At 37.5% G+C, this 288358-nt stretch overlaps 1 long non-coding RNA gene across 2 annotated transcripts; it reads left to right on the forward strand.

The window, feature by feature from the left end:
• Positions 1-45059: 45059 nt before the first annotated feature.
• On the forward strand, positions 45060-198124 carry LOC129461990 (uncharacterized). 2 transcript variants are annotated; one of them, XR_010115733.1, is made up of 4 exons: positions 45060-45341; positions 187104-187308; positions 195745-195927; positions 197937-198124. It is a non-coding gene; the product is annotated as an uncharacterized lncRNA (long non-coding RNA). The 2 variants fall into 2 exon arrangements; XR_010115732.1 differs by lacking the exon at positions 195745-195927.
• Positions 198125-288358: the final 90234 nt, after the last annotated feature.

Below are 288358 nucleotides of genomic sequence, written 5' to 3' on the forward strand. Positions count from 1 at the left end.
AAAAGGATTGGCAAAAATTAATTTTTTTGCAGAAATTATCTTTGCCTTTTGCTATCCCTCCTCACTCACTCTGTCCTCCAGCTGTCTCAGTCATGCCATTTCCTGTCTGTAAACATTGCTGCAAGGACTTTGGAGAACCATGGGCCTCAGGGCAGCCCTTTGAACCTTTTATCCAGAAGTAGCAGCTTCAGGCCAAATGGTTTGACCCAGTTTCATCTCTGTGGTTTGGAGAGCAATGAGAATTTAAATCGGTTTTTATTTCATCCAGCACTGTCTGATTTTTGCCTCTTCATCTGGAAGGAAAGAGATAGGGCTAAAGTATGTGGAATGTTCAGGAACAACACAAGAAATTTGTAAGCTAGTGACATCCTTTCTTCTGCAAGTGGTCTCAGAGTTCCAGTGTGAGAGAACATGAGGCCTTCATCTTCCATGATCATCACTGGAGAGTTCATGACACATGAGACAGAAGGAAGAGCTTCCTCTTCTAGACCTTTGCCTTAACTACATTAAGTAAACCAAGATAAGAAGGATGGTAGAAAATGAAGTTCAGAAATAGCAGCGTTAGCTCATTCCTTCCCACATCCTCCTTCATTAATTTATTCACATATGTATTAGTCTGTTCTCACAGTGCTAATAAAGACTTACCTGTGACTGGGTAATTTATAAAGAAAAGAGGTTTAATGGACTCACAGTTCCTCATGGCTGGGGAGGCCTCACAATCATGGCGGAAAGCAAAGGGAAAGCAAGACATGTCTTACATGGTGGCAGGCAAGAGAGAGCTTGTGCAGGGGAACTCCCATTATAAAACCATCAGATCTCTTGAGACTTATTCACTACCATGAGAACAGTATGGGAGAAACTGACCCCATGATTCAATTATCTCCACCTGGCCCTGCCACTGACACATAGGGATTATTGCAATTCAAGGTGAGATTTGGGTGGGAACACAGACAAATCATATCAGCATATATGATGGCAAACACTGAAATGAACACATACTAATTTTTTAACAGAATGTAATCAATATTTCTCATCAGCTATGGACTGAATTGTATCCCCCCACCAAATTCAGATGTTGAATCCTTAACCCCAAGTGTAATTATATTTGGAGATGGGGCCTTCAGTAAGAGGTGATTAGGGTTAGATGCAGTTATGAGTGTGGGGCTCTGATGATGAGATTAGTGCCCTCTTAAGAAGAGGCACCAAAAAGCTTGCTCTACCCCCAACTGCATGTGTGCACAAAGCAGAGGTCATGTGGGCACACAAGAAGATGGTAGCCAGGAAGAAAGCCCTCACAAAGACTCAGCCATGCTGGCACCCTGATCTTGTACTTTCAGCCTTCAGAACTATGAGATAATAAATTTCTGTCAGGTTTGTCAAAGATCAGATGGTTGTAGATGTGTGGCGTTATTTCTGAGGCTTCTGTTCTATCGGGCTATATATCTGTTTTGGTACCATTACCATGCTGTTTTGATTACTGTAGCCTTGTTGTATAGTTTGAAGTCAGGTAGTGTGATGCCTCCAGCTTTGTTCTTTTTGCTTAGGATTGTCTTGGCTATATGGGCTCTTATTTGGTTGCATATGAACTTTCAAGTAGTTTTTTCTAATTCTGTGAAGAAAGTCAATGGTAGCTTGATGGGGATAACATTGAATCTATAAACTACTTTGGGCAGTGTGGCCATTTTCACGATATTGATTCTTCCTATCCATGAGCATGGAATGTTTTTCCATTTGTTTGTGTCCTCTCTTATTTCCTTGAGCAGTGGTTTGTAGTTCTCCTTGAAGAGGTACGTCAAATTCCTTTTAAGTTTTATTCCTAGGTATTTTATTCTCCTTGTAGCAATTGTGAATGGGAGTTCACTCATGATTTTGCTCTCTGTTTGTCTATTGTTGGTGTATAGGAATGCTTGTGATTTTTTGAAAATTGATTTTCTATCCTGAGACTTTGCTGAATTTGCTTATTGGCTTAAGGAGATTTTGGGCTGAGGCAACAGGGTTTTCTAAATATACAACCATGTCATCTGCAAACAGAGACAATTTGAGTTCCTCCCTTCCTATTTGAATACCCTTTATTTCTTTCTCTTGCCTGATTGCCCTGGCCAGAATTTGCAATACTATGTTGAATAGGAGTGGTGAGAGGGCATCCTTGTCTTCTGCCAGTTTTCAAAGGGAATGCTTCCAGTTTGTGTGCATTCAGTGTGATATTGGCTGTGGGCTTGTCATAAATAGCTCTTATTATTTTGAGATACGTTTCATCAGTACCTTGTTTATTGAGAGTTTTTAGCATGAAGGGGTGTTGAATTTTATCAAAGGCCTTTTCTGCATCTATAGAGATAATCATGTGGTTTTTGTCTTTGGTTCTGTTTATGTGATGGATTACATTTATTGATTTGTATGTGTTGAACCAGCCTTGCATCCCAGGGATGAAGTCGACTTGATCATGGTGAATAAGCTTTTTGATGTGCTGCTGGATTCTGTTTGCCAGTATTTTATTGAGGATTTTTGCATCGATGTTCATCAGTGATATTGGCCTGAAATTTTCTTTTTTTGTTGTGTCTCTGCCCGGTTTTGGTATCAGGATGATGCTGGCCTCATAAAATGAGTTAGGGAAGAGTCCCTCTTTTTCTGTTGTTTGGAATAGTTTCAGAAGGAATGGTATCAGCTCTTCTTTGTACCTCTGCTAGAATTCTGCTGTGAATCCATCTGGTCCTGGGCCTTTTTTGGTTGTTAGGCTATTAATTACTGCCTTAATTTCAGAACTTGTTATTGGTCTATTCAGGGATTTGACTTGTTCCTGATTTAGCCTTGGGAGGGTGTATGTGTCCAGGAATTTATCTATTTCTTCGAGATTTTCTAGTTCATTTGCATAGAGGTGTCTCTAGTATTCTCTGATTGTAGATTGTATTTCTGTGATATCAATGGTGAAAGGATTCCCTATTTAACAAGTAGTGTTGAGAAAACTGGCTGACCATATGCAGAAAACTGAAACTGGACCCCTTCCTTACACCTTATACAAAAATTAACTCAAGGTGGATTAAAGACTTAAATGTAAGACCTAAAACCATAAAAACCCTAGAAGAAAACCTAGCCAATACCATTTAGGCCATAGGCATGGGCAAAGACTTCATGACTAAAACACCAAAAGCAATGGCAACAAAAGACAAAATTGATAAATGGGACCTAATTAAACTAAAGAGCTTCTGCACAGCAAAAGAAACTGTCATCAGAGTAAACAGGCAACCTACAGAATGAGAGAAAATGTTCGCAATCTATCCTTCTGACAAAGGGCTAATATCCAGAATCTACAATAACTTAAACAAATTTACAAGAAAAATACAAACAACTCCATCAAAAAATGGGCAAAGGATATGAACAGACAATTCTCAAAAGATGACATTTATGCAGCCAACAAACATATGAAAAAAAGCTCATCATCACTGATCATTAGAGAAATGCAAATCAAAACCACAATGAGATACCATCTTATGCCATTTAGAATGGCAATCATTAAAAAGTCAGGAAACGACAGATGCTGGAGAGGATGTGGAGAAATAGGAATTCTTTTACACTGTTGGTGGGAGTGTAAATTAGTTCACTCATTGTGGAAGACAGCGTGGTAATTCCTCAAAGATCTAGAACCAGAAATGCCATTTGACCCAGCAATCCCATAACTGAGTATATACCCAAAGGATTATAAATCATTCTACTACAAAGACATATGCACACGTATGTGTATTGCAGCGCTGTTCACTATAGCAAAGACTTGGAACAAACCCAAATGCCCATCAATGATATACTGGGTAAAGAAAATGTGGCACATATACACTATGGAATACTATGCAGCCATAAAAAAGGATGAGTTCATGTGCTTTGCAGGGACAGGGATGAAGCTGGAAACTGTCATTCTCAGCAAACTAACACAGGAACAGAAAACCAAACACTGCATGTTCTCACTCATAAGTAGGAGTGGAACAATGAGAACACATGGACACAGGGAGGGGAACATCACACATGGGGCCTGTCAGGGGTGGGGGGCTAGGGGAGGGATAACATTAGAAGAAATACCTAATGTAGATGATGGGTTGAAGGGTGCAGCAAAACACCATGGCATGTGTATACCTTTGTAACAAACCTGCATATTCTGCACATGTATCCCAGAACTTAAATTACATTAAAAAAAAGAATGAGAAATAAAATATTTGAAAATAAAAATTAAAAAAATATTTCTGTTGTTTAGGTTACCCAGTCTGTAGTATTTTCTTGTGGAAGGCTAGCTGATCAACGTACCATCTGATAGCATAAGTCATATTTTCATCAGTCTTAAAAGCCAATGTTGAAAAGCAAATATAGATAAAACATTTTTTTTCAAGAAATGTAGCCTTCTTAAAATTCTATACAATATTTAATGAAGCCATTTAAAATCAAATGTTGTCTTCTAGCCAAAGATGGGTTAGAAAACACATAGCCATTCTGAGCATTAAATTCATATTGTAAAGTGATAAGAAAGTAACATGTAGATGAAAGTTCAAGATGGATAATGTTCCTCTAAAGTTTGTTAGAAAGTTAGTTTAGGGCCTCATGAATTCATGATTTTGTAAAATGTCAGTGTAGTATGATCTTTTAAAATAGGAACTAACTCATATCTGATTTACTTGTTAATCATCTTTCTTTTTCCACTAGAGCATAAGCTCCCTGTGGGTAAGCACTTTGCCTTGTTTGTTACTGTCACTCCCATAAACCTCCACTAGTTTCACACTTAAAGCAAAATTCATGCATATTCTGGCCCTTGCCTGCTTCTCTGCCTTTGTCCTCCACCACTCTTTTTCTCACTTCCCTCCAGTGAGATCTCTTACGATTCATGATCATACCAACCCTGCTTTTGTCCTCTTTGCCTTTAAAAAAAAAAAAAAATTCAAATCGTTTCTTACCTTCTCAGAGAGGTCTTCCTGATCACTCTTCTATTATAAAGCTCACATCCCATCAAACCATGCATTCTATTTCTCCTTAGTCTACTTAACCTTTCCTCATAGTACTTATCACCATCTAGAGAGAAATTTTTAACACTGATAAACACTCAATATTTGCTGAATGGGTAGAATTTTGCTAAGGGAGGAATAACCCAAGGTGGGAATTGGGTATAGAGGTGAATGTGACTCCATGTTACTCACTGTGGTCCCTAGGGCCATTAACAGAACCAGGGTTATCAGGAGGAGTTTGTATAGAGGGGAACAACTAATCACTGATGAATTATTTTGATTTTTATATAGACATTTGTCATTTCTGATCTTTAAAATGGAAACAGGTGATCTATGCAGAGTTAAATATTCTGCATTGGGTCCAACATTTCAGCATTACATTGGGGAGATAAATGTGGAAACTATCAAATCCATAATAAGGTAAAACCTGATTTCCACCAATTTAATCTGTATTAAAAGCCTCATAAAGCACATTTTGGTAAAAGGAACTAATATCTATCTCACAGCTATGCCCAGCTTGTAACTCAATTGGCATATGTTTCTTCATATTCCTCTTTTAAAAAGTCAATGGTTTATGAAATTATCCAAATATCTGAATCCCTCCCTAGCCAGAAAATGTCACTAAATGCAAAAGAATTTAAATTGCACACATTCCATAATCCCCTCAGTCTCTCCTCCACCCCAAAGTGCAAGCTTTAGTTTCAAGGAAAGAAACACATGTAAAGCTCAGTCAATTTTGGCCAGGTGGCTCCATAATTTTGACTCAATGCCCTGATTTTAATTCAAGCTTTTTAAAGGTAAGGCTCAAAAATAGCCAAATGCTATTCTTCCCCCTTTGTCCCCACTTCTTCGCCAAGTCCTTTTTCTACTTCTGGAGAAGTAAATGTGGAAGCCTTTTCCTCAGTGGGGTCTTACTCATCCAAGCCCCCACTCATGGGGTTGTATGGGAGGAAAAGTAGGGTGTACTTCCAAGGCAGTACTCTAGAAAGGCATCCTTTCCTGAGGAGTCTTCAGAATCTGGTATGTGCTCAAGATACAAGCCTTGCAGCTATTGATGGCCTAAGGGTCAAGGGTCAATTGAGGGCCCAATGGAGCACTCAGCCTGGACTTTGTCCTTTGTGCAATTCAGCTGGAGGCTCTTTGATTAAATCTTATCTTCCAGGAGGTTTAAAAGATGTCAAAAGCAAGACAAATTTTCTCAGTTTCTGGAAGATTCTCATCTCTTGCTGTCTCTCTTCTTCCAATACTCCTGAGCCATGTGGGAGTCTCTTCAAGGGCTTAGCAATGTGTATAATGCAATATCTCTCCCTCAGTGTCGGTATCCTACAGATACAGTCAGTTCCTATAAATTTAAGGTTCTCAAAGGATTGGATTTATCTTAAGTCTGGAAGAGACCTTACCCTGTTCTAAATGTCATATATTTTTTGAGTCTTCCTGACTGAAATCAGAGGCCTTGTTGACGGAGTCTTTTCACATCCCTTCCAGCTTTAGGAGTCCGGGTTTTAGCTCAGTCCCAGATAATTCTTGTAGTGAAAAAGTGAAACTTCTGTTCTAGCTAATTCAGTCTTCGGCACATTTGCTACTGTTTTTTAGAAGCCAGAGGCGATTTACAAGAGAACTTGCAAAGCCATTTTGCCTGAACAAATTCTCCATCTGGTGATTCACTGAACATTATCTCATATTTCTTAAAGGAAGAAATAAGGAATGGACTTAGAAGGCCTCGTGTTGATGTTTACCTGCCAAGAGATCTTCCTCTGCTGACTGCCCAGGTTCATTTGTAAATTTGCATTTAAAAACACTCTTTGGGCATAATTTCCTGCTATTGCTTTGCTTGTAGCATTTTTCAGGGCAATGAAGCTACAAGTTGGGGCCCTGTCCACATGTACATATCAAAATAGCTGAAATTTGCGGGGATTTTGTAAAAAAAAAAAAAAAAAAAAAAAAAAAAAAAACAAAAAAAAAACACAACTTCCTTTTTTAATTTCATGAGATCGACAAATGAGTTTGAATATTTTTAGTCAGTTGTTCCGTGGTACCTAAGAACAATGCTGCTTCTAAGGCATTTTATGTTACCTCTTGTTGAAAACATAATGATATATGGAGAACCTTCTTATCCAAAGGGAAAAATCAGATCTATAATGATGGAAAGATGACTGTCATCCCGCAGGGGCTCTGCTATGCTTTCTCCAATAATCTGAATTTCCCAAACCACCTCCTTCCCCGAGACCAGCCCTTTGCCCTCTCCTTCTGGTTACTAGATCACCCTAGGTGGTCTGCTGGGGTCCCTGCATTTTGACTGTGTTGTTCCTCTGCTTCTTTTGATTTCCTAAAGCCAGATGTGGACTGCTTTTTCCCAAGCGTTGATACCATCACTTCTGGTTCTGCCCTTTTCTCCATGGAGATACGATCTCCCCATCAAGTTGGTTTGCTTTCTAGCCTGCTTATGGCTTGGAAAAGAGACTGCTCTTGCTCCTGCCCTTCCCAAAATGTTGCTTTCTTAAGGCCACATTCTGGTTCTCATATGGCTGATTTTCTTTGTTTCTACTCTTTAATTTGTAATTCTCTTTCTGTGACCCTTGCCACGATTTGACTTTGGAACCTGCCTTCTTTTTATCAGCCTCTTCCACTGTTAACTCTATGGACAAGTATCTGGGCCAGGATAATGTAGAAAGAGAGTCAAAAATAAAAGAGAGACTGATTTGGCTAGGAAAGGGTGTGAGGTTCACAGGACAAAAGAAGAGGGAAATCTTGTACACAGTCTAACAAAAGGAAATAGACCAAGACTGAATTGCACTCATTCACTTAGACATGTGTGCATTTGTTCATCAACTCAATGCCTATCTGGAACAAATAGTTTACTTTCTAGTTGTCTCTTTTTACGTGATTGCTCACAGTTATTTTTTGTAGAAGTGCAGGTATCCTAAACTTACACAGTCATCTTCCAACACAGATATCAAATGTCCCTTGTTTTAACCAGAGACAAGCTATCCAGATACTTGAGTCTTACTCATATTGTCCCTGGCAGAGCACAGAGCACTGGTCTAAGGCACAGTATGACAAATGTGAGCCTTTCACTTAGGTAGTCATGTAACATTCATCCATTCGATCATTCACTCAATCAAGCAGTCATTTAACTGATATTTATTGAGCAAGAACCTAATATGGGCCAAGCATTACTCTCAGCACTCATGAAATAGCAATGAATAAAATAAAGTTCTTGGTTTTGTGCAACTTACTTATTAGAAAGTAGATTGAGGGGAGACATACATATCTTTTAGGTCTTAATAAATTCTATGAAGAAAAATTAGGTAGGACAAATAGAAAGAAATCACTGGGAAGAGAACTTGCCTCATTAGGTAGAGTGGAAGGAAAAGCCCCTAACACTAAGGTGTCATTTTTGTGAATAACATGTGGGAGTGGCCCATGCGGATATCTAGGAGAGAACCTTAGATAAAAGAACAGGAAATCAAAAACCCTCAAGCGGAAGAGTGCTTGGCATATTCAGAAAACAGCAAAATTTAGAGTCATCTAGTAGGTCCATTTTCTGTGAGCACTCATAGACTTTGCATTTTCCAAAAAAAAAAAAATACTCACTTCATTGTGATCACTTGTTTAATGATTATCTTTCCCTCCAGGCCACATATTAGATGAAGCAGGAAACATGACTGCTTGGTTTACCCCCGCCACATTCCAGTGCTTACTCAATATCTGGTGCATCAGAGGTGCACCATAAATAGTAATCAAATGAGTGAGTGGATGTCTGAATAAACTGCCCTGTAAAATAAGATAATGCACATAAATCTTTTAGTTCAGTGCCAGACATACACTGTGCATTGAATGGATTTCAGGGACAGTATGTTGCTGCTGATGTGGATGCTGCTGATGTAACCCAGGATAAAATGCACTTCTTCCTGAAGATGGAGAGACTGCTTGGTATGCGAGTAGGCCTACACAGCAAGAAAGTCACTTTAACTGTTTCTGGCTAAAATAGCTCCATTCAGATTTGCTCTGTGTAACCCCAATGCTAGCAGTAAATATATCTGCTGTGATGCTAACATATAATAATATCTGAAGAAGGCAAGACTATTTAACTCTTAATTCACTATATACCCTTCCAGACAAGGAGCATGGTCTTCAGAGAGAAACAATTGAATGGTATAAAATATTATTGTCTAAGTCAGGGTTAGTAAAGGATAACATAGCTACTTGAAGTAAATTCCACTCATTTGGTCCAGGTAGAGAATTGACTGATACTGTTTCAAAGATCCAACCCTCACAACTTTGGAGGCTTCACACCAGAGGATCTCCTAATTTTGAAATAAGGGAGGTATATGTATCTCAGAAACTGAAGGAAGTTGATATTGTTATTGAGCCATGGAACATTCTGGGTTTGGCCATAAACAAATCAACTAGTAATGATTCAATCACATATACATGGAATGTTGGAACTAGTAAGTACTGTAGAAGTTATTTCACAAAGCTCCGTTGTTTCTCCATTTCATAGATAAGGGAACCCAGGTGAGGGGGCTGAAAAGTCTGTCCTAGTGTTGCAGCTAGGAGAGGACCTAGATCTTCTGTCTCTGAGATCAGCATTCCTTTAATTAATCTCCATAACACCATATATAGTCTCCCTATTTCCATTCTTGCCCTTCTATAATTCATTCTATATGCAAGAGCAAAGTGATCTTTTAAATGTGAAACTGAGATCATTTTACTATCCTTGATAAATTCTCCAATAATCTCTCATTGCAATTAAAATCCAAATTTCTTATAATGGCCTACAGTATATCTTCACACAGAATGATGTCCGGCACATAGTAGGCACTAATAAATTTGTTGAACAATACATGAATGGATGACCTTTTTCCCCCTTAAGGTTATAAAGTTGCAAATCATGATAAATCTGCAGAAGTATCTTGATTTAAATGAAATATTCAATAATATTTCCTCTAACATTAATATATGTGATGAAATGCAAGCTGGGTGAACGTGGGTTAACTGAATTCAATAGTCGAACCTAAATAATTTATTTTAACCTCCTCCATCTAGTAGATGGCCACTTGATTTCTTTCTGACCCAGCCTCATGGAGAGTGTTTACCAATGATTTTGATGACAACATGGAAAGGAAGCTTATAAAATCTGAAAGGCACAAAGCTGGAAAGGATAGTAAATATAACAATCAACATTCAAAATTGTTCTGACAGGCTGGAATACTGAGCCAATTCCAATAAGATGAAATTTAACAGGGATAAATACAGTGTCCTGCATAAAAGTTCAAATAATTAATTGTATAAATACAGGATGGAGAGGCTTGGCTTGGCAGAAATTCATGTATAAAAGATCTGGAGGATTGAGCTGACCACAACTTTAATAGGACCCATCAGTGTGAGGCAGATGCTTTAAAAAATCTCATTCATAGGTTGCAATAGTAGAAGCCCTTTTTCTAAATTGCAGCCAGTAATAATCTTCCTATACTCTGTTGCTCAGACCACATCCGGCATATTTTGTTCAGTCCTGGGTGCCATATTTTAAGGAGGACACCTAATCCAGAGGAAGAAAACTAAGATGGGGAAAGTTTGAAAATTGAGCCAGAGTTGAAATAATTGAAATCCAAATTCAAACCAGCACTTAAAATTGTGCAAGATATTAGAAGGGCTTCATTTTTGCTGCTCTGAAAGTCAGAACCTGGAACAATGGCTATAATTATGTAGTAAATATACTCTTTTTAACAAAAAAATTGTGAATCAATGAATAAATGACAAAAAAGAGGAAGGAAATGTTTATTGCACATGGGAAAAATACTATGTGTACCTGGAGTAGTTTGACAATAGAAATAGCCACATAATGAGTTGGAATATATAAGCTACTAGCCACTGGAGGTTGTCAAAGCAACATGGGGCAAATGATTAAACCTCAAAAGTTAGAGGCATTAAGGCCAGGTGTGATGGCATGTGCCTATAGTCCCAGCTGCTTAGGAGGCTGAGGAGTTCAAGGATGAGGAGTTCAATCACTTGAGCCCAGGAGTTCAAGGCTATAGTGCACTATTACTGCACCTATGAATAGCCACTGTACACCACCTGGGGCAACATAGGGAGATCCCATCTGTTAAAGGAAAAAAAGTTAGACAAACTGAGTGATTACATAGGCTCTGCATCTACAACCTTTAAAGTAAGCATGATGCTCCTTCCTTACCTCACTAACTGTCCAAGATGATCAACCCAAAGTCCCTTTCAATTCCACAGTCAACAATTTGCTGCACGTGGAATTAATGGCCTTAAAAATAAAACCATTTCCCAAGGAACTTGACTTACTATCCTCAAATAAGAAGTCAGATGTCATTCTGGAGAGTGTAAAAAGAAAAATGAAAATTTTGCCTCCTTTGGCACTGATACAGAAATATTAACAACCTAAGAAGAATAAAGACGTTAAGGCACTGCTGCAAGCTTCAGTCTTAGAATATCCTCATGATGCATTACTACAGTCTTCTTCAGGAGAGTTGCAGGAATCAAAAACTTGCTGATGAGGGTTAGAAGGACATTCTACCTCTTTTCCATGCACATGTATCCTGCATTGCTTTGTGAAAGCCATCAATGAGAAAAGAGACAGTCTCATTGAGCTACCATGTCTTAGGCAAGTGTTTCTTTTTATTCCTCAGGCTGAGAACAGTGACTAGCACTTAGGAAGTATCAAATAATTATAAGAAGGAAGAAAGGAAGGGAAGGACGGAAGAAGAGAGGGAAGGAGGAAGGGATGGAAGGAAGGAAGAAGGGAGGGAGAAAAGGGAAAGAAAAAGATTTGCTGAAGACAGAGTTGGCAGTGTATATAAATGAACTGTCACCAATCAAAACTAATTTCTTATATGAAGACTTGCCAATGCATCCCCTTCTCATCCTAGTCTAAACATGATGAGAGTCAGTCCTTTTATTTTTCCACCTCTCATGGCTTTCCCAGAATAAAAGTTTAAGCTAAAAGGGGCAAAGCCCAATTTCTTGACCTGAAATCATCTTTTATTCCTATTGACTTTAAGAAGAGCCTGCTAGAGTCATGCTAAGCACTACTTGGCCATGAGAACATTTAAAATATAAAATGACTCTCTTAGTTTTATACTATTGCTGCCACTTGAATTAACCTACGACTGAACTCATAGAGGCATATTATCTCTTTTCTGGACCAATGCTAAAATGAGGTATCATGAAATGTGTTCCTTCTTTCTGAAGAATATAGTAACGTATTTAGCCTGCTCCACCTGCTCCTCTCCTTGCCCCACTCCATGTTTCCTGGAATTGCCAGAGACAGGGCAGATTCCAAACATAGATTCTCTATTTCCTGTGCTACAAACAAACAGGTGCATCGAAGGTGATACCGTGATTTTATTCAACTACACTGGAATTCTCAACATATTTCCTTCTCTCCTCAATTTTTCCTCCTATGTCCGGCTCTTCCAGGAAGCTGTCTTATCTTATAATAACCTCTAAATTCCAAAAACACTTAGATCATTGCTTTACTGTTTTATGTGCTGCATAGCTTTCCTAGTTAACTCTTGATTGGTATATATTGTTTCCCTTGTAGACCAAGAGCCAGTACCACACATTGTTCTTGGTGTATTGCTGTGCCTTTGTTTGTTGCTCTCATTCTCTTAATACATATCAAGTGATTTTTTGCTGTGATGATGCAGTCAGCGATGTTTTTCTACCTAAAACTATTTTTAAATCAGTTCAAGATCTCTTTATTCTGAATTAGACAAAGCATAAAAATAGCAGTGTACATGGACTCTTCCCACAGAAGGAAACAAAATTTTTTAAGTGCAAGTGAATCTGAAGAATCTGTTTTAAGGAAAGAAAATGATATATAAGTGATGAAACCGTCAACAACTTTTGTTCAGGTTTCATCTCAAAAGTCATCTCCCAGTCTCTTTCATGCAACAAACGCTAATATTTTTCTTTTTCTTTTTTCTTTTTTTTTTTTTGAGACGGAGTCTTGCTCTGTCACTCAGGCTGGAGTGCAGTGGCACTGTCTCGGCTCACTGTAAGCTCCACCTCCCGGGTTCACGCCATTCTCCTGCCTCAGCCTCCCAAGTAGCTGGGACTACAGGTGCCCGCCACCACCCCCAGCTACATTTTTTTTGTATTTTTAGTAGAGATGCAGTTTCACCGTGTTAGCCAAGATGGTCATGATCTCCTGACCTCATGATCCACCCGCCTCGGCCTCCCAAAGTGTTGGGATTACAGGCATGAGCCACCACACCTGGCCCAAACTCTAGTATTTTTCTTTACCACGTTATGTTACACAGAATTTGCATGTGCCTGTCTCAAAGTCGCTCATGAGTAGAGTTAAGACAGGTCTTACAATTTTCATCTAGGGTGAGAAAATTGGTTCTAAAAGGTTCATAACTTGCTCAGTATCCCATGGTCAGCACTGTCCAGGGCCCTGACACTGACTGCAGGCTCTTTGTTCCAAGTCTTAAGAGGGGAGTCATAAAATAATGTAAATGACTATCTAAAGGTTCACATGCTAGTAAGTCAGAAGGTCTACAGTCACATGAGGGGTTTCTCTTCCTAATGGTCTCTTTTAGAGTTAAGATATGCAATCCAATGATGCTTTATTTATTTTGTAATTCTCACTTTTTAAAAGATCTTCAGAGTCTATTTCAGTCTGCTGCATATCCCAGGAGGCAGCACATCTTTATGCTCTGAGAGTTGACATAATTGGATGAAAAAGGTGTATACAACAGAAACTCATTCAAGCTTGTTTGTTCTATTTTTAAAAGAAGATGTATTACAAAGATACAAGATCTAATTTTTGGATCCACTCTCTAGGTTTGGGGATCCTTAACATTTCTTCTTCACACCAGGTGACAAAATTATTACTTGACATCTTTCCAAATATCACTTTTTAATCCATCTGGAGTCCGATTTTGCAAATGCTGCAACAGAGGGGGTTATTTCTAGGACCTTCTACTTCACAACTTTTCCTATATTCATTGATTTGTGATGCCCCTTTTATAACTTATCAAGTCCCCATATGGGGACTATGAACTATGAGCAATGAATTATGTTCCATAATTATACCTGTCTGTCCCTTTAGGATTAAAAAACCTTTTTTATTACAATGGCTTTAAATTCTTAATATTTAGTGGGCAAGTCCCCACTTCTGACTGTTCTTTTACAAAGTTGACTTAGTATTTATGGATTCATTGTTTATCCTTATATTTAATTTTATAATATTAGTCAAGTTTCTAAAAAATCCAGCCAATGTTTTGATAAGGATCATTTTGAAATTATAGGATAATTTGACCAGGATAGCTTTACAAAGCTAGGCTATCTCACCTATTGATGATGCAATGTAGTTTAATTGGTTCTTCATTTGTGTCCTTTAATACATTTAAAATTCTCTCCACAGAGATCTTGTATATTTTTGTTAATGTAATATCCAAGTAATTTAGAGTTTTCTTTAAATTTTCAGTGAATCTTATTCTTTAAAATGATGTATCTATTTGTTTTTTAATATAGTCAATAAATGCTATCAGTTTTTGGAGAGTAATCATCTTTTGTCAGGCAAACTAGTTTAATTGTATTACTTTAAATAGTTTGCTTTATTTTGTTTAATTTTCTAGGAATGTTAATAAAGTTTTAGCTTTTCTAATTTTATACCTCATATTTTGTTTATTGCTTTATGGAGATGCTAGAAATCTAGAATATTATAATAGATACTGGGAATACTTATTCCTAGTCTTCAAGTGAATACATCTAATTTTTTTCTTTTTCTGCATATGTTGTCTGTAGGTTTTTATTACTTACCATTTGTCAAGTTAAGGAAATAGTCTTCCTAGTTTTTTAGAGCTTTTTTTTCTTTTCAATTATCCATGATTTTCTTTGATAAAATCCTATGATATTTCTCCTTTAATATGTATAAATGAATTGTAAATGTTTTGATATTAAACTATCCTTGAATTCCTTTAATAAAACATTTATCACTTTATATTCATTTTAATCCACTTTTAAATAAAGTTAATTAATACTGTAGTTAGGCATTTATCATCTATGCATACAAGTCACATGGGACTATCCTTTTTTGTAATGACCATATCTGGTTATTTAATTTAATGTTCTTCTAATCTCATGAGTGAGTTGTATGGTTTTCTTTTTGGGAAAGCAACTGTTATAAAGCTTTTTGAAAGTCTTCTAGAACAACAAATTAAGTTATTTCAAAGCTGTGAATATCTGTTCATTGAAATACACCACAGAGTAAAGTAATAATCAGTTTAAGGATAAGGAAGATACTGCAAAATAGGACTAGTATCCTGAATACATAAAGAACTCATATACTCAAATTAATGAAAAAGAAATATAAGACCCAATTTAGAAAAAAGAAATGAATATGAGCACACAATTCTCAGAAGAAGGAAAAGTAGATGGTAATAGAAAAAGGAAAAGATGTTCAAATTCATTAGTAATAAGTGAAAGTCAAACTAAGAATGAGATGTTATTTTATAGCCATGAGATTTATAGAAATTAGAGCTGTGTAATGCCAAATTTTAGTACAGTTGGACATAAGAAGGCCTCTTATGTTTTTAATATTAATAGGTGTAAAGCTGTTCTATTCTCCTGGAGAGCCATCTAGCAGAACTTTGTCATATTCATAAACCTCATGCTTCATCAATGCAATACAGTGAACTTCCATAATGGGACACACTCTGGGATGTTTACTGTAAAATTTATGTTTGGTAGCAGAAAATGGAAGACTTCCTAGTTATACATTGAGGAAGTACATATAAGAAAGGTAGTACATTGGCTGGTCATGGTGGCTCATGCCTGTAATCCCAGCACTTTGGGAGGCTGAGGCAGGCAGATCACCTGAGGTCAGGAGTTCAAGACTAGCCTGGCCAACATGGTGAAACTCCATCTCTACTAAAAATACAAAAATTAGCAAGGCGTGGTAGTGCATGCCTGTAATCCCCACTACTTGGGAGGCTGAGGCAGGAGAATCACTTGAACCTGGGAGGCGGAGGTTACAGTGAGCCGAGATCACACCACTGCACTCCAGCCTAAGTGACAGAGTGAGACTCCATCTCAAAAAAAAAAAAAAGAAAAAGAAAAAGAAAAAGTAGTACATTCACATTAGGGAATGTAACTTTGCAGCAGTTAGAAGTAACAAGTGGATAGATACACACAGCAACATGAATATATCTTAAAATCACAGAAATAAAAAAATACAATTAAAATATAGCACAGTGTCACTCACATAAACAAAAATCTATATACACATAAATACCATATATTTTACAATGTTAAATTCAATTTCAACCTTATGTATTAAATATATTGGAGTAGTTGTTATGGAAGTTGGAAGAATGAGAGTGGAGACTAAAAATAAAAGTGGATAGATAGATAGATAGATAGATAGATCGATCTATATATAGATCGATCTATCTATATATATATCTTCATTCTTACTTCTGTTTATACATAAAGTCATAAAACAGAGGGGTCTTTCATAGGCCAGTAAGAGAATGCAATGAACTGAGAAATACGAATAAGAAAAGCTTCTGTACCTGAGATAAAACAAAGTAAAAGCTACAAAGGTGTCTCTTAGAACCCAAGGGACTTCAGGAAACAGGAAATGGAAAGAGTGAAAAAAATCCAGGGGGAGCTTTTCCTCCACCTATATCTCTCCTTTCTCTGTGTGCATTTGCTTTTCTATTCTCTCTCAGCAGACCCACTTTTTGTTGTTGTTGTTGTTGTTTCAGTGCACATGGTAAGAATTCAATTTTGTGTATCTTCTGCAGATTTGCATCCCCTTCTTTCAAAAGACCATCCCAGACTGATATTTAGGGGGGGAAAATGTAATTCACAATTAAGACAGATGAATATGGTAAGTAATGCATTTTAGTTATTATAAAACAGTATAGGCTTGGCACGGTCGCTCACACCTGTAATCCCACCACTTAGGGAGCCCAAAGTGGGTGGATCACTTGAGGTCAGGAGTTTAAGACCAGCCTGGCCAACATGGTGAAACCCTGTCTCTACTAAAAATACAAAAATTAGCCAGATGTGGTGGCACATGCCTGTAATCCCTGCTACTTGGGAGGCAGAGGAAGGAGAATCACCTGAACCCAGGAGGCAGACATTGCAGTGAGCTGAGATCGCGCCATTGCACTCCAGCCTGGGCAACAGAGCAAGACTCCATCTAAAAAAAAAAACAGTATAATGTAATAAGACTATTTGTCTTTTATGACAAGTAAATTGTCTCTAAGACAGCTTAAAAAGAGAAATTCCAGTTATCAATTTATTCAAATATATGCATAAGCTCCTGGTGGAACATTTTGAAAACCACATTTGCTTAATTGTAAAAATTCTGGACTTCTTTCTTTCCTTTATGACTTTCTTTTTTTATTTTTCCCTTCTTACTTTTGTTCTCCTTTTTTCTCTTTCTTTTTCTCCTCCTTGTCTTCTTCCCACATCTCTCCTCATCCATAATTTTAATGCCAAAATAGTTCCAAAAAAGGTGGCCAATTGGCTCACAGCTCACCAATTAACTTTTAGAGAAAAAGTTAATTTTTTTTGTTTTTAGTAACATGACATTTTATTTTCATTGTTTTCATGAAGCTGTTACTTAGACTTTCCTTTCAATGCAGCACTATACCAAGTGGCATAGATATGGTTCTACCCTCCAAAAGCTTGTAACATATCCCAAAACCTACAACTCCCTGTCTCAGTTAACCAAAGAAAACCGATAGAATATTTCTATACCGATATTTCTCAATCCTCTGATTTGAAGTAAAAGTTTTGAGCTAAGCATGACATTCAAGAAAATATATGGGCAACAAGGTTGCGATGGTGTTTATCACTTCCCCACCTTTTCAATGATGAAAATAAATACAGACACCAGAGTTAAAACGTGATGCTTCTTATCTGTTGCATTAATCTCAATTCATTGAGTACTTCAAGGGAGGAAGGCTTGTGGTGTGTGAAGATAATAGAGACATATCATGAGCACTTTAAAATTCAGGAAGCCATTCACAAACACCCACCATGTAATTAAGCTGTTTATTTTTATTTTCAGCCTATTAGAATTGGTAGAGTATTTTCACTTTAGCACCACGATGTCAGTGGGACCACAGGGTAGGGTGAAAGTGTTTTTACAGCCACCAGCATAGTGTCTGAAAAGGATTTACTTTCTCTGTTGCCTACTCTTCATTCATGAAATTAAATAAATGATTATTTACATGTTTGTTTTCACAAAGGTAATGAATTGTTCCACTGGCTACCAACATATCCCTCTGCCTCCATTCTCTTAGTGAGTATTTTAAAAGTTAGGTTTTGTTTTCTGGGAATGGTGTTATTAAATCACAGGAAAAGTTCCTTTTCAAGAGCTTGTTGGGTAGTTGTAAAGACAGCCCTCGGGCTCTCTGTGAGCTCCAGAAAAGAAGTGGTGAGAGGTTGCACAGCTAGTTACTTTTTCTCCCTTAAAATATACCTTTGTTTTTAAAACTAATTTTGTTTAGTTATGTATGTAGGCATTTGCTCTGAAGGAGATCCTGTCATGCTGATAATCCATTCAAATGTCTTCCACTTTATCTGTTGGTTCAAGGTATAGCCTATTGATATAAAATAAAAATCCTAGTTTTCCCTCTCTGAATATTCAAAGCAAAATCACTTCCTAGTGAAAGGGTTCTTAGGATCAACTCTATCAGAAGCCACTCTTCAATGGTGATAAAGTATAATTTTCATATTCAGGGCACCCACCGTGCATATCTGTCACCATCTCTCCCACCCCTTGGTTAAATCTCTCTTCCCAACAAGCAGATAGCCCTCCTTCAGGTCAAGTTGATTCTTGCTTCTGACCTTTCATTCTTTGCTATACCATTCTTATCTAATACATTTCTCAAACAAATTCCGTTTTCACTTAAAAAAGAAGCAAACAAACAAACAAGTCTTCCCTGATTACTCTTGCCAAACTCTGCTTTCATGGGGGAGGGAAGGGTCATGGCATTTACCTAATTCTTGGTCTTATTCCCTGGTTGTTTTCTTTGTGAGCACAATCTGTATTCTAATAAGGGCAGGGAATCTGTTGGGTGTGACTGCACCAATTTTACTTTTCCTCTGGCAGTGTATGAGGCTTCTAACTTCTTTACATCCTTAACAGCATTTGTTGTTATCTGGCTTTTGATTCTAGCTATCCTAATTAGTGTGCGGTAGAATCTCATGTGGTTTTGAGTTGTTTTCTCTAATAACTGATGATGTTGAGCATCTTTTCAGATGCTTATTGGCCATTTGCAAATATTTCTTGGAGAAATTTCTATTCCGATCCTTAGCCCATTCTTTAATTAGGTTATGTGTTCATTTATTATTTTATTATAAAAGTTTTTGTTTTAATAAATTCTGGATACAAGCCCTTCATCGGATACATGATTTGTAAATATTCTGTCCCATTCTGTGGGTGTCACTTTTTTAATGGTCTTTTGGTGCACAATTTTTTTTAATGAAGCCCAATTTACGTATATTTCTTCCTTTGTTGCTTGTGTTTTTGGTGTCTTTTCTAATATTCCTTTGCCTCACAAAAGTCCTTGGGGAGGGTGGCCAGAGGCACTGGGAAGACACTACAGGGAGAAGAAAACCTCCAGCTGAGCTTCGTAACCATTTGAATCTATCAAGAAGTCTCCTGGCCAGAACTCAGGGGAGGGCATAAATCCAATGTGCAGACTCCACAGGTTGGGGGAAGAATGAAAGCCCCACTTATTTTTGTAACTGGGGGTGGGTAGCCTGTGGCAACTTTTCAGCCCTGCTCACCCACTGCCTGGAAACAGACTCAGTGCTGTTGCAGGGGCATGGTGGAAGTGAAACGAGCCCTTTGGGTTGCATGGGAGCTGGGTGAGGCCTGTGACTGCTGGCTTTGCTTCACTTCCCTGACAACCTGCATGACACTAGATGCAGCCATAATCCCCATAGGAACATAATTTTGTTGACCTGGGAACCTCACTCCCATCCCCCACACAGCAGCTGCAGCAAGACCTATCCACGGAGAGTCTGAGCTCAGGCAGGCCCAGCCCTTGCCCCTACCTAATGGTCCTTCTCTACCCACCCTGTAAATGAAGACAAAGGGCATATACTCTTGGGATTCTAGGGCCCCGCCCACCACCTATTCCTTCCCATACTACCACAACTGATGCTCTCTGGAAAGTGCCACCTCCTGGCAGGAAGCCTACTAGCACAAAAATAGTGCATGAAACAACCAACATCCCCCTGCCACCTCCACTGGAGCAGGTGCTGCTATCCACAGCTGAGAGACCTACAGATGGTTCACACCACAGGACTCTGTGCCGACAACCCCCACTACCAACCTGGAGCCTGGTAAACTTGCTGGGTGGCTAGATCCAGAAGAGAGATAACAATCACTACAGCTTGGCTCTCAGGAAGCCACATACGTAGGAAAAGGGAGAGAATACTACATCAAGGGAGCATGCTGTGGAACAAAAGAATCTGAACAACAGCCTTGAGCTCTAGACCTTCCCTCAGACAGAGCCTACCCAAATGAGAGAGAACCAGAAAATGCACTCTGGTAATATGACAAACTGAGGTTCTTTAACACACTCAGAAAATCACACTAGCTCACCAGCAATGGATTCAAACCAAGAAAAAAATCCTTGATTTACCTGAAAAAGAATTCAGAAGGTTAGTTATTAAGCTAACCAGGGAGGCACAAGAGAGAGGTAAAGCCCAAATTAAGGAAATCCAAAAAATGATACAAAAAGTGAAGCAAAAACTTCAATGACAGCATAAATAAAGACAATGAAAACTTCAGGAAACAATGGATGCACTTACAGAGATGCAAAATGCTCTGGAAAGTCTCAGCAATAGAATTGAACAACCAAAAGAAAGAACATCAGAGCTTAAAGACAAGGTTTTAGAATTAACCCAATTCAACATAGACAAAGAAAAAAGAATAAGAAAATACAAACAAAGCCTCTAAGACGTCTGGAATTTTGTAAAATGACCAAACCTAAGAAAAACTGGCATTGCTGAGGAAGAGGAGAAATCTAAAAGTTTGAAAAACATATTTGGGGGAATAATTGAAGAAAAGTTCCCCAGCCTTACTAGAGATCTAGACATCAAAATACAAGAAACTCAAAGAACACCTGGGAAATTTATCACAAAAAGATCATCACCTAGGCACATTGTTATCAGGTTAGCTAAAGTTAAGATGAAGGGAAGAATTTTAAAAGCTGTGAGGCAAAAGCACCAGGTAATCTATATCTATATCTATATCTATATCTATATCTAAAACCTATTAGATAACAGCAGATTTCTCAGCAGAAACCCTACAAGCTAGAAGGGTCTGGGCCCTATCTTCAGCCTCATTAAACAAAAACAATTATCAACCACAATTTTGTATCCAGCAAAACTAAGCTTCATAAGTGAAGGAAAGATACAGTCTTTTTCAGAAAAACAAATGTTGAGAGAATCCACCACCCCCAAACTACAAGAACTGCTCAAAGAACTGTTAAAAGGAGCCCTAAATCTTAAAAGAAATCCTGGAAATACATGAAAACAGAACCTTTTTAAAGCATGAATCTTACAGGACCTATAAAACAAAAATACAATTAAAAAAAAACAGAAAACAAAAAACAAAGGTATACAGGCAACAAACAGCACAACGAATGGAATGATACCTCACATCTCAGTACTATTGTTGAATATAAATGGCATAAATGCTCCACTTAAAAGATACAGGATTGCAGAATGGATAAGAATTCACCAACCAACTATCTGCTGCCTTCAAGAGACTCACCTAACACATAAGGACTCACACAAACTTAAGGTAAATGGATGGAAAAAGACATTTCATGCAAATGGACACCAAAACCAAGTAGAAGTACCTATTCATATATTAGACAAAACAAACTTTAAAGCAACAGCAGTTAAAAAATACAAAGAGGAAAGTTATATGATAAAAGACCTTGTCCAACAGGAAAATATCACAATCCTAAACATATACACACCTAACACTGGAGCTCCCAAATTTATAAAACAATTACTAATAGATCTAAGAAATGAGATAGACAGCAACACAATAATAGTGGGGGACTTCAGTACTTCACTGGCAGTACTAGACAGATCATCAACACAGAAAGTCAACAAAGAAACAATAAATTTATATTATATGCTGGATCGAATGAACTTAACAGACATTTACAGAACATTCTACCCAACAACTACAGAATATACCTTCTATTCAACAGCACATGGAGCTTTCTACAAGCTAGACTATATGATAGACCACAAAACAAGCCTCAATAAACTAAAGAAAATTAAAATTATATTAAGCACTCTCTCAGATCACAGTGGAATAAAACTGAAAAACAATACTAAAAGGAACCCTCAAAATTATGCAAATACAGGAAAAATAAAGAACCTCCTCCTGAATGATTATTTGGTCAAAAACGAAATCAAAATAGAAATTAAAAAATTATTCAAACTGAATGACAATATTGAGAAACAAATGAACAACAACAAAAAAATCTGGGATACGGCAATGATGGTGCTAAGAGGAAAGTTCATAGCCCTAAATGCCCACATCAAAAAGTCTGAAAGAGCATAAACAGACAATCTAAGGTCACACCCCAAAGAACTAGAGAAACAAGAACAAACCAAACCCAAAACCAGCAGAAGAAAGAAAATTACCAAGATTAGAGCAGAATTAATGCAACTGAAACAAAATAAACAATCAAAAGATAAACAAAACAAAAAGTTGGTTCTTTGAAAAGATGAATAAAATTGATAGACCATTAGCAACATAAACCAGCAAAAGAAGAGAGACAATACAAATAAGCTCAGTAAGAAACAATATGGGAGATATTACAACTGACACCATAGAAATGCAAAAGATCATTCAAGGCTACTACGAACACCTTTATGCCCATAAACTAGAAAATCTAGAATAGATGGATAAATTCCCAGAAAGATTCAACCCTCCAAGCTTAAATCAGGAAGAGTTAGATACATTGAACAGACCAATAAGAAGCAACGAGATTTAAATGGTAATTAAAAAATTACCAAACAAACAAAAAAAGTCCAGGACCTGACAGATTCACAGCAGAACTCTACCAGACATTCAAAAAAGAATTGGTACCAATCCGATTGACACTATTCCACAAGATAGAGAAAAAAAGAGAATAGCTTCATTGTATGAGGCCAGTATCACCCTAACACCAAAACCAGGAAAAGACATAACTAAAAAAGAAAACTACAAACCAATATCCCTAATGAACATAGATGCAAAAATCATTAATAAAACACTAGCTAACCAAATCCAACAATATCTAAAAGATAATCCACCATGATCAGGTGGGTTTCATACCAAGGAGGCAGGGATGGTTTAACATATGCAAGTCAATAAATATGATACACCACATAAACAGAATTAAAAACAAAAATCACATTATCATCTCAATAGATGGAGAAAAAGCATTCCACAAAATCCAGCATTCCTTTATGATTAAAACTCAGCAATACTGGCATACAAGGGACACACTTCAATGTAATAAAAGCCATCTATGACAAACCCACAGCCAACATAATACTGAATGGGGGAAAGTTGACAGCATTCCTTCTGGGAACTGGAACAACACAAGGATGCCCACTCTCACCACTCCTCTTCAACATAATACTGGAAGTTCTAGTCAGTGCAATCGTACAAGAGAAAGAAATAAAGGGCATCCATATAGGTAAAGGGGAAGTCAAACCGTTGCTCTTTGCTGATGATATGATTGTTTACCTAGAAAACCCTAAAGACTCCTCCAGAAAGCTCCTAGAACTGATAAAAGAATTCAGCAAAGTTTTTTGATACAAAATTAATGTACACAAATCAGTAGCTCTTCTATACACCAATGGCAACAAAGCTGAGAATCACATAAAAAAATTCAAACTTTTTTCCAATAGCTGTAAAAAAAAAAAATACTTCAGAATATACCTAACCAAGGAAGTGAAATACATCCAGAAGAAAAACTGCAAAACACTACAGAAAGAAATCATAGACAACACAAACAAATGGAAATGAATCCCATGCTCATGGAAGGGTAGAATCAATATTGTGAAAATGACCATACTGCCAAAAGCCACCTACAAATCAATGCAATTTCCATTGAAATATCACCATCATTCTTCACAGAAATAAAAAAAGTCTGAAATTCATATGAAACCAAAAAAGAGCCTGCATAGCCAAAGCAAGACTCAGCAAGAAGAACAAATCTGGAGGCATCACATTACCTGATTTCAAACTATACTATAAGGCTATAGTCACCAAAACAGCATGATACTGGTATAAAAATAGGCACATAGACCAATGGTACAGAATAGAGAATCCAGAAATAAACCCAAATACTTACAGCAAACTGATATTTGACATGACAAACAAAAACCTAAAGTGGGGAAAGGACACCCTATTTAACAAATGGTGCTAGGATAACTGGCTAGCCACATGTAGGAGAATGAAACTGTATCCTTATGTCTGACATTGTACAAAAATCAACTCAAGATGGATTAAGGACTTAAATCTAAGACCTGAAACTATAAAATTCCAGAAGATAACATTGGAAAAGCCCTTCCAGACATTGGCTTAGGCAAGGATTTCATGACAACAAACTCAAAAGCAAATGCAATCAAAACAAAGGTAAATTGCTGGGACTTATTTAAAGAGTTTTTGCACGGCAAAAGGAACAGTCAGCAGAGTAAACAGAGAACCCACAGAGTGGGACAAAATCTTCACGATCTATACAGCTGACTAAAGATTAGTATCCAGAATCTACAATACACTCAAACAACTTATCAAGAAGAAAACAAACAATCTCACCAAAAAGTGGGCTAAGGAAATGAATTCTCAGTTCTCAAAAGAAAATATACAAATGGCCAACAAACATATGAAAAAATGCTCAACATCACAAATGATCAGCGGAATCCAAATAAAAACCACAATGAAATACCACCTTGCTCTTTCAAGAATGGACATTATAAAAAAAAAAATAATAAGAGGGGTTGGCATGGATGCGGTGACAGGGAACACTTCCACACTGTTGGTGGGAATTAAACTACTATGGGAAAAAGTGTGGTAATTCCTTAATGACCTAAAAGTAGAACTACCATTTGATCCAGCAATCCCACTACTGGGTATCTACCCAGAGGAAAATAAGTTGTTATACAAAATGATACTTGCACATACATGTTTATAGTAGCACAATTAGCAATAGTAAAGATGTGGAACCAGCCCAAATGCCCATCAGTCAATGAGTGGATAAAGAAACTATGGTATGTGTATATGATGAAATACTACTCAGCCATAAAAATGAATGAATTAATGGCCTTTGCAGCAACTTGGATGAGATTGGAATCATAATCACAATTATTCTAAGTGAAGTAGCTCAGGAATGGAAAACCAAACACCGTATGTTGTCACTCATAAGTGGGAGCTACGCTATGAGGATGCAGAGGCAAAAGAATGAAATGAAACAGTGTATATATGAGCATTTTTTACAAATACTATATATATGAACTATATGTATAACATTTTCTTTATCCAATCATCTGTTAATAAACATTTATGTTGATTCCATGCCTTGGCTATTGTGCATAGTGCTGCAACATGGGAGTGCAGACATCTCTGACAAACTGATTTCAAATATGTTGGGTAAATATCCAGAAGTTGTTTTACTGGATCATGTGATGTACAATTTTTAGTTTTTTGAAGAACTTCCATAGAGTTTTCCATAATGGCTCTACTAATTTACGTTGATACTAGCATTATACAAATGTTCCCTTTTTTTTTGTACATTTTTGCCAATAATTATCTTTTGTCTTTTGATAATAGCCATTCTGAAGGTGTGAGATGATATTTCATTGCGGTTTTCATTTACATTTCTCTAATGATTAGCAACATTGAGCATATATATATATTTTTTAATGTCTATTCAGATCCCTTGTCCATTTTTAAAATCTTTTGTTTCTTTTCTTGCTAGTGAGTTGTTTGAGCTTCTTATATATTTTAGACATTTATCTCGTATCAAATGTGTATGATTTGCAGATGTTTTCTTCCAATCTGACAGTGGTTTCTGTATCGTTTTCATTGTTTCCTTTGCTGTGCAGAAGGCATCCCATTTGTCTATTTTTGCTTTTGCTGCTTGCACTTTTGGGGTAAAAACAATCAATTCCCAGACAAACGTCATGTAGTTTTTCTCCTGTGTTTTCCGCTACTAGTTTTACAGTTTCTGGTTTTACATTGAAGTGTTTAATTCATTTTGAGTTGATTTTTTCAATGTATTTTTAATTTTTTTTTAGTATTTTTATTTCCATAAGTTTTTGGGGAACAGATGGTGTTTGGTTACATGAGTAAGTTCTTTAGTGGCAATTTGTAAGATTTTGGTGCACCCATCACCCGAGCAGTATATACTGCACCCTACTTGTAGTCTTTTATCCCTCAACCCCTTTCCACCCTTTTCCCCTGAGTCCCCAAAGTTCATTGTGTCATTCTTATGCCTTTGCATCCTCATAGCTTAGCTCCCACTTATAAGTGACATTCCTGAGTTACTTCACTTAGAATAATAGTCTCCAGTCTTATCCAGGTCACTGCAAATGCCATAAATTAATTATTTTTTATGGCTGAGTACTATGCCATTGTGTTGATATATATATATATATATATAAAATAATCAGTTTTTTATACACTCATTGATGGATGGGCATTTGGATTGGATCCACATTTTTGCAATTGTGAATTGTGCTGTTATAAACATGTATGTGCAAGTATCTTTTGTATAATGATTTACTTTCCTCTGGGTAGATACCCAGTAGTGGGATTGCTGGATCAAATGGTAGTTCTACTTTCAGTTCATTAAGGAACCTCCACACTTTTTTCCATAGTGGTAATACTAGTTTACATTCCCAACAGCAGTGTGGAAGTGTTCACTGTTCATCACATCCACACCAACATCGACTATTTTTTTATTATGGCCATTTTTGCAGGAGTAAGGTGGTATTGCATTGTGGTTTTGATTCCCATTACCCTGATCATTAGTGATATTGAGCATTTTTTCATGTTTGTTGGCCATTTGTATATCTTCTTTTGAGAATTGTCTATTCATTTTCCTAGCCCAATTTTTGATGGGTTTGTTGTTTTCTTGTTGATTTGTTTGAGTTCATTGTAGATTCTGGATATTAGCCATTTGTCAAATGTATAGATAGTGAAGATTTTGTCCCACTCTGTGGGTTCTCTGTTTACTCTGCTGACTGTTCCTTTTGCCGTGCAGAAGCTCTATAGTTTGAATAAGTCCCAGCAATTTATCTTTGTTTTTATTGCATTTGCTTTGGTTCTTGGTCATGAAATCCTTGCCTAAACCAATGTCTATAAGGGTTTCTTTCAATGTTATCTTTCAGAATTTTTGTAGTTTCAGGTCTTAGATTTAAGTCCTTAATCCATCTTGGGTTGATTTTTGTATAACGTCATGCATGAGGATCCAGTTTTATTCTCCTACATGTGGCTAGCCAATTATCCTAGCACCATTTGTTGAATAGGGTGTCCTTTCTCCACTTTAGGTTTTTGTTTGCTTTGTCGATGATTAGTTTGCTTAGGTATTTGGGTTTATTTCTGGGTTCTCTATTCTGTACCATTGGTCTATGTGCCTATTTTAATACCAGTATCATGCTGTTTTGGTGACTATAGCCTTATAGTATAGTTTGAAATCAGGTAATGTGATGCCTCCAGATTTGTTCTCCTTGCTTATTTTTGCTTTGGCTATGCAGGCTCTTTTTTGGTTTCATATGAATTTTAGAAATTTTTTTATTTTCTGTGAAGAATGATGGTGATATTTTAACAGGAATTGCATTGATTTGTAGGTGGCTTTTGGCAGTATGGTCATTTTCACAATATTGATTCTACCCTTCCATGAGCATGGCATTTTTTTCCATTTGTTTGTGTTGTCTGTGATATCTTTCCACAGTGTTTAGTAGTTTTTCTTGTAGAGGTCTTTAACCTCCTTGGTTAGGTGGATTCTAAAGTGCTTATTTATTTATTTATTTTTGCAGTTACTGGAAAAAAGGTTGAGTTTTTTATGTGATTCTCAGCTTGGTTGCTGTTGGTGTATAGAAGAGGTACTGATTTGTTTACATTAATTTTGTATCCAGAAAATTTGTTGAATTCTTTTATCAGTTCTAGGAACTTTCTGGAGGAGTCTTTAGGGTTTTCTAGGTAAACAATCATATCATCACCAGAGAGCAACAGTTTGACTTCCTCTTGACCTATACGGATGCCCTTTATTTCTTTCTCTTGTATGATTGCTCTGGCTAGAACTTCCAGTACTATGTTGAAGAGGAGTGGTGAGACTGGAAATCCTTGTCTTCTTCCAGTTCTCAGAGGGAATGCTTTCAACTTTCCCCCATTCAGTATTATGTTGGCTGTGGGTTTGTCATAGATGGGTCTTATGATATTGAGGTATGTCCCTCTATACCGATATTGCTGAGAATTTTAATTATAAAGGGAGGCTGGATTTTGTCAAATGCTTTTTCTTCATTTGGGATAATTATGTGATTTTTATTTTTAATTCTGTTTATTTGGTGTATCACATTTATTGACTTGCATATGTTAAACCATCCCTGCATCCTTGGGATGAAACTCACTTGATCACGGTGGATTATCTTTTTGATATGTTGTTGGATTCAGTTAGCTAGTATTTTGCTAAGGATTTTTGCATCTATGTTCATCAGGGATATTGGTCTGTAGTTTTCTTTTTTCGTTATGTCTTTTCCTGGATTTGGTATTTGGGTGTTACTGGCTTCTTAGAATGATTTAGGGAGGGTTCCCTCTTTCTCTATCTTGTATAATAGTGTCAATAGGATTGGTACCAATTCTTTTTTGAATGTCTGGTAGAATTCTGCTGTGAGTACATCTGGTCCTAGGCTTTTTTGTGGTTGTTGGTGATTTTTTAATTACCATTTCAATCTCGTGGCTTGTTACTGGCCTTTTCAGGGTATCTAATTCTTCCTGATTTAAGTTAAGAGGGTTGTATCTTTCCAGGAATTTATTCATCTCTTCTAGGTTTTCTAGTTTATGCACATAAAGATGTTATAGTATCCTTGAATGATCTTTTGTATTTCTTTGGTGTCAGTTGTAATATCTCCCATTTTGTTTCTTACTGATATTATTTGTATTGTCTCTCTTCTTTTGTTGGTTAATGTTGCTAATGGTCTATCAATTTTATTTTCTTTTCAAAGAACAAGCTTTTGGTTTTATTTATCTTTTGTATTGTTTATTTTGTTTCAATGTCATTAATTCTGCTCTGATCTTGGTAATTTTCCTTCTTCTGCTGGTTTTAGGTTTGGTTTGTTCTTGTTTCTCTAGTTCCTTGAGGTATGACCTTAGATTGTCTGTTTATGCTCTTTCAGACTTTTTGATGTAGGCATTTAGGGCTATAAACTTTCCTGTTAGCACTGTCTTTGCTGTATGCCAAAGGTTTTGATATGTTTTTTGTCACTGTTGTCGTGTAGTTTGAATAATTGTTTAATTTCCATTTTGATTTCATTTTTGACCCAGTGATCATTCAGGAGCAGGTTATTTATCCTGTATTTGCATGATTTTGAGGGTTCCTTTTAGAGTTGATTTCCAGTTTTATTCCACTGTGGTCTGAGAGAGAGCTTGATATAATTTCACTTTTCTTAATTTTACTGTGGCTTCTTTTGTGGTTTATCATATGGTCTAGCTTGGAGAAAGTTTCATGTGCTGTTGAATAGCATGTATATTCTGTGATTGTTGGATGGAGTGTTCTTTGCATATATATAAAGTCCATTTGTTTCAGGCTATAGTTTAAATTCATTGTTTCTTTGTTGACTTTCTGTCTTGATGACCTGTCCAGTGCTCTTAGTGTAGTATTGAAGTCCCCCACTATTATTGTGTTGCTGTCTCTTTCATTTCTTAGATCTAATAGTAATTGTTTTATAAATTTGTGAGCCCCAGTGTTAGGTGCATATATGTTTAGGATTGTGATATTTTCCTGTTGGACAAGACCTTTTATCATCATATAATTTTCCTCTTTGTATTTAACTGTTTTTGCTTTAAAGGTTGTTTTGTCTGATATAAGGATAGCTACTCCTACTTGGTTTTGGCATCCATTTGCATGAAATGTCTTTTTCTACTCCTTTACCTTAAGTTTGTGTGCGTCCTTATGTGTTAGGTGAGTCTCTTGAAGGCAGTAGATAGTTGTTTGGCGAATTCTTATCCATTCTGCAATTCTGTACCTTTTAAGTGGAACATTTATACCATTTACATTTAACATTGGTATTGAGATGTGAGGTACCATTTCATTCATCATGCTATTTGTTGCCTGTATACCTTATTTTTTGGTTTTTTAATTGTATTTTTGTTGTGTAGGTCCTGTGAGATTTATGCTTAAAGAGAATCTGTTTTGATGTGCTTCCAGGATTTTTTTCAAGATTTAGAACTCCTTTTAGCAGTTCTTGTAGTGGTGGCTTGATAGTGTGAATTCTCTCAGCATTCGTTTTTCTGAAAAGGACTGTATCTTTCTTTCATATATGAAGCTTAGTTTTGCTGGATACAGAATTCTTGGCTGATAATTGTTTTGTTTGTGGCAGCTGAAGATAGGGCCCCAGACCCTTCTAGCTTGTAGGATTTCTGCTGAGAAATCTGCTGTTAATCTTATAGGTTTTTTTTTTTTATAGGTTACCTGCTGCTTTTGTCTCACACCTCTTAAACTGTTTTCCTTCATCTTACATTTAGTTTAACCCAATGAAATGTGCCTAGGTGATGATCTTTCTGCCATGAATTTCTCAGGTGTTTTCTGTGCTTCTTGTAGTTGGATGTCTGGGTTTCTAGCTAGGCCAGGGACGTTTTTCTCAATTACTCCCCCAAATATGTTTTCCAAACTTTTAGATTTCTCTACTTCCTCAGGAACACCAATTATTCTTAGGTTTGGTCATGGAACATAATTCCAGTCTTTTTGAAGACTTTGTTTATATTTTCTTATTCTTTTTTGTCTTTGTTGAATTGTGTTAATTTGAAGACTTTGTCTTCGAGCTTTTTGTATATGCTGTGAGATAAGGTTCAGTTCTGTTCTTTCATATACAGATGTCCCGTTTTCCAACTCCATTTATTGAAGGGACTGTCTTTTTTCCATTGCATGTTCTTGGCAACTTTATTGAAAATCAATTGACTGTACATGCATGGGTTCATTTTTGGGCTCTCTATTCTGTTTCATTGGTCAATGTTCCTATTTTTTGCCAGTAGCATACTATTTTAATTATTATAGCTTTGGCTGGGAGTTGTGGCTTATATCTGTAATCCTGGCACTTTGGGAAGCTGAGGCTGGAAGATTGAACCCAGAAGTTCAAGTCTAGCCTGGCAACATGGCAAAACCTCATCTCTACAAAAAATAAAACAATCAGCTGGGCATAGTGATGTGTGCCTGTGGTCTCAGCTACTCAGGAGGCTGAGGTGGGAGGATCACTTGAACCCAGGAAATTGAGGCCACAGTGAGCCATGTTCATGCCACAGCACTCTAGCATGGGCAACAGAGTGAGGCATTGTTTTAAAAAAATAAAAATAAGGCCATGTATGGTGGCTCACACCTGTAATCCCAGAACTGTGGGAGGCCTAGGTGGGTGGATCACTGAAGGTCAGGAGTTCAAGACCAGCCTGGCCAATATGGTGAAACCCCATCTCTATTATTAAAAATACAAAAGTTAGCCAGGAGTAGTAGTCTTTGCCTGTAATCCCAGCTACTTGCAAGGCTGAGGTAGAAGAATCACTTGAACCTGGGAGGCAGAGGTTGCAGTGAGCCAAGATCACATCACTGTACTCCAGCCTGGGTGACAGAGCAAGACTCCCTCTCCAATAAAAATAAATATATAAATAAAAAATAAAAATAAGATAAAATCATTACTGTTATTTTTAGCTTTTTAGTATAGTTTGAAACCAGGTAATGTGACACCTCCAGCTTCGTGTTCTTAGCTTCTGATTGCCTTGGCTATTTGGGGTTTTCTTGCAGCTCCATACAAATTTTAGAGTTTTTTTTCCTTTTCTATAAAAAAATGATATTGGAATTTTGCTAGTGATTGCATAGAATCTCTAGATCACTTTGAGCAGTATGGATATTTTGACAATATTAATTATTCTTATCCATGAACACAAGGTATTTTTCCATTTATTTGTGTCTAGTTTCTCCCATTGACATTTTTTATTTTGAGTGTACAGGTTTTTCACCTTCTTTGTTAAATTCATTCTAAGTATATAATTTATTTTTTTAGCTCTTTTAAATAGGATTGCTCTTTTAATTTCTTTTTCAGATGGTTCATTATTAGTGTAAAAAAACTCTTCTGATCTTTGTGTGTTTATTTTGTGTCCTGCAACTTTACTATATTCATTTATTAGTTCTAACAGTTTTTTGGTGGAGTCTTTAGGGTTTTCTGTATTATATAATGTCATATAATCAGCAAATAATTTCTGAAAGACTGTTCTCTGAAGGTAAACAATTTTGCTCCTTTCTTTCCTGTTTGCATGCCTTTTGTTTCATTCTCTTGCCTAATTGCTCTGACAAGGACTCCCAATACTACGTTGAACAGAGGCAGATGGGGTGGGCATCCTTTTCTTGTTCCAGATCTTTAAGGAAAGACTTTTCACTGTTGATTTTAATGTTAGCTGTGAACTTTTCAATATGGCCTGTATTGTGTTTAGGTAAATTTCTTCAATACTTAATTTGGTGACAGTTTTTATCACAAAAAAATATTGAATTCTGTCAATTACCTTTTCTGCACTTGATGAATTGATAATATGGTCTTTGTTTTTCATTTTGTTAATACGATATATCATATGTATTGATTTGTGTGTGTTGAATCATCCTTCCATCCCAGAGATTAATCTCACTTGATATAATGTGTTGGAGAATTTTATTTGCTAGCATTTTGCTGAAGATTTTTTCCATCTATCTTCACATCTTCATCTAGGATATTGGCCACTAGTTTTTTTCCTTCCTTGCTTCCTTCCTTCCTTTCTCTCTCTCTCTCTCTCCCTCTTTCTTTTCTTTTCTTCTTTCTTTCTCTCTCTCCCCCTTCCCTTCCCTCCCTCCCTCCCTCCTCCATCCTGCCTCCCTCCCTCCCTGCCTCCCTCCCTCCCTTCCTTCCTTCCTTCCTTCCTTCCTTCCTTCCTTCCTTCCCTTCTTCCTTCCTTCCTTTCTTCCTTCCTTTGTCATGTCTTTGTGTTGGGTATCAGGGTAATTCTGACCTTATGAAAAGAGTTTAAAAGTATTTCTTCTTAGATTGCTTTAAGAAGAATTATTATTATATCCTTTTTAAATGTTTGGTAGAATTTAGTCATGAAGCCATCAAGTCTTGAGATTTTCTTGGGGGAGACTTTTTATTACTGATTCAATCTCCTTATTCATTACTGTTTTGTTCAGATTTCCTATTTCTTCATTATTCAGTCTTGGTAGATTGTATAGAAATTTATTCATTTGGAGAATAGCATTGGTATGTGTCTAGAAATTCATTTCTTCTAGGTTATCAGATTTGTTGGCATTTTATTTTTCTTAGTAATGTTTTCTTTTTGTACTTTTGTGGTATCAATTTCCTGTCTTCTCTTTTATTTCTAATTTCATTTGAGTCTTTTCTTATTTTTTCTTAGTTAGTCTAGCTAAAGATTTGTCTATTTTATTTTTTCAAAGAACCAACTCTTAGTTGTGTTGATCTTTTGCATTTTTTTAGTCTCTATTTTATTTATTTCTGCTCTAATCTTTATTATTTCCTACTGCTAACTTTGGGCTTAGTTTGTTCTTAATTTCCAGTTACTTGCTATGTAACTTCAGGTCATTTTCTTGAGGTCTTTCTGCTTTTTGATGTGCTTATTGCTGTAAACTTTCCTGTTAGACCTTCCTTTGCTGTATCCTACAAGTTTTGGTATGTTGTGTTTCCATTTTAATTTTTTTGAAGATATTTTTACATTTTTCTTTTAACTTCTTTATTAACTCATTAATTGTTCAGAAGCATATTGTTTAGTTTCTATGTAATTGTGAATTTTCCAAATTTCTTTCTGTTATGGATTTCTAGTTTCATTTTATTGTGGTTAGAAAAGATACTTGATATAGTTTTATTCTTCTTAAATTTGCTGATGCATATTTAGTGCCCTAACGTGTGATCTATCCAGAAGAATGTTCCACGTGCACTTGAGAAGAAAGTGTATTCTGTTTCTGTTGGATGAAATGCTCTGTATATGTCTACTAGGTCCATTTGGTCTAAAGTGTTGTTTAAGCCCAATGTTTCCTTATCAGTCTTCTATCTGAATGAGGTGGTCTAGCTACTTTGCTATTCCAAAATGAGCAGAGACCAGTGTCTCCCTGTTTGGGTCTGGTCATTGAGGTGGACCCTGAGGCTAGGTGGAAAAACTGGCATTCTAGAAACTCAAGCTAAGTTTTGCTTCCCACCAGGATTCGGAAGGCAACTAGATCAGCTTTGCAGGTGGGTAATGACCTCTGTCTCCTTTTTTTGTTCCTACCTGACCCCTGGCCCTATAGCCATAACGTTTTTCCAAGTATTCCCCATGAGATGAGACAAGGGTGAGCTTCCTGAGAAGTATCTTGGAATGCTAGAGAAGCTGGATGACTGCCTCTAATTCTCAGTTCTCTTTTCTCCCTGTAGAAACTGTGGGACCAGGGAAATCTTCATCTGGCATTGCAGACATGGGGTTGGGTGGGAGGGGGGTTGACAAAGAGTGAGATCATTCTTCCTACCCTTCTAATTTATATTTCATTCAGTTCTACAGAACACGTGATATCTCCAGTTTGTTTCCAAGTGTTGTGGTTTTCAAAAAGATGTCCAATCTTGAGGAGAATTGCTATTAGGTTTGTGCAAAAGTAATTACGATTTTGTCATTACTTTCAGTGGCAAAAACCGCAATTACTTTTACATCAGCCTAGTAGTTGAACTTTCTGTAGTGGAGAGTGGAGTCTCAAATTTCCTATTTTGCCATCTTGCTGATGTTACTTCCTGGAAGCTATCCTATCTGCTTTATAGCCTGTTTCTCTTTCCAGGCTAAATTTATGAAGCAGGGCTCTGAAGCTGGGGATGGAGACAATGACAAGCTGATTTTTTAATGACATCCCTGATTTAGGAGCTTGATATGGTTTGGGTCTGTGTCCCCACCCATATCTTATGTTCAATTGTAATCCCCAGTGTTGGAGGTAGGGCCTGGTGGGAGATGACTGGATCATGGGAGTGGATCCTCCATGAATGGTTTAGCACCATCCTCTTGGTGCTATTTTTGTGATAGTGAGTTCTCGAAAGATCCGTTTATTTAAAAGTGTGTAGCACTTCCCCTGCTCTTGTTCTTGCTCCTACTCCAACCATGTACCTCAGCGAAGTTCATGCTCCCCTTCACCTTCCACCATGATTGTAAATTTTCTGAGGCCTTCGCAGAAGCTGAGGAGATGCCAGCACCATGCTTCCCGTACAGCCTGCAGAATCATGAGCCAATTAAATTTCTTTTCTTTATAAACTACTCAGCTACAGGTATTTCTTTATAACAATGCAAGAACAGACTAACACAGGAGCCAAAAGCCTCATGGAGAAAGTGGCACAAACGTTGGGTTTTCTCAGCTTGCCTTTCCTAGTGTGGAACCATAGCCTCACAAGCTGGGGCAAGAGTCATCAGGGGTTCAGTGTTCTGAGCACACTGTGCTCAGTGGAGGAGCCTCCATTTCACAACTGAGGGCTTGGCACAAAAAGGGAACCCCTACCACTCAACCAAACTTGCCCAGGACTTAGCCTCAGTAACAGGAAACTGGGGACAGAATGAGAAACACTGACATCCTGTATACTATGACATGGTAGCCCCAATAAAAAAGCCCTCTATTTGGGTGCTGGGAGAGAGTGAGCCCTGTGTTTTTTGTGGCATCAATCTGGGGTAGAGTCTCTACCTCACTGAGTTGGGAGTGAGAGAAAGAGGAAGTGGTTTTGGTCAAAATACCACAAATTCTTACTTTTCTTAACAAATTTTTGTAAAGATTATTGAGTAGATGTTTCTTCATTTGCTGTTCACCACTAGGACAATTTCCAGAAACATATATATATATATATATATTTTCTCCAGTTTTGCTGAGGAGCAGGCTAGCATAGTTCCTCATGCTATCATGTTGAAAACTGATCTTTTAACCTATTTTAGTTATTTTTAACAGTTTTCCTAGATATTCCAGTTTGAGTTGCAAAGCATTTAGAAAATAAAATAAATACTTAACAGTAATGCAACACATAGCCAGTTGGGTGAATTGATCTGATTGATAGTCAATTAAATCAAACTACTTTCATTGAATTTACCTCTTTTTAAGAAATCGCATTTTCTGAACTAGTCAGTTATCTTATGACATGTCTCATAGCATATTTCAATAATACCTAATTTACCTACTAACTAGTCACTACACAAGTTTTTTTCTAAATACAACTGCAAAACAGGAAATAATCAAACCTGATCTCCAATAGTTAAAAAAGATGCCTTAAAATTGGTCTATTAAATTTTATGTATTTTTTTCATAGACAATATGTCAGATGCTCACTGCTATTTTAGAAAATGTTTTTCCAAATGTGGTTTTCCAGTCCAAAGGTGAGAAGCACATTAAAGGGAGTAGAGGCACTAGGAAGGCACATTGATGGAAGTAAAGAATGAGAGTGCCTGAAAAAATTATGAAGAACAAATACAGAAACCAAAACCAAACAGACTGCCATTTATACACTGAAATTTCCTTAGTACATCTCAGAATTGATTAAAACATGGCAAGTGATTGACTTTGTGAGTGATTAAAGAATATTAGTATACTCTAAGGAAATTAGGACACTTTAGAAATATTTACATCAAATATAGTTAAAATGAGACATGTTCATGTTTGAGTGGGAGCTTTAGTTGCTAGAAAAGTAGGAAGAGGAGTTCATTTTTCCATAATAGCTGTGTAATGTCTACATATAGTGGAACAACCCATGGTGGGCTTGTTTGGGAACAGAACAGTTGATCTATTAGGCAGACGCAAGATGAATATTTGTGGTATGAGTGAAATAATGATTCAACCAATTAATTTTAGCAACTATTAAGCTGTTTACATTTCTAGAGTCTAACAGAATTGACTTGATGGTAAGCTTTGCTATTCATAATAGTTGCAACATATGGATACTGCCTATGCCATGGACCTGCACAGGTCATAAACCTCAGCATTACCATTATTGTCATTCCAAGCTTTAATGACTTCCAAGGCTTTTGGCTAAGTTTCTTTCTTTCTTTTTTTTAATTTACATCTTTTGTCAGTGCTAATTCTTGGATTTGTTTTTGAGGAATTTATATATATATATATATATATATATAGGACTTTTTATACATTATAACAGAGAACAACTGAGGTATCGGGCAGCTGATTAATCCCAGCCCCTGAATAGGTAACCAGCTCTCATACAAATCTCATTTGAGCTTGACTTTGTTGAGCAAGGAGGTAAAGTGGACCTGGGTTCAGACATTAGGGATACAAAAATATAAAGGTAGTAAGAGAGAAGACAAGGGCAGAGGTCAAACCAATGATCCAAAAAACTAGTCTATTTCTTATAAAGTCAGGCAGAGAGGTAGATCTATAGCTGGAAACTGTCCAGGAAATGAGGGAGAGCACAGACAGGCTTCACAGAAGGAACCTGGAGGAATTTCCTGAAGAAAGACAGAGCCAAACTCCATTTTGTATGTATATTCTGACATTGATGAGGGTAGGGGAGGAGTAAATATGGAAGCCCACAAATGATATGTCTAATATTCAAAAGTTATAAATCAATCTAACAAACTGTTGAATAACCCACATTCTATTTTCCTACCTTGAAATACATACCTTCACAATGATCCAGAAGCCCAGGCGGAATTTAGAATTTAGAATTAGGCAGAATTTAGAATTCTTAGATTCCCACATGAGGTCGTGGTGTAGAGGGCCATCCCGCAGCTCATGGCCCTGATTCACCCCCTTCTTTTATCTTTCCCTACTCTATCCTGAACTATGAGGAGCCCCAGTGTACCTCTGGGGAAATGCCAGTGCACACAGCTAAGCCCCATCCATACTCACAGCAACAGCACCCCCTGGCCATACAACAGTTGGGATGGTTCACTGGAACCATTGTGGGAAATTCAGGATCCTGGTACTTGGAATGCCCTTTAAACAGAGAGCTTGTTTCCTTGGCTTCACAAGTCTTTCCTCTGAGGGGAAAACATAATGTGAGAGAACTAGACCAAGACCCTCTAAAGTGAAGGCAGAGGCAGGGGCCTTGTCTCTCATAACACAGGGAAGTACTGGTTCTAATTACAAATCCAGGTCAGATAGGAGGCCTTAGTTCTTCATATTCTTTCAAATCCATTAATGCTGACTTAGATTTGACACTTCAACTCTGCCCAAGTGGAAAAAGGGAGTCGTGTTATAACAGTTTTAACAAAATGGTAAATATTTCTCTCTTAATTCTTAAAACTTCCTCCTGGGAGAATTATTTGGATTCATAAACATTTTTAAACCTTGATTTTCTATGCATCAGCTTTCCAAACATCTGTATTTGGACAGTTTATTTTAATGAGCTGCAAAAATTACAGAATGAGTTTTTTAAAAGAAAGCTCCTTGAAGGCAAGAGCTGTCTTCCTCACCCTCCCCTCTTTTTGCCTCATCTCATTGCTTAGGGCATTGCACAGTAGATGCTCAGCAAAAATTTGTTGAATATTGTAACAGCTATGATCCAGAGACCAACAGACTATGTGAAATTTTTTTTTAAAAGCACAACCAAAAGCTAACAAGCGTTCCCTTCTGTATTTCCCTGTTTGCCCTTGAATTTCATTTTCTGGAGGGAAACATGTACAGTACATTCACAGCAGTTTGGAATAGATAGCAGAGTGAAGAGGGCTGGTCATCACAAATGTAGACACATACACTGAGGGGCCATTCTTGGCTTAGATTGCTCATCCACAGTTACAAAAGAGAGACAAGCAGGTTGAGATGTCAGTTAGCCTAGGTCTCTCCTATGTAGAGAAGTGGGAATGGAAGAGGTTAGTTCTCCCCAGGGAAGTAAGTAGGAAGCATATACAGAAGGAAGGGATAGAAATCATATCACTGATGACCTTGAACTCCATGTTCAAATTTAACATGAAGTGTTATTCTCACACCTTGACATATCTGGATGCCAATTGTTAGCTAATGATTAGACACTTACATAGTATTTATGACCTGAGCATTTAACAACTATTCAGTCATTTATGCCTATAACAGCTGTAAAAACTTTCATAATTCTCATTTTAGTAGTTCAGAAACTGTAATAAAGAGAAATCAATTAATCAGCCTTACACATCATACGGTGCTGCCTTGCAAACTAGAAGGTGCACATGGTCTTCAAATTTTCTTTTGCTTGATAACTGGTACATGAAAACCTTCCACTTGTAGCTCAATTTTTTTAGTTTAAAAGTGACTCCTCTCAGGGGTTGCAAATTCCACTAGGTAAGGTAGTAGCATTCTGAAGTCTTCAGTTATCACGAATTAGAGCAGAAGGCAGCACAGAGGTACACTGAAAGGGACAGCTGCTATCAAGAAGAGAGGAAGCAAATGAGCAGGTCTAGAGTGGCCCACACTAACTTGGCTCACCTCAAATCTGCACTAAGCACTGACCTGAGAGCAGGAAATCAGAAATAATTGTAAGTTTTCAAATACAGGAAAAGTCTGATAAAAATGATAGTTTAAAAAAAGCAGCCAATCTGTGGATTTCATGAAGAGAATGAGCTTTGAGAATAGTAGACTTGAATAAGGCAAGAGCAAAGGAGCATTTTGAGTGAGAACTGGGCAAAGGTGATTGAAAACCAGGCAAAGTGATTTATCACCTAATATAGAAGTTGATCTAACTTGAACTGAGTCTACACCAATACTGGATCAATACTGAATCAATAAGTCTTGAATAAGAGTGTACATTTATTTCTCTTGCATAGACCTCCTGTTCTGACTTTACTGTCTTCACAACCATGCAAATGGACAGGATTACTTGTCCACAGGACTCATTTTTTCTGGGCTGAAGATTAGGTTCAAGTCACTCTGTAAACAGGTAGTAGTGACTCCAAACTTGTTAAAAAACTTTCTCAACTAGCTTAGAGCAGCGTTTGATGTTAATACGTTATTAGTAAACATTTATTAAATTTATGGGATAATTTAAAATGTTCTAATTTACTTAGAAAACCTGACTATTTTCAATTGAATTCTTTGCCCTGCTGTCCACTAAAATTTTTGTTTATGGATCTTAAATAGTGAAAATTCTGCTTTGGTAGATCTTAGATCCTGTCTTTGCAAACAACCCAACAACCCAAAATAAAGGGGAACACTGGCTTTTATGTTTCCAAAGTAAATCTTAGATAGTGCTTGATATGGTTAGGTTTTATGTCCCCTCCCAAATCTCATATTGAATTGTAAGCCCCATAATCTCCACATGTTCAGGGAGATACCTGGTGGGAGGTGATTGGTTCATAGGAATGCTGTCCCCTCTGCTATTCTCATGATAATGAATGAGTTCTCACAAGATTTGGTGGTTTTATAGGTGTCTGACTGTTCCTTCTTCATACACTTGCTCTCTCTCGCCTGCCACCATGTAAAACATGCCTCTTCCGTTTCCACCATGATTGTAAGTTTCCTGAGGCCTCCCCAGCCATGCAGAACTAAGTCAATTAAAATTGTTTTCTTTATAAATTACCCAATCTTGGGCAGTTCTTTGTATTAGAGTGAGAGTGGATTAATATAGTGCTCTTGGTTTTAGTTTATGTGTGAGAATTTTTTTAATTGGATAAATTTGTTATTCTGTGCAGGTTTCTTGTTTGCTTGGCTGAAAATCCTATTCTAAAATGTACCCTTGAATGTTGTTTGTCTACTTTTTATCACAAGAAACATCAATACCTCAAAAGGGCCGTGTGACATATATGTAGTGCAATGTGTCTCCTTACATGTACCCTAATGCAACAATTACAGAAAGCTCTGTTTCTTGTAAAATTGTGTGCTACCCTTAACCCAGATAAAGAATCACTTCTACAGGAAAAAGTTTTTGCATCATTTTCTGCCCACCCACTCCCCTTAAACTTTCCCTAGTAATGCCACCTTGCAGAGGAATGAGAGTAAAACAACATCATGGAAGCTTCACTTGCACACAAGCTGCATGCCTAAAGTCTGTGGATGGAGTAGCCTGATATGTTTCTTTCTACAGGAATAAGTGCATATTAATGAAAATGGTTAGCTGACTGTGGATCGTGTTTCCCCAGGAATTCTGCAGAGGGAGAGCAAGTTAATAATTGCCAGGGTCATCTTTGCCTAGATGATTGTATGCACAAACTGTTTTGCTGGAATCCTATTCTTAAAGTAGTTGAAAATCAGTTAGCTAATTATTTCATCAAGACCAAAAGTTACCAGAAATCTGGTTGAAAAGAATGTCCATTTTGAAGTTGCGAGGGTCCATAGTCTACATAGTTAATTGTCTTAGTTTTTTACATTTGGAATAAATCCAAAAACAATGTTCAAAATTTAGCTTTGATTCCCAGAAATCATTCAACTGATGGCAAAGCTATCTCCTGAATCAGAGAAGGTATGCCGTGTTTAACACACTATCTTATTATGAGTTGTAGTTGCTAAAACTGTGATAAACATCAGTTATACTGGATGATACTAATAATTTTCTCATACCAGGTATTTTGTTTCTCATACAGAATTGTGTCTGCAAAGAAATAAATGCCTTTATAATTTTTTGAAGTTCTCATCTAGATTCACTGCTTTGGGGATGAGGTTTTGAAAAACTCTTTCTTATTTAAATATTCAGTTGGTATAGCTTAGGTTTGAAGTTCAGCTGACCTTAACATGACACCCTCAATATTAAACATTATTATTTCCATAAGACCTGTAAAATTTGAAACATAATTCCATAGAACAATATTAATTCTAAGAAGTATTAGATCTTATGTCACAAACAGGGGCCCTAAACGTAGTTCTATAGGCCCCTTTGCTCTGAAGCCACTCAAAATCTCTAGCATGTTCATATGTGCCCTATGACTCTCCAAGACAGACTTCTCTAAAATCTGTCTGACTCCAGAATTTTTTATGGCAAGACACTTTAAAGAACTACTAGCCCATGAAACATACTTTGGCAGATGTTGGCTTTCTTTGAATTTTTTCTTCTTCACAAGAGGAAAAATGGAGTATGAGAATAGGATCAGAGAAAGACATATAGCTGTCAGGGAAATGCATCAGAAAGGGATAATGGAGCGCTTGGGCAACTAACTTTACTTGTTTTATATTTTTATCCCAAATAAGTTCTTCTATTAGGCCCAGAGAGTTATCCACAAAGTCCACTTCTTATCATCAGAGCTCTTGCAAACCAGAACCATGGAAATTCTTCACAGAGGCTCTTTTCAATGTGTCATAGAAGAAGCAATGGGATGTGGGCCAGATTCGATTTCCCTGTACTCATAAGCTATTTTCCCCAAGGCCTGCAAGAGCAGCACATGAATAGCTAGGAGCCAAATTTGGCCCATTTAAAATATTATTGCATTGTCCACCATAATGATGGTAATAACCTTGTAATGAGTGTGCATAGAGCTGGGCCCTGTACAAAACCCAGAAGGAGCCACACTCCTTGCTGGTGCGTAGTGAATACCAAAGAGGCTTTCCATTCCCCATCCAGGGGAAGTCACTGTTAAAAAAGCAGATGATCACTTTCTTTCTGACATTCTGGCCTCTGGCCATGAATATTGAGAGCTGTTATCCTCTGAGGCTACTCATTTCTTTCTCCAGAAGCCTTTAATGCTTACGGTAAGTATACTACCTTGTAACTTATGCAACCTTAAATAATGTTGGTTATCCATTCCATAAACTATTCCTCAAAAAAGGTCAGATTCAATACCTAATATTGATGTAAGAGCTTCACCTAATTCCACTGAATATAGAAATCTATCTACAGATTTCTTTCTGCACATATAGAGAGATTTGCACTGACTCATCTAAACTCTTCTGGCATCTGGCAGTCACACCTTCACAGCAATTTTCTTCATTTTTTAAACCTCTCTCTTTTTTTAAGAATTGGCAAGCAGACAATTTATTGATCATCCTCATTTTGTAAGAAAGGTTTAGAATAGCTTTCAAGAAATAAAACCTGTATAAAATAATATCTAGTAAAAAATGTTTGGAGAAGTCGAAAGTAAAAGAAAAATGGAAAGGGAGGAGTAGGACAGAGACATGACACAGTGAAAGAAGAAAAACAGTTGACTTCAGAGCAAGGGAATTTAATATTGAACTAATGCTATTCGTTGGTAAGATAGCTTTTAAAACAATTATATGAGGTAATAAGACACGTAAAGCAGCTATGAACAAGTTAATTGGCCCTCTTTGAATATTTTAGGCAGGATTACCAACTCAAATGTTTCCTGATGCTGCGTTGCTGGGAACATCATTCTACAATAGTGGTAATCCTTTATCCAACCACTCTATAATGCCAGGAAGAAGTTTAGCTGTTACAGTAAATGTTAACCAAACCATTACATTCTTCTTTTGTTTTTATTATTGTTTTTGATATTGAGTTGCAGAATTGAAGAAGTGACTGAAAAGGGTTGTGGCAGGTATAAAATAAGTCACTTAGATATTTCTTTAAGTCCAACTAAGTTTCAGAATGCCATGCTTGTTCAGAAATGCTGTGTGCATTAGAGACAAAAATCAGGAATTGAGATATTTGCGAAGTGACAGTTTTCAAATTCTTGGTGCATGAAAAGTCCTGAATTCCTAGAAACTTCTTACCAAGTCAGGCCCTTGAGAAGGATATACACAGCAAATCCCAGCTCTTGGGCAGCATGCCAAAAGCCTAGAGATTAAGGTCATCTAAAAATGACTAGTGTTCCTAAACATGATGTGATTTCACAAGCTTAAACATGTCTGACGTTCTTTTCTAACCTTTGCTGGATGCTTCAACAATTTTTGGCTGTCAATAATTTACCCTGGCTGATTGAGTTTATATTTGCCTGCTTTGTGAATAAAAGTGTTTGGATTACAAAGAAGAGATTGAGTTATCCTGTGGAGAGACTGTGCAATTAGCAGATTTTTCTCTTCTTTCATCCACAGCATTATTTCAGCTGGGAGCTGTAGTATGTGACCAATTAGCCAATGGAAGTCCACTCTCTGGACTCTCTGGTGGTATATTTACACTGAATTCTGGCCTGATAATAAAGGTGTCACCCTGTGTAACAATGTGACACACCCAGAGTGAAGAAGAAAAGTCTAAAGTAACACAGAGCCTCTGTCAGCCCCCAGAATTTTATTTTTCACAAGCTTCAGTAATATTCCAAACAACGAAAGAAATATGACTGAACAGACACAAATTTTGAGGACATATTTTTCCCCAGTATTTTTTTAACAGATACAACTGATGTCCCAGTGCTTTTGAGGGTCTTGTTTGTCCTCCTGGATGCTTTAGGAAGTTACCTCTTTCAGCTCACCTAGAGTTGATCTCATTAATAAAAGAATGACTTTACAGAAAAGAGTTTCTAAAATTATACCCTAACTCAGAATTGCAAGAGTTGGCTTTTCAGCCTGAAGATAAATTTCTTAAGCATTAAGCTTACTTTATCGAGCATTACACCTGACGTTCTCTCATAAATTTTGCATATATTTTAACTAATTTTAATATTGTGTGGGCTTGGTTTATAATATTCTAATGCAGTTACTGAGGTTGAATCTTCTCAGTCATATATTAGTTGTAAGAATGCTTAACCCCTTCCAAAACATCACTTACTTAAAATCACATCAGCTAAGTCTCCTCTTGTTTTTGTTTATTTTTTGGTTATTTACCACGCATTTTGTGTATGTTGGAACCAGCCATGCAGTCGTTGTATTCCTTTTTTGAGAGGGCAAATGTATTTTGACAAGGTTGCTATTGGAAACACTTTTTAAATATCTCATGTGTCACATCACAATCAGCATCATAATCTGATCAGGTGGATTGATTTCAGAAGGCAGCAGAGGGCATTGCTTACAGGGGTCACAGACATTCAGATCATGGCAGAACTGTCACAGATGTTACTTTGTGAAGACACAAAGAACAATGTGATTGGAGAGATCAGTCTTCAATTAGCTATATTTTCTAGGAGCCTACCTTTACTTAGCCTCACAACATGGGCCTTAGCTTTTAGCACTTAATCTGCATAAATACCTGGCTTAAGTGTTATGACTGACTGGCTATTCAACCAAACCATACAAATGACCAATTCGGTAAGAAAGCATGAACTTCAGTGTTGAACCGAATCAACCAACCTCCTCAATCCAAATGGTAAGTTCGTTCAGAAAGACAAAAGGCAGAAATTAAGGTATTTGTACAGTAACTACTCTGTTTAAAGGATATCCAATGGGTCCTAAAATGAATTAATGTGGTTAGTTTGGTGGTTATAAGTTAATAGGACTCAAGAGAATTAGGGGATAACACTGACATATTGGGAAGATTATCCCACAAAGGGCAAAAAGGGTCAAAACCTATACTTCCTATGCTTATTACCTTTTCAAGAACAATGTTAATTAACAACACTACTGGGCACTAAATATGTGTCAGGCCTACTGCTAAGGTCTTTACAATAATTATTTCATCCTCAAAACAACACATGAGCTAGACACAGTCACGACTCAGGTGAGGTTAGTGCACAAAATTAAAGTGGATACCAAAAATCTCAATAATTAAAATAAATCATATTTTAATAAAATATTTTTTAAATAAAAATAAATACAAAAATTCATAAATTATCAGAATTTAAAATAAAGATAGGTTGTTGTCTCTTGTGATCCAGTATTATCATGCAATTGAACAGTAATATTCAACTGGCCCAAGGTTCCGGCCCTGAGGGATCATTGCACACCCCACAGGATAAATTTATAAGGGTTGACGATGGCTGTGAACAGACTGGACAACGCAAAGCTTTAAATATTGACAGGCTTTTCTGATTGTGGAACTTACTAACTTTTTCTTTTGCCACTTGATTAAAAATATTAGAGGATATTTTATAGTGTGTGCAGTAGCACACCATTTTCTTTTTTGCTTCAGGCTCGAATATGACTTGGCACAGCACTGGAGATAGATATCATCATGATTCTTTTTTTCAAAAAATGAAGACTCTGAGGTTCCAGAGAAGGGAATAAAGTTGCCCAAGCTTGCACAGCTAGGAAGTGGCAGAGCTCAGTTTTGAACCTAAGTAGTTTAAGTTCAAGCCTAGACTCCTAATCTGCTCTCTTAGAAAGTACAACACTCTATTAACCAGAAAATTCAAGTATCCAGCACTCTTCATTCTCTGGACACTGGAGTTATTAATATGGTGTTGCTCAACTACATCCTTAACATTTTTAATTTTTAATACAACTCCTTCTAAGAAAGAAATTATACCTTTTGTAAATAATATCCATTGTATCTACCAATACTTCTGTGAGGTAGGTGTGAATACTGTGTTTGAGGGCATCATCATTAAGGAAATATTTAAATAAATGGTATTTTTAAATGGGGACCATGATACTCTGCCTGTAAGAATGTGAAAAGGGCCTTAGAAAACCCTAGAATGTTCTCATCCTTTTGCCATAGGACACATTCCCTTGGCCAGACACGGATCTCTTCTCAGGGTAAAATTTGAAAGACTCAGGTATTAAGCCATCATGTAAAAATGGTACCTTGCTTATTTTAAAAGCTAAAAACAGCACATATCTGGACATGTATATCACTTTGGCTCTGCAATAAGGCTAATATTTATTTTGCTCCTGCAAGCTGGTTTTTCTTGACATGGGAAACAATGGTTTTCTTTGAGCCATGAATGGCTATGTATAAGAGTTTATTTAATTTTGTTTTTGTGAATGAGCAGATTCTGAACAAGAGTACAATTTTGATTATGTATATATTGATGATAAGGAGGAGGAGAAGGAGGAGGGAGAAGATGAGGAGTAGAGAAATATTGTGCCTCTGAGAAAATTTCAGCGTGGTTCACTGTGGTAAGGAAAACCATCATACCATCAGCTCTGGGAAGTCCAGCTCTGGGACTTCCTGAATGATATTGCAAATCACAAAAAGAGAGGAATTGGGAACTTACCTTTTCTTTTTTAACATCTGTTTTGCTGCAATTTTTGTTTTGTTTTGTTTTGTTTTGTTTGAGACGGAGACACGCTCTGTCTCCCAGGCTGGAGTGCAGTGACGCGATCTCGGCTCACTGCAAGCTGTGCCTCCCAGGTTCACGCACTGCAATGTGTTTAAAACTACAAATGTATTCTCTACAGCTAGTTTCATTCATTAACTCATGTATGGATTGATTCATTTATTCACTGTCTCTTTAAGACCACACACATATAAAATACTATAGTATGCACTGAAGAAACAAGGAAGAAATTACATAGTTTCTGCCCTTAAGAACCAGATATGTTGACAAGTATTTGTAATGACAATAATGTGTGTATCCACAAAATAAAATGGGGCCACATCACAGTTGAAGAATAGTCTGCTAGGTATATTAAGGAAGGCTTGCAAGAGGGAGTTACATTGAGGCTCAGGTTTAAAATAATAAATAGAAGTTTGCCAATTGAGTAATGGGAACAGGCAAAACATAGAAAATGCAAAAACACAGATGCCAAGAGAACATGGCATGTTTGGGGAATAAGTAGTTTAGTGTTGCTGAACCATAAAAAGTAACACAGAAAAATCTAGAAATAAGGTGGCAGACCTAGACAGAGGCCAGACTGATAGATATGCAGTGTTGCCATTCATAGTAGCATAGCCTTTATTCTGGAGAAACTGGGCAATAATTGAAGAGTCTTGCCAGGAGAGAGATATCATCAGATGGGAATGGTAAAAGACTACTCAGGTTTTATATAGAGTGTATATCAGAGCGATAAATACAAATACCGATAAGCTTTTTTTCTTGTTTTTAATTTTCAGGACCTCTATCTTCTTCCTTCAATTAAAGCTTCATAATTAAAGAATGTGAATTTGGTTGTTTCAAAATTGGTTCATTTGATAGTTTGATATACTAAAACACATGCTGGCTAATCGTGTCTGATAATCTTACAAACATTTGCCATTTTTAATTATTTTGCCATATGCAGATTTGTTCAGTAGCATGAAGCTCATTTTTGTGCTTTGATTGTATCGAGAAAAAATATGATCATGTTGCCAAAAGGCCAGCCATATGCATTTTTGACCACAGAGAAGGGAATATGTGTTTCTTGTAAATATGAGCATTTTTTATTGTGTTCATATTCCTTTTAGGATCTTGCATTCAAATACATGCCCTCCAAAAAGTTTAATTTTAGGTGGAAGCCCTCAATGGCCAATAAATAACCCTTAATCTTCCTCCAACTAGCCATGGTTCTGTTTGTGTCTGTTGGAATTATTTCGTAGTGTTTCAGCACAACTCTGATAGTTTTCAAGGTACTTATTATCAAAGGTTCGAAGTATGATGTCTCCTGATTTGCCAACATTCTTCTTACTTTATAAACAGTCAGGTGAGATAGCACGGCAAAGACAACAATTCATTTCTATTCTGGTCATTATAAAATTTTACTTAAAAGTATCTTCTCTCTTTGCAGAACAATGCTATTCTAGGAGTCTGTGCTAGAGTAAAATCCTAATGCAAAGTCTGTCTTAAAATGCTGAACCCAGAAGAATTTGGCATAAATAAGACATGGAGTTAGCTGACATAAGATATTACATTTATTCCATTGTTGACGAGGACAAAACTGGGCCGCTATTGTCACAGGTGAAAAGTGTTTTCCAAAGTCTGCTCTGTTGCTTGTTAGATAAGGGGCTGCCTTAGTCTGAATAACCTGAACAAGATTTATACACATCACTGAAATTGACTCCTGTTTACCGCCCGTCCTTGCTCACTAGGATTAACAGTACAAGGGCAGCATGAGAGACATCAAGTGAGGAAACCTCGAACAACCTTCAGAGAAGTGCTAGGAGGCTGCTTAGGAGAAAACAGCCTTTATGAATCTACTCTTTTACTTGTGGCAGGTAGCAACCTCTCTCCTGCACCCAGAATAGACCCCAAGTTGTTCTTATGGCCTGGGCAGGAACTTACGTTAGTTGGAGGAACTTTCCATTTAAAAATGGTTAAAATACATTAAGTAAGCCAGAGTTCTGTCATCTTCTCTACAAAGAGTGAGATGCTTTACACAAACACACACACACACACACACACACACATGCACACACAAATCACAGAATCAAATGATGCTCCTTAGTGTGGAATTTTTTAATGCACCTTTGTGCCACAATCACAGGGAAAGAATGCCTTTATGGAAAGTTGGAATTTATACTTGCTTAGTGTATGCTTTTACTGCATGGGGAATCCTCTCTTGTACATTCTCACTTGGGGACAATTCAGCTCATGCCTGTGCTCCTAGCGACTGAGAGATTTAAGTCCCTTTATGATCTATGCAGAAATTATCTCTTCTTCCAAACCATCAAATGTAGTGCGTGGGTGCAATGGCTGCCTTCCAGTGAGCTGAAAAGCTCTCATGACTTGGCATACAGTCTTTCCCTTGGCCCTTCAGTAATGGCATTTCACTTAATACAATATGCCCCTAACTGAGTTTTAGCGATTTCAAATGAATTTAGTCTCCTTATCAATATCCTCTGTTTGGTGGTGTGTTTGCTCTTCAGTGTGCTGTGCCAATAAATCTAGCACAAGTGCTGCCTCCTTCCCTCTCAATTGTCTGGCCTCTCTCTATGAAAGCAAACACCAGGCAGCAGAAAAAGAGGCTCTCAAAAAACTTGTATCATAAATGTAAATATCAATAAACTCAGGAGGTTGACAAGGGTATGCTCTAATGGATTTGGCCATGTTGTTAGCTGTTTTACAAGCAATATGCTGGAATACTAAGAAGCCCAAGCAGCTTGCTTGCAGTGCTAAAAGAACAAGGCAAAATTTTAATCCAGAAAAATTGTTGGTGTATTCAGAAACAGAACTCAATGAGTCCCATCACAAGGCAAGACAGCACAATCCTAGAAGGAAAGACGATACATCTTGCAGAGTCTATCTGTAGATTCTCCACAATCTGTATGGAGAAATCAGGTGGCAAGTGATTAAAAAAATTATTATTTTCCAAGCTGGAAGATTCTAAGAAAATTCTTTTCACTCTGTTTTGTTTTGCTTTGCTTATGTTTTAATATGCTTTCTTCTCTTTTTTGATCTCTATTTTTATTTTTATAGATACATAATATGTACAAACATTTATGGGGTACATGTGACATTTTGTTACATGCATGCAATATGTAAAGGTCAAATCAGGTTATTTAGGATATCCATCACCTCAAATATTTACGATTTCTATTTGTTGTGAATATTTTAAGCCCTCTCTTCTAGCTATTTTGAAATATACAATACATTGTTGTCAACTATAGTCATGCTATTCTGTTATCAAACGTTAGAACTTATTCCTTCTGTCTAATTCAATGTACCTGTTAACCACCCTCTCTTCGTCCCCTCACTCCTTCACATATACATCCTCTCAGCCTCTGGTAACTATCATTCCACTCTCTACTTTGGCAAGATCAATTTTTTTAGCTCACACATATAAGTAAGAACATTGCAATATTTGTCTTTCTGTGCCTGGTTTATTTCACTTAATATGATGACCTGCAGTTCAATTCATGTTGCTGCAAATAGAGTTTTATTTTTTAATGGCCTCATGGTATTACATTATGTATATATACCACATTTTCTTTATCCATTCATCCATTGATAGACACTTAGGTTGATTTCATATCTTTGCTATTGTGCACAGTGCTGCAATAAACATGTGAGTGGCAGGGAGGTATCCCTTTGATACACTGATTTTCTTTCCTTTGGATAAATACCCAGTAGTGGGATTGCTAGGTCATATGATAGTTCTATTTTTAGTTTTCTTGAGAAATCGCCACACTGTCTTCCATAATCATTGTACTAATTTACATTCTCATCAATGCATAAGAGTTCCCTTTCCTCCATATCCCCACCAGCAACTATTATATTTTGTCTTTCTCGAATAGCCATTCTAACTCAGTAGGATGATATCTCACTATGGTTTTGATTTGTATTTCCCTGATGTTTAGTGGTGTTGAAAATTTTTTTCATATACCTGTTGGTCATTTGTATGTTTTCTTTTGAGAAATATCTATTCTGATTTTTGCCCACATTTTAGTGAAATTATTTGATTTTTATTGTTGGTGAGTTGTTTTGAGTTCCTTGTATATTTTGGATATTAGTCCCATCAGATGAATAGTTCGCAAATATTTTCTCCCATTCAACAGGGTGTCTCTTCACTCTGTTAACTGTTTCCTTTGCTGTGCAGAAGTTCAGTTCAATATAGTCCCATTTGTCTATTTTTGTTTTTGTTAGCTAACTTTTAAAGTCTTGACTAGACAAATATCCTGAAGAGTTCCCTTATGTTTTCTTCTAATACATTTATAATTATAGGTTTTACATTTAAATCTTTAATTCATTTTTAATTTACTTTTGTATATGTTGAGAGAAAGGAACTAAATTTTATTCTTCTGCATATGGAGATCCATTTTGTTTCCAGCACCATTTATTGAAGAAAGTGTCCTTTCCCTCGTATGTGTTCTTGGTGCCTTTGTTGAAAATCATTTGGCTGTAAATACATGAATTTATTTCTGGGTTCTCCAATCTATTCCATTGGTCTGTGTGTCTGCTTTTATTCCAATACCATGCTGTTTTGGTTACTATAGCCTTGTAATATATTTTGAAGTCAGGTAATGTGATGCCTCCAGCTTTGTTCCTTTTGGTTCTGATTGCTTTGTGTATTTGGGCTCTTTTTTGCTTCCATGCACATTTTAGGATTGTTTCTCTGTTTCTGTGAAAATTATCATTGGTATCTTGAAAGGGATTGTGTTTAGTTTGTAGATTGCTTTGGGTAGTATTCTAATTTTAACATTATTAATTTTTCTAATCCATGAGGATGGAATGTCTTCTCATTTGTTTGTGTCTTCTTCAATTTTTTTCATCAGTGTTATATAGTTTTCCTTGTAAAAATTTTTTTAAAAAAACATTTTTTAAGAGATGGAGTCTCACTATGTTGCCCAGGCTGGTCTTGAACCCCTGGCCTCAAGTGATCTTCCCCACTCAGCCTTCTAAAGAGCTGGGAATACAAGCATGAGCAATTATGCCCAACCAAGTTTTTTACTTTCTTGGTTTAATTTATTCCAAGGCCTTGTATTTTACTTTTTATAGCTATTATAAATGGGATTGACTTCTTGATTTCTTTTTCAGCCAGCTGATTACTGGCGTATAGAAGTGCTACTGATTTTGTGTGATTTTGTATCCTGCAGGTTTACTGAATTTTTTATTCAGGTCTAAGTGGTTTTTGGTGGTGTTTTTAGTTTTTTATCAATACAAAATTATGTCTTCTGCAAAGAGGCACAATGTAACTTCCACTTTTCCAATTTGGATGCCTTTTATTTCTTTCTCTTGCTTCCTTGATCTAGCTAGGATTTCCAGTAGTATATTGAATAGGAGTGGTGAAAATGGGCATCCTTGTCTTGTTCCAGTTCTTAGAAGAAAGGATTTCAGCTTTTCTCCATTCAGTATGATGTTAGCTGTGGGCTTGTCATATATGGCCTTTATTATGTTGAGGTATTCACTTTCTATCGCTAGTTTTTTGAGAGTTTTTCTTTTATCATTATGAAGAGACATTGCATTTTACCAAATAATTTTTCTGTGTCTATTGAAATGATAAGGTTTTTGTCCTTCATTCTGTTGATGTATCACATTCATTGATTTGTGTATGTTGAGCCATCTTTGCATTTCTAGTATAAATTCCACTTGATAATGGCATATTTTCTTTTTGATGTGCTGTTGGATTTGATTTGCTAGCATTTGCTGGGGATTTTTGTGTCCATGATAGACAAGAATATTGAATTGTAGCATTCTCTCTTTTTTTGTTGTGTCTTTGGTTTTGATATCAGGGTAATGCTGGCCTCATAAAATGAGTTAGGAATAATTCGTTTCTCTTCAATTTTTTTGGATAGTTTCAAGAGAATTCATGTCAGTTCTTCTTCATAAGTTTGGCAGAATTTGGCAGCAAAGTCATCCCATCCTGGGGAGACTTTTTATTACTAATTCAACCTCATTATTCATTACTGATTTGTTTAAGTTTTCTATTTCTTTCTGATTTAATCTTGCTGGGCTATATGTGTCCAGGAATTTATTCATTTCCTACAGATTTTCCAGTTTCTTATCACATAGCTGTTCATAATAGCCTCTGATGATCTTTTATATTTCTGTGGTATCAGTTGCTATGTCTCCTTGTTTGTTTGTTTGTTTTTCCTTTGGTTGATTTGGGTCTTCTTTCCTTTTTTCTTAGTTCAGCTAGCAGCTTATCAATTTTGTTTACTTCTTCAAAAGAACACTTTTCATTTTGTTGATCTTTTGTATGCTTTTTAGTCTCAATTTCACATAGTTCTGTTTAACATACAACATGTATAGTTTCCAAAGTTTCCCTTGTTATTGACTTCTAATTATATTTCATTGTGGTATGATAAAATACTTGATATGATATTGATTTTCAAAAATTTTAAAGACTTGTTTTGTGGCCTAACATTGTGTTCTAAACTAGAGTGTTCCGTGTGCTGATGAGAAGAATGTGTATTCTGCAGCTGTTGGATAAAATATTCTGTCAATATCTGTTAGGTCCATTGGTCTAAAGTGCAGTTTAAATCCAATATTTCTTTGTTGCTTTTCTGTGTAGATGATCTGTCTAATGCTAACAATGGGGTGAATGCTGAGAATAGAGTCTATCTCTTTTTTTTCTGTCTAATAAGATTTGCTTGATATAGCTGAGTGCTCCAGTGTTGGGTGCATATACATTTACAATTTTTATATGCTTCTGCTAAATTTATACCTTTATAACTACATAATCATCTTTTCTGCCCCTTTTACTGTTTTTGACTTAAAGTATCTCTTATCTGATATAAGTATATTTATTCCTGCTCAGTTTTGGTTTCTGTTTGCATGGAATATCTTTTTGCATTCCTTTACCTTTAGTTTATATGTGTCTTTACAGATGAACTGAGGTTTGTTTGTCTGTTTGTTTGTAGACAGCATACTGTTGGGTCATGCTTTTTGTTTTCTCTTACGTCCATTCAGCTGGTCTGTCTCTTTTACGTGAAAAGTTTAATCTGTTTACGTGCAGGGTTAATATTGATATCTGAGGACTTATTCCTGTCATTTTGTTAATTGCTTTCTGGTTGTTTTATATATCCTGTGTTCCTTTCTTTTTCTCTTATTGTTTGTCATTGCAGTTCAGTGCTTTTCTGCTGTGGTAACATTTGAGTTCTTTCTTTTCTCCATTTATATATTTGCTTTACCAGTGAGTTTCATACTTTCATGTGTTTTATTGATGGTAGATATTGTTCTTTTGCTTGCAGGTGTAAGCATTTCTTGCAGGGCTAATCTAGTGGTGATGAATTCCCTCGGTTTTTGCTTGTCTGGGAAACACTTTAATTCTCCTTCATTTTTGAAGGGTAACTTTCTTGGGTATAGTATGATTGACTGACAGGTTTTTTTTTTTTCCTTTAGCACTTTGAATATATTATTCCATTATCTCCTGGCCCATAACGTTTCTGCTAAGGAATCTGCTGTTAGTCTAATGTGGGTTCCTTTATATGTGACTAGAAAATTTACTTTTGCTGTTTTTAGAGTTCATTCATTGTCTTTGACTTTTGACAATTTGAACATAATGTGCATTGGAGAAGATTTCTTTGGGTGAGACCCCCAGGTGGTACATGCAGGTGGCTGCCAGCAGTGGTAGTGGTGGTAGGCTAGGTGGGCCCATCCTCAGATTCCCAGAGGAATACACAGATGCCAACAGTGGTGAATGGAGCAGCGCAACCCCCAGGCCTCTGCATAGTATGCTTGGCCGCTGGCAGCAGGTGTTCTGTGCCTATTGTTGAGCTTTGTGGTGGTATGCATGTTCACTCAAGGTGACCAGTGGAGTAGGGTAACACCCAGACCCACAAATAGTGTGCTTGGGCACTGACAAGTGAAGAGCATTGACAGGCTGGCAAACCTGTCCTTAGACCCCCTGGCAGTGCACATGGGTACAGGCGGTGGTGGGCACAGTGGGGCGATATATCCTCAGGCCCTCATGCAGTATGCTCAGAAGGCAATAGAAGTGGTCAGAGTGGGCAAAGAGAGCCTGTCTTTACAGCATGTGCAAGAAGGCAGGGCCCTGCTGCTGATGGGGGCAGTGTTGCTGTCAATGGCAGCAGTCCCAGGCAGGTGACTCTCTGGCTCTGGGAGCACATATTTTGGTTCCCTTTGACTCAGGGACAGCCTCCCTGCTGTACTTCATCACCTGTTACCCAGAGTGTAGGATACTCTTTGGGCTAGAGTGCTGGGGTCCCTATCATACTCCTGGGTCCAACTGGCATTGCACTGCTGCAGCCTTCTGGGTGGACACAAGGGAGTATCAGTGAGGCTCCAGGGATGTGGAGATTCAGGGGTTGTTGGGCCCCAGGACAGGATGCAGTAGGTGGGATTGGGCTCTCAAAATGGTATCATACTGCAGGTGCTTGTGTTTTGAGGAGTGTGTGGGACCCAGAGTGAACTTCTTCTTTAAAGCAATGCCATTAAACATTTTCCAGGCAGCTCCCTATACTAGTTTCAGCACCCTCAGTGGTCGAGAGGCCCTCCCATGGCTAGGATTGCAGGAATTCACAGTGTAAAGGTGGACTTCTGGGGACGATATATTTTACCCTTTCCCCAAATGGGGAGCTTCTCCAGGCACTCAGCTGATTCCAGCAAGGCTGCTGCCTTGCTTCCCTCTCCTTTCCTGCCTTATGTGTTTTCCATCACTTCTCTGTTGAATTCTAAGGCTCTCTCTTGGGTCCTCTATTCAACGTGTGATTATCTACTCACTATTTTGGTTCTTTGTGGAGGAGGTGAGTGTTTTGTGCCTCCAGGCATTGTAGTCTATCACTGCAATGGAGGGTCTAGGTCTCTGTTCCCACAATACCTTGGACCTTCTGATAAATAGATGTTTTCGTTTTGTTGGTGAGTATTCAGTGGAATATTGTTTCCTTTTTAAGATCTTATATCAACTAACAAGTTTCCTTTCTGGATAGTCTGCATGCAGACAGGCTGACCTCCAGAATGCTGCAGTTAGACTTTCCCAGTTATGGAGGCAGACAATTCCCAAGATCAGCAGAGTGAGTTGAACAGTTGAAAACCCAGGACAGCCTAAGATGTAGTTCCAGTGTGACAGCCAGCAGGCTCAAGACTCAGGACGAGCTGATGATTCAATTCAAGTACAAAGGCTGGAAAAAGCTAATGTCCCAGTTTGGCGGCAGCCAGGCAGGAGCTCTCTTCTTTTTTAAATTAAACTTTTCATTCTGAGATGATTATGGATTCACATGCAGTTGTAAGAAATAACATAGCAATAACTCCTGTGTCCTTTACCTAGCTATTCCACAATGGTAATGTCTTTTTTAAATTTTTTTCCTTTTTTTTTTTTTTTTTGAGATGGAGTCTCCTTATGTCACCCAGGCTAGAGTGCAATGGCGCGATCTCAGCTCAACCTCTGCCTCCCTGGTTCAAGTAATCCTCCTGCCTCAGCCTCCTGAGTACCTGGGATTACAGGCATGCACCACCATGCCTGGCTAATTTTTGTATTTTTAGTAGAGACGGGGTTTCACCACGTTGGTCAGGCTGGTCTGGAACACCTGACCTCGAGATCCACCCGCCTTGGCTTCCCAAAGGGCTGGGATTACAAGCGTGAGCCACCAGGCCTGGCAAGTAATGTCTTAAACTGTAGTAAAATGTAACAGCCAGTATTTTGAAGTTGATTTGGTTAAGATACGGATGTTTTCATCGATACAAAGGTGCCTCATATTGCCCTTTTATAGCCACATCCACTTACCTTCCGTCACCACCTCTTCTTAGCTCTTGAAAAAAGTTAATCTTTTTCCATTTTTATAATTTTGTCAGTTCAATAATTTATATACGTGAAATCTTGGGATTGGGTTTTTTCACTTAGTATAATTATCTGGAGATTCATCCACGTTGTTACGTATTTCAGTGGTTTGTTTCTTTTTATTGCTAACTAATATTCCATGGTAGGGACATACCAAGTTAGTTTAACTATTCAACTGATGAAGGACATTAAAGTTGTGTCCAGTTTCAGGTTATTAAAAAGAAAACTATAAACAGTTGTGCATAGATTTCTGGGCAAGCATGTTTTTATTTCTCTAGGATACATGTTCCAGAGTGTAATTGCTGGGTCATATGGTAGCTGCATGTTCAGTATTTTAAGACACTGCCAAACTATTTTTCATGATCCCTGTACCTCTTTACATTCCTACCAGCAATAAATGAGTGATCTAGTTTTCCACATCCTTTTCAGCATTTGGTGTTGTCACTAATTATTTTATTTAGCTACTTTGATACGTGCATAGTAATATCTTATTGTGGTTTAATTTGTATTTCTCTAATGGCTAATGATGTTGAACATCTTTTCATGTGCTTTTTTTCCATCTGCATACTCTTTTTCCTGTTTTGTCCATTTTCGAATGGCATTTTTTTAAATGTTGAGTTTTCAGAGTTCTTTAAGTATTCTAAATAATTATCCTTTACCAGATGATTTTCAAATATTTACCATCCTTTCTCCTGCCTCAGATGGTTTTGCAAATATTTTCTCCTAATCTGTAGCTTGTCTTTTTATTCTTTTAACAGGGTCTTTCACATTTAAAAAAAGTCTTTATTTTTTATAAAGTCTAATCAATGTTTGCTTACATGAATTGTGATTTTGCTGTCAAGTCAAAAACACTCTTTACTTAGAGATAGATCAGGAAGATTTTCTTCTGTTTTTTCTAAAAATTTATAGTTTTATATTTTACATTCAATTATGTGACCCATTTTCAGTTTTTATTTGTATAAGGAGTGAGACTTAGGTAAAGGTTTATTTTTTTAAACAAGGTTTGTTGAATTTCCCCAGCACCACTTGTTGAAAAGTCTATTTTGACTCCATTGAAGGCTTTTGCCCCTTTGTCAAAATCAATTGGGCATATTTGTGTGGGTCTATTTCTGAGTTCTGTATTCTAGTCAATTAATCTGTGTCTCTATTTCTTTGCCAATTACATGTGTCCTCATTACTGTAGCTACATAATAAGTCTGGAAATCAAGTAGAATACTTTCTTCCACTGTATCCTTTTCAAAATTGTTTTAGCTATTATGGTTGTGCAACTTTCTTGCCTCCATGATTTTTGATAATACATTTTGCCATTCAATTTTTTTCCCTCTATTGGTAGGGTGTAATTTCTCACCTGATATTATCAAGCTTTTTTTGTCTTTAGTTTCAGAAGTTTATTATGATATGTCTTGGTGTGAATTCCTTTGAGTTTGTTTTATGTGGGGTTTGCTTAGTTTTTTGAATCTTCAGGCTTATATCTTTTGTCAAATTTTGGAAATCTTTAGCCATGATTTCTTTGAGAAGTTTTTAACCTTACCTCTTTCTTCTCTCCTTCTGAAACTCTAATGGCATGAACATTAATTTTTTTATAGTCTTATAGATCCCTGAGGCTCTGTTCATTTTCCTTTTCCTGTGTATTTTCTCTCTGCTCTTCAGAATTTAGGTCATTTGTATTGTTCCATCATTAAGTTTAGTAATTCTTTCCTTTTGCATTTTATTCCGTTATTGAGTACATCCACTGAATTTTTAATTTCAGTTTAGAGTTTTTATTATATTTTTCAGTTCTAAAATTTCCATCTGCTTCTTCTTTATATTGTCTACTTACTTGCCAAGAGTTTGTTTCTTTGCTATGTCTTTATTTTTTTCATTGTTTCATTTGTGCTTATAATTGCTCATTGAAGCACTTTTTTCATGATTGCTTTAAAATCTTTGTCAAGTAATTCTAACATCTCTTTCATCTCTGTGTTGGCATCTATTCATTGTCGTTTTTCCTTCAGTTTGATATCTTCTGGGTTCTTAGTATAACAAGTAATTTTCAATTGAATCATTGCAGTGTTGGTTGTTATATCATGAGTGAATTTTTCTTAAACCTTTTCTTTCAGCTGACTTCTCTGGCAGTGCTCTAACAGGAAAATGAGAGTGCTGCCTTATTACTGCCATGTTGGGATAGAAATTCAGTTCTTCACTCACCTTGCTTTCACAATTAATGTGGGCAGTATGCTTTATTATACTCCATTACTGCTGGGTGTGGGTAGGCGTTCTGGCTCTCCACTATGTCTCCACTGATACCCTCCTGGCTGGCAGGGGTTGGAGTGCCTCCATCCTGCCTCCCACATGGCTTCCACTCACACAGAGTAGGTGGGGACATCTCATTCCTCCTGGATGAAAGTCATGACTTTCCACTGTTCCTGCTCTAAAGCCTTCCTGGTGGAGAAATGAGGAGGGGTCAGAAATTTCCCTACTTCTGATTGAGTGTGGCGCTCTAGGCCGTGTAGTCTCTACCTATGCTGCCTGGGGAGGTGTTACTGTTTGCTTCATATATGTTGTCCAGGGGTTTAGTTTTATTTAGTGGAAAGAATAGGGAAACGTGTTTCTACTTCCCAGAAGTCCTCCCACCTGATTCTGCTTTAATGTCATCTGAAGGTCTGCACTTAAGCATGGCTTCCCATGATTTTGAATTAAAGTCTGTTTCCAAAAAAAAAAAAAAAGTGTATCTCCCACTCATGGTTTATATGATACCAAAATCTTTCTAAATCGATTTCAAACATTTGTCTTTTCTGTCAGGCAAACCATGTATCAGCTGCTCTAGAAAGGGTAGTTCAACCATTAAGAGGTACTCACATCTGAGGACTAATCAGTTGATCAGATCAGTTAATTTCAAACTGTTCCAAACAGCTTTGAACTTGAGGATCTAAGTGGGGAGCAGGCGTAACAACAAAGCATTTTTTAAAATGCAAAAATTATTATACTTAATAAATTTTTTAGAAAGTTAACTTAAAATTAAAAATACAATCAAAATAAAATTAACAATTCAAATGTAAAAATTATGCAAATATTTTCATGATTCCATGACTTCCTGCCTTTGGAGATTGAATTTGGGAAAGATTTAGTTTACTTTGATGTAATAGGAGAATTATCTAGGAAACTTTACTTAATTAAGAAATCCTTTATGTATCACCTTTTCTAGTTAGTGAATGCCTTCACCATTTACAAAACATGCTGAAGAGAGAGCATATATTTAGCAAGATTATGGTTTCAAAGGGAAATGTTCTCTCCCCACAAAAAAATTGAATAATTTTAAAGACTAAAAATTAAAAACAGCTACAACAAAACAATAGTAGCATTAAAAAAACATAGGTCATTCAACTAAAGAATCCAAATTACTTTTTTGGTAGCTTATAAATTCCTTAAAAATTTTGGTAGCTTATAAATTTCTGAAAATTTTCAGAAAAAAATGGATTCAGTGATATATTTTTTCTTTTTTTTTTTTTAGTTTGTACTTTTAAAATTCCAGATCCTCATCAAATCCCCAGTACTTATATCTTACTTTAATGAACCTTATGCCAGGATAAAATTCACTTTTCAAAGGGTAATTTTACCTTAAAGTTAGTTTCAACTTTCTGACCTCAACATTCCACCAAAATGTTTAGTTTTTATTCCTAAAAAACTGCAGTTTCAGGAGAAAATATTCATGTAAAATACTTTTTCTTATACCAAATAGGCTTTTATTTTTTATTTTTAAGAAAAGGCCGAAATGAATGTTAGATTTTATTATTTATAAGAATTATTTTCTAATCTGTCAGGTTTATTATTTGTTTTTTTTTAACTTTAAAATGGGGCATTTTTAATAAAAATAATGGAGGGAGACCAGGATCTAGTGACTAGTCTAAAGAATCTTTGCTGCTATGTGGCAAACATTTAAATGCTAATGGCAACACAGACAGGTAGATGCACTGTGCCACCAACAGTGTTATCTGTAGGAAGGAAAATGCTTGTCATTGGTCACCTCTCCCTTGTTCTCTTTGTTCTCTTTAGGTCTCATAATCCACATTCTTTTGGCAGCATTTGAAAATACTAATGATCTTCTTTTCCTCCTAGACATTCTCTAACTACCCTGACACATTTCATTCTCTTGGTTCTTTTCTTACCTCTCAGTTTTGTGAGGTTTTCATCTTGTCTTCATGCTTTATTTTCATCCTGGAGAATCTGTTCTTGTTGTCTCCATGTCTCTCACATTCAATATGTTTTTTAAGTCTTATTTATCATTTTTTAATAAAAAAAATGCATTTTCATGGTTCACAAACAAAAAAAAAGTCACAAGGTGTATACTGACAAGATTCTCTTCCAATCTGTCCTGATTTTTCCCATTTTTCCTTTCCATCAGATGTGACTATATTTATTAGTTTTGTATATTTCTCGTGTTTTTTTTCAGATGACAGAAAATAAAATATATATTCTGCTTTCCCAAACTTTTTTACACAAAGGTTCATATACTTCATGCACTATTCTGCTCCATGCCTTTTTTTTTTTACTTAACTATATATCCTGGTAATTATTTTATATTGCTACACCTTTCCAATAACGGCATAATGAGTCCTTTTGTTATTATATCCTAGTTTATCTGACCATTCCTCTACTGATGAACATTTCATTTGTTTCCAATATATTGCTCTTGCAAATATCACTGTAATTGATAGCATATATCATTCCAAACATGTAGGGGTGTACAATGAAAGAGCGGGCCAATGGCTCGCTTTTCTTCTTCTATAAGCCCTAATAATTTATCACTCTTAATAAAACTCCAGGCTGCAACTTATCTCTGTTTTCAAAATGTATGCCTTATATTTATCTTGTACTCTAGAATGTGCCAAATTTTCTCTCTCAAAATACCAACTACTTTCTAGATATTGCTACTTGAACATTCCATTGGCATTTCACATTTGTCAATTATCAAATTTAATTCATCCTTTTCTTTGTTCATTATCAAACCTGGTGCTTCTGTTGTTGCTGGACATGTGTGAGATTTTATCTACTATATAGATGTTATGTGTGTATGCATTTTTAATATTTTCTTTTAATTCCTCTTCCTTAACTGCAAACTTTGGTTGTTTGGTTAAACTCCTCATTTTCTCTTCAAATCTTTTTTTTTTTTTTTAATTTTGTTTCCATTCTGTTCTGCAACAGCATGAAATCTGCATGATGGGTCATTTCCTAGACTTTTCACAACCTGTCTTTTTCTTTATCTCGGGGCTGAGCAAGACTGTAATGGAATAAAGCGGGCTGATGCTTTAAAGGCAATATGAGCTAAAATGTGATGACTTCACATTTAGTAAATTAGATGTCTCTCTGTTACCAGGAGTTTAAAATATCCATAAAAAACAAATTTCTCACTCATAGACGCTACTCAATTAAATGACCAGTACTAAATTAAACTTTTTGCCTTTTCAGTTTATTTTGGCTCTTGTGTCATCTGTTAACTCGAAAACACATTTAATTAACTTTTGGCCATACATTTAATGGTTGGCACATTATTTCACTGCTATAAAATGCTATGAAATAAATAATTGGTATGGAATTAATGGGACAATTCAAATGATAGAGCTACCAGGTACATTTAATTTTTATTGGGAATGTTAAACTTTCAAGAAAACCATTAGTTCTGGCCACCATGTTGAGTTTCGTCTATTTTGTTCTGTTTTACTTATTGAGTTCCAAATAACTAAGATCAACCTTTTACAAAAATCTATTAAATTTTGATGAAATTACCTTAGTTTTTTAGTTAGACTGAGCCTTTGTCCAAAACCAGAGGCATATCTAAGCCTTCTTGAAGAAAGTAATGACCATAATGATTTTGCCTAATTTTATCTGCTTCCAACACTTCACCTGTATCGGTCATTTTGTAGAAGTCAGATCTCCTTCATCACTTGCTCTTTGCAGAGTTAATTTGAAAATCATGAAATATCTAGAGGTAAAACTACAACATACATATCCCATGCTGTGTACAAAGTAGATTATGTCTCAAACTTTCTGATACAGTGATCTCTGTAGAAAAGAACATGAAAATAAAAACATAAATTGATTAAACAGAGATAACTGAAAAGGTTTAAACTGTTCGAGGATACTCTAGTTATTTTGTAGCTATCTTAGATAGCATCAGCCAACTAGATGTGAGTTTTGAGAACAGAGGGCAACTCTGGTAAAATAGGCTTTTTCTGTTTTAATGTAGTGGATGTTGGTTTGTGATTCTAAAATGGATAGTTCTGTTTACGATAAAACTTCCACCAGGAACAACTACATCAGTAATATATTTAAGAGCATCCTTTTTATTATTGGATATCAGAGAAGCTAACTTGTCAGTAATAAGGGATTGAAAATCATGTGTTTCCAGCAATTTTAATAATATGGGGTATATATAGTTTTGGAAAATCATCTGCCTATGGAGAAGTGGAATATTTAGCAATATTAAAATACTTACATTTGATCTCTTTGACTATCAAAAATAAACAAATCCCAAATTCTGCCATTTGGTAAAATTAACTAGGCAAAAGTCACATTCCTGATAAATATATACACACACATAAACCTGTGTGTGTGTGTGTGTGTGTGTGTTGGCTGACCAGTTTTCAGCTTAAAAGCAGTTCAAGTTATAACTGATTTAAAAGTACGATACCTCCTCTATGACAGCAGTACAAACAATCACAACATTGTGTATTAGGTGCTTGATAAAAATACTATACTAAATCAATTCTTATATTGGTCAGTTACAATAAGGGAAAATAGTACCACCACAATTTTAAAATGACAGTGCTACAGCAAACCAGTCATAATATGCTTGAGTTACTACTGAAAGCAATAGATTTAGAGTATTAAGAAAATATATGCTTTCTTAAGTGCTGTGAATTATACTGAATAATTCTGAACACATCTTTTACTGAACTAATGAATCAAAGTAGAGCTTACTGCCTTCTCTATAATCAGTATGTGGAAAAACGTATATGGAAATGCAGATTCAGAATACATGCTACACCATTCTCAGGGATAACAACTGTTACGCAGCGTTCAGTTTAATGGATAAAAAACCCTCAATTTTGCAATTCAAGACCACTTCTAATTTGGTAAAGGGCCTAAAAATGTGGTTGGAAGACTTTAGAGACTGGACTGGGCTTGGTGTGCTATTTAAATTGAATTTATAATCTGTTTAGAGTTTGCAAAATTAAGCTAAATGTACGCATTTCGCAGCACTTGATCTTTTGAAGAGCATACTATTTTGGGGGTATCCTCCCTTTTTCTCTCCCTCTTAAAACCTGGAAGACATGAAGCAAAATATGTTTAACAGGAAATTAGTTCTTTCAGGCTTACATTGAAAGAGCTGCAAGATAGTAAATATTTGTGTGGTAACTGAAAATTACTTGCTAATTGTAGAAAATTTGAAAAATAACAGAAAAATGGAAATAGGAACATTCAAATTGTATACAAATATACTACCTAGGTAAACAATATAAACATACATACCCCAAAATACACATGAATAAACACACACACACACACACACACACACATACATATACATGCAACAGAACTTACAAATATAAGATCAAATAACATACAATTTCCTTCCAGTTTAAATAAAACACACAGTTTCCCCCATAATACGATAAAACCCATCACTTTCTAATATTTACATCTGGGCTGTCTGTTTGGTGGAAATACTATATAATGAGGTAGTATGGTGTGTCTTTTAGCAACTTCATATTAGCAGTTTGAAATCAACTATGGTGGGATCATTTCACTACAGCAATACAACAAACACTACAAACCAGAGTCTGAATTATTGTTTTGCAGATTGTTAAGTCTTAATAAAGCAATGGAGAAAATATTAATAATGCAGGTTTACATTTAAAATATGTCATTTCTTTAGTGGTTACATTATGAATAGTAGCAAACTTTGATGAGATAATTCGCCTACTCTACTATTTAAACAATTGATTATCCTATGTAAAGAAGTTGCTTTCTTACTGAGTGACATTCTGACTTTTGTCCTTTTTTTCACTCTTGTCTTACTCATTAACTTTAAATTTAAATATCAGCCAATAACAGCCGGTTGTTCAAATTTATTAGCCTACTATTGCCCATCTCCCACACTTATACACTCACCATTACCGAATATTAATAATTCTAAGAATCATTTACTTCTTGGCAAATTAAAAGTAAAATGCCATTGCTGAGTAATTTTTATGTATTTATTGGATATCTGAATTTTTGTGTATGCACAAAGTATTTGCTGCTATTATTGTTTCACATTTCTACTCACTGTAATGCTTACTATATTAATTTGTGATAATATATTAATTTGTAAGAGCTCGTTTGATATTAAGAATGGTAACTCCTGAATATTTGATAAGAATAAATTTTTCTCAGTTTCCTCTTTGATATTTAATATTTATGGTATTTTTGATACAAAGTTTCTGCCTTTTTGAATGTGTAGAAAGCATTTTCCTATTCCACAGTCATTAAATATTCATCTGTGTTTTCTCCTTATGTTATATGATATTCATGTTATGTTTAATTTTTCAGTATATTTAGGGTTTACATCAATATATATTTTTCTTCAATTTTTTCCTGATTCCATGTCTTGAATAAGCAATTCTTCATTTATTATTCTGTGTTATTTCCTTTTTCATTAGCTAAATTCTTATTTTGATTAGAAGTAATTTTAGAGCTATGTATCAGACACCATTGATGCATCTGCTAATTTTGGCACAAATGACAACATTACCTTAAAATCTACTAGAGAAAGTCTCAACTCTGTTCTTTTCCAGCCTATTCTTAGTGGTTTCTTCCTGTTTCTTTCTCTAGTTGTAATACTGAATATTTTTTATCAGTTTGAAAAATAAAGTATCCATTGAGACACCAAAGAACTATTTTTAAATATATTAGATTGGCATCTTTGCAATATTTAGATTATTCAACTAGGATAGTGATGAACGAATCTATAAGGTATTCTTTATTCCTGCTACAATAACCAGCATCCACAATTATTTATTGAATGTGCACTGTGTGGCAGTCACTAAGCACAGCAATGAAAAAACATCATCCTCTCGTGGAGCTTTCATTATTCTGAGGGAGAAAGATTATAACTTTTTAAATAATTATATGACACGTTAGGTACTATAACAAAAAACAAGATAAGTGGCCAACAAGTAATTGTGGGGAAAGGGATTTTGTTTAACTATTATTTCTTGATGCATACACACACATGCATGTATAAACACACACACAGACATTTATACATACACATACACAAACATAACAAACACAATTTTTGTGGAGAAAACTCTATCTTACTTTGCAGTTGGTTATTGGCATTGTGAAGGTAAATATTTCTATGTGTGTTTATCTTTTATCTGGTCATTTTCTCATCTAATAATACATTTTCATTTGTTTCTACTGATTTTTCTATGTTGTAAAGATGACATCCATAAATAATAAACACAATTGTGCTCTATCATTGATTACACTTTTAATTCTGGTTTCTAATCACATGGCTCGTTCAGAAAGTGTTCAGAAATAATGATGGCAGGGGTCAGGGCTTTTTTTCCTCAATAAACTTTTTGATGATCTTATTTGGTATTTATTTTTAAGTATTATGTTTGCTGTCAGTTTTAGATATAGTTGTTTATTTATGGTAAAGACATACACATTCTGTTCTGCCATAATACCACAGTTGCCTTCCTAAGAAACCTTATGATTTTATAGATTCCATTACTTAAACAATTATTTCAATTTAAAAGCAGTACTTACTGGTTAAACATTTTTCAGATTTAAATTAATGTTTTCTACACTGAAGAATTACTGATAATAATTACATAAATATAAATGCATACTTATAATACATGAGCATCACAAAGAAAATCCTGACATTACTTACATCTGGTTTTTGTTCCAGTAAAATCTCTTTAATTTTCTATCACTTCATGAATGTATTTCTTATACATTTCCATCTTCTTTATTATTTTTCCTCCTCACTGTTTCAGCAACAAAATCTATTGACACTAAAATTTAGCTATTGTGGGTACACTTCTTATCTTCCTACCTGCCTTCCCTTATTTATCCCTTCCTCCCTCCCTCTCTCTTCTTCTCTTTCTTTTCCCTCCCTCTCTCCCTCCCTCCCTTCTTCCCTTCCTCCCTTCCTCCCTTCCTCCCTTCCTCCGTCCCTTCCTCCCTCCCTTCCTCCCGCCTTTCGTTCCTTCCTCCCTCCTTTCCTCCCTTCCTCCCTTCCTCCCTTCTTCCTTCTTCTCTCCCCCTCCCTCTCTGCTTGCTTCCTCTATTCCAATATAGTGTTGTTTTTCTCTGGTGCTTGTTTAATTCCTCATCACATGATAGTAGAGCTTTGCAAATTTGGGAGAATAATTATTTGTAAGCTTTGTCTGACCTTAAAATCTTTCTTGGAGCTAGCACATAAAGTTTTCATATATTTTTCTATGCAATTGGCTTTTTTCCTACTCTTTAGTTTCACATAAAATCGTCTAAATGAGAAGTAGTGCAGTGTGATGGTTAGGACAGAGACTCTAGAGCCAGATTTTTCTTCTAATTGCAGTTCTGCCACTTACCATCTGTTTAACCTTGAAAAAATTACTTAACGTCTCACTGCCTCAGTTTCCTTATGTAAAATCTTCCTTTCTTATATTGTTTTACCTGAGAATTAAATAGTTTAATTCAAATTCATTTAAACGGTTAGAACACTGTATGAAACTAGGTAAGCACTCAAAATATGTTAGCTATTATTAACTATTTATCAAAATCCTCATAATTGCTGGACCTCATGTGTTTTGATTTGCTATGTCTTAATCTCTTCAAAAATAGTAACTTCCTCATCTTGTTAGTAGTGTATAAATTTACAGTATAGAAATTAGATATTTATTAATTTTTGTAGTGTATTATTTCTGCCTTCCCTTGGCCTTCAGTCAGTTTATATTTTGAATTAGAAAGCATCATGAATTGTTCTCACTTACAAGTGGGAGCTAAATGATGAGAACACATGGACACAAAGAGGAGAACAACAGATACGGGGGCCAATTTGAGGGTGAATGGTGGGAGAAGACAGAGGATTAGAAAAAATAACTGTTGGGTATTAGGCTTAGTACCTGGGTAATGAACTATTCTGTACAACAAAGCTCTGTGACATGAGTTTACCTATATAACAAACTGCACATATACCCCTGAACCTAAAACAAATGTTAAAAAAAGAAAGCATCATAAATTTATAGTTTTAATATTTTTAATGTAATAGCCCTATCTTTGTTATTTTTGAAATTACATGCAATTTACTGACTTATTATTTATTGCCCTGATTTTTCTAGAGTTCTATTTATTGATATTAATATTGCCATTTAAAATTTCTGTTTGGTTGGTATATTTTAACCCAATATTGTTTTTATACACCTCTTGTTACTGTGGCATCTTTTAGGAGTGGGTGGCATATACATGGCCTCTTATTAATGTCAAACACAGATGTTTTGAGCTTTATCCATTTACATTTATTGTAATAATTGGTATGTTTGCTGTATTTTTATAATTCTTAATATTTGTTAATGTTTTCTTTCCTTTATTTTTTAGAGATAAGGGTCTTGTATATTGTATTATGAGAAATGTGTCTTAGTTTTAATCTTATCCAATGATATTATTTCTGTTTTAACATGACTTTTGTTCAATTTATTGTTAACTTTTAAATAACACAAGACTATATTTCTATGTAGCAGAATTAAGAATGAGATTATTTCACCATTTACTTTCAAACCATTTGATTACTATTTTGATTATATCCATTATATCTTTTAAAGAACATGTGGTTTTATTTTTAAATCCAATCTAAGCATGACTGACTTTTCTCAGATAATTCAATCTGTTCACTTCACATTTATTGTCTATTTATTTTGTTTGCATTTTCTGAGTTTTTAAATGTATTGCATTTTGAATTTTTAATTTTCTCTTTTTTCTTTGCATTTCAGTTCTTCTAATGTTTGCAAAGAATAATTTTAAATTTTCTAATAGTTTTCTCTAAATGTATGAATAAAATTTGAACTAAATGTTCAGCTAAAAATTTATATCAACTTTTGTTTTCTCGCTTGAGTAACATAATCCAAACTTAACATCCTGTAGTAAAAAACAGCTAGACAAAATATATGAAGTAACTATTTTTAGACATTGGTTTATAAGCAGAGTTGGACTATGACTTCAAAGAGAAGGTAGAAACAAATGAGGTTAGTCCTATCATTGCCTCAGCTTTCTGTCTGAAGCCAGTTTCCAAAATGGGCCACAAGGAAGGGTAATCTCAAATAGTACCCAGAGATTTCACTGAGTTGAGGAGACAGATTAGTATTCAGTAATATGTAGGTGGGTAAAATTTGAGAGGAAAAGTACTAGAAAGAAGCTGACTAGAAGAAGAAAGAGATTCCAAAAGCTGCTTGGTATTCCTTTGAATCCTCAGCTGAATACTAATCTGTACATGCATACCGTAAAACTCCATGAAGCCAGACAAAAATTAACTTGTGGAAGAAGAATATTACTAGAGAACTATAAGCAGAAATATTGTAAAATCTCAAACAGGGCTGAGAATTTTTCAAGTTTTCCTTTGCCAGAATGGAGATATCAGTGGATTAAACATAGTAATAGCAAAAGCTTCTGTGGCAGGTAGAACACTGGCCTCCAAAAATGCCGATGTCTTAGTTTCTAGAATCTGTGAATATGTTACCTTACAAAGCAAACAGAAACTTTGTGAGTATGATTAAGTTAAAGATTCTGATATGGGGAGATCGTCTTGGATTAGACACACGTAAGCTCAATGCAATCACCAGAGTTCCTTTTTTGTTTTTTTCAAGACGGAGTTTCACTCTTGTCCCCCTGGCTGGGGTGTAATGGCGTGATTTTGGCTCACTGCAACCTCCACCTTCCAGATTCAAGCAATTTTCCTGCCTCAGCCTCCTAAGTAGCTGGGATTACAGGCGCCTGCCACCACACTGGGCTAATTTTTTGTATTTTTAGTAGAGACAGGGTTTCACCATGTTGGCCAGGCTGGTATCAAACTCCTGAGCTCAAGTGATCTGCCCACCCCGGCCTCCCAAAGTGCTGAGATTACAGGCGTGAACCACCACACCTGGCCCACAAGCATTCTTTAAGTGAGAGAGGAGGCATTACAGTTTAATCAGAAAACAAACAAACAAACAAAACAAATTGAAAGATGCAATGCTGCTGTCTTTGAAAATGGTCACAAGCTAAAAAAGAAGATGGCCTCTAGAAGTTAGAAAAAGTAAGAGAACAGATTTTCCCCTAGAGTTTCCAAAAGGAACACAGACATGTTCACACTTTGATTTTAACCTATTAAAACCCATTTCAGAGTTTCAACCTCTGGAAGAAAATAAGCACTGTGTCTTCTAGGCCACCAAACTTTGGTAATTTATAATAGCAGCAATAGGTAACTAATACAGCTACTCTATACTCAGCATTGCAACTCAGGACAGATAACGGACATTTTTCAAAAATTGTGCAAGCTGATTATTTAAATATAACCATCTTTAAAAATTAAGTTATATAAATTACAGTTAAATAGATTATATTGAAGCCACAGGAAAGAATACAAAAAGTGTTATTATCTTTTAATTACCTTAATATATTTTTTCTGTTATCAATCCTCTTGACATTATTTATAGCTGTTTTCTGTATATGATGAAAACACTATATAATGGCATATGCTACTGCACATCTTTTTGCAACTCAGCTTTCAGGGATGTCACTTTAGAAGCTTAAAATCTGTCATGACAGAAATATTTACTCTATGGAATACTGAGGACATTAGGGCTGATATCTGATTCCTGGGTGATAGCTTTCAAATATATATAGAAAAAAATTTTCAAATAATTTAGATTTTCAAAAAATCTAACATTATTTTTGAGGTCGCACTCACCATTATATTTTAAATTCACAATTATATTACAAAACACATCAATATCTCTCATAAACATACACCTAGAAATCTTTAAGAAATTATTAGCAAATCAAATCAAGCTAAATTTTAACCCAAAAATGCGATATTGAATTATCATTCAAATATCAATGAATATAATTTATCATACAGAATAAAATAGACAAATTATTATCTCCATAGATACAGAAATAGCACTGGACAAAATTCAACACTCATTTATTATAAGACCCTTTAGAAACTAGATATAGAAGGCCACTTGCTTAGCCTGAAAGAGCATCTATTTAAAAACAAAACAAAACTATGCTATCATACTTCACAGGGACAGATGAAATGCTTTCTCCTTAAGATTAGGAACAGGCCAAGGACGTCCACTCTTACCACTCCTATTCAACGTTCAATTGGAGGTCTTAGATAGTGCAACAAGATAAGTAAAAAATAAACAATATGAAATTGGAGAATAAGTATTGCTGTCTTTATTCATAGATAACTTAATGGTATACATAGAATATCCTAAAGAAACTATAAAAAATCGGTTATTAGAACTAATAAGTGAATTTAGTAAGATCTCAGGACATTAGGCTATTATGCAAAACTCAATTTTTATTTTATATAATCACGCCAAACAACTGGAAATTGAAATAAAATAATCACGTGAAATACTATCCAAAGGCTTGAAATACATACAGATAAATGTAAGTAAGTTTTGTTCAATGAAAACTACAAAATTCTTGCTGGAGAGGCTGAGGCAGGAGAATGGCCTGAACCCGGGAGGCGGAGCATGCAGTGAGCCGAGATCGCGCCACTGCACTCCAGCCTGGGTAACAGAGCAAGACTCTGTCTCAAAAAAAAAAAAAAAAAAGAGAAAACTACAAAATTCTGCAGAGAGAAATCAAGAAAGACCTAATTAAATGAAAAGATATACCATATTCATAAATTGAAAGACAATATGTTTATAACCCATGCAAATATGGTCAATCAATTACCAACAAATCTGCTCAAGCAATTCAATAGGATACATAGTTTTTTCAACAAGTTGGATACCCACACTGAAGAAAAATAAACTTTGACTATTCCCTCATACCTCTACAAAACTTAAAATGTAATCTAAAACAAAATATAATGATGGTTATAAAACACTTCTCAAAAAAAAAAAAGAAAATCTTTCAAAGTTGGAGTAGACAAATATTCCTTAAAATAGAAAAATCATGAATCATGAAAGAAAAAAATATTTAGACCTATTAAACTAAAAAAGTTCTGCTTTACAAAAGAAGCCCTTAAGAAAATGAAAATATTTATAATTAATTTAGTTGACAAATAAATTCAATTAAAAATACATAAGAAACTCTTTCATTCTTAAAAATACCAAACTGCACAATTAAACTGAGCAAAAGATTGGATTAAACACTTCACCAAAGATGATATGATATATGTATGGCCAATGAGCCATACTATAACAGATGTTTATGGTCATACTGTAACAGATGTGTAGATCCTAAATCCTTATTAGAATGGCTATATTTAAAAATACTGATGATACTAAGTGTTGATGAAAATGTGGAGCAACCAGGACTCTCACATATTTCTGGTGAGAATAAAAATGTTGAAACCACTTTGGAAGAAGGTTTGGTATGTTCTAAAACAGCTAAATATATAGGATACCTATAATCCACTACTTGGACCCATTGGTAAAACTGTGTCCTCCTCTTCTGAAAATGACCACATGCTTTCACACCTTTACACAGAAGCTTTGAATATTATAATAGCCCTAAGACAGGAATCAACTCAAATGCCCATCAAGAGGGGAATGAACAAATTGTGGTATATCTATACAATGGATTATTATTCAGAAATAAATATAAACACATTACTGATAGATGCAAAAACTTGGATGAATTTCAAAAACATATGCCGGTCAAAAGAAGCCAGATGCAAAAGAGCACACACACTGTATGATTCAATTTATGGGGAACTGTAGAAAAGGTATCAAATCTCCAGTAACAGAAAATAGGTCAGTGGTTTCCTGGAGTTAGATGTATGAGTGGAGGTTCAAAAGGGACAAAATGAACGTATTTTGTAAAAGAAATATTCTACATCTTTATTGTGGTGGTGGTTGCACAGGTGTTTATATTTATCAATTCTCAAAAAATACACTTAAAAGGGACCACTTTATTGCATGTTAATTATACCTCAATAAAATTAACTAAAAAAAGTTAATTGGTATCTGTAATTTCTTCCTCAAGGAAGACAGTACTATTTGCATCCCCATCCCCCTTTTTTAAATTTTCTTCATTGTTCAGCTTTATGGAAACGATTTGGAAATCCTTTCCTAGGTAGTAAAACTGTTTTCATGTTATGCCTATCCTTATTTAAAACTGACAATAATTGTGACATTGTATTAGTTCATTTTAATACTGCTATAAAGAACTTCCCTGAGACTACTCAGTCTCAATTTACAAAGGAAAGAGGTTTAATTCACTCACAATTCTGCGTGGCTGGGAAGGCCTCAGGAAACTTACAATCATGGAAGAAGGAAAGCAGGCACCTTCTTCACAAAGTGGCAGGAGAGAGAAGAGCAGGGGAAACCACCGCTTATAAAACCATCAGGTCTTGTGAGAACTCACTCACTATCATGAGAACAGCATGGGGCCAACCACCCCCATGATCCAATCACCTTCCACCAGGTCCCTCCCTAATACATGGGGATTACAACTGGAGATGAGATTTGGGTGGGGACACAGAGTCAAATCATATCAGACATTAAATATTCTTTAGAGTTAATTATAACTTATATTGATTGATATCTGGCTGTTATTGTCCCTTGCAATCTGAATCTACATTATTATTTCAGTTTCAAGTAATATCAAGTAGTATCAGTTCAACTTTTCAGCACCCCTATTTATTTTGTTTCATGACTGTGTTGTTTTATATTTTATTTTTCTTGTGTGCTTGAGGTTCATATTAGCATACATTTGCTTTATGTTTGTAATGAATCGTTGAATCTTTCTAGGGACATACATTTAATTATTTTATTTCCTACATTACATCTGTTTTCTTAGGATATATTTTCTGTCATGGTTCAGCCTGATTACTCTTAATTCTATTGTTTGTTTTATAATTTTTAAAACATTTTCCCCAAATTATAGTTGTTCTTACTCATCTATTTTGTGGAAATTTGTAATAAGGATCTAAAGTGATCACTACTATCCATTGCAGTGGCTTCCTCAATAAAACTAAATATTTACTGTCTAAGATTGGAAAGTACAAAATTTCATTAACAGCTCCCAAGCCATGATATATATACGGGGAAGGATGCATCTGGATTCCTGCCTTGTGGCTTTAGTAGTCCCTTGCTCAGGAAGCATGAGGAAATTACCAGATGGGATACTCTTGTTGTTCTGAGAGCCAGTCTTAGCGCTTTTGCTTAGGTTAAAGGCTGAATTCCTTGAGAAAGGGCCAAATGGTGTTGTTTGAGATGAAGAAGTATGCATATTCACTAAAACAAGTATTGTGCTTCTAGAAGCATATCTTCCAAAAATACTATAGGTATACAATGATGTATGTTCAAGAGTGTATACTGCATCATTAATTTAATAATATGTATCTAGAGACAATCTATAATTTATTATAAAAAATGGTTAAATTATCAAGATTACATAATATTTAAATATGTACATGTTCTTAAACTTAGGTATATCTAGTGAACAAGAATGTCTATTACAGCTTTCTGAGTGCAGAAAACAAATTGTAAAATAGTATGTCTATTATATAATTTTGTAGAAAATATAAAAACAATTTTGAATTTCATATGTAATATATAGGTATGATATCAAAAGATACAGATATTATAGATACTCATTCTCTCTATATATATATTATACACACACACACACACACATACACGTTCTCCTGTATTCTACCTAACTCTTTATAGTTCGTGAAAATACAAACCAAACTAGTTTTTTGTGGTTACATCATTTACATGACAGGGGGTATAAGTGGGGAATCTGCTACTTTAATTATACACATATTTATGTTGTTTATTTTCCCAAATGAATATGTCTTTTAGTAATTAAGAAATTATTTTAAAAGACAAAAACAGTATTTTTAAACTCTACTAATAACTTGAGGAAATAAGTAAAATTTTACTCTCAATTCCTTTTTAGAATTTGTTCCTTATAATTTTAGACTTAGATTAATATCAATTATTATATTTTGCATTATATTTTTTCTTTCAAAAATATTTCTGACTCCTGCATTACATTTTGTATTTAGTTATAGTAGCATGAATTACTTTTTGACTCATAATCATTGCAATACTGATTTCAGTGTTCAGAATCGTAACATTTAAGAAAAATCCAATATCCTATTTTCCTTTCTTGACTTTGTAATCTTGATTCATCGCTCAATTGCCTGAAATAGGTCTCCAATAAGTCTTAAATAATTTTTTCCCAAGAAGTAAAATGGATGCTAAATTTATCCTCCCCAAATATCTGAGAATGAATTCTTTTCACCTATTAACATAAACTTGAAATGTTATTCAAATTTTAATCACAAATATTTCCCCAAAGATTGCAGGGCCTCATGTTGTTCAATAATGTGAAGGAGAAGTCTCAGGCAAGACTTAATTTTGTTTATCTGTAGGTAACCTATTTTTTTTTTTTTAGCTTGGATGTTTGGAGATGTTTATAAACTCTAATTTAAACTTTAGCTATAATAATGCTTCTAAGCATGAAGTGCTTCCTGTCTAAAAAAATATTTTTTCTCTTTTTAAAAACATTTTGATTATTGCTTCTGATATATATTTTTCCTAGTCTTTCTCTCTCTCTCTCTCAAAAATATTAGTTTCCATGTTTGTGTCATCTTTTTTCCATCAACTTCTCTCATAATTTTTTATTTCCCTATTATTCCAAAAATAAACTTTTAAAGTTTGCTTCCTACATAGTAAGCCAGTTTTCTGCTTTAATATCCACAGTCCAGATTTTAATTTAACTATTGTTAATTTTAGTTTACCTATTATCTTTTCTTATGTTACTCATCTCAGGTTTTACCTTATCTTACTTTCTTTACAGCTCAGTAGGATTCTTATATGACTCTCTGTTCTCTTGATTGACATAAATCACGTATTACTGCCTATTGTTTCAATACCAAACAATAGCCTAACATTTTTTGCGGGTTCTGAAATTGGAAGTGATAGAATCATACTCAATATTTTTCTAACAGTTGATATATACAACTTTCTTAATTACCACTTACATTTAAATATCACTAAAATCCCATTCTCAATCTATGCCTGTAGAACAGATTTTAAGCATGTCTCTGCTAGACTGAGTTAGGTTTGTCTCCAGCATTCATTGCATGATTCACTGACATGAAACCAGTTAAGTTCAAATAACCTACAATTATCAGTATTTCCGACCAACAAACATCCTCCTGTCACTGCTCCCATCCACAGTGCTAAATTTATTGTGGTTATACCTCAAAGATGAAATAGATTTCCATCAGCATCTCCCTATTTCTTGCCTTTTTGTTTTCTGGGGATTTACTTTCTGAATTGTAGGGGAAATTTAAAGATGAAAAATTAGAAACAATAATTTATGTCAAAATAAGATACCTATGGAGCAAAGCTTTCTTAGGGCAGGGCTCTCTGCTTCCAAGACAAGCAATGATAGAGGGAGAAATTATATTTCTCTTTTTTATCAGGCCTATAGGATCCTTGTTTTAGCACCATATGCATAATGGCAAATTGTGCTGTTTCATACAACTACATAGGTTTTGTGGGTAGTAAAATATTCTCCCAACTTTTGGCAATAGCTTACTTAACCTTTTTTATTAAAGTTTTGTGACTTTTTATCTTTTTTAGGCATTTATGGATCTTTATTGGCATTTTGGGAGAAGCTACATTAGGAATTTCTAGTCAGTTCTCCTGTACTATAGTCTACTCTTCCCTCATATTAATTACTCTGAGCAATCCGTCAGAAATATTTCCAAGGCAAAGTGATTTGAAAGGAATGAAGTCAATAAAAATCTTTCTTCTTCTCTGTCCAAAATGACATAATCAAATAATTTTCATGAGCTCTCTTTTATAACAGTGAAAATCTACAAGGCTTTGAATACTAGGCATCAAGCTATGAAATTACATTATTAAAGTTTTCCGGTATTTTTCAACCTCTAAGAATATACTTAAATTAAAATGCCTACTTTTAATATGCTGTGAATTGAAGAAAACTCTATTGATACACATGAACTGTATAGTATATTTTTAAATTAAACATATGATTAAATTTAAAATAAAATGTGAATCACATTAGACTCTTGAAAAATGTTATTTTTATATCCTTTGCTGCAAAATTCTATTATATTCACAAATGATAACTAAATGCCTCAAATAAATAACTTAAATACTCCAGTGAAGGAACTGATAAAAGAATAATTCATCTACATATAGATTTAATGACATAAAATAACCATTCTTAAAATGGGTGTTGTATTTCATATAAATGACTGATACTCAAGTATGATAGCTAACAGAATTTTGGAGGGTAATTATGAAAGAAATAATCGTGCTTATTTATGGTACGCATATATACATTATATGTAAAGAAGTTTGGTCTCCTGCTTGCTGATTATATTATTTCACATTATCTGAGTTCAAATAACCCACAATTATCAGTATGTATCTCTGAATCTTGTTTCCTTCATGGTAAAATAGTAGTAACAATAATACCACCTCCAAATTACCTGGGTTATGTTGAGCAGTAAATGAGACAATGCAAATGCTCTATAAATGGCAAATCCTCATGAATATATACACTAAATTTTATCTGTGCAGTTACAGTGAATCATGTGATTAGTAACTGAATCAACAACATCATGTATAATTATGAAGGACAGTCTATATAGATATAATTGTATATATATTTATTATGGGCCATTGTAATTGTTGATAGTTCTTAAGCTGGTCAAATGGTGCCTAATGCCCAGTTAGTAAACCAAGTAAACTCAGTTTCTGACTTAAATGGACTGTGAATGAAGGTATAAAGAATGGTTTCACTTACACATTTAAATAATTGCAGGACTTCAGTTGGACGGGAAGTACTTTGGGCTCATTAATAAGGACTAGTTCAGATTACATTATGAAAGAATTCCTGAAACACTAGTTTAATTTTGTTTTTTCCCAAGCACATATTACCATGGTCTGCTGAAGAGTAATTATGCTCTGGAAGGCTTAAACAAGAAGGCCAAAATACAGATAGGAAAGAGCAGGATTGGTGTTCCTTGAATTACTCCTGCCCCCTTTAGCCCTCTAATCTTTGAAGCTGTGAGCATTTAATCATCTACAGGCTCAGCTTTGCTGTAGACTGTGCAAACAATCTCTGCTGTGGTCGGGGATAATCAGCCACCCTGTTCCAGTCCATCAGTGGTTGAGCTCCTGGTCAGGAAGGCTGCTAGTTCTGCTTGGGAACGAGGCTCTCCATCCAGAATCTGGGAGATAGTAACTACCTCTTACCTCATCTCCATTCCAAATGCTTGCTCAACATCTTTCAGCCTGAACACTTGTGCCCATTGAGCATCTGCCAGCCTGTCCTTCTAGTACCGTAGTCTGCCGGATTAGCCACCTGGAGATATGAAAGAAAAGAGATTAAATCAGCAGACTGGGGGAAAGAGTTTTTCCACAGGTCTTCCTTTGTATATGTGAGTCATGGAAATGTTTCTGTATATGAATCTGTGCCTATGACTTTCTAAAAGAACCAGTGATAATATGACAAGTATTTTGTTTCAGTAGTACTTATGTCATCTGCTAATCACTGAAATGACAAATTGGTTTTTGTCTAATATCAGATTATTTTAGGTGCCGTGAAGCCTCAACAACAGGTGTTCCGTGTGTAGATATACGTATGCATGTTTGTGTGTTATTTATGGGTATTTATTTATTCATTCTTGTTGTATAATGGAAAGAATGTGAAAACTACAATCAGCCTGACTTAAATATAAATGTTGGCTTCATTGTTATTTAGTAGTTTTTCTTTGGGCCTCTTGAGAATCAATCTTCTCATCTTTAAAATCAGTATAATGCTATGTGCCTTTGAGGGTAGTTGTGAAGATGAATGGAAGTGATGTAAAGCTCCTGGCATAGTGATGAGCTCACAGAAAGTGGTCAATATATGCAAACTGTGGCCCATCTCTTCATGACAATAAAAATGATCAGTGTATGAACAGGGCCTAAGGAAGGATGTGTAAGAAGACGCATGTCTTGTCACAAAGAAAGGAGTATACGACAGTATTAATCAGAGGTATCAAATATAGTCTGTGAACACACATGAAAAAATATGCAAAATTCACTAAAGAAACCTATATTCCACACTATCGTCTTTCAAAATATCATCAAAAAAGAGAAGTTCTGGTGTTTGTAAAGGGTAAGGCATGTGTTGGGCGTAGGGGATAGTGTCAGTTATTTCTAGGAAAAGGCAAAACTTCTCTGACTATTTAAGCTGAGATGTGTTTAGGATATTTTTCGGAGTAACTAGTGTGACTTTTTTCAAAACAGAAATATTCATTGGCTTATATCTGTGTAATGTACCTAGAAGAGCAATCTTTTGCTCAGACTAAAACCTGGTAATCTTCCTGTGTTCTTTGGTGAAAATACTTGAAACACTTTTCTCTCTATCGTTGGACTCAGGGCTCTGCTGTTGTGTGCTACTAAAATAAAGGCCATGGGGCCAAGTCTCCCTGGTCTGCTCTTTTTCAATAAAAATAAACACAGGTCTGTGACTTGAGGCCCCAAACATGTCTGACCAGAATGTTTCACATCAGCTGCCAAAAAAGTTCTCCATGACTTGAAGTCAGCCGGTAAGGAGATCATGTCCAAACAATCATTCTCACTCTGTGAGAAAAGCAGAGACCATAAAGACTTTTTTTCATGAAGGTGCTAGCCAAGTAACTAAAAGTGAGGACATTCCGACGTTGTCCCAGTGGAGAGGCAGCCAGGCCCCTCAGCAACTTCAGGCATTGCTGACCCGGACTGGAATACCACGAACTGCCAGTGTCTTTTTTTTCCCTTTATAAAAACCTTTCTTCAGAACGTGTTTGTGCAAAGCAAATTGCATTAGATAATCCTCACAGCAACTCAGAGGGGTTGATAGATTAAGCCTTTAATATTTCACAAATAGAGGTAAATGATGTACCTAAGGTCACTTAAGCAATACAAACTCAGTTGAGTCTCAAAATGTGTTCTCCGCTTACATAGTTAATCACTCTCTGTGGGAAGAGTAAATACCTGTGGAAAGAAGTGAGGAGGAGGGAGATACAAAATATAAAGCTCTCCCCATATCTAACACAGTGGGAAAGAGGATACATTGATGTTGATAAAGATTTTACATATTATTTAACAAGTATTTCTGGAGTTCATGCAATATTTAAGGAATTGGTCTTAGCACACGATAACACACCTTGCTGTCAGGATGCATACAGTTTAGTCAAAGGAAATAAGACATTTGTAACACAATTTAAAAATGGAGGACATGACATATGTTAAGAATAGGATGAATTGAGGACCCCACAGCCAAAATCTTCCTGGGACTCCCGAGAATGAGAGAGGGGTTTGAGTGAGCAGCAATATTGAAACTTCATTGGTGGAGTCCATATCTGAGTTAGACTTCCATTAATGCATGGACTGAATTCAAATCTTCAGCTTAAGAGAAAAACCAAAAGCATAAGAGCTGTATTATCAACAAAAAGGTAAAAAGAGAGCCATTCATTAGGTAATATGATTAGACAAGGAAGATAAAAATGATGGGCCAGGGCAGAGCTTTAAGAGGGTTGATTTGGAGAGACAGAAGTTGAAGAAGATACATGATACCAAACATAACCTGTGCCATATTTGGGAGTAATTATACAAATAATAGATGTAAAATTATGTATATATAATTATACCTCTTATAATTATTTGATGTTATAATATTTTAGTTTTATTGCAAAATTATTATTCTCAGTGTCTTTTTTCAAATAACTTCTTTTCATAATGCGTTGCTTTACTTGTGTATACCATACATTAATTGTCTTTCTATTTGACATGGAAGAATAATTTTTCAAAATGTAATCTTGGAGTACAAAATAACATATTTAAAGCTTTAATTCATAGATTAAAAAATATTATATTCACATATAAATATATATACATATGTGAAATTAATGATTTGGCCAAATTTGACATATTTAATAGTTTTTTACTTTGCACATTCAGAGTATGTTGAATGGTTGAATTATTTATTGCAAGTTGATTCACACATCTGTGCAAAATTCATGCACAGAAATAACTTGAATTAGTCCACAACGTAACCAGAAATATTGGAATGACCATTATATTCTTTCCTCATAGGAAAGTTATCTTTCATTTTTCTTCTTTTTGTCTAAGTAATTTTACTTGTCGTAAGTTACTTATTACAGGACTGATGGGTAGGAACATATTTAGACAGGACATTTTCATAAGTAATTCCCATTTATGAGATATTCTCATATGAATATATTTTAAACTGATATAGTGGTGTCTATGGAAATAAAAAGAAATGCAGAATACTAGTCATTAGATAATTTGTGCTCCAAATCAAAATCACATATTCAAAGGTGACATTTAAGCTTTAATCATCTAGTTATTTTTTTCTTCAATTTGATTTTCATATGTGGATTTAAGACAGCAAAAAAGCTAAAATATCATCTAAATACTTTCATTTTTAAAAAAACGGGATTATCAAGCTCAAGGAGGGATCAAAGTAACTTGTTTTCTCAATGAAATGTGCATTAGTTGGTATAATTTTCATCTTCTCACTAATGAGAGTAATGGAAAAATCTGGTCCTGACAAATTATGCTAAATTCCCAACGACTTGGGATGCCCCAATTGGCTGAATATTTTTCAAAAACCTTTTCTATTTTTTTTATTATACTTTAAGTTCTGAGATACATGTGCAGAATGTGCAGGTTTGTTACATAGGTATACATATGCCATGGTGGTTTGCTGCACCTATCAACCCACCATCTACATTAGGTATTTCTCCTAATTCTATCTTTTGCCTAGCTGCCCACCCCCCAGTAGGCCCCAGTGTGTGATGCTCCCCTCCCTGTGTCCATGTGTTCTCATTGTCAACTCCCACTTATGCGCGAGAACATGTGGTGTTTGGTTTTCTGTTCCTGTGTTAGTTTGCCGAGAACGATGGTTTCCAGCTTCATCCATGGCCCTGCAAAGGACGTGAACTCATCCTTTTTAATGGCTGCATAGTATTCCATGGTGTATATGTGCCACATTTTATTTATCCAGACTATCATTGATGGGAATTTGGGTTGGTTCCAAGTCTTTGCTATAGTGAACAGTGATGCAATAAACATACATGTGCATGTGTCCTTACAGTCAAATGATTTATAATCCTTTGGGTATATATCCAGTAATGGAATTGCTGGGTCAAATGGTATTTCTGGTTCTAGATCCTTGAGGAATTGCCACACCGTCTTCCACAAAGGTTGAAATAATTTACACTCCCACCAACAATGTAAAAGTGTTCCTATTTCTCCACATCCTCTCCAGCATCTGTTGTTTCCTGATATTTTAATGATCACCATTCTAATTGGCATGAGATGGTATCTCATTGTGGTTTTGATTTGCATTTATTTAATGACTAGTGATGATGAACTTCTTTTCATATGTTTGTTGGCTGCATAAATGTCTTTTTTTGAGAAGTGCCTGTTCATATCCTTCACCCACTTTTTGATGGGGTTGTGTTTTTTTCTTATAAATTTGTTTGAGTTCTTTGTAGATTCTGGATATTAGCCCTTTGTCAGATGGGTAGCTTGCAAAAATTTTCTCCGATTCTGTAGGTTGCCTCTTCACTCTGATGATAGTTTCTTTTGCTGTGCAGAAGCTCTTTAGTTTAATTAGATTCCATTTGTCAATTTTGGCTTTTGTTGCCATTGCTTTTGGTGTTTCAGTCATGATCTTTGCCCATGCCTGTGTCCTGAAGTATTGGCTAGGTTTTCTTCTAGGGTTTTTATGGTTTTAGGTCTTACATTTAAGTCTTTAATCCATCTTGAGTTAATTCTGCATATGGTGTAAAGAAGGGGTCCAGTTTCAGTTTTATGCATATGGCTAGCCAGTTTTCCCAACACCATTTATTAAATAAGGAATCCTTTCCCCATTGCTTGTTGTCAGGTTTGTCAAAGATCAGATGGTTGTAGATGTGTGGTGTTATTTCTGAGGGCTCTGTTCTGTTCCATTGATCTATCTATCTGTTTTGGTACCAGAACCATGCTTTTTCGGTTATTGTAACCTTGTAGTATAGTTTGAAGTCAGGTAGCATGATGCCTCCAGCTTTGTTCTTTTTGCTTAAGATTGTCTTGGCCATATGGGCTCTTTTTTGGTTCCATATGAAATTTAAAGTAGTTTTTTCTAATTCTGTGAAGAAAGTCAATGGTAGCTTGATGGGGATAGCATTAAATCTACAAATTACTTTGAGCAGTATGGCCATTTTCATTATATTGATTCTTCCTATCCATGAGCATGGAATGTTTTCCATTTGTTTGTGTCCTCTCTTATTTCCTTGAGCAGTGGTTTGTGGTTCTCTTTGAACAGGTCCTTCACATACCTTGTAAGTTGTATCCCTAGGTGTTCTATTCTCTTTGTAGCAATTGTGAATGGGAGTTCACTTATGATTTGGCTCTCTGTTTGTCTGTTACTGGTGTATAGGAATGCATGTGATTTTTGCACATTGATTTTGTATCCTGAGACTTTACTGAAGTTTGCTTATCAGCTTAAGGAGATTTTGGGTGAGATGACGGGGTTTTCTTTTTTTATTTTTGAGACAGAGTCTCACTCTGTCACCAGGCTGGAGTGCAGTGGCATGATCTCAGCTCACTGCAACCTCCACCTTCCGAGTTCAAGCGATTCTCCTGTCTCAGCCTCCCCAGTAGCTGGAACTACAGGTGCGTGCCACCATGCTCAGCTAATTTTTGTATTTTTAGTAGAGACAGAGTTTCACCGTTTTGCCCAGGGTGGTCTCAATCTCTGGACCTCGTGATCCGACCACCTTAGCTTCCCAAAGTGCTGGGATTACAGGCGTGAGCCACTGTACCCGGCCGACAATGGGGTTTTCTAAATATAAAATCATGTCATCTGCAAACAGAGATAATTTGACTTCCTCTCTTCCTATTTGGATACCCTTTATTTCTTTCTCTTGCCTGATTGCCCTGGCCAGAAATTCCAATACTGTGTTGAATAGGAGTGGTGAGAGAGGGCATCCTTGTCTTGTGCTGGTTTTCAAAGGGAATGCTTCCAGTTTTTGCCCATTCAGTATGATGTTGGCTGTGGGTATGTTATAAATAGCTCTTATTATTTTGAGATACATTCAATACCTAGTTTATTGAGAGTTTTTAGCATGAAGGGGTGTTGGAACGTGGGTTAAAATTTCCAATAATACATTATTTGTAAGATACAGGTTGGCATCACTAAAATCAGTTAATTTAATATTTATTGGTTTATTGAGATTTTGGTTAATGTATTCAGACATATAGACAGTGTGAGATTCATGGGTGGACTAAATAGGCTTCGTGATTATGTCTTGTTCCTCTGGCCATAGACTGTTATGGCTGATCACTCAATTTGGGCCAATTTCATATTCTCTCTTAATTTAATATTGTCCGTTGGAATTGCCCAAACAATCCATACTTCCAGGCTTCTAGTTCAACACCCTCTTGTGTCTTTTCAGTCAATTGGGAAATGTATACACCTAGTCTGTTCCCACATTTGTTTTTATGCTAGAGAAATGGGGCCATTCATAGCAAATCAATGCTACGAAAATTATAGACTGTTATAAAAGTTTCTTTGCAAATAGCTGTTTAACACCACAAAGAAGTTAGGTTAAAATTGTTTCAAAGTCTAAAATTAGTTACATTTTAAGCTAACTGCATATGCTTTTATTGTCTCTGATCTAAAATATAATCCCAGGTGGTTGGGAAAAGCATGCAAATTACAGAAAGCTAATTTGCTCCAACAGCGATGCCTCCCATGCAGTTGGGAGGTCTATTAGAAATAGTGTATTCTCTGTTATTTGCATATTAATAGCACCTGCTGAAATACTTTGGGATTTACTCCCACTGCCAGTAGAGGGACAGAACTAAAATATATAAAATTTCTTTCATTTCACTATGTTAGGCTATGGAGCATGCAGCATGGACTAAGAATAATGAATTAATAGTAGGAACCAGTGTGTTCATATTGCATGTGGTATCTGAATATATTTTTCTTCATGATAAACTATCATTTGTTTATGAGACTGAAAACAAGGTGACTTCAAGCCGTCTGACAAAAAAAAAAGTATCTCCCTCTCCTTGAGGAAAACGAAGCAAGCCCTTCAAAATGCACTGAATAAGAATAGAGTTCCTCATACTGCTCTCTGAGCAACTATAAATTTTAGCAAAGGAAAAACAGATACCCTTATTTTTAAAAAATGTGCAAAGACCCAGATTCTCAAGATAATCCGAACTGCCAAATGTTGTTCATTTGCAAGCAATTAAATAATGTATATCCAGTAGCAACTTAAAGATTTTCTTCAAAATAGACTTTTTTTCTTCTGATCATGAATTTCCTTCTTTTCTTCCAATTCAAACTGTAAAGAAGTCTTAGAGGTATCTAGGGTTTACGGCATTTTGAAAGAAAGACTACTTTCTTCTTTTCTTTAGAGAAGACAAAAATAATGGGATTTTTGTTTGTTTGTGTTTTTTGTCTCTAAATCTCATTTTTAGAACATAGGACCACCAGAAAAATATGCTGTACTATAAAGATAGCCACCAAAACTAATCTAACCAAGCACACCCCACTTTCCAACTTCTATGTCTTTCCCCTATTATTACATCTCAGTGGAATATCCTTCACTTCCTGTCCATTTGTTACAACTATAACTATAACTCAAGAAGCCTAATCTTAAAATTTGGCTTGGAACAAATTACTGAATAATTTAGACAAAAGTGAAATACTAGGGAGGTGTTCACAGAAATGCATGACTGAAAGGATATGGAGATTTTCAAAGTGTGACATTAGATGTGGCAAATAGAACTAATTCCTTTATTTTGCATCCATGTAATAATAAGAATAAATGAACATTTACATGTGCCTGCGCTGTTTTAAACTAAAGATAATATATTTAATCTTTACTGCAACCCTATGTGGTAGATATCATTATTATACTTTTTTCTCTATTTACAAGTGAGGAAACGGAAGAACAGAGAGATTGTGTGCATAAAAAGTCACACAGTTACTAAAGGGGGCAGCAAGAATTCAAAACTAGAATGGCTAACTTCCTTCATTCTCTTTAACTCATCCAAATAGGACGAATTCGCTTTACTAGTCAACACCTATTTGTTGTTGTTGTGATGTACAAATATTCTGGATATAGTATTTCTCATACTGTCATGGAGGCACTCTGTTTTAGAAACTTACTAGAATTATTTCTGTGACCTTCCCAGGCAATATGAATATCCAAAGAGAGTTCTTCTTCATATAGCTTTAGAACTAAACCTTGTGAGTGGTTAGTTACAATGTACTTATAGTCACTTTAAGCCATTCACCTGTGATGAGCACCAGCCCTAAGGTAGGAAGAAGGGAGACTCAATACAGATAATGATGACAGCCTGACACTCCACTTGTTTGAAGATCACTCTTTAATCAAAATTATCTCTCAGAAAAAAAACAGTCTCAAACTAACTGGAAATCGACAAAGGTCTTTGATCTCCCCAAATCTCTGTTCTCAATTAATGTAATAGAATCTTTCACTCAGACACTGACTAGTCCTTAGTGTCACAATTTTATTTTTAACAGTATTGGTGTTCTGGTTTCCAAGCTGAAAGCAGACAGAAGTAACACAGTAGCTGAGCTATGGTGGGAAGATTAGCTGGGATAAATACTAGCAGCTGTTGTAATTAATGGCCACATTTCCCTGTCTCTACCAACATGAGCTTATATTTGAGTCAGATGGGATATTCTTTGTCAGTGTATAACCTACCGTGAAGTCAGTCAGGGACTCAGGTTCCCTCTACCTTAAGTCTCCACCATCTTCTAAATTACTAGTTTCTTCTGCTGGATTTTCTGTATACAACAGGCTTACAGGAAAAAGAGGGAGTGTGATGCATCTCCGGAAGGGCATAGGTTTAGTAGAGGTCTAGAGTTGGCATTCCTCACATCAGCCCACATCCCATTCTGCAAGTTTCAGCCAGTGGCCTGCCGTAATTGCAAGGGATGCTTGGAAATAGGTTCTAATTCTGTGAACAGGAAGAAAAGGAAACATGGTGCACATACCCTTCTCTGCCGATGGTACTTTTGAAGAGGTGCTGGTGATAACAAAAGACATAACTGCTGACCCTAAAGCAGGGGTCAATAAGATGATTCTCTAAAGGGCTCCATATGATCTCTGGATCTCTATGAAATATTCTTGTTGCTGTTGTAGCAACTCTTTAAAAATGTAAAAACTAGCTCAAGTGCCTTATAAAACTGGCTACTGGTCAGATATGGCCCAAGGGCTGCAGTTTTGACTCCTGCTCTCAGGAAGGCAGGTTGGTTTATGTTTCTTGTTAATACAATGATGGATGTCAACTGTGCTCATAAGAATAACACAATTTCAAAGTTGAGATAGTCTTTGAGAATCCCCCAAAACATGTCTTATATCGTGGGTGGGAAGACTAAGACCCAGTAAAGCACAGTCACCCAGTGAAACCAGTTTTATTTTTTGCAAAGAAGATAAGTGTTAATATCGCAAGCTGATGCTTTGGGTCAAGAGTTTATTGAAGTGAAAGCTTTACAGAGGGAAAACAGATAATTTTCTGTACTCATTGGGGGGAATTAATAGTATTATAACCATGCATGTTATGCCAGTCTCCCTAACTTGTGAATAATTGAGAGGTGACTGTACAATTCCTTAGCCATTTGGAGGGAAAAAAGATAAAGATTGGCACCACAAAAAAAATATCAGTTGAACCAAAAATTAAGGTAAAAAAATGGAAAATCCTAGAAATATTTGGCTTTCTTCAATAAGGTTGATAGAAATGGAAGAAAATATAAAAAGGAAGTTCAGTGATTTGGGTAAATACAAATGAAACATGCACATTTAAAAAAGAAACACAATAAAATAAACTATTTGCAGCACATAAAATGAAGGGTTACTTTATGCAGCACATGAAATGGTCAAAGAAATTAAAGAAGAAAATATAAGCAAACATGTAAATTAAGTATATTAATCAAGAATTCATCATGCATAAAAATGATATGTAATCAATGAAGATGTGAAGAAATATCCAGTTTCCCTAGTTTTCATAGAATGAAATGTTGATATAAACAATCTCACAATTCAGCTGATTAGCATTAATGAAATTCCAAAGGCTCTTTCTTAGTCTGTTGCTAAACAAAAAATACCGACAAACAACAGAAATTTATTTCTTGAGATTCTGGAGGCGGGGAAGTCCAAGATCAAGGTGCCAGTAAATTTGGTGCCTGATGAGGGCCAATTCTTCACAGATGGTTCCTTTTCTCTCACATGGTAGAAGGGCCAAACAAGCTTCCTCACACCTTTTTTATCAGAGCTCTCATTCCATTCATGAGGGCTTCATCTTGGTGATCTAATCAGCTCCTAAAGGTCTCACTTCTTAATATTATTGCATTGGCGATTAGGTCTCAACAGATGAATTGGGGGGGTCGGGGGACATTAAGACCATAGCATGCTATCACCCCAGTTGGGACTCAAGCAACTCACCACAACTTTTTCTTCACTTTGCACAGATTTCACATCCACTCCCTTCAGTATAACCCCAAATCCCCTTTTCTTCAATCTTTAATTCCCACTCTTCTCCCAATATATGTTTTTGCCTCCAATTCCATCACAGAAACTGTGGTTCAGTTTCTGTGATGCAATTGGAGGCAAAAACATATATTGGGAGAAGAGTAGGAACCTCATTCCTCAGTTTTTTTCCTCCTCTCCAAACCATAGGGACTGGAGGTAGGACTGTATTTCTCCCTGTGCCCCTCTCTCTTCCTCAGGAGTCTCTCCTTCCCTGGCAGGAGGAAGACTGCTGCTATAAGAATCATCTCTTTGCATCTACCAGTAGGATGTGGAAACTGATCTCTGGGATTTGATCATGTTCTTAGCACATACTTGACTGAAGGGACCTCTAGTAGCTTCTCTCAAGATGTAGCTAGTAACATCTTCTGGAGCAAGCTTTTTGCCTTCTGTTTCTCTTTAGCTGGATTGATAGACAGATGGATGGACAGATGGATGGATGGATGGATCAATCAATCGATCGATAGACACATACATTTCTGATTAAGGGGTTCAATCTTCATGGTGCGCATGCTCGACTAACCTATGAATTTATCAAGCCTGAAGACTGGTAGGAATTTCAGAGTTCATCTAGTGCAGTTCTTCTCAAATTTAGTGTGCATTAAAATCTTCTGGAGCTGGATAAATAAACTGTGGTACATCCAGACAATGGAATATTATTCATGGCTAAAAAGAAATGAGAGCTCAAACCATGAAAAGACTTGGAGGAAACTTAAATGCATACTAACAAGTGAAAGAAGCCAGTCTGAAAAGTCTACACTGTATGATGCTAACTATGTGACATTCTGAAAAGGCAAAATTATGAAAGGTAGTAAAAAGATCCATAGTTTTTAGGGGCTAGGGGAGAGGAAGGGAGAATAGAAGAGGGACAGAGCATCTTTGGTGCAGTAAAACTATTCTGTATGATACTACAATGGTGGATGCACATCATTATAAATTTGTCCAAATCAATAGAAAATAGAATGTCAAGAGTGAACCCTAATATAAACTATGGACTTGGGGGATAATGTGTTTATGTAGGTTAATCAATTGGAACAAACATAACACTCGGGGGGATATTGATAGTAGCAGAGGCTATGCATGTGTAGGGGCGGGGAGTATACGGAAAATTTCCATACCTTGTGTTCAATTTTGCTGTGAACTTAAAACTGCTCTAAAAAATAAAATCTATTAAAAAATTATCTGGGGAACTTGTTAAAATTACAAATTCCTGGAGCCTATCCCAGATATAATAAATCAGAATCTCTGGGGATGAATCCCTTGAACCTTTATTCAGAACAGATTCCCTGTGTACTCCTGGGACAGGTGATTCTCAGACCTCTCTTTGAGCAATTCTGATCCAGACATTTGTATGTGACAGTGATGTCCTCAGACATTTCTGGGATTTGCCAAGATAACTCAGCTAGCAAGGGTCAATGACAAGACCAAGTGTAAGGGTACTAGCTACTGATTCTTCCACAATACAGCCCTACTTCTTGGAATTATTTTCATCTCTCACCTTTGGCTTTTAAACTCTCAACTTTTTTGTGTGTGTTGGTTTTCCCTGTCCTGTGTATAATTCTGCCCCCTCTTAGAGTATTAGCATTTTTTAATGTGGTGAGAAAAGGTAACATTTCAGGGTTTTAAGGGTCTCCTGTTTCTGGGGGCCACTAAGCATGTCTGCACTGAACCACCCTTGCCAGCACATTCAAGAGCACCTAGCAAATGGGCCTTATTAGTGACAGATGTCTTGCCCATAGAATGATTGTGCCTAGAGAATGATTGTGCCTGGAGAATCAGGCTTTCCCAGGCTGGCACGTTTCTATCAGGCATCCATAAGAAGCTGGTAATCTTTATTTCTTGTCTGCAGTTCATGACAGCCAGTATTTTACCACCTGCACATCTAAAAAAGAACGGGAAGAAAAGCACACCAATATTCTCAAAATGTTTACATTCAAGGAGTGTGTATTTCAGAGAGGGAGGTCGTGATGTGTGTATTTTTATTGTGTGTGAAAGAATCCTTAGTGGCGGTGCAGCTGGAAAAATAATGCAAGCACAGGGTACTGTCTTTTGTGACAAAGTTTCCTCTGGTAAGTTACAATTATAACGTAGAAAATGATACCTTAGACGGCAACTAATTTGTGAATCCTGGGAAATGCTGTTCAATGATTCCTCATCAGGACAGCAGAACCTGATCTGTAAAAATTTGGGCCTCAGCAGGAGGCTGTTTGCAAAGAGTGATTTGCATTTCAATTGTAAGTCCAGCACAACCTTTAAATCTTGGCTGCCTCACTGTCACAATGGAATTCTTTTTTTTTTCTTTTCTTTTCTTTTTCCTTCATGGTGTACTTAAAAAAGAAAAAGGAATGTTACCATACATCAATTCCGCAACCACATACAATAAGACAAAGGTGGCTCTAAAGAAAAAGCATGGTGATGATGGTTACATTTTCTCGCAATGAACAGTTATATCAAATTTTTGCAATTGCAGGGGAAATATTGTTCCCTGTAAAGGAGCTGCCCCACAGCATTCCTTGCCTCACAAGCACTCACATCTCTTTCCTCTTTTTTCCTACAAAATTCCAAACAGGCAGTGTAGCTTCCCTGTTATTTTATTTCACTTGATGAAGAAAAAAGTAAAATGCATAAATCAAAAGCAATAAATTCAAATTCATTATTTATTAGGGTTGGTTTTCTTTCAGGTAAGTCATGGGTGGACTATTGAGGGTTCCCCTCAATCCCCCAGCTATGCCTTTGCATTTGACTCAGTAGTCCAATATGAGGTTCTTAATGTTTCTATTTCTTTAAATTGTTTGAATTAGCTCTCCTCTAAATTATGGGCAGTTTTAGCTCCCGTTGATGACTCACTGTAATAAAAAGGGATGGTTCTGCCCTAAATTCTGTGCCCCGTTACATACAAGAATGTGACATTCTCTTATCAGGAATAGGGGGTCACCAGGGAAGGGTGGGGTAGAAGTCATCCCTCTAAGGTGTATTTATTATTTTAGAAGTTTATCTTTAAACTTTGTAGAACATTCCTCTATCATTTTCGAGCATTTAAACTATGTACGAGCTATAAATCCGTCTCCCAGGCCCCACCTCTAAGTTGCCAATGGCCTTAGATTGCCCGATCTGACAAGCTTTGGGTTCTCAGTGCACATCTGACTTCCTCAACTTCTCAGGTGACCCAGCTGATCACTCACCCTTTCTTAAACACTTTCATTTTCTACTTTTAGGACTAAGTCTCTATCTTTTCATGGACCCTTGAGCTCCTTCTTATTTCTTTGCACACTACTTCTCTGCTGATTTCTAAATGCATGAGTTGTGAGCCAATCTTTAGATCTTTTGTCTTCATATCTATGCCCTCTGCCTGAGCCCTCATATCCAGCCTGCTAGCTTTATGTATCCTCTGTACTCTGGTGGATCCCAGGCATCCATCTTCCAGATCTCCAACCTCTTTCCAGATCTCCAATGGAATCCCCCTCTAGTCCAAACCCCTCAACTTCCTCACGTATATACTTCTTTTCTAGTTTTCTTCAGCACAGCAATTTGTTTCACTATTTACCCAGTATCTGGTATCAGGGTGAGGGGAGGGTGAAAGTAGGGAGAATACGTAAATCTCTCCTTTATTCCTCTCCCCTTTCATTATGTCCCACATCTAATTCAACGGTAGGTCCTGTTCCTCTGGAATAGCATCTGTGCTGTCAAAGTCATGTACCTCCTCTCCCTGTCTCATTCTGCTTCTTACTGCTTGCGAAATACATCAAACTCAACCCTGCCTCAGGGCCTTTGCACTCACCTAGCACTTTTCCTGGAATTCTCTTCCTCTGGATGGCCATATTGTGTTCACAGGCTCTGTCCAAATGTGACCTTCAAAGAGAGGATTTCTAAGAATACCATATTTAACATAGTAGCAGTCCCTCCACTTGCCTGTCCCTTGACACTCTTACCCTGGTTTATTCTTCCTTGCATGTATCACAAGCAGAAATTATATATTTACGTATTTGTTTATTTGTTTATTGTCCAGTTCACACGTGGAATGTCGTGCTTATGCTTATAAGTTTCTACTGTTTTGTACTAAGATCCTAGCACATGGTATAGCTTCTGACACAAAACAGGGGTTCAATAAATATTTATTCAATGTTAAATACACTTTAATATTATTTTAGTTTCTGACATCTCTTACCTCATAAGGTCTTTGGAATAACCTGAATTTTCTGCCAATTGATCAGTAGAATTTTGCATTTGCAAGCTAATTTAAGAAATTTTTAATAACATTTACCTTAAATCTTCATAATAATAGCGATTATTTAAACTTAAATCCAAATTTTACTTGCCGCTTCTATTCTACACCACGAGTTCTATATTCTCACATTTGTATTTCAATTATTTTAGTTTTCTCTTTCAAATGGAGTAGCTGGTTTCATATTTGTTTTTGCAGAATATCACAATTTTTTTATTCAATTAAGATATAATTATTGTATTACAGCTGATATTTAATATATAGTACCTGGAACAAACTAACTGAATTCTGAGTTACATCCCTTTGCAGAAGTGCTGATGCCCTCAGAAACCACTGAAGTTATAGGGTTGTCTGCTCTATGCTGTGGGCTCCCCACCTCTCCCCAGTTCTAGCTATGTTTTCAGCATTTGTCTCCTCCCTTGTTATCCAGCTCTATGTCATGTCCCGCATACTTCTCATTTGCTGCTGCTAAAGTACTGAGTGGGAGCTAGGCAACTATAAACGACGTTTATTAAATTTGTGCCCAGAGCAAAAGTTAACAAGCTAAGATTGAGACTCTGGTCAAATTTGAGTGAAGAAACTTTAGGTTTCTTACCTTTGTTTTGCTTAATCACTATTTCTTGATTATCTTCTGGATGTCTGGGTGACAGTGCATAAGCAAGGTATTTTTGTGTACATATATACTAGTACAGGTGCATCCTCTGTAATTAGAACACTGAATTGTTATGAGCCTAAATTTGTATTCCTGGACACCCTGAGGAAGACAGCTGTCCATCTGCCCTTGTCCCAGGTGTTCGGTCTTACTGGATCATGATTGAACCTTGCCCAGTGCTCAGAAGACACAAAGCAGGTTCTTAGAGGAAAAAAAAAAAAAAAAAATGCATCTCTTTTTTTTCACATGTAGTAATGTGAGACATATAATGTTAGAAAAAGATTCCAATTAACATCTTCTTTCTAGAAGACAGACATTAAAATCTCTTTCCATATCTTCCCACAAAAGAAAAACACCACCCACAATGAGACCACATGTCTTCAGCTGCAGCCGGTGAGAGCCGGAGAGTCCACATCTCCGTGAGGGCAGTGCCCTGATTCTTGGGTGTCACAGTTTCCACTTGAGCCTCTACTCAAGTGGAAAAGCCCTCAGGGCACCGATCTTGTCCCTCTTCTGATAAATTCTACTTATTATACTGTGCTGTGTACACTCTCAGAGCTAGATAAATGAAGAGTAATAATAACTGTTATTTTTACACCAAGTGTTATCAAATCAGAAATCTGACACCTAGTAATTTAATATATATGTTTTTTCCACATACCTTTATTGCTGTTTGGCTAGATAGAAAAATATGAGGAAATTGGAAACCAACTGTAAATATTTCCACAGACTTAATGGCAAAGGCTTTTTCTTTTCTTTATTGCCTTGCTCCACTTATCCCATCCTCTATTTTTCAGAGCTGTATTCCCTCTCTCTCGCTCCTTTCAATGTTCCCTCACCCAGGAAGCCTCTCCCAATTCATGACCCATTTCCACATGCTTCCCTCACTCCACATTCCCTCAGTGGTTACCCTGCTTTGTAGGGATATTAGTGCAGCCTCTTCAATGTTGTTTATTGTTGAACTGGTCCAGAGGATAGAACCCAACTGACCCGGGTTTGAATCAACTCTGCCTCTTAAAATCAGTAAGGCTAGGCAAATTGCTTAAGATCTATCAGCCTGGTTTTCTTGTCTGTAAAGTAAAAATGACAGTAATACCCACCTCATTGTGCAGTTATTGGGAAGAGTAAATTGTATGGTGAAAACATTCTTGTTCTTAAATATATTTCCCATTCCGTTGTCTCTATAATTGGTAGTAAAGATTTTTTGGAGTGTACATGTTGTCCTGACACAACTAAGATCTGAAGTTTCTGAGGGCAGAATGTATCATGAATTTCAAATGTGTACAAGAATCTCCTAAGTGTATGGCACTATGATAGACCTGGAAGGCACAGGTGGCTGTTGAGGGGAGGGAGGAGTGAGGAAGGAAAAAAAAAGAAAAGGAAACAAGATAAAATACAACCATTTGCACTCTGAAAGCTTCTTATGTACCTGAGTTATAAACAATGTACAAAGTCAAATGATAGCACACATAATTTAAATAATCAAAATAACAAAGAAGCAATGACTAAAAAAAGGGAGGTGCTTCCCATTAAATTGCTCAGGAAGTAATTGTAATCAGAGGGCAGAAGACAACCAGGACCCCTCAGCCAGAGGTAGTCAGGGTAGGTTTTTAGCAGGTGGCAAGGTCACTGGGAAGTCTTTGCAGTAGATTTGGTAGACAATGGGCAGAAGGGGCAGCCACTCATGATGCATTGATTTATGATTGACATAGTACAGAATCTAAAAACATTCCAAAGTAAATATAATCAAATGCAAGTTGAGAAAAAAGTCCCCTGGGATTTCAGGAATCAGTTTTGACATTTTGGACAGTGCCTCACTTCCCTTTCACTTATTTCATTCAAAATTCTCAGCCCACATATTCTAGCATTTCTGTCCGTATCTTCCATCGGGTCCAAATCATAGGCTCATGGAGAGGACTTGCAATTAATAGTACCCAGTAAGTGCTGATACTTCACTTGTCTGAAGTGCCAACTCAGATCGACTGAGTAGCAATCCAATGGATTGCTCAGCAATCGATTTGAGTGACTAAAATACTGTCAATTATTTCCTGCATATAAATAGTCTTACAAAAATGCATGCAGTGCCCCACAAACGTCTAGTTCCAGGCCTGAGATCCGGGAGTTATAAACGAAGGAATACATCATAACATAGTGGGCTATTCTTGCCAGTTCTTTCATCAAGTGAGAGTTTTTGATTCCAGCAGCCAGGCTAACTGCTTTGTAGCTACTTTATTTTGGAAGACAGGCAGTCAGGACTCTGTGCTTTGGCTACATGGGATAATAAATAAAGCACACAGAAAAATGTGTTTATTTGGACATGTAATTTAGTTTCTATATAACTTTATTTTTTTTTAATGACACACATGCTGATTCCTAGTCATCAGCCCTAGGCGCCGGTAAAATCAGATTAAAAGCATTAGTAATGTAGTTAATTCCATTTATAATATGCCTACACTAGAGATGCAAACATTAAAATAAGGAAAATCTATAAACTGGAATTAAAGATATTTTCTGGAACTCCTCTTAAGAAATCTTTGAAAGAAAGACATAAGATTCTACATAAATACTCTCAAGGAGCCTTTTATTTGCATGCAATATTTGTAATTCCGATTAAAATTTGCCTTGGTCACTTGAGTCTTCATCTTTTGTACTTCAGGTTGATTCAGATGGCTTTGTATTAAGGAATGGGCATCATTTAGTGATGTTCTGCTAGTTGTAATATTGCCTTCTATAATCTTGCCTAATAATCACTATCAGCTAATCAATTTTTCCTTTTTATTCAAATTCTATTATCCACTCCCTTTTGACCTATAGTTCTTGGGACAGCCCATGTATTATTTTTTTCTGAAATCCTCAGCATATTACATGCAGCATAATGGGATAAAAGCCCTAGCATTAAATCCAATCAATAGCTCCCACAGGTAGATATCTATTTCATCCCCCTCTTTAATGTGTTGTCCTTTGTACATGAAGATGTTGCTATCGACCTACAATTCATCTGGCATCTGGTGTGGGTTCTGGACTTTGTCCACTGGTAGGGGTGTATTTAGAGTAAGTCATCCTCATTCCCTCCCCAGCTTACCTCTCCAAACTCACTGTCCCATTTGACAAACAGGTAGGCTAAGGCCATAGAATGACATAAAGCCACCTGACTATGAATCAAAACTATAACAATCGTTTTACTTGCTTCCTCTCAGCCACAAAGCTATTAAAGTAAATTATGCATTTTAACTCATCCCATTTTCTTGTCTTCTACTACCTGGTAATTCACTAATGTCAACAACGAAAGCCCTTCAAAGAACAGTATGCTACTTCATTTATTTTTCATTAGTTAAAATTTTTTAAATAAAATTATAAAAGTAAATATGAATGCATAAAACATGTTTGTAATTAAAAAATTTCAAAAACACAGAAATTCATAAGGTGGAAGTCCCCTTGCTATCTTTCTTAGTCCAATCCTCTATTCCATAGGTTTCTGAAAGCATTTACATATGCAGTTACAGACATCTGTATAGAGGTGTGTATGTAAACTATATATATCCAAATGCATCTTAATATGAAAATTAATAAAATGTATATTGTTTGAATAACTTATTTAATATTTCCTGAAGAGTTTTTTATTTTAGAATACATAGAGATACTGTATTAACAGTTGTGTATGTTTTGTGATATGGGTTAACCACAATTAATTCAATCATACACTTCGGGCATAACAAATTATATTAAAAGTTAGTGGCCTCAAATAATGAGAAATCTTTATTAGCTCATAGTTCCTGCTGGTCAGAGATCTTGAAGCAGCATAGCTGGCTGGTTTAGGATTGGAATCTCTCATTAGGCTGCAGTCAAGATGTTACAGTCATTCGAAGACTGGACTAGGTCTGGAGGACCTAAGGTGGCTCAGTAACATGGTTGGTAGTTTGATGCAAGATGTTAGTGGGAGACCTCAGTTCTTCTTAGCATAGGCCTCTCCATAGAGCGTCAGTTCTTCCAACATGGGCTGCTTGAGTGTCCTCATGACATGGCAGCTGGCTTCCCTAACACGAGCAATCCAAGAAAGCAAGAGCCAGGTGGAAGCTATCCTTTCTGTGACCTAGCCTTGGAAGTCACCCAGCATCACTACCATCACATTTTCTCGGTTAAAGCAAGTCACAAACTTTGTCCAACATTCAAGGGGAGGGGAATTATTAGGGTATCTATAGTTAACATGACTCTATTGCACCCTTCAAAATAGCTAGAAGAGAATAATTCAAATGTACTTATCATAAGGAAAACATACATATTTAAGGTGATGGTTATCCCAATTACCCTGATTTGACTATATGAATGTATCAGATTATCCTATGTACCCTGGAAATACGCATACCTGTTATATATCGACAAAAAAATCTGGTCAACATTCAAGGGGAAGTGAATTATACTTCACCTTTTAAAGGAAGGAGTGTAAAATAATTTGCTGAAATGTTTTAAAACCACCACCACCAAAAAAAAAAAAAAAAAAAAGTAAGCAAACAAATAAGTAAATGACATGAAGTATTTCTAAGATATATTACTAGAAATGGAATTGGTGAATAACTGCCTATGCATATTTCAAAAGTTGAAAGGTATTGCCATGTTGTCCTTCAAAAAGTCTGTTAAAACTCCACAAAGACCTCAGATATTGCTTGTTTTTCTACACTCTCATGAACATTTGACATTAGCAGGCTTATTTTTATATTTTTGCCAGTCTAATAGGGTAAAAAAATACACTTTATAAAATTTATATTTTACCTGGTTATTGGTGAATTTAGCATCATATGTTTATGGCCCATTTATATTCTTTAATACATTTCTTGTTAATATCCTTTGTTGTTTTAACTCTAGTTACTTCCGAATACATGTTTAAGAGTTCTGTATTTACTATGGATACTAATTTGTTGTCTGTTATGAATTCTGTGAATATTCCCTCCTAGTATGCTATTTTTATTATATCTTTCTCTTTTAACTTTTTAATGTTGTTTTGTGCTCTACAGAAGTTTAATTGTTTTTCTAATCTGGCAAGGTATATATATGTGTGTGTGTGTGTGTGCACGTGCACACACATGCACGCATGTTGGTGGGGATGTATAGGCTTTGTTTTAATAACTTAAAATTATTTTTGAAACTCTCCAAATATCTTTCCTTGTACTTCCATAGTATGAGTTTTATGTTTTATGTGAAATTTTCTCATATATAGTATGAAGTAAGAAACTAACTTTAGTTTTGTCTCAAATGCATTTTTAATGATGGTTTTAAAACTATTTATAGCCATAGAAATCTTTGTTTACACAAAACCATAAAATAAATTCGCCTTTCCCCCAAATAAAACTGCAGCTCTTTGGGTTGTAGTTCTGTCTCTTTGTTTCCCTTACCTCCCACACTTTGTCATTTCTATGGGGGTGGAGAGGAAGAAGGGGAGAGCTCCATTGAATACTTAGTGTTCCATATAACACAGTTTGAAAACCAATGTTGTTCCAAAATATCTAAAATTTTAAAAAATGTCACTAGTTAGAAGCGGGTGTTAATGCAGAGACTGGATGTATTAGTCCATTTGCAAACTGCCATAAGGACATACTCAAGACTGGGTAATTTATAAAGGGAAGAGGGTTAATTGACTCACAGTTCCACAAGGCTGGGGAGGCCTCAGGAAACTTAAAATTGTGGAGGAAGGGGAATCAAACATGTCCTTCTTCACGTGATGGCGGGAGAGAGAATTACTGAGCAAAAGGGAAAAAGCCCCTTATAAAACCATGAGATCTTGTGTGAACTCACTCACTATCACAAGAACAGCACGGAAGTAATCACCCTCATGATTCAATTATCTCCTACCAGGTTCCTCCCACGACATATGGGGATTATTGGAACTACAATTCAAGGCGAGATTGGGGTGGGACACAGCCAAATCATACCACTGGGAAATATTTAAAAGTGAACTAAATGGCATTTTGTTAATTTATGCCTTTACATTGATATTGATGTTTGGGTACTTCATGGTTTGGTTTAATGTTCAAAAAAATTAAATTGGGACAGCATAAGGCAACTACTTGTATTCTGAAAATAGGGGGACATACATGACAACAATGAAATTCAACTGTTTTTCTAATAAAACCATATGGATTTAGGAACCAGGCAAAGCCTTCTATCGCTTAAGAAACAATTAGTACATTCTAGACATCCACCTACCCAGTGTACAAATGAGTCATGATGTCAGACAATAAGCACATAGATTCAGATGCCACAGCACCCACACTGTGCATATATCATTTATATCCCAAAATATATACACTGCAGACACATATGGACACACACAGAGTAAATCACAATGCTTTCCGTCCTGTGAGTCTTTCTCTTCAGTCTGTGATGGATCTCATTATTAATTAAAGAATCATTTAGCTTGCATAATTGTCTTCTGCCATACATAATTCCAACCTTTCAATGTCTCATCAAGTTGGCTTATTATACTAAATGCACTCCTTTGTTTTGGTGACATCATCAATCACGACCTTTAGATGGACGGACCCAGCAGTGGGGTGAATAATATTTACAGAGGCCCTCTCTTTGTTCCCATCATGGAACTTACCAACAGGTAACTTCATTTGTAAATTTATTTGCTTCTTTAAAACTAAGAAGCCTATGTTCCCACAATCTGCCACTGAGGAGGTCAGGCTTCCAACGGAAAGAAATTAGCCATTTGTTGTTTAAGTATCTGCTGTGATATATGAACATTTTTGGACTTTGGAACAAATTGATAACAAAATATAAGAATGTCTGAAACAGGCACAACTGGCCTTTTACAGCCAAGCATGCTCCATTTACATTGACATTTTAATCTTTATTTTTTGTAAACTTTAAAATAAAATGCAGACTAGCAAAGAATGTTTCTCAATGTACAGTCAGTCAGACAGATTAAATCTCCTGAGGCAGCTAAGGCACTGTAATAAACACATCGAGATTTGGATTCTTTTTTTCAGAAGGGTAGCAGAGATATCATATGAAATGGCCATGGTTAAAGGACTATTTAGACACCATCTCTAAGCTGATTTGAGAACATCAGAGGATGCCACATAGAGTCAGATCTGTGAGTCCATTCAACCCATTGGCTTGAAGGGATAGTGATGGGTGTAAAGCACAGTATTGTGAGTAAATGATTTGTTCTCTGGCATTAACATCAAAATAATGTTAGAAAATGCTCTCCCAAACATCCATAGCATCCCTCACTGAAGTCAACAACTTTATCTATGTCTTCTTGATAAAGAATGTGATTTATGACTCCTTGGCCTCTATAAATTTCTTATGTATCATGTAGTTATACCTTTCTCAAAATTCAAGGAGAGTTTTTTGTTTGAATGTTCTGAGATTTGTGAACAAGCAAATGTAATGTATGCTAATGTGCCACATTCTCTTTAAGAAGAATACCATATAATATGTTCTTTCTGGGTAATTTCTGACTGTTGTTTCATATCGAGTGGGTTCTGGCTGCATTGTTAGCATGTTCAAGGAATTCGGTTTGGTAACTTTTGTGGAATCATTTGTATAGTCATATTATTTAATAGGAAATATATTAGAGTTCTACAGTCAATATTTTACAGGCAACTTGAGAAAGACATTTTCTAGTAAAATTTAGTAAAGTTAATAAGCTGTTTTTATTAGTTTTATTGAGTTTTAAATATGTAAGACATATGCATTGCTCACAACTTACAAGATAGAAAATGGCATTGAGTGAAAAGTAAGTTTCCATCTCTCTTTTGGCCACCCAACCACCCACTATTCCATCTAGGGCAAACATTTTGCCAATTTCTTGACTATTGTTTTGGATATAGCCTTCAAGAAATGTTCTATACATTTACCTGCAGTCGATATGTGTGTGTGTGTGTGTGTGTGTGTTTACACAAATATTTATAAGATATAAACACATTTCTGTAACTTAATTTTATTACCTAATGTATTTTGGAAACTTTCCATATTCACGCATGTGGAGACAAACTATTTTTCTTAGTAGCTATAGATTCTTTCATTGTACAGACATATTATAAGTGCTTTTTAAAAATTATATTACCAGATAACCCTTCCTTTCCTAGATAGTTTGGAACTTCGAAAAAAATAATAAAATCTACTTCTGGATCACCAGATTATATCTGTTATCTTATAAATATCAACAGAATAAGGATTTTATTCTCGGCATTTTCTGTGAATAGGGTGGTTCTCTTTCCTGCTCATTTATCCAAATATTTTTGAATACATTCTTATAGTTTAAATATTAACAACATCTAACAAAAACTTATATCTGAGATAAATGAATATCCACATGCAGAAGATGAATTTGGACCCCTGCATCACATCACACACAAAAATGGACTCAAAGTAGATCATAGACCTACATATAAAAGCTAAAGCTATAAAACTCAGAAGAAAATTTAAGAGTAAATCTTTGTATGTTGGGTTTGGCAATGACTTTTTAGATATGCCACCAAAAGCACAAGTGATAAAAGAGAAGACTGACAAATGGAACTTCCTCAAAATTAAAAATGTTTTGCTTTAAAGGACTTCAAAAGAAAGTAAAAAGATAACCTATGTACTGAGAAAATATTTGCAAATAATGTATCTGATAAGGGACTTGTATCCAGAATATATAAAATACTCTTACAAATCAACAAATATTACGTTCTTACTTATAAGTGGGTGCTAAATGATAAGAACACATGGATACATAGAAACAACACACACTGGGGCCTTTTGGAGGGTGGAGGTGGGAGGAGGGGTAGGATCAGGAAAAATAACTAATGGGTACTAGGCTTAATTCCTGGGTAATGAAATAATCTGTAAAACAAACCCCCATGACACAAGTTTACCTATGTAACAACCCTGCACTTGTACCCCTGAACTTAAAAAGTATTTGTTAAAAAAGACAAGTGATCCAATTAAAAATAGGCGAAATGTTTAAATAGATATTTTTAGAGGTGATATACAAATTGTGAATAAACATAAAATGATGCTCAGTACCATTAGTCACTAGGTAGACAGCAAATCATAACAAGATACCACTTCAAAACCTCCAATCAAAATGACAAGCAATAATAACAAGTATGGGTGAGGATGTGAGAAACTGGAAATATACACTGCTAAAAGAAATATAAGGTAGTGCAGGTACTTTGATAAAAGAAATATAAGGTAAACATATACCTTATATACTTTGCTAAAAGAAATACATTGCTAAAAGAAATATACACTGCTAAAAGAAATATAAGGTAGTGCAGCTACTTTGGAGAACAGTTTGCGAGTGGCTGAAATGTTAAATATAGAGTTATCATATAATCCAGGTATCCATCTGATATCTTTCTGTGTATCCTCAAAATTTTTCTTGATATTAAATATTTTTAAATCTCTTAATTTCTCCCCAAAGGATCTTCTAAAATTCCCATTGAACCTCCACCAAGCTCTTCAAATTCTCTACACCTCCCTAGGTATATAACCAAGAAAAGTAAAAACATACATCTACAGAAAAACTTGTACACAAATGTTCACATTAGCATTATTCGTGATAGCCAAAAGTAGAAACAACCCAAATGCCCATCGACTGATGAATGGATAAATAAAACATGGTATATCCACACAATGGATATTATTTGGCAATATAAAAAATGAAGTACTGATACATGCTACAACATGGATGAACCACGAAAGCATTATGCTATGAAAGAAGCTAGTCACAAAACACCATGCATTGTATGAAACCTTTTATTAAAAATGTCCCAATAGGAAAATCTACAGACATAGAAAAGAGATTAGTAGTCACCTAGAACTGGGGATGGGGGAGTTAGAGTAACTGCTAATTGGTTTGTGTTTTCCTTTGGGCATATTAAAAATATTACATCATTATGGTGATGGTTGCATAACTCTGCAAATGCACTAAAAATCATTGAATTGTACATATTAAGTGGGTGAACCTTATGGTATGTACATTTTATTTCAACAAAACTGTTTAAAAGTAAAAGCAAAAAATAAAATCTATCTTTTTTCCTGTGCAACATGTGTCCATGCCCCATATCCCAAAAGCACTAGGTCCAGACATGTTCACAAGAAACTTTAAGGAGTGGAAAATTCCAATACGTTGACATTCTTCTTATTTATGTATTCATATGTACCAAGTGTAACATCAACACCAAAAGTAAAAATGATTTTATAAAGAAAGAAGACTACAGACCAAAACCACCCATGAATATTAATGCAAAGATGCTAAATAAAATATCAACATACAGATTTCAGAATAACAGTAAAAAATAGTACTTCATAAATAAGTGGCTCTTATGCCAGGAAAGCAGGTTAGTTAATATCAAGAAATCTAGTTATATAATTTATTATATAAATAAACATAAGGGCCAAGTGCAATGATTCATACCTGTAATCCCAGCACTTCCATAGGCCAAGGCGGGAGGATCACTTGGGGCCAGGAGTTCAAGACCAGGCAACATCACGTGACCCCCTGTCTACAAAAAAATTAAATTAGCCTGGCATTGTGGCAGATGCCTGTGGTCCTAGCTGCTTGGGAGGCTGAGGCAGAAGGATCCCTTGATCCCAGGATCCCAGGAGTTCTAGGCTGCAATTAGCTGTGATTGCACCACTGCACTCCAGCCTGGGCAACAGAGTGAGACCCTGTGTCTAAAAAATTTTTTAAAATAAATAAATAAACATAAGGATAAAACTCATATGATTGCCTTCACAGACTCCAAAGGATGTTTGATAAAATTTAATGTTTTTGAAAAAATTTACTAAAATAGAAATGTATTGATAATACTTTGAAACAATTAAAACTTACTCTTTCCTGCCCAAATGTAAGTGGTGTCTCCTTAGAAATTAAAAAAAACTTAAGGAATGCTGATTTTTATCGCAATTACTAACATTAAACTTGAAGAAAGCAATAAAAAAGCCAATTAACTAGGTAACATTGAAAAGGAGGAGGTAAACTATTCCAATTTACAGATAACATGATTGTACATCTAAACCCCAAAGAATCAAGTGAAAATATACCCCAAAGGTAATTCAGTAGTAGAATGGTACAATAAACAATGTATATATTCATATGTAAAAATTACAATCTATTAGAAATGTAAAATAAAATTTCCATTTACAATAACAACAGGCATGATAAATACATAGGAATAAATTTTAATGACATACGCGAGACCTTTAATGACCTATGCACGTATCTTGCAGGAGATGCCTGTGAAAGAGGATGGGCCAGGGTCAGCTTTCACCTTCATATCCTAAAGGCTGTCTCTTCCTCTGCTGCCCTACCGAGATTCCCATTGCTTCTTGTGTAATTTACTCCTTTGCATGATTCTTCACATAGACCCACTGTTTCAGCTTCTGTGACCCAAAGAGGATCTTGGAAGAATTCTGTTTCTGTCCATGAATCCCCAGTTTTTCTTTATCAACCAAAACCAAGATATACCAACCCCCGAATGTCAAAATAAGCCCCTACCCTTTAGGAAGTGTTTTGTGTATGCTTGATTGGAATCACTGTGGGACAGGGAGTATTTCAGGGAGAGGCCTGATTCCTAATCTAGTTGTTATTCTACATAATAATCCTTTTTGAATTACATATGTCATAAATGTATTTTTTTCATTTTTATAGGCTTTTCTTTCACTCTCTGGTTTCTTTATAATTTAAATTCTTAATTCAGTATAATTAAATTCATGAAGCTTTTTGATTATGGTTTGCACTTTCTACTTTTTTATCCTCTACCCTGAGGTAATGACTTTGCTACCTCTTATATTGTTCTAAAAAATTTTTATAAGCTTGTCTTTCCCATTTTAGTCTTAAATTCAAACTAATTTAATTTAATTTAATTATTATTATTTTCTAGAAGCAGGGTCTTGCTATGTGTGGTGTGAGGTTGGGGTCTAAATTATATCTTTTATAATGTGGAAAATCAATTGGTTTAGCATCATTTATTTAAAAATCTATTATTTCCCATTGAACTGCAATGGAAAATAAATCACATATCACATTGGCATATACATGTAGGCAGCTTTATGATAATTCCTGATAGCTGACAATATCTTGGCTGTTTTTGACTTTTTGCTCTCCATATATATGAGGTTAGTGCAAAAGGAATTGTGGTTTTTGCCATTGAAAGTAACAGCAAAACTGCAATTACTTTTGCATTAACCTACTTTGGAACCAGCTTGTTCATTGACACAACACAGAGTTAAATTTTAGATAAGTTGCACTGAATCCATAAATCATTGTGGACTGAATTTAAATCTGCAATTATTATTTCCCCAATATTTGAACATAAATATTTATATTTGAATATGACATAACTTTCCACTTACTGAGATCTCTTTGATTCTTTCCAATTATGTTATAATTTTCTTCATAACGTTAGATTTATCCATATATATGGTATATTTGATGTTTTTGTAAATGGCATCTCCTTTAAAATCACATTTTACACATTTTTTTTCTGTTGAATAGATTTGCAGTTAGTTTTTGAATTGATTTTACATTCAGAGGTCTTCCTAAGCTATCTTGTGAATTCTAATAATTTACTTACTGATTCTTTTGGATTTTCTACCAAGGTAATTATATGATTTTCATTTGTGAGTAAATACATTTTTGTGTCTCTATTTCCTTTTTTTTTTTGAGATGGAGTCTCACTCTGTCACCCAGGCTGGAGTGCAGTGGTGCAATCTTGGCTCACTGCAAGCTGCGCCTCCTGGGTTCACACCATTCTCCTGCCTTAGCCTCCCAGGTAGCTGAGACTACAGGTGCCCGCCACCACGCCTGGCTAATTTTTTATATCTTTAGTAGAGACGGGGTTTCACCGTGTAAGCCAGGATGGTGTCGATCTGCTGACCTCGTGATCCACCTGCCTCGGCCTCCCAAAGTGCTGGGATTACAGGCATAAGCCACTGCACCTGGCCTTGTATCTCTATTTCTAATTCTTCACTTTTTATTTCTTTTTCTTGCCTTAGTGTTCTAAGGTCTTCTATGCAATGTCAATTATAAATGATCATGAAGAGCATGCTTGCCATTTGTATTGACCTTAAAGAACATACTATCAACATTTACTATGCAGTATGATGTAGGTTTCAGGCTTTCTAAAGGTGCACATCTTCTATGAAGGAAGTTGTCTTTATCAATAGTCTTGTGAGAGCTTTTATATAAATACGTTTTTATTTTTATCAAACCTTTATCTTCATTTATTGAGAAGATTATATATTTTTTCTCTCGAACTCTTAACGTGCTGATCTTCCAATGTTAAGCAGCAATTATGTTTCTGTGATAAATTCATTTTGGTCACAAAGTAAATTCATTTTTTATACAGTGCTTGCATCAGGCAGAATGGTTTGGGATCTAATGCTATAACAAACAACCTCTACGTTTTTGTAATTTATAATAACAAAGGTTTATTTCTCAATAATGTTAAATGTCAGTTGTGAGTCAGATGGAGTCTCTGCTCTGTCTAGTTTTCGACAGGAACTCAGGCTGATGGCACCTTCACCATTTGGGAAGTATATGGAAGTGGCAGGGGTCTGTGTTTTGGAGACAGAAATAACATGAGACCTTGCATTCTGGCTCTGAAAGCATCTGATTAGAATTGGCACACAGCCCTTCTATTTACATTTTATTGGCCAAAACACTACATGGAAAAATCTAACCATAAGTATGTAGAAAAGTGAAATCCTACTACGTTCCCAGGAGAAGAAAGTATAAGCATATTTGTGAGTAGATCTAAAAATCATTACAACGCTAGGTTTATTTTATTTTTTGTTTGGAATTTTTACACCTCTATTACAGAGTGATTTATAGATATCATCTGATTTTTTATGTTGTCCTTGCCAGGTTGTAGTGTTAAGAATTTGCTAGTCCACCAAATTGTGTGGCATATTACTCCCATTTTATCTAAGCTTTGAGATACATGTATGTGGTATGATATTAGGACTATTTATATCTTGCGTGTTTGGTAGAGCGTAATTTTAACATCACTTGGGTTTGGTGTTTCTTTCGGAGGATAATTCAGTTTCTTTAGAGGTAATAAAACTATACAGATTTTCTTTTTCTTTCTCATTCTGGATTTAAAGTTCTACTTTTTCTTCTGAAAGGTTGACCATTTTATGTTTTCAAATGTACTGACACAAAGTTACTCATACTATATTTAATATCTAGAATTATGGATCGTTTATTTCCAATATTTTTAATTTATTCTGCATTTCTTTGATGAATTTTGCTACAGGAATTTCACATTTTACTTTTCAGAAAACAATCTTTGTCAATAGCAAAGATTTGTCAATGGCTCTATTGGATTTTTTTATTACATAGTTTCTTAATCTCTACTGTTTTATTGTTATTTTCACCCTTCGCCATTTATTTAGCGAGTGGTGTTCTTTTTCTAATTTGTTTATTTCTGTATTGTATTAGGGTTCTTCAGAGGGACAAGATTAATAGGATATATGTATATATGAAAGGGAATTTAGTCTACATACACCTATTATATCATGTATACTATTTATATTGCTTAAAAACTTCAAATTTTAATGTTTTTTTTCTTTCTCTATCAATAACTGTATGAGGGGCCTTAAAATATGCTGCTATAATAGTTTGTCAAGTTATACTATATTGTTCGGTCAGTTTTGACTCTACATGTTCTAAGCTATTACTAGGTACATGCAAGTTTTAAATTAAACATTTTATCATTATATAGTGACCCTCTTTATCTTTCATAAGAATAATATTTATTTTGCCTTATATACTGTCTTTCTTTCGATTAATAATCTCCTGGTTTATCTTTTCTCTTTTTTTAAAACTTTTAAATTTTTTCTTTCTTCTTGTTTTTACCTTTCCCTTCCTCTATTTTTTCTTCTTCTTCTTCTCCTGCCCTTCTTTCCAGCCTCCTCTCCTCCTTATTCTTGTTTTTCCTCTTTCTCTCTCCTTCTCCTTCTGTCTCTGTTCTCTCTCTCTCTCTCTCCCTGTCTCTCTCTCTCTCGCTCTCAGTTGGGCAATCTTGATCTTTTAACTAGATCATAAAGACCATTTACATTTACTGTAATTTATATGAATGTACATACTCCATTTTAATTTCTGCTTCTTACTTGCCCCAAATTCTGTTTCACATTTCCTCTCTCTTATTGCTTCTGTTTGGAATGGTTGATCATATTTTTATTTCCATTCTCCTATCTATTTATTAATAAATGTTATGACCTATTTGTATTAGCTTAAAGGTTCCCTTAATTATTTTAGCATGCAAACATTATTTATCAAATTTAAATTGATATATTTCCCTTCAACTTAAATATTGCATAAATTGTTGACTTTTTTTTTTCTTTTTGCTTTTTTTTTTTTTTGAGACAGGGTCTTGCTCTGTCACCCAGGCTGGAGTGCAGTGGCAAACTGTCAGCTTTCTGCAGCCTTGACCTCCTGGATTAAGGTGATCCTCCTACCTCAGCCTCCCAGGTAGCTGGGACTACAGGCACATGCCAATACACTCAGCTAATTTTTGTATTTTTTTTTTTGTAGAGACAAGGTTTTGTCATGTTGCCCGGATTGGTCTTCAAGTCCTAGACTCAAGCAATCAGCCCATCTTGGGCTCCCAAAGTGCTCAGACTTCAGGCATGAGCCACCATACCTGGCCTAGACTATCTTAATAAAAACAACCCCCTCGTTTTACCTTTTCTGTGTCTTTTATTATTTTTTCTATTTGTTTTTTAAGCTCAAGAAGAATTTATCACTATAATTTTATGCAACCAATGTTTATTTAAATTTATCCACATATTATCATTTTCTTTGCTCCTAATATATTCCTGTTACTCAAAGCTAACATCTGGGATCACTTGCATTTTTTTCGTGAATTTCATTTTTTAAAAGTTCATTCAAAGAGGATCTGTTGATAGTGAACTATTAATTTTGTATCAACAAATATCACTACCTTGCCCACTCTCTTGAAAATCACTTTGATTAACATGCAGTCTCAGTAGACAGTTATTTAATCTGAGCACATTAAAGATGTTACCACAGTATGTGGCTTTCATAGTTGCTGTTGAGAAGTTAGCTATTAAGTTCATCAAATATTGAAGGTTCTCATTTTTGTCTTGGTACTTTAATACATTTATGTCTTTTATGGTCTGCAGTTTTGTGTTCTAGATATTTATTTTCCTGGTTAGGATTCATTTAGCTTCATAAGTCTGAGAATTGTTATTAAAAATAATAAATTTTAGAAAATTCTAAACTGCTATGCTTCCAAATACTACCGCAGCTCCCTTCTCTCTTGTTTATGAAACTTAATTAGGCATATATTAAAACTTTTTTCTTCTCCATCATGATTTAACTTTTAAAACATTTTGCATCTCTGCTTCTCTTCGGACGTATCTTCCAGCTCACAAAATTTCTGTCTTTATTTGCATTCAACTGTTAAATCCATCCAATGAGTTACATGTTATTTCTATAAGCTCTATTTTTTCTTACTCAAATATGCTTTTACGTTTTTATAACCTTTAACTATTTTTTATAATTTGTCCCTTATTCACCTTCTTAGCACTCATTAGACATATTTCCTTTATACCTGATAAATATGTTTTCTGAAGTCTTTGTCTTATTGTGTTGTTGGCTTATTGTGTGTGTGTGTGTGTGTGCTGGTGATTGGCTGATGGCTGGGACATGCTTACTTGTGTTTTATGTGACACTGAGCATGTGGCCTTTGGAGGTATTAAATGTAGGGATATCTCCATCTATATTTCCCACTTAGGATGATCCCTAGACTTTGTCTTTTCCATACCCTCAGAGATCGAGAAAAACCAAGCTAAATTTACCTGGAACAGCAAATGTTCTCAAGACAAAACCAGGCTGAAGGTTACCTAACTCTCTCTTTCCCCTCTTTTACTTAATGTTTGGCTCTATTATTTATTAATTTTTTATTTATAATATTTTTCAAAAATAAAGGCTGGATGCACTGGCTCATAGCTATAATCCCAACACTCTGGGAGGCTGAGGCAGTAGGATTGCTTGAGTATGGGAGTTCCTGACTAGCTTGGGCAACATAGTGAGACCTCATCTCTACAATAACACAAAAATTATGTGGGTGTGGTGGTGCACACCTGTGGTCCCAGCTTTCCAGGAGGCTGGGGTGAGAGGATCACTTGAGCCTGGTGGTCAAGGTTGCAGTGAGCCATGATTGTGCCACTGCACACCAACTTGGGCAACAGAGAAAGACCTTTTCTCAAAAATAATATTAAAAATAAATAAATACAGTTATTGAAAATTGTAGTTGTTCTTGGCACAAGGGCCACTTGCAGTAATAGATGCTCAGTAAATATTTATTGAATGAATGAGTTTTCGCATCTTTCTGTGTACAGTTCATGGCTCATCAAAACTTTCAGGGATAATAATAGAGAATGTATCCTTTTCCCAGAAGGTATTTCTCTATACTCATATCTCTTCTACAAAGCAGTAGAAAAAAGGAATTGTGAAAAATGAAAAGAAACCCTCTTCCTCACTTTGCTTTTGCTAAAAGAAAATAAAAAAGAAAGATGAAAATAAGACAAAAAGAAAATGGAAAAAATGTGTAGAATGGTAAGAGAACAGCTTGGAGCTGTGAAGTACAGATCTCTGTAGTTGGTGCTTACTCATTCATGAGTACCTTTTACTTTTCTCTTTCATGTCTGGAACTATTGCCAATTATTGTACAGATGTTCCTGCATATCTGCTGCCATGAGTAAATATAGTCTGACTCTTGAGAGTTTCTGAGCCTCACACTCTGATCTCATCCAGTGTGTCACTTTTCTAATGGGCTAAAAGAGGAATCCAGTGGTTTTTTGAAAAGAACGTTAAATTGAATACTGGTTGCATTGTAGAGAAAAGCACTTCCTCTAGTTCTCCAGAATCCATTTCAAGGACCTGCCACTTGTCTTTGAGCTCTTTTTCCTCTACTCTTCTTTCACATTAGCTCTTTTAAGAGAAATACGTTTATCCCTGTACCCCATGGCCTGGGTGGTCAGAATCAGTGAAATCATTCCATTTCTCAGAATCACACTAACAGAAAGGTGCCTATCGATAGCCGGATTCTTCCATAAGTCATAATGCTTTTAGATGCGCTTTATTATCTTCCAAGATGAAATATATGACATCCTGTAATGGGTCCTAAGTATCAGGACCTTTACCTTTTCTCAAGGTGAGAACCATCTCCCTACTGCTTCCCTCTCTTCAGGCCTTCCTGCCACCCTCTCTAAAGGACTGTGGGGCCGCTAATGTATACTCCCAATAATCAGAACACAACTAGTTTTTCATCCATGCATGTTTCCTGCAATGAAGGAACCTCTTATAAGAGCCACTCTCAGGCAGAAGTGGCACAAGAGAAATGCTGCCATTAACGAGCAGAGTACAAGAGATGAGTTGATGGAATATTGCCTCCTGAGAGACACTCAGCTTTTTTTTTTTTTTTTTCCGAGACAGCGTCTCGCTCTGTGGCCCAGGCTGGAGTGCAGTGGCACGATCTCGGCTCACTGCAACCTCCGCCTCCCGGGTTCAAGCAATTGTCCTGCCTCAGCCTCCAGGGTAGCTGGGACTACAGGCGCGCTCCACTCCGCCCAGCTAATTTTTGTGTTTTTGGTAGAGACGGGGTTTCACCATATTGGCCAGGCTGGTCTCTAACTCCTGACCTCATGATCTGCTTAATTGGAGGTCCTGACCAACCCTTTCTCCACATTAAGAAAGGAAGTATTAAGTGAATGTCTAGAATATGGACCTGTCCACATATTGAGTGGCATAGAAAGACTAAAGCATCTCAGTCACGTTTTTTGCTTAGAAAACTTTCTTGCTTATGCATTCCCATGTGCATGCACTGTAGCATAAATTCTCCTAGTCGAGGTTGCCCCACTTTGCAAAAAGGAGTTTCTTGAGCTGCCAGTGTCGGCTGTCTATACAATGACTTACAGCACTGGACTTCATCCTGACATCACACTTCAATCAAAAACTTTTTGCACAAAATGTCACTTTCAAAGTTGCGGTTTGGGGGGAAAAAGTGTCTATAAAAAATTCATGGCCACAATGATCTGATAATGCAGTGTTCTGATACCAGCAGATGTTTTGTCTAACATGTTCCCTGAAGCTGTACTCTGTGCCTTCATATCTTTCATTTCCAGTTGCTATCTGCTGACTGTGGGATGTCATGTACGTACCCTATAGCTATGCGCGGCAATTCGCATCTAACACCACCGCGCGTAATGAGCTTCACAAGATGCTTGTCGCAATAACTCCGTACTTCCCTAACCATATGGAACACAACACTCTAAAGCCCATAGACACTTTTTTTTATTACAGTTCAGATCCTTAAAACATAATCTGTGTGATGTCTAGTGAATGTACGTGAAGAGCTGCTGAAAACAAAGTTAACACTTGTTCACATCATCTGTTACAAATGTCCAATTTGGGACAATAAATTTCCTCGGAACCTGTTCTTTTGCTGACTCGTTGCTTTATCTTTTTTCCTCTTTCTCTCACGTCGTTTTTTTTATGAACTATGCATATGTATTAAATGGGATTTGTTGTCCCTAGATACCAATTTGCATAAAGTACAAGCCATCATTGGTTGGAGAGAAGCAAATTACTTCTCCGGCAAGATCACACTTTTTTTTTTTTTTTTTTTTTTTTTTAATTTTAACAAACCGCAGGCAGAGGCTGTTAACAGTACTTAGCCAGATATGCAAAGTATCACTTTTCTCAAAAGCAGCTTGATCAATGAGGGGGGAAAAAGGGAAAAAGTGAGAGGTGATATTATTCAATTAAGTCCCATGAAAAGCTGACCTGAAACAGAAATGCCCATACCTGTTTCGCCGCCTGTCCACTTGTCGGTAAGCTGAGCCTCTGCATTTCCCCTTCAGTGCAGGGCAGGTATTTATTCAAGCCTTTTGAGGAAAAAAAAATACTTGAGAGAATTAGCAAAGAAGTGAGACCAACTCAGCAGCTTTTAAAAATAACAAGAATCTCTCAGTTTCATTCTCTGCTTCTCAGAAAACTCACTGCACTTCATTTATTTTTTCAAGTTACCATTGCCATTCTTTTCTTTTCTTCATAACATAATAATCAAGCAGCGTTCTGTTAACAGCTCTGCTTATAATTGCTGACTTAAAATGTCTTGTAAGCTGCAAGTAGTACCTGCACTCCCCACCTCTGCCTATCACGAAAAGCGGATTCCCCTATGAGATGCAGTAAGGTGCGTGGGACATTGCAGATGGAGCCCCCAGCATTCAGGTCCATAGCAGTCCGCGGCTGCCTTCTTCCCATTGTTCTCATGCTGTACACCTGTGACAAGTTGGCAATTGCCTGGGTGATAATGCAGAAACTTGCAAATTCCAGTTTGTCCCTCTGCTAAGCAGAGCTGTGCTAGATTTTGCTAAATAAAGAAACAAACAGCTCTCTCAGCCAAGAATCTCAGACAATGTATTGAGGGGGTGGAAGTTGTGAACCTTAGAAACAGCTGGGAGTAAGTGACACTCTCCAACTTTGACAAACTTGCCATAGAAACTTCAAGAGACTGTGGTCTGACTTACATGTGCATTTTCAGTTAAATTTAAGTTCCAGGGTCTTTGGTGTGTGTTACAGAATAATGAATTTTTTTAATATCATTTTAAACCATTCTAACTAGACAACATGTAAATTTCTTATAAGGAGCAAATGTTTGTTCTAAGCATTGTAACTCTTAAAGATAAACAAGAAATCATTAGTAAATTCTGTTCCTTCTTCTGGGAAGGGGTACTCAATCATTATTATTCACTTGCGAGGATCAAAGAGAGTTGAGTATATTATTTACCCCCCATTGTTTTGTCAGGAAGACAAGTAGAAATATAAACAAATGACTGAGAAGCCAACTTGCTGGGTGATGTCAAGGTCGACACCCATGCCCAGGATATCTTTAGGGAAGACACAAATGTGACCAATAGTCTCTATCTAGAAGTCAGAGACTCTGTGAGTGTGAATGTGTTTGATGTCCCCCTGCTCACCACTGTGTTCCTAGTGCCTAAAAAACTGGTACTTATGAGATGCTTAATACCTATTTGTTAAATGGATCAGTGAATGATTGAGTTATGAATTTAGTGGTTACATAAAGGAAGTGAGCTCCACACAGAAAACTATTTATCTGTTAATGTCCCTAGAGTCAAAGACTAATAAAATTTATTTCATGTAAGTTTTTTCCTCTAAGTTCTATCAGATTAATGAAACTTATTTTATGTAAGTGTTTTCCTCTATATTCTGTCAGATTAATGAACTTTGTTTCACGTAAGTTTTTTCCCCCTAAATTCTATCAGAGGCACATTTTGAGTGCCTTCATTATGAGAAGAAATAAACTAAGCATTGCTGATAGTGAGATAAATAAAGAGTCTGGGAGGTAGTAAGTGATTATGGAAGTGGTATGGATTTTGAAAGACGAACAAGCAAAGCAATATCATTTACTAGCTTAGTGAACTTGGGCAAATTACACTCCCTGGGCTTTAGTTGGCTCTTCTGTAAAATGGGGGGAAATACTTGTAGCATAAGAATATTTTGTGGTGATTGAATGAGGTTAGGCAATGTCAAGTTCCTGGTACATGGTAAATGCTCACTGAGTGCTGGTCTTTTTGTTTCCCTGCTCCTTCAGAACTTACAATCCCTATGAAAATCTTAACAAGATATTTTGAGGATATCAACAAAGTTACTCTAAAGTGTTTATGGAAAGGTAAAATATCAAAATAGCCAACATAATACTGAAGAAGAACACTGTTGAATGAGTAACAATATGCAACTTGAAACTTACTAAAAAATTGCAGTAATCAAGACAGGCTAAGATTAGCAAAATAATAGGCAAAATCAATGGAACAGGATAGAAAGCTCATAAATAGACCAACACAAATATATTTGATAAAGGAAAATTGGCAATTCAATGAAGAGATGATAGTGTTTTCAATAAATGTTGCTGGAACAATTTGATGCCCATATGCAAAAGAAAAAAATCTAGACACAGATCTCACACCTTTCATAAAAGTTAGCTCAAAATCAATCATAAACCTAAATATAAGACACAATACTGTAAAATCTCTAGAAAAAAATGTAGGAGGCAATCTATGCGACTTTAGGTCTGGCAATGAGTTTTTAGGTACAACACCAAAAGCATAATCTATGAAAGAAAAAAAATGATAAATTATACCTTTTGATTTTTTTGCTCTGGAAATGATGTTAAGAGAACAAAAAGACAAGTCACAATCTGGGAGAAAATATTTACAAAACAAATATTTGATAAAGCAGTTGTATTCATAATACACAAAGAACTCTTAACAAAAAGAAAATAACCCCCCCAAAAATGGGCAAAATATCTGAAGAGATATCTCACCAAGGAAGATATACAGATGTCAAATAATCATATAAAAATGCTCAATATCATTTGTTATGAGGAAATTAGATGCTAAATTTTGTCAAATGATTTTTATTTTAATAATCATTTTTGTCTGTTATTATGGTGGATTATATTGATTAGCTTTTGAATGTTGAACCAGTCTTTCATTAGTGAAATAGATGCTATTAGGTCATGATGTATTAATATTATTTCAAGTACTGCTGTATTTTTTGGCTAATATTTTGTTGAATATTTGTATGTCCATGTGTAAGAGGGATATTGGTTTTCAATTTCTTGTTTCTTGTGTTGCATTTATCTGGCTTTTTTTTATGACAAAATGACAAAATATTTCCTTTTCTATTTTCTCAAAAACAAATTGTATAAACTTTATATATTTCTTAAAATTTTGGCACACTTCGTCAGTGAAGCAATTTGGTCCCAGACTTTTTTGCTACAAAGTTTTAATTATGAATAATGTCCTTCAACTCATATAAAGCTATTCAAGTTATCTATTTCTTCTTGAATAAATTTTGTAGTTTCTGTCTTTTTAAGTAATTGGTCCATTTCATTTAAGTTGCCAAATTTATAGGCATACAAATGTTTTTATTATTTTCTTATTTCAGATTTCCTTCTATTTTATTTTCTGAGGGTATGAAATGATATCCCCCTTTTATGCTTGGTATTGAAAATCGGTATATCCTCACTTTTTTCTTGGTCAGTCCATCCAGATATTTTTGAATTCTATTGATCATTTCAAGGAACCAGCCTTGGTTTCATTTATTTTCTCTATTTCTTTTTCTTTTTCATTAATTTCAGTTTTTTTTATTGTTCCTTTTCTTTTTCTTGTGCTTTAATTTGTTTCTGTTTTTCTAGCTTCTTAAGTTGAAGACTTAGAGCATTAGTTTGAGACCATTCTATATTTCTAGCATAAACATTTAATGCTATAAATTTTCCTTTAGGCACTATTTTAGCTTCATTCTGCAAATTTGTCTTCATTCTCATCAATTTCATTCAGTTCAAAATATTTTATCATCGACTTCAGACTTTTTCTTTAACCTGTGTCTATTTAGAAGTATGCCATTTAATTTGCAAATATTTTGGTACTTTCCAGATATCTTTTTAGTTTTGATTTCCACTATGGTCAAATAAGATATTTTGTATTATTTCTATTTTTAAAATGTGTTATAGTTTGCTATAAGAGCCATGATATAGCTCATCTAGGTTATTGTTTATGTGGATTTAATAAGAATATGTATTCAGCTGTTGCTAGATGTAGCGTTCAATAAATGTCAATTACATCAAATTATTTGATAGTGTTGTTCAGATCTTATATATCCATGCTGGTCTCCTATCTACTTATTTGTTGATAATTCAAAGAAGAGTGCTAAAGTCTCCAAGTATATTTGTGAATTTGTCTATTTCTATTCCTTTAAGTCTTATTATTTATCTTTCTTTTGAGACTTTGTCATATTTTTCTGGTTATTTATTCTTCTAGTAATGTTTTGTTATATCCTGGATATTTTAAGTATTACCTTGAGGGACTGGGTGCCATTAAAACCTTCTGTTGAATGTCAAATTTGTAATTTATCAAGCCATCAACCCAGTTAGGTTAAGACTAAAAAATTATTTCTTGCCTTTTGTGTGTGGTATTTCCAATGTCAGCTATGGTTTCGAAGTCCTTATTATGTTGCTTTGGCTTTTTTGCACATGTATCTCTCAGAGGTAATTCTGGGACTTGGGTGGTGGTTTATATTACAGTTCAATTCCCAAAGCCTTTACTATGCTGGTTCATATTAATGCCTATTACTCACATACACAGCTTAGGGGTTAGCCCAGGACTTGTGTCAGTTCATATATAAAGTGGGGGTCATCTCCACCTTTCTTCTTTCTGAGATTTCTCTTAATAGTCTCTAGCTGTCAGGGAGCTCTTTTCTCCTTAGAGGTTTTACTGCCTTATGCTCAGGTCAAAGTATTTATCTCTATTATGGTCTTTCTTCAAGTTTAGCTGTCTCTCTAGTTTGTCTGCTATTGCTAACTTCTCAGAGTTTTCAGATAGTTGCCTTTTAAATATTGTCCAGTTTTTAGTTGAAATCAGTGGGAGTGATAGATATAATGGGCTTACTCTATTCTGGCCAGAATCATGAAGTGTAAACCTGGATTTTAATAAATTACAATAATATATTGTACTTACCAAATACTTAATGACAGTCTGAGGATTTTTTTGTGACATGATTTGCTTAAAAATATGTACATAATGTGTATCAAGAAGTTTGTCTCCAGCATGATGTCTGTGTATGCTGACATTTAATAACTGTCTTAATGAAAGACTAGAGATGACTGCCACCTAGCAGGATGAATGAATGTATTTTTTATTATAAATAGACCTTGACAATTAAAAGTAATCTACAAATAAATTAGTAAAAATATTTACATCACAGAAAACATTATATTAAAGGTTTCCTTTAAGTATTAAGTTATTTTTTTTAAAAAAAAGAAACCTAAAGTAGACTTTGACCCTCTCAGACACATATATGTTATGTAAAATACATTTTATTTCAATTAAAAGATATTTTCATTTTAATTGTCAATCATATCCTGGTAAACTTACACAATTATTGATCTTAATTGTGGAAGGCTTGAGATATTGATGATGCTAGATAATTTGTTTGCTTGCTGGCTTTGTAAGTGGTACCACAATGAAGCAGCACAATGTGCTTCTCTGACTTTGGAAGGTCACCACAGTTCTAGAATCTGTTGTTCAGCTGTATAAGTTTTAAATGTTTACATTATCAACACAGAAAGAATGAATCCATCTCTTGGGGACGGGGTTGCATCAGCCAAGCTCACAGTGTGATAAAGAAACCAGAATGATCAGTTTTCAACGAGAATAATAGCTGTCACAAAAATCAGCATATTTCCAGTGGCTTGAATGACCCATCTTTTTCCTAGAGGCAGATCTAAAAAGGGACCACCATAATGAGAAGATGTGCAGTTATGTAGATGTGCAGGATATCATAACTAGGGGAGTATATTGACTTGAATATTTAGTAGTAGTATAGTACTATACACTCAGACAAATTCTTGCCCCCTTGCCTAATAACTATGAGATCTTGGGCACATCATCTTAACAACGTTGAGAGGGTGGTTTCTTGTTGTCCTTGAATTATTTAGAGATTAAAAAGTGAGGAGTCCAGTATCTCACACTCTTAATCAAATAGTACAAATAATTGTGAGGAACAAATCCTACCAGGGCTATAGTGAATTAACAGTGTGCCCTCCATGTGAGCAATCAGCTGCTAACCATTTCCCTTCAAATATGAAACAAAAAAAGTGAGAAATTAAAAAAAAATTCTCTCTTCACTGTGCCCAACAACAAAGGGACAGAACTTAGAAGAATGAAGAGTGGAAGACATAAAAAAGGAGGAAACACCAACCACCCCTCAACCCCGCCCCACAAATGTACACAAATAAACATGCAGATATAACCCATCATTCAACTCACACAGTTTGGTTTATGGCAGAGAGGGGGAGATCCCTGAATCTGGTATGAAACTGCTATTTCAGCCTGAACTGGGCAATTTTAATAAGTAAAATTAACCAGCAAGGTTTAGAATCTCATTGATATATCATAAAAATACTTGCTACCTTTCAGAATTGTGTTTGGGAAAATAAAACCAGTTCATGTTCATGCCTCCACTGAATAGAGAATTCTTAATAAATGGCTACAACTTTCTAAGATCCTTACTTTTAAGATGGGGAATAATTGTATGTTATTTTTTTTTTTTTTTTTTTTTTATGTGGCTAAGGTGATAAGTCAATTAGGCTGGGATTAAAAAGCCCTTAGCCAAGCGCACAGTGTGTAGTAAGCTGTTACAGTGTCATCTGGTGCTGAGAACTTAGGTCCACCCACACACCCAGGACAGTGCTTGTTTAGATACTGCCAATAATTGTTTCAGACTCTGTCTCACACTCTATGTCTAACAAGAACAGCTTCCATTCTGAGTGACATTATTTTCCTTTATGTATGCTAGTATCTTCAAAGTATTGTCCAGTCATATAGGCCATCTGTTACCCTTAGGTTGATTTCATATAACCTCATTCTAAGTTAGTTATATATTTTAATTCCAAGAAAACAACCTTTTAAAAATCTTTCTCCTTTAACCAGGCCTAAGTGAATGAAAAGTACCAGGGTATGTCAGCATAATGATGGTGTATATAATAAGGGCTATAAGTAAGTCAAGTTTACAAAATATTTTACATTTGTACAAATAATCACAAGAAAAGAAGGTATGGTAAAAAACAAAGTGTTACAGAAGTTCAGAGATGGAAGATATCACTTCTGGCCTCCAAGTTTCATAAAGAAGTGACCTTTTGAATCAGATGTGAAAAGATGAAAAAGGTTTTGCTAGGTAGATATATGTATAAGTAAGACATTTCTTGCAAAGCAAGTGGCACAAAGCATAATAAAACTGGGAATGTTCAAGGACTGTTAAGGAGACAGAGACCAGATCAGTTAGGCATAGTATACTTCTTGGTATTAAGTCTGGGACCAGATACATAAGGCCTTGAATGCCAAGATGAGAAGATTCCTTTTATTTGGAATTAAATTCAAGAACATGTAAAATTCGGGAGGAAACGTGGATATATAGAGATAGAATGATAAAAGAAATTGACAACATGTTAATGTTTAGGAAGTCTAGGTGAAGGTTATACAGGAATTTTTTGTAAAATTCTTGGAAGTTTTCTGTAAGTCTAAAATTATTTAAAAAAATGTCAAGAGCTACATTTGTTTTAAAATAAAATAAAAAGCTTCGAGGAATACAGTAGGACCATGAGAGCAGTGTTTTAGGATGGCTGCACAGAGCACATTTTGTTGGTAGAAATTTGGAAAGCACCACATGGTTATTATGAGATCCTGGGGATAAAGTCACTGTAGCCCAAACTAGGGTAAAGATGAAGAATAAGTAACAAATGCGAGAGATGTAACATAGGAGGAACCAATAGGGTTTGGGGGTGTATTAGATACATAATATGAAGGCAGAAAAATTTAAAAGGGCTGTTAAGAATCCCAGATAGATATGTTTATGGACTTGATGGTGATGATGGTTTCACAGATACATATTTATTCCCAAACATATCAAATTGTACACATTATATTTGATACGTTGAATTATATATATTGTAGGTAGCTTTTTACATGTCAATGGAACCTCAATAAACTCAATAAAGTGTTGTGTTTTTTTTAAGACTATGATATATTCATACACAAAAACTGATTTTCAGGTAGGTGATTGAAAGAATTGTAATAATCATGAAGAAAAGTAAAGGTCAAAGTAGTACATGTGACTTTATGTAAACTGAGTTTTAGGTGACTATGGGACATCTGAGTTGAACAGGATGAATATAAATCATTACACAGAAGTGATAAAGCTTTATGGCATGAGTATTTATGGTATTAATGAGTATTTGCCAGAAACAGGGAAATATTTTTAGAATAAAGAGAAGTGAGTACAGAACCTTGAAGACTGTCCATTTGATGGAGTAGAAGCACAGAAAGAAGTCAATGAAGGTGACTGTGGAACTCAATATCCTAAAAGGCTCTCAAGAATTCCTGTCTCCTGGTTTTCACACCTTCCTGTCATCTCCTCCCTTTGCATGCAGGCAGGACATAGTAGTGGCTCATTTCTAGTTGACAGAAACAGCAAAAATGAGAAAATCTCACTTCCAGGAATAGGTCATAAGAGATTGTGTCTTCCGTTTTTCTGGTATTCTCTCTCTCTGCCTCTTCTGACATTATTGTCATGATGGAGAGGGACACTTTGCAAAGAACAGAGGGTAGCCTCCAGCCAGCAGCCAGAGAGGAACTGAGACTGCTGTCCAACAGGTCCTGGAGAATTCAATTATCCCAACAACCACATGAGTGAGTTTGGAGGCAGATCCTTCCCTAATTAAGCCTTCAGATAATGCCACAGATCCTGGGCCAGTATCCTTTTTAAAACTTTGAGTTAAAATTTTTTTTAATTTTTTAATTGACCAATAATAATTGTATATATTCATAGTAGACATAGTGATGTCTCTATACATATAATTTATATGATCAGATCAGATCAGGGTAATTAGTGTATCCATCATCTCAAATGTTCATCATTTTTTTGTGATGGTAAAGTTCAATATCCTCTTCTTTTTTTGTTTGTTTGAGACAGAGTCTCAGTCTCTCCCAGAGGCTGGAGTGCAATGCCATGATCTCAGCTAACTGCAACCTCTGCCTCCTGGGTTCAAGTGATTCTCCTGCCTCGGCCTCCTGAGTAGCTGGGATTACAGGAATGTGCCACCACATCCAGCTAATTTTTGTATTTTTAGTAGAGATGTGTTTTCCCCATGTTGGCCAGGCTGGTCTTGAACTCCTGATTTCAAGTAATCTGTCTGTCTCAGTCTCCCAAAGTTCTGGGATTACAGGCATGAGCCACTGGGCCCAGCCCAATATCCAAGCTCTAGCTATTTGAAACTCTACATTGTTAACTATTGTCATCCTACATTGATAAAGGACACTAGAACTTATTTTTCCTATCTATCTGTTACTGTGTATCCTTAAGCATCTTGATTGCAGTCTTGTAGAGTGTTGGTTTTGAGTTTGTTAGTAGAGTGTAGAGATCATGTCTCAGAGGACCAGCAAAATCATGCCTCAAATGCTGAGCCATAGACACTATGAGATAATAAACATTGTTGTTTTAATGTGTTAGATTTTGGTGTCATTTGTTACATGATAGGTATCTTATCAGACAGAAATAGATCCTTTGAAGAAATAAGAACAGAAACAAGAGTATGCAGTGTCATAGAAGACAAAAGAGAAAGGAAACTTCAAGAGGAAGAGAGTTCTCAACAGGCTAACTGTGGCAGACTAGTTTCATAGGGTATTGGCTATTAAAAGACCCCTTGAACTTGGAAGTAAAATTTGAAAAAGTCTTTGAGTGAGGGGCCATGGATAAAACATAGCTTATGTGGTGTGGATGGGGATGTTGGCCAAGAGCAGACTAGTTTGGGGTTTCTGGCAGGAAAAAAAGGAAAAGGAATTTACAACAGTAGCTTTGATGGAGAATTATTATCTTTATAATATAAATTTCTAGGCTTATCTCTAGGAAGAGGGGAGGTCTAAGGATCCTGAGAGGTATAGAAAGATGTGAAGTTATTTATTGAGTACCTACTATATATCCCTCACTCTTTTCAGCACTAGAGATGCAGCAGCAGGAAAAAAAAAAGGTAAAGATCTTTGCCTCTCATAGTTTACATTAGAGTAGGAAGAGACAGAAAATGAAATAAGTAAAACATAAAATTTGTTAGATGCTGATATGTGTTATGGAAGAGAAATATTCTCAATATTCAGCCTTATGAGGAGGAGAAATACCCCTTTCTCCAAGAAATATGGTAAAAATGTCAGATGATACTAGAGAGATGCTCTAAAATGGAGGGAGGGGAGAGGACAATTGAGCCATTTTGTAAAGAATGTGGTCTTTTACTCTGCTTTTGCCTAATACTTGTCTTAGCATATGTTTTTCAACACTGTACTGGGCTCCTACCTCTCTCACTATATTTATGCAGGAATTGACACATGTTGGAGGATTAATTGTTGATGTACAATCTTGGTCCCTTTATTATGGATGGCAATAAAATTCACAATAACCAAGGCAGTACATTTTTCAATTACACATTATATTGTTTCATTAGCTGTCATACGTCACCTGCACCTACCTATCAACTAGCACATTTTACTTCATTATATGCCCGCAGTCATCTTTTAGTGACAATCACTGTATCCTGAACTGTCATAACAAGCCCTAATCTCAAGCAGCAATCCACGTTTCAGCTGCATTTTAGAACACATTTATGTATATGATTTCAGCAAATGTAGTTGAGTGCAATAGAATTGACTTCATGTCCTCCCTCCCTCCTCACCCCATATTTGTATATGGTATATATCTCTTCATTATTGTTTCCAGAGTAACATCAAACTTTTCACTGCGAGTTGGGGACTCTACATTTGTGGACTTAACGTAATGGCCCATAGTGTTTAAACAGGTTGGCCAAAGTCACTGAATATATCGAGGTCTTGGTCATGGTGTTTATAGGTTGGTTCTCTAGAGTAGTTGGCAATTTTAGAGACAGTAAGGCAGGCCTGGCAAGGGTCCGTGAAAAAGTTCCTTAGAAAAGGGGATGATCTTTAGAAAAAGCAGATCTATTCAGCCTGGACTAGATTCTGCCTCATGAGTCAAAGCCTATCATTTTCCTTCTTTTTCCTTTGGAGTTCTATTTGTGCAAGACCGTAGTGTCATTTCCAAGCTTTAATCAAAGATATACAAATACTCACAACTGCATTAATACCATGTCTATCTGATGATGCAATCTGTCTCTCCATCTGAATTCTTGCATGTGACGTGTGGACACTCACAGTCCCAAATTTGCTACCACTTTGCTATTGATGCCTGAAATCTAGAACCCTGTAGCATCCCTGTCTTGAGACCTTGTCAGAGTTTCACTCTCAACTAAAGATGTAGTTTTCCATTCCACTTCAAGTAAACTCAAGCCTTAGTCCCCTTTGCTTCCAGCTGTTCCTTAGCTAGGTCTGGAAACCCGGCTGAACTTCCTTCTGACTGCCTGATGTTTTCTTAAAACAGACTTTCCCCACTCCTCTTTGGCCTGAAATATTCCAAAACAACATTCTGGGAATTCCCAATTAGAGATTCTTCCTCACTTCTTGTATAACCAGTGAAGCTACCAATGCCATTCAGGATGTGGCCAATTTTATATCCTCTCATTCCTTTTGATATTTCCGGTTAAGCTAATTTAATCCGTTCCCCACCAACAACCCCTTTTCCCAAATCCATATTCATAGTCTTCTTAGTAGGAGGTAAAGGGCATTAAATCCTAAAGGTTTCTGCTAATTTTCCCCATTCCTCTTTTGCCAACAGGGGAAGGCTTGTGTTTCTGCTGGGTTTGCTAGTAATGGGATTTTTTTTTTCTGTTCCTTAACACAGTTCTATAATTAATGCATGTTTCTTTGATTCTACATTTATATTTAACACATTTTAAAAGGTACAAAATGCGTTTTAAAGACGCTTCCCGATCCCTTGTGATTATTGGAGCACAGAGGAGCCATGTAAGGATTATGAGAGGCACTCAAGAAGGAGGGGTGGGCTCCTGCCAGACTTCCCAGAGCAGAAGCCATGTGAAGGGGAAGTTCACTGACTTGGAAACTCTTGCACCACCTGCTGGTAATTTAGGAGAGCAATTAAATGCCAGACAGGGACTGACGTACTCACTGTGGTATTTGGGAGCAACCACACTCTGGGTATCATTTTATCATCAGAGTCTGGAGGGCTGACAGATGCAGAGCTTGTGCTGCAACTTATGGAAAACTTAGTTTTGGCATCTCACACTCCTGGAAAACTGGCTAGCTTAAAAAAGAACGCTTTCTCCTCTTTTCCTCAATCCACTCCAACTCAACCTCATCCTTGTGAGAGCTAAGTTTTCGAATGCCTCTCTATTCACTCTACTCCAATGTTGCCTCCTTGGCAAGTTCCTGAGTGGGCTCTTTCTCTCCAACTCTTGGAGCTCATTTTCTAAGAATAATGTCTACTTTGTTGTCCATTGACAGTGCCCTGGGGCATTCACATGCAAAGAGACTTAGAGACCAGGATAATTTCTGTGGCCCACAAATCATGAAAGGGGATGCTCTGGGGAGAGAAAGGAAAGAGGGCAAACTGAAATGGCTTTTCTCCTTGCATCAAAAATGCCTTGAGCTGCATCCCTTAACACCTTAATGGACACCCAACAGTCACTGCACTGACAAGGAAGCTACTAGAAGCTACTTAGCACAGAATTATCACTTAGTATGACTGACCATCATTCAGTAACTCTGAAACATAAGGGATCCAGGTAATTTCTGCGGCCAATAGTTCTCAGCCTTTCCAATACATAGAAAGCACCTGGGGGCTTGGCTTATTAAATTGGTAGACACCTGGGCGCTGTCCCAGGGATCCATTTTATACCTCACATTTGGGCTGTGGAATCTGCACTTCTAAGAAAGCCTCTGAATTGTTCTGATACAGACGATGCTTAGACCACACTTTAAGGAACACTGCAGAAGTGTTCCTTATTCGCAGAATGAAAGGTTTCATTTCCAAAAATTGTTTCTCCAATTAGATCTTCTGTTCATTTATCCCACCCTCTTTACTATTGCTGCTTTGGAAGAAAATTAATTATTGTTGGAAAATTAGAAAACACAGATGAATAAAAATGAAAATTAAACTCACATCCAGAGAAGTAACTCATGCTAAACTGTTAATTTTTTGTGTATATTCTTAAAAAATGTATACACACACATAATATAAAATATTTGCGTATATGTCTTTACTTTATAGGTTGTTTAGTTCACTTAATAAATCATAAGTGTCTTTGCATACTGGCAAATCCATAATATCTTCATCATCGCTTTTAATGGTTATTCCACTAAACAGATGTACGCTTATTCAGCCAGTGCCCTAACATTGAATATTTAGATTTTCTCCCAGTAGTTCTATCTTATAAACAAACCTGTGATGAGCATTTCTGTACATATGCCTACTTGTTCAATCATTTCCTAAGGACAAATTCCTAGTAGCAGAATTGTCAAGTCAAAGGATAATAGATTGTAAGGCTTTGATAAATTGCCAAATATCCCCAAGACATGTTTCCTGATTTACTGTCTCAGCAGCACTTAATAAAAATGAGGAAACACCCCTTGCCAATCTGGATATTATAATTTAAAAAAAACTATTCCCATATGCTTTGATAGAAAAATTGTTTTTATTGTTTTAATGTGCAGTTATTTGACTCATAGAATGAATCTTTTCTTTCTTACTGTATGTTTGCCACCTAAGATTCTTACGTTAGGAGCTGCTTTTTCATATGCTTTGTCCACTATATTTTTGAAACATTTGTCGTTTTCTTAGTAAGTAGGAAGAACTCTTTACACTAACACTTAACAGTTTGTTAACTACATTTTATGTTACTTTGTTCACTGCATATGTGCAAATATATTACATATATTAACACTGTATTGGCAACATATTTGCAAATATTCCCAGACATTTTAAATACTTGTTGATAGTATTTTTCAGTGGTTTGCTTTAATTGTTGTACAAGTATGATTAACTTTTATAAGGCAAAAATGTATCAATATGTTCTTTTAGAATTTGTCTTCAATGTCATATGTGAAAAGACCTCTCCTCCTTCAAAATTATGTAAATATTCACTCAAATTTTCTTCCAGTATTTTGTAGTTTATTTTTACACTTAGATCTTAGATTCACCTGAAATTTTTTCTTTTTTTTTTTTTTTTTTTTTTTTTGAGACAGAGTCTCACTCTGTCGCCCGGGCTGGAGTGCAGTGGCGCAATCTCGGCTCACTGCAAGCTCCGCCTCCCGAGTTCACGCCATTCTCCTGCCTCAGCCTCCGAGTAGCTGGGACTACAGGCGCCCGCCACCGCGCCCGGCTAATTTTTTGTATTTTTTAGTAGAGACGGGGTTTCACCGTGGTCTCGATCTCCTGACCTCGTGATCCGCTCGCCTCGGCCTCCCAAAGTGCTGGGATTACAAGCGTGAGCCACCGCGCCCGGCCGAAATTTTTTCTATGTGGAAGAATAACTTCATTTTTCATATTGTCAGCCTGTTGTCCTAATGGTTATCTCATTTTCTGTGAGAGAAAAGTTCTAAACAGCTATCTCAGTTACATACATATGCATGGTCTGGGAGAAATGAAATGAAGCAAAACATCTCTTTAGGAAGGTGCTCCCTGACATCAGCTCTGTGGAAAACTTCCTGTTTTAGTGGATTTTGGGGACTTCCTAATATATATCACTTCTGGAGGAAGCCATCCGCCTTCCCTTCCCTTTCCTTCTCACTATCTACAGATCTGTAGGTTTCCAAAGGCTGTTGCATCTCAGATAAATTGACAAGTGGAAGGAGAAGATAATGTAAGGAATTCACTATGATTAAATATTAATATTTTATTTGTATACTCCGGTTCCCTTCCATTCTCTGCCAGTGTTTTCTGCACCTCACAACTATAACATGGTAGAGTGAAATGAGCATCAGCTGTGAGAGCACACATGTGTATTTCAACCCCGGCTCTGCCGCGAACTTGCATCTCTCAATCTTTTGTGAAATTGGGTGTATGCATTCGTCTACTTGGGCTGGTATAACGAAATACCACAGACTGGGTGGCTTAAACAACAGAAATGTATTTTCTCCCAGTTCTGTAGTCTGGAATTCCAAGATCAAGGTGCCAGCAGAGTTGGTTTCTGGTGAGGCCTCTGTCTTTGGCCTGCAAATGGCCTTTCTTCTATGTGTATGCAGAGAGAGAGAGAGATCTCTGCTGTCTCTTCCTTTTTTTTATTATTATTATACTTTAGGTTTTAGGGTACATGTGCACAATGTGCAGGTTTGTTACATATGTATCCATGTGCCATGTCGTTTTGCTGCACCCATTAACTCGTCATTTAGCATTAGGTATATCTCCTAATGCTGTCCCTCCCCCCTCCCCCCACCCCACAACAGTCCCCGGAGTGTGATGTTCCCCTTCCTGTGTCCATGAGTTCTCATTGTTCAATTTCCACCTATGAGTGAGAACATGCGGTGTTTGGTTTTTTGTCCTTGCGATAGTTTACTAAGAATGATGTTTTCCAGTTTCATCCATGTCCCTACAAAGGACATGAACTCATCATTTTTTATGGCTGCATAGTATTCCATGGTGTATATGTGCCACATTTTCTTAATCCAGTCTATCGTTGTTGGACATTTGGGTTGGTTCCAACTCTTTGCTATTGTGAATAGTGCCTCAGTAAACATACGTGTGCATGTGTCTTTATAGCAGCATGATTTATAGTCCTTTGGGTATATACCCAGTAATGGGATGACTGGGTCAAATGGTATTTCTAGAACCAAAGACAAAAACCACGTGATTATCTCAATAGATGCAGAAAAGGCCTTTGACAAAATTCAACACCCCTTCATGCTAAAAACTCTCAATAAATTAGGTATTGATGGGACGTATCTCAAAATAATAAGAGCTATCTATGACAAACCCACAGCCAATATCATACTGAATGGGCAAAAACTGGAAGCATTCTCTTTGAAAACTGGCACAAGACAGGGATGCCCTCTCTCACCACTCCTATTCAACATAGCGCTGGAAGTTCTGGCCAGAGCAATCAGGCATGAGAAGGAAATAAAGGGTATTCAATTAGGAAAAGAGGAAGTCAAATTGTCCCTGTTTGCAGATGACATAATTGTATATCTAGAAAACCCCATCATCTCAGCCCAAAATCTCCTTAAGCTGATTAGCAACTTCAGCAAAGTCTCAGGATACAAAATCAATGTACAAAAATCACAAGCATTCTTGTACACCAATCACAGACAAACAGAGAGCCAAATCATGAGTGAACTCCCATTCACAATTGCTTCAAAGAGAATAAAATACCTAGGAATCCAACTTACAAGGGATATGAAGGACCTCTTCAAGGAGAACTACAAACCACTGCTCAATGAAATAAAAGAGGATACAAACAAATGGAAGAACATTCCATGCTCATGGGTTGGAAGAATCAATATTGTGAAAATGGCCATACTGCCCAAGGTAATTTATAGAGTCTCTTCCGTTTCATGTAAGGACACCAGTTCTGAACTGGAGCCCTACCCTATGACCCCATTTAACCTTTACTGCCTCTTTAAAGGCTCTGTCTCCAAATGCAGTCACAGTGGGGATTAGGGCTTCAACCCGTGAATTTTAGAGGGACACGATTCAGCCCATAACAATATGGATAGCTAGATCTCATACAGATTTAGACACTTTGAACACCATCTCAAGTAAGTGTCAGTGGCTTTGGGAAAAGGAGTCTGAAAAATGCAAATTGCATTTCCATTGAAGTCAGCCAGTTTGTACTGAAGTCAGCCCAGGGCTGTGCTTGGAGCCCTGTTTGTTCAAGAGTAGGATACAAGCATAGTACCTGCTCTTTAAGGGCATAGCCTCTCATTCATTGTTGAGGAGGTGATGCCAACCTCTGAAACAATAAGAGAATAGTACAAAACTCATCATTAAGGGCAAGTTGTGGGCTTCAAAAACTGTTTCTACTTACACTCAGATGATAATGCATCTTTAGAGTTCCAACACTAAAGTTGTGCTGAGACCATTTTCTGGGTTTTTAGCACCTTCAGAGGCAAAGCAGAAAGTAGCATCAAATTTCTCCTGCAAAAACTTCTTTGTTTGAGTGTTAACTTGTTCTGAATGGAGGCAGGGAACCCTGTTCTGAGCTGATAAAATCGAACTTTACTTGATGCATAGACAGAGAAGCCCAGTGGAGTTTGATCCAGGCACATTTAGGTGCATTACCTTCAAAAAGACCTGCTGCAGACTACAGGAGTTGCTGGAATTTTGGATCAAAGGGAGACAGGAAATAGCATCAGTATATTTTTTTTCCTGAAAATGAATGTTATTTCAGAAGACGGAAGCACGTTTGGGCTGAGAGGACAGGTTGCCAGTTGTCTGAACCAGTCATTCCAACCAGGCTTCACACTTCTGCAAAGAAGAGAGAGGGTGAGTTTACAGGGAGAGGGTGCAGTCCTTTTCAAAGACAAGTAATGGTATTAGCATACAAAAAGCAGATAATCCCAGTTACCAAACTGGTGAGAAGCCTGGCAAATCCAGCAGGAGTGGAAGGAGGGAACAGTGGAGCTGCAGGTACTGCTAACAAGGAGTGCACCATGGCTAGCAGTGAGTCAGGCTCACCTGTTGTCGCCTGACATCACTTCCTTTCCTCAGCTCTGTCTCCCCTTCCTTAGAAAGCAGATTGCTAAATACCTGATTGTAAGCCCCACAAGTGGAGCTACCTGAAGTGGTTTAACCCACTGCAAGTGTTGTACCAATCAGTCAACAATTCCCACGGCTGCCTTTGTGAGAAGCCTCTCTCTTAAGCCTCTGGTTTAAGAATTTAGAGTAATCATGTAAAAATGATACCCCTGTGCTCCATGATCCGCTGAATCTCACTAATGCCAGATCCCAGAAGAGGGCTTATTAATGGTGAGACGCAGTGCCTCTCTCTCGGCTCATGTTTCACACAGATCTCTCTTACGGCTTCAGCTGTAAACCTCACTGCTGATAAAGAGAATATAATGAACCTTGCTGCTCCATGAGAATGAAATCTAGGGCCAATGGAGTAGTTACCTGCTCTACCTTCTGGCACTAGGGCAGGCATGAGAGGTGAGCTTCGTGGCTGTGGGAAATAAAGGCATAAGGCCACCTCCCTTACATTCTCAGGTTTTTCTCTGTCATAGTGAAAGAGGCTGCATTTAAAGATCATGATATGGGACTAGAGAGATGCTATAATTTCTCAAATAGTTTCTCCAGAATTTTTTTAATTCCCTACTGCTAACTAGATAAAGGACTCCTCATTTTTGTGCTCTTTCAATAACAAAAAAATAAAACCTTGGAATCTCTGGATCCCATGAACTAGATCATTCCACAATGTTTAGGGACTCAGGATTTATCTCACTTTGTTCTGACAGTGACCACTGGGCCCCTGATTTATCTAATGGAAGTCTGCAGTGGGTGCCAAGCATAAACCAACAATTGCCTTCTTAGGCCCCATCATTCCCCAGCTTTTTCCATCTACCAAGTGGCAAGAGAAAATGACAGATCCTGTCTTAGAGTAGAAACCATTTCTAGAACCCAGCTCTAAGATACTGATTGGCACACACTACTATAAAGCCCATTTCCAAATGTAGAATTTCACAGTTAAAAATAGCTTGATTCTGTATCAAAGTTTATCCCTTCCCAAACATTCACACCCAATATATCGTTTACTGCTCAAGCAGTTGATAAAGGAGTTGAGAGAGTCTTGTTTTGGATATGATGAAACAGAGGCATGCAGATGTAAGGCCACTTGCTAAAGCCATATCAAAGTTTAGCTATGGAATACAGACTAGAATGCAGGTTTACAGGCTTCCAGCAAAGGGCACTTCCAAACATGCCATTTCTCTGAAACTAGGTGGTTACTTTAGCAGATTATGTATTGAAAACTTTTTCTTTTTTAGATTCCTTTTTGGCTTTCTAAAGGGACGAATTATTTTGACCAGATAGTTCCCAAGCAAGGCATTTTTTGTCTTACTTTGTTCTGGTAGTACAGGGTGACAGGTGAAATTTAACCACTCAGTGCCCAAGCAGACAGATTCTGGGGTGAAGCATTGTGTGTGCCTTCTCGCAGGATCTATGGCTCAGGCCTTGGTTACTCTGGAGTGAAGCCAGGGGTTTTACTTCTGGAGATAACACCTCCAAGGATTAGGTCATTCTGCAAGAATGTTCTGGTGTCATTTAATGCATGTTTCAGTCAAAGATGCAATAACATCATTGAAAAAGGCACCCTTCTGTATGGAATGAGGAAGTCAAACAGTGGACCCTTGATTCTGAAAAACTAGCCAGGACTCCTGATTTTCAGACAGGTCCTCCTGCCAATGTGTCTTTTCTAGACAGATATATGGATGCATATACATAAATACATGCAGATAACATTCACTGACACTTTGTCATAAAAACAAATCTCCCGGCAGGACCCCATCAGATAACTACTCCTGCCCCATCTGAGCTGACACTGCCTTTTAAATTTACTTTTCACTTACTAAACCTTAAAAAAAGAAGCACCTCATTCGACTTACTGCTTATTGAATAAAGGATTAGTATTATTTTCCTTCCTCCAGTGAACTTTCTTGCACTTCATTCTCAGTAGATTGTATGTCTTTCTGTTTCTCTGCCAAGATGTCACTGTTGAACAAATCACAGGCCTTAATGCTACCCAGTTCATGCCGTGATAACTTTGTATTCAGAATTGCTTGAGGTCATCTCAATGGGAGTAATGGGTAAGAATGAGAATTTACCCCCAGCTTGAATTAAAATAACTTCCAAGCACTTCCTAGAGCAGGAACAAAGATGAAAGGGGCCCCAAATTATGGGAGCATTTGAAATAACAAGACAAGGGTGTCCTTTGAAATATACTCAGCCACATTTGTTTGCCTTTAAGTTAGATCACCTTAACCAAGGACATTGGGTGGCAGGAACAAATGGTTAATGATTGTGGAAGGAACCTGGCCAATTGGCTTTTCTTTCTCTCTTTTTCTTTTACTTATCTTTTCATATTATTATTATTTTTTTAACTTAGGCTAGAATGCCCAGTAGGAGTGCAGACTGGAGGATTGGCTGTCTTTTGAACTGGAGACATCACAGGAAACTGGGGAGGCTCCAAATTGCTAACCTGAGGCCGGAGCAAAAACTTTTTTTCGTTGAAGGGACTGCTTTTTTTTATTTCCCCTTCAACGGATGGCATCCCAAGTCCTGCTGGATTGCATCTGTCTTTGTTCCTGCAGCCAAGCCTTATAGCTGGCTCACACTCTGCCACACTCATAACCTCACACTAGAAAGGATATTACAAAGAGGGGCAAACACCCTAGAGGGTTCCCCTTTATCAGAACCTTCCCTGTCAGTGGGCTCCTCATTTCCCAAGCCCTCGCCTGATTATTAGTGTACTGACGGAATAAAAATAACCTCATATTCCTACATGAATCATAAATAAAATCCTTTTATTTCATCAAAGAGGTTGGCAGGTTTATAGTCCTTTGCAATGCAGGCACGATGTGAATGACATACCTTTAATTTTGCTGACAAGCTCATCCGGGTTCGAATGAAAAAAGAGTGAGAAGTGGGTGACTTGGAGAACAGTTGTGCAGGAGCTTTTTGGAGAGGATAAATATTTCACCTTGCCACTGTAATCAGGGAACCAACCGATCTTGGTAATGAACTCTTCAATTATAGCCCAATTCTGACTCTTCAAAACTGCCTAAGCAACAATACCACAGTGATTATTGCTGACGTTAAAGATAGGAGCTACCTGCAAAGAAAGAAAAAAGGAAAAGACAAAAAGGAAATGGGAAACGATGGTGTGGTAGGAAGAGAAAGCCATTGAAACTTTACATCACTAAATCTTCAGATAAGAAAATGCTATGGAGCCAGCCAAAGGAAAAAATACATTCACCCCACCCCCTCCACTCTTGTTCATTCCCTGACCTACTAAACTATCTTGATGACTCCATAAATGCTCCAAATTTCTATGAATCTAGGCATGAGCTCCCCAGATCAGATAACCCAGCAATCAAGACTCTGTAGTTTGTACACTGTGCCCATTTGCCATTGATTTCTATTAAGTATGATTTTGGAGTCCCTTCTTTTAAAGGAAGACCAGCATGGACAATGGGCTGGGTACTGCCTTTGGTCCAAGTGCTTCCTGTCTTCCTATTTGGAGGAGGAAAGCATCAAAAGATAGAAAGAAACACTAGATGCTGGGCTCATAAATTATTTACCTTAATTTTTCAAGGAAAGAAAATTGGACATTTTTAAACAAAATTTATCAACTAGCCTTGTAGATCAGGATTTTACGTAGAAAAATGCAAAGGGAAAACTTGGAAGATTTAAAAGAGTTAATTTCTGGAAAAGGAAAGATGCCTGACTTTATAATGAGACTCTTCTGGTGGGCCAGTCCAAGAGAACTTAGCCCTAAGAAATGAGCTTTTATAGTAGATACCCACAGGGCTCGCAACTTAGCTTGGGATTTGTTTTACTGGTAAATTTAGATTTTCTTCCATTATCCAAAACATTCTAGCAGGAGAGATCGTTGCTATCAGTGATCTCCAGACCTCATCTTATAAGAAATAGGCCATACTTTGCCAGGCATGAGTCCCTTTTTAGGACAGCTAAGCAGAATGGAAAAGAAACTATACTGTTCTCTCTTCAACTGAACCAAAACCTTCTTGAGGACAAGAGCCATAATTTATTCTAATTGTGTAGCTTCCACAGAACATAAAATGGTGTAAGTCTTGGGTTTTCTAGTTGAGCTAAGAAACAGGACAAAGGTTATTCAAGGAGCCACTGGAGACCAAAGTGACTCTGTGTCTTACAGTCTTGAGATTAAACCTTCTGCATCCAAACAATCTATGATTCTTTAGATCCACACAGATGAGATGACTTGTTTACTTCATGGATCCCTTGATTTTTAAATAGCCGATACTTGTGATTTAAAAAAATTGTACCAGGAAGGTTCTGTTGTGCTAGTTTTATAGCTGAGGACACTATGGCTCTAAGAGGTTGAATATCATGCCAAAGACATACAGAGGATGTCCCTAGTCATGATCCAAATTCTAAAGAAAAGAGTATTGATCTTGAAGCTAACTTATGGTTTAAGAGGCCTATTCCACACTCCTGAGTTTTAACAATGAAGTATGCAGGAAAGAGATACTAATGGTACTTCTAGGCAAAGGGTTTCGTGGCAGCCTGTAGGAGCAAAAAAGACACCTGTAAGCAACAATGACATTGCACTGCTCTTATTCCTCTAGGTGAGCACACAGATGCCTAACACCGTGGCCAAGAAAACCTGGCCTGTGATAGCTGTCCAGGATCTGTCACAGCTGCCATGGGCCCATGTATGGTCCGCTCAAGCTAAGTGAGAAAGCATCAGCTGGGCTCAGGAGGGAGTGCCCAGCCTCAGACCACCTGGGGAACTGGGCACTCTCACAAACTACCCTAAGAAGGGAGGGGGAAGTAAATGTGAACACTCAGACATTCAGCAACAAGGCTTTAATCAGAACCTGCTGGCAGGTTCTGCTAAGCCAGAACATTTCTGGCACATTATGGCCATAAATTGAATAAAACATTAATTTAAAAGTATAACCTCACATGCAAAACCATGCATGTCTTGTTACCAAACAAATGTCATGGAGAGTATAGGCACAATGAAGACAAACGAGAGATAGAGTCTGAAACAGGAACTGGAGAGGCTTACATACAGCAGGTCTTCCTTCTACAACCATACACATTTGGCAAGTGAACGAGTACTTTATTATTCACCAGGCACTGTACTAGATGCATCGTGTCTGTAATTATCACTACCCCTTACAACAACACTATGAGGAGTGTGTTAGTCAGGATCCAAGCAGGGAAACCTCTAAATATTTATAACAGGGAAGATTGGATATAGAGAATTGGTAATCCAGAGAATTTAAGACAGTGAATGGTTAATACAGGCAATATAAGACTGAGAAGCCAAACCGGGAATGGTGAGGCACTCTCATATTGGCAGGAAAAGGAAGGAGGTGGAATTCCTAGAGCCCAGAGAGAACCACAGAGGAAAGACGGTTACTTCTGGAAATGCCATGCAAGGCAGTGAGACGGAGAGGGAAATCTCTCATTCCCTTGCCCTCTATACCACCCACCCCAGTGCCTCTCATTGGCCAGAAAACAGAGAAATGCTTTTTGTAGGGTCAGTACCCTGAAATATAGAGCAGAGCAGAGCAAAGGCAGAAAACAGATGTGAGAACAGGCAGACCAAGGACAAGCGCTGGGGTATCATAATGCCCATACTACACAGATAGAAACTGAGGCTCAGAGAGGCTGTGTGGTTTACCCAAGGATGCCTAATGAGACACTGAAGGATAAAGATATCAGCCCAATATTTGCCAGGCACTGTCCTAGATGCTTCCAGTCTCTAATTGTCACTACTCCTTACATCAGCACTGGGAAGAAGTCTCAGTAGTCCACACCTTTTCCATGACATGATTTCTTTCCTGTGTGCTAGATTGAGCAACAAGAGGAAAGGTCCTCAGTCACCTGGGATGCCCCTGACTTCCAGGATCAGACTGAATCCCTGGCCTGTTCCAACCCTGCCCAGTGATAAAACATTAATCATTAATCCTTGGAAATAAGCAGACTGCTGTTTACTGTGGTTGGCTCAACAGTGATCTAACGTTGTTTTACTGAGGGTCCTGGGATTTAGACTTCTGTAGCTCACTTTGCTCTCCCAATTCTTGTTCTTGTACCTGCAGCTTTGACTTCAGGGTCTGTCTTGTCCCATGGGTCTGGCCTGTATTCACACTCTGAAGCCTGTGGAGCAGAGAGTATGGCACCCATTAGATTTGATCAATTAATGAATACTCTGCTGGTTAAAATTGGCTAACTCCATGTCTCCTAACTTTGATCTTAATTGTGTGGATGTCCTCTGTGGGTAACACACTTAGATCTTATTCGTGTCCTGCCTTCAGCCTCTTCCTGACCCCCTGTATTAAACATGTCTCCAATCCCCATTCCAAGTTCTATTCCTGGTTCTTGATATAATAAGCAGTTTTCAAATCATGATATTCCAGAAAAATGCCATTTTCCAGGCTAAACTTTTAAAATTGAAGAATTGCCTAAAATCAGCCACTTTCTGTCTCTGTAGAACCTTACACTACACCTTGAATTAATTTTGCATCAGGTAACTGTTTGTTGGTAGATTGCTGATGTGCATAGTTTCTCCATTGTTTAAAGAAAAAGCCTCTTCTTTAAAAGCTTACATGCACTCTCTAAAATTGTTTTTTTATGAATATAATAAATTTGCTAAGAAAGAAGGCATGTGTTGCTATTTGAGAGAGACAGAAAGAGAGAGAAATGGAAAGGAAGAGAAAAAAATCTGATGAAACCATAGAGAAAGACAAAATCAACTCTATTGAATTCTAGATTGCCATCTTGTCAGGATTTTTGCAAGATTCCTTTGCCACTCTTTTAATTTTCATTACTTTCCATTTTCTTTGAATAAGCATAGAAGCAGGTTCTAATTTTACCAGAGGCTTTTCATCAAATCAGACTTTTTATTCTCCCTAGGTTATCCTAGTCACAAAAACATCTCTCTTTTCAAAGCTTGCATAATATTAGCTAACTCTAGTGGGGTACAGCTTCTTGAACCCACACAGTTAAGATGCAAACATTATTCTTTAACCTGACTTCAGTTATCTTTCATCACAGAGACTGACATTCTTAGAAGCCAGCATCTTCACAGAACCTCTGAGGTTTATGAAAAATTTCCTTAATCACTGGCTGTGCAGACATGAACTTTTTGAACTTAAAGCAAGTCATATCTCTGTTCGGTGTTTTGAGGAATCTCAGATGCTCGACTCTCCTATTTTTAACCTGGTTATAATCAAGACTTTTCTATATCCAAAGGAATCTTGTCCCAAGCAGGACTTGCCATTCCTTTCCTCTGGCACTGTGGTGAAATAGCAGGTCACCACTTCTCACTAGGGCCATTGGGAGCACCTAATTTTATTGGTGCGAACTGGTGGAAGGTTTTTGTGGAGGACCAAATCCCAAAGAGCAGAGTGATGCAAATTCATAGACTTGGTGTCACCATCTTCTATGTCAAAATATACCCTAGGGGACTTGTGCCATTACCCTAACCCCAAATCTAATGGTGAAGAGAAAAGGGCCACCAGGACATATTGAGACCTCTTTGCTCACTGACAGGTGTGATTTCTAAGACCTTCCCTTTCTCAGTGATGAACAAATCTGCTTTCTTGTAGTTTCCTTGAGGGATGAGAATAGGTTTGTGTTTAGACTTCTGCAGAATATAAACGTAGTTGGACATTTAGAGCCTGTAGTTGGCTTATACTCCATTGTTACTCTTTTAAAACACAGGTTGCAGAGCATCTATGAAACAAAGCTATTAATTGATACATATGCATTGAGCATTTGTATTATGTTAACACTGGTGGCTTCTAAAGAGGTCCTAGGCATAGTCCTTATTATAATGGTGTTTACAGAATAGTATCAATGGAGATCTAATGGACCTGTCATCTGACAGACAAGCTCCATTCCAGATTGGATGCCTGCTAGCTGTGTGGCTCCAGGTCTTTCAGGGATTTTTTTCTTGGAACTTGGTTTTCTCACCTGAAAATGGACTGCTGATGCATAAGGTATTTGGAAGACTATTAAGATGATATAAATAAAGCATTTTTCACAATGACTGGCATATATTAGGCCTTCAATAAATATCTGAGAAAATTTGATGTGCAGGCATGAAAATACAGTGTTTCCTGACCAGCTCTGTTAATGCTGAGGGACAAAGTAGGGGTTTGGCTTATAACATCTTCAAGAGTACAGAGCAGAAAGAAAATGAGATTAGCTGGAATGATCAAGAAAGTTTTCAAGGGGATGAAGTGGAACCTTGACAAAAGGTGGGATTTTAAGAAAGGCAGATATGAAGAAAGGGGCAATCCAGGAATTTCACTCTCCCAGTGACCCAGGCAAAAATGAAAATGTGGGAATGCCAGGTGAATTTGAGCAACAGTGAGGAAGTGGTTGGCTAGGTCAGGGAGCAAGAAGGGGACCTGTGAGCCTGAGCCTGAGAACGGTGGTGGGGACCAAGCTAACATTCTCTTTCTTTAAGGCAGAAGAGAGACTAGTGTTTTGGGACTTGGGTGCATGGTAAATTGATCATAGGAAATATGCAGGAAGACAAATCAGAGGTGTTAATCCAAAGAGCTTAGAGATGGACACGCAGGTGGGGTACCACTGGAAGAGTGAGTGTCATGACATGAATGGAGGGACGGGGAATAGAAAAGAAAATATGATCATGTGATACTCAGAAAAATGGGTAAACCTTAGGTTCTGATTAAATAGGAGTAAAAGGGAAAAGAAAGGGCTCGCAGTTGATTCTGACTATTTGTTTTTGCATAACAGGGAAATAGTAGCCACTTTAACATGAATAGGAATGTCAGGAGGAAGAGCTGGCTTTGTAAAGGAGAAGACGCATAGAAAAATAGGTGATACTTTGCCCACCATTTACTTTCAGGTGTCCCTTAAGGGTCTAGAATGAAGTGAGAAACACAGCTTCAGTGAATTCCAACTGGATTGTATAACATATTTTGAATATGAAGCATAATGTAGCATCTTTTCTACCCATAGCAGGGAGGGCTTTTTGCCAAGCAATGCTGGAACAGCACATCTATTTTGCTGGGCTGAGTCACTGTGCCATCAGAAGCGGTTCTAATCTCAGCTCTGTATGATGGTTGTGGAAAAGTTTACTTCCATTTTTTCCTGCATCTCAGAATTTTTTTTCTCTCTCTCTAAAAGGAATATAATGACATCAACTTGTCCTCCACTGCCACCACAACACATTTAGCGAGAAGTTTGCATATTTACTGAGAATGTATTCAGGGCTCCTTTCTGGGTTGCCCCTTCCCAGTGTTCCCAGAGGGCACTGTTGATGCCTCTGTGGCAGGAAGCATCACTGAGCCGGGCAAATTTTATTGTGTCTGTCTCCCCCGGGAGACTATGAGCTTTCCAAGTCTGAGACTAGACTTCTTCAAAATAATCCTCTTGTTTAGCACATGGAAAGTGAAAGAATGAATTAACAAGTAAAATGTGTATTTCATGTGTCTGTGGGATGGGCACTTCCTTGTTAAAAAAAGTCTGGCTTCTCTTTGATGGGCTCAGCTCCTCTGTGAAAGAAGCAAGAGGCAACTGGAAATGGTTGACTCTTCCTGATATTTTCTTGATTCTTAATTGTAAATATGGTAGCTTCTCAGTTAAGGGAAAGGATGTAACATTGATGAATTTCAGTAATACCCTCACTAAAGGCCAAGCCCAAGAAATTGGACTTGAGCTAGAAGAGTAGCAAGTTAAGTACTAATGATATCCAAAGGCTAACTCAACATGCCCAAATGTCAAAGCACTTAATGCATTACATATCTTCTTCTAATGACACTTGCATCTATGTGACAGGGACATTGGGGTATTTGTGGAAAACCCAAATACATATTTTCCAAGTGGCTGCTTACGTTTGTTGAATATAATGATGTGTGGACTTTTGTAGAGTGAGTGGAAATGAGTGGGAAGAAGAGAAATGGAGGGATCACATAAACATGTCTTGGTCATTCATTTTGAAAAACACTTATAAGATTACAGACTGGCATTTTTATACACCACCTTGTTTCTTGTTTTTGCTTTAGATTAAGACTGGTCTTTAACAATGAATTAATGAACTAATTGTTTTAACTTTCTCAACATTCACTACTTTGTTCTTGCATTTCTTAGGCAAGTACTTGGAATGAACTAGAAATTTTGTAACATGGTGGAAAGAAAATTAGTAATAACACATATTTTGCTGCTTTCTTTTCTATTTGATGATGGTTCAGACAAAGATAATTTACAAATTGGGCAAAGAAACCAAATTCAATATTTGTGAGTTGAAGCCTGAAGAAGATAATAATTGCATCATAAAATACCTAAAACATCTCAAAATTCCCAAGGCTGTAGAAAGCAGCAGCTTATAAAACTCAAGCTCATGATCTCTTATTAGTTCTGCTTTATTTTATTTATTTATTTATTTTTGTTTTGAGACGGAGTCTTGCTCTGTCCCCCAGGCTAGAGTGCAGTGGCGCGATCTCGGCTCACTGCAAGCTCCGCCTCCCGGGTTCACACCATTCTCCTGCCTCAGCCTCCCGAGTAGCTGGGACTACAGGCACCCACCAACACGCCCGGCTGATTTTTTGTATTTTTAGTAGAGACAGGGTTTCACCATGTTAGCCAGGATGGTCTCGATCTCCTGACCTCGTGATCCGCCCGCCTCAGCCTCCCAAAGTGCTGGGATTCTGCTTTATATTTTAACTATAACTATAAATATATGAATTACAGAAATTACAATGAGACTTGTAGAAAGCCAACAATATTATTTGACATTATTTTAATGCTTCATTCTATTGGCACTATTTTCAGAATTCAGGTCCTGATTCTTGTGTACCTGTTTCATGCCAACATTAAGGATTCTCTGCCAGCAAATTTTTACATGAAATCCCATTTTCAGGTAGCTGCAGTCTTTGGAGAAAGGACCTCAAAGATATTTGAAATCCATAAGTGCACACTGAGCCAAGGCTCTGTTTCTGTCCACCCCACCCCAAACTTGACACTAAAGCATATTCAAAAGGAACATATTAGCAAATTGGGAATGGTATGATGTGTCAGAATTTTTTACTTTCCCTGTCAAATTGTTGCTTTAGGAGTAGAGAAAGAAGAGTCCAAGAGAAGAACAATAAATAAACAGTGAAGATAATCCCCACACTGCCTGGGACCTGATATTGAGAACTGAATGCAGTGATTAATCCACTTTTGTGGATATCCTATTTGACGCTGTGCTATATATTTTGGGATTGGGATACTGAGGACTTACAGCATACAAGGCCAAGAAAGCATGTGTAATCCATAAACAATTAACTGCAGCACATAAGAGTACATGATTGTTGCCTTACAAGTCTCCAAATTGCTATAGCTGTTTATATTAGAACTTATATCAGCCAGGTTTCAATGAATACACAGAAAATTCTCAAAATATTTTAAGCATAAGGAATTTAATACAGGGAATCAGGTTCTTAAAAATTGGTGGAAGAATTGGGAGCTGAGGGTCTAGGCTGACCTGTCAGGAATATCTCCTAGAATGACTTGGACCCTCTAAATGAGCTATTCCCTCTAAGGCTGCCAGTGGAGCTGGAAGGGGGACTGGAATTAAGTAGCTGGTACTTCCACTATTACCATCCTAAGTGCCTGTCAGCACATTTAGGAAACTGAAAAATTGACAAGGAATGCCACCACAGAAGACACTCATCTCCTCAGAGCATTGTCCCCTTGTGGAAACAGCCAAAGGGGCAAGGAGTAGCCTCTACCTCATTCCACCCTTCAAAGTCATGTAGGTATAAATATGGCTAAATTTAATTCACATTAAACTCTAGCTGCAAGGAAACTGGGAAGATAGTTTTAGTTTTCTAATCTCTTCAATTAGAGGAAAGATCGAATGAAGACTGAGTGGGTCAATCATCTGTATCCTCCAGAGAATTGGAAACTAGCACCTATTTGAGCCTTCTATGTTTAGACAATGTCCCAGAAAGTTTAACTGCAGTACTTTAATTAATTTTATTTAATTAGAGATGGTGTTTGACTTAAGCCTAGGAGGATGAGTGGAAGATTTATGGATGAAGAAGTTTAGAATAGAGCAAGGAGGATAAATCAGCAGTAGGAGGAAGTATTACTGCCCCAAACACAGAGGCATGGAAGGGAAGGATATATTTGGAGGTGAGGTTGCAGCTTCTGAGGCCAGGGCCAGGTAAGAGAAGAGCAATTTGGGTGCATTAGCAGTGATGGTGGTTGGGGTACAAGACTTCCCTTACAAATATCAAACCCCCCCAGGAGGCTTAGAGGGACTAAGTGTAGAACATCCATCTCTCCATCACTGCAAAAATTTCCTTCTCCATCAAGCTCCAGCTCAAGGCTTTTGTAATCAAAATTTTGCCAAGATCATCTTCTCTAACCTCTTAACTCCTATAACATTTACTGTCCCCATGAAACATTTAGTACTTAAATTTAACTTCCTCATTTTTCTCAACAGTTGATTCTTATGTACTGGACTGGTGTTTCTCACTATGGATTTCTAAAAGGAAGGACACATGACATCCATTCTTTTGTCCCCTTTGCCTCCATCCCATTCCAGGCACCTGTGCTTCCTTAGTAAAGAGGACTTTTAATACACTTAATTTTCCTTTGTATTGAAAATAGAGTTTCTTCTAATTTTTTTCTCCTCCCATAGCATCTTTGCCCTTTTGGTGACTTCTCCAATGCCACCAGGCTCTCTGGTCCCCTCAAAGTGTTCCCTTTGCCTTTACTTCCTATCTCACTTGATGTAGTTTCTTTGTATTTACCTTTACCCTAAGCCAGTTACTCCCCTGCTTTCTCTATTTCCCTTCCCTACCCCAGTTCACATTCTCTTACTTTGGCTCTGTTCCAACCTCTTCTATATTTTTATATTTTGTCCCGTTTGTCTCCTTAATTAGGGTTCCTAGTTTTGTTTGTTTCTGCCTCTGCATCTGCTTCCTTTTGTGCTTTCTCTTGTTTATTTCACTCTACATGCATGTATGTCTTCATTTTTATCTTTTCCTCTGGGTACTTCACTCACTCTTTCCCATTGTGTACCACACCCTTCACCCATCCTTGATAAATTACCTTGCTTTTTATCTATCCCTGTCCACATAAAGCCTCTCACCCCTTCTAGGACAGAGGAAGACCAACATGAGACTTTACTCTTTGCCCACTTGCCTCTGTAACATCAGGGACTCAGGAACTTCTGTCAAATACAAAGTTCCCAGCACCCACCACCTCTATGGCCATGCCTACCTCACTATTGACCTTTGTTAGGATAACTTGGCATAGAAACAATTGGTTTTGAAAGTCAACCCAGATTTTAACAAAGGGACCCAATATAAGACTGTCCTGTCTATGACTTATTAGTTTTCATGGCCTGTCAACTGCTTCAGGAGATGTTTTCAGAGGACAAATTTGTCTCTACTTCTACACTGTCTGGAAGGCATATACACACACACTCACACACACACACACTTAACTTCACTCTCCAACCATATGTATGTGTGCATGTATGTATATATGCACACATATATACATATATGAGTTATATATAAGCATATGTATGTAAGTATATATGCATTATATATCCATAATACATACATATTTTATATACATAATACACACACATATAATGTGTATATATGCATTATCTACATAGTGCTCACGTGTATTTTATATATATATGTTGAAATTTTGATCATTGAGTTAAGCATTCAGTAAGGAGCTTATAATAAGAAAAAATAGTCTCTATCAAATTCATGATTCGTGATTTAGAGAATCACTAAAATGCTCTGAAATTTTATCCTGCTTTGAAGACATTTAAGCCATCTCACATTTAATGATTTTTATCTCTACCAACTGACTCTTTTAGTGTTGATGTGTTTCTTTAGACATTTTCTTTAACCTCATAAAATATTTCTGAGAAATGAGAAAAGTAGTAGAGGGGGCATGAGGGAGGCAGGTTGCATCACACGGTTTCAAGGTGGAGAAATGAGAGCAGGACCTGGTGGAACTGCTAAACTGAACTTGCACCATCAAGCAGCCAAGGAGCAGACACCTAACCAGCATCCCTCCTCATCTCCTCTCACTTCACTTTTCATCTGCATTTCTTGCCTTATTTTAGGGATCCTCCAAACTCAGAAATACAAACCTCAGAATCCACTTTAATCACTAAGAGTTCAAGCTGGAATTACAAGTCATATTTTCCATATTTAGCTAAAAAAATCTGATTCCAGAAGTCAATATCATAAAAATGAATGCATTAGATATAATGGATTGGATTATCTTTTAAGTGAATACTCACATGTAGACATTTAGAGACAAGTAGAAGCAAAAGACATTTATTGAATCCAAATTGTTTTTAATACCACAGACATTATACACAGCAGGTATTTAACAGGAATTTTAAACTGCATACTAAACACATATTCTATACAAATTAACATTAACAATAATTATAAAATAATTTATCACCAAAATGACCCCTCTAAATTTTAGAATTTGAATGTATACTTCACCTCTCCAGATTTGTAAACACTAATACTTTATGCCGACCTTTGGAAAGTATTAATGTTAAAGGGCTTATTTTGAATTGATAGAGATATCAGAATCTCACATGGTAACTGGAAAACTCAATCGAAATAGAAGAAATATAAAGTAATATAAATTAGTTTATAAACTTTATTTTTTTTTTTCAGACAGAGTCTTGCTCTGTTGCCCAGGTTGCAGTGCAGTGGTGTGATCTCAGCTCACTGCAACCTCCACCTCCCGGGTTCAAGCGATTCTCCTGCTTTAGCCTCCCAAGTAGCTGGGAGGTATGTCTCCCAGCTCCAGAGTAGCTGTTAGGTATGTGCCACCATGCACGGATAATTTTTGTATTTTTAGTAGAGACAGGGTTTCACCATGTTATCCAGGCTGGTCTCCAACTCCTGACCTCAAGTGATCCTCCAGCCTCGGCCTCCCAAAATGCTGGGAATACAGGCGTGAGCCATTTTGCCAGGTCAGTTAGTTTATAAACTTTACTGGACAGCTTCTCTGACCACAAGGTAGGAAAGTGATTGAAGAATAACCCTAGTGAAAAGATTCACTGCAAGGTGGCTTGCAGAATTTCCAGATCAACACAGAAAGCACCACAGGCTTAACTTATTGGGGAAACAGAAGTGAGTCTACCAAAGATCTTGCTTTGCAGACCCTTTTTTTCTGCTCTTAGAGGAACCCTGCCTGGCTGTGGGCAGACCTATCAGGGCCAGATCTTCATTCCTGTCCTACACTGGCCTGCCCTAGGGATTCTACTGTCCTCCTGTCAGGAAATGCAATGGCTTCCTGTCACCAGTTAGCCCTGCTTTTCCTCAGCAAAGTTGATCGGATTTTGCTGATATGTATTAACTGTGCGTATTATTACATTCAAAGAAAAACATGATCTCAATTTGGCTACATATTCAAAGTACCAGTCCCTGTTGTCCTGCCTAACACTCTTAACTGCATACATTTAGCCGTTGGTTGGAGAATTATTTCAATTCAGATTGAAAAGAAACAGCTCTGGCCTTGGTTATTTCGGCATACAATTCTCCAATATGACTCTGTTTTCTAAGCAGACATTAATGATTCTAAAACTAATATTCATTGTTTGAAGAGGCACAGCGGCCTTGGCATTTACTTAACCTTTTGTCTCATGTATGAGACTGAGTCAGCCTAAATCCTCTTCTTAATTAATATCTTTTCTTTTTATGGCCAACGTTATTTATTGAACAATTTGCATGTAACAATTAGAGCCACGAGAGCTTAAGAAAACTCTTCCTGCTCAGAAGTCCAGCTGTTCAGATTTTTATTTATTTAGTTTTTAAGGTTATTCTGATTACATAAACTCAGGGAAAGCTTGACTAAAGTCATAGGGAATACATTAGGGCAGATATATCTTATGTAGATGATCCCACCTGCTGGAGCCCAAAAGAAAAGAAGAAAAATATTCCTTCTATTTAAAAATGATGTGATTTATTTAAGCAAAGAGTATGGATTTATGCTGCACTAGATATCTGCAGAAAACTCACATTAATGTTGGCCATTGTGTGGAGGGATGAGGCATAGCTCTAAATAAACCAATATGCTCAAGGAATAAGGTGTTTCATGTGAAGTTATTTCTTTTAAAATAATATGAAAAACAAAAGTAATAAAATGTTAAAAATAAAAGAAATAACTTTATCAATGGTCCTAAGCCATCCCAAAAAGTGAACTACGATTTACCATCTTCTCTCAAATTTCTGTCCACATTAATTCATAAATTTGGCATAATTTTAATTATAGTACGGAACAGCATTTTTTACATATATCAAGTCCTTCACTTTTGTTGACATATTGTTTCAATTTATTATATTGAAGAGCTGCATAATATTCAAGTAATTAGATGTGCTCAATAATTTAATTAATACCATATTGTGGAATTACATTCTTCATAACATTTTTATGTAATATAATATTGCATAAACGTCTTGAAGAATATAGCTGGTTCCTTTTTTTTTGCCATGCAAGTAGAATTATTGGGCAAAATAGTGTGCACATTTTCTACTTCTTGGCAATAATATTTAATAATATATCACAGTATATTTTGGTTCTAGCAATGTATGGGTATATTGGTTTGACAACCTTGCTAGAGATGCATATTATCTATATTTTTGAAGTTGTGCTAAATGGACATGTATAAAATTTTCTTGATAACATAGAGTTGACTCCCCCAAATCCAGTATTTATTATTTCAAATTATGTTATTCAAAATTTTGCTTAATTAGCTCATTGGGGAAAACCAAATATTTTAAATCATTCAGGTGCTTTCAAGACCTGGGGTTCACTATTAAATCACTAAATGCCAATAATTTTTATATGACTCCATGTGGAAATGTGGAAGATATAGAAGATGTTTCTGAAGGTGCATTGATGCACTTTTTTGACCAGTACTTAACATTAATTTACCGTGTACTGTGTGATTATTTCTCTTTCTGAAAGGGAACCAGAGGGTGCAAACTCTTTATTTGAGGGCCCTGGTGACTCAAGGTTATACTCTAGAAAATCTAATTCTTTCCTTTCCCAACTGGCATTTCAAAGATATTTCAAGTACTCACATTACCAGATATTAAGCACTTCAGCAAGAAATTATCTAAATTTCCCAATTTGCTCCTTAAAGACTTCTTGCAGACTCTTTTTCAAATTTGCCTGTGGAGTGCAGATTTTCTTGTGCACAACGCTGAATTTATTTAGGTAGTAGAAACCTTCCTAGGTGATCCTGATTCTCTCAAAACATGACAGATAAGAAGGCCAGTTCATAACAGGGCATGGTAGATTTTTCTAGAAAGTAACTTGTAGAAAAATGAAAGGCTAAACGTCTAATTAGAGATAGAAATTGTTTTTTAACATATTAGTGGTAAAAAAAATAAGTGAATGCTTTTTCATGTCCATAACGCTGCAGGGAACACCCTTGAACATGTCTCTTTATAATATTTCTCCAAAGTATATATCTGGAAATGACATTAATGGGTGGTAGGAAATGGACATCTTCAAAGTTTTCCATCATTGACAATATTTTCTCCAAAATTGTTTTAACAGTTTAACATCTCCATCAATAAGGCATAGAAATTTCCACTTTCTTACATTTTCAAGAACCCTTTGTTATCAGATTTTAATTTCTGTCTAAAACTTGTAAAAGGGTAGGGAGTAATTGTTTTAATGTGCATTCTCTAATCACTAATGAAATAGAGCAGTTTAACAACAACAAAAAGAAAGGAAAACCCTAATGGCCAATAGAAAGAATAACTTCTGATGTTTGATAGAACAGTGGGGTGCCTACAGTTCATAATAATTTATTGACTATTTCAAAATAGCAGAAGAAAAGATTTGAAACATTACCAATACAACAAATAATAAATGTTTGAGGTGATGAATAACCTAAATGCCTTGATTTGATCGTTATGCTTTATATGCATGTATCAAAATATCACATGTGCCCTATAAATATGTGCAATTATTATGTATCAATTTTAAAAAGATTCACCTGCTGAAGTCATCACACTACAAATCAACTGCACCAAATGGTCATTCAACCAACACAGCCCCACTCCTCAAGATTTTAGATGACATTTGTCTTTAAATAATGAAGATCGCCCTGCAGGGATTATTGGATTATCTGTTACCATGCAATGTCTTAGTTATCATTTAGTACTTTATTAAAGGTTAGTTGAGGATAAAGTAATATGCTGAATGGTTTGAGATGGGACACTACCTGGAAGAAAGGAAAAGATACTGATTTTAACTATATAGTATGTATCTTAAAAATGGAATTATATTTTACAATAATAGAAGTAGAGTAATATTTATGTAACACCTACAATTAGACACTATGCTACAGATTTTTGTATACAGTTGACCCTTGAACAACATGATAACTAGGGGCACTGGCTCCACATACAGTTGAAAACCCACATGCAATTTTTGACTCCCTAAAAACTTAACTGCTAATATCCCACTGTTGACCTGAAGCCTTACTTATAGCATAAATAGTCGACTAACATATATTTTATATGTTACATGGATTATATACTGTACTCTTACAATAAGGTAAGCTAGCAAAAAGAAAATATTATTAAGAAAATCAAAATAGAAAATATATTTAGTGTTCATTAAGTGGCAGTGGATCACCATAAAGCTCTTCATTCTCATCATCTTCACATTAAGAAGGCTGAGGAGGAGGAGGAAAAGGAGTGGTTGGTCTTGCTGTCTGAGGAGTGGCAGGGAAGGAAGAAAATCTGCATGTAAGTGGACCCACAAAGTTGTTCAAGGGTCAATTGTACATATGTTTCATTTATTTTCACACACACACACACAAAACAGTGAGATAGGCATTATCTTCATTTAACACATTAGGAAACAATATTTAAATTCACAGAAGAGTTCAATAAGGTAGACAAAAACGCAATTTTTAAAAATGGACAAAAGATTAGAACACACACTTTACCAAAGAAGAGACCTGGTTGACAAATAAGCACATGCAAAGGTACTCAACATTATTAGTCATTAGCAATATGCAAGTAAAAACTGTGATGAGATACCATTACATATTGATTAAAATTGCTTAAATTAAAATGACTGGCAATGTCAACAAGGATGCAGATCTACTAAAAATCTCATTCATTGTGGTGAGAAAGGAAAATGGTAGAATCATTTCAAAAGCTCTCTGGCAGTTTCTTACAATGTTCAACATATATTTACCATATTACCTGGCAATCCCACTCCCAGGTATTTGCCTACTGAAAATATAAGCCCACACAATGGACAAGACCTGTATACAAATAGTTGCAGCAGCTTTATTCATAGTTGACAAAATTGAAAACAATTCAAAAGTCTATCAACTGAATAATGTATAAACAAATGAAATACTACTCAGTGATAAAAAGGTGTGAATTACTGATATATTAAACAACTAGGATGGATCCAAAAGCATTGTGCTAAATGAAAGAAAACAGACACAAAAGGTTATATTTTGTATAATTTCATTTATATGACATTTTGGAAAAGGCAAAACTTCAGGGAAAAACATTAGATCAGTGGTTGCCAGAGGCTGGGGGTCTGAGGAAGGCATTGACTACAGAGATCAGCAGGGAACTTTCTGGAAGGATGGAAAAGTTTTGTATATTGATTGTAGTGATGGTCATATATCTGTATATATTTGTCAAAACTCCTCAAGCTGTACATTTTAAAAGATACATTTTACTGTATGTAAATTTATCTTAATCTGACAAAAATGTAGTTCCTGTATGATAATGCTTTTAATCTTTTTACTTTATCCGTATATTCCTAGTGTCTTAGAAGATGGCCTGACACATAGTAGGCATCAAATAAAGTTATGTTAAGCAGTTTCTAAGGAATTAGGTAGAAAGATGACAGTTTGACAATGACAATAACATCTTTTGCCCATTCATCAGTTTTATTTTTAAATTTTTATTTCATTGTGATAAGAATAGTTAACATGATATCTACCCTCTTAAAAATTTTTACGTGTAAAATATAGTATCATTAACTACAGGCGTTCCAGGTTTCTTTAGAATAGTCCAGACATGATCACTCATGCCTGGCACCATTTCTGTAAAGCTCACACTTATGCAAGTGATATTTCTGTGAAGCCGACCCATGAGTAATTTCTGAGTAGGTATTAAAACACCCTCACGTCTACAAGTCTAATATATTAATAAATGTGCTGTTTTCAATAAGACATCTAAATTTGCATGCACCATCCTACTTGTTATGTTCAGTACTCAATTTTTTAATGTTTCTTGGACACTAGCCAGTAAGTCTGAGTCCCTAGTTAGTTCATCTATTACTTTCTCGCCACAATAGATTTGGGTCTCCGCCAAGAAATGGACTAATATTGCATACAAAAATTGTATAATGTATTTCCTGGTCTTCTGATATGTCCTTTCCCAGTAAGGGGGGAGTATACACACACACGCATTCGTGCATGCGCACACACATCCTATCTATACACAAAATCTATCCAAGTTAGGTAAACATTTTTTATTGTCATTATTAATATCAAGTGCCTTCTATAATCCAAGTGTTTGACCATTTACATGATTCTCTCACCCTGTGGACTGGAAGGGAACAATGAGTTGTAAAATCTGATAATGATCAAAGATGATGCCTCTCTGTGAAAAAAAAAAAAAAAAAAAAGGGAGTCAGAATTGTAGGAGCCCTCATTTCCACAGGAAAAGCACACTTTCTGCATTTGTTTTGGCACATTCTCTGTGTCTTAATTTCAATGATTCCAAAATGAGATGCTCTTAAAGAAGGAAAATGTTCAGTTTGGAGAGGGGGCATTTTCCTCCCCTACCTTCATTTCCCTTAAAACATAAGCACAGAACTAATGAATGCTATTAAAGGTACTTGTAGAAATGATTCTGATTTGTATCTGATGACTAACTAACCTATTATTGCACTTCTTGGGCAGAGATTAATGGGAAATTCTTAAAGAATAAAGACTTTAACAAGCCTTAGAAATATGTGTGGGCCCAGACTGTACCACGTGACCTCAGAAAGCCGAACCCTGGCTGTTAATATCCTTGACTAATGAACCAAGGTTACAGTCCGTGCTAGCAAAGTGTCAAGAAATAAGTAACCAGAGAGGTGACCTTTTAACATGCTTCTAAATGTAATTTTTAACAGAACAATGTCAATAAGTTCAAAATCCCATATGCTTTTGATCTGATATGGAAGTACAATGCATCAATATTAGACAGCAAAAGGGAAAGAGAAGAAAGCTAGAGGAAAATGGACAAAAAAGAATCCAAAAGAATAATCTCTAAGACTCCAAATACCTTTTCTTTACATAGGTAAGAGTATAAAAAGTTCTGCTTCACTATTTCAACATTATCATCATCGTGAAAAAAGTAATAATTAATCATAATAGTTTCAGACTATTTCTATTAATTCCTTCAAAAACTGATTTTTTTTTTTGTTTGTTTGTTTGTTTGTTGTTTTGTTTTTTTTTTGCCTATGTTTGAGATATATTGCATGACCTAGCAACCCTCCCTCTTCCTGCTCCTGGGTTTTCCATTAATACATTTAATCTTAGAGCATAAACTCTTGTGTCCATTAGATCTAGGGTCATTTCCCAGCTCAGACACTGTGTCACTAGGTATATTACTTAAGTTCTATACAATCTCAGTCTTTTCATCTATAAAATGGGGACATTAATAGGATTTTTACTGGATTACTATAAAAATTAAATAGAGAAGTGAATCTAGAGGTTTTAGCACAATACCTGATAAGTCAAAAGAGTTTTAAAGTGTCAGCTATTAGTAGAGTGACTGCTAATATTATTGTTATTGTTGATATAATTACTTGGAGTTCCTCTATCCCTTTTAATGCCTGTTATTTCCACCTTCCCAAGTAGAGGGCCACCTCTTGCATAGAGTGTGCAGCAGCCCACTTTGCACCCTTTGCAGAGCTCAGCACAGCGCCTCCTATTGGATGGCTAAGAATGTGAAAAAGTGAATGAACATTGCCCATCTCATGATTATATTTCCTCATAATATCAAATAGTCACTTAGTATAGTCAGTAACTTACAACAATAAAAAAAAAGAAGACAGGTACTATTGGAGAAATGTACTCTTTTTTTTTCATTCTGTCTTTTTAATCTTTTTTTTTGGGGGGGGGGGGGCGGATAGAGTATCACCGCAGGCTGGAGTGCACTGGTGCAGTCTCGGCTCACTATAACCTCTGCCTTCCAGGTTCAAGAAATTCTCTTGCCTCCGCCTCCTGAGTAGCTAGGACTACAGGCTCGTGTCACTCCATCCAGCAAATTTTTGTATTTTTAGTAGAGACAGGGTTTCACCATGCTGGCCAGGCTAGTCTGGAACTCTTGAGCTCAAGTGATCCACCCACCTTGGCCTCACAAAGTGCTGGGATTACAGACATGAGCCACTGCAACAGGCCTGTCTTTTTAATCATTGACAATCTCATTATTTAGGTATATTCAAGTTTTAACAAACTCATGTTTAGGATAATACAATCCGTCTAAAAAATTTGTTAGACAGGCAAGGAAATGTCTCTCCTTGAGTAACAGCAAAACTGTGTTTTGCCGTTTTGCCTTTCCAAATAGCCTATCCCAATTTTTAGAGCATTTTGCATTTTATATTCTTTAAAGTTCACACCGCAAACAATTCATGACTCTTTTTCCTTCAGCTCCACTTGGGACAGCAAATGTTCATGGGTGTCCTCTGTTGGGCCAGTTCCTGAACTAAGTCCTCACTCTCAAAGGGCTCACTGCCTAGAGGTAGAGGGGAATTATAATACAATATAGTAAGTACTAAGGCAGATAAGCTAACTCTTCCTGAATAGGAAGAGGGTAGTGAACAGTAGCATCCATTCATTCATTTACTCAGAATAGCACCATGAGTGGCCAATAGTGTCCTTGTGAAGAGCAAGGACTCAGGATGCAGACTGCCTGTGTTTACACCCTGGCTGTGGTCCTGGCCAGACATGTGTCCTGGCAGGCCATATCACCTCCCCATACCTTGTTTTCCTGACCTGTATAATGGAGATCATAATATAACTTTCCTTATGGGTTTGGTATTAAGTTTAAATAAGTTAAGTTTGGCAAGTGTTTGGAATAGTGCCTGGCATATGATCAGCATCATAGAAATGTGTGTTAAATAAAGAAAAAATCTATCATCACTTCCTGCACAATCCTTCATTCAACCCACACAGAGATTCCCAGCCTCAAAAAGTCAATAATCTTCTAAGGTGGGGGGTGGGGAGACAGGCAAAAAGCAACATATATAGAATGCTATATAAGATGCTATAAGATGACAAGTGCTATGGAAACAAAAAGATGTAGAGTAGGATAAAGGGGTCAGGAATGTGGGGATGAGGCATGAGATGGTCAGTCAGTCAGGCTGGGCTCATTGAGAAGAAGACATTGGAATGAACAGTGGGAAGAGATGCAGGAGAGGGTCAAGCAGATGTGGGTTGCATGGGGGAGAGAGTGGGACAGGGGGAGCCCATCTTATGGCTATTGTTCTGGCTCTGAGAAGAGTTCATATTCTGAACATGTTATGAAGGTAGAGCTCATGTTATTTCCTGATGGACTGGGTGTAGGTTGTTAGGTAAAAAGAGGAGCTCAGACTGACTTCAAAATTAAATTGGATTGGTGATGCCTGAAACAAAGAAGGCAATAAAGCACAGGACTCCAATAGAACAAACAGGCAGGGAAAGTCCTATAGTATCAGAAGATGAGAGTGGCTATATGTAGAAGTAAGATGGAGAAAGAGCAGGATATAAGCGCAGAGAAGCAGGATAGAGACATATCATAATAAACCTTACATGTAGTGCTCAGCAACCTCAGTCGTGCAGGCAGAGGGAAGTGCTAAGGATCTAGATTGTGGGCTGTGGATAACCTTGTACTTGTAGGAAAATGTCTTCCATCAGGGTGGGGGCCCTGGGGCCAGCAGAATGATGGGAAGTAGGGAAGGCTGCAATGGTTCTCTCCACACTTGAACTAAGGGAGAGTCAGCCAGGAAGCAATGCTATAGGGATTGAGTGAGGTTCTACTATGATAGAATTGACAAACAGTAACCATTTGGGTTGCAGGCCTGCAGAGGGGTGAGGAAGGTAGAAGTTAAAGAAAGCAAAATAGGAAACACAAGACAAGAAGCAGATTGAGGACATTAGAAAGCCCAAGTGCCTTAATTTTTTTTTTTTTTTTTGCTACATTTTTTCCTTTTTTCACTCCATCTGGTTCTTCCTCCAATTTTAGAAGTCCCGGGCAGCTGAGCTTGGAGTTTAAGGGATCCTCTCAGATTCTCAGATTTTACTCAAAGAAATCCTCTATGAAACTCTCAGGCTTCAAGAGCTCCTCACCATGAAGGCACCATGATGAATGAAAGGGGTCTTTTCATTTGAAATATTTAAAAAGTGGCATAATTATTGGGATGTGAGGAAAAGGAGACCAGGGGAAAAGGAGAAGAAACAAAACACTTTCCAGAGCTTCCCAAGAAGTACGACAAGAGGAACTCTCAGAACATCCCTTAGGAGGACAACACTGTTATCCATTGTTCCTTAATTCCATGTTAGCAAAGTTTGCAGTCCAGAGCTTAACCTGTGACAATTCTGAGTGGGCTTGACTAGCCTGAGGCAGAAGCCAGTTCTTCTGGGTCTACTGAAACAAATTATGAAAATCATAAGAGAAAAATTGGATTTGAAGGAGTTTGTTTCATGAGAACTGGAGCTCCTGTAAATGAATTTTCTTAGATCTATAGTCAGAGTGAGTGGTGGGAAGACAGTGGGGAGGAAAAGATATTTTCCATGTCTTTTTACTAAACTCATAAATAAATAGTTCCAGAAAAGACTCAAATACTTCTTATTCATCCCTTTTAAACTGTTCACTGATAGCAGCCAACAAAATGAAGGACTACCTACCTTCAGTGCTACTTTTGAATTTAAGGAAAAAATTCTCAATGACTAAGGATCCTTCAAAGCCCCAAGGAATCTTCCTTGGAGTAGGGCTTCAAAGATGTGGAACTATTTTCAGCCAAGTATTTTTCTTTGGATTTTCAAAGAGCACAAAAATAGACTAACCAGCCTAGATCAGGATCATTATCTTGATCATCTTCCATTATCATGATTAACAATCATTGAGCTGTACTATTTGAAGCTGTGTTGAATGCTTTCCAAGATTGCTTCACTATTATCAAACCCATGTTACTGAGGAAGAAACTGAGTTTTAGAGTTTCAAAGTAAACTTGATCAACATTTCACAGTGGAAAACCAACATTTATTGAGAAACTATTTATCAGCCGGGATGGGCCCAGAAGCTTTCAGACCTCTCAGATTGCTTTTATTTTTTCTGTTTTACATATAAGAAAACTGATGCTCTAAGTGGCTCAGTAACTTATCCAAGGTCATCCCATTTGTAATGTAAATGCTCTAATTGTCCTTAATTTTAAACCAAACATAGTTTCTCTTGGGAGGATGGAAGACAGTTCTTCCATGGATGGAAGACTGTTCTCATCCCAATTCCCCATAGCCATTTGCTGCTTTTCTTCCCTTTCAGTTCAGGTAGTAAGTGACAGTCCCTGGATAGGCCATTACCTATCCCCTTGGTCTAAATTAATTATTGAAATTTCATAGTGTAATGATGGTCATATTGACTGACCCACTTTTGGCCTACAAGATTTAATTGAAAGGCTGCCAAAGAGGATAAGACTCCTGGGACAAAAATATAAAACTTCACAATGTTAAAAAGAATTGTCATTCTTTTGTCTGGAAAGCAGAAATAAAACCTGGAGCTGTAGCAGCCACCTTATAATCATAAGGCAACAACCGTTGGACTCAAGTCCCAAAGCCAATAGAAGGAAAATGACAGAGCACAAAGAAATAAAATGCTTGTGTCCGTAATAATATATTTGAACTCCAGCACTCATTTTATACTACCTAAATCTGCTATTAGATTTTTTGTACTCATTTGTTTTTTTCATAGTTGAAATATTTCGGATCAAGGTACTGTACTCATAATCTTGCCTATGGCTGTGAAACAGAGCAAATGAAGTACCCACCAAATGGAACTGATCACCTAGGATTTACTTTTACTAACCAATAATTTCTAGCCTTTTTTCAGAGTTCTTCCTTGTTTAGAGTAATAATAGCTGAAAAGCAATGGTGAAAATTCATACCACTGGTAATATCCAACTGCCTGTGAATTCTAAGGTAAAACAAAAACAAAAACAAAAGTAGACTGCTACCAGAAATTCTTGGTCAAATACTATGTATATACGTGTTTGTTTATTTCTTTATTTTATTTTATTTTATTTTTTTGAGACGGAGTCTCGCTCTGTGGCCCAGGCTGGAGTGCAGTGGCGCAATCTCGGCTCACTGCAAGCTCCGCCTCCCGGGTTCAAGCAATTCTCCTGCCTCAGCCTCTCCGAGTAGCTGGGACTACAGGCGCCCGCCACCACGCCCGGCTAATTTTTTTGTATTTTTAGTAGAGACGGGGTTTCACCGTGGTCTCGATCTCCTGACCTGGTGATCCGCCCGCCTCGGCCTCCCAAAGTGCTGGGATTACAAGCGTGAGCCACTGCGCCCGGCCTGTATATACATGTTTAAGGTAAACTGCACCAACCGTATGACAAAACAGAACTAATTACATGGATTACTTTTAGCTGAGCCCTTACCTTGTACTCCATGCTATGCTTAGCCTTTCACATTCACTGTGTAATTTGTGTATCACTCTAGGTGGTTGTCATATTCATCATCATTTTAAAGGTGAGAAGGTAAAGTAACTAAATATAATAGCAAGCTTAACCACAGACATGCAGATGGAAAGTGTCACGCCAGGATTTGAATCTGGATCATTTTTTTTTAAACCACAAAGATATTCAGTGTCTTTAAAACCAACTAATTGAATGAAACAACTGTCAAACCAGTTGTTGGGTATTTATTTACTGATAACCTGAGGCCAGGTACGGTGGCACACACCTGTAATCCCAGTACTCTGGGAGGCCAAGGCAGGTGGAACACTTGAGGCCAGGAGTTCAAGACCAGCCGGGCCAACATGGTGAAACCCTATCTCTACCAAAAATACAAAAATTAGCCTCATTTGGTGGTGCACACCTGTATTCCCAGCTACTCGGGGGGCTGAGACATGAGAATTGCTTGAACCTAGGAGGCAAAGGTTGCAGTGAGCTAAGATCGCGTCACTACACTCCAGCTTGGGCTGTAGAGCGAGGCTCTGTCTCAACAACAACAATAATAATAATAATTTATTTACTGATTATCTGAATAAACTGTCAGTACTTTTGAGAACCAAGTCTGTTAGAGTCACCTGGTCATTCAGCTGAGGGGCCATTTACATGTACTTTGTGTGGATTGCAACAAAGGAATCCCATGGACCATGTATGTTTTTGCTATTTCACTCTTCCCTAGATCTAGGGCAGTTCACTTCACCCTAAAAAGCTGTTTACCCTCTATAATGCTTTGGGAATTTGGAAGACATTTCCTATCTTCAAATCATTTTTAGTTTAGCAAACCTGTGCACAGGCAGAGTGCTTGGCACATTAGAAATGATCAGTAAAGGTACACAAATAAACAAATAATTTGAATAAATGAGTACATGGACAAAGCAGTTGGCTAACTGAATTACTGATGTCAGTAGTTGATTCTCACTTTGTATTCACCCTTGAGGCTTGAGTAAGTGTCTCACTTCTAAAGTAAGTTATTTTCTCCCTCAATTTGACTCGTTTACTGCAATAAGTTAGCTCACTTTAAGAAAACACTTTACTGTTCAAGAGTACATTTCTTGGTGGTCTCACCTACATCTCTGCCACAAGCACCTAAAACATAAAGATGGTGACAGATGAATCAGTGCACCATGTTGTTACTTAGTTGTCATTCCCAAAGTATCATAGGGCTGTTGGCCCTCGCTGCTAATGCTTCCAGGAAGAAAATACACAAAGCACTTGAAAAAACTACCTTGTGGGATGCTTTAATTGTTAGTTGGCTAACTGAAAATACCAGTAAAGAGATTAAAATATTTATGATTTCTGTTTGACTTTGAATTCATATTTGAATATGAATTTTTACCCATATGAATTCATATGGGTAAAAAATACACCAAATGGATCTTTGGAAAAATAAAAGATTTCATCATTGCTATTTAGTAGCTACATGTGCATCAGATTAAGCCTGCTTCAGTGATGTTTTATATTCTCACTCTTTGTTCCATTCACGTTTGATTATATATTCATCTGAGTGAGGTGGTGGCAGTTGGTAGTAGGGGAAAGAGAATGCTTCTTTCTATAAATATTCAGGAATAGTTTATTTATTAATTTTATTGCCTAAGCATTTGCTAAGTGCCCACTACAGACATGACAATGAAACAGTAATTAAAAATTCTGATCCCACATCCCCAACTATTGAACTTATTCCAGACATTCTTAACCAGTCCTAAACTCAACGACATAGTGTTTCTAATTTGTAACCCAAAACTTCTGCTCTTATTTGCAGGCTCAGTTAGTCTTAGCACCATTCACCAATGTCACTCCATTAAAAACCAAATGCTTGTATAATTATTTTGATATCTTGTCTTTTATCTAATATATGAAGTCCCTAAACTTATCGATGTTACTTCTTATACATTTTTCAAACTTGCACCCTGTCTTCCTCTATTATCCCTTGATAACCATGGAATCTCCTTTATAGGGCTGTCTTAGGTGATTCTTGACACATAATAATATTCCCCAAATGCCAGGTATTATTTGCAGGAGGAGGAGGAGAAGTGATGTACTAGTTTGGATAAAGGAAAATTTTGTGCTATGGAAAGAATAAGAATTAAGTCAGCCAAACAACAATGTAATAAAAAGCCCAGGTTCTTTCTTTCTGCTCTCCCACATGGTCAGATATTTTGTCACCGATTAAAATATTGCATCTGAGCATGAATATATCCATTGGAAGAAGAGAAACTATCTAGACCAGTGTCTCTTTATAAAATGAAGAAATATTTTTCAAAAGCTTTCAGCAAAACTCCCCTCACATCCCATTGATCAGACTTTCACATGCATGCTCCTCAGCCAATCACTAACAAATTCAGTGGATTTTCTATAATTTCCTTGGACTAATCTGGATTAATCCCTGAACTGAGGATGTGAGTGCCTCATCAAGAAATAGATGCATAAACACAGTTGGAATTCAGTTACTAATGAAGGGGTGAGAGTTGAGCTGTTTGCCAGGGCCTCAACAGTGACCACAATCAGTACATAGTTGGAGTTCAAGTCTTGGATACATCTTGCATGGGTGACTGCAACAGCCTTCTAACTAGGGGGTTTAACTCTAATTCCTGCCCTCCTCAATCCCTTCTCCACAATGTTACTAAATCTTTCTAAAATACGGATGTGGTGTCTTCTTAAGCTTTTGCTTGTCTTTCTACATACATTACAAAATACAAATTTATCAGCATAGCATTTTAAGTTCTTTACGCAACAGTCAAGGATTATCCTTCCAGCTTCATTCCTGATGCCTATATTCCTTGATCTATCCAACAGATACAAGCATCTTACACTCTGAGCTACACAAACATACCAGAAACTTCTAAATTTTCAATCCCTGTAATTGCTTCCCTTGACTTACAATTGTCCCTCTCTGTCCTCATCTAACTAGGGGTAAATCTCATTTATCCGTCAACACACTTCTAGTATTACCTTTCTTCTGAAGACATATGCTAAATTTGTCACTCCTTTGTAAGGCATTTCAAACATCATAATATCCCTAGACAAAAAGCTGAAGAATACATCTCTGGAGAAACTGGCCTCAGAAGGCAAGGAAGAGGGGTAAATGAGCGAAAACTACCATTGTAAGCTTTGGATCATCATTTGACTTTTAAAACTATATACATAATATTAAATATTATTCATATAACTATGTTAAATTAATTCAATTAAGAAATTACATTTTAGAATAATATTAAATGTGTGTTTGAATATAAGTTTATATATAATTAAATTTCAAAATTAAATATTACACCTGAGAATAATACTACCTACCTAATGAGATTGTTATTAGAGTTAAATAATAGGTCCCAAACACACCTTAACATTGAGAATAAAAGATAGATAGTTAATAAATGTTATTTGCCTTGACATCTCTTTTCATCTTCCACCTGCATTTGTTCATTTATGAAACAAATATTTACCACGTACTGTATGCCAGGCACTATTTTAGTATTCCATGAGAAAGTAAAGCAGAGTTGCAGTACAGTAGAAGAGATGGGTTGAGCTAGAATCACTAAACTTCTCCCCAAGTGTTGAGTCTATGGAATTGTAGATGAATTTTAAAACACTGCACATAAATGCAAAATAATATAGCCTGTAGTGTTATAGTGAGACAGTAAAAGGGAGAATTTTGTTGTTGTTGTTGTTGTTGTTGTTGTTGTTGTAAAGAATAGCCTACATATACTTTTCTAGTTTTTGCCATACTTAGGTTCCTCTCATGAAATGCTTGCTTGTGGGTGTCAGCAAACTAAAGACACATGGAACTCACTGTGATATACAGTTTACATTTTTATTAATGACTTCAGATTTAAGGCTATATTAGTTACTCATTTCTTGAGGCCATATTAATTTATGAAGGCACACACATTTATACACACACACGCACACACACATCTCCTTTACTAATCCAGAGAAATAGGTATCTTCAAATATATTTCTTTTCAAATCTTGACATTCTCTGAATGAGAAAATAACCCCTGAATGGATAATTTGGTAACTTTAATAAGGTTTATTGAGTTTGTAAAAGACGGTCTCTTGTTTTAATACTATTTGATGATTAGTGATACATTGATTGAGAATTAACAACTATCTTGTTTATAGAATTCATTTAAAGGGCTGTTAAGCCCTAAGCTATGATTTAAAAAATGATCTAGGCTCAGTTTAGCATTCATTACACTAAACATGTCAGCCAATGCCAGTCCAGAAAAGTGAATACCACTTCATTAACAAAACACAGAAATGCTCACTGACAGCTGGCAAAGTCCAATCAGAACTAGCTTACTACTTTTGTATCAGCATCAGTTTCATTTTGCTAATCAACCCTGCTTCCCTCATTTTTTCTTTTGGGAAAGAAGATGGAAGAAAAGATAGCTTGTGAACCTCCAAAGAAGAAAAAAAAGTAAAAGAAATACCCTGTGTGTGTGGATGAGAGAGACAGAGAAAGAGACAGAGAGAGATTTTAGTTTGGAGAAACAAAGGCCATGGTTACTCTTACTATTTATCCTAAAAAGAAATTCTTGAGGGACAAGTGTAAAATGTTGTCACGTGTAGGGGACTAAATTTAGCCTCTCCAATGTCAGGTACCCCGATTTTAACAAATGCAACTGAAGTGGAAGATAGAAGAAACAGAATAATTTGTATGGAAAAAGTTGCTACAAAATTCAGGCTATATTATTTTACATTTATGTAGGGAGGACTTTAGTAACCTTGCTTAAGTATTCTTTATTTCTTTCCTTGTATTGCTATTTGGTAGATGCAATCTCTGATTAATTCAATTGAACACAGGAAGTGCTCACCTTGTGGAAAGTAAAAGGGAGAAAATGCTTTTGTTGTCACCTACTCACCAATATGTATAGTTAGTTACAATCACTCTCCCCCACATTCCTCACCAGCCCCCCGCCACCCCAAAAAAAATAGTAGCAAAGGAAACTGGGAGAAGGGACAGAAGAAAGGACTAAAGAGAGAGAGGAAAAGACCAGTCATTTAATATGTCTGCCTACATGGCATTCTACCTTTGAACATCCACGTGCAACTTTATACATTGTCTTTTGACATTATGCAGTTTGGAATCCTGAAAGCTCTCAGTTTAGACAACTAAATTATTGCTTGTCAATTTAGCTTGGGATGAAAGACAGGTGTTTTGTTTCACAGTAAAACTCCATTTAAAGCGTACACTGGCTCTAAATCCAATCCCAGCATCTTGTTGTGGGATGGCATTGAAGTGTATCTCAGTAGGAATTATCAGTCAGCCCGATAGTCAGTCCACACGAGCTCCTTCTTCACCTTGGTTCCTCTGGTTGGGCACGCCTAACACTATTTAAAAGTAATTGAGATAAAGACCCCTTGGAAGTCCAAGGGTTAGCGCTCTTGCTCATATTTCACTAAGATTTTTCCTCTAACAAAGAACTAAGCTGAGCGAAGTTGAAAATCCCTATTAGTCGTCTTAGAAGCCAAGGCAATACTTCATGATTCTTTAGTAAATATTTGTTAAAACTGTGATTTAATTTATTAAATAGCTATTTTTGTATTTCTGATTTAATGAAATAATGTAGTGGGTCCTCTATTCAGGAAATTTTTCATTAGTACATATGCACTTGTTACTCTGATTCAGACGTTTGATGTAAAAGGCCCAGCTGAGTGGCTAAAATTGTCTTTTTATAGGCTGAAAACCAAAACTTTTCTGCAAGCCTCTTCTCTACCCTCCTCTTCTACTTTGCTATAGTTTCCACTATTTCTAGCATCATCTATTCTAATCTATGCAATAATGAAAACTGGTCACTTCTACTCATTACCACGGTAGAGAGGAACTCTCAGCAAGTCTAGGAAAATCAAACCATGGTTCTACATTACATTTTGGTCCTCCTGTAGTGGAAAATAAGTAGTGGGGACCTTATTTACCATAGATAAAACTGGCATATACATAGATCTTATAATATTTGCTAGTTCATAATTCAAAACTTTAAAGTAATGGAGGTTTTAATGTAAAAGAAGCCTAGTGCTTCTACTCAAACTCCACCACTCTTTTAAAGAAGATATTAACTAACTTGACTAAGTTCAAAGATCAAAGTAGTTCATGCAAAGCCAGGACTAGACCCAGGTATTCTGATTGATAAACTAGTTCTTTTTTTTTTTAATCTTTTTTTATTTTGTTTAATTTTATTGTTATTATACTTTAAGTTTGAGGGTACATGTGCACAGTGTGCATGTTTGTTACATATGTATACATGTGCCATGTTGGTGTGCTGCACCCATTAACTGGTCATTTAGCATTAGGTATATCTCCTAATGCTGTCCCTCCCCCATCCTCCAACCCCACAACAGTCCCGGGTGTGTGATGTTCCCTTTCCTGTGTCCATGTGTTCTTGTTGTTCAATTCCCACCTATGAGTGAGAACATGCAGCGTTTGGTTTTTTGTCCTTGCGATAGTTTGCTGAGAATGATGGTTTCCAGCTTAATCCATGTCACTACAAAGGACATGAACTCATCATTTTTTATGGCTGCATAGTATTCCATGCTGTAAATGTGCCACATTTTCTTAATCCAGTCTATCATTGTTGGACATTTGGGTTGGTTCCTAGTCTTTGCTATTGTGAATAGTGCCGCTATAAACCTACGTGTGCATGTGTCTTTATAGCAGCATGATTTATAATCCTTTGGGTATATACCCAGTAATGGGATGGCTGAGTCAAATGGTATTTCCAGTTCTAGATCCCCGAGGAATCGCCACACTGACTTCCACAATGGTTGGACTAGTTTACAGTCCCACCAACAGTGTATAAGTGTTCCTATTTCTCCACATCCTCTCCAGCACCTGTTGTTCCTTACTTTTTAATGATGGCCATTCTACCTGGTGTGAGGTGGTATCTCATTGTGGTTTTGATTTGCATTTCTCTGATGGCCAGTAAGGATGAGCATTTTTGCATGTGTTTTTTGGCTGCATAAATGTCTTCTTTTGAGAAGTGTCTGTTCATATCCTTCGCCCACTTTTTGATGGGGTTGTTTTTTTCTTGTAAATTTGTTTGAGTTCATTGTAGATTCTGGATATTAGCCCTTTGTCAGATGAGTAGGTTGCAAAATTTTTCTCCCATTCTGTAGGTTGCCTGTTCACTCTAATGGTAGTTTCTTTTGCTGTGCAGAAGCTCTTTAGTTTAATTAGATCCCATTTGTCAATTTTGGCTTTTGTTGCCCTTGCTTTTGGTGTTTTAGACATGAAGTCCTCGCCCATGCCTATGTCCTGAATGGTATTGCCTAGGTTTTCATCTAAGGTTTTTATGGTTTTAGGTCTAACATGTAAGTCTTTAATCCATCTTGAGTTAATTTTTGTATAAGGTGTAAGGAAGGGATCCAATTTTAGCTTTCTACATATGGCTAGCCAGTTTTCCCAGCACCATTTATTAAATAAGGAATCCTTTCCCCATTTCTTGTCTTTGTCAGGTTTGTCAAAGATCAGATAGTTGTAGATATGTGGCATTATTTCTGAGGGCTCTGTTCTATTCCATTGATCTATATCTCTGTTTTGGTAGCAGTACCATGCTGTTTTGATTACTGTAGCCTTGTAGTATAGTTTGAAGTCAGGTAGCGTGATGCCTCCAGCTTTGTTCTTTTGGCTTAGGATTGACTTGGCAATGCGGGCTCTTTTTTGGTTCCATATGAACTTTAAAGTAGTTTTTTCCAATTCTGTGAAGAAAGTCATTGGTAGCTTGATGGGGATGGCATTGAATCTATAAATTACCTTGGGCAGTATGGCCATTTTCACGATATTGATTCTTCCTACCCATGAGCATGGAATGTTCTTCCATTTGTTTGTATCCTCTTTTATTTCATTGAGCAGTGGTTTGTAGTTCTCCTTGAAGGGGTCCTTCACATCCCTTGTAAGTTGGATTCCTCAGTATTTTATTCCCTTTGAAGCAATGGTGGATGGGAGTTCACTCATGATTTGGCTCTCTGTTTGTCTGTTATTGGTGTATAAGAATGCTTGTGATTTTTGCACATTGATTTTGTATCCTGAGACTTTGCTGAAGTTGCTTATCAGCTTAAGGAGATTTTGGGCTGAGACCATGGGGTTTTCTAGATATACAATCATGTCATCTGCAAACGGACAATTTGACTTCCTCTTTTCCTAATTGAATGCCCTTTATTTCCTTCTGCTGCCTGATTGCCCTGGCCAGAACTTCCAACACTATGTTGAATAGGAGTGGTGAGAGAGATGCCTATGTTGAATAGGCATCCCTGTCTTGTGCCAGTTTTCAAAGGGAATGCTTCCAGTTTTTGTCCAGTCAGTATGATATTGGCTGTGGGTTTGTCATAGATAGCTCTTATTATTTTGAGATACGTCCCATCAATACCTAATTGATTGAGAGTTTTTAGCATGAAGTGTTGTTGAATTTTGTCAAAGGCCTTTTCTGCATCTATTGAGATAATCATGTGGTTTTTGTCATTGGTTCTGTTTACATGCTGGATTACGTTGATTGATTTTCGTACGTTGACCAGCCTTGCATCCCAGGGGTGAAGCACACTTGATCACGGTGGATAAGCTTTTTGATGTGTTGCTGGATTCGGTTTGCCAGTATTTTACTGAGGATTTTTGCATCGATGTCCATCAAGGATATTGGTCTAAAATTCTCTTTTTTTGTTGTGTCTCTGTCAGGCTTTGGTATCAGGATGATGTTGGCCTCATAAAATGAGTTAGGGAGGATTCCCTCTTTTTCTGTCGATTGGAATAGTTTCAGAAGGAATGGTACCAGCTCCTCCTTGTACTTCTGGTAGAATTCGGCTGTGAATCCATCTGGTCCTGGACATTTTTTAGTTGGTAAGCTATTAATTATTGCCTCAATTTCAAAGCCTGTTATTGGTCTATTCAGAGATTCAACTTCTTCCTGGTTTAGTCTTGGGAGGGTGTATATGTCGAGGAATTTATCCATTTCTTCTAGATTTTCTAGTTTATTTGCATAGAGGTGTTTATAGTAATCTCTGATGGTAGTTTGTATTTCTGTGGGATCGGTGGTGATATCCCCTTTGTCATTTTATATTGCGTCTATTTGATTCTTCTCTCTTTCCTTCTTTATTAGTCTTGCTAGAGGTCTATCAATTTTGTTGATCTTTTCAAAAAACCAGCTCCTGGATTCATTGATTTTCTGAAGGGTTTTTTGTGTCTCTATTTCCTTCAGTTTTCTGCTCTTAGTTATTTCTTGTCTTCTGCTAGTTTTTGAATGTGTTTGCTCTTGCTTCTCTAGTTCTTTTAATTGTCATGTTAGGGTGTCAATTTTAGATCTTTTCTGCTTTCTCTTGTGGGCATTTAGTGCTACAAATTTCCCTCTACACACTGCTTGAATGTGTCCCAGAGATTCTGGTATGTTGTGTCTTTGTTCTCGTTGGTTTCAGAGAACATCTTTATTTCTGCCTTCATTTCGTTATGTACCCAGTAGTCATTCAGGAGCAGGTTGTTCAGTTTCCATGTAGTTGAGCGGTTTTGAGTGAGTTTCTTAATCCTGAGTTCTAGTTTGATTGCACTATGGTCTAAGAGACAGCTTGTTATAATTCTGTTCTTTTACATTTGCTGAGGAGTGCTTTACTTCCAACTATGTGGTCAATTTTGGAACAGGTGTGGTGTGGTGCTGAAAAGAATGTACATTCCATTGATTTGGGGTGGAGAGTTCTGTAGATGTCTATTAGGTCTGCTTGAGGCAGAGCTGAGTTCAATTCCTGGATATCCTTGTTAACTTTTTGTCTCATTGATCTGTCTAATGTTGACAGTGGGGTGTTAAAGTCTCCCATTATTATTGTGTGGGAGTCTAAGTCTCTTTGTAGGTCACTAAGGACTTGCTTTATGAATCTGGGTGCTCCTGTACTGGGTGTATATATATTGAGGATAGTTAGTTCTTCTTGTTGAATTGATCCCCTTGCCATTCTGTAATGGCCTTCTTTGTCTCTTTTATCTTTGTTGGTTTAAAGTCTGTTTTATCAGAGACTAGGATTGTAATTCCTGCCTTTTTTTGTTTTCCATTTGCTTGGTAGATCTTCCTCCATCCCTTTATTTTGAGCCTATGTGTGTCTCTGCATGTGACATGGATTTCCTGAATACACCACACTGATAGGTCTTGACTCTTTATCCAATTTGCCAGTCTGTGTCTTTTAATTAATTGGAGCATTTAGCCCATTTACGTTTAAGGTTAATATTGTTATGTGTGAATTTGATCCTGTCATTATGATGTTAGCTGGTTATTTTGCTCATTAGTTGATGCAGTTTCTTCCCAGCCTTGATGGTCTTTACAATTTGGCATGTTTTTGCAGTGGCTGGTCCCGGTTGTTCCTTTCCATGTTTAGTGCGTCCTTCAGGAGCTCTTTTAGGACAGGCCTGGTGGTGACTAGTTCTTATTCCACTATATAGCCTTTGATAAAATGTTTTACCCAAATGATCTTTAGCACTCTTTATGGGGTTCCATGAGTCTTTTATGATCAAGACTTGGGGCCTTTGTAAGTACATAATTAACTATTCAGTTAAGCTTAATTTAGAGAAGATTATAACTACATATTTATCATAGTTATTATATAGTCTCTGTTTATCTTTCAATGTAGCAATCATTTTGACTTTTTTCCCCTGATAATGCTTGGATTAGAATGACGATTCAGTGACAAGGTTCTCTATGAGCTTCAATAAATTAATACATTTCTTTCAATGGATTTGTAAAACATCTTGAAGATGAATGCACTATATTATTTAATATATATCTTTCAGTGTCTAGCATAATGCCTTGTCCATAAAAGGTTCCTAATGGATATTTGTTGAATTTCTAATTTTATGTGTTTGATTCAGTTTCCTTATCCTTTATCATCTAGGATCCATCATTCATTAACAAACAATATTAATTTCTTTGGGCAAAACTGCCTATTAACCAAGCAAACTATTATTAGTCCATCTTTGACCTAATTTTCAGCTAGGAGTATGGTGATCAGGTAGGGGTATGATGTGACCAAATATAGTCCTTTTATTTGGCTACAAGATGTATACTGGGGGGGAGATATAACTAAGAACAGTTGGATTTTTATGAACTCACAGAAATATCCTATGCTGAAACAGTGAAAATGTCTGCCTTAGTCTTTTAAAATAAACAACCAAGTATGTTTTTCATCTGTCAACTGGAAATACCAATACAGGACTATTGTGAAAAGTCAAGTAGATTAGAGGTGATGGTAGTAAAAATGTTAAAAGCAACATGTAAACTGAATGACATTGGGAGTAGTAATCATAATTATAAAAAACATAGTAACTCTGAAGTTTACTGCATATTCAGGGGTTAGAGAAAGGATCTTGGGTCATTTCTTAGCAAACAAACAGAAAGAGTTCTTCAGGTTCTAGGGCCAATGATTCAAGACATAAAACACACAGTAATTGACAACCCAGGCCATCCCTACTGGCCTTTAGTTCTTACTCCGCCTATAAAAAAGAACTTCATTCAAATGCATGGTTGACAATGAAATGGACGTTTCATCACATTGCCCTACTCCTGACTTCCATGCTGACCTCCAGATCACCCCTCAGTCAAAATGTTAAAGGAGTCACCGAATGTAGTTTTAAGCTGAATTTAGCCTAGTTTTCTGAAGAGAAAGCCACCGAGTAATGTATTTTCAGTGGTGCTTTTTTAATCCTGTAGTTGAAGGCTTCTGTGGCATGATTAGCATTGATGATATCATCAATTTATCAGTTTACTGCCAAGGTGTGTTTCTTCTTTTATTTTTCATGTATCTCCTAAGCCATTAAATATTTTAAAAAATAAAATGACAAAAACAAAACTTTGAAAAAGGGAAGAGCTACCTACATTTTTTGTTGTTGTTTACAATGCAAAAGATTAGTATTTTCTGACCTGTTCTGTAAGTTATCTCTGAGTCAAATTTAGAATTTATCTGGATAAAAGGTAAGTGAATAGGTTGGTCCCAGAACCCAAAATGGAGCATGTGGTATGACTGGATTTTAGCATGACCTTTTTCTGTTTATCTGGTGACAAATCAATTAGCTGTTCAAGGAATTAATTGCAGAAGAAATCATCCAATCAGGTCCAGAAATTACCTAGCATATGATTAACCAAATTTTTTGGTTTTGATGATATTTTTAATAACAAACTTGGTTTTCTTTGGCTTAAAACAAATATGAGCAGGCTATAAGGAATCACACAAGCAAATGCAAATCAGTTAATTAATTAAGAAGTTCCGTCAAAATAGTTCTATGGCATCGTACATCAATTGACTCCTAGCCTTTTTAACATGGACATTTGGTTCCCCCTAGTTTTTTAAGGAGTTTCTAAAACCACACGTACCAAATATTATTCAAAAGATTGAATAAGGTTTACATACATTTGTACTACTATTTTTGTGTATACAAAAACGTCTTAAATTAAAATTAATTTAAAATGCATGATTTCGTTATACATTTTCTTACAACATGTGTACAACTGTTACTGTTGCAAAATGGCCTATAAATTTTTTTTGGCCTTAAAGGGAGCATTCTTGTTCAAAAATATTGGAAACATGGCTTAAATAAAATGACTTTTTTTTTTTTTTTAAGTCTTTAGCTACTGGGCTATAAAGTAGGTACATGTCAGACTTTTCTCCTCAGAAAACTGTCTGTGCCAAATGACCACTTTGGGATTTTCTAAACCTAAAACTCATTTTTTTTCTGTTTGACCTATAAGCCTTGAGACATACTTGAGCTACCTTTTAATTCCTCTTTAGGAATTGTAAAGATTTGTTAAGTAACCTGACTATGGCTCATTGGTCATGTGGCACTTACATTTGAAGGGAGGATTTTATCAAATGAATGATAAGTTCACCAAAATGTTAATTTTTAACATAATGATAAATCCTTCAACTATTGTATTCACCAGTTCACACAAGATAAAGTTTATATTCACTCAAATAATATTTAAGATTTTTCATAATTAATTTTTTCTCAATATACCAGCACCTCATACACTAGAGTAAGTTTTGGCAAACTTTCCATTAAGGGGGAAATAGTAAATACTTAAGGCTATGTGGGCCATACATTCTCTGTCACTACCACCCAACTCTGCCTTTGTAGCACAAAGGCAGCCATAGACAACATGCATATGAATGGTTGTTGATGTGTTTCAATAATACTTTATTCATGGAAACCGAAATATAAATTTCATGTAATTTTCATGTGCCATGAAATAGTCTTCATTTTTCATTTTTTCCCCTAGCCATTTAAAATTTTAAAACATTCTTAGTTCATGGGCTGTACAAAAACAAATGGTGGGTTAGATATGGCTTGTGGGCTGTAGTTTGCTGACCCTTACACTAGAGCATTTTCAAATATTTTCTGAACATGCTATGAGCTTCTGTGCTTCCACACCTTTCCTTTTTATAATTTGTTTTTTATTTCGATAGTTTTTTAGGGAGTGGGTGTTGTTTGGCTACATGGATAAGTTCTTTAGTGATGATTTCTGAGATTTTAGTACACCCATCACCTGAGCAGTGTACACTGTAACCAATGTGCAGTCTTTTATCCCGCACCCCCCTCGCACACTTTCCCCCAAGTCCCCAGAGTCCATTGTATCATTCGTATGCCTTTGCGTCTCATAGCTTAGGTCCCACTTATGAGCAAGAAAATATGATGTTTGGTTTTCCATTGCTGAGTTACTTCACATAGAATAATAATCTCCAGTTCCATCCAAGTTGCTGCGAATGCCATTATTTAATTCCATTTTATGCTGAGTAGTATTCCATGGTATGCATATACCATGTTTTCTTTATCCACTCATTGATTGATGGACATTTGGGCTAGTTCCATATTTTTGGAATTGCAAATTGTGCTATTACAAACATGTCTCTGCAAATATCTTTTCCGTATAATGACTTCTTTTCCTCTGGGTAAATATCTAGTACTGGGACTGCTGGATCAAATGGTAGATCTACTTTTAGTTATTTAAGGAATCTCCATACTGTTTTCCATAGTGGTAATACTAGTTTACATTCCCACCAACGGTGTAAAAGCGTTCCATTTTCACCACATCCATGCCAACATCTATTTTTATTATTTTTTCATTATGGCTATTCTTGAGGGAGTAAGGTGATACTGCATTTGGTTTTGATTTGCATTTCTCTAATAAATACCTTTCATTATATAGTTCCCACATTCTTATATCTATCTTTCCCTTTTTACTTTGCCTAACTAAATGCTAGCAAAACTAAGCTCAAGTGACACTCTCTCTAAGAATCTTTCCATGATTATAACTTACCATTTCATGCAAAACAATTTTATCCCATTTGGTTCTAGTAGTACTTTGCACATGCTCTGTTATAGGAACAGAGGCAAAACACTTAGAAAGTCTGTGCCAAATATTTCTTGAATGAATGAATCAATCAATGAATAAATGAATGATTGATAGAGACACTAATGAATGACTTGTACCACAACTGTTTACTGAGGTATTTCCATGACCTAAAAGTGAGTCCCATATGGGGTTCCAGTTGTAGTCATCTTTCTCTCCCCAAGGCCTGAAACATGTTTGATGTGTGGTAATATTTTAGGAGTTTTGTTGAATTAATGTATTGAAGGTGAATCTCAGAGATACAGCTAGGGAAAATGGATTTTATTTTTTCTGGGCATTCTTATGTTTCTGAGTTGAAATAGTTTCATCTGATTCTCTACAAAACGGCCACACCTAGCTCCCCAAAGCTAAGTTAAAAGTCACAGATATCCACTTTCCTGTCACTACTTGTAGACACATGCTTGTTTATATTTGGCTAATTAAAATTAATCACCCTAGTTCTCCCTTCCCTTCAAGGGCATTACTTCCCATTAACTTCAATGAAACTTGTTTGACTTCAATGAAAGTTTTTTACCTGCGTAGGGACAGTCAGGAATCAGGACAAATATCTTTAAGGCTGTCATTTGTCACCATGAACAAAAGAAATAATAGAGATCCTTAGGCATGAGCTGCCGTAACACACTTCATGTGCCTCTCTTAATTCTATTCTTGCTGACAACCCATGACTGCCACATAAAAGAAAGCATCAGAATTATAATTGAATGGTTCTGAAATATCAGAGACAGAACCTCTGAAAAGAAGGTTCACAAACTTACTCGTTGGCAAGGTTAGTGATTTGATACCTACAAACGGCCAGAACACTGGTGACAGCATTTCCAATGCACAGCATATGCATTCACTTTGAGTCAGGGTTGAATAGGGAAGCATGGTAACTCAACTTCATTCCACCAGCACACAGTTCTTTGACAACCCTCTACTATTCAGAATACCCCTGAGCAAGAGAAAGTGAAAGAAGGGAAAGGCATCTGAGACACCACAGTGATATCATAATATCCGTACTCTAAAACTTGAGCATTTTATTCATGGTATATTTATTTCAATCTGAGTAACAGATATTAGGAGCATTTGGCAAAATTGGAGTGCCAATCTGGAGAGTACCTAAGCAGAAAGCCTCCGTTTTTAAAGATTCTCTATGTATAAAAAAATTAAGGCAAACTAGTCTTATTGTTTCTAATAATCATCAAGTTACTTATTTTTCACAGGAACAGCATGGCACTCCCCTAAGATGATTGTTCCAGAATCCCCATCTTAATTGTGCCATGTAGCAACTGTTTCTACTGTATTTTTATAACTTATTTAACAAGACTATTTGCCAGCATTTAAATGAGATAATACATATATAATCCCCAGTCCTACAACTTGGCACTCAATAAATACTAGTTCCTTCTTTAAACCTTATCTCTTCTGAATAAAATAGAACTTTTAACTGAATAAAAAAAGAAACATGCAGCAAAAGATTACAGGGCAACCCACACTCACCCATATGGGGATGAGGGTGTAAGGAAAAAACTGATGTTTATTGAATCCCAAGTCTTAGAGCTGGGGCTTTATATATGTGATCTCATTTAAATGTCCTAAGTAGTCCAATGAAGAAGTTGATATGGCCTGCATTAATATTTAGAGCTTATAATTAAAATTTTTAAATTTAAATTATAAAAAGAACTGTTCCCTAAACCTTGTTCAACCTCTACTTGACTTGTTTAGTTAGCCTCCCTCAATTTGAACAAACATCTACCTGAAATTTCGTCATTATTTTGGTTAAGACACGGTCTCTGTAAAAGTTTCCTATTAAAGTGCATGTTATCTGGGTCAGATAAACTACTAAGTCATTAAAATGCACTAAAATTTTCATAGAAATCAAGTAATCAGAAAAAAACAGCTTTGCCTTTGGGAGAAAAGGATAAATGAGACTTTGAGAGAATGAAAGCTAGATCTTAGAAGCTGAAACCAGGAACAACCCATTTTTGGGGGTTCTGGCTTTTGGGACGTAGCATGTGTATGTTGTGGTTCAGAGTAGTAGGGGATTGCATGGATAACACAAAGCATCCTTGTTAAAGAGTGCATTGAAATCAAATTCCACTTCACAGTTCTGATAAGGACAAAGGGCACTGCAGTAAACATAAAACCATCTTCTAACTCCTCCACTCTCCAGTCAGCAGTCCTTTCCCTTCTTTGCTATTGGCTTTCCAGTGGAGCAGCAGATAAGCATTGTGTGTGCTTCATAGCAGGCACTGCACTGTAAAACAAAAAAATCACAATATCAATCACCATAATTGATACTAAAGCCTGAAGCTGGATTTGGGTGGGAGGCTGAGTCAATCTTTCAGTCAACGAATGAGACATTTCTTTTTTTTTTTTTTTTTTTTATACTTTAGGTTTTAGGGTACATGTGCACAATGTGCAGGTTTGTTACATATGTATCCATGTGCCATGTTGATTTCCTGCACCCATTAACTCGTCATTTAGCATTAGGTATATCTCCTAATGCTGTCCCTCCCCTCTCCCCCAACCCCACAACAGTCCCCGGAGTGTGATGTTCCCCTTCCTGTGTCCATGAGTTCTCATTGTTCAATTCCCACCTATGAGTGAGAACATGCGGTGTTTGGTTTTTTGTCCTTGCGATAGTTTACTAAGAATGATGTTTTCCAGTTTCATCCATGTCCCTACAAAGGACATGAACTCATCATTTTTTATGGCTGCATAGTATTCCATGGTGTATATGTGCCACATTTTTTTAATCCAGTCTGTCGTTGTTGGACATTTGGGTTGGTTCCAACTCTTTGCTATTGTGACTAGTGCCGCAATAAACATACGTGTGCATGTGTCTTTATAGCAGCATGATTTATAGTCCTTTGGGTATATACCCAGTAATGGGATGGCTGGGTCAAATGGTATTTCTAGTTCGAGATCCCTGAGGAATCGCCACACTGACTTCCACAATGGTTGAACTAGTTTACAGTCCCACCAACAGTGTAAAAGTGTTCCTATTTCTCCACATCCTCTCCAGCACCTGTTGTTTCCTGCTTTTTTAATGATGGCCATTCTAACTGGTGTGAGATGGTATCTCACTGTGGTTTTGATTTGCATTTCTCTGATGGCCAGTGATGATGAGAATTTCTTCATGTGTTTTTTGGCTGCATAAATGTCTTCTTTTGAGGAGTGTCTGTTCATGTCCTTTGCCCACTTTTTGATGGGGTTGTTTGTTTTTTTCTTGTAAATTTTTTTGAGTTCATTGTAGATTCTGGATATTAGCCCTTTGTCAGATGAGTAGGTTGCAAAAATTTTCTCCCATTCTGTAGGTTGCCTGTTCACTCTGATAGTAGTTTCTTTTGCTGTGCAGAAGCTCTTTAGTTTAATTAGATCCCATTTGTCAATTTTGGCTTTTGTTGCCATTGCTTTTGGTGTTTTAGACATGAAGTCCTTGCCCATGCCTATGTCCTGAATGGTATTGCCTAGGTTTTCTTGTAGGATTTTAATGGTTTTAGGTCTAACATATAAGTCTTTAATCCATCTTGAATTAATTTTTGTATAAGGTGTAAGGAAGGGATCCAGTTGCAGCCTTCTACATATGGCTAGCCAGTTTTCCCAGCACCATTTATTAAATAGGGAATCCTTTCCCCATTTCTTGTTTTTGTCAGGTTTGTCAAAGATCAGATAGTTGTAGATATGCGGCATCATTTCTGAGGGCTCTGTTCTGTTCCATTGATCTATGTCTCTGTTGTGGTACCAGTACCATGCTGTTTTGGTTACTGTAGCCTTTTAGTATAGTTTAAAGTCAGGTAGCGTGATGCCTCCAGCTTTGTTCTTTTGGCTTAGGATTGACTTGGCGATGCGGGCTCTTTTTTGGTTCCATATGAACTTTAAAGTAGTTTTTTCCAATTCTGTGAAGAAAGTCATTGGTGGCTTGATGGGGATGGCATTGAATCTATAAATTACCTTGGGCAGTATGGCCATTTTCACGATATTGATTCTTCCAACCCATGAGCATGGAATGTTCTTCCATTTGTTTGTATCCTCTTTTATTTCATTGAGCAGTGGTTTGTAGTTCTCCTTGAAGAGGTCCTTCACATCCCTTGTAAGTTGGATTCCTAGGTATTTTATTCTCTTTGAAGCAATTGTGAATGGGAGTTCACTCAGGATTTGGCTCTCTGTTTGTCTGTGATTGGTGTACAAGAATGCTTGTGATTTTTGTACATTAATTTTGTATCCTGAGACTTTGCTGAAGTTGCTAATCAGCTTAAGGAGATTTTGGGCTGAGACCATGGGGTTTTCTAGATATACAATCATGTCATCTGCAAACAGGGACAATTTGACTTCCTCTTTTCCTAATTGAATACCCTTTATTTCCTTCTCCTGCCTGATTGCTCTGGCCAGAACTTCCAGCACTATGTTGAATAGGAGCAGTGAGAGAGGGCATCCGTCTTGTGCCAGTTTTCAGAGGGAATGCTTCCAGTTTTTGCCCATTCAGTATGATATTGGCTGTGGGTTTGTCGTAGATAGCTCTTATTATTTTGAGATACGTCCCATCAATACCTAATTTATTGAGAGTTTTTAGCATGAAGGGTTGTTGAATTTTGTCAAAGGCCTTTTCTGCATCTATTGAGATAATCATGTGGTTTTTGTCTTTGGTTCTGTTTATATGCTGGATTACATTGATTGATTTGCGTATGTTGAACCAGCCTTGCATCCCAGGGATGAAGCCCACTTGATTATGGTGGATAAGCTTTTTGATGTGCTGCTGGATTCGGTTTGCCAGTATTTTATTGAGGATTTTTGCATCAATGTTCATCAAGGATATTGGTCTGAAATTCTCTTTTTTGGTTATGTCTCTGCCAGGCTTTGGTATCAGGATGATGCTGGCTTCGTAAAATGTGTTAGGGAGGATTCCCTCTTTTTCTATCGATTGGAATAGTTTCAAAAGGAATGGTACCAGTTCCTCCTTGTACCTCTGGTAGAATTCAGCTGTGAATCCATCAGGTCCTGGACTCTTTTTGGTTGGTAAGCTATTGATTATTGCCACAATTTCAGAACCTGTTATTGGTCTATTCAGAGATTCAACTTCTTCCTGGTTTAGTCTTGGGAGGGTGTATTTGTCGAGGAATTTATCCATTTCTTCTAGATTTTCTAGTTTATTTGCATAGAGGTGTTTGTAGTATTCTCTGATGGTAGATTGTATTTCTGTGGGATCGGTGGTGATATCCCCTTTTTTGTTTTTTATTGCATCTATTTGATTCTTCTCTCTTTTCTTCTTTATTAGTCTTGCTAGCGGTCTATCAATTTTGTTGATCTTTTCAAAAAACCAGCTCCTGGATTCATTAATTTTTTGAAGGGTTTTTTGTGTCTCTATTTCCTTCAGTTCTGCTCTGATTTTAGTTATTTCTAGCCTTCTGCTAGCTTTTGAATGTGTTTGCTCTTGCTTTTCTAGTTCTTTTAATTGTGAGGTTAGGGTGTCAATTTTGGATCTTTCCTGCTTTCTCTTGTGGGCATTTAGTGCTATAAATTTCCCTCTACACACTGCTTTGAATGTGTCCCAGAGATTCTGGTATGTTGTGTCTTTGTTCTCGTTGGTTTCAAAGAACATCTTTATTTCTGCCTTCATTTCATTATGTACCCAATAGTCATTCAGGAGCAGGTTGTTCAGTTTCCATGTAGTTGAGCAGTTTTGAGTGAGTTTCTTAATCCTGAGTTCTAGTTTGATTGCACTGTGGTCTGAGAGACAGTTTGTTATAATTTCTGTTCTTTTACATTTGCTGAGGAGAGCTTTACTTCCAACTATGTGGTCAATTTTGGAATAGGTGTGTGGTGCTGAAAAAAATGTATATTCTGTTGACTTGGGGTGGAGAGTTCTGTAGATGTCTATTAGGTCCACTTTAGGTAGAGCTGAGTTCAATTCCTGGATATCCTTTGACGAGTTGATCTGTTTAATGTTGACAGTGGGGTGTTAAAATCTCCCATTATTATTGTGTGGGAGTTTAAGTCCCTTTGTAGATCACTGAGGACTTGCTTTATGAATCTGGGTGCTCCTGTGTTGGGTGCATATATATTTAGGATAGTTAGCTCTTCTTGTTGAATTGATCCCTTTACCATTATGTAATGGCCTTCTTTGTCTCTTTTGATCTTTGTTGGTTTAAAGTCTATTTTATCAGAGACTATGATTGCAACCCCTGCCTTTTTTTGTTTTCCAGTTGCTTGATAGATCTTCCTCCATCCCTTTATTTTGAGTCTGTGTGTGTCTCTGCACGTGAGATGGGTTTCCTGAATACAGCACACTGATGGGTCCTGACTCCTTATCCAGTTTGCCAGTCTGTGTCTTTTAATTGTCGCATTTAGCCCATTTACATTTAACGTTAATATTGTTATGTGTGAATCTGATCCTGTCATTATGATGTTAGTTGGTTATTTTGCTCATTAGTTGCTATAGTTTCTTCCTAGCCTCGATGGTCTTTATGATTTGGCGTGTTTTTGCAGTGGCTGGTACCGGTTGTTCCTTTCCATGTCTAGTGCTTCCTTCAGGAGCTCTTTTAGGGCAGGCCTGGTGGTGACAAAATCACTCAGCATTTGCTTGTCTGTAAAGTATTTTATTTCTCCTTCACTTATGAAGCTTAGTTTGGTGGGATAGGAAATTCTGGGTTGAAAATTCTTTTCTTTAAGAATGTTGAATATTGGCCCCCACTCTCTTCTGGCTTGTAGAGTTTCTGCTGAGAGATCAGCTGTTAGTCTGATGGGCTTCCCTTTGTGGGTAACCCGACCTTTCTCTCTGGCTGCCCTTAACATTTTTTCCTTCATTTCAACTTTGGTGAATCTGACAATTATGTGTCTTGGAGTTGCTCTTCTTGAGGAGTATCTTTGTGGTGTTCTCTGTATTTCCTGAATCTGAATGTTGGCCTGCCTTGCTAGATTGGGGAAGTTCTCCTGGATAATATCTTGCAGAGTGTTTTCCAACTTGGTTCCATTCTCCCCATCATTTTCAGGTACACCAATCAGACGTAGGTTTGGTCTTTTCACATAGTCCCAAATTTCTTGGAGGCTTTGTTCATTTCTTTTTATTCTTTTTTCTCTAAACTTCCCTTCTCTCTTCATTTCATTCATTTCATCTTCCATCAGCGATACCCTTTCTTCCAGTTGATCGCATCTGCTACTGAGGCTTCTGCAATCTTTGCGTAGTTCTCGAAACTTGGCTTTCAGCTCCATCAGCTCCTTTAAGCCCTTCTCTCCATTGGTTATTCTAGTTATCCATTCTTCTAATTTTTTTTCAAAGTTTTTAACTTCTTTGCTATTGTTTTGAATTTCCTCTCATAGCTCAGAGTAGTTTGATCGTCTGAAGCCTTCTTCTCTCAACTCGTCAAAGTCATCCTCCATCCAGCTTTGTTCCGTTGCTGGTGAGGAACTGCGTTCCTTTGGAGGAGGAGAGGTGCTCTGCTTTTTAGAGTTTCCAGTTTTTTTGCTCTGTTTTTTCCCCATCTTTGTGGTTTTATCTACTTTTTGTCTTTGATGATGGTGATGTACAGATGGGTTTTTGGTGTGGATGTCCTTTCTGTTTGTTAGTTTTCCTTCTACCAGACAGGACCCTCAGCTGCAGGTCTGTTGGAGTTTACTAGAGGTCCACTCCAGACCCTGTTTGGCTGGGTGTCAGCAGCGGTGGCTGCAGAACAGCGGATTTTCGTGAGACCACAAATTCAGCTGTCTGATAGTTCCTCTGAAAGTTTTGTCTCAGAGGAGTACCCGGCTGAATGAGGTGTCAGTCTGTCCCTACTGGGGGAGTGCCTCCCAGTTAGGCTGCTCAGGGGTGAGGGACCCACTTTAGGAGGCAGTCTGTCTGTTCTCAGATCTCCAGCTGCATGCTGGGAGAACCACTACTCTCTTCAAAGCTGTCAGTCAGACAGGGACATTTAAGTCTGTGGAGGTTCTTGCTGAGTTTTTGTTTGTCTGTGCCCTGCCCCCAGAGGTGGAGCCTACAGAGGCAGGCAGGCCTCCTTGAGCTGTGGTGGGCTCCACCCAGTTCGAGCTTCCTGGCTGCTTTGTTTACCTAAGCAAGCCTGGGCAATGGCGGGCGCCCCTCCCCCAGCCTCGCTGCTGCCTTGCAGCTTGATCTCAGACTGCCGTGCTAGCAATCAGCCAGACTCCGTGGGCATAGGACCCTCCGAGCCAGGTGCGGGACACAATCTCCTAGTGTGCCGTTTTCCAGGCCCGTTGGAAAAGCGCAGTATTAGGATGGGACTGACCCGATATTCCAGGTGCCGTCTGTTTCCCCTTTCTTTGATTAGGAAAGGGAACTCCCTGACCCCTTGTGCTTCCCGAGTGAGGCAATGCCTCGCCCTGCTTCGGCTCGCGCACAGTGCGCTTCACCGACTGTCCTGCACCCACTGTTAGGCACTCCCTAGTGAGATGAAACCGGTACCTCAAGCAGAAATGCAGAAATCACCCGTCTTCTGTGTCGCTGGGGCTGGGAGCTGGAGACCGGAGCTGTTCCTATTCGGCCATCTTGGCTCCTCCCTCCGATGAGCATTTCTTCATGTGTTTTTTGGCTGCATATATGTCTTCTTTTGAGAAGTGTCTGTTCATGTCCTTTGCCCACTTTTTGATGGGGTTGTTTGTTTTTTTCTTGTAAATTTGTTTGAGTTCATTGTAGATTCTGGATATTAGCCCTTTGTCAGATGAGTAGGTTGCAAAAATTTTCTCCCATTCTGTAGGTTGCCTGTTCACTCTGATGGTAATTTCTTTTGCTGTGCAGAAGCTCTTTAGTTTAATTAGATCCCATTTGTCAATTTTGGCTTTTGTTGCCATTGCTTTTGGTGTTTTAGACGTGAAGTCCTTGCCCATGCCTATGTCCTGAATGGTATTGCCTAGGTTTTCTTGTAGGATTTTAATGGTTTTAGGTCTAACATTTAAGTCTTTAATCCATCTTGAATTAATTTTTGTATAAGGTGTAAGGAAGGGATCCAGTTTCAGCTTTCTACATATGGCTAGCCAGTTTTCCCAGCACCATTTATTAAATAGGGAATCCTTTCCCCATTTCTTGTTTTTGTCAGGTTTGTCAAAGATCAGATAGTTGTAGATATGCGGCATCATTTCTGAGGGCTCTGTTCTGTTCCATTGATCTATGTCTCTGTTGTGGTACCAGTACCATGCTGTTTTGGTTACTGTAGCCTTGTAGTATAGTTTGAAGTCAGGTAGCGTGATGCCTCCAGCTTTGTTCTTTTGGCTTAGGATTGACTTGGCGATGCAGGCTCTTTTTTGGTTCCATATGAACTTTAAAGTAGTTTTTTCCAATTCTGTGAAGAAAGTCACTGGTAGCTTGATGGGGATGGCATTGAACCTATAAATTACCTTGGGCAGTATGGCCATTTTCACAATATTGATTCTTCCAACCTATGTGCATGGAATGTTCTTCCATTTGTTTGTATCCTCTTTTATTTCATTGTTTTATTTCATTGAGCAGTGGTTTGTAGTTCTCCTTGAAGAGGTCCTTCACATCCCTTGTAAGTTGGATTCCTAGATATTTTATTCTCTTTGAAGCAATTGTGAATGGGAGTTCACTCATGATTTGGCTCTCTGTTTGTCTGTGATTGGTGTACAAGAATGCTTGTGATTTTTGTACATTGATTTTGTATCCTGAGACTTTGCTGAAGTTGCTAATCAGCTTAAGGAGATTTTGGGCTGAGACAATGAATGAGACATTTCTATTGGCAGAAGTTCCCAGCCCCATTTCTCAGTTCCAGAGAGGAACACTGTCCAGAGAGTTTATTCCTTATGGTTTTAGCTTCTTCTGTTTGTTTTACCTCGTAGAGTAGCTTAGCAAATCTCCTTTTAACATCTTCTGCCTATGATGCTTATGTGAATGTAGTAGAATATCCTATATCTGCATTCATGTATAATTTCTCTCTATATAGATTATCTTAATACATCCAAAACCAAATGCATTATTTTGTGAAGAATTTCCCAAACTCTCATGATGAAAAGGGTTACTTGGGGGTGATTGTTAAAAACACAAATCCTTGGACTCTGGAACCCATGCCTGCTCAGGGAGAGGCCCAGCTCTCTGCATATTTAACATGGAAGTGATTCCCACTTTTGAAAGCCCATCACGATCAGACCTCTTCCATCTTCTGTATTTCCTGCACAGGGCCTGGCACTTGGAGACACGTCGCTTCACAAAATTTTATGAACTAAATTAATGAACAGATATCATAGTTATAGAGACATCAAGTGACCAGTCTATTCCTCCAGCACCCATTCAATTAGTCTTCAAATTCTGCTGACTTTACCTTTACAAGAATAATGAATTCTTCCCTCTTCTCCACTCTCATTCTGTTGTCCTAATTGAGGTTCTCTTCATCACTCTCCAGAAGTAACTTTATAGCTCTTTAATCTCTTTTTTCATGGTCTCGTCCACTGTTACCAACCCTTAAAGTTCTACCAGTGGAATCTTTCAAAAACACAGATCACTGTGTTGCTTGAAATCCTTTCAACAATTTACTCTGCTCCCCCCAAAACCTGGAATAATGTCTCTAAGGCTCAGAGCCTGGCACAAAGTAAGCCCCTTAAATATATAAGGATATAATTTGTACTCAAAGCTCTTCAAAACCTGATCTCCACCTAAGTTTTCTGTTTCACTTCTAATCTCTATCTGCACCTGCTTCAGTGCCCCTACTGGCCCCTGCGTTTCCCTCAAAAACTAGACCATTTGCGTTCCACTCTGTTGTGCTCAGGCTGTTGCCTCTGCTTTGTATACCTATTCTTTCCTTCCTTCTCTTTCCCACACTAAAAGACACTCCAATTCGTCAAAAAAAAATTTAAGTCTCAAATTTTTCTTAAATTTATTTAAGTCTCTCTTTGGGCACAGGTAGCATGTGAGCAGGTCTGACAGAACGGAGATACAGATTCTTGTGAGTCCTGACTCATCCTTTTCCTTTGGGGTGCTCTGACACCCCATTTCACTTCTGCACTTATGGGGCCAACCAGATGACCCAAGAGCTCTGGAGCTTGAGCCTATGGGATCATTGTGGGGTTGTCCTGAAGCCACATGGACATCTAGTTCCAGGAAAGTGACCTGGTGAATGTATTTTTCCTGCTAGCCAGTGCAGTATTTCTTTAGGAGTATCATGTCATAATGGTGCTGACATGCTGATTTTGTATGACTTTCAAATCAGACACAGAAGGAGTTTAGGACTCTGGACTACCTGTAGTCCACTGCCAGCCTTGAGCTTGAACTATGTGTGGTCCATGCTTATCCACCCATGTTCTGACCAATCACAGTGCTAGCTTCAGGCTACAGCACCTGAGGGTGGTGGAGGTAACACCAGACATCACTTACTCAGGGTACCGTTACTGTTGGCATCCAGAACAGTCACCCTATTCCTTCTGCAGGCTCTGTACCATATTTAGGCAATCTACCAGGTGGCTGCAACTATCTCCCCTGAGGCTTCCAAGACCACTGCTCCACACAACAAGGGGTCCTTCTCATTAATGTTCTTTATTGCCTCCAATTGATGTGGTCACATCATGAAATTCTGGATAGATTTAGGCTATGCTGGTCAAAGGACAGACTTTTTTGTACAAATGGCACCATTTTTCTCACTCAGTGCCTTCCTCCTTTTCTACCCTTCTAGCTAGCAGAAGTGAGTGGAAGGTAGGGATGCAGACAACATTGAAAGAGATCACATTCTAGGAATGCAATGTTACAGCCCAATTAGTTCATGAGAAAGCATGGTTGGAAGATATATTGTTTCTATTTGTATGCTACAGAATTCTGAACGGTAAACTTAACATGATCAGGGAATAAGTTATTCCTCACATTTTCTGCATCTTCTGGGTAAGACTTACAATCGTGGTCATCATCAATGAAGCACATAAACAACCTTTGAGAGAATTACTGGAAACCAATATCTACAAACAGTGCAATGGATGATGAAGTGAAACAAGTCCTATTATAACTAGACTTTTACAAAATGGTACTAGGAAAGCTCAGAAGCAAGAAGATCAATATTATATCAATATATACAAGTTCTGAAGAGTCATGGCAGAGAAAGTAATATCAGCATTGCTAGCTTTTTTCACGGTGGGAGTTGTGATTTAGTCAGACCCAGTAATTCTGAAAATCAAAAAATAAAAGAAAAAACATAAAGAGAAGTTTCTTGCACCTGAACAGATGGTGCCTGGACACTGAAAAGCTTTCACACACATTAATTACACAAGAAAAAAATATGTAAGATTTTCTTCTCTACCCTTTTTTCTAAATTTTTAATAACTGGCTCTTGAGGTTTGTAATATTTTAAATCAAACTGGTAATAAAAAAGAAGACCTTTTTTTATTTTTTGGCCTGGAGAATAACACAACTTAGGAGCAGCCCTTCTGGCCACACAAGGTACTAAGCAACTGATGTGTACAGTCTATTTTCATCTTTACAACAGCCACAGTAACCAGTTATTATCTTATTACATAGAAAATAAAATAATTTGCCCATGCACACAGTTAGTTAGTAAATGGTTAAACTGTGACTCTTATTCAGGACAACCTAATTTTTGTTTGTTTGTTTTTCTTTCTGAGACGGGGTCTCACTCTGTCACCCTGGCTGGAGTGCAGCTGCGCGATCTTGGCTCACTGCAACCTCCACCTCCTGGGTTCAGGTGATTCTCGTGCCTCAGCCTCCCGAGTAGCTGGGACTACAGGCACGTGCCACTATATCCGGCTAATTTTTTTATTTTTTGTAGAGATGGGTTTTCACCATGTTGGTCAGGTTGGTCTCAAACTCCTGACATCAGGTGATCCACCCGCCTCAGCCTCCCAAAGTGCTGGGATTACAGGCGTGAGCCACCTCACCCAGCCCCAGGACAACCTAATATTAATGTGTATACCAACCTTGGAAAAGTAGGACAAATCTATTCCACCTTAGCAGTGTTTCCTAGATAAGCGTTACCTTTCTTCTTGTTGTAGAAATTATCATTATTATCATCATCATTATCACTAATAAAATATTTGTTGAATATTAGCCATGTGCCAGACATCATTCTAAGCATTTAATATGTTTAATATTCATTAAACAATTTTAACAAACTTATGAGGTGCCTATTAATAATATTTCCAAAGCACAGATGGAAAAATTGAGGTATCAGAGTGACTAGGTAATTTACTCAAGGTTACTCAGCTATCAGTGATTGATAGAGAGGGGAATTAAACAAGACTGGCTCTGGAGCCCAGGAAAATCAGAATGAAATTTTCTAGTTTGGTTCCTTTTACCTGTATTTATGAACTAAATTGGGACTTGGACATAAAATATCACAAACCACAATATATGACTGGAAGCCATCTATGATTTTACTCTGGTGATTCAATTTATTTTCATTGGCATAATCTAAGGACTTAGCATTGCTGGTTTTAATGGCACCTCTGGTTCCTATAGATACAGTGGTTGAAAGGGTAAGCTTTGCAGCTGATTGCAGTGGGGTCACCATGAAAACATCCCTAAGGGGAAGTCATTTAATTCAAGAACATGAAATCATTCATTCATGAGTACATCATGCACACGACCATATTATATGTGCCTGTAATACATACATGTCCATCCCATTCCTTTATTTATTTCTTTTTGGCTTATAATAGTAATGTTCTTTCTATGTAGGAATGGAGAATTTTATAATTGAAAAATGTATATTTAGCCAGAGCACAGACATAAGGAATACATCAAATAGCACATTCACTGTAGCTAGCTTGGCTTAAATATAGCACGATGCCAAATTTCTAGCCAAAAATTGATAAGAGTAGTCAATAAGCCAAGCATGCAGAACTATTTGTAAAAATTTAGATAATTGACTAAAAATTTCAATTTTTATTCCTATGCCTGCAACCATGCTCCTTAACATTTAATGTTTTTCTGTCACTACTTAGAGTAACAAATATTTCACTTCTTCACACTCTTAGCAATAGCATACCTACAAAATAGCTGAAATAAAAATGTGATGACTTTAAGATTTACAAGTGATAATTATCTTTTTTTAAGAATTCTCATTCAGAGCGAAATTTCCTATTTGTTTTCTCCTATCAACTCCTTGTTTTGTTTCAAGAGCCCACTGATCATTTGCAAATGGTGAAAAGCCTCTTTAGCCAACGCTATATTTCATCCCAGGTGATGAACTCTGCATTTTGATTTCTAAATGGGCAGATAGATGTACTGTAATGAGAACACAAAGAAGCAGGTTTATAACTCAGTACATGATGGCACCAGGTTCAAAGCAAAAGGAAGCAGCAATGCCGTAAGCCTTTGTTTCTGACTCATGCAGATAAACTCCAGCATTTTCCAGGACTGTAACAATGCAGAATATGGAGGGAAAAAAAAATAAAGATGCAAGAAAGAGAAAGAAAGAAAATGAATTAAAACAAAGCAAAACTCTTGGGATGGTTTATGCTGCAGGGTATTTTCCCAGAGTTCTGTCCAAGAATAATCTAGTAAAAATGTGGACAGAGAACCACCGACCCCTGATTTCCCCCGAACATATGCAGCTCTGATCAGTCTGGTATTTCAAGAAAAACAAGGTCCTGAACCCGAATCCTCAGACACATAACAAAGCGCACTTCACAGCTGTGATGCACAGCGACGATCGGCTCCGAGGCCTGAGTGGGTCCCAAGACAATGCCTCCTTTATCACCCAGAGGACAAATATCTAGACAGCAATATTTTCTGCTTGAATGCTTCGAGCAGCTCGCGCAACTCCTGACTGAAAGAGAAAACTGAGCTCAGAGTGTTTGCTGAGTGATTATTTTAATTTACTACTTGATGTAAATCTAAATGAACTAACACCCAGCTCAAGATGGACAGAAAGCAATCATCGTGGAGGGTGGGGGGCTACGGCAATAAAGGGGGGCGCACAGGAGAGGGGCTGATGTTACACTATCAGCTGAGGTTTGGCACAGGTTTGCCCAACTTTTGCAATGGCCGCGTAACAGAAAGGGGGGCAGGCTCAGCATTCCGTTCCCTTCTCTCAATTACCATAATAAGTTCGGTAATTTTGTGCTGTTTATTTATCAGGCGAGGATAACAAAGGAAGCTGAGGAAGTCTGTTCTGGAGGCACCATGACAAAGCACCAGACAGAAGGCAGTCACGTGTGGGGAGATGAGCAGAGACACCACTTCTCAAGCACCTGATTATTCTTTCTCAGTATTTAGAAGCAAAAATTATCCTTAAGATAAACAACTGCAAACGCAACACAGGCTACACAGATGAGAAAATGGGGTAAGATGGGGAATGAGAAAATTGAAGGGCAACTTGATAACGAAGTTTTAATTTCTTACAAAAAGCTATCTTCCCTTCATGTCAATTATTTGTCCAAACTTGCCAGTAGAGAGAAAAGATTTTTCAAAAGAACGTTTGGTTAAGTTCCCCTTTCCCCTCTTTCAAGATAAGAGTTCTTTAGATACGGTGAATATTTTTGAGAAACTAGATGGCAAAATCATAGCTGTGCCTGTTTAAGATGAACATCAGATTTCTTTGCGGTGCTTGTGAGATATTATACAAAGCACCATTTTTCTCTCTTGTGCTCTCTCTCTCTTTTTTAGCTCATGAAACACTGCACTAAACAGTCACAGGACCAAGATATAGATTCCTATTTCCAGGTTTGTCGCTTCTGTCTAAAAAAGACTTTCATTTCAGCCATGTCTGCCTAGCATCCCCTTCAAAAAAGTGGCAATGTTTGCTAATGAGCATAATCCTCGTTATTTGCAGCACTGTTATAAATGGCACAGGGTATGCATATAAATCCCCAGGCATGATTCTGAAAATATGTCCAATAGAGGAAAAATATATCACCACTTGTTTTCCACAATCACAATATGGAACCAAATTATGGTCTCTATCATATAGATATATATATATGTGTGTGTGTGAGTATATGTGTATATATATATATATATATATACACATATATAGTCAATTTATATCTTTATATATTTATTTAGTGAATGCAACATCAATATATATGCATCTGTCTAGTGCAATTGAAAAATATCTATTTCCCATGGATCTGGGTCACTGCTTTTCTAACTAGGACCCTCGAGTTCTCTGTAATGGCCTTAAACATTGCCACGATGGCTGCCATATGTGGTGTGTAAAAAGAAATCAGCACAGTGACTCTTCCACCTTTACTTTTATCTTTTTCATATATTGAGGTTGTTGAAATTGTTAGTATAATTTATTTCAGGGGAGGTAATGCAGCATTTGCCTTTTAAAAAAAGATTAAAAATAAAAACGGAGGAGGGAGTTTTCTTGAAAACTGTTGTGCTAGGTTGCCCTTAGAAGACTATGAGAAAAGTAACAGAAAAATACAGTCGCCTGTCCAGATGCTGTAACTATGGGGTACCTAATACCTTGTGGATGATACACGTATCCGTGTTATTTGTGTAGAAACATACAGCATTTCCAACATCACGTTTTCCTTACTTTTCTCCAGTCGTTTGTATTTGTACATGTAAATGCATACATATTGTGTGGGATCCTGGTAGAATTGTTTTGAGTTCTCCTTCACATTTGTTTTAACACCTTTCTGCTGCTAGCTTACTTGTGTTATCATTATATATAGAATACCTCAAATAGTTAGTGGGTGAAGGGTGCAGCTGGGTGCTAAGGATCTAAAGATAATTAGGGTAGGAGCCCAGAACTCAAGTTCTGGGGGAGATTTAGTGGGGATAGCTTGATTAATGTTTGTTTTCTTTGGAGAGCAGCATAGTAGAGTGGGTAGATTTTGTCACATGGATTGGGATTAGATATGTAAGACCTTTCTGTGATCCAAAAATGTCATGAATTACCCTCTGTGTCTTACTTACTAGGGGAATCCCATTTTACGAATCAAAATGGAAGCATTTCATCATCAGCAAGGTTAAAGTATATCTCTCTTGACTATAATATCACAACAAATATGCCTGCTATATACAGAACTTGCCAAATCTAGCTACGAATATTTAATACTTAACATATTTCTTTTTAAAAAGTGAATTGATGCTTAGAACTTACAATAGTCTTTTGTAAGGGATATGTGTTTCTCTCCTGTGTTTTTGGTGGGTGAAAAAGTTGACTCAAAACCTGGTCTTTTTAATACCATAGACAGACCATGAAGAAGAAATTAGTCTCTTGACTTTTATAGTTTTATCTGACTGTAACTTATAGACATCAAGTAGCAGAAAGAGAAAAGTGTTGATTTGATTGAATAATACAAGAGAATATACTTGATTGAATAATCAAAATAGGAATTTTCTTCTAGGTTATCTTTCCTCACTTATGCTAACTTGGACAAGCCTAAGCAGGGACTTTAATAGGCTTTTAAAATCACTCTTTCATAATACAGTAGACCATACAATACAGTTTAGATTATTTTATTTCCATAATAAACCCTCATTAAGTATATTTATCTAATGATATGACAGAACTGAAGGGAAAGGGAGCATAAAAAAATCTGCATGTGTTAAACATTAGCCCTTGCAGCAGATTTATAAATAAATTACAGGTAATTTATAGAATCATGCCATGTTTATAACTGCATGTTTAAAGCAATCTTCTCATGGTAATTGTATTGTATGGCTGACTCTAAGTAGGAAGAAATTACAAATTTATATTTCTAGAGTTTACTGAGATGTGCTGTCTTTTATAGGTTAAAATTGTATTGTGTAAAACTCAGGTTAGAAAGTGAAGCTTCTATTTCAGTGTGACCCATACTCCATTACTAGACATTCAGAAGGCTCAGCGTAAAAAATTACCTGTTCACCATTTCTAGAAGAGGTCATTGCTTAAATTCCATATTAATTTTCAAGCAAGCCTGCTAGAAAAGAATCAATAAACTTTGTATGACAATGCAAAACTCTGCCAATGCCTCCAAGATAAATGATACCCAGATTCACTTTTGAGAAGAATGAAGGATTTCAACTGTAAGTGCAGCCTTTCAATGCATGCCAGTTCTCATAGTTCCTTCTGGAATTATTTTAACATAAGAAACAAGTATCAGACTGTAAACTACCTGAAAAACCCAAAGGTCAAGCCCATTGACCTCAAATGCATTATTTATTGTTAGGATGCTTCCTCTTGACACCTTAGATGAGAACATTTAAGTGAATTAACCTACCACTGTGGTAAGAAAATAAAATATATTGTGCTTTCTACTTCTAAAAGTATACCATAACATTGTAGAGTAGACTGAGGGTCATGTTAAGCCATACTTTCAGATAAGAAAACCGATAGTTGTGTGATAAGAATGAATAATTCATTAATTCATCAAATGTTAATATTTATTATCTACTCTACCCCAGGCATTGCTCATGCTATTGGGAAAGTGCCTGTGAACAAAATGTCCCTGCCCTCAAGGAGTTTATATTTCAGTTTTAGAAGCAGAAAGTAAAATGATAAAGGAAAACTATCTCAGGTATAGAGAAAAATAAACAGGATAAGAATAGAATAATAAAGGGTGCTGTTTTAGATCTGCAGTCAGGGATGCTCCCCCTAAGAAGGAGATTTTTGAGCAGAGATCTGGATGAAGTAAGGGAACATGGAAAGATGCATCCATAAAGTATCTTAAACAGTGCAAAGGCCCAGTATTCGGCAGAAAGCTGGAATTCACTAGGAAAGCAAATAGAGCCGAACAAAAGGGGAGAGGATAAAAGAGGATGGGGATGAAGTCAGAGAGATAGGTGGAGGTTAGCTCACATAGGCCTTGTAGACAAATGTCACAGTAGCAGTCAGCATATGCCCGATTATGCTATGGTAACAAACAACCTTGAATCTCAATGGCTGAAAACACGAAAGGTTTGTTTTTTGCTCACATCTTGTCTACCACAGTTAGGTTGGAGGCTCTGCACTGTGTCAGCCTCATCCCAGGAAACAGATGGGCAGAGAAACCACTGTCAAAATCATTGCCAAACATATTATCAGAGAAAAGACATCTCTGAAAGATCTCATATCAGCAATTAATGTTCCAGCATGGAAGGGACACACAGCACTTCCACAAACAAATCACTGGCCAGATCTAGTCATATAACCACATGCAATGATGGCGGAGGAGGAGAGAAGGGACAGGTGTGTGTGGGCAGGGAGCACAATTCTACCATGTGTCCACTATGCAGAGACCTATAAATATTTTGTAAACAGCATGCATGAATCCTGTGGTAAAATTGTTGGATTTTATTCCAATGAGATGGGAAGATATGAGAGGGTTATGAGCTGTTTGAGCTGGCTTTTGTGTAGAGAACATAGAGCTATGACAGTGAGAGAAACAGAAAGACCCATAATTAGATTATAACATTACTTTAGGTGAGAGATAATAATAGTTTGGGCTAGGGTGGTAGTAGTGGAGGTGGTGAGGGATGGTTGGATTTGGGATCCCATATAGAGTAATGTCCTAGACTGTCAGCTCATGATTTTGTTTTGTTTTATTTTGGTTTTTGAGGTTGCAAGCCCAAATACTTGAGCTAGTACCATCAGTGTGTAATACAACCTGGTGAAATATAATGGGAAGTGATGGAGCCTGTGGCCAAACTGGGCAGAGCATGTTCATAAGGATATCTAAATTCATTCTTTTTTTTTTTTCATCTCATATTTATTTATTTTTTAGAGAGAGTCTCACTCTGTCACCCAGGCTGCAGTGCAGCGGCACAATCTCAGCTCACTGCAACTTCTGCCTCCCAGGTTCAAGCGATTCTCATTCCTCAGCCTCCCAGGTAGATGGGATTACAGGCACACACCACTACGCCCAGCCAATTTTTATATTTTTAGTAGAGATGGGGCTTCACCATGTTGGCCAGGCTGGTCTCGAATTCCTGAGCTCAAGTGATCCACCCTCCCCTAGGCCTCTCAAAGTGCTGAGATTACAGGCGTGAGCCATAGCGCCCAGCCTAAATTCACTTGTTTAAACCACAGTATCAACCAAACAAAATAAAATTTTGTTACTTTTGTAGTTTGCATACTTCGTAATTAAATCAACCTAGTTAAAATAACAAATGAATAAATAAAACAACCAATTCCCAAATTCTGTGTTTAGAGAATTTTAGTGACACTTCGGCAGATACATGGCAGCACATAAAGTTATATTAACAAAGCACCTACCAGTCAGGTAAAAATTCAGCTTAATCAAGAAGTGTCAGATTGATTTAGCGTCTATTCAAAATTAACTGTATAATTTTCAACTCAACTGAATTTAATCAGATTGTGCAAACCTTGTGATTCCAGGCTCAAATTACAGGTTGCTAAGACCTTCTCCACCTAAGGGTACTTCCACCAAAATTTGGTGTGCAAAGTTGAAGGTGCAAAGGAATTACCTGGCATGCATAAATACATAATTCTTGTGTGCCATTAGATCATGGGGGGTTGGGGGAGCATGGGAGTCTACATTCACAGCAAGCATGCCTTCCCAATGTGGGCCATCTAGGGAATATACTTTGATAAATCACGGCTCTACCTGATTCTTTAAACAAGTTACAGATTTGACCTTTACCAAACATAGAAAGAGCTTGTACAGTCTTACAATTCCCACAAAGTTCCTGTACTATTCCTGGATGTATATTGGCAATGGCCGTTACTAACACTTAGTGAGGGAGAGAACTCGCAGAGAAGTCATCAGACGCCTTACTTTGTTTTCCCTTTCTCTCTCTCTTTCCTTCCCTTCCTTCCTTTCTCCCTCCCTCCCTTTCTCCCTCCCTCCCTCTCCTTCCTTCTTCCCTTCCCCCTTTCTTCTTTCTTTTTATTTTGTCTTTCCCAGTGTCTTTTTTCCTAGAACATTATCGAGCTCTTACAACATTCCAGACACAGCACTAGGTTCTAGAAGTTTAGTATTGATCAAGACAAACAGATCCCTGTCTCCGTGTAGTGTTTCTTAGAAGGAGCTTTCTTCCTAATTCAGAGAAGTGAGACTAGCAATACTACTACAGTGAACAAACAATGAGGCAAGAATATTTTGGCTAGTCAAATGGTAGCCACTACAAAAATAAGTGTCAGAACACTGCAACAGCTACTCATTATTTTGGCTGAATTTAGAAGAGTTGTTTTGTATGGATACGCTCTAGGGTGTCAGAAAGAATCAGAAGGCTCACTGCAATCTTGTTACACCCACCTGTCCTCCTCTTTTAAAGTTTAGTGCAAATAACTTTTCTTCCTGAAACTTCTACAAGTATTCCAGGCAATAGCTGTCCCCAGGACATCCAACACCCCTTTCTCAGGACACATATATATGAGTCAACTCAGGAACTCAGCAAGAAAAATAAATGAATGGCATGCACTGATAAAAATGCATATGTATACATTGTGTGAATGTCAGAGACTGGAGCAAATAGGAGAGAATTTAGTGCCATCTGTTTGTTTCATGCCAAATTTGGGCACAGTGAATGTTTAAGTTTTGTGTTTTTTTAATGACTAAAAATCTGGGATATTTATTTATATAATTTTTCATTGTAAGCCATTAGCTCAAAAATTTCAAAATGTTGTATGAGCCAAACAAAACATATCCACAAGCCAGATTTTATCTTGGGCTCTCTAGTTTGTGGCCTCTGTCTACTCATCATAAATATTGGCACTTGTCCTTTAGCACTTGAGTTTTAACGAATGCTGTTGTGTTTGTTTGTAATCCCAGCGAGATTGTAAATTCCATGAAGGTGTGCCACTTATACATAGCATCACATCACCCAGTCCAGTATTTGTCACTGGGGTCACTGGGACAGTAGTGTAGGATGAGCAGGAACACAGTCCCAGATCACCCAGGTTCAAATCCTTGCTATGCTATTTACTAGCTATGTGACTATAGGCAATTTTCTTAATTTATTTGTGCCTCAGTTTTCTTAATTGTTAAATGGGGATGATACCAATTATACCCATCTCGTGGGGTATGAGGATTAAATGACTTCATATTCATAAAGCACTTAAAATAACACCAGGAACATAGTAAGAACTCTGTAAATTTTCATATAAGTTAAATTAAAATAAATATGTAAATAATATATTTGTTATCTAGAACTGAGTCATCTAATTTCATGGGAAGATAAAAACTCATCTGGAAAATAAGAGTCCTTTATTTTTATTTAGATAAAGAACCAAAGGTATAAGTATCTGACCCAAAGAATATCGAGGAATGTAAATCTATTCTGAAATGTTTTTTCATATTGCTTTCTCTTTATTTACTTATGTTTAAAATTTTTTAAAGATATTTTTGTTAGAAAACTAACAAATGTACATAAAATATTCTTAACTTTTGAATACTAAGCCACAGGTGCATATGCTTACAAAACAGCTGATGAACAGCTGGGCCACTTAGTGTCCTGATTTTTAAGGTTTCCCATCATTTATTCATTACGTGCTAGCCCATTAAACCATTTAGTGATTCCCCATAAATTAAAACAAACGATTAATTGCTTCAAATGTTCTAATAAAAATATTTTTTAGTACAGAGGACTTCTATGCTCTTTTTCACATGGAATCACATTAGTAGATAGGCTACCTGTAGATTTCTTCGCATTTAGATCATTGGATACTGAGGCATAATTTAAGATGTATTTCTTATTTTAAAGAATGCCTCCCAACTCATTTCAAAGAGAAGAAGGGACCCTCCCTGTTGGCAAATGTATTTTCACCAATAGTTATATAAGATAAAGGAGTATGTTTACACTAAAGCATGCTGCTAAGAAGAAGTGTAACAAAAGTTATTTTATTTACTCCTCCACAATATCCCTACTTCCCCCAATTTAAAACTGAGAAAACTAAGGTTTAAAAATATTAGATAATGATATTTGAACCCAGCCTGGGATATGGCTAAAAGAGACAAAAGTTTTGGAATTTACTCAACTTCATAATTTGTTTTGAGCAATATAAGCAAATGGAGAGTAACATCAGTCCTCAACTCAATCAATCAAAAATATTTATTGAGCAGCTGGTACATGCCAATATTATTTTATTCTCCAACTCTATTTTTATACAGGTGAACATAAAGATTTTTCAGTCAATAGCATACACTGAACATTGCTTCTATATAAAGAGCAGTGTTTCTCAAAGTGTGGTCCTTGGAACAGCAGCATCAGTAGCATCTGTGAGCTTTTATACAAATGCAGATTCTGGGGCCCTACCTCAAAAATGTTAAATCAGAATCTCTGAGGGTGGAGCCCAGCAATCTGCATTTTAATAGGCCTTGAAGGTGCTTCTGGTGCACACTTACATTTGCCAGCCTCTGGTAGAGTGGCAGAGAGTCCCTACTAAGAGTTATAAAAACAGAGAAGAATCTCCATACACAAGCCTTTAAAATCTTAGATGTGAGCTCACTTAGGGGCCACAGCATTAGCAAACAAACTGCAAATGGAGGCAAATGGAGACAAATGAGAAAATTCTGAGAAGAGACCTGATTCCCTGAGGGCCACTAGTTTTCTCTGAAGGCAGCATTTAGGGAAATATATACCTTAAAAATGCAACAGCAGTATCCAGTGCATTATCTGATTTCCTACCAGAAAGTTTGAGGTTATGGACTCACTCATCATCTGAGGTGTTATCCTATTCTAATCTAAAAAATATATACTGTCCTTCCCTCACCAAGCCCGCCTCCCCACATACAAAATGTTCATCTCAGAAAGCTGTCACTAGATCAGTCAAATCTATCTGTGTAGCTGCTTCAATTTATTCTTCTCATTGATTTCTCCCCCATGCCTCATACTCTTCCAGGCCTGCAGAGCTCAAACCATTACACCATTCAGAAGCTGGCTTTGGTATTACTTCAAATTATTCAAAACAGTCACCACTTGCTGAACCTCTAATGTCTCATCTGTTGAATGGGTACATTTCCTTCCTGATCCTTCCACCTCGAAACTTGTCTATTTCCAAGGATCTATGGCATCCAGGCATATGGTGAGCTTACGTGAGTTAGGGGACCTTAGCTGATGTGATCAGTTTAGACAATGCCTTGACTAGTGGCAAAAGCCACAGGGCACATAGACACCCAAGGAGCTGCTGTGTTTCAGTGCTCTACGCAGTAAACCAGATCCATCCCAATAGTTTCATGGTCACTGAGCTTAGGATCATCATTCCAAGAAGGAAAAAAAAAGAGAGAGAGAAAAACAAGAGAACATGAGATTGTTTTCTTATTTTTCCAAATTCCTAGTTTGCTCTACTATGGTTTTATTTAAATTCTAAACATGAAGAACACCTTTTATTTGTATGTTTGAAGCAGACTGCTAGTTTTAAAAAATTAATCACAGCTTTTCTAGAGGCAGGAGGATGGTCAAGATGAACCACAGCAGTGCCTTGCAGCCTTGCGACACCCGTTTTTAAAGCTTTATTTGGAATGTGGCACATTATAATTGACAGACTTGACAAGCATTCTAGTTTCATGGGCTGCATGTCAGGATTCCTGCCCTATATTTCCATATCACCGAGCACTTCCAGTGTGTCCTTGAACTAATTTAAAATCTCCCTGGGTTTCAGGTTCCCCATCTTCGTTGAAGGGCCCACATCATTTGCCATGAACTTGCAGAATGTTCATAAGCATACAGTATGCTCTCCTCCAGCTTTGAGAGATGACTTATCTCTTTACCCACAATGTTGATAACTCTTTGCTTATCCTTTAGAGAGAGCAACTCATATTGTATATCTCATTCCCCTAAAATAACATGTGAACTGCATCAATGAGTTAAAAAAAATTGAGAACTGGTGTTTTAGAGCTACAACCCCAATTTGACTACATTATTTTTTTGTTTTCAACTGTTTTTTACATCATGTATGTGGGTAAACAGCGTACATTTTTTTAAGACTTTTTAAAGTTGGTACTTAAGGCTTTGAAGTTTGCTCTTTCCCCTCAAATTTTGTGAGTTTTAATTAATTTCTCAAGGGGGAAGGAAGTTCAGAATATCTGATAGCATCAGATACCAGTACCTCCCATTGATTTGTGGCATACAGAATACCTTTAAAATAAATGGCATATTTTGAAAACAGAAATTTATTTCACATACTGCAGTAAGACAGAACAAACAGCTCATCTTGCTGTATGTATAAAGAAGCAAAATGTAATTGATAAAGATAATCAGATGGTGCCAGGTTGTTTTAAATAGGTATGAAAAACAAAATGTCTGAATTCAGAAGAGATTAGATTCTTTTTTCCACCTAGGGCTTTGGAGAGAAACAACTGGCATGTGTAATTTTGTTCACATTAATTTTTACAGCCATGGTCAAATAGCCCCATCAGACTGAAACTTGTGAAGAATTTTCTTTCTTCATTTGGTTTGATCATAGAGGAATTAGCTCCCTCAGTGAGCCAAGGTGAAAAGAAGCTAGTTTGGGGAAATAAGCAACATTCATAGGAAAGAGAAAGTTTGAGGCAAACATATGGTTGAAATGCTCTAGTCGATTTCAGATCAAGCTGAGAGAGTTGAGATCCGTTGGTTCAGGGATCCAGTTCACTGCACATTCCTACTGTGCCTGACTACTAATTGCATCCTAAGTTTGTCAATCAAATATTTGCAATTAACAAAAATATTCCCCTAAGAGACATAGAACAGAGCTGGCAAAGGATCTGGTGCTTTGCTAAGTAGAGCTAGCTGCACACAGAAAATAAAATAAAATATGGTACTAAAAATATTCTGCTGCCGATGACACGGCTAGACACTCCCAGTCAAAACATTAACAAGCAGGATAGGTGGCATGGGGGGCTTTTCAAAGGGATTTTGTTCAAAGAACAGAAACTTTGATCTCAGTGTCTCTGACCCCTCCTCCACCTCTGATTCTTCAATCTACAAGTACATATAGTGGTTTAATTTAACTCTGTGCATAATTTGCCTAAGGATAAAAGTTGATCTAGATTTTTTTAACTCCAATTTTACAAATGCTCTACTTTCTCCCTCCTCCCTCCTCCCCACACACAGATTTCAAGAGAGAAGGCTGAAAAGGAAGGTGACTGGAATATTAAGAACTGTGAGATATTCTGAGGAAATTCTAATTTGTAAATTGGTAGAAATGCCAGTAATTTGTTGGGAATTGAAGACCCTCTGTATTCAAGAGCGAAGCTTGGCAGCTGTGCACTGTTGTTTTATAAATCAATATTACATCTGAAGGTGGTGTTTGAATGTTTGTGTCATTGGGGTTTGTCTCCAACATAGTCCTGTGATAAGAAATGTTCAAACAAAACAAACACAATCCCTTCCCTGTCCTTTAGGATAAAGTCCAAACATAATTCCACAACAGGGATATAACATTCAAATCAACTACAGAACTTCTGTAATTACATAAAACCCCACGACCACAGAAATGCAATTGAATTGAAGACGCTTTGCAATATTCCCCAAGAAAGGACTGTGTGGCTGTCAGATTAACAAAAGTCAAGAGGTGGTGAGACAGTGCTCACCATTGCAAAAAAGAGCTTTGTGCATAATGAACAGAATTTGCATGCCTGTTTAGGAAATTAAGGTGAATCCAAGGTGACTTAGGGTCACATGAGGAGTCACAATGGTCACTAACTAGAAAAGTGAGCATTAAACATTAGTCATTTGGTTTAAATAAGTTCATCTCAATTATTATTAGATATTACATAGATTTAATAAAAAATAGTAGCTTAAGTGAAATTTTCAACATTATCTGGTTATTACCTGCCCTGAGCTTCTGTGATTCTGTGCTGTGATTTTGGTTGCTGTATGAGAAAGGAGAGTTGAGGCTGAGCTGCTTTTTGATTGTTGTCAATTCCTCCATCATTTAGATACAGCCCACTTGTACAGTTATGACCAGGGTGAACCATGAAGAATGGGCAATGGGGCATTTAGTACATTAACTCATTTTCATAGGCAAAACCGGCTACGTGATCAGGAAGGAAAAAAAAAATGAAGTGTCATTGCCATTCTGGCCTTCTTTAACCCAAAGAACTATCTCATAGAGTTTACAAAGAAAATAGGTCATGCCAAGGATTCTAAAATCGCCAATCCAAGCCAAGGATGGAGCGAAATGCCTCTACTGCTCCAGTTCAGTGGTTTTAAAATTGTTTTAAATCACATTGTCCATCAGTAAAATATTTTTGAGCACACATCTCCAATATTTCTGCAATTGTACTACTAGATTAGATACAAAGCATTATCAAACAGAAAATGTTAAAGGACAGGATAAAAAGTAATTAGAAATCAATGCTATCTTCCTGAATTCTATCTTCTATAAACTAGAAGATTAACACACTCCATTCTCAACAGAGGAGAGGCAGATGAAATTGGCAGGACCCCAGGTTTTCCTGAGTGGTCTGGGTCTAGCTAAACTGGAACAGAGAAGCAAGTGGGAAACCTCTTTTGCTGTCACTGAACACCAGCACTAAGCTGAGGATTAAGTGGGGGAAATGGTTGTACTTAGACTTGCAAAACTGCATGTGGAACACTCTTGGTTCATTTTGATTCCATCTGCACTGAACCACAGAAACTCAGAGCCTGGTAATAACCAGATGAAAATCAAAAAATTCTCTCAATTCTTTTTGATTATGCCCAAGTGCCATCTAATAATGGTTGAGATTGATTTATTAAAAAAAACAAATAACTAATTTGCTCAACATCCTTGGTATGCGGGAAAGGGAGAAAGATGCAAATGAGTGTGTGTGTGTGTGTGTGTGTGTAAAGAAATCCCAGGGGAATCTTGGTGGAGGGGAGAGAAAGAAAAACCAACTTGACTTTGGCAGAAATTCCTGGCATTGCCACATGCAAGTTGTGCTACTCGGAAGCTAAAACGAGTTGACCAGGCAGAGCTCACTTAGACCTTGTTGCAGTTACTTCTGTCCAAAATGGGGACAATAAAGTCTATTTTGCAGAGTCATTGTGAGCAGTAGGAATTGTTTTTATAAAGTGACTCACACAGCACTTTATAGCAGTTGCTCAATAAATGGTGGCCACTCTTGTTACATAACTGGACAAAACAATAAATCCTAGACTTTGCCAAGAATATCCATTCAGTATTCAAGTGCACTAACAGTATATGGCAATCATGGGAATATGTTTTTACTTTAGGATTCAAATTCATTTTATTTCCATGATCACATTTAATCTTCACAATGAATTTGAAAGATGATAGACAGAACAAGTGTAATTATCCCCATTTTACAGATACAGAAAGGTTGATAAATTATTGACATTCAGTGGTGGAGCTTAAAATCACTCAGAACTCCTGCTTTCTACACCAGCAATGGGAAGGAAGCAGACATATTTGGCATATGTTACTTTCTATTAAGTAACTCAACCTCATAAACTGTGTATGCATATATGGGTTAAAAAATTTTTTCATCTAAAGTTAACTCTGTTTAGCCCAGTCTTTTCCTCTCTCTCTCTCTAGTCTCTTCATCACCCAACACATTCCTTGGTAATAAAACAAATATCACAATATGATGAATTGAAGAAATGAAAAAAGCATCTGTTACATGTGTTCTCCATTAAAACTTTGCCTTGGCTGTTATTTTGAGACATAATAAATAGCAAATGCCTATATCTTCTGCTAAGTATATGTTTTTGTTTTTGTTTTTCTTCCACCGACTTAAAAGTTGAATGATGTCAATATCATTTACAAAACAGACGGTAGGGGGAGGGGAGAGATTGAGAGATAGAGAGAAAAGAAAACAAACAAACAAAAAAACCCAGAGGCGTTTCATATCCACCACGGACACCCTCGGCTCTCCCACATAACAAATAATGTTACAAACAATGCACTGCACTTAAGAAATATTGACTGATTCCCTGGCTGTTTTGAAGCAGGATAGAAAGCCTGTTGTTCATTATCTCCATTTGGGTATCTATACTAGTTTGAATGGTGTTCCCCAAAAATTCATGTCCACTGGAACCTCGGAATGTTACCTTATTTAGAAATAGGGGTTTTATAGATGTAATTAGTTGAAATAAGGTCATACTGGATTAGGGTGGCCCTGAATTTATTATGAGCTGGTGTCCTTATAAGAAGAGAAGAGGACAAACAGAACCAGAGACACACACAAGGGAAGAGGGTCATCTGGGGATGGAGGCAGAAATTCGAGTGACGTAGCTATCAGACAAGGAATGCCAGGGATTCTCAGTAACCACAGAAGCTAGGAAGAGGCAAGGGAGTTTCTACCCTAGAGTCTTTGGACGGAGTGCAGCCCTGCTGACCCCTTGGTTTTGGACTTCTAGCCTCTAGGACTGTGACAGGATAAAATTTCTGTTTTGACTACTCAGCTTACAGCAATTTGTTATGGCAGCCCTAGGTAATAATGCAGTGTCCAAATGTATTACTGTTACAGAAATGAACTTGTGTGTTCATGTTTTATGCCATGTCTTAGTGGCTATTTAATTCCTTAAGGTAACTGTCCCATGCAATTTGATAAGAACATTGACGGACACCAAGAGTCCAGGTCATTTCTATCTTCATGGAAATAATATGAACCAATTCTAGAATAACTTTCACTCATTGATTCCCTCTACCAAACAAACTAACAAGAACAAAACTAAAATTAACTCATTAATTCCAGTTTTGTTTCACAGTAAGAAATTATAAGACACCAGTTTCCAAAGTAACTATAAGCTTTGGATTTTAGATTTGTGTGCTATTTTCCTTTGTACAACATTTGAAATATAACTTTACGGCCCAGCACTGTTAGCCAAATATTAACCTTCACCCATAAATCCCAAAGACCTGTTAGGATCAAAAACTGATTTGGGTTCCTGCTAGAATTTCTCTACCTGCACATCATAATTTTGACCTCAGTCCTGACCAAGTCACCTTCCCAGATTACACGCCCCTCATAACTTCTTAAACAGATGCCTTTGTAATACTCATAACCTTTTCCACAATTTTGAGTACGTATGTCTGGGGTGAAGGAGAGAATCTGAAGCTGTATTCTTATGGCTTCAAGATACATAGAGATACAGATCTATTTTTTTTTTAAGTAAGGCATTTTCCGAAGAACAGATGCTGAAAGTCTTCTGCCTCCAACACCCTTCTTACAGCATTTTAGCACACAATGAAGCCTCTTTCTAACATGGTGATGAAGTCTTTTGAGGGGTTCTGGGGCTGGGAATTTTGTTCACTTTGCTCTTATGCTGTTTTCCAGCAGGCCATTTCTATGTATTTTAATTCCATGGTCCTTATAATTTGTCCAGGGTCCTCTCCCAGCACATCATGGGAACAATATTACTAAAGATTAGGCAGAGTGGAGAGAATTAACATGGCTATCATCTTTTGGATGTTTACTATTTGCTAAGCACTGCAGTATATGCTCCATATACTTATCTCTTTATTTCTCACCTCTGAGTTAAGCATTATCATCCTCTTTATAAATAAAACAACTGAAGCTCAGAGAGGTGAAGTGATTTGACCACTAATAGCTCATAGCTAATCAAATGCACTTTATTTCAGTCATCTAGACAGCCTGAGAAGATTGCTGTACATCATGAAAGCTGGGGGATCTCTAGAAAACCCTTGGGTAAGCGCTGCCTGAGGCCGGGAACCAGACCTGGATAGAGATAGACAGGTCAGGGGAGGCCTTCAATGCCTGTAGTTAGGAAAGAGAGTCCTGTATGCTAAGGCTTATTTGAAAATCCACTAACGAAGAGATGCCAGTGTTCACTGACAACCATACTGGCCAGAGAAAACACCCTTAGTGTATTTGGCAGCATATGGTATATGTAACACATGTGAGTCAGATGCTTTTAAATCCAGGATGGCTTCAAAGGCAAAAATATCAGGATTTGTAAAGAGCTTTAGATCTACTCAGAATCCCATCTGAAGGTCAGCTGAGGCCTCTACAGCAAGAAGAGTCCTAGACTGAGCCCTTGGCGTGATCCATTAGTTAGCCCTAGTTGCAGTAGAGCTGCATAACAACCACAGACCTTGGTGGTATATAATGATATTACTTTAGCTCATTATCTGTAAGGCCTGGACTGGACATGGCTGATCTTACTGTATTCACTCATGGATTTGCAGAGATCTATAAATCAGCTGGATAGTTCTGCTGCTGTTACCTGGATTTCTTCGTATGTCTGGGGGACGATTGGCTATTGACTGATCTAGGATCTACATCAGCATAGGTGTCTAGGTCAGCATGGCTCAGTTCCATGTCTCTCATCCTCCAGCAGAGTGGCCCAGACATGTTCTCCTGCTGATGACAGACAGCAAGAATGAGGAAGTCCCATCATTCAACCTTTCTCAAGCCTCTGTTTGCTCCATATCTGTGGTTATCCCACTGGCCATGCATGTCACATGGCTGGGCTCAGAGTGGCAAGCTACTGCACAGTCGCATGGAAAAGTCATGGACACAAGAGGGTAAATAACTGGGGAATTCATCAACGACTGGAGATTTTGACTCTACAAAGGCAGTGGAGCACCTTGAGGAATTCAACTGCAGTTTACTCATTTTATAATCTCAGCCCCTGTGATATAAGCTCAATAAATGCTTTATCCATGAATGAATGAATACATAAATGAATGAATAGCAGTCCTACTCTGAAGTAGGCTGGGCTATCTTGCTACTTTTTGGAGAAAAAGGTACTTACTTTAGTCTAACAGCACAGAGGAAAAAAAACATGTTCTATTACTAAACAGATTTATTTTTTTTTATCTCTCTCAGAAAAGTTCCTACTCTAAATAAAACAACAGAATTCCTGGGCACTATTCATGTTAGAGTGATATGGAAGCACCCCAAACAAAACACTGCAAGAATATTTTGGGGAAGAAAACAGATCAAATTGTGCTGAATCCAGCTTCTAGCCTCAGCCTGATGCTGTGCTGGATTAGCTATGCCCCTGTCAGGCAATTATATGGGACTCGTAACACGTCTTCAGTTCTGTGCTCATTTTCATAATAAACCTCTGGTTTCACTTCCTCTAGCACTGTTTTCTCTAAGATTTACCATTTGAGAATAACAAACACTAAATAGAACAAGTATTTCTGCTGAGTTAAAGCTCAACCATTCACGTTACATTTTCATGGTTCTATCTCGGTGTCTGTAGCTTCCCACCTAGAATCTATATTTCTTGCCTACAGTAGTTATAGCATCTGTCTGGCTGCACTCTAATCCTATATTTTTTAGCAGCATGGAAGAAAGGTGGGATAGAAGCAGTCTGTAAATTTGGCTGGAAATGTGTCTTTCAGTATGTTGCCTCTTTCAAAACAAAAAGAGTATTTTGAGCCTGCCACAAAACGTGGTTGTACTGGTTTGAAAAGACACCACAGAGGTGTGTTCAACTTGGAGACACACGTGATGAAGCCAATGAAAGAAGTACAGAGTTTTGACCTTTAAAAAGAAGTATTATTATATTAGCATCTTCCAAGAATTAGGTAGCTTAGGTCATATTAATCATAGAGTTGCAATACCAGGGAATAGATGGAAACCTTTCTTCCCCACCAAGTTGTGCTTAAAGTTTTGATCCTTGGGAGCCAGCAGTAATGTGTGATAAATAGCAATCAGCTCCTTCACTCTGGGCCTCGTAGCCTGCCCAGGGGCTCTATGCCGCCCCACCGAGCTACTTTGAGGCAGATGATGCCTTTTTAAATAGGACATTAATGTTAAAAATAGTTCGGAACAGATCAAGGGCAAAACCATTCATTCCTTCACAGGAATTTAAGCCTCATGTACAACGCATGCCACTTCCTCGTATGTGTCAGATGGTCCTGACCTCTTAAAACACATATTCAGCCTGCATGAGTGGAGATTAACACATGTGGCAATAGTGAATGGTGACAATGCCTCAAAATCAGACAGGTGTCTGGCAGTGAGTGCCTGGTGTATGAGAGAATATTCATGGAAAGACAATATGTCCTTTCTTTATATCAATGCAGTAGAGCTTTAATTCAGAGGCCATTTTGTCATCCTAAACAAATCTCTGTTGCTGGAATCTCACTGTTTCTTTCCTCCAGGGAAAGTGGAGGGAAAAAAAGGTCTGCACATTTTCCTCAACCTCCCTCCCATTTGTCCTTGCAAACTTCTCAGTATTCTGTTCTTCCTTGACCATGGTTCAGAAACGGAAAGGGCTCTGGCTTAGATCCTGCCCTCTGGCATCTCCACCCTCAGAGACTATAAAATGGCCCCAATGCCCCAAGTCAGATGCCAGTGACCCCTCTTGAGTGCTAGCCTTCTCCTAACAGGAAGTGTGTCTTACCCCACTGTGTTTGTTGATGGAATAAATATGAAGAGAAAAATTACACATGAAAATCTTTGTATATTTATTCTAAGATATTAACTTGATGGCTATTACCAGACATCTCATCTCCACTGCTCCAGGGAATCTGGGAGGGAAAGACAAGTAACATGAAAGATCAGATAGAGAGGCTGACAAAGGTTAGGTTCTCCAGAGTTAGATCCTAACTGAAGTTTGCGTGCAAAGTGTTTATCAGGAGTGAATGCCTGTGAACAGAAGGGAGAAGATGCAGGAATGGACAGAGACAGAAGCCTAACTGCTATGCAGGCTCAATGAGTCCTAGACCAACCTACTTGGGTCTTGATGCCCTGGCCTCCCTCAGTCACTGGATGTGAGCTGCCACCAGAGAAGCAGGATGTCCAACAAGGTGGGCTTGCCACCTGAACAGGACCTGAAGGTGCTCATAGCTGGAGGCAGTCTGCTCACTGCACTCCCCAATGCTGGACAGCAAGTTCTTCCTTGAAGGATAATCTGGGCAGCTCATCTCCATGTATACCACAGGCCTCAGTGACTATGCCTAAATATCCAAAGCTTGTAGAGTGAGTGCCATAGAATTGAGAACTAAAGACAGCTGTGCTGATGAACAGAAATGAGTTTGACTGGTCCCTCAGATAGAAAGCAGCACCATCAATCATGAGGTCATGGGAGGTAAAACAGCCTTAAATGTGAGGCAAGACAGGTCTGGGAGGCAAGACAGACCTAATGCCAAGGATGGGGATGAGGATGAGAGTTCATACAATGCAGTCCCAATCTAACTAGTCACTTTTTCCAAAAATCAAAACAAAACAAAACAAAACAACAACAACAAAAATTATAAGCGTCTTGAAGTTGGGATTAAACTCATCCATCACTGAAAGTTGGAAGCCATGTTCTTCTCAACCAGGAATTAAAAGTTACAATGAACATAGAACATGTTAGGTTCAGGAATCTACCTGTTCCCTTTGAGAGCTGTGAAAGGAGCCTCTCATATGTTTGATGTATATTTTATGAGCAATTGAACATTTTATATCAGAATCTATGAATATGTGTCTGTGTATGGGTGTTGTACATGCATATCTCAGCAGATATTATGCCAGTTGGATTCTGATTCATAAGGAAATTACAAAAGTATTATTTTAAATTTTTTTCTCAAAAGTAAAATTATTGGGCATAATTAAAAAGTCTTTATTAAATATCTGGCCTTTAGAGTTTCTTATTGCTTTCTTCTGGGACACTCAATATTCCTGGAATAATTACATATCTTTAAACACAAATAGGAAACGTGCTCGTTTTGAGATCTCAAGAACTTGACATTGAAAAACCTTTGACTATTCCTAATGTTGGCATTAATATTTACTATACCTGTTGTTAAACTAAATTTTACTATCAATGCTATAAACAGTAATTCAATTTTAGGGAGAGGACAGGATGATCTGGTGAGCTTTGGCCATACAAAATGAGGGTTAAATAGCCTTCCTAGATAGTATCAGCATGTATGTAGTATTAATGATGCATCAGCTATGTGCCAGGGATATTAATCATCACAGAAATTCCACGAAGTTAGTGTTTGTAATGAAAGTTTGCAGTAACCGTTATCTTAGCTGAGGATATATAGCACTTTCAACAGTTAAAGGAAAATGTAGGTTGTAGGCCTTTTTTAGCAGAGGAATTGTGTCCCCCCAAAATCATATTTTGAAGTCCCAGTCCCAGTGCCTCAGAATGGAACCATGTTTGGAGATAAGGTCTTTAAGGAGTGATTAAGTTAAAATGAGCCCTTATAGGGTGGGGTCCTACTCCCATGTGACTGATATTCTTGTTAGAAAAGGAAGAGACATTAAGGGTACTCATGCACACAGAAAGACCACGTAAAGACGAGAGAAAGTGGCTATCTGCAAGACAATGAAAGAGGCCTCAGAAGAAACCAAACCTACCAACGCCTTTATTTCAAACTTTTAAGGCTCCAGAAATGTTAGAAAAAAAAAAAATTCTGTTGTTTAAGCCACCAAATCTGTGGGTTTTTTTATGGCAGCCCTGGAAAACTAACAGTCTCCTTCCTCTTGGGTGGTATGGTACAGATGGTGTGTTACAGTAAAAGTGGACCGCCAACCAAATAAATATTTTCCAGTAAGTAGGCACAAGAACAATCATTCAATGTATGTTATAAGCTCAAAAATTATGGCATCTTTTAAGCTGTTACTGAAAGGGTCAAGAATGTAGATGAGAATGTAGATGTCTTATATATTGGCAGGATTCAACTAGATTTCTAACTGGAGACAATGAGAGGCTGTTGTTTGGAATCCTCAGCTTGAGGTCCTGTTACAGTGGGTTACTTAGGGCTGACTAGATTCTTACACCCTGTTCATGATAAGGTTAATGTGCCATAGAGCATTTCTAGCCAATCTACACATCCTAAACACTACTGATATTAGTTATGATTAAAATGTTTTAATATTAAATATCCATTGTACTAATTAGTGGTATGCAGCCATCTCTGTATATGAGTTTCTAATTTGAATCTTCCAAGTGTAAACTCAGCACTTGATTTCAGCATTTAGATGTTAATCACCAGTCCCTAGGGCATCAAGTGAAATCAACAAATCCATAGATATATGTCGTACAGTTTATGATGAAGTACTTTATTTTATTAATTTAATGTTTTCAGGGTTTTTTATTTGACATAATTTCAAGACTTACAGAAAAGTTGCAAGAATAATGCAAAAAATCTCCAGACACCCATACCTTCCAGCCAAATTTGTTCTTTCCTCTCTTTCTCAATCCGTATCCTCACCCCAAAATATTTTCTAGTGTATTTTCATAAAACATAACTTTGTATAACTGGGAAATTAACATTTACAAATGGTGATTCCTAATTTCATTATTCCTTCAACAGTTTTTAATTGGCTTTCTACCACAGGGGAAAGCTTTCTCTTGCTTTTTATACATCTGTATCACTGGGAACTCAGGAATTCTTACTTTATCCAATAAGTTATAATCTCTCACTGCCTTTATTTATTTTGATGTTCAAATCATCCTGGAGTTGGCCCATGGAAGTCCCCTTCAAACTAGAGCTTGTGTCCTTTTAACATGTTTTCTTCATTCTTTGAACACTTTCTTTCTTTTTTACATAAGATATTCCAGGCTCATCTTATACATATGCACACATATATACTCATGCATTTCGAGATCTACATGCTAATGTATATGAACGTAAATTGCAAACAATGAAAAAGACCACTTGCCTGGAACAAACAAAGCAAGGTCCCTAACTGCTTTTCTAAGCCCTGATACTTTATAACCATTCCTTTCTCAGAGTGTAACCGTTGTATCACCTTTACTCCTGCAGACAAGAAACTTTTGTTTCTTTGTCTCCTTTCTTTCTAAACCTTTTAAAATCATTTGTCCCATAGTCCCAATTATTAACAAAAGGAAAACTGGCCCACCTTTACTTGAAAGTGGTGCCAATTAGTCCTCAAAAGTCATTTTGAAGTGGTTTGGGTGAAGTGGAGAAGTGGCCATTTACTCCCAAACTTCTGAATTCTTTTAATGCAACAAATGAAGGGTTGGGGGATGGGGCGGGGCAGGTCAGGGAGCAATTCCAGTTAGTTTTCCAAAGTAAAACAAATTAAACATTCACATTTTTATATTTATCATCTGGTTTTACAGGTGATGGAATTGGGAGATTAATTTGTTCAAAGCCCTTCAGCTAGTTAATAGTGGATCTTAGACTCAACTCAGCGCATTGATCCTCTAGCCCAGCAATGCTCAACATGTGGTCAATTTAGGAGATTACCAAGACCTATTTAGAGGATCCACAAAGTTAAAATTGTTTTTACAATAAAACTATAATTTTTCTTTTACAGTTTTTTTGCCTTTTCACTCTTTCTCTCATACGTGTACGTTACTCAGGAATTTTACATGAAGAGTGATAGTGATGGTATCATTCTGATGACTAATGGAATGTGTACTCACATATTCCAAAATTTTCTAAGGTAGTAGTTTTTGGGAAAAAACTGTGAGTCTTCAGAAATGAACTCAGTTTTTTCTTATTTATATCAAGCTCTTGCCATTTACCTTTGTTTCTATTAGCTATAAACCTTGTTTTTAATCCAATGTACCATTAATTTGAAATCCAAAAATTAATTTTCTTTGGAAATACCTCCCTCTCTTTCCTTCTTCTTTTTCTTTTCTTGAAACACAACAAGAAGTGTGTATACTTTGTGGTCTTATTTTACAATAATAAGTGTCTAAATTTCTCTGTTTTACTGTGTTGTGTGTAGCTCACACATGCAAATGCTCTTTGAGGTCCTCAGTCATTTTTAAGAATGTATAGGGGTCTGGAGACAATGTTGTGGGATGAATATTGTCAAGGAGAAAGAATATTTAAGGGGTAGCATCAATGAGGTAAAAAGAAAGACTAGTTAAGCTAGTGAGTAGTCTACTTGTAATAGACTGTGCAGCTGTGTAATAGACTTCCTTTTGCTTCAAGCTGCTAGTTTTCCCCTTCTAAAGCCAAGGGCAAGAAAGCACCCCACTGACAGGACTGCCATGCTAAGAGAAGGGGAAGTCCAGGGCTTGGACAGCAGCTCCGTAAGTCTTAAACTGGCCAAGAGGCAAATGAGTCTACCTTACTCCTGGTGTGTGATCAAATAGTGTTTATAAACCAAGAAACTCTGCAGGTGTTTCAGCAAAGCAGCAGCATTTATAAGATGGCAATGCAAGGTATTAGAAAGCAGCTAAAGGGCTAACTGCATGCAGTTTAAGTGTTTGATAATGAGCAGAGGAGAATAGGTTTTGCCTTTAGCCAAATTTTGTGCATCTTAGCTTTGGAACCAATATCCTGAAACATTTTCATGTCACAGCTGGCCTATTGTCTGGGAAAAGGAACGTCCAAGGATGCTCACTACATTTTAGACAGTAAAGAGCCAAACACTAACCCATTTTGATCATTTTGACGAGTTAAGTATAAATAAAGCAGATGAATCAGATTAAATTTCCCTCTCCCTTGCCCTGAATAAGCTCCTTCCTTCTTTCCTCCCTTCCTTCCTTCCTTCCTTCCTTCCTTCCTTCCTTCCCTCCTCCCTTCCTTCCTCCTTCCCTCTCTCCCTCCCTTCCTCCCTCTCTTCCTTCCTTCCTCCCTCTCTTCCTTCCTTCCTTCCTTCCTTGTTCCTTCCCTCCTTGTTCGTTCCTTCCTTCCTTCCCTGTCACTCTTGTTTTATGTTTAGGGAAAATGTGCTTGGCCAAATATCATTTTCCCAAGTGTCAACTATTTGCAAATACGTTCATGTGTATACTAAAGACAAACTGCAGTAGGTCTAGTTTAGCTGGGCCTACTGGCACGATAATTGAAGCAAACATACCACCCTTGTCCATCCAACTTTCCAAACAGCAAAGAGCCTTTGTGTGTTCACTCCATTTTTTTCCCATTCCCAAACACTCAATTAATAGACAAGTTCTCCTTATCTGCCCAATTCCAATATGCAACCTTGGCTTGCAAAACTGGTGATGACTTAGGGAACAAATAGCAGAGTGGCTGCAGGATTCTTAGGGAATATTGGATTCAAAATGGCCTCTGCTGTCAGCACATGATAGCTTGGACACAAAGCCAGTTAATACAGATCTGTCTCACCCACCCCTCCCCAGCCTCCAGACTTTTCTTGTGTCCTGGATTCTCTTTGCTTCCCAAAGTGACCTTATCTATATAATCATATTCCTGGAAATATGGGGAAGGACAAAAAAGTTTGACAACCACTGCTCTAGGCTGTGTCATTTTAGTGCACAATGTGAGAGGGAATGACAGATGCATAAGACAAAAGTTATCTGATGCTCATCCTTTGACCAAATGCCAGTGTATTTCTACCCAATTCATCTACATAAGTTTTTTTTATTTGTGAAACAGAAATATTTCAATTACTTTCCCTCAGTATTTTTAGGGCCCTGCCTCTGGGGTTGGGATTGGAAAGGTGTTTTCATATTTGGGGAGATTGACCCCAGAGGCTCTGCTAATTTCCCAGGAAACCAAAGTAAAAGATCTGTGACTGGTAATGACCCAACTTAGTTTTAGGTTTTTTTTTTTTCTATCCTTCTCCTTTTCAGGCATCGCTCAAGCCCCATCTAAGCCCAACCAAATCTTCTAGAAATCCTCCATGTGTAATATGAGCTTGATATGTCAAACCATGGCTTATTCCAATTATCACATAACCAGTAGTTCATAAACATACAAGCCACAACTCTGGTCTCCTGACTGAATACAGATTAGGAGTGGAGTATTCTTAAAGGTCCCTGATACTAGTCATCAATGTCTTCTGTTAAAGGGCAGCAGGGGGATTGAAGACACTTATTTTTACCTTCAAATACCAACTTATGTTCATCACTGCTAGAAAAAGTCTTGTCATTTCTCATTTCTTGATGAACTTAAGGTATAGCAAATGAGCATACTATATTTGCTAAGGCAAGATCCTTAGTACTAGAAGTAGGAGTAGGAGTGATAGGACTAGCAGCGTTAAAAATAATTGATTCTTGGCAGACACTATGTAGAGACCACCAAAATCTATGTGCAGCCCCTCTCTCTTGTTACCATTTCTTTAGTTCAAAAAGCCAATCATCTTCCCCCTCCAGGCTCTCCTGCAAGTAGGGGCTACCGTATCATGTACTTTTGGCTCTGGACATGTAAAGAAAGTTTTCCTAGGAGTTAGGAAGCCCCTGGAGAAGGTTTTCTTCCTTCCTATTAAAGGACAATGAAGAAGGAGGTTCATGTGAAATTATCACCTTCCCACTGCCTTAAATGCCAACATCCTGACTAGAACTGGCTATATTGTGACTATCAGAGAAAAGTCAAGGAAATGACAACAGAGCGAGACCTAACCTCGTCAAGCCAGAGAAATCATGCCAGCTACTACATTTCTCTGCATTCCTTATTATATAAGAAAAGCACATACCAATTCTGCTTAATCTGTTGACCAGCCTTAGCCTTAGATTTCACGTGTACGATATGGGGGATAAAGGTATGTATTTTGCAGAAGTTAACGTAGGAATTTTTCCTTTTAAGTCTGGGAATCACTTTGCAAACCAGAAAATTCTACACAACTGTAAGAAAGGCTTTGTTTGGAAACTGTAGTGGATTAAATCATTTGTATTTTTGTAGCACTATTTGGAAGTATTAATTGTATATCTAATATTCACTATGTAATCCTCTAGTTTTTGAAAGTGCAACAAGGACCCAGCCCTTAAGGAGATTACAATTTATTAAATGATTCCTTCATGAAATCATTTAATTCCTGATGTACCACAGAGAATAAAACAAAAAAATTATAAAACTATTAAGTGCTAAATTACAAGATACTGAGGGCTAGTTCTACAGAAATTTGAATTAAAATATTCAGTATACATTAAGTGCTTACTATGTTCCATACACTATTCTAAGTATTTTACATGAAGCAAGTAGCTTAATCCTAGGACAATTCTGTGGATAAATATATTACCCTTCACATTTTACTCTTGGTAAAATTGAGGTGCCATGGAGTTACATGTGTTGACAGAATTCACAGATGGTAAGTGGCAGAGCCAGGATTGAATCCAGGCACCCTGGCTTAGATCCACTGCTCTCTTGGGAACATCAAAATGTCAGATCATTTGTTTCTAACCCTTGCTCTGTTGCTTACCTAGTTCTGTGAACTTGGGTGCAGCATTTAGAAAACTGCTTCCTTATCTTTTAAATCAGGATGCTACCCAATCCTACCCAATAGGATTGTTTTAATGATTAAATCAATAATGTATATAAAGCACCTTGTGCTGTAACTGGCACAGAGTGGGGCATAATAAATGACCACCGTTATTAGCCTGGTGGGATAGACGGGACGCCTCAGCACCCCTTCCATCAGAGCAAGGAGGTGAGGCCATCTCTCCTGAATGTGTTATAGATCTGAAATTTCACTTAGCTCCAGAAAATAGTCAAATGTTTTAGAAAAATTATGTCTAGGCAATTGCTTCACAATGGGGAAGATAAAAGTTATGATAACTTTCCAAGGAGAAACCTTTTTCTGAAAAAAAAATTAAGATTTATCTTGGTGTGAGTGATTGTTAAGAAAACTAGTAAGGAAATTAGTCACAGTTCATATGGGTGAAGGGGCTGAATAGCACAGGAATCATAATTCATTTATTAGACAAATATTTATTGAGTGTTCACCAAGTGACATATTTGTTCTAGGTGTTGCTACCCCTGTTGCTTCCCATCCCCACAGCACAGCTTGTTAAAGGGCTAGCTGATTAAGACTATAAAGAAGGGTCCTGCCATGCAGAGCTGCATCATTTTTCTTCTAAAGCAGAGAGAACTGGAGAATGGTATGTGTGGAGAGGGTGGATTTCATTGATTTACTTTTTTAAATTAGATAGCCACTCAACCCATGAAACCCTGAGAGAATGAGAAAAGATGGTTAGATTTGGGATAATGGAATGAGTTTCCAAGCACAGTCCTGAGATATTTCTTAAAGGCAGATTGAGATGGGTCATAATACTTGGAAACTCAGGACATCTTTGGGTCTCAGAAAGAGAGTATGTTCTAGGGAAAGATTCCCAAAATGACAAGGAGTGCTGCTACAGGGGAATCAAGGACATTTGAATAAACTATCTGGTAATGTGACAATGGACTCTCAATCAGGAGAGTGGGCTTTGAGGATGACCCAGTGCTAGTTCACCAAGAAAAGACAAATTTCCTTAGACCACCATGAGAAGACATTCGCCTGCTAAAAGACAGCCTGGAACCAACCCTTGTTTACAGAGGGATAGAAAAAGAGTGGCTGGAGCCAATGCAAATGGCTTTCATTTGTATTCAATCAATTCATGCCTCTAACTTATGCCTTCCTATAGCTAATGGGAAGGGACACAGTTGGAGCTTCCTTCTCTTAATCCTCACATTGGGGGAGCTTCAATTATTTATATAGTAATCAATTCTGAACACAGAACAACTCCACTTAAGAAATGAACAGGGTCTAAAATGGGCCTCATGGCAACAAGTCACAGTGGCCAATTTAATAGAGGCAATTTTGGGTTCCCCACCTCCGTCTCCAGAAAGAAGAATGATGCTACATAATTAATTGGCATCTGTCTTATCTTAAATCTTCCTTCTTTTTTATATGAGTCCCAGGCTTGTCCCTGACTTGGGAGGTAACTTTCTGTGCTAATCCTTTTGCCCACCCTGAAGCTTTCCTTCCCCTCTTTGCTTTTGCAGCCCAATCATACTCTTCACTTCAAGTTATATATTTAACTATTTGGTGGTGGTAGGGGAGCAGTCATTGCTTCAGCCTGTTTAGAATTTTTTTCATCCTGAATCTGTCAACAAATGTATAACCATGCCTTACAACTTGATGTCACCCAGACAAATGTGATATACATTCCATTTTTTAGCAACATAGAAAGATTTAATAGAAATATTGGGAGGTGGAAGCAAGAACACAGCTTGTTCATTGGCATTGAAGATGTTGAAGATGACCTTCTCAATTGAAATCAATTTATTAACCAAAATATTATGGCTAATCAACAAGTAATGAGTTGATCTAACTATAGCATTATTTTCTACACACTTCTTTGTCTTCTCTCACAGAATATTACTAGAAATTTTGACAAATCTAGACTTAAACAAATCTATTCCTTTGACTTATATATTTAAGCAGCAATGCAACATTTGCTTACTAAGCACCTACCACATATCAGACCCTTTTCAACAGCACAAGATTAACAAAAAATATAAGGCCTAGTGGCATAGTAATGAGATAGCAGTTTGGCAGGATTGATTTTGCAAAATACAGGTCAAAAAGACTCTGCTGATAAAACATGATGTGGTAAAGAAGCTGGTCAAAACCCGTCAAAATCAAGATGGCAACAAAAGTGATCTCTGGTCTTCCTCACTCCTTATTATGTGCTAAGTATAATATCAGCACACTAAAAGATACTACCACAGCACCATGGCCATGACAGTTTACAAATGCCATGGAAACATCTGGAAGTTAACCTCTGTGGTCTGAAAGGTAGAGAAAACTTCAGTTCTGGAAATTACCAGCCTCTTTCCAGGAAAACTCATAAATAATCTACCCCTGGTTTAGCAAGTGATCAAGAAATAACCATAAAAATAGCCAACTGGCAGCCCTTGGGGCTGCTTTGACTGCGGAGTAGTTACTCTTTTATTCCTTTACTTTCTTAATAAACTTGCTTTCACTTCACTCTATAGACTTGCCCTTGAATTCCTTCCACACAAAGCCAAGAACCCACATGGCTTCCAATGCTGAAACCCAATTTTGGGGTTCACCCTGTGACACAAATGCCATCAAAAATGAAAATGTCTCATCTGTCATCACTTGTTTTTAGTGAACCTGTGTAAATGTCAATACTCAGATTATTTTTTTTTCTTTTTGTTCACAACTTGGGAACTTAGAAATTAATTCTGAAACTTCTAAGAAATTGATATGAAGATTACCAACATGTAGTTTCCAGAATTCCCATTTCCTATTTTTTGGTTCCCAGAACATTTTCTGATTTTCTATTTTCTTGTATGATTCCCATTCCCATTCTCATTTTCCACAAAGTTTTCCAAAGAATGGTGAAGGTTCCATAAACATTTTCTGCATTCTTTCTGTACCTTGCCATATAATTTGCCCAGGACCAGAGATGAGAGTCTTGACACACCGGCATGTGAGGTCAGAGCAACACTACAGAAATAGCACTTTCCTATAATGCCACATCACTCCTGAAAGAAATGTTTTGCAAAGAGTTCCTATTACCCATTATATGAGTCTCAAATTTCATTAGCTGACTTACAAGATATTCCAGAAATTGGTTTCTTCTTAACTATCCAAATTATCCCTACTCCTTGCCGACTCTCACTTCCCATTTAGTTAAGCTGGCTTTCATTGTCCATTTCTATTTCTATACTTCTCTTGCTATTTGCCCACATTGAAATGTAGCCAAATCCCTTTTTATCTCTATTTAAATATAAGCCCTTTACTTTAAATCCTTTCTCCTTCATGAAGTTATTACCTGTTATTAACATCCCACTTTGATTTATCCCTTCCAATACCAATTAGTCACTAATTTTCTAATTGTTTCATCTATGTAAAGCTTATTTTCTCAGTTACATGGCAAATGCCTCAAAATGTCTTTGTTTTGCCCACTGTGTCTGTTAGGGGTTGAGTACATATTCTACATGGTGTGATAGCTTAATTGATAATATAATCAAGTACCAAATATAAGCCATGAGATACAAAGAAACCTTAAGAAGACAGCTTATCAGGATTCTTGAATGTTTTATAGATAACTTCATGTAGATCACACCTTCAGATATTTGGCTGCAATTGTCGATTTTCACCCAGTATTTTGCATTGCAATTTGACAGAGTTATTTTCATAACCCATAATATCCCTGTTCTGTCCAGAAACATGAAAACTCCCCCTGGGACAAATGATGAACCTGTTAATTCTAAAAGTTATATCTAAGCAAGAGGATAAGTTCTATAAGCCCCAATAATTGTCTCAAAAATCAATGCATTTTTACAGTTTTTGAAATGCAAACAGGCAAAGATAATAGAAACATTTTTTATTGGATATTCAGGATCACAGAGTTTATTGAAAAATACATATATATATATATGTGTAGTCTGGCGTACTATGTTTGCTCAATGAGCTATTAATAGAGAAAAGAAACTGAGCCTCCATGAACCATGTAGATTGGAGTCTGACAGCTACAAACATATCTAGTTAAAATAATTCCAAGTTATCGAAATGTCTCACCATGGTGGGCATGAGATGACCTTGAATGAAAGCTCCAGGCTGTGCTCTGTGCACACTGCTGTGTTATAGGTGATGATAGCAGGGGAAAGGAAAAAGAAAACTGCCTTGTGTTGGTGGTCAAAAAGAAATATCACTGAGTATCTTTAGAGATGGAATAATTTAAATTTAAATATTACAAACCCTTAAAGGCAGAAAAGTTCAGTGATAGCGATGACTGAACAAGAAACTCCCTGAGAGTATCTTAACCTTCAAATGCTTCTCCAATCTAGTCATGTTCTTTGCTAAACTTTCCTTTACAGCCTTGTGTGAATTGTTTTTTTTTTTTTTTCTTTTTTTTTTTGAGACAGAGTCTCGCTCTGTCACCCAGGCTGGAGTACAGTGGTGCAATCTCGGCTCACTGCAAGCTCCACCTCCCGGGTTCACGCCGTTCTCCTGCCTCAGCCTCCTGAATAGCTGGGACTACAGGCGCCCACCACCATGCCTGGCTAATTTTTTGTATTTTTAGTAGAGATGGGGTTTCACCATGTTAGCCAGGATGGTCTTGATTTCCTGACCTCGTGATCTGCCGGCCTCAGCCTCCCAAAGTGCTGGGATTACAGGCGTGAGCCACCGCGCCCCGACCAGCCTTGTGTGAATTCTTAGGAATTTACATGTCACATTCTTAGATAAAAACAGAGACATTTGTTTTTCCTTGTCAATTGATGAGCAGTGGATTGATGTTCAAATATTCATGATCTCCTGTTTCACGATCTCCTTAACACATTATTTTGGTGTCGCTTTTTGTTGTTGTTGTTAGGTTGGTTGGTTAGTTGGTTGTTCAAAAACAAAATTAGATTGACCTTTTATGATGACCATTGATGAACTGATTTCAAATCTTATTTAAAAATCTTGTTTCCATTTAACATTGTCAATCCTATTTCCTTTCCCAATCCCTGCCCCTTTCCAGTATATCTTAAAACATTCTAAGTAGGTGTTTAATCTTGTCTTCTAACAATGGAAATTCACAGTTTGTTTCTCATATTCTTTACATATTAGACTCAAAATCAGATGAAAGCTCCAAACAACAAGACCCAGAGGGACAGCCTCACATTCATTCTCGTGGCAAATAAGATTTTCTAATGAATTCACATAAAAAAGAAAACAATAGAGTGGGGCCAGATTGCATAAGATGGAAATTTACGCCTTATCTAGAAACTAGAGATAGGTAAGCATAGACAGGAGGTCCTGAAGCCACCCACACCTACAGACATAGATTAAACTTAAGGCTGTCTGTGTGTGTATGTGTATATACGCCTGAGATGAGAATAGGGTCAGGGATTTGGGAAAGAAATTAATATATTTCGAATACCTACAAAGCGCCAACTGTCACAGTTAAATACTTAATCTCCATGTTCATAGCTACTAAATCTATCTACCTCTAGAAAGATTACATCTTAGTTGATCCAGTTTAATACTAATACCAGTAAAAAGGTTAATGCCGCATATCTACAACTATCTGATCTTTGACAAACCTGACAAAAACAAGCAATGGGAAAAGGATTCCCTATTTAATAAATGGTGCTGGGAAAACTGGCTAGCCATATGTAGAAAGCTGAAACTGGATCCCTTCCTTACACCTTATACAAAAATTAATTCAAGATGGATTAAAGACTTACATGTTAGACCTAAAACCATAAAAACCCTAGAAGAAAACCTAGGCAATACCATTCAGGACATAGGCATGGGCAAGGACTTCATGTCTAAAACACCAAAAGCAATGGCAACAAAAGCCAAAATTGACAAATGGGATCTAATTAAACTAAAGAGCTTCTGCACAGCAAAAGAAACTACCATCAGAGTGAACAGGCAACCTACAAAATGGGAGAAAATTTTCGCAACCTACTCATCTGACAAAGGGCTAATATCCAGAATCTACAATGAACTCAAACAAATTTACAAGAAAAAAACAAACAACCCCATCAAAAAGTGGGCAAAGGACATGAACAGACACTTCTCAAAAGAAGACATTTATGCAGCCAAAAGATACATGAAAAAATGCTCATCATCACTGGCCATCAGAGAAATGCAAATCAAAACCACAATGAGATACCATCTCACACCAGTTAGAATGGCCATCATTAAAAAGTTAGGAAACAACAGGTGCTGGAGAGGATGCAGAGAAATAGGAACACTTTTACACTGTTGGTGGGACTGTAAACTAGTTCAACCATTGTGGAAGTCAGTGTGGTGATTCCTCAGGGATCTAGAACTAGAAATACCATTTGACCCAGCCATCCCATTACTGGGCATATACCCAAAGGATTATAAATCATGCTGCTATAAAGACACATGCACACATATGTTTATTGGGGCACTATTCACAATAGCAAAGACTTGGAACCAACCCAAATTTCCAACAACGATAGACTGGATTAAGAAAATGTGGCACATATACACCATGAAATACTATGCAGCCATAAAAAATGATGAGTTCATGTCCTTTGTAGGGGCATGGATGAAACTGGAAACCATCGTTCTCTGTAAACTATCGCAAGGACAAAAAACCAAACACTGCATGTTCTCACTCACAGGTGGGAATTGAACAATGAGAACACATGGACACAGGAAGGGGAACATCACACTCCGGGGACTGTTGTGGGGTGGGAGGAGGGGGGAGGGACAGCATTAGGAGATATACCTAATTCTAAATGACGAGTTAACGGGTGCAGCACACCAACATGGCACATGGATACATATTTAACAAACTTGCACATTGTGCACATGTACCCTAAAACTTAAAGTATAATAATAATAATAATAATAATAATAAAAAGAAAAAAAAAAGGTTTTGTCTATGTGCCAACTAACCACCTCCAATTTCTTTTCCTTTCTTTACTCCAAGAACAAGTCTTCTGGGCATCAGAGAAAGTCAAAACCACTGTGTGAGGTAAGTATTACATTTCCCCCCATTACACATGAGGAAAGAAAAACTTAGAGGTTGATCAATTTTCCCAAGTTGAAAATGGCTAGTGAGTAGTGAAGCCAAAGGTTTAATCTAGTTTCTGTTGGACTAAAAAAACCACTATTTCTAGTATATTTTTTTTAACTGTAAAGGCAAGTATTCAAAGAAGATTTTTGAAAAGCAGAAGGAAAAGGAAAACAATCAGGGTGGAGCGACAAAAAAACCCCTCAACCACCAATCTCTATTGAGAGAACAAAAATGATAAGACAGAGAGAGGGTGTTCAGAAGGTAAGAACAATTGGATAGAGAAATTTGTCTTAAAGTCTTGAGAAATACCTATTTCTGATTCCTATAAAAGCATAGTAAAATAGATCAATTTTTTATTTTAACAAAATTCATGCAGACAGCTAATTTTAATAGAAGAATAAGAATATGCTATTTTTCTTAAAAACAGTAGCCAGGGATCAGTCTTAATGATTTAATTCACTTTGCCATTATAGGAATAGTCTGTATTCATACATAGATCTGGTTTGCCTCCATACAGTTTTTTATAAATCACATTTAACTCCAGCGAATTGCTACTATTTTGTATCTTCAGAATGATTTGGACTGATTTTCACACTTTTCAACTACTTCTTTTAGTATCAGAAATTCACTCCAACAGCCATAAGATATGTTACCTGCATTTTTGCCCATCTGGAGCCCTGCAAGATAAACTTCAGTTTTAGCATTTCAAGTCTTTAAGAAGTTTTAAATGATATTTCAGGGATTTTGTTATTATCCAGATACAGCCATGAAAAGTACTTTTAATCACAGTCCACAAACCTCTATGAAGGCTATCGTGTTTGAGACATAAAGCTCAAAAAATTAGCCTCCAAAATGAATTAAACCTACCTGGAGTCCAGGGGTTGATGTCAAGCCCTTTACTCAGGAAATGTTGCCTTTTCTTGATGTGGGATTGGGGGAAATCTGAGGAATTCTCTTCCCTGGATTTAATGCCCCCAGATTTAAAATGTAAGTATTAGAAGCTGAGCCCTCGAACATCTCCCTTCATTTCTTGACATCTTTATGACAATGTATGGTGCAGTACCTCACTTTGCTGCAACTACTGAACAGACAGCACTGTAGGCAATGTAAGTTGCTCTTAAGTGCGGCAATCCATTCTGAAGAGATGTACAAACATAAACTCTCAATCGTGGCAGGCTTCTATGAAACCTGAGCATTATCTGTGAATTTTCTCTCTCCTTTTTAATCATTCTGTTAGCTCACCTCTAGAACCCAGTGGCCTAATTTACTAATTAATAACTATTATTACTTAGTAGAATTGAAAACTGAAATTACTGCCTGCCTTAAACATAATAAAAATTGGCAATCCATTCAGAGTTTTTTGAGGGGCTGCTTCATTCATTGCACAGTCCTGGCAGCTGGGTAGATGTCATTGTCTGCTTGCTACATGGGCCTTGTTTCCAGATGGGATGGAAGGGAGGTAGGAGATTGTCTCTCTGACTTGTTCAGACTAGAAAAAGAAACAGAATATAGTACAGTCTATACCTATGGAATCTTAATAGACTATTGTTTCAGCCAATAATTGCATTATTTAGAAACGTCCCATTGTCTTCTTTATTTGTGCTTGGTCCTCCTAACTCCAGCTTCTCTTTGTATCTTAGCAGGTGATTGCTAAGCTCAAGTGACTCTTCTTTTTTTCAGTTGCTAAGTGAAAAGTCCTCAAAGAGAAATCGATGATGTAAGTTTCTTGTCTCTTTATATGAACAAATCAGTTAGTAACCAGGTTAAATCTAGGATAAATTAAGCACAAATTACTACCATAATCATTTTTTTCTTGTATAATTTCCTTTACAGTTGGCCAAGTCAAATATGCTTAAAGCAACAGAAATGAATGTATCCTTCAAACTGTCCTCCTTTTCCCCACTGCCATTCCAATTACAAGTGCCAATATTATTTCTCATTGCCTTAATCTAAGTTATCTCTCAATTGTCATTACAATATGTTTGGATGTTAATAATACATATTTGTTTATTCTAAATCTAGTGTGTATCTTATAACAGGTACCAGCAGAGAAGCTGAGATTACAGACATAAAAAAGTCCTATTCCTGCTCTCAAAAAGCTAATTTTCTAGCATGAAAGTCAAAGTATGAAGCCATATGAGGAGCACTACGAAAAAAATATCTTCAAGATGCAGAAGGCACTCCTAAAAAACAAAATACCCTTAAGCATTGTTTAAATTTTATCAAGTTCTGAAAGGTTATCACTACAACTAGGAAAAATTATTGTCCCTCAAATTACAAAATCTGGTCCAGATTCTCATAAGACCAATCATGAAGGCAGCTCCGCACATGCAGGCAGCAAGTCATCTTAAGAAAGCATATGCAACAGTTAGGAAAAGATGCCTCAATATACACCATGCTTAGTGTGGGTCATTGCTCAGTCAGCTTAGCAGATAACTGGCAAAAATATCATTGCGTCTTTAAGGTGGTCTCAATTATTTGCTTCACACATCTGGACTAAAGAATCAGCTTTTCATGGCTGAGAGTTTGTTAAGAGTTTTTTTTCCCCACTTCTTAGATGTATAATTGTGTCCCTTAAGGTGAATCTCATTCCAATAATCAATCCATCAGCTATTGAGAGCCTATAATTTCTTAGCACCCTGTGATATGGTTTGGCTCTGTGTCCCCACCGAAATCTCATCTCAAATTGTAATCCCCACATGTCAGGGGAGGAACCTAGTGGGAGGTGATTGGATCATGGGGCCGGTTTCCCCAATGCTGTTCTTGTGATCGTGAGTGAGTTCTCATGAGATCTAATGGTTTTATAAGTGGCAGTTTCCACTCCTCTCTCTTGCCTGCTGCCATGTAAGATGTGCCTGCTTTCCCTTCTGCCATGATTGTAAGTTTCCTGAGGCCTCCCTAGCCATGCAGAACTGTGAGTCAATTAAACCTCTTTCCTTTATAAATTATCCAGTCTCGGACCCGATGTATAATCCAAGATAACCACTCCATCTCAAGGTCCACAACTTCAATCACGTCTGCAGAGTCCTTTTTGCGATGCAAGGTAACATTTTATTTATTTACTTTTTTAGAGGCAGGGTCTCTCGCTGTCACCCAGGCTGGAATGCAGTGGTGTGATCATAGTTCACTGCAGCCTCAAACTCCTGGCTCAAGTGATCCTCCTACCTCAGCTTCCTGAGTAGTTAGGACTATAGGCACACGCCATCATGCCTGGCTAATTTAAAAACAGTTTTTTAATAGAGATGGGGTCTTGCTATGTTTCTGAGGCTGATCTCAAACTCATGGCCTCAAGTGATCCTCCTGCCCTGGCCCCCAAAGCGCTAGGATTACAGGCATGAGCCACCATGCCCATCCCATGTAAAGTCACATAGTCACAGGTTCTAGGGATTAGGGTGGGGTAATGGCATTACTCTGCCTACTACACATGCTTTCACTTTCAGTCGATTTGTATCTTTGTATTTAAAGTATGTCCTATAGATAGTGTATGAATGAGTCTTGCATTTTCACCCAGTCTGACAATTTCTATCTTTTAATTGGGGTATTTAGTCTATTTACTTTAGTTTACTGATATAGATGGATACAGGTCTACTACTTTGCTATCTGTTTTCTGTTTGTCTCATCTGTTTCTGGTTCCTCTGTTCTTCGTTTCCTGTATTCTTGTGGGTAAACTAAATACTTTTCAGAATTCCATTTGAATTTCTCTATTGATTTTTTAGCTATACCTGTTTATTTTTTTAGAGGTCTTTCTAGGGATTACAATATACATTCTTAACTTTATAAAGTACACTTAGAGTTAATATTGTACCACTTCAGTAAAATGTTAAGAACTTCATAATTGCAAAATTTCATTCTCCACTCCCATCCTTTATGGTGTAGCTGTCATATGTGTTACTCAAAATACAATGTTATATATTTTTATTTTAGACAGTCATATATATATACAGCTGACCCTTGAACAGCACAGGTTTGACCTTCACAGGTCCATTATACTACTACTTCTTTTTTTGAGATGTGGTCTCGCTCTGTGTGTAGGCCGGAGTACAGTGGTACAATCACAGCTCACTGCAGCCTCAACCTCCTGGGCTTAAGCAATCCTCTCATCTCAGCCTCCCAAAGTGCTAGGACTACAGGCACGAGCTACCACCACGCCTGACCCAGGTCCACTTGCACATGGAATTTCTTCTACCTCTGCCACCCCCGAGACAGCAAGACCAACGCCTCCTTTTCCTCTTCCTCCTCAGCCTACTCAATGTGAAGATGACAAGGATGGAGAACTTTAAGATAATCCATTTCCAATTAATGACTAGTGAAACTAATGAAAATATATTTTCACTTGTGATTTTAATAAAATTTTTTCTCTAGCTTAATTATAAAAAAAAAATACATTATCCAGTCTCCAGAATTTTTTATAGCAGTGTGAGAACAGGCTAATACACCCTGGGAGGCCATCTATAGTAAATACTGCTCTATTCTCCAATCTCACTTTGATAAGAAGTTCCAGATAGTACCCACCAAGAGAACAAACCTAATCAAAGGAGCCCTTCAAATTTGACTCAGCAAAGCCTTGCTCCATATTATGTTGACAAAAACACAAACTCCTATGAACAGTTTACAATTTGTTCATCTGTTTTAGTTCAACCATATACTTTCTCTTGGCATTTGTAACTGAATAAACACATAACAAAGCAAGCAGAATACTAAGAGGACAAATGCTCAATCTGGTGTTTTCAGCCACAGAACAAGAAAAGTTAAAATCAAGCTTGAAAACCTCCATTTTTCTTTAGGATCACTAACCCAACAATAGCGGACGCCACTAGATCCTAGCTACTCCATGTTTTTAAATGTTAACATCACATAATATTAACAATGAAGTCAATGACAAATTAAATTCTAGATCACACTCAGATCTAGGTACTATTCCAGAGCTACGTACTATTTTCTATTCACTTTTGCATTGTGAAACTAAGAAGAGGTAGACAAAGAGAGATGACAAGCCATAGAAATCTCTTCCCCTTTTCAAAGAAGTCCTCCCATTCTCAAAAATGTTAATTCAAAGAAATTATTACAAACTAGACACTGTATTTAATACACAAGGTACAGAATTAAAAACAATAAAGATAGTCTAGATCAGAGCTTGGCAAACTATGGCCTACAGGCAAAATCTGGCCCACAGGCAAAATCTAACCCACAGTCTGTTTTTGTAAATAAAGTTTTATTGGAACACAGTCACACTCATTTACATATTATCTAAGGGACAAAGGGCAGAGTTTGACAGTTAAGACAGACAGTGTAACCTGCAAAGCCTAAATTATTTATTCTTTGGCCCTTTATATAAAAAAAATCTGCTGACCCCTGGTATGGATCAACAATTTCTTATTTGCAATGCCCAAATCTAAAATTTTTTGAAATATATTTGGCAGCAAAACCTGAACTGACCTGAAATCCTTTGGCATCAATGGTATAAGCTTGTCTGAATTGATATGAGGTTATTTATAGTTTCTATTTATTTATCCCACTGGAAATATTTATATGATTCACTACAGAAATTTTGGTTTGTTTGATTACAGGGAGTTGTCCCAGACCCTACCAAGGTTATTATAATATTTAATATACACAGTACATTCTGTATGCATCTTTCCAAGCTCTAAAATATCCTTAATTCTGAAAAATATCTGGCCTCAAGTGTTTCAGATTAGATTTGGTGGTTCAAAGATGCAAAACCTCTGGGATAAAATAACATTTTTTAAAAGGTTTCATCTTTGAACATTCTCAGGGGTATGAGGTTCATTACGTAGGAGTGGAAAGACCGTGAATGATAAGTGCCACTCAGTATTAGTGGACTTTCAGATAGAGACACTCAGATGATTTGGATAGTGTGTATTTTGTATTAAGACTTGTGGGCAATGCACAAAACAGAAAATAGCAATAGCATTAATATTAAAAAGAGAGCTAATAATAGATATCCACATGCTAAAATATATTTGGGAGACTGCCACTACAATTATATAAAAAAGTAACATTCTTACTTTCTTATGGTCTTGCAGTGTTTACTTCTAGTTATTTAAAAGCTGAAGTCCTTTAAGATTAATAATATATAATAAGAGAAAACAAAGTTTTCACCTAAGGAGCTCATGGATCTTGGGAACTGACCCAAGGACAGATTAAAAAGTCTTGTTTTGTAAAACTAAGATTGTCACTTTCTAAATGTGAATCTCAGACAGGTCTAGAAAGTGTTGCTTTCAAGCAGTCAAAGAGTTAACCTTGATGCCTGTGTTTGTGTGTGTCCTCCTCACCACCCCTAAGACAAAAAGCTTAGCCGGCAGCACAGTCATGGTGCTTTATGGCAGGTAAAGGAAATGGACATAAAAAGATAATACATCTGAATAGGTGCACAAAGTAAGTAGCAACCTGAGTCATCAGAAAACAAAGAAGGATAGATTTTTGACACAGAATATTTTGACTCCAGAAAGACTATTTCATAGCACCCATAGAATGTTCAGAGAGACCTGGGACAAAGATTGGGGTCATGGAAGCTTGGAGGCATAGCCTCAATATTTTTAATTCACCATAAAGTAAAAGGTGTACCAAAAAAAAAACACATCAAGTCAGCATCAAGATTATTTCTTCTGAATGACCAATATAAATAAGAATAAACCAGCATTAAATTTATATTGCTGGTATTCATAGCTCTCTATGTATGATTATGGGTGGAACAAAGGGAGATTGGGTTGCTTCAGCAGTCATATTGACTTTGGCAAGTGGATCAACCATGCAGTAATTTGGCACTACCAGCAGACATCACACCATTCCACATAGATTTTAACTTAGTATTGTGTTCATAGTCTTTCCAAAGAATGTCTCCCTTCCTCTTTAGGTCTCAAAATAATTAATGAGAAATGCAGACATATTTGTAAAAATACAAAAGTTCAACTTCTAACAGCACCACAAGTCAAACTGATAAGTCATACTGAATTGACACAGGCTTCCATATTTGGATGTTCACATTTATTTGCCCAATTATCAAAGAGGTTGCATGCCACACAGAATGAACAGGCAGACTAATCTGATGAACTGTCTGGGTATAGCATACTTTGAAATCTAAGATGAGACCTTCATGCCAACTCAATTGCATTAATATTATATGGAGCCAGTCATTGGCAGTATTTTTTTCTCATCCAGCACTATGTATAAAGTAGCTCTTAATGTCATTGTCTTGCAGTGGTGTGCATGTGTGTGTTTGCGTATATATTAATGACAAAAAAAAACCTTATGAATGCTAGGGCTCAGAAATATCTAGTACAGGAGTCAGTAAACTTTTTCTGTAAAGGGCCAGGCAGTAAATATTCCAGGCTTTGCAGGTCCTACAGTCTGTAGCAATGACTCAACTTTGCCATTGTAGCAGAAAAGCAGACATAGACAATACGTTAATGAATGTGTGTGGCTGCAATTTGCCAATCCCTGATCTAGTGCATAGAGCTCTGTTGAGTATGGAATTGAGATCAGATCTGTAACAGAACCTGACCCTCAGCCATCTATGCCTCCAAGGAATTAGTAATTCTAAAACATCAGATTTGATATGATTATGGTAGTAGTATATATGCCCTAGGTACTTACATAATTGCAAATCAAAAAGGATTGAGAAGACCATGATTCCATCTATAGGTTTTCCAATAATTTCCTCTGTGGTCCCTTTGAAATGTTGCTTTTCTGTACTCGTAATCCTAGATTTGTGATGTCACCATCTGGTATTAACCTCCAGGATTAAAAGTCAGGAAAACATACTGAAAACCTTGGAAATTAAAGTTGAACAATTTTAACAAAAGGATATTAAATTATTTTAAGCATAGATTTAGCAGGACTATAAAGTGATGACCGTCTTCACAACTTAAAATGCAGGTATTAACATGTTTAAATGTTTATCAATTTAGATAAATGATAGATAGATAGACAGACAGACAGACAGAAATAATCAGTATAGATGTGCTTATGCAAACGTATTTTTTAGTTCTCTTATAAGAGGGCTTAGAATCAATTACACCTCAGTAACAGTGAGCACACCTACAGCCGGGATCTTATTTAAAGATCTTTCTTTAAATAAGTAAAGGAAACTATGAGTCCTTGAAGGGATGGATAAATAAAATTCTAGGGCTGAGACCTGGAGAGTACAAAATGATTCTGGGGCAGCTTTTGTGCAAAAAATTAAGAAAGTTCTCAAGGAATAACGAGACATGTAAAACTATATAGAAGAAACTTGAAGTGGCCTTCATTGGCCAAATTCAAGACAATTTAAACAACAAAATAATGATAGTAACAGATTATTCCCCATAGACTAAAATAATAATCCATGTATATACATTGATATAAACAAATGGTAGGGGGGATATCCTTCATACAGCAGAGTTCTAATCCATAGATAAAGAAGAAATGATAGAATTTTAAAACTCACCATAATAATTATTTTGGACAGGAAATATCAATGAATGCCAAAACTGGAAGGTGAAATTATGATGAGAAACAGGGCTTATATATTGTCTATATCTTTCACAGGACACTTATCAAGTAATATTGCAAATGGAAAATAGTAATTTTACAGTACAGAAACCTGGCAGATAACACCATAACAAGTAGTCAAGTTAGTATCACCAGTATGGGGTTTAAATTAATATCATGTGCCTCCTGACACAATGCACTGAGAAGGATATAGCATCTCATCTGTAAAATTATTGCCAAAAATGCATGACCAGAGTCTAATTATGAAGAAATATCAGCAAATTCAAATCAAGGAACAATTTAGAAAATATTAGTAATGTGCTCTTCAAAACAGAGTTATGAAAAACAAAAATTACAAAAGACTGAAGGTATGTTTAAAATCAAAAGAGATTTAAGAAATATGGCATCTTGGATCATTAGAAAATTTTGGTTTTCTTTCTTTATAAAGGACAATAGTGGGATAATTGATACAGTTGTTACATTCTGATAATTTGATAATAGTATTGTGTTGATGAAAATTTCTTAACTTTGATAAACTGTACTGTGATGTATATAGAGAGAATGATAAAACAAGTATGATGGAATGATAATGTTGGGGAATCTCTATGAACAATATATGGGAATTCTTTGAACAATTTTTGTAACTTTTTCAGTAAGTCTGAATTTTTTTCAAAACTAAAAGAAAAAGAAAAAGATATGGCCCTAGAGCCAGAGTGGCCATATTTGACATGTGAATATGAAGTTGACTACCTTGGAAGGATTATGGGCTGAGTTGTGTCCCCTAAGAATTTACATATTGAAGCCCTAGTCCCCAGGATCTCAGAATGGAATTGTAGTGGGAGATACAATTTTTTAAAGTGTAATTAAGTTTAAATGAGGTCACTGGTGTGTACCTTAATTCAATATAATGAGTGTCCTTATAAAAAGGGGGAATTTGGCTGAGCGCAGTGGCTCACACCTGTAATCCCAGCACTTTGGGAGGCCGAGGTGGGTGGATCACCTGAGGTCAGGAGTTCAAGACCAGCCTGGCAATATAGGGATACCCCATCTCTACTAAAAATACAAAAATCAGCTGGGCGTGGCGGTGCACACCCATAATCCCAGCTACTGGGGAGGATGAGGCAGGAGAATCGCTTGAACTCAGGAGGCAGAGGTTGCAGTAAGCTGAGATGGTGCCACTGCATTCCAGCCTAGGTGACAGAGCTAGACTCTGTCTCAAAAAACAAATTAATTAATTAATTTAATTAAAAAAGGAGATTTGGACACAGATGGGTGCAAAGGGAAGACCATATAAAGACACAGGGAGAAGACAGCCACCTACAAGCAAAGGAGAGAGGCCTTGGAAGAAACCAATCCTGCTGACACCTTGATATTGAACTTCTAGCCTCTAGAACTGTAAGAAAAATATATTTTTATTGTTTAAGCCACCTAGCATGTGGTACTTTGTTATGGTGTTCTAGCAAACTAGTACAAGAACTTTACTAACTGTGTGAACCTTTCTATTTACATTTTCTCCTTTGTATACTAGGGTCATAATTATCTACCGTATGGGGTTGTTTGAGGATTTAAGAAAATCATACATGCAAAGTATTTAAAACAGCATCTGGCATATACATTATTTAGAAATCAATGAATTATTACTACTACTACTACTACTATTACTACTACTACTACATTACTATTCCCTACTAGATTGTACTGAGGCAGAAATATGGAAGCATGATATCTAGAAGAAGATAACACATAAAATACCATTATAAACTGATTTACTTTTTCTATTTTTCACCAAGTGCATTATTTATCTTCACAAGAAGATAGTGGTATGATACTGAGGAATATTGGTCTTGCTTATTTGCCTGCTCCATCTGAAATAATGATCTTCTATTCAATTAAAGATTTGTTTAGAAAGTCCTGAATTGGTTTTATCACTGTGTAGATAGACATCATTTCTAAGGTCATAGTTTAGTCACATGAGAAGAAAAAGCTCATTAAATATTAAAAAATAATCTGAATTTAGGTTGATCAGTGAATGCTTACTATAGACTAGCTACACATTGTGCTAAATGATCTGCATGTAGCACCCTAATCCTCAAAACAATCTTTTAAATTATATATTATGTTATTGGCCAATATCAAAAAACTAATAAAAGACTAAACTAGATTTCTTAGTTTTTAATCCAAATCCCATGATATTTACTACTGTGCTCTATGACATAGCATTATTATTGCATCCAAATATTTGGCTATAAATACTTTTTTTCTTTACTTTTCAAGGGACTTAGAACTATGCAGACATGACTTCTAAAAACTTAAAATAAATGTTTATGCAAACCAAAAGATATAAAACTTTTACACATCAAATAAAGTCAAAGGCAAGCAACAAACAAGAGAGGAAAGCCCACAAATATGACAACTCAAACTAGAAAGAAAACTGAGTCATCAAAACAAATACAACATTTAGGGGATGGCAGTTTCCAAAGAGGAAATTCAAATGGCCGATAAACATGGAAAAATTTTTATCTGACTGTTAAAGAAGAAAGGTAAATTTAAACAAGTTGGTAGACTTTCATTTTGTTTTTGTTCTGTTTTGGGTTTTTTTGTTTGCATTTCTATTAAATTTACAAAACAATGAGAAAAGAAAAAAAAATAATGTTGATAAGCATGTGGTTAAGCCGGCTTTTTCATATGTTGTTGACCAGAGTAAATTTTCCTCAGTATTTTGAAGAGTTTTCTAATATAAGTTAAAGTAACATAAAGCTGTTTATCATCAGCTCAATTATGTCACTGCTAGAAATCTCATAGCAAAGTGATATGATTCAATCCAATATATACAATAGTTTATTTTGTATTTGTTAAATATGTTTCGGAAAAAATTGAAATAAGGGGAATGGTGTTATATGACGTGAGTAAGTCAGGATACAAATTGCTGTGTAACATAGTATCTCCGGATGTTAGGATTATGAATGATTTTTATTTCCCTAGATTTACTCTGCTTTCATTAATCTATATGTAAACACACACTTGTAATAAAAAACAAACAAGGAAATATAAACAGAATCACTAATTTTAGTAAGTTATTTTTATTCAAATCTTTCAAAACTTATCTCTTTAGATGGATGAAATATTTGTAAGCAGAAGCGTTCGTGTATTTATGCTAGTAATTATATCATTACAGAATTGAGACATGCAATTTCCCAAAGGAATTTTTCTACAAATTTCTATTAATTGAAAGGCACATATGCTAAGGATAAAGACTATTTCCATGACTATCTTCACAAACTAATGGCCTGCCAATGTCTTTTGATCCTGTGTTCGAGAACTTGTTTACAGAATAGCTGTTGGGAGTGAATATATGAGACTTTCTACATGACGATTGACATCTGTATCCCTTTCTTTTTATATTTATATTTAGATTGCAGATGTACACTAAGTGGATGTGTTTGAAGTCTTCCTTCTTTCATTGACACATAATTATTGAGAATCTGTCACTTTTTCAAAGAAAAAAGAATTTAAGCAATTATGTAGTCATATTGTCAGGGTTTGCCAGAGTTTCACCTGGGTGTGGTTTCTGTTTTCTTTGAGTTGTATTTGGGATCTCTGATCATTCTACATGTAAGGTTTCAACCATGGTGGTACTCTTCCTTTTTTTGTTTTCAACCAAGTCTAAGAATTTTCTTTTCACCATACTGCAGCTTCAGCAAACAGAAACACCGCAGTGTAATGTTAGGTGAATAACATTGAGTGTTACGAGAATAACATTGGTATGAAACAATTCTACAAATAAGGTTGTTCTCAAGAAGTAACAATAGTAATGATCATTTTGCTCCATTGTTTCTCTACATATTGTGAACTAGGTCAAATATGAAGTATGCTGTATATTTGAGAGAAGTTATGCCACACAAATAAGTTTAGATTGAACTCTCTCCATCTCTGTGTCTCAGCACTACATATGAACTCCTTTGCAAGATTGTTTTATGCTATGACGTCCCTTTGAAGAGAATTTTTGTGAGATTTCCAGTATATAACAAGTTGAAATTATCTTAAGAGAATCATCTCTTAATCGCCTTGGGAAGAATCTATATTTTAGATGCTCTTCTCTATCATTTAATTTAGAATAATGATACATGGATTCTTCCTTCTCTGCTATTAATAAATCTTCCATTTGAAACTCTTTATGGCTATTCACCTAGACTCGAGGCTAAAGCATGCTCAAGTATCTCCTACCTTAAAAACAAATAAACAAAAACCTGTTTGACTTTGAGCTTTTTCTTTTTCCCTTTTTTGTTTTCTTTCAGTCTTGGTCTTGCTCTGTTGCCCAGGCTGGAGTGCAGTGGTGAGTGGTGTGATCATAGTTCACTGCATCCTTGAACTCCTGGGCTCAAGCCATCCACCCACCTCAGCCTCCTGAGTAGCTAGGACTACAGGTATGTGCCACCATGCTAGGCTATTTTTTTTAAAATCTTTTTGTGGAGACAGGGCCTTGCTATGTTGCCCAGGCTGGTCTTGAATTCCTGGCCTCAAATAATCCTCCCACCTCAGCCTCCCAAAATGCTGGGAATATAGGCATAAGCTGCTGTGCCTAGGCAACCTTCTCTCATTTTCTTCAGATTCACACATCTAGCAAAAATGTTTGTATGCTCTCACCTCTTGTTCTCTCTTCAAACCACAGTCATTATTTAAGGTCCTCAGCATTTGGCTGAAGGTACTGTATGACCAAATCAAATTGATATCTTTTCGTTTTTAATATACTTATCTTCCTTCCTGAATTTTAATTTCATAAGATTCAGCCTAAATGATCTATATCTCTATTTGCCAAATGCCACGTGGAAAGTAATAAAAGAAGTATAAATAAAAGAGAAAACTCTCTTTAACGTTTTTGTTTTCCTGTAGCTATATTTTCCATTCCTCCCACTTTTCAGTTCTGCCATAGGCCAAATCACTCAGTAACTTCTCATTTCCCCATTCTTCTTTGTCCTTTCCAAGTCTGAACAAGCCTACAGGGTACATTCACTCTCTTTCCTGCTGATGCTATGGTCTGATGAAAGGACAGAAAAACAAAGTCAGTACACCTAGTCCCAGGTGTGCTAACAACAGCAGAAAAACAGACGTGACTGAAACCAGTGGTGATGATGGCGGTGGAGATGGAGCACAGCCCTGAAGAGTATCTAGAAGTTTGTCTCCTCCAGAGAAATGTGCATTCATTCAAAAAATATGCCATGCACTCTCAGGCATTGGGAATAAAGCCATGGGTAAAGTATACTTGCCTATGTGGAGTTTACAGTCTTGTTTTTTGTTTTTTTTGTTTTTTTTTCTTGAGACGGAGTCTTGCTCTGTCGCCCAGGCTGGAGTGCAGTGGCGCAATCTCGGCTCACTGCAAGCTCCGCCTCCCGGGTTCACGCCATTCTCCTGCCTCAGCCTCTCCGAGTAGCTGGGACTACAGGCGCCCGCCACCACGCCTGGCTAATTTTTTGTATTTTTAGTAGAGACGGGGTTTCACTGTGGTCTCGATCTCCTGACCTCGTGATCCACCCGCCTCGGCCTCCCAAAGTGCTGGGATTACAAGCGTGAGCCACCGCGCCCGGCAAGTTTACAGTCTTGTGGGAAATTTCTGTTCATACCACACACCTCAGACGTGCAGAATCAGAAACTGGTGAGCACTAATGGAGGGCTTATCTCTTAGAATTGTATATAAATTAATCAGAATGTTGATTAGTCAATTTGCAAAGGGAAATGTTTGTTGCTTGGAAGAAAAGTAATCGTGCCTGCATGATCAACTCATTTCCACTCTGTGATCTGTACATCAAGCTAATTGAAAAGGCCAAGCCATAATCAGAAATGCATTTGTTTTAAATTAAAGATTGCCAACACATTTATTGACTGTAAAAATGATGCCACAACTTAGATTTCTTCCACATAACCAGCTCTTTTCCTCCTTAGAGAACGAAATGTAACCATGATGGACATGGACTCATAACAAAGGAAGCTAGTTAGGTGAATTGGCAATTAATGTGATCAGGCTTAGCTAGACTTGTGTGCATCTATTTCATAATAGAGATAGTCGTGTTTATAGAATTGAACATTGAAAGTCTAATGGCTTACATTTCCTCAGCACTAGATAGAGCTTGGAAGTCTACTGTCAAAATTCCCAATGTGAGGCATCCCATTGAGCGTATTAGCATTTTCAAAGAAGATATCAATCATATCACAGTCCAGTCTGATAACATAAGCTGACATCCATTAGGTCTCTTGAAGGTAACTTTGCCTAAGACAGCTCTGATAATTATGTATAGAATGAAAAGAATCGATGCTCAGGGCACAATCTTATTTTCCTCATCTCTGGAGAAAGCCTCAAGTTCTCTATGATAACGATATAAACTTAGACACGCTCACTAAACTTCTCTGGGAATCACTTTTTCCATCTTCAAATGGATTGTGTGACCACAGAGTTTCCTCCAGTTCTAGGGCTGAGGCAAACTGAGGTTGGTACCACAGTTGAGTTTACCTGGGAGAGGAATTTATCCACAGTAGACTGGAGCACTGTGGCTACAATGGAATAGAATACAGCAAAAATTGTTGAAAACCAGGGTTGTGGCCAGGAACAGGGTTCCACAATCCTGGTTTCCAACCCTGAGTGCCTTGTCTGAATAATTTTTTTTTAAAGGGTCAAGCCAGAAACTGGAGAGTGAGGAAATGTCTGAAGATGACTATTTAAAACTAAGATAGTACATGGGAGGGATAAACCAGATTATTATTATTATTATTATTTTTGCAATCAGTATTTGTCAACCAAATCAGACTTGATGCCTGTTTTTCTATAACACATATTTTGTTATATGTTGTAATAAAATAATTAATCAGTTGTTTGACCTTACGTAGAATCACTGTGCATGTTCAACAGCTATAAATGCAGATTCAGTGATACAAGTGGGCTAATTGGTAGATATAATACTACAATCAGGGATGTGACTTTCTAAAATGGTGAACAATGTCCTGGCATCACTTCCAAAAAAACAAACAAACAAACAAACAAAAAAGAAAACAAGTATGCTTTTCCTTCAACCTACATAATGGTAACATTCTGGAAAAAGTCAGTGCATGTTAAAATCATGCTACATATATAAATATTAAGTGGAGTTCTGTTCTAGACTGGGTTAATTATAAATGAGCTTTATTTACATGCAGTTGTTTCAGAAAATTCCAACTGTGAAACTTCCTAGTTGTGCAAAATTATCTAGAATACTTGATCACTATCACTGTGACAACAAATAATACTTCCAAAGATTTTCATGATGTGTCCAAAAGGCAGTACCACCATTTATCCCTTACCCTCTACCCACAGTGGGTACTGTTAAAGAGTCTACGTAGTAGGGGAATGTGGATGCTGAAAGGAGCATTACTTGTCTGCATATCCCTGAGCTGAAATTTTATGATTTTTGTTATTATTGAGGACAACTTCCCTCCACCAATTTCAACCTCCAGTTATTTCCACTGCTGTCTAAATTTCTTAGAGAAAAAGCATGCAGTTTGTTCCCAAGATCACACATAGGCTTCATTTGAATAAGGCAGATGAAAAACTCCTATTTCCTCCACTATGCTTCACCTAGCCTCCAAGGCCACTTCAAGCCACATAGGAGATTGCCCCACCTGGCCACTTCAAGCTTCCAGCTTACTCACCACTTCGGCCATAAGCTTTGGTCTCCAGTTTCCTCCTGTTAACAGTCCAAGTTCTCCTACAAATATGAACGTCAATTCAAAAAGTTCAAAAAGGGAATTGTGGGTGGTAGAAAAGGATAAAAAATGTTTATTTTACTGTATTTGCTTGTTTCTTTGGGGACCTGGCATATGGGCTTATATTTGTGTCCCAGCTTTCATGACATAATGTGTGGGAACAGGTGACCATGTCTACATGTGTGCATCTCTGTGTACATGTTTGCTATGCCATATATTTATATGCTTAAAGAATAATTTACTCATGTCAAAGGGTTAATCAATATGGGGTATATTTTCATACCTTTGCAAATTTTATCTCATAATATGGAAATTTAAAAGAGAAGAAAGATGATTAAGGGTGTCTTTCCAATTCTGTGAAGAAAGTCATTGGTAGCTTGATGGGGATGGCATTGAATCTATAAATTACCTTGGGCAGTATGGCCATTTTCACGATATTGATTCTTCCAACCCATGAGCATGGAATGTTCTTCCATTTGTTTGTATCCTCTTTTATTTCATTGAGCAGTGGTTTGTAGTTCTCCTTGAAGAGGTCCTTCACATCCCTTGTAAGTTGGATTCCTAGGTATTTTATTCTCTTTGAAGCAATTGTGAATGGGAGTTCACTCATGATTTGGCTCTCTGTTTGTCTGTGATTGGTGTACAAGAATGCTTGTGATTTTTGTACATTAATTTTGTAGCCTGAGACTTTGCTGAAGTTGCTAATCAGCTTAAGGAGATTTTGGGCTGAGACAATGGGGTTTTCTAGATATACAATCATGTCATCTGCAAACAGGGACAATTTGACTTCCTCTTTTCCTAATTGAATACCCTTTATTTCCTTCTCCTGCCTGATTGCTCTGGCCAGAACTTCCAACACTATGTTGAATAGGAGCGGTGTGAGAGGGCATCCCTGTCTTGTGCCAGTTTTCAGAGGGAATGCTTCCAGTTTTTGCCCATTCAGTATGATATTGGCTGTGGGTTTGTTGTAGATAGCTCTTATTATTTTGAGATACGTCCCATCAATACCTAATTTATTGAGAGTTTTTAGCATGAAGGGTTGTTGAATTTTGTCAAAGGCCTTTTCTGCATCTATTGAGATAATCATGTGGTTTTTGTCTTTGGTTCTGTTTATATGCTGGATTACATTTATTGATTTGCGTATGTTGAACCAGCCTTGCATCCCAGGGATGAAGCCCACTTGATCATGGTGTATAAGCTTTTTGATGTGCTGCTGGATTCGGTTTGCCAGTATTTTATTGAGGATTTTTGCATCAATGTTCATCAAGGATATTGGTCTGAAATTCTCTTTTTTGGTTATGTCTCTGCCAGGTTTTGGTATCAGGACGATGCTGGCTTCGTAAAATGTGTTAGGGAGGATTCCCTCTTTTTCTATCGATTGGAATAGTTTCAGAAGGAATGGTACCAGTTCCTCCTTGTACCTCTGGTAGAATTCAGCTGTGAATCCATCAGGTCCTGGACTCTTTTTGGTTGGTAAGCTATTGATTATTGCCACAATTTCAGAACCTGTTATTGGTCTATTCAGAGATTCAACTTCTTCCTGGTTTAGTCTTGGGAGGGTGTATTTGTCGAGGAATTTATCCATTTCTTCTAGATTTTCTAGTTTATTTGCATAGAGGTGTTTGTAGTATTCTCTGATGGTAGATTGTATTTCTGTGGGATCGGTGGTGATATCCCCTTTTTCGTTTTTTATTGCATCTATTTGATTCTTCTCTAAGTTCATATGGAACCAAAAAAGAGCCCGCATCGCCAAGTCAATCCTAAGCCAAAAGAACAAAGCTGGAGGCATCACACTACCTGACTTTAAACTATACTACAAGGCTACAGTAACCAAAACAGCATGGTACTGGTACCACAACAGAGACATAGATCAATGGAACAGAACAGAGCCCTCAGAAATGATGCCGCATAGCTACAACTATCTGATCTTTGACAAACCTGACAAAAACAAGAAATGGGGAAAGGATTCCCTATTTAATAAATGGTGCTGGGAAAACTGGCTAGCCATATGTAGAAAGCTGCAACTGGATCCCTTCCTTACACCTTATACAAAAATTAATTCAAGATGGATTAAAGACTTATATGTTAGACCTAAAACCATTAAAATCCTACAAGAAAACCTAGGCAATACCATTCAGGACATAGGCGTGGGCAAGGACTTCATGTCTAAAACACCAAAAGCAATGGCAACAAAAGCCAAAATCGACAAATGGGATCTCATTAAACTAAAGAGCTTCTGCACAGCAAAAGAAACTATCATCAGAGTGAACAGGCAACCTACACAATGGGAGAAAATTTTTGCAACCTACTCATCTGACAAAAGGCTAATATCCAGAATCTACAATGAACTCAAACAAATTTACAAGAAAAAAACAAACAACCCCATCAAAAAGTGGGCAGAGGACATGAACAGACACTTCTCAAAAGAAGACATTTATGCAGCCAAAAAACACATGAAGAAATGCTCCTCATCACTGGCCATCAGAGAAATGCAAATCAAAACCACAGTGAGATACCATCTCACACCAGTTAGAATGGCCATCATTAAAAAATCAGGAAACAACAGGTGCTGGAGAGGATGTGGAGAAATAGGAACACTTTTACACTGTTGGTGGGACTGTAAACTAGTTCAACCATTGTGGAAGTCAGTGTGGCGATTCCTCAGGGATCTAGAACTAGAAATACCATTTGACCCAGCCATCCCATTACTGGGTATATACCCAAAGGACTATAAATCATGCTGCTATAAAGACACATGCACATGTATGTTTATTGCGGCACTATTCACAATAGCAAAGAGTTGGAACCAACCCAAATGTCCAACTACGATAGACTGGATTAAGAAAATGTGGCACATATACACCATGGAATACTATGCAGCCATAAAAAATGATGAGTTCGTGTCCTTTGTAGGGACATGGATGAAACTGGAAAACATCATTCTCAGTAAACTATCACAAGGACAAAAAACCAAACACCGCATGTTCTCACTCATAAGTGGGAATTGAACAATGAGAACTCATGGACACAGGAAGGGGAACATCACGCTCCGGGGACTGTTGTGGGGTGGGGGGAGGGGGGAGGGACGCATTAGGAGATACACCTAATGCTAAATGACGAGTTAATGGGTGCAGGAAATCAACATGGCACATGGATACATATGTAACAAACCTGCACATTGTGCACATGTACCCTAAAACCCTAAAGTATAATAAAAAAAAAAAAAAAGGGTGTCTTTAAATCACCAGGCCCTCTATTCCTTCTGAAATAATCAATTTTCTAGCCTTCTTATATAACCTGCACCAGGTACTATGATATTTTGATATAGTATATACAAGGCAGCTCACTGGGGCCCAGCACTATATATTTCTTTTTTTTTTTTTTTTTTTTTTGAGACGGAGTCTCACTCTTCGCCCAGGCTGGAGTGCAGTGGGGCGATCTCAGCTCACTGCAAGCTCCACCTCCTGGGTTCATGCCATTTCTCCTGCCTCAGCCTCCCGAGTAGCTGGGACTACAGGCGCCCGCCACCACGCCCAGCTAATTTTTTGTATTTTTAGTGAAGATGGGGTTTTACCGTGTTAGCCAGGATGGTCTCCATCTCCTCACCTCATGATCCGCCTGCCTCGGCCTCCCAAAGTGCTAGGATTACAGGCATGAGCCACCACACCCGGCCAGTACTATATATTTCAAAACAATAGCACTAGATAAAAAGCAAATGTTTAAAATGCCAACTAATAATCTGAAGAGAAGGTGTTATTTTGGAATTTCTTAAAGTTTTAAGCAGAAACCAGGTGTTACAAGAAAGTGATAATTTGAATATTTGATATATCTTGGCATGTGACTGCAAGAATCAGGCCCGAAGAGAGTGCTAAAACTAGGTAATACAACGTTCACTTGTGGAAGTCATCATTTTAATATTGTCAGATGGTGAATAGAATTTTCTCTCAGGATAAATTGTTCTCTGCATCTTGAGAAGCACTAGATCTTTTCAACTTTAAGGACTGTCATGTGACATTTACCTAGTGACAACGGAGAACCTGGCCCTTTGAGCTTTTATAGATAAGAGGAGTATTCCCAAGGAGTTCAGTGCCCTGGCATCCCATACCAGTCCCTGGTCATCATTTTCTGGGACCATGACTCTAAATCGTCATTGTCTTCTATTCCTCTATTTCCAACACCTTGGAGAATGCTTTGTGTGCAGTAGATACATAATTCATACTTCTCACTGACTTACTGGCCATTCCCACCTGAAGAGAAGCAAATAATTCCAATAAAACCACACAATTATAGCTGAAAAACTCTCTGAACTTAGAGTGATAAATGCCCATTTTGAGTGCGCTTGCTAAAAATAAGACAAGCTGGTCAGATTCAGAAAATCTGCCATTTGTTATGGCTTTATTGAAACCTTTTCAGAAGCTTTTCTGTTACACAAATAGAACCTGTTTCCAAAAACAGATATTCATTCAAGAACATGAAAACCCACCCACGAGTTTAACTGCCATTTTATTCTGACCAATAAAATTCCCGGTTCTTGAGTGATATTTTTTTCTTTCTCTCTCCTGAATTACAGAATGATATTCCAAAAATGAGAATCCTTTGATTCTTATGATAAGAAGAAATATTCTCCTAGGGAAAGAAGCATGGCTTCTTTCAGCCCTATATAATCATTCTCATTCCTCAAAGATTCATTGAGCAAACATTGTTGTCACTATTTATACAATAAAACATTCTTTCATGAACTTTCAAATAAATAAATAAGTTGTAAGATTTCTGCACACTCATAGTCAACCTGGCAAGTCCTCAAATAGTTAAGTTGAACAGTTTACTTAGAAAGGCTGACAAATTTGCTTCACTTCAAAATATCATTAACACCAATAACACATTTGCTCAAGCCTATTGCTAAGTTGTAAGAAAAGATTGCTACAGATTAAGACCCTTGATATAATGCTATAAGCTCCTAACAATGGTATCTTTTACAGTGAAGAGCAACTGCAGACACAAATTGCCCTCTTTCCTGCATCTTTTTCACAAAAATCAATATTAAAGTAGTATCTGCCTTAACTCTCCCATACACTATATGAGAAAAAACCACAGCCATGCTTAGGACAGTTTAGGTCAATAAAGAATCAATACTGTGGTTGAATCTGTAGAAAGATAAAAGACTTAGAACTCTCTACACAGGGACCCATTGTTTTCTCTCTATTCTGTAAAGCAGCAGAAGAATGTCACTTGTCTCTGCATGGCAGGTGTGGGGGTTGAGGGCAGTTTTTTCTTCTCTTTTTTAAGGTTGATGTGCATTAAGTGTTGGTGAAAAGTAAAGGGGCATCATACAGAAGTGGGGGTGGGAGAAGATTGCAGACACTTTTGCTTCTTTTAGATATTTTGACTCTTTTCTGAACTGTCCCTTCACAGAAGTCGGAGATAGGTAGAGAGGAGCCTTTTACAGGAATTCAGCCTTGGTAAATATGAGGTCAGGTGATACCAAGAGGCAGATGGTCTAGATTAAAATCTGAGCTATGGTGTGTAGTCTTGGGAAAGTTACCTTACTTTTTTAAAGCCTCAGTTTTCTCATTTACAATAAAATAAAAGATATAAATAATACCAGCTAAACTATAGAATTTGTAATAGATCTTTTGTGGGCTCACCAATGTCCCAGCACAAGGGTCTCTGAACTGCTCAGCTCTCTTACTGTCAGACAAGGTCCTATGACTGGTTCTGGTCAATGAACTGTGAGAAGAAGTGACATATTTCACTTCCATGTTGAGGCAAGTCTCTTTCCCTGACATGGCAAACTTGGAGGGAGCCTCCTGCTGAGAGAGCCATGAGTTCAAAGCCACCTGTGTCTCTGAGTCATCACACAGATGTCTTGGATAGTCACCCAGATCTATCTGTGTATGATAAGCAAGTAAATATCTATTGCATTATATCATTGATTTGGGGGTCATTGTCTGTTGTTTTTACCACATCATGACCTAGCATATCCTATTCATTAGTTAACAGGAACAATTTACAAATGTATTCTTATAATGCTGGACACATTTAATGCTAGCACTCAATTAATGTTTTAATTTTTTAAATCTGAATCTCAAGCCAAGGGAGCAGTTTGAACAAAATGGTGGAATGAAATAAGTGCATTCAGGAATTCTGTAAGTAGAGGAATTCTTAGGAAAAAAACATAACATATATTAGAAATGGAAATCACCTTTTAAAACATCCAAGTTAGTATTCCAAAAAGGTTGTTGTATAGAATGTGAGTCATGTAAAGTGCAGAAAGAGTGTTCTTTGCCTTAAGAAATTCAGAAAATGCTGCTTACTTAATCTCTTACTTGGATGTTCTCAATGCACATTAAATTACTAAAAGCTCTGAGAAGTACTGCAACAGAGAAATCTAATAGTTTTTTGTGTATTCCAGGGCTTTTTAAGTTTATTTGACCAAAGAATGCTTTTTCCATGTAACACCAATTATCTTTTTACAGAACACATTGTTATTGCCCTCGGAGCACTTATTAGATTGTTAGCAAATTGTTTAGCTACACTTAGCACTAATATTCAATTATGCATTTAATAGTTTCAGCTATGGTATTAGTCCATTCTCACACTGCTAATAAAGAAATACCCAAGACTGGGCAGCTTATTAAGGAAAGAGGTTTAATTGACTCACAGTTCAGCATGGCTGAGGAGGCCTCAGGAAACTTACAATCATGGCAGAAAGGGAAGCAAACACATCCTTCTTCATATTGTGGCAGCAAGGAGGAGTGCAGAGAGAAGGTGGATATGGGTAAATCCTCTTATAAAACCATCAGATCTCATGAAACTCACTCACTATCATGAAAACAACATGGAGGTAACCACCCCCATGATTCAATTACCTTATACTGGGCCCCTCCCATGGCATGTGGGGATTATGGGAGCTACATTTCAAGATGAGATTTGGGTGGGGATACAGAGCCTAATCATATCCTTCTGCCCCTGTCCCATCCCAAATCTCATGTCCTCACATTTCAAAACACAATCATGCCTTCCCAACAGTCTCCCAAAGTCTTAAACTCATTCCAGCATTAATTCAAAAGTCCAAGTCCAAAGTCACATCTGAGACAAGGCAAGTCTCTTCTGCCTAAAATGAAAAGCAAGTTAATTACTTCTGCCTGTAAAATCAAAAGCAAGTTAGTTACTTCCTAGATACACTGGAGGTACAAGTATTGGGTAAATAAACCTGCTCCAAATGGGAGAAATTGGCCAAAACAAAGGGGCCACAGGCCCCATTCAAGTTCAAAATCCAATAGAGCTGTCATTAAACTTTAAAGTTACAAAATGGTTTCCTTTGACTCCATGTCTCACATCCAGGGCAGAATGATGCAAGAGGTGGGCTCCCAAGGCCTTGAGCAGCTCCACTCCTAAGGCTTTGAAGGGTATAGCCCCCCTCCAGGCTGCATTCACAGGTGGGTATTGAAAAGGCACCTTTTCCAGACACATGGTGCAAGCTCTCCATGGATCTACCATTCTGGAGTCTGGAGGACAATGGCCCTCTTCTCACAGATCCACTAGGCAGTGCCCCAGTGGAGACTCAGTATGGGAGCTCCAACCCCATATTTCCCTTCCGCATTGCCCTAACAGAGATTCTCAATGAGGGCTCTATCCCTGCAGCAAACTTCTGCCTGGACACCCAGGCATTTTCATACATCCTCTGAAATCTAGGCAGAAATTCTCCAGCCTCAATTCCTGTTTTCTGTGCCACCTGCAGGACCAACACCACAAGGAAGCTGCCAAGGCTTGGGGCTTTCACCCTTGGAAACAATGACCTGAGCTGTACCTTGGCCCTTTTTAGCCATGGCCAGAGCAGCTGGAATACAGCCTCAAGGCTGCACACAACAGGGGGCCCTGGACCTGGCCCAGGAAACCATTTTTCCCTCTTGGCCTGTGATGGGAGGGGCTGCTATGAAAGTCTCTGACATACCCTGAAGACATTTTCCCCAATGTCTTGGTGATTAACATTTGCTCCTCATTACTTATGCAAATTTCTGCAGCTGGCTTGAATTTCTTCTCCCAAAATGGGTTTTTCTTTTCTACTTCATCGTCAGGCTGCAAAATTTTCCTAACTTTTATGCTTTGTTTCCTCCTGAATGCTTTGACACTTAGAAATTTCTTCTGCCAGATACTCTGAATCATCTCAAGTTCAAAGTTCCACATATCTCGAGGGCAGGGGCAAAATGATGCTAGTCTCTTTGCTAAAGCATAACAAGAATCACCTTTACTCTACTTCTCAACAAATTCCTCATCTCCATCTGAGACCAACTTATCCTGGACTCATTGTCCATATCACTATCAACATTTTGGTCAAAGCCATTCAACAAGTCTCTAGGAAGTTACAAACTTTTCCACATTTTTCTGTCTTCTTCTGAGCCCTCCAAACTGTTCCTCTGCCTGTTACCAAGTTCCAAAGTCACTTCCACATTTTTGGGTATCTTTATAGCAGCACCCCACTTTCTGTATCAATTTACTGTATTAGCCTGTTCTCACGCTGCTAATAAAGAACTGCTTGAGACTGGGTAATTTATAAAGGAAAGAGATTTAATTGACTCACACGTCGGCATGGCTGGGGAGGCCTTAGGAAACTTACAATCATGGCAGAGGGGGAAAGCAAGCACATCCTTTCTCACATGGCAGCAGCAAGAAGTGCAGAGCGAAGTTGGGGAAGCCCCTTATAAAACCATCAGATCTCGTGAGAACTCACTCACTATCATCAGAACAGCATGGAGGTAACTGTCCCCATGTTTTCACTACCTCCCACTGAGTCCCTCCCATGACATGTGGGGATTACAGGAACTACAATTCAAGATGAGATTTGGGTGAGGACACAGCCAAACCATATCAGCTATACATAATAAGAAACCTATATAACAGTGCCTTTCATAAAACAAATAATAGCTGCATTTATAGCCTTACTATGTGAGGTATTGTCTTAAGCTAAATATTTACTCACTTAACCCTAGTGACATCCTCTCTTTTGTAATGAGATCTGAAGGTTGAAGAGATCCAAGTTTGATGTAATGACTCAAAGCTTTAAGTTTCTGCAGTCCTATTACTTTTTCCCTCACATTCAGTTGTAAGATGCCTGGCTGGGATGACTCCAGCCACCAGGAAGAAGAAAGACATGCATAATGAATATGTCTCTGCAGCACTTGCCTCCCTTTTCCTTAAAACCCATCTAAAATTATCTATTTATAACTCTTGTTCAGAATTTGGTCATGTGGTCACATATAATTGCAAAGGTATCTGAGAAATATAGACTTGTATTTTTGTTATTTTATTTCACCTGAGCACATGGTCACCCGTAACCAAATGGGTGATCTAAGGGAGGAAAATAGAATGTATATTGGGTAGGCAACAAGCAGTTTCTGCCACATTCCTGGTACATAATCAGTTTATTATTTCCACTTTTAGGTAGTGTCAATACGACACCTCTCACGCATGTATGAGTAGAAATGCAGACATGATGGAAATTTAGAAACAAAATGTTGAGTATAATTAAAAATTTTTAAAAAGAATAATTACCCAACTGAGCCCAAGAAAACTCAAACTATTTCTCATCTTGTTTAGACCTATCCCACAGGGGAGGTAAAACTCTGTGAGATGTAGAATGATGTAACTCTAGGGGTGATGTTCCATTTGGAATCTTAAGTTTCTTCTACTTTAAAGAGAGGACAAGATTCCTACCCTCTTTGAGTGTGGAGTGAGGACATTCAATCCATTAGCCCATGTAAAACCCCTGTAACAGAGCATGATCTTGCAAGTGTTCAAGGTTAGCTATCTTAGCTCTTCCAAACAATGAAAAAGTGACGGACTTATCTCTATCATAGAATCCAGCTCAAAGATATAATATAGCTCCCACCTCTGCCACTCCCCAACACCCCCAACTCAGGAAATATCATCCACTATTTCTGTGAAAACAAACAAACAAACAAAAACTGTACTAAACCCAGATACGTGATCTTGCCGATGTACTGATCCAGAGCAGCCAGTATGGATATTAGGGTGGGACTTAGGAGTCGGGTACAGGTTCTTTTCTCTTCGCTGGTAAGTGGAGGGGACTCCAAAGGCACCTCTATCCCCGCAGGATACCCATGACCTTTATCTGAATCATCAGACTCAGCCCTATGGAATTTCTGATTAGACCGTGTTTCCTTTCTGCTTTCTGTCCTAGAGGTGAATTTCCCGAGGAACATGTACATACCAAGTATGTGGCATGCTTTCACTCCTTGATGTGGAAACCTTAAGACAGATCTTCTTCAGATGTTTATACATTTTCTCTGCCAAGGTTAAGAGTTGCAAAAATGTTCCTCACAACTGCTCTCACTCTACAAACTATAAACACTAAGGAATGTCCTTCACCTGTATGTTATTGTTTCAGCATGACTAATCAGAGAAAATTGCAACATATTGCCTAGTTATCTAATTAGACAGAATTACTGATTAATTCTCAACCAAGAGTCACTGATCTCATCCCTGCTCATGTCACCTCTCCTTGCTCTTACCTTCTCCAATTTCTGGAAAAGTTGAGCTAATAGACACCAAGGAGAGGAGAGCAGGTGCCATACATTCTGCATATCATTTTTTTGTCATGTGGGCACTCAGCGCTCAGCCAGGAGAAATTAGCCCACCTTCCCCACTGCCACTGTCACTTCCCTGGGCACCTGGGTTCAGAGCTGCAGCTCTGTTCCTGATGCTGGAACCACAGTGGGGTGGACCCTATCAATATAACAGTAAGCTGGGTTATATGCAGAGCATCCACATCATCCAAGCCAGGAAACGTTTGTCTGGGGCAAATGTCAAGCAGGCAAGAAACTGGGACAAAAGTGTAAAGGAGGACTGTCCTTTACAAGAATTAAGGTTACCCTAGCTATGCACCACAGGAGCTTAGAGGCTGACCACAAATGGGTTCAGTACACAGGCTTTGGCTTCGGACACACTTGGGTTTGTGTCCGGGTTGTGCCGCTTTCTCATCAGGCAGCCTTTGGCAACTTGCCTCCTTTTCCTCTCCAAGTTCTGGTTTTCTCATCTCGAAAGTGGGGATGACATTATTAACCTTATGGGGCTTCTGTGAACCTTAAATTAGGCAGTATAAATAAAGGGCTTAATACAGTGACAGGAAACAGTAGCCGTTAGCCATATATCCCCTGTGTGAGGACTGCTAAGCTGACACATTTAGTTTGGGCTCCAAATGGGAAAGGAAAAAATTGAAAGAAGAAATTATATTCATGTTTATGTATACCAGTCTTACTTCTTAAGAAACCCTCATCTTGAGAACAAAAGGGAGAGAAAATAAACAAAGCATGCACAACATCAGATTCAATATATTCCCGCCCAGTGAAGAGGAGGTTGTTATATTTGGGGTGGAGGGCAGCTGCCTCCCCTTTTCCTGAAGTCCCATTCTGATCTTTTCGGGGGCTCCTCCTCCTTTCGAGTTCCAAGTCATCATCAGTTGGGCTCCTTCTCTGGCTTGCTGCTCTGCAAATTTATTGCCCTGCCAGCTGCCCCAATGCAGTACTTGCACCAACTCCATCAACTGTTCTGGGACAGGCTAAACATCAAAGTCTATTATTTAGATTTTTCCTTCATCTCCAACTGATTCCATCCCAAACTCAATTTCCTCCTTCCTCTTTTCCAATTAACTACAGTTGCCCAGAGCTGGGGCGATAGGAGGAGATACTAGGGGAATACATCTGTCATCATTTATCTGGTAGTGTATGGGGTATGCTGGAATTCAGGTCCCTAATATAGCCTGTTGGACTCAAATAATTCTAGACATATTTGATTTTTGTAAAAGACAGAAACAACACACAATGAGCCTTTACATCGACCACCCAAGGGGGCACTTAGAGAGAATTTCCAATCTATTCATGATCTGTTATTCCCAGCCCCAAAAGTTTCCATGTTATAGCAGAATACCCAGGGACTCCATATGTTATGGGAACACAGCAGAACCAAAATGAGCTGAAAGAAGAATGCGTTAGATTCAAACATGGGATGAAACAGTACCCAAGGAGGCCCTGTTTCATTGTCTCTACCTGGGACCCTGGGACAACACAGCCATCTCAGCCCCATTCAAGTGTGACATTTCTTTTGAATATGACAGTGGCGGCGACCTTGTCATTAACTGATGCTATGAGCAACATTTCAGCTTTCATAATTCAGTTAATTTTCAAGCCACCGGTTACTGAACCCCCAGTATAATTTTCATATAATTAAACCACGTACACACACACACACACACACACACACACACATTCTTACCCACACAAAACATCCACAAAAGTGAAAAACAGCACAGAAAAACAAAACTGAAAATCCAGAAAAATTAGAAGCAAGATTCAAATCTATCTTCTTCGTTTCCTTTTATCATAGGTGTATGCCTGTGGAAGGGAAATGAGCAAAAGTCAGTTGGCCTTGGAGAGGGCGGGGAGGGGAAAGAGTTCATTTTTCTATTCCCATTAGCATTAGTATGCAAAGGCAAAGTGTGCTAGTCATTTTCTCTTTACTAATTACATATTACACCTACATAAAAAAATTTGGTAAAGGAATTACACATTTTCAATTTAGATATTAGTTCCACAATTTTATGGAAAAGTCTTACAAAGGGCATACAGGTTATGTCTTCATTATAGCAAGAATTTTGCTGAGAGCTTAAAACTTCAACAAAAATTTAAGTATTTGGGTAATTAAAATCCATATAATGATTTTTCAGGAAAACAACTGATTGTTTCATTTGTAATAGCAGAGGCTCAAATTAATACTAAAAATATCAGTTTATCAGAAAATGTATGTGGTCATTTTTATATATAGACCACACAAAATCTGCTGAATATGTGTCTTCATATTGTACTCTCTTGGCTTTTTAATAATATTTGCATGAAGAATAATCCAAACTTTGGAAAATGTAGCTTCTTTCCTAAGCAGATATTATCCTTTCTCTATGTTATCTTATATTTTTCAATGTGGCCTGTCACATCGATATGTGTGTGCCCTTCTCTTTCTTGACCTTGCTGAAGTAGCATCACAATTTTTGGATATTATGTCTACTGCTAAGACAGATTCAAATTAATATTAGCCTTATGCTGATACTATGTTTCTTGGGAAAAATATATATGAAACTTAGGGGTTTGAGAGGTTGATAATATTAACCAGATTGTACATCTCTTGAAATCAGTTTTATTTCCTCTCACTGCTCCTCCTTCTCCTCATTTTCTTTTTTTTAATTCTTCACTCTCTCGCTCTTTTAATCTCATGTCTCCATAACCTCATCTGCCCTTTATAATTCCCTAGTAACACTCAGGGAGGAGAGAACAAATGGCAAATAGTAAATATTCAAAGAAATGTTATTCTAAAACCTCGTGGTCTCACCTCTCTAATATGTAAATAATTTCAACAGAATCTGGCCAGGATTTTCCTAATGAGTCTGCTAAAATTCCACCACTTACCAAGAGCTCTTTTTAGTGGTGGATAGCAATCACATAGGCCTTAGTTTTACACTCTGCTTATATTTGTGGTGGTCAAACATGTAACATGGCAGGAGAGCATAGGCAGCCCAAACTTGAAAGAATCTAAAACAGTATGAGTAGGGAAAATTATTTAATCCATAAATGACTTGCACACTGACTTGATAACATTATTTATCTTTGTCTGTGAAATTTCAGGTGATTATTTTTCTTTTTTCCAAAAACGTTCGAAGTATTTTCTCACTTTTTAAACAGTATGCAAAGTGGGTAGTTTCTTCCTCCACTTTCACCTTTATTTTGTTTTATTTATTTATTTATTTTTTTGAGACAGAGTGTCGGATCACTGCAAGCTCCGCCTCCTGGGTTCACACCATTCTCCTGCCTCAGCCTCCTGAGTAGCTGGGACTACAGGCGTGTGCCACCATGCCTGGCTAATTTTTTGTATTTTTTAGGAGAGATGGGGTTTCACCATGTTAGCCAAGATGGTCTCGATCTCCTGACCTCGTGATCCACTCACCTCGGCCCCCCAAAGTGTTGGGTATTTTCTTCCTCCACTTTTGCCTTTATTTTGTTTTGTTCTATTTTAAACTTGAAGAACACATTGTACACCTACTAGATTTTGGGATACCAAGACTAAAGCTGGGAAAAGCAACAATCTCTTAGAAGAAAGACCTGAAGGAATCATTAGATACAGGTCCCAAGCCCATCCACCTCTCAGACTCTCCTTTTTACGCTTGTTCCTGTTGCTATATACTGCTCTGCAATGACTTGAGGCATCAGAACAACAACCCTGCAAAAATAATAGAAAGGACTGAACAAAAGAAAGCCTCCCATCCCACAGATACTCTGGGATCTGATTGTTCCCGGCAGTCCAGGTTGCTCCCTAGTGTGCATTCTCATACCAGTTCTCCTGAGAGATGAGCCCACCCTCTAATGGATCTCAATGTCAGGATGACTTGTGTGATACGCATCTTATATCCTCAGCTCCTGATTTCTTCACATTACTCTTCGTTAGAGCCAGCTTCTAGGTGAGATAATGCTCTCCCCCTCTTGCATTCCCACCCCTTCCTGATTTTAGTAGATGACTATCAGATGGCCCCCAATCTCTGCTTCGCCAAGCTCTGCACACTTAGTTATTTTAATCTTTCCTCATAAATCAGTCTCTCCAGCTCCTTAATTATTCTTGACAGATGATTTGCCCAATAGTTTACCATCAAAATGTGAGATTGTTGTCTTGAAAGTATTATCAACATAAATTATTTTTAAAAAATCATTATTAGTACTGAGTCCTTGGAGACAGAAAGGAAGTGAGAGAGCCCCAATACATTCCTAATGAGAGCTAGGGCAAGAATTCTAGAGCCTTCTTAAATGAAAATGCACAAAGATTTCCTTGTTACCAAGAGCTTTGAGCCAACACAGAGGAAAGTATCTTCCCTACTTCATGGAAAGTAAGCACTATTTCTAAAAGAGGATGGCCAACCATTGAATATTTCATGTAGTAGTTAAGCCAAGAAACTTTTCTTAAAAACTTTTACTGCAACTCTGTCAAAGAATGAACAAGTTCCGGTAATAAAAGCCAGCTACAGTTCTAGGGAGAGAAAAGGAACAGCGGTGTTTGCCTCACCTTCATGCTTTGGCAGAGTATTTACGAAGGAGGTGGAGGCAAGAGGTAAAAGAACACTGTATTTTCTGTTCAGCATTGCACATAAACTTCCCAACACAGCCTAAGAATTTTCAAAAGCTTTCTGGTCTTTTTACAGCCTGACATCATATTCCTCTATGGTGACATCATAGCTTTTAAAGATAGGAATCCAATGGCACTAGTATCTTAAAATGTTCCTAACCCATCAAAATTTGGCATTTGATAGTTTATTTAACAACCTTAAGTTTCCAAAGTTTTCTTTGGGTTTTGAAGGCTACAACCCTCCGTCCAGATAAGTTTCTATGTGTTTACAAACTGTGAGGCCAACCTTATGAATAGCACCTTATAAAAGAGGTCTGGCTGGTAGGGTGCTTTGACTGGAGGGAGGTTAGACGGAGAGTTAGAAAAGAGACAAAACAGTCTGGGTTCAAGCAGTAATGATTTCTTTTTTTTCTTTTTTGGCCAGGTTCTGCAATTTGCACCTCCTTTCCCATTCCCTTCAGGTCTGGTCTGACCAATAATTTTCATCACAAGACCAAAAAGGAAAAAAATTCCAACTTTCTTTATGATACAGCAGGAGTTCCTGCTACTGGGCTAAATCCCCTTTATTTCTAAAGTATGAACAGGCAAATGGAGATTCTTTGTTTCAGGATTTCAAGTAGGCAGAGTAGAGACCGCCATCCAAAACCTTTCTTCACAAGAGAGAGGAGCACACCTAGACGTTGGGATTGGAAAGCTGAGATCTTTCTCACTCATGGGCCTGCTACAGCAGCCTCTCAAACTGCCTGTAGTAAACAACCCATCCATTGTTTTTGTGTTTGAATCACTATGTGTCTTACTGAGCACGACTTGTGTGCAGCTTTACCATGTGCAAGAACCCTACACAAGATAGACATCTGAACTGCTCTATCCCTTCTTCATGGGGAGAAAGGCATGGTTCATGCACTTGAATGTTGTGGCAATGTCATTGCTATAAGTTTCTATCAATTTACTTTTAACTTCTACACTTACCATTTCTTGGGACAGCTCTAAGTAGTTTCAAACTGGCACCAGGCCACTGTGTACTGAGTAACACTGTACTAGAACAGGAGATGGCAAACTATGCAGTAGGCAAAATCCCATCTGACACCTGTTTTAGTAAATAAAATTTGATGGGGACACATGAATGTCCTTGGCTGCTTCCATGCTACCACAGCAGAGTTGAGTAGTTGGCCTATAAGCCTGAAATATTCATTATCTGGCCCTTTAAGAAATAGTTTGTGAACCTCTGTTGAACTAGAGCCTTCTAAGTAACAAAAAAAATGAAATTGCATTCAGCAAGGTTTACTCCACTTACCCTCTCACTACTTCCTCCCTTCCAAGGAGAGATGAGGTCTGATACTTCCCACTGGCTACTTGGACCGGACTGGACTGGACTACACTATTATTTCCAGAAACAAAGATGGCAAGGCATTTGCTTTGAAATTCAGCACACAGCACACAGACCTAGGGAGGATTTACACATCAATTATCAAAAAGAAAAACCTTTCTGGATTGTCTCTGTGTGTACATATGTTTGTTGGCATGTGTGTGTGCATGTGTATGCTAGCCCGTGCATACTCACTTGTGTGCATGAGTTCAGCCATTCCAAGGCTGAACCAAATCACGAAAAGCTTGCTGTGACAATAACCAGCTAGAGCTCAATGACCATGCTCATAAAGAAGCCCTTTTGTTAAAGCAAGCCACTCGGGAAGAAGGCGGGAAGGGGAGGGGAAGGGGTGAGCTCTGCCTTTAAGAGGTCTATAGCGCTTCAATCAGAAACAGCTGTGGCCAGTTTAATGCTATCGCAGGGCTCATATAGATGTGACATCACGCAGAACTAAAGCTTGGCCAAGGAGTTTTACTGGCAATATACCTTAAACTCTAAGGATTTAGTTACAAATTTGTATGTGGTGTATGTTTTTTGAATGAATCCACAATTGGGAACAAATATCATATCACATGCCCTTCTAGTAACTCAGAAGGCTGTGAACAGGGTGGATTTTTTTAAGCTCAGAATTAAAATCTTTATTAATTTTAAGCTAAAGGGAAATAAATGAATTTGCTATCATCCCAGTTTATTACATGTCTAACTAGAAAGATTGTCACAATCAGACCAGTACCCTGGCCAAGCAGGAGGAACTGGGAGACACTTTACATTCTAATTTTAAACTGCAGGGTATCCCAGGTGTACTGTATAGGATTTCCTGTAATTTACCAGCAAAATAAGCAGGCTACAGAAATATGTTTGCTATACTGTACATTCGTATTAATTACCCAGCAGGATAAAGTGATTTCTTTGTGATAGAAAGAGATGTGGATCTACAGGAAAATCATTAAACCAAACCAGGAAAAACAGACACATTTCTATTGTTAAGCAGTTTGGCTTGATTCATGATTGGAGCCTGGGAATATGTTATTGGTAGCATTTGTCTCACACTCATTCAATTTTCTCCCAAAAAGGAGAATGGACTCTCCAACTGAAACTAGCAAACAAAGCTGAAAGCGCCATGCTGGCCACTCTGAGGGTCACCAGTGAATACGAGGCACAATGCCTTCCATCAAGTAGTAGAATTTTGTTAGAGAATAATTCAGAGATACACTAAATTATAACAAGGATGGGAAGGAATCAGTGCTAAGTGGAAGAGGCAATACATGCCAGAAAATTTCAGAGGTGGAGAGAACACAGCAAGCTAAAGTGGTAACAGAAGGCTTTACGGGTAGGGCAGAATTTGGACAGGATCTCATATAAGGAGTGTAATTCGGACAGGACCAGAGGATGGAAATTCTAAGCAGTGAGGTGCAATGGAACAAGGAGGGATACAAGATGAGGAGCCAGGAATGTGCAACAGGGGTTTGGGTGATAACTTGTGTTTAGATAGGACTCAACGTGGGTTAATTATAATGACATCAAAAAGAACAGAGCAGGAGGGGACCAAGAAATCAACAGCTGTTGAGCATATACTATGCACTAGGTGCTTTATGAGCTAACTTAATCATAACTTTTTAAGGTAAGTATTATCATCTTTTCTATTTAGAGATGAGAAAACTGATGTTCACAGACGTAAGTAACACACTCAAGGCTGTGAGGCAGGTAAGTGAATGACTCAGGCATTTATAACCACATCCATTCTCTATTATCAAGACAAAAGTTAACAAGTGTTGGTGAGGATGTAGATAACAGAGAATCCTTGTGCATTTTTGGTAAGAATGCAAATTGAGGCAGCCAGTATGGAAAATAGTATGGAGATGTCTCAAAAAGTTAAGCGTATCACTAACAACCATATGATACAGCAATCCCACTTCTGGGTGTATATTCAGAGGAAATGAAATGCATATGTTGAAGAGATGTCTGCAGTCCTATGTTCATTGCAGCATTATTCACGATAGTGAAGACATGGAATCAGCCAAAACATCTATTGATAGATGAGTGGATAAAGGAAGTGTAGTGTATACAGGCAATGGAATATCATTCAGACTTAAAAGAGAAGGAAATCCTGCCATTTGGATGAACTTGGAGGACATTCAGGGACATGAAGTAAGCCAGACATGGAATGACAAATACTACGTGATACCGCTTATATGAGGAATCCTAAAACAGTCAAACACATAGAAGCAGAAAGTAGAATAGTGACTGTCAGGAGCTAGGGGCAGGCAGGTATTAATCAAAGGGTACAACGTTTCAGCTATGCAAGATGAGTAAGTCCCAGAGATCTACTATACAGCGTAGTGCCTATAGTTAACAATACTGTACCATATAGTTAAAATTGTGCTAAGGGGGTAAATCTTATTTTAAGTGCTCTTATCATATGCATACACACTCACACGCACAACTAATAATAATAAAAAGTATAGGAGAAAAATTTTGGAGGTGATAAATATGTTTATGGCATCGATTGTGGTGATGGTTTCACAGAAACATATTCATCTCCAAACTCATCAAATAGTATATATTAAATATGCACAAATTTTTGTATGTTACTTATACCTCAATAAAGTATTTTAAAAAACACGTTTGCTCCAGTGTGTATTTTTGTCCTATCTTAAAGGCCGACCACCCTATCTGCCCATCAGAATCATGTTTCGAAATATAAAAATATAACAAATAATTCATAATTCACCCCCAGGAGGTTCCGATGCAGTATCTTTGGGCAGTGACTTGGACAGTTCTCCACAGATGTTTCTGAAGCCCAGGAAGTAGTGTGGACTTCTGCACTTCACCTTGACTTATACTACTCTCCTTCCACCCCCAAGCAGCTATTGCATCCATCATGAAGTAATCTAGTTACCGTCACCCAAGTGCCCTCTCCAACCTTTCAAACATTCTCAATAACCTAAAACTTCTACTGACCACAGACTGAGATGAATCTAAAAAAGAAGTTTCTGACTTCTGTTGTGGTGTAAAATGACGCCTTAACCTGGGCTTCACAGAAAACAGCCTGGAGCAATAGCATATGTGCTTCTATTTGATTGGAGAGTGAAAGCCCAGGTAAGTGGAGTGAGGTAAAAGGGGAGGGGAAGGGAAAGAGAGTGCATCACTGAGGGGCTTTGCTGGGCCTCAAAGGTGCCAGCTTACTCTGCAGTGTAGACGTTTTTCTAAAAGGACGCTGGGTAGTGGCTGTGTATCACAATACTTAGTGAAAGACAGCGGAGGCATCTATCTGCTGGCTTTAGCCCCCCCATTGATCAAAGGTTCACTCCATGGGACAGTAGTTTCCCCACATTTTGGGGTTGTGCATTTATGAGCTCTCGGTGGTCCTGCAGCATGGCACACATCCCTGGTAGCAAGAAAGAGAGCTGTGGGGGAGGAGGAAGAATATGCACACAGAACTGTCAATGAAGTAGTAGTTGTGTTGACAAAAGCTTTGCAGATAAACTAAGATAATCTGAAGTGGCACATGAAGGTGTCTGACTCATATAACAACATTTTTCTCCCAATTTAATGAAGGAGTTATTTCCAATAAACAGCACATTTGTTACATAGAAAAGATGGTACTAGAAGAATGAGCAATAAAACATTGAATGAAAGTTTCCAAACTTCAAAATATACCTTTCCTTACCCTCCCAGGTTTTTCACTGGAATATATTAGAGCCATGTTTTATCTTAACAAATGTGGGACAAGTATACATAACAGTCTTTAGTAATTAAATGAGAAACTTTCCCATTCTGCTGTTATTTAATATCAGTTAATAGTCTATGGGAAATAAATTGAATGCTTTGTACCATACTGAAGGGAGGAGAAAGATCCAGAATAATGTCAGAATGTGTTTCTCCTCATTCTACCATTTTTCTCTCTTCTCTACTAGGTAAGGATGTATACACTATATAAACAGAGACTAAACATATTACAAAGATAGACTTTTAGGATGTTCATAGAAAAAAAACTTCCTGATTAATTATTCAGAGCATAAACCAATGGTTCTCAAACTGTCACATGCATCAGAATGAGCAGAAGGGGTTGGTAGAAGACAAAGCACAGCTGTTCTCAAGAGTTGCTGACACTGCTCTACCCCCAGACCACACTTTGAGAACCAGTGGCATAAACTAACCTGAGTCTATCATTTTTGACTACTAGCCTGGGGATTATGGGAACATGTAGATGTTGTTTGATTTTTCTGGGTAATTTAGGTCTGACCCAGCAATCTTTTGGCTCAGGATTTTGGCATAAGTATATTAATGTCTTGCTACTCAGGGTATGGTTCAAGGTTCAGTAGAATAAACATTAGCTGAGAATTTGTTATGAATGCAAATTCTCAGCCCCACCCCAGAAGTACCACATTAAAATCTGCATTTTGAGCAGAAACCTTGGGTAAATTGTGTCTACCTTGAGGTTTGGAAAGCACTGTGGGGACCCACTTCCTTGCCTTAGTAAGGTTAAGACTGTTTGCAAGATTGGGGAGATAGTACAGCATTTCTAAGTCATTCCTGAGCTCCAGGACAGATGTATGATTTGTAAAGATTGCCTTCACTCTAAAGCTGACCTGAGAGCATTCCAGTGTAGTTGCTTTTGTTTTTTGACAAATGAAATCACTGTTTGAAATTGTGATTATTTAATAAAAATCCTATCGCCTTATATTCTTGCTTCTTGTCTCAAAGTCCAGTGGCCTCTGGAACCAAAAAGGTCTGAGTTAAAGGTCAACCCCTATCTCATTCACGTACCTGAAGACAGAGATACTATTTAAACCAGAGATTGGTAAGCCTTGTCTGTAAAAGGGTAGATAGTCAATATGGCTTTGTAGGCCATAAAGAGTCATATCGTTGAGTTGCAACTCCTCAACCCTCTGTGGTAGCATGAAAGCAGCAAGCAGGTAGTGAGTCAGGTTTGGTCCATGGGTCATAATTTGCAGATCTATGTTTTAAACTCCTTAAGCCTCAGTTTCCTTGCCCATAAAATGACCTTCAAAAAGATCTATCCAGAAGGGTAGGTATAAAGGTGAACTGAAATAACGCATACAGGAGTGTCTAGCAGAAGAGTTTAATGTTGACAATTTTGTGTTCCTTTACATTTCTCCTAAAATTCAGGTGCAGAAAGATTATAATTGATTTACCATTTTGGTTAGAGATATTCCAGTTCTCTCTCTCTCTCTCTCCCTCCATCCCCACTCTCTTTCTCTGCCAGCATATCCCCCCCAAGCAGTGGTTTGGAGGTAAGCCTGATAAAAGGGAGAAAAAGACACATAGGAAAATTGAAGAAAAAACTGTTGGATTTTTGACTTGCAGCTTTTCTGATTTCTGTATCTTCTATGGTTGCTCCAGATCCAGGAGGACTTTCCTCACTTTCATAAGGTGATCAAGTTTAGAGAAATGTAGCAGAGGCTACAGGAAAGTAAATGTTTGCATATATGTGAGCAGCTGTGACAGACCCCAGGAGATTCAAGCCCTCATGAAGCTGGTGAAAACACCGTGACTGAAGGTGAAAGGAGAAAAGACCGATTAGAAGGGAAGATGGACGAAAGCTCAGAGAAAAGGCAGTGAGTGAAAGAACAGAGAAGGATATGACAGTAGGAGCAGAGCCAGACGTAACGGCCTTTCTTCCTGAGAAAGAAACTTCCTCTGAGGTCCTGTGCACACATGCCAATTTGACATTTCATCCTGAGAACCTGTGTTTGGGATGACCAACTGGCTCAAAAGTTACTAAAATGTAAAAGCAGAGGTAGATTTCCTCCCTCCCCCTCATGCAAAGGCCAGCTCCTGTAGAAGGATCAACAAGTATTTTTCATCCCACTGTGAAGACTTGGCCCAGTAAATGTTCACATAGATGAGCTGAGCTTTGTCCTGCGACTTCCTCCCACCCCAGAGTGACTCAGCTCCCGCTAAAGAAAAATCTGTGTGTGAAATCATGTTTCCCTAACACTCTATACTCCTCATATATCCACATTTAACCAAATACGAACCATTATAGATTTAATATTCTGGCTTTGAGCCACCCTGCACCCCATACTCGAGCCACCTTTCTTTTGTGTGGGGTGGGGTGGGGTGGGGGCAGGGGTTACACGCTTCTTTTCAAGGTCATAAAGAAATTAAACCAAAGCCCCACCTCCCTTCCCTTTTCATATGCCCTGAACAGTTCTAGAGAAATTTTCTAGAGAAAATAGAGCTTAATTTCTTGGAGGTGTTTTGTTGACAAGAAAATGGAAAGCATGTGTCTCTGCTTCGCTTATTGTACTTGCAAGTAATGAAAGTATTTAAGAAGGTACAATTATGATCTTGGCAAGCACCTGGGGCTCTTGGAACTGTTTTTTCACACTGAATAAACACTGCAGATAATCTGTTTACGTTACACTCTTCTGAAAAGCTATCTACAACAAAAGGCCACAACCATTCTTTAGTTTCCTTTTCTTGAAAGGAAAAAAAAATATTGCACTAATAATTTGCTGAAAATGATTTCATTGTCTCCATTTTCACTCTAGCCAGAAACAGGTTTGAGTAAAGGAGTTTATGGATTTCTTTTTTCTGCGACTTTTAACTGAACAGAGCCATCCTTTTTTTTTTTTCTAGTTACCTGGAATTCCTTTGTTTGTTTGTTTGTTTGTTTGTTTTAACGATCCTTGGTGACCCAGAATCACTTTCCTGCCCTGAAAAATTAACTATCATCTTTCTTTGAATAATGTACCCCAAATTCATTTCATCCTCTCAGCCTAATTGACTTGATGAAATGGTACCCTTAGCTACATTCAAACGTGACACAGCCCCAGAAAGGAAGATGCCATCCATTTCTTTTTAGGCTGAACTATAAGGAGAAATGGTAACAAGCCACTGAGTTAGGAAACACTAGCAGAAAAATGCATGTCTGCAGCTTGATTTGGTCAAAACCTTTAAATTGTACAGATGCTATGGAGATTTATCTGTCTAATATAGGAGAATGCATCAGAAAATCTGAAAAGATGACACAGGAAGAAAAGAAGCAATGGCATGCTCACGTATTGTGCAATGTTCTGAGATGCAGTGAGTTAAGTTTCACAAAGGAGAGACAAATAAGCCATACAACATCACATTTGAGGGAGTCTCATTTTTACATAAAGCAATATAGGGTCAATGCCCAGAAATTCAAACAACTGTTTTATTTCTCACTCTGTAACTTTAAAGGGGAGGATCCTATTGCCCCTGTGTTGCAGGAGTTGAGGATGGTCTTAATCCTTTCTGGGGTAGAGTGAATTTTTTTTTTTAATTTATGATCTCTATGTTATTGAGATATGAGAAACAATGGATTGAATGGAAGAAAGTCTTGCAGTGTATGTGAAAGTGGTACCCTGTGCTGTTGCTTCTTCTTGCTCACTTTCAGGAAATTTGCAAAGGGCGCAAAGGGTATCCGCGCAGGAGAGAAACTTTCGTTCCAAAGGCCACCATGGATTCATCCTCTTGGGCAGTCTTTATCTCAAAGACACTTGAGGAGTAAGCGCTGTTAGCCCCCACTTAGATGTTACTGGCCCCTTGATCAACCACCAGGACCTTAAAACTCTATCTCTGTTGCCCTCAGGAAATATGTGGGGGAATTGCAGAATCGCAGGTTATTTTTCTAGAGTCATCTATCAGTAAAGACAGAAGAATTGAATTCTTCATGATCTAGTCCATCATTTTCAATTTGCAGGTGTAGGGACTGGGATCTTGAGAGCTGAGGTCACACCATTAGTTAAAGGCTCAGGTTACCCCATGTGGTATCCCCCTGCTCCACCCAGCTGCTTCCTTTATTCAGTGCTGGGAGCCATTTAGCTCCTGGGGTCCCTAAGCCTCTAACCACTAGGGGGCAAAACTAACCCAACAGTCTCAGTAATTCAACCCAGCTGAGCAGCCCCATTTCCTCCAGCCCCATCCCAGGAAGTCTCTTTTCAGTATGTTTTGAATTAAGAAGTTGCAATAACATTCTCACAGTCCCTTTCAGCTCTGCGGGTTGGCCTCACCGAAGGCTAAAGGAATTCACAGCAGTCCCCAGAACAGCCTGGGGTCTGTTTCTCCAACAGTTATAAAGAGGGAAACCCATCATCAGAAATGACACAGTCTGGTTCTACCCTCAGCCCAACACTGATTGCATCCCAGACTGTTATCAAAGCAGAGAGAGGCAGAAGAGAGTCTCTATCTGTGTCCCATTCCCTAAGGGATCTATGTGGTGGGGAGAGTCTGGTGTTCTTGCCTTTCATAGCTAAGAGAACAAAGGCAATCAAATGTGCTGTCGGAAAAGTTAGGATGAGGAAGTTCTTTCAAAGGAAATGTCCAGGCGGATGATAATTATGTAGCCTTTTGTTAAGTGTCTGGTATACATCTATGTTGAATAATAAATGATGATGATGGATTCTGTTATGAATTTGTCTTCAGGACATCTATCAGTTACAAAGAGAATTAACCCATCCTATAGGTGAGACGTGAGGCAGAGAAAAAGTGGCTCCCCCAAGACCACCACATTGGTCAAGCCAGCCTTTTAATTGAAATAAAACTGAGGCCACTTAACTACTCTCTTTCTAGCCACAATGATCACAGTAGAAACATACCAAATTTTTCTCATATTTAATATAAGGTACACATGGAATTGGGAAGAATAGCATTTAATGTTTTCAGATTCACTGCTGACCCCATATTACCATCTTGACTGTGTTTGAAGATAAGTATTACAGTTTTGTAAACAATGTCACAGCATAGTAGCTTCATATTTGTTTTGGTTTCACATGATGACATCATGTGATATAGGAGGAGTCTCTGAATTCTCAACTTGGTATAAGAAATATGAATTATGTAAGGCCTATTTTTGGAAAACATTGTTTTAAACTGTATTTGACAGTTTTCACTTGGCATAGGGACTTTCAGAGTAGAGACTCCAGATTGCATTGCAAATTATATTTATTTACTTCGATTAAGACTAATTAGGGGAGGGAGTGCTCTCTGGTAGGGGAGGAAAGTATTTTAGAAGACTGGGAATCTCTACTGAGTATCACACTGCTCCTTACTTTCCCAACTTCTTCCACTGCTTGGAGGACATTCTACAAATTGGATTGGCTCTTTCTGCTTTAAAGAAAATTTTCATACACAAACACACACACACACACACACACACACAGAGAGAGAAGGAAAACCTGAAATGGAAAGAAAACTTTGCCTCTATTTTTATGGACATCAATAAAGAATACAAGGATGCTTAAAAATTCCTCAACTTTCTCTCCTCCCACTACTTGTCTCCAAAACCCAAAAACACCATTGAGGCAAACAGCATACACAAGGACACATGTATCCAGGATGCCACACTAAGGGAGGAGTTAGCCATTTTGCATGGAATATGCTTTTTTTCATGACAATATTTTCTCTCTGACTCAATAATATAGATGTCACATTGTTAAGTCCAAAAGAAAAAATTGCAACAGCTGGAAAAAATCCTAGTCATTGTACGCAAAACAGTGAAGGAAAGCCAAAGGAGGAGGAGGAAAAAAAACACTCTTTGATGGGAAAGAAAAACAGCAAGAAAAGAGAGAGACCTAGAAAGATGTGTCATGGTACCAACTTTAATCCCGCATCCTCTGCCACATTTAGCTTCTCTGCCATCAACCCGCCATATTTCTTCATGGGCTCAGCCACCAGCACTTTAGATCCTCCCAGGAGTCCCATGGACCTTCCAAGGAGTGTATAAGTGGCACAGAGAGTGTGGCAACTTCAAAACATTAAAGGGAAAAAGGAGTCTCCTTCCACGCCATCATCATTTTTAAAAACAGCAATTGATGTCGCCTGAAGCGGAGGCTCGGAAACCCAATTATACCACATTTCATTCAAGTGTCAGAATTGGAATAATAGTGCCCAACAGCGAGGGCCCCTATGTGAAACGACGCTGCCATATTATCTTGTTTTGGCCCAATGTTTTCATAAATCCAGGCTTGGAGCAGAGCCCGGCGCTGCTTTCTTTCAAGGTCTTAGCTTCCCTCATCCTTTCTCTCAGCTCTTGCTGCTGAGCCCTGCTCTTTCCTCCTGCAGAGTCCCCTCTCAGCCTCTCCTCCTCAGCACTGGCTGTCCTGTGGTACCAGTGGCTGCTCTGTTTACTGAAGAACATATGCATCACTGGAACATTTTCCACACCCCTTGGGCCAAATGTTTTCTGTACTTGGCCCTGAGCAGCCTTTTGGATTCTGTGATGAGGAGCCACTAAAAACCATGTGGCAGCCACTAACTCATATATTATAGCCTGTTCTGTATATTACTGCCATTGTTATTACTAGTCGCCTTGCCCTGAGAGTAATGCACACCTCAATGAGCTTTAATTATAATTGCTCTGCTTAGCAAAATGTTTTCCTACCAAAGGCCTCCCTGTCCTCCTTTATGGTCATTAGCAGTTAAACAGGCCATATACTTACCTACCCAGAGGTTCTAGTCAAACAAGAGGACGCTCTAGGAGGTAATAGCCTCCCCAACTCTGTGTGCAAAGAAGCACTAGATTGCCATTTACTTAGAGTGTACTTCGGAAGATGGCAACCACACCTCTGATGACTCAGGTGAGGAAAGATGGGGCATGTCTGCATGAAAAGATGACTTGGAAGGAAGAATCTATCTTTATTGATAAAGACTGGCCATTCCTCAGATGTTGGTAGCACATGTCCTGGTAGATAAAATTTGTCTCTTGATTCCCTTCTGAGGGACTTCCCAGATAGCTGCTCTCTCTCTCTCTCTCTCTCTCTCTCTGTGTGTGTGTGTGTGTGTGTGTGTGTGTGTCTTCCATGCTCCTCTCTCCCTCTCTCTCTCTGGCACTTAATGCTTACCCACCAACCCTTGTCTCCTTGTTCTTGGCAGGATATTAAATACCAGTGCAGAACTTGGCCAACTTTCATTCTTGATAAATGATAATTTATCTTCTAGGCCATGGAATGTTGGTTTATATGCCTGTGTGGAGAAACAGGATTCTGAACTCAATCTCTTTCTTTGGAGTTCACTTCCTCCAGTCCCTCACCCTGATTATTTCTGGTTAGACTAGTCCTTTGGACACAGATGTTGGCTACTTACTTTGAATTCACTCAATTCCTGTGCATATCTTGCCACAAGTAGCCACCCATCTTTTGGCTAGACTCTTTTAGATTTTACACCTCCCAAAACTTTTTATACAAGTATTAACTTCTGCTCCTAGCTCATCCTATTTTATTTTGCCCTATAAAAATTTTATAGGAGTAGGTGCTATAGGCTGAACATTTGTGTTCTCCCAAAGTTCATATGTTGAAACCTAATCCTCAATGTGATGCTATCAGGAGGTGGGACCTTTCGGAGGTGATTAGGCCATAAGAAAGGAGACCTCATAAGTGGGGTTAGTACCCTGATGAAAGAGACCCCAGGGAGATCCCTCATTCCTTCTGCCATGTAAGGACACTGTGAGAAGACTGCTTTCTGAAAACCAGGAAGACAGCCTTCACCAGACACATCTGCTGGCACCTTGATCTTCTACTTCTCAGCCTTCAGAATTATAGGAAATAAGTAATTATTTATAAGCTAACTAGTGTATGGCAATTTGTTATAGCAGACTGAATGGGCTAAGACAATGGGTAAAATAATATAAAATTTACTGTTTCCCAGATGGAAAAATGAAGCATTTCATTTGCTTCAGACATATTTAAGTATTTCAGACAAATCAATATGATGTTTTTAAGAACCTGATGTATTATAGACACCTTTTTATTTTTATTTTATTATGTTATTATTTTGATACAGGATCTCCCTCTATTGCCCAGGATGGAGTGCAGCTCTCTTCAACCTCTGCCTCCCAGGCTCAAACCATCCTCCTGACTCAGCCTCCCAAGTAGCTGTCACTACAGTTGCGAGCCATCATGCCCCGCTAATTTTCATATTTTTTTTTTGTAGAGATGGGGTTTCTCATGTTGCCCAGGATGATCTTGAATTCCTGAGCCCAAATGATCCGCCCCCCCTCCCCTTCAGCCTCCCAAAGTTCTGGGGTTATAGTTGTAAGTCACTACACTCAGCATATTGTAGACATCTTTATCAAGTAATAGAAATGAAGTTCTCAGCAGAATACAGGGGTCAGCAAACTATGGCCCTTGGGCCAAATCCTGCCCACCACCTGTTTTTGTAAATAAAGTTTTATTGGAACACAGCCATGTTTGCTTATTTATGTATTTTCTAAAGGAGCTTTCATGCTAAAATGGCAGAATTGAATAGTTGCAACAGAAATTCCATGGCCTACAAAGCATAAAATATTTACTCTCAGTCCCTTTACAGAAACTGTTTGCCAACTCCTGATCTAATAAGTTAGTGCTATTCTCTCCATTTCCAAGCAGATGGTCAGATCATATTTCATGACTGCTTTGAAGTTAGAAGTGACCATGTGACTTACCTTGGCCTGTAAAGTATGAGCAGAACTGACGTGTGTCTTCTCTACATGGAAATGTTTAAAAGCCTTTATGTGAGTTACCATATCCTATTTTCTTATGTTTCTGCTGTGCAATTATTTGCTATGCTGTAGCTCCCATCAGCCTACAATGAACTGCAATGAACAGAGCCTCCTTGCCAATTGAAATTGATTGTGAAGCATGAGCAACAACAATAAAAATTGTATGAGTTTTTTTTTTTTGCCACAGCATAACATATCCTGTCCTGATATGAGGTAAACATATAAGCAAATCTTAATAATTTTCGATGAACACAATGAATTGGGGAAGCCTGATTAGGAGAGACTTTGCAGGGAAATATCTAAGCTTGGGTAGGGGTGGAGAGAATAAATAAGGATTTATTAGGTTCAAGGTCGACATGGGAATTCCATGGCATGTGGAGAATCATGCTATGTTTGGGGAAAATCAGACTATTTTTATAGATAGAAAACAAAGTGCAGGTGGAGAAGTCGAGGGTGATGAGGTCTAAAAGGTGATTAGTGCTTAGTTCATACATCCCTGTTTACCTAAGACAGTTGGTATACTCCTGCTGTCATGGTGTATTATTAATAGTTCTCCTTTTTATTTTCAAAGATATCCTAGTTTAGATGATAAATTATATGGTCACTCTACTTACGTGTCATGATTATAAGACTGGCCTTTATTTTATAGGTGATGGGGAATCAGCAGGAAAGAGGCATGATTCACCTTAAATAATCCTTTCACCATCAAGTTTTTCAGAAATGGCTAGGTCATCTCAATGACCTCTTTACCCTTCTTTAGAAATAAGAATCCCCATGATTAGTGGGCCCAATATTACCTACCTAAAAGACAATGCTGCCTATGCTCCTTTGTGGCTCAGGATAGCCATGTGACAACATTCTGGCCAAAGAGACATGACAGTATCACATGGAAATTCTGAAAGCTATCTTTAGGGGGCATAGGGAGTACAATTAATTAGATGACAAGTAGAAACCCATAACATAGGTAATGCAAAGCCACATATTTCCCAGTGGGAACCTAAGTCATTGATGACTTAATGGAGCCGCAACAGCAACCTTAGATTGCCTCTCTCCAGTCCTCTCTTACGTGGGAGATAAATAAATTTCTATTTTGTTTAGGCAGTGTTATTTTGGATGTTCCTATCAGATGATACTCAACAAATTGCTAGCCTATATAGTTCAGTCATTCACCAAGAGTCAGTTATTGTCAATACAATGGGAACGTATAAGAGGCAACCACTTTGGCCCAGATCCTAATGCCATCCCCTAATCTAACTTTACTAGGGAGTTTCATATTTTGGGAGTTATTGGGCTTTCACAAATAAAACTGATAACACTCACTGTTCTCTATTTTTCTGCTTAGGGCTCTTCTCCATTGATTAGAGGCTAAAGAAGAGGACACTCTTCTGAGTCAGCAAGCTCTCCTTACAAATGTAGCTCTTACATTTGGTTTTGTGCATTTTAAATAATGCAACTCAAAAAATCTATTATATTTTAAAGTGCTCTTGGTGGGCTATGGAGTGTGAATAATATTTAATGGGATGGGGGGTAGGTATGGACTACAGAGAAAGGAAAGGGAGGGAAGGAAAAGCACAGACATTTACTTCTGAAAGAACAACAGCATTCTAAACTAAATGGCTATCAAACATAAAGAGCTGTCCTATGGATAGTTTCTCATTCCCATCTATGCTACTATAATTACTCTGTAAAAAGAGCAAAAGCAAAATGTTTCCTTCATGCAAGAGTCTTGATCAGAAAATATATATATACATATATATATATATGATTTAATATATACATATTAAAGCAGCCAAAAGAATAACCTAATGCAGGCAAGCAGTAAATGTAAAGAAACAAAAGTGGGTCTAGCCAGATTATATATTAAATAAAAGGCAATGAATAAGCACTGAATGAAATTTTATATGTGCACATTACACCAAACCAGTCAAAGATTCTGACCCCTGGCACTACAGAAATGATGCAGCCATCTTCTTCGTTCTGATGCTTTCAATAAAATCATTCCCAAGAGGGCTAGGGAAAAACTCTCTCTCTCAATAAAATCTGAAACCGTTGGTATTATAAAAAAGCATACTAATAATTGGATAGTGTTCGGAAGTCGCTTTCATAAAGCCTCCCTTTTCACTTCTCTCCTCAGCTTTTAATATTACCCAGAGAGTCCATCAGATCACCCAGGTTTTGCTGGAGATAGAACATTGTAACTTTGATTGGTGCCCTTGTGAGGTGCAGGTCAACGACATGCATATCAACAGAGATAGTTTGACGGATAATGCACTCTGAGTTTCTAAACACAGCTCACTCACAATGAATATGATGCTCAACAGCCTCTAATGCAAATAAAGGAATACAGCTGGTGCCTGGGCCCTTGGACAGGGTTCTGAGAATTAGGTGCCTTTAGCTAAAGCCACACAGAGCTCTACCATTGTGGGCTATGTGCGGAAGAATTGACAGAAAGGCTGTTGTGATCGTGAAGTAGGGGGTTCTGGAAGTTGAGGTCTTGTGAATGCCAATAAAACTACATGGGAATGTGAGATAGGCACAGGATGTTAAGAGCATCCAGGACGGAATGGAAGTTTGCAGTCACAACAATTAGTATCAGTTGACAAGGTCTTTTAGAAACATGTCAGCAGAAGAGTCCACATATGATATCTCTTTTACACCTTTCCAAAGTTGGGAGAAGAGTGGGAGGAGGAGGAGAAATGCTGAGGGGCCTGATCATTAAGCTGCGGGTCTGGAGGTGCAGCGGGATCAGCTGCCTGCTGAGCTTGGTCAAAGCGCTGTGGCTGATCTGGTGCAGCTGGAGCAGGGGCGGCAGGTACAGGAGATTGTAAAATAACAGGAAACTGCCATGACTCGGGATCCCCATATTCCCTTGCCTGAGAAATGGCCTTCCTAAGAGGGGTGTCATTATCAGGAAGGTATGTAACCTGTTGCTTATGGGTAGTAACAGCAGTTGTGACTGGACCAGAAGCAGAAAGGAAATTGGAGTTTTGAATAGAGGAGCAGTTACGAGCCTTTAAGCCAGGCTGACGTGCAGTTGCCTGCTGTGCAGGTCTTTCAGGGGCCTGAACTCCAGGCTGTTGCATTGACTGCAGGGCCTGAGTTCCAGGCTGCTGCATTGACTGCAAGTCAGACTTCTGAAGAGCTTGATGCATAGAAAGAAAGGCAGAACTGAGTGCAGAGATAGCGTTGAGGGCCTCATTATCGAGCCGAACAGGGATAGGGTTGAAAGCCTCATAACCGGGCTGAACAGGCGGATGGTGGAGAGCCCTATAGCAAGGCTGACACAGTACAGGAGGTTCCGGCCGCAACGGCTGCTGAAAAATGACGGGCTCAAGTTGTGCGGCGTCCTCTGGAGAGAGAGTACTGAGGACTTCCTCAACCTCTTCAGAGGGGAGGAAAGGTAGAGTACCCTCCATTCCCTCCTCCTGTGGCTGCAAGGATTCTAAAATGGAGCGAACCGAGGACCAAACTGGCCAAATGGCAGGTGGGATAATATGAGCAGTTTTAAACTGTCAGCCTACCTCATCCCAGTCTTTAAGTTCTGAAGTTCCCTCAGTTGGAAACCAAGAGAAAATGAGATCAACGACCTCAAAGAGTTCAGTCAGTTTGTCAGAGGAAACTGAAATTCCTCCTTCTTTAAGAAGGGTTTTTATGAAATTTAAATAGGCCGAGTACTTAGTACTGGCTTGTCCCATGGTGTCCCCTAGATACTCTGAGTGCCCAAGCTTACCACCAAGCTTAATGACCGCAATCCTCAGGAATCTGTCATCGAAATTCCTCCGCTGAGTCCCCAGCTCAAAGCTCAACTTCACACAGCGAGGGAGAAACCACATTGGAGCACCAGATGTAGGGTCCAGCCCTATGGGGCTTAGCGGGTGTTCTCCCCGTGTGGGGAGAGGAGAGATTGTAATAAATAAAGACACAAGACCAAGAGATAAAGAGAAAACAGCTGGGCCCCGGGGACCACTACCATCAAGATGCGGAGACCGGTAGTGGCCCCGAACGGCTGGGTGCACTGATATTTATTGCATACAAGACAAGGGGGCAGGGTAAGGAGGGTGAATCTTGTAAGTGATTGACAAGGTGAAGCAAGTCACGTGATCACAGGACGGGGGGGCCCTTCCCTTTTAGGTAGCCGAAGCAGAGAGACAGAAGGCAGCATACGTCAGCATTTTCTTCTATGCACTTATAAGAAAGATCAAAGACTTTAAGACTTTCACTATTCCTTCTACCGCTATCTGCTATGAACTTCAAAGAGGAATCAGGAGTACCAGAGGAACATGAAAGTGGACGAGGAGCCTGACCATTGAAGCACAGCACCACAGGGAGGGGTTTATACCTCCGGATGACTGCAGGCAGGCCTCGATAATATCCAGCCTTCCACAAGAAGCTGGTGGAACAGAGTGTTTCCTGACTTCTCCAAGGAAAGAAGACGCCCTTTCGCAGTCTGCTAAGTAATGGGTGCCTTCCCAGACACTGGCATTACCGCTTGACCAAGGAGCCCTCAAGCGGCCCTTATGTGAGCATGACAGAAGGCTCACCTCTTGCCGTCTAGGTCACTTCTCCCAATGTGTCCCTTCAGCACCTGACCCTATACCCGCTGGTTATTCCTAGATTATATTAGCAATGCAACAAAGAGTAATATTAAAAGCTAATTATTAGGGGGCTGGGCGCAGTGGCTCACACCTGTAATCCCAGCACTTCTGAAGGCCGAGTGGGCGGATCATGAGGTCAGGAATGGAGACCATCCTGGCTAACACTGTGAAACCCCGTCTCTACTAAAAATATAAAAAAACTGGGGTCGGGCGCGGTGGCTCACGCTTGTAATCCCAGCACTTTGGGAGGCCGAGGCGGGTGGATCACGAGGTCAGGAGATCGAGACCACGATGAAACCCCGTCTCTACTAAAAATACAAAAAATTAGCCGGGCGTGGTGGTGGGCACCTGTAGTCCCAGCTACTCGGAGAGGCTGAGGCAGGAGAATGGCATGAACCCGGGAGGCGGAGCTTGCAGTGAGCCGAGATTGCGCCACTGCACTCCAGCCTGGGCGACAGAGCGAGACTCCGTCTCAAAAAAAAAAAAAAATTAGCCAGGCGTGGTGGCGGGCACCTGTAGTCCCAGCTACTGGGGAGGCTGAGGCAGGACAATGGCATGAACCCAGGAGGCGGAGGTTGCAGTGAGCCGAGATGGCACCACTGCACTCCACCCTGGGCAACAGAGCGAGATTCCATCTCAAAAAAAAAAAAAAAAAAGCTAATGATTAATAATGTTTATACTAACGATTGATAATTATCCATGATTATCTCTATGTCTAATTTGTATTACAACTATTCTTATTCTAACTATTTTCTTTATTATACAGAAACAGTTTGTGCCTTCAGTCTCTTGTCTGGGCACCTGGGTAATCCTCCGCCCACAGGTTCTGGAGGTTGAGGTCTTGTGAATGCCAATAAAACTACACGAGAATGTGAGATAGGCCCAGGATGTTAAGAGCATCCAGGATGGAATGGAAGTTTGCAGTCACAACAATTAGTACCAGTTGACAAGGTCTTTTAGAAACATGTCAGCAGAAGAGTCCACATATGATATCTCCTTAACACCTTTCCAAAGTTGGGAGAAGAGTGGGAGGAGGAGGAGAAATGTTGACATTTGAAAGCAAACGAGCCTGTGGGGCTCAGTGGCTCAAGCTTGCAATCCCAGCACTTTGGGAAGCCAAGGCAGGTGGAATGTCTGAGCTCAGGAGCTTGAGACCAGCCTGGGAAACATGCCAAAACCACGTCTCTACCAAAAATTTAAAAAATGAGCCAGGTGTGGTGGTGCACACCTGTAGTTCCAGCTACTTGGGAGGCTGAGGTGGGAGGATCGCTTGAGCCTGGGAGGTGGAGGTAGCAGTGAGCCAAAATCATGCCACTGCACCCCAACCTGGGTGACAGAGTGAGACCCCATCTCAAAATAAATAAATTAATTAATTAATTTTAAAAAGCAAATGAGGGAAAGGCAACTCTTCAGTTTCAGATAAGCCAAATTGACTGAAGTTGATCTTGCCAGCCTCAATGTTCTCTGCTGCCCCTTCAGAGGCACATGTGTCCTGCTCACAATTGCCCCATAAGCCATAGCATGAGGCACTGCTCCCTCTTTACTTGATCAAATCACCTTGACATGCTCTCTGACTGCCTCACTAATGTCTTCCTTAAGTTTCCACTTCCTCTTCCATACCTCTTGGGTCAATGCTGCCATCCCCCATGCTGACCATGGAATTCATTCAAGATGGTACTGAAAATGCACTATTCCGTCCACCCAATTTCCAACGTGTATAGAATCAAATTCAAACAGACATCCACAGTAAGACAGACGTAATGGGCAAAATGCAATGTGTGTGTGAGGACAAAGCCAGTCCTACAATGGAGGAGATGATGGAAATAGAAGGTGCAGACCAAGCAGACAGGGAGAATCACAGGCTGATTTTATTTCTCATAAGTTGAGCAAGCTTCTGCCCTGGAAATATGGGCTTTCTTCCCATATGACACCCAAAGAGTGGGGTCCATCTCAATATACTCTAAATGTTTATATTTTGATAATCAATATGTTGCACTGCCAGTGATACCACCTAGATAGGTTAAAAAATGAGACCTTTGTTCTAGAGAAGTCTGGAGGCAGAGAGGAGGAGAAGAGGTGTTTGTGGGAGGAATTGAAACACGACATATTTGCATCTTTCTTCTTAACCATTCTCCTATACCAAAAGCTGTGGCCAGGTATTTTCCTACTTATCTTAGTGCTTGCAAATAGTACTAGGTGGGACACATTTTAATTTTCAAAGCCAATAGTGAGCAATAGTGTCTTCATATCTAGGATACTATGTCATTTCACTCCTTCTATTCCTTGGGCAACATGGCCCATTTATTCCCCTTCCTTTCAGGTATCAGGATGTTTGTCAAAGTGAATAAGCTCTGACTTCTGAAATAATAATGCCTGGAGGTGATGTGTCCTCAAGGGAAGGCTTTAATCAATTTTCCATTGGTACTAGAGAGCTGAATCTATAAACTGCTGAGTAAAAAGGAGTGATGCGCTGTCTTAACACAGTCTCCACCTGTTTAAAGATGCACTTACTCTTGCTGAGGAAAACCCAAAGAAGCTCCAGCTCCTGAACAATAGCTACAGCCAAGGATATCATCATCGTTTCTTCCTTTTCTTGGCCTTTACTCTTCCTTGTCAGATCTCATACAACTCAACCAAAACGAGGAGGAGGAGGAGGAAGAAGAAGAGGAAGAAGGAGGAGGAGGAGGAGGAGGAGGACGGGGAGGAGACCATTTTTCTCTTAACTTAATCAGATCAGAAAATGGACTTATCTACTTGGGTGAAGGAAGCCAAAGGGAAGCAATGTGTTGATGATGCTGGGAAAAGCACTAAGCACACCATAGTTGCTGTTGTCTGAAGAGTGAAATGGATATTCCCAAGGAGGAGGGCGTGAGGAGGTGGGTAGAGACTGAACATGATAGCTTTGCCTCTGGTCATCTCCATCAGAGAAAATTGGGGCATAGGGCGATTTGTCAAAGATAGCCTTGGTGCCAAAGAAAGCAGCTATGGAAAAGAGTCCTGACACAACTGTATCTCAAGAAACAGCTGTCTATAATGGGTCATGGGGGAGCTGCTTGGAGCCTGGAGAAAAAGTGACTCCTGCTCTCCCTCCTCAGACTCAGCAGAGGGCCATGTGGACCTGAGGCTCCTTCTCTGTAAGATAATGCATTTAGACAAGAGCAGTATTTCCAAGGTTGTGTTCTTCACAGCAGAGAGTCTTACCAAATGATTAGTTTAAAAGGGGCACAAAGATTACAGTCCTCGGTGGGAAGTCAGACACCTTCCTCCAACTGGTAACAAAACACAACAATTTAGGCAAGTAACAATCTCTTAGCATTGGCTTCTTTTTCTGAAAATGGAGTTGGAAAACAAAAAATGAACATTAATTTCTCTAAAGCCCCTTCATCTTTAGACCTTAATGACCCTAAAATGTTGTCACTGGCTCCATATAAACATGTTTTGTTTATGTCTGTGGGTGAGAATAAAATATTATCTTTCTAAGAGAGATTGGGGTCCTCAGTGGTTATATTTGCCTTTGCAATTCTCCTCAAAAAACAAAAACAAAAACAAAAAAACACCTGGGCCCTCACATTCAGGGAAGATATAGACAGGAATTGTCATTTCAGAGAATAGCAAAACATTTTCTGAAAATAAAATGGGAAATAGGGAGGTAAACTCACTACAAGAAATGTTTATTTAGTTCCTACTGTGTTCAAAGCTCTGAGTCAATTCTAATGATTTTAAACAATGCCCACATTTAGAGCATGCTTCGAGAAATCATGTAAGAGGACCCAATATTATGACTACAATTTTACCAGGGAGGAAACTGAAGCCCACCAAGTCCATAAGGAGGCTTTCCCCAGGTTTTTGCCCTGGTTAGTGACTGAGCCAAGACTAGATTCCAGGTTTCCCAGTTTGAATGCTCTGTGCTTTTTACTCGGTTGTTCCCTATTCAGACAACCATTAGATACCTTTCTGGGATAGGAGAGTTTACAGAAGGATGATTTACCTTCAAGCTAAATTCAGGCCAACCAGTCTTTCTTATTACTTTGGATGTTTTTTAAAAATTTGATTTGTTTTCCTAAATGGATCCATTTGAACAAAGGGTTTGAATTATTCAAAATGGTTTAACTCCTCCCCTGGGTTTTATTACTAATTAAGGATCAATGGCAACTTGGAAGGAGGAAGCTTGGAAAGGAAGGTAGATAATTCATAAGTCAGGTGAGAACTGGGTCGGGGATGTGCTAGAGCTCACCACTTTAGCACTGACGCAAGAACTGGACTCATTAGTCTGATAAACATCACAGCCACCCAAAGAAGTGGAGAGAGATCTGCTCACCCCAGGGTTACAGTTAGAAACCCAGAGACAGAGACTCTCTAAAGACACGGAAAGTTGATAACAAAGCCAATAACCACAAATGAGGCTTCTGCCAGCACCCTTGCTGGTTAACACAGATACCAACATTATTTCAGAAATGTTTTGCTTTCTCTTTAAAAATATTCTGGGAATTTAAAAAATGAAAACAAACTTCTTCCCTCTAGGCAGGTGTGCATGCAGGAAGCGTGTGTGTGTGTGTGTGCACGCACGCACACACACACACACACACACACACAGAGTCATTTAACAAGGATGAGAGGGCGTGATCCCAAAGGCTTTCCAACCTCCTGTCCAAGGAGAGTTCCCAGCTAGCCTAATCACTCTGGCAACAGCACACCTGAGCATTTCCCTCTTGGCACAAAGGAAGAAAAAGGAACTGGGAAGCTAGTTCTGTTGGACAAATCATATCTGAGGCTGGAAACAGCCCATAGATGTCTTCCCATTTAAGAGGCCTTAACAAGCAAGTTGGGGAAATCATCTATTCAAAGGTTTAAACGTGACTCGGCCACCGCTTTGAAGTAGCTAAGTTGACGGAGTCTGCTCTCCATTAAATTTTTTCAAATAATAATAATAAAATTTGAAAATTATGATAATTATGTGTTCTGTACCCTGGATAGGAGCAGGCTACAGTGAAGCATATTTTCCAATGTAATTAAGGCTTTCAACTGATCCCTCCCAACTGCAATTGTTATTTCAGAAGTGAATTAATAAATCGTGTCCAGCCTGCGCAGAATAAAAATTTGTCTTGAGTATTCCTGTTGCAACCTGCAAGTTCTGATTTGGAACAGGAAGAGAGAGACTAGATGAAACTTCTATCAGATCGGCCTGTGCTGATTCCCAGCCCTGGACAAACTTTTGGTGAAAAGGTTTAAGCTGGGACATCTGGAACCATTTCTAAGCTTTATTGCAAACAATATGCAAATAGTCATTCCCCTATGTTCACTTATAGCTCCCTATGCTAAACTTGAAGCAATTAGTGCTGACTCCTGGGTGCCCAGGGGATTCAGATCTCCTGTGGTTTACACAGAGCACTTTAGCTATCGTGATGAATTAGTGTAAGGCCTAGTAATGCACCTTTGAGTATGTGAGGCTTTTTAAGGCTCTTGGAGGTCAGGCTTGTGGCTGTATAAAGCACATTTTCCCTTGTCACACCAGAGACTCTGACAACATGCAAGGCTATATTTCTATTCCTCACAGGTTCCAGATCCAAATGTCCAAAGTCACCATTCGGCTCCTTTCGGCAGCTAATGTTTCAAGCCTGTGATAATTCAAGGTAAATATTTACCAAGGTAGCCCAAGCAGGAACACTTTGCATGCTTAGTGAAAGAGCGATGTGTCAATTCAGGGGAGAGGTACCATTTTTCTTTTTGTCCAAACACAAGGTGGGTGCAAAACCCAGGGCAGGGAACCACTGATCAGAAATCCCCTCCTTGGATTGGGATGCGTGCCTGTTGGGGGAGTTCTGCTAATCTCCCTTTAAAAGGAAAGGCAGGAGCAGGTGTATAAAACCCAAATGCCTCCCTGATCAATGTTATTTACACACATAGATGATACAGTGAAGAGGTTCTGGGCTGATAGCCACAGGGCTTAGTCCCTAATGATAACTCCACACTAGCTGTTTGGTCTTCCACAACTTTTTAAAATCCTTTTTGGATATGAATTTCCCATTGCTAAATGAGAGCATTTTGCTAAGTGAGGACCAATTTGGTGGTCTCTTTCAGAAATAAAGCATGGTGGCTCTACTTTCCTCAGCAGTGTATTTTTGCTAGTCTGTCATTTTCTGTTTGGTACAGAGAAATGCATCAATGATAGAGATTCAAAGATGCCCGACACTCTGTCCTCATCAGCTCCTCAGCTCTTTCAGTATCTCTTACCAACCTCTCTATACTTTCCTAACTGTATGACCATTGGAGATTTTTTTAACTTATCCAAATCTCTATTTCTTATCCATAAAATGGGAATAACAGGGCTTAATTTATTGAATGATCATAAGAATTAAATTTATAAAGTGTGCATGAAATTGATGATAGGCATTTAGAAAGTGTTAGGTATTGACAGTGTATACTGATTTAGCATTCCCTAGGATCTGCCCTGTGCATTATTGTCTCTGTGTTTTTGGCCATTGTGTTTGTGTTTTTACGCTGTTATAATAAAGTACTAAAAACCGAGTGGCTTGAACAACAGAAATGTATTGTTTCACAGTTCTGCAGTCTAGAAGTTCAAGACCAAGGTGTCAATAAAGCCACACTCCCTCTGAAAGTGCTAGGCAAGAATGTGTTCCTGGCTTCTCTCTTAGCTTCTGGAAGGTCCTTGGCTTTTGGTAACATTACTCCAATATTTACATGGCCTCCTTCCTGTGTGTCTGTGTACAAATTTCTCCTTTTAATAAGGATACCAGTCACATCAAATTAGAGACCCAGCCCACTCCAGTATAACCTTATCTGAACTAATCACTTCTGTAATAACCCTATTTTCAAATACTATTCACATTCTGAAATACTGGAGGTTAGAACTTCAAAATATGAATTTGGGGTTGGGGGGGCAAAAATCAACCCATAACAATTCTATCCTCTGTCTTTAATCAAAAACTTCCCTGATCCTCTTTAACATTTCGCTCCTACTGCTCCTTTAAGACACAGGTTAACTTCTTAGACCTTGTCTGACCATGCTTATCAAAGTTCGAAAGGATTCTGCCTTCTTTAGAATTCTAATAGGACTCGTCTGTATTTCTTATTTGAAACACTTAGTTTTAAGTTCCCATATGTTGTTAATTGTCGTTATTCCACATGTATTTTATGTCTTTAACTAAAGGAGAATACTATATATAGTTGTATCTTTTCCAGCTCTTTGAACACTTCACTGCACAGAGTAGAAATTTAACTATTTTCCATCAAGATAACAAGTAGTTGAAGAAACATATCCAGAACAAAGTCATTGAAAATTTTACACAAATTCACTGAAAATACATATCTGCCCTTCCTAATTATTCTACATACATGAAAATGGTCCTCAGAAACTTTCTGATCAAGATAATTGTCAAAACATCCCATCATATCTTGTTTGCAGGTGGGACACTGGCTTCAACCTGAAGGTCAGTACTGCTAAACTCTTGGTCGAAACCTCACCATAGGAAAGAGGCTGTCAAGGAGCATTAGTCTAACATTCTGGGACTCAGCATCAAGTCTCTCTTGTGTTAATTCTGACTCTCACTTTGTTCTGATAATTAGGCATTGTGTTCCTAAAAGCCAGTCACCTGGGAATCCCAACTGTGGTGATTCTTCGGTGACAGAGAAATCTTGGGAACTCACCTTGCACATGGTTTCTGTAGGCCTTGGCCTTGTTCTGGCTGGCTTGACAGTTCATCCTCTGACTACTCCCAAGAATGAGGCTTTGTGTGATCCAAAGGCCTGCTTCTTACTTACTGCTAAAGCACTTGCCTGATACAAACCTGCTGCCTATGATCCTAGATTTCAGGATACCAATCTTTCTGATAAATTCCTCTATACTATGTTCTATCCAACTCTTAAAACAACTGAAGTGTCCCCTACATGGACTGCTTATTTTGTCAGCCTCCAAATACTCCTGCTTAGTATAATCAGTATTTTTCTCGAAAAAATGGGGTCTGTTTCACTTCCAAGATCATGCATCTGTGCAATTTAACCATGTCACTCTCAAGCTTCTTCTAAGAAATGGTCTAAGGAAGTTCCAGAGCCCCTAACTGCAAAACAAAAATCTGATGAGACAAAGCCATCTTTTGTCCTCGGGACAAATGTCTTCAGGAAAGTCCAAGAATTTTAGGATTTGTGTACTAGAAACTGGGGACAGAGATGCAATATTTTTTACTTTTTACTTTTAAAACACCTTTGTTGGTCCCAAATTCATTATGTTAAATTTCAAATCAATAAAAAGTGGTTGAACCTTTCAAAGTAATACTTGTGGACTAAAACAATAAGCATGGATTGCAAAGCAAATTGCATTTGATCAGATGTAATGACTCCTCAGGTTGCACAGAGCTCTGTTCTTGAGGAGGCCACAGAAGCTGAGCCATGGGGAGTCGGTGAAGTAGAAGATGCTGCAACCTGCTAAGTGCCAAATTTTTTCAGATTGGTCCTAATACAGGTATGGGAAATAAAGGAAGCTGGGAAGCTGCCATTTTCCTGCTTGTGGGTTTAATTTAAATTGGAAGAAAGTGCTAAGCAGACTTAGGGAAAAGTCTTGCTTCCTCATATACGTGTTCACAAGAGGCATTGGCTCGGCAGTACCATTTAGTGGAAAGATCTTGACACAAAATCAGCCTCATGTTTAGCTCTAAAGTATTGATCCTTAGAGCACCAAAAGCGGTTGACAAAAAAACCGTGGAAGAGTCATGTGAGAGCTAGCTGGCTATCCTTAATAAAAGGGAACCAATAAGAATTATAAAACAGGAAACATTTATCAATTTTCAGCCACCTAAAGTGGCCTAATGAAGGCTTTCACCATAGGGACCTGCTTTTAATTAGTAGTTATTTTCCTAAATCCTTTGTCATATATATAAGAGATCATTGCTGATATTGTAGATGCTTAGAAAAAATACTATCTTTTTTGTACTCAACAATCAGTACTGAAAATTTATGCAAGAGGTCCCTGCTCCTCTTCATAGAGTAACACCATTAAAGAGTAACTATCTCACCAAGGGAGAGTTGATGGCAGAGGCTGAAAATCCTGTGAGGATATGGTCAGTTCAGGCAAATATACAAAAGGATGCATAAAAAATCTACAACCCTATGGGGGATCGAAGTTCTATTCCAACACAAAATGAAAAAAACAACCCACATCTCCTATGTGCCAATGTAATAAAGCCTTGCTTGTCTAGTCAAAAGAAATAGAGGCTCAGAAAACCTCATGGCAAGCCAAGATCTCAGGTAGAAGTTAGATCAGAACAGGTGAGAGACAGTGAATGGGTATTGGCTTTAATTTATAAGAAAACCAAGATGGAAGAAATATGAAAAATTTAAATAAGCTCTTCAATTATGTTTATAACTTTCTTAACTTTTTTCTCTTTGTTTTTAGAAGTTGATTGATTGAAAATTCCTATGAGCCATTTAACAAAAAAAAATTACTTACATTAAGCTTGCGAAAAATACCAAAGAGAACAGCACTAATAACGTCTTATCTTAATAAAGTAAAACAAGTTTAAAAATCCACTTACATCTTTGCCAGACTTCTGGCTTATTCATGTTTTTTGCTTTTGCCCTATGTAAGCGTGACTTGAACCTGATACAAGGTGTTTTCACATGTGTTAACATAGATATAGGTTTGGTTTCATCATCAGAAAAACCAAAAGCAGTAGATAAAACTGTTGTTTTTCCTCAAAGGTAAAAGGCAGAAGTTCATTTGTGTGCCATACATCATTCTGAGGCTGGTGTGCTGTTGCTGCTCTGAGATTGCTAAAGTTTGACTGTGTGACCTCCAAAATCTAGGTGTTGCCAATATAATAATACTAGGAAGTGGGACCTTTAAGAGCTTATTAGTCCATGAGGGCTTTTCCCTGGTGAATGGTATTAAGTACCCTCATAAAGGGGTTTGATGGAGGGAGCTGGTACCAGCTTGCTCTTCTGCTCTTTTGCCAAATGAATACACAGTGTTCCTCCACTCCAGAAGACACAGCATTTAAGCGGCCATTTTGTAAGCAGAGAGATGGGTCTCTAACTGGCTGGTGCCTTGAACTTTACAATCTCAGAATTGTCAAAAATACATTTCTGTTCCTTATAAATTACTCATTCTCTGGTATTCTGTTATAACAACACAGAACAAACTAAGACAGAGGTCATTGCAAACCAGAATGGTGCTCTGTTCATTAGAAATCCCAGGTTCCTTCTCAGTGGTTACTTTGCTATTTCTAGGTTGTTACTCTTTTTCGCAATTGAAGATGACTTGCCACCATATTACTCTCCAGGTAGCACAAAAACCAAAAGGGGAAGAAAGTGCACATCTTTCTATAAAGACACACTGTAGGAATTGTATACCTCACTTTTCCTTACACGCAATTCGTCAACACTTAGTCATGTGGACCCACCTAGTTATGAAAGAGAATGGCAAATGTAGTTTTCATTTCAGGCAATCATACAGCCAACAGAAAATCTGTAACCTCCTCTTTAACTTTGGTTTTCAGTAGTTGGACTGTGATGCACCTGTCCATGTTTTCCTTCGTATCTTACCCTGCTTGTGGTTTTCTAAGCTTCTTGATTCTGTAAATTTATGTCTTTTGCCAAACCAAAAATTTGCAGCCATTATTTTTTCAAATAGTTTTTTTAGCCCATCTCTTCTTTCTTGGGACTCCAATTACATGTACATTTGACATTTTGTTATTACATCTCTCTGAAGCTATGCTTATTCTTTTCATCTTTTATCCTCTCCATTCTTCAGCTTCTGTTGACCTATATACAAGCTCACCACTCTCCTCTGTTGTCTCCATTCTTCTGTTAAGCCCATCCAGTTAAATTTTAATTTTATATATTATAGTTCCTTTAGTTCTAGAATTTCCATTTGATACTTTTATAAGTTTTTATATGTCTGCTGAGCAATCCTTTTTTATTAATTAATTACAAGCCTATTGTCCTCTACATCATTGTTCATAGTTATAATTATCCATTAATTCTGATATCCCAGCCATCAAAGAACCATTTCCATTGAGTGTGTTTTCCCTCGAGAACGAGTAACTTTTCGCTGGGCATGTTGGCTCATACCTGTAATCCTAACACTTTGGGAGAAAGAGGCAGTGGATCACCTGAGGTCAAGAGTTTGAGACCAGCCTGGCCAACATGGCAAAACCCCATCTCTACTAAAGATTCAAAAATTAGCCAGGCGTAGTGGCGGGCACCTGTATCCCAGCTACGCAGGAGGCTGAGGCACCAGAATCGCTTGAACCCATGGGGGTGGAGGTTGCAGTGAGCAGAGATTGTGCCACTTCACTATAGCCTGGGCAAAACAGCAAAACTCCATCTCAAAAAAACAAAAAAAAGAAAGAATGAGTAACTTATTAAGAGACAACTAGTAACATTTCCCTGGTTGTTTATATGTCAAGTAATTCTAAAATGTATTCTAAACATTGTAAATTTTTAAATACTTTTTATGAAGATATTGTATTCAGTTATATTTCTTCAGATATATACATATTTTCATTTTAGGAGGCAATTAAGTTGGTCAGACTCAAACTAAAACTCTCTCTAATCAACCTGCAGGTCAAATCCCAGTTCACTGCTTTTATTTTTAGCTGGAATTTATTCTGTCCATGCATGGTTCAGAGTAAAGCCAGAGGTTTAAGCAGAGTGTATGCACAGAAGTTGGAGTTCCTTTTTTTTTTTTTTTTTTTGTCTCTCTCTTTTCTGTGATGAAGCACTACTTTCCGGTTACTACATCTGCCTCAAACTCTTTCCTTTAGTCCTTAACGTCAGAGAGCCTGGTTTTCCATCAGTTTTAAGTGCCTTGCTCAATGCCAACTGTGGCTTGCCCTCAGTTTAAAAGTCATAGCAAATGGAAAAATCAATCAGTCTTTCTTTTTTTTATCATGTCACTTCCCTCCCAAATCTCCCTGCTTTGTTCAGTCTCTAGTACCTTTGAGTCATTGTCTCTCTGTATTTTTTTTCCCCACAGTTTATAAGTGTTATCTCCAAGAGTGTCAGGCAGTAGGAGCTTGTTCAGCCATACCAGAAATGGAAAGAAATCTAAAGTTTTGACTGAAAGAAAAGGGAAGCATACTTATTGGGGGAATAACTAGCAGTATCTACCACAAGGGCCTTCCGTACATTTGAACTTCTTCTACAGAACACTCTTACATTTATTTGATTCTCAATGTTCCAAAGAAATTTATCACTGACTACTTCATGTTGAGATAAACAGGTTTGTTTTGTAATGCATGTGTTCCCTAAATTTGTTATATAAGACCAATGATTTAAATAAAAATCTTAAGAGTTTTTTCTTGCATTTTGCAGTGAGATAGCCTAGCAAATGCTGTTTCTTCCTATGCACACAATGGTTTCACTGTTTAGATAGAATACACTAGCTGATAATCATAGTCCCAGAACCCAAAGCCTTTCTATTTATGATCAGCCTTAAGTACAATCAGAGATTGAAGACCGTGATCCATGATGTTGCTAACATTGAAATGATGTGGATAAGCTAAGAACAAATATTAGCCTTTTCACTAAATGACATGTAGTTTATAGTAATACACGAAACAAATCAGCCAAAGAGTACCGATTACCTACTATGTGTTGAGCACTGTGTTACATAGGTCATAAACGCACATGGGACTCAGTTGCCACTCTGAAAGGGTCTATGTTCTTCTTTGAGAAGTTAACAATATGGTTCTGTTTTTAATATACAATCACAGATATAGTATGTTATTAATTTTAACTTTCCAGGACTAAAAGCACAATCTGCTTGGTGTGATACTTGTATACGCCCAAAAAGAGTTAGAGTTAGCTTGCTTGCTTGCTTGCTGTCTTCTTCCTTCCTTCCCTTCCTTCCTCTCTTGCTCTTTCTTGCTTTCTCCTTCTTTCCTTCCTCTTTCTTTCTTTCATTTATCTTTCTTGCTTGCTTGCTTTTTATTTCTTCTTTCTTTCTTTCTCCTTCCTTTCTCTCTTGCTCTTTATTTCTCTCTTTTCTTCTTTCTCCTTCCTTCCTTCCTCTCTTGCTCTTTCTTTCTTTTTCTTTCTCTCTTTCTCCTTCCTTTCTCTCTTGCTCTTTATTTCTCTCTTTTCTTCTTTCTCCTTCCTTCCTTCCTCTCTTGCTCTTTCTTTTTCTTTCTCTTTCTTTTTCTCCTTACTTCTTTTCTTCTTTTCTTTCAGTCTTTCTTTTCTGTTCTTTCTTTCTTTCCTTTCTTTTTTTCTCTCTCTCCTTTCTTTCCTTCTCCTTCCTTCCTTCCTTCCTCCTTCCCTCCCTCCCTCCCTTCCTTCCTTCATTTTTGTTGTTGCAGGAGTTGCAAGGGGTAGGCAGGTTTTCACAAGATATATGAATATTGGAGATAAACATGAAATAAATTTACCCAGCTGAAATAATTCTGTGTTACTATAGACTAAAAAGCCCATCTACTTCTTGGTGAGATCATTGCAAAGTACAGAAAAATGAAGTGAAAATTATTTAGGTTTTTTTCAGAAAAATAATAGAGCACTTACAAGAAAACAACTACTAAAATACAGATGTTAAGAGATGGAGAACAAATAGCACATCTCTGTTTTTCGAAAGCATTTAGTCTCATGATAATCTAACTTTAAGAACTGGAGAACTATCTGCAAGGATCTAGACTGCATCAAAAAGCAACGGAGCATATTGGTTCCCAGTGAATAGGTTCTAAACCTCTGAGGTCCCTTATCATAAGGTACTCAGAAATTTATAACCTTGACAAGAAATGTATGAATGACTAAATGTGTAAGTATGATCTGAGAAATTTCAATGTAAAGTACCCATTTTCAAAAAGAAATGAGACTCAGTGCATTCGTTATAGTTAAGAAATGAGGTCTTCTAATTAATATAGTTGAAAACATAGATTTTTCAAAGAATTTTAAAGAATAGGATGTAGCAAAAAATTAGGTTTTTTATTCATGATTTGAAAAAACTTATTGCCCATGTAACATAAATGAACTCTCTCCTGAGAGGCTGGATAATAGAGTGGTCAAGAACCAGGATATTTAGAGCCTCTTCAGCCAATTATAAACTTTGTTACTTTGGGGCAAGTTACATATAAAATTAGTGCCTTCAGTTTTGTTTTCTTCCTCTGTAAGATGGGTTTAACAACTCATTCCTTTGGGTTGCTAGGATAAATAAATTATTTAATAAATATAAAGAGGTAAGAACATCTCTGAGACATAATGAGGACATTTTAAATATTAACAACTATTACTATTAAAAGGAATGATACTGAAGATGGGCATCTGGATTACTTTTGTTTTAATATCTGGGAACTCAGTTTAAAAACCTTCTTATACTAATGTCAGTTAATATATGTCATATTTTCTTTGTATACAGCAGACTTCAGGCCACTTATCTGCAGGAAGCATCTGTTCTACCCATTTTGACATTATTTATTGGCCCTATGTCTGTGGGCTACACCTTTTACATTTTATGAGGCATATCAGATTTGTCATCTATAGAAGGCTAATCCTAATGTGACTAACAGATAGAATTTGTGTTTTATTCACTAGAGCCTAGCACAGTGCCCAAAATGTAGTGTTATCACAGAAGAAATAAAGAATAACATTTTACCTGCAGGACTATGGGACACTGAATGAGATGCTCTCTTTTTTTTTTTTTAAGACGGAGTCTCGCTCTGTCGCCCAGGCTGGGTGCAGTGGCGCGATTTCGCCTCACTGCAAGCTCCACCTCCCGGGCTCACGCCATTCTCCTGTCTCAGCCTCCCGAGTAGCTGGGACTACAGGCGCCCGCCATGAGGCCCAGCTAATATTTTCTTGTATTTTTTAGTAGACACGGGGTTTCACCGTGTTAGCCAGGATGGTCTCGATCTCCTGACCTTGTGATCCGCCCGCCTCGGCCTCCCAAAGTGCTGGGATTACAGGCGTGAGCCACCGCGCCCAGCTGAGATGCTCTTGAGAGTCCTTTACTCTTCTAAGATTTATAACTACTTATTAAACATTTCTAATGGATTGAAATTAAATTTGATTATTTCATTTTAAATAACGACAATTTTCAAAATATGTGTTAGTCCTTACCTACCAACCATCAACTGACGGTGGACATTAACTTATTTTCCAGCAGTAGAGATAAAACTCAAATGTTCACCATCTATTTCCTGGTTTTCTTAGTTACAAATGGCATGGCGGATTACAGACATTCAATGTCTGGACAAGAAACAGTGTTTCTTCCATTGCAGATCTAGTAGACCAAAGCAAGATTTTAATGTCATTTAATGTTGCATCTTTAGAGCATTGCATGCTGGCCCCTGACACAGGAATACTAACCCTTTTAGCAATTCCAAATTGCCAGAAAAAAATAGGTCCCCTGTGTCTAGGTTATACTTAAACTCCATACAGAAATATTTGTGCTGGGATCAGTCTGAATAATATGATGACATGTGTATGTTATGTGTGCACACACAAATGTGCACATTTCTGGTCAATGTGTAAACAAAAGGGCAAGAGGACTCACAGTCCTATCTAAACAAAATAGAAAATAACTCATTCTCAAGAACTGAGTTTTTGAAATCCTCTAAATGATTTCAGGACCCGAAAAAAATACGAAAGGCAGCAATACAGCCACTCTTCATACAGCAAGATGCTCTAAATGCTGAGGTTTCATATTTTTGCACTATAGTGGGACATAATTAATCATCATTAGGAGGCTTAGTGGGTCTTAGGAGAATCACTCTCTCCAATCACAGGATTTAGGAAATGGGCAAGAGAATGGTCAAGAGTGACTTGTTGGACAGGCACGGTGGTTCACATCTGTAATCCCAAAGATTTGAGAAATCAAGGCTGGGCGGATCACGAGGTCAGGAGTTCAAGACCAGCCTGGTCAACATATTGAAACCCCATCTCTACTAAAAATACAAAAAAATTAGCCAGGCGTGGTGGCAGGTGCCTGTAATCTCAGCTACTCAGGAGGCTGAGGCAGGAGAATCGTTTGAACCCAAAAGGCAGAGGTTGCAGTGAGCGGAGATTGCACCACTCTACTCCAGCCTGGGTGACAGTGCAAGACTTCTCAAAAAAAAAAAAAAAAAAAAAGAGTGACTTGTTTTCTTGCTCACATGACCAGTTATTCATTTGTTTAGGCTTACTCATTCATTTATACACTCATTCATTATTTACTCTTATTCTACCCATTCATTTCCTCAAAATATTAAATGGATATAACATTACTCTTTTCTTGTATCTTTAAGAAATTTACAGGGTATTAGGACAATGAAACTTGATGATGCTTGTGATTTTCCTGACATTTCAGTGACTACTTCTAGCTAAAGCGTATGTGTTTCTTCTATAAAACCATTAAAAATGTAATGTAAGTGATTACTTATTAATTGGGAAAGATGTTACCACACAGTACAATAAAATATACATAACAGTAGATTTTTCTGTCATTAGATTAAATTATTTTCTTTTAGTTTGTTCATCTTCATTTTTGACACTTAACATTTTGAAACATTGGACACTCACCTTATCTTTTTAGAAAAGCATGTTCATTAAACATGGAGCTATAATTTCATACTTCAACATGTATCTATTAATGTAAATAAATAAATTAATTAACTAATCTTAAAAGCTCCCATAAAAATAAGACATATTACCAAGAGGAAATTACAGGTTTTTGTTGTTGTTGTTTGTTTTTGTAAATAGGTCCCATTAGTAACACTACAGGCCAGAAGATAGTGGATTCTTAACTTCAGAGAATTGAGGTAAATTAACTTTCAACCCTAGACTTTTATGCCTAGCTATACTTTCTTTCAAAAATAGGGACAAAGTAATCACAGTTTTATCCATACAAAGATTAAAAGTGCTTTTTCCCACACAGGCCCTTATTAAAAGAATGACTAACATATGCTTCTGCTATATATCTATATATCTATATATCTATATATATAGATATATATAAAATAAAATATTATATTATATATAAAATAAATATATACAAAATAAACCATAAGAAAAATTTAGGAGAAAAACTAAATTGTGAAGAGCACAGAAATTGACTGAAGTTATCAATAATTTATGTCAATCATTTTTTTAAATCCCCATTTTTAGGTTAACATAAGTAAAATTATGATTCCAGACTACAAAATTAAGAAGTGCAAGATGTTTATTGGCTAGCTAGATTGTGCTAGAATTATTCTAGTACTTAGGACAAAAATAGAAAAAAATGAGTTAGTATAGATATATTTAAAAATTATAGTCATGTAAGTAGGTTACAAAATTAATGACACTCATTAAATAAATTGAAATGCAATACATAGATATCAAATCATCATAGGAGAAAAGTATATAGTGAAGACTGGAGATAAATATGAAGAACTTCAATCAAACAGAAGTAAAGAAAAAAAAGAAAAGGATGGTAAACAGCTAGCACAAAATATAATGGTAAGAATAACCCAAAATATGTCAGTGAGCAAAGTAAATGCAATAATTAAATTGCATTTAAGCACAAATGCATGAAGCGAAAATGCACAGTAAGTACATAAACTCTTACATTAAAATACAGAGATTTTCAGATTGTATTAAATAGGTAAAGGTACATACTACTTGAAAGAGAGCTCCTAAACAAATCCATGCTATAAATTTAAAGGGGGGAAAAGATATGCAATGTAAATACTAGCCAAAAAGAAGGTGGTAGCAATATTAGTATCTGACAACCTAAAGTTTAAGGAAAATAAAACCATAATAGGTTGAAGAAGAGTGCATTTTAATAAGGAGCAAGCCACCAAAAAAGATTCAGCAGCCATGAAGTCTATTTACCTAAACAGATTAGCTAAGAACTCTACAAAAGAAAAGAATACCAACAGTGCAGACATGCAATACAGTGTCTTTCGTCTAGCCAGGCTTATGGTCTAGTTCTAGAAGGTCTCATAGTTAGGGAACCAATTTGCAGCCACCTTTAACCTGTAGAGTGTGAATCCTGGGGCTGGAAGGGGATAAAATGTTTTCAGGCTGGTAGTAAAACCTATGTCTCCAATTAAGAATAGGATGGAATAGGATGGTGAAGAGAAGGAAGAGAAAGGGAGACAGGAGAGGAAGGGAGAGAGAAAAAAAGGAGGAGGTGAATATACAAGCAATTGAAAACAAATTTTTCATAAAGTGTATTAACCCCATGTTAATGCATCATCCCCTAAAGGTGAATTTATCTCTGTTGAAGAGAACAGCTGGAGGTTAGGTGATATCCTATTGAGGAAAGCATGAAATATTTAGTCAGAACACGGCTGGTTTTGGACACAATTATAACACTGTTGGATTTGCCAGATATTCATTTCCCATAACTTGCCCTTTCCTTCATCTGAGCTCTTCTCAGTTAAAGGTGTCTTCAGAAGGCAGGCTCAGAGGCATTAGCTACTGTCATCTTTGGTGAAATACATGCAGAATGTATGACTTGCCTTCTTCCACTGAAGTTCAAGGCCTCTGCTAAAACACTGCCCAGGACAATTTTAGAGTCCCTTCAAGTTTGTTTTATAATCTATCATGTCAAAAAAATAGACAATTCAGCTGAAAATGAAATCAAAATTGGCCTGGAACGTAGACACAAACTTGGAGGGTCAAGCTGATATTATAAGCCAGCAGATGA

The sequence above is a fragment of the Symphalangus syndactylus genome, chromosome 14 (genome assembly GCF_028878055.3).
Source record: "Symphalangus syndactylus isolate Jambi chromosome 14, NHGRI_mSymSyn1-v2.1_pri, whole genome shotgun sequence".
NCBI lineage: Eukaryota > Metazoa > Chordata > Mammalia > Primates > Hylobatidae > Symphalangus > Symphalangus syndactylus.